Source organism: Erpetoichthys calabaricus, chromosome 2, assembly GCF_900747795.2.
Source record: "Erpetoichthys calabaricus chromosome 2, fErpCal1.3, whole genome shotgun sequence".
In the NCBI taxonomy this organism is placed as follows: Eukaryota; Metazoa; Chordata; class Cladistia; order Polypteriformes; family Polypteridae; genus Erpetoichthys; species Erpetoichthys calabaricus.
Window position 1 is genome coordinate 292,759,143 of NC_041395.2, and position 288,358 is coordinate 293,047,500.

Consider the following 288,358-nt stretch of genomic DNA (forward strand, 5'->3'; position numbering starts at 1 on the left):
CGTGTCTGCGTGGATTTCCTCCCACAGTCCAAAGACATGCAGGTTAGGTGGATTGGCGATTCTAAATTGGCCCTAGTGTGTGCTTGGTGTGTGGGTGTGTTTGTGTGTGTCCTGCGGTGGGTTGGCACCCTGCCCGGGATTGGTTCCTGCCTTGTACCCTGTGTTGGCTGGGATTGGCTCCAGCAGACCCCCGTGACCCTGTGTTTGGATTCAGTGGGTTGGAAAATGGATGGATGGATGGATGGATAACACATATTATGTTTTACGTACAGTATGTGCACCTACACCATATGAAAACTAGATGTAGGGCCTCACCGGTCAGTTAGTGACTTTCAGTACAGCAGGCATAGTGGAGTAAAGCTTGGCGGAGATATTCTTGACCTGTTAGCCAGTTCTCTTGGAAGTGACAACAGGTACTTGAAATAAAATGATGAAAAAACAAAAACGTTTTCCAGTGCGAATATGTAGCATTAGTACAGAGCCCTTTAGGTGTCAGGCCAAAAAAAAAACCTCCATTCATAATCTGTTTGAGCACATTAGTAACTTGTTTGAACAATTTGTTTTATTTATTTATTTTTCATGGTATACAGTGTGACAATGATGCTATACCAGCACTCAACCCGACACAGAAAGACGCAGGAGGCTCACTGATAAAAACAATTAAATGTTTTTATTTCTTTTTCTTCACCTGTGCGCATCGCCTTCCCCGTTCCCCACAGGCACAACACAGTCCCACAAGCACAAAAGCTAAATACTAATAATTCTTTATCTTCTTACTTTCTTTTCTCCTCCACTCTCCCTCTGGCAAGCTTTGTCTTTCTCCTCCCGACTCTGGCTCTCGGAGTGGTGGCTGCTGGCTCCTTGTATAGCCCACCTGGAACGGTTTGATGACCTATTTCCAGCTGCACTTCTGGGTGTGGCGGAAGAACCACCCACACGGGCTCAGGAACAACTGTAGCACCCCCTGGCAGCACCCCCGGATCCCAACAGGGTTGTAGAGAACTTCATCTCCCATGGATCCCTGCGGGAATCCAAGGCACCATTGCAACCCATAGGAGCTACCATCTAGCATCCCGGGGGAGGAACTGTTCTATCCATGCTTGTTCTCCCGGACCATGTAAAGAAGAGGAGTCCCGTCTGTGCAAGTGCCCCAGCCATCCACCACAACCGTTTATTTTTTATTATTTTTAATTTTATTGATTTTATTGAAATCACACAACATTCCATACAAATAGATCAATTTTACAAGAATAGGATTCTTGGGGCAGCAGAATAAAACTTAAACCTAGTAAAAATAAATAAATAGATAAATTAATAAGTGAATATAGATAAATGGAGAAGAAAAAGAAAAAAAGAATAGGGAGAGAATCTACTTCCTCAGTGCTTTAAGAGCTTAATCTAAAATATTATTGATTAGATCCTGCTGGGTTTTGAAAAATTTCTGCAGATCCTCTAAGTGAGAATTTTATTTTTTCCAATTTCAAATAATATAAAACATCAGTTACCCAATGACTTAAAAGAGGAGAGTTAGGATTCTTCCAGTTGAGCAAAATAAGTCTGCATGCCAATAGTGTAGTGAAGGCAATCACAGTTTGTTTGTCCTTCTCCACTTTAAGCCCATCTGGAAGCCCACCAAACACAACTGTTAGTGGGTTAGGAGGGATTGTGACCCCAAGGCTGTCTGAAAGGCATTTAAAAATTTTGGTCCAGAATGTTAATTTGGTGCAGGCCCAAAACATGTGACCCAGTGAGGCCGGAACTTGATTGCAGCGTTCACAGGTTGGATCTTGCCCTGGAAACATTTTGGACAATTTCAAGCGAGACAGATGTGCTCAATATATAATTTTCAGTTGAATAATTGAATGCTTTGTGCATATGGAGCTCAAATGAATTCTCTTCATTGCTCCCTTCCACTCCTTTTCCGATATGTTGAGTGAGAGATCCTTTTCCCATTGTCCTCTTGGATCTTTGAAAGGGAGGGACTGTACAATATTTTTATATATTGCCGAGATGGTGTCTGAGTCCTTGAAATTGATGAATATTTTTTTCAGCATAGAGGGAGGTGAGGAAAATTGGGCAGGTTCTGTTTAACAAGGTTTCTAATTTGAAGATAGTGAAAGAAATGTGTTGCTGGAAAGTTAAATTTAGAATGTAATTGTTCATAGGATGCAAAGACGTTGTCTATGTACAGATCTCTAAGTGATTTAATCCCAAATGTTTTCCAAACATTAAAAACTGCATATGTTTGTGAGAGTTGAAAAAGGTGGTTCTCATGCAGAGGTGCCACAGATAAAAGATTCTCCATCTTAAAATGCTTTCTACATTGGTTCCATATTCTGAATGAGTGAAGCACAATTGGGTTATTAGTATATTGGTGATAATTTGCATTTATTGGGGCACAAAGCAAGGAATATAAAGTGGAACTGCAGGATTCTATTTCTATTGCAGACCAAGCCTGTGTATATTCATCTATTTGTGTCAATGTCCAGGTTTTAATATGTTGTATGTTTGCTGCCCAGTAATAAAACTGAAAGTTAGGTAGGGCCATGCTACCTTCTGCCTTTGGGTCACTCTTTGGATACGTGGATGTTTTTAATTCCAAATAAATGAGGTTATGGTTGAATCTAATTTCTTAAAGAACGATTTATTGATGTATATTGGAATTTTTTTGAAATAAAAAGAAGCTTAGGGAGGATATTCATCTTAACAATGTTAATTCTTCCAGCTAGAGTGAGATGGAGGGTTGACCATCTATGCAAGTCTTGCTTGATTTTTTCCATACTGACAGCGAAATTTTGTTGATAAAGAGCTTTATGTTTACTTGTGATATTTATCCCTAGGTATTTAAACTGATCTGCGATGATAAAAGGGATGGTGTCCAATCTAATATTGTGTGCTTGAGAATTCACTGGAAAGAGCTCACTTTTATTCAAATTAATTCAGAGACCAGAAATCTTTTGAAATTCTGTAAGTGCTGTTAAGACTGCAGGCACAGTATTTTGTGGGTCTGATATATACATTACCATATCATCTGCATATAGAGAAATTTTCTGTTCAATTCCTTCTCTGATAATCCCCTTTATCTCATAAGCATTTTGACAGTGAACTGTCAGTGTCTAAATGGCGATTGCAAAAAGTAGTGGTGACAAGGAGCATAATGTTTTGCTGGGATGCAACATAGTCATGGGTAAAGAACGTGTATGGAATTGAACTCAAAACACATCCTTGTGGAGTTCCCGAAAATATTGTTCTCCAGCCTAACTGACTAGGGTCTGCTTGTTAAAAAGACCCAGTTGCAGAGGTCAGGTCAGGTAAGATTGAGGAGCATTCACTGGTACAGTGCAATGCACCCACAACAAGACGAACCAGCTTGGGATCCTCATTGGAAACCCCCTAGGTAGACACGTGGTCCAGTCCCACCGTCCAGAAGTATACTCTATCTGCTGCAGTCAGGTGTTACATTGGTGTCCCCTTGGCCTGGTCCAGTTGCTTAGGTCCACAGGATCCTGTGTGCCAGATCACCCCTCAGGGAATTGCACCACATGGCCATAGTGTCGTAACTGACACTCCCTTACAATGCAGGTAATGGGCCTCATTTGGGACTCCATGAGCAACCGCTCACTTGACACAAAATCAAACCAGCAGTACCCAAGGCCTCTCCAAAGAGACAATACCGAAGGAGTCCAGTCTTCGTCTCAGGTCACTGGATAGCGACTTGGACCTTCGTCATTTTGCATAGACATTGGAAACGCCACACACCCCTATCCAGCGACCTTATGACTCCCCAATTCATCTACTGACTTCATAGGCAGAGTCACCAGAGACATGAATGTCACTGATGAGGTAAGAAAACCTCTCAACAAGGTTGACACTCTCTCCGCAGACAGACACACTGCTGATGGCTGTGCCCAAGAGGTCATTAAAAGGTCTGGCTCTTGATTTTTATCCAGAACACTCGCAAGACCAGACACTCAGACTCCTCACTGAGTCTCTCGAGCACCCCGATCAGAGCCTCCATTGACTCCGCGAAGATCACAGCATCGTCAGCAAAGTCAAGATCTGTGAATATTTCTTCACTAACAGATGCCCAAAATGACTCACCATGGAGGTACTACAGCACTGTATCAACATGTCAAAAAGAAAAACAGCAGAAGTCATGTCTGGAAATGCAGGAGAATTTCAGCATGCAATTGCTGGAATTGTGCTTATTATTACAAAAAAATGCCAAAACACACACAGGCTTTCATTATTGCCATTTTAACCAATTACAGTGTTAATTCAGAAAGAGATTTTTTTGTGCTTTGACAGCACAATGATGTGACTGATTAGATATACACTATCACCGCAGTGTCATGAAGTTATAAGAGGAGATGAAATGATGACAAGATTAATCATATTTTAAAACCATCTCCTAGACTGCCTCGATAAAGAAAGAGAGGCTTAACATTTATTCTCCGTTTGTAATGAGTGAATCTACAGATGTCTGCCCAGGTCTCGATTCATTTTCTAACAAGCATGTACAGTTGGGGGTCACAAGAGAAACCTCGCATGCATCCACAATTGTGCAAATAGGGCTGTGCGATGTTGGAGGAGACCGCACACTGCAAATGCCAACTACAGTTGTAGCAAGTAAAAATCAAGAGAGGCTTCAGACAAAACAACTATTTGGCTTGTATACACCGACAATGAAATGAGCTGCTCCACTTGTTAATACCAAAAATTTAATGTTTCAAAGCACAAAGCCTTAATAACACAAATACACTGTGTTAACAGAAACACGTATGCGCCAAGAGACCCAGTTCAGGCAAAATAGCATATTCATTTTCAGCTGTGAAGTATGCTAACGCTAAAATCGTGGGATTCATTTAGTCTATGAAGGCAAATTAACAATTATGAATATAACTCTAAAATGTGATGACCATTGTAAAAGCACATGTGTCAAATATTGGAATTGTTAAGATTTTTTGACTACAGGTAACAACAGTCCAGTTTGTTTTCTAATTCTGGATTTTTACACAGGCTAAGTAGTAACAAAGTCTGATCACTCATATAAAGACACTCTGAAAACAGCACAGCAAATATTGTTTTACAAGACCTCTGAAATGATGGAGTAGTGAAAAACTGACAAGAATGAGTTCACATAGGAAGCTTTAAAGTTTGGACAAATCTAAAATGGGAGGAACAGACCTGGACAACTAAACCACCAGGACATTTGATTTCATTTGACTCATCCGTTGAATTCTACTCAAACCAGTTGATGATGTAAATATTAATCTTACAATAGCAACTGTTACAGACCTAACAGAGGGATTCTCTGATAAACCAGATTTTAAAAGCATGTTGTTAACAATGGCTTTAAAGAGTCTATTTAAATGGAAATATCCTGAATTATTTTGTAATTCACTAATACAACATAACAGATATAATAACTTTTATTTTAAACAGTATTTTTGAAAAGAAAATGTTAGAGAATAATGCACATGGAATGTGCATGTGCTTAGATAAAGAATAATATTACCACGGACAACGTGATTTATGAACCCTATGCTAAAATCCCCCCAAGATTATAACATCCCCCCAGCCTGTTACACTGGGGAATCCCCATGTCTACCACACACTAAAATTCAAGCCTGGCATTGTACTTTAATATTTATGAATGCCAATACTAGTTTACTGAAATGATAGTTGGGTAACTACTTGATGAATATATATCTCTATTATAAATATGATGTTATTATTAGTACAGTGGTGCCTCTTAATTTGAACTCTGAATTCTTCAAAGTCTGAATCAGTTATCCCCATTAGGAATAATGGAAAGTGAATTAATTCATTCCCAGACCCTAAACAATACCCATTTTGATAAACGTAAACAGCAAATACACATAATTTAAGGTAAAAATAACACAAAGCTTAAATAATGAAAACAAGACTAAAATACGTAAAATACTGTATATTAAAATAAGAAGTACATTTATTGTACCTTAGTGAGGAGTGCTGATGTCCCATGTGGCTGGTGGAGAGGAAGAGAAAGGTTACTGTTTGGAAGGGGAGTCTCCTTCCATAAGCGTACCAAATAAAAGTACTTCTGGTGTTCCCTCTTCCTTCTGCCTCTTAGCACTACTGGTTGAGGGCCACCAGATCCCACCACAGGTGTACCGCTTCCATGCTTTGCGATAAGCTCCTTTTCACTTCATTCATCGCTACTACAACCTTTCTCTTAGGCTTTGTTGCTTCCACATTCTTCTTGGATGCCATGGTTAAAAGATGATACGTGTTGAATATATAACCAAACACACCAAAAATCAAGCAAAAAAAACACTGAAAACACACAAGCATAATACAAGAGATGCTTTCACAGGAAGACAGAGAGATGATTTGGGTGCACGTAAACCCAATCTGTTTGCACTCACTGCATAAACGTCATCTGTAGCAGCATTTTTTTCACTGCGTGTGCAGTTCAATAGTAGAAGCATCGTTCAAACTCCAGATCGATTTTCTCTCAAATTTAGTGTTTGAACTAAGGAACATTCGAAGTTAGAATTGTTTGAAGTACGCGGCACTACTGCGTTTACATCTCTCTATTATAATAAAAAAAAATGTTGGGACAAGATGTAACTTTTTGAAGAGACTTTTTGGAATGAAGTCCCGTGAGACGGAGACTTTTAACATGAGATTCTTTCAAGTCATGTCATACTTACAACATTTGGAAGAAAGTCCTGCGAGATGGTGACTTTTGCCATTAGATTCTTTCAAGTCACGCTCTACTTACAACCATTTTCAGACAAGACCACGGTCATCTAACCTCTCAGTCGTGTGAATGCTTTTGTCAGACACACTTCATGTGCTCTCAGCTCTTCTAAATTTTATCAGGACAATAATTTTATATGTTCTAGATGACACATCAACAACTAAGCGAAGAAGAAGAGACCCAAAAGTGTTCAAGAAAAAAACTGCAAAAAAGAACAAATCTAATTTATGTGCAAATTCTGAAAATAAGGATAGTAATAATCAGCCCGGACCAAGTGAAATTGAAAACCTTGCAGGCCCAATCGGGGTCATAAATAAAAGACAAAGAGTAAAAGACAAAGTAGAACTTTATTAAAGACATTCAAAAACATAGGCGTGATGCACATGCAGAGCAGGTTAGAGATTATGAGTAATAGACTATGCAATGGACAAGATTAGTTGTATTAAAAATTGATCGAACAATTCTAACATATAAAATTTTAACAGGCGACAAGAAAGGTAATGTAGTACATATTCCACAGATAACATTAGACACAAAAGGAGATCTTGATATGGCATTTATATTAAAATGTTTACAGTTTCTTGTGAGAATAGCTTTTGCTATGACAATTAACAAATCACAGGGACAAACATTTGAAAAAGTCGGTTTATTTATTAGACAGAAAGAAACGATATTCACTCACGGGCAATTATACGTTGCATTGTCACAATGCAAGTCCAAACACAGAATCAAAATTCAATGCGATCTTGAAGAAAAGTTAATTACAAATATTGTTTTTACTGAAGTTTTAAAGTGAAAGTGAAAATAATGAATTTGTAACAATTCCCATGAAAATAACAATCTCTTTTAAATTGTATTTCCAGTTAACCAAACCCAGGGGCTGGCGAGCAAAGCGAGCAGGGTGTAGAGCCCCCTAGTACTGTATATTTTTTATTCTATTACAGAAAAAAGCACAATATTGTTCACTTGAATAATGAAGGTACCTTTAATAAAAACACCTTTCATGAGATTTCACTGTAAATATCATGTATCATGAAATTTCACTTGCATTGGTATCAAATGCAAAGATTCTGGTATTGTGACATCCTTACCTCAAAATATTTTGCGTCACGGTGCACCACCATCTTGTTTTCCTTACGGGTGTCATCACTGTGAGCAGTGTTTGTCTGTGGTTGCCACCACATGATGAAACAGAGTCAAAGTGTGTAATGTCACCATCACTCTTGTATAAAGGTCAGCACTGTGCACGTCCCGCTGTCTGGATTCAGAGAACAAACGTTTCGCTGTGTTATTTAGAGTAAAAGGCTTTTCAGGGAATTAGGATTGTGTGTGCTTTTGACAATGAGTTTGCTTAGTGTTTTGGTTCCTTCTGATTTTCTAGCTGTGACTCTTCTCTGAATACTGTGCCACACACGTGTGTTTGGGAGTCAACCAAAGGGACCAGAAAACAACAATTCCACGCCAGGCCAGGGGGCGGTGGGTTACACTAAATCTCTCTCTTTTCTCTCCGCAGACCAAATATGAGAAATCCTGCCTGTCCTGGCCCTGAGGACATCACTTCCTGGGAACCGACTATAAAAACCCCTCATCCTCCATACTCGAGCAGTTCTACTTTGGACTTGAATCCGTACACATTGTACTAAAACTTAAACCCTTTTGCAGCCAGGGAAACTAAACGGGTGACTGCCCTAAACCTTCGTTGTGTGTCCAGACATTTATTTCACAACTGATTTCAAGTGCTCTTGCTTTTTGTAATCTTCTTTGTGCGTTTATCCCTCTGCCAGTTTCATTCTAGAAGTATACCAATGACTCTCTGCGTAAAGAAGTGCTTCCTAGCTTCGATTTCAAATACATGCCTCCTTAGTGCCTAACCAGTGTTCCTGAGAACCCGTGTCACTATTTAATTGAGAGGTTCTGCTATCAAATTAATTGATGCATTTTTGAGAATTCTGTAGTCCTGTATTTGGTCCTGCACAGCCGGCACTCCTCACGACTAAAAAGGTTTAATTACCACAGCCTGTCAGAGCAGAGCACGTCCTTTTAATACTGGGATGCTTTTTCTAATTGTACCAACATTTATTTCAGGGAACTTTTATGGCACTTCATTTGTCCAAAAAGATTTCAGAAGCTTCTCATACTTATCTGAAATGAGACTTTATCGGGTAGGATCACAAAGTAGCTTTACCTCAATCTAAGAGCAGCCGTTCACACTTCAGTCTGTGCATACAGCAGACTGACCATCTCACTCACTTACAGGCCCCATTCAGCGTTGACTTGCTCCTCTTTCAAAGTACAATAAAACTTTACTGGACAAATCTGAGCAAACATGAAATAGCCATATGTAACGTAAGCTGCTGGAGATCTGGATAGCCTGTGTGATAAACCCAGGGCGTCAGTGAGCCCCAAACCCTAACACGTACACACTTGTACAGTCCCGGGTTCAAATAATCAATGGTTTTTATTTTAACTATTTCCAAATGTGATATAAACACAAGCAAATACTGGTCTCTCTCTCATAATGGCTCTCTTTTTTTCCCTACCGCACTGCCCTCCTCCACTACCTCCCAGCTCCGACTTGCTTGAATAAGGGAGTGCGGTCTCTTATTACAGATCCAGGAGTCCTTTTGGTGCCAGGGCAACTGCCTGATGAGAATACTTCCGGGTTGCATGGAAGTCCATAATAGGGAGCTTTTCTCCCTACAGCACCCTCTAGTGGCACCCAGTGACCCCAGCAGGGCTGCTCTGCCGAAATACATATCCCAGCATGCCCTGCTGGCTTCTTAATGTGCACCAACCTCCAGGGCTGTTGCCATCTAGTATGTTGGGGGAATAAAAAAACCTCCAGTAACTTCTCTTTTTAATGGGCTGTCCATCCACCCTTTCTGGTCCTTCCTTCCAGGTCTGCTCCCTCTCCTGGCTGGGATGCCCGTCCAGCCCATGTGGCATCTACATCTGTGAACTTAAAATCATGAGATAAGAATGAAAGAATGTCTCAAGAATCACACAGGGACAAAGGACACACATGTTAATGAAAGTCCAATATTCAGCTATTTTACTAAAACATGCAAATCAAAGCAAAACATGAACTCATAGGGAGTAGTAAGTGCAGGTTTGTAATGCATTCTGAATTCAGAAATAAACAGGAAGGCAAACGATGATATGCCACACTCCTTAAAACAGTATTAAAAATAACAAGAATGAGCAACCAGCAATATGTTCCTTCTAGCCAGTTAGTACTGTATAATATCTACCGCAGTGTACTGTTCTTGCCTTTAGTGTTTGAACCAGAAACTAAACAGCAGCCAAACTCTACTTCAAAAAAGATTCATAGAGTCAGGAGATAACGCCTTGCTCCAATTTTATCTTGATTTTATAAAGTTAGAGTGAAGTTGAAAAGAAGCAAATTACAAATAATTACTGATTTAAAATAAAAAATATCACTTTACTACATATTTATCCAATTAATGTAAAATAATACACTGACTTTGAGAAGCTTGCTATCTAACAACTGACTTCCTGTAATTCTATTTCTGCCTCCTTACAACTGTTTACATGAATATTCAGAAAGTTATGTTAACATTCCTTTGAATAATAAACAGCTATTCTCCGAGGCAGAACAAGCAGTATATAAATTGTAAACTTTTTTGTGAAATTGTCTTTATCAAATTATTTAAAAAAATAATCTTTAAGAGAATGCTGGATAAGGCAGTTGTTGCTCAGGCACATTTATGACCCTGCTGGATCAGATAAGGACTTGTTAAGTGTTGGTCTGGGATGTGCAATTCCTTGTAGGGGTTTGAGAGCTCTGCACTGATCTTGTCGTAACTGATTGCACAACAGTGCTTTGCTATAACCTGCATCCCTGCGGAGTGCAAGCTGCTCCTTTGAAACTCTGCTGTGACATCAAAAGTAGAATTTATGATCCTTTGGAATTAGGACAATTTTTAGAAGCCTGAGCACCTCCTCCCCTTCTGGGAAGGCAGACTAGGAAACACAGATGGCCGAGGTGAAAGGACAATTCGTTAAACGGTGGAATGGAGGCCGAGTTGTGCCTGAGGCTGAACTAGACACCCGCTGGCCAGTGAGGTGTGTCACGAACCATTAGGAGAGGATTAATTGATGCGTGCAAAGGCAAGCTGTGTTTCTGCTACTCCATTCATGTAGATGGCCATGCTGTGTCTCTACCATTCCACCCAAGGGCCAATCCAGATCACATTGGACCAGAAAACAATCAACACACTAAGACAATGAGCCAACTGGTAGACTAAGCACACATGATGAGGTATAATGGACCAAGGTTATGGATTGTTTTGGAGGTGTAAGTAAAAGAATTTTAAAATCGATGCAGATTTTTACAGTAAGCTAATGAAGCTGTTTAACCCTTAAACTGTCACATACTTAGGGGGGGTTAATGCACCCCCGGACACCAAATATTTTTTTGCTTCACTTTTTAAGGAAACATCACAATTCATCAAGAAAAAGTGAAATTTGCATTTTTTTCATGCAAAGAGCATCACAATTACTGCAATACTGATCATTTTACACATTGCCAATGAACTGTAAAAACTACAAAAAACTACTGCAACAATCTATTATTATATGTACAAGGTGCAACTGACGCCATTGATGAAATTCAGTAAATCACCAAGCTAACTGCACTTGAACTGGCTGCACACAAGTACACAGAGGTCAACACAGATGCTTCCAGGCTAGTCTAGTGCAGCGGCTGAATCAAAGGGACAGTGATGATGATTTGCTAGGGGGTGGCAGTGGACATGATCTGGCTGCTCAATGATTGTACGGTACTGACTGATCAGCTCCGGTGTGCTGGAAAATTGCACTGGTAACCAACTATAGCCAGCTGCGGTATTCAACAAATATACTCAGCTCCAGAGTGCTGGCAAACTGTATTGGGAACCGAATATAGCCGGTTGCGGTGGTTTAAGGGTTCAGAGTTTCTGAACAAGCTAGAGTTTATGGAGAAGCTATTGCAGGGACCAAAGAGAAGAGAATTACAATAATCAATCCAGGAAGTGACCAATGCATGAGTAAGGATAGCGGTGCTATTTATTATGAGGGAGTTGAAGAAAAGAGGACCATATAATATTATTGATATTGATATGGAATCCAAAAGACAGGGTACTATCAAAGATAACCCCCCAAACTCTTAACCTTAGGGGAAGGAGAGAGTGAGGTCCATCAATGTTAAGTGAGAAACTACTAGATTTCGATAAAGTAGACTTGGAGCCAATGAGGAGAACATCTGTCTTGTGGCTATTGAGTTGGAAGAAATTGGAACAAAACCAAGATTTTACTTCAAGTAAACAGTCATTGAGACAGGAACGAAGAATGACAAAGCTGGCCTTAGTAGACATATAGAGCTGAGAATCGTCTGCATAGCAGTGGAAATTAATCCCAAATGTCTTAAAAATGCCACCTTAAAGGAGTAGATATATTATAAACAGTAACAGGCTAAGCACCGATCCCTGGAGAACACCTCTAGTGCCTGGGAGGGATTGTAATCGAGAGTTTTTTAACTGAACAAACTGAGAGAAATTAGACAAGTATGAAGTAAACCAAACAAGGAGGGTATCACTAATACCGATGGTAGACAAACCGATTCAACAAAATACTATGTGATACAGCATCAAAGGCTGCACTCAGATCGAGTAGAATAAGGATTGTTAAAAGCCCAGCATCAGCAACCATTAACAGGTCATTAGTGACCTTGACCAAGGCTGTTTCCATACTATGGTTTTGGACAAAGCCAGACTGAAATTGTGAATTTCCCATTGGGATTAATAAAGTATCTATCTATCTATCTATCTATCTATCTATCTATCTATCTATCTATCTATCTATCTATCTATCTATCTATCTATCTATCTATCTGAAACATCTCAAACAGGTTGTTATCAGTGAGATGAACATTAACCTGTACTGCAACTACTATTTCAAGAGTTTTTGAATGGAATGGTAGATTTGATGTAGGATGATAATTGTGGAAGTTATTGAGGTCAGCACCAGGCTTCTTTAAAATTGGAGTAATTACAGCTGATTGGAGAGATAAAAGAACAAAAGCTGATCTTAGACAGGACTGCATGATATCAGTTATAAGTGAAGAAAGTGATGGCAAGCAGGACTCTACCAATGTGATCATCACCACAGATGGGTGAGTGCGGTGAAGGTCATTTCAACGTTTATTTCATGATTTGCATCCTACTTTTATGTGCAAAACAGAGTATGAATAATATAATAAATAACTTCTGAAATATCATTTGGTATGATGGTTATGGCTGATACCTCATAACTCCAGAATCATAAATTAAAAATCTTCACTCAGTCACTGCCAGTGTTCAGTTAGTTACATTAGGATAAGTGCTTATTATTATCTGCAACTGAGTAAGTGTGTGAATGAGCCTCATTATAAATAATAAACATAAAAAGGATGAGATGGTTAATAAAATAGTTCAAATAAAACAAAAAATAACAAGCAGTAAAAAAATAAAACATAATTCATTGAACAAATGGTACAGAAATATGGATAAGGAGTGCAATAGGGAAGCTTCTTTTTGTTAAATAAAGATATGAATTTCATCATGGTGCCATTATCATTGAATTTCACCGTAGTCCTGAACTGGATTAATTAGATTCAATAATGAATGGATGTACAGCATTGGGAAAAAAAATTTGCCATGATTGCTATTTCCAGTTTTGACTTAACTCCCCACCACTCGCTCACTGGGTGACTCTGTATGAGTCATTTAATTCACTATAAAATACTGTCAGGTCAGGTTGTGGAGAATGCACTGGCACAGCATGTTGCCATACCCACCACACGTAAAAACACCTCGGGATCCCAGTTGGCAACCCTCCAGGCAAGACACATGGTCCTACCCCCTGGAAATCACCATCTATCTGCCACAGCCACGTGTTACATGGGTGTCCCCTTGGCCTGGCCAGCTGTTGGGGTCCTCAATAATGAGGATCCTGTGAACCAGATCACCCTCAGGGAATTGCGCCACATGGTCGTAGTGCCATAACTGACATTCCCTCACAATACAGGTAATGTGCCTCTTTCGGGACTCCATGAGCAACCGCTCATTCAACACAAAGTCAAACCAGCGGTACCCAAGGTCACTCCGAAGAGACAATACCAAAGGAGTCCAGTCTTCGTCTCAGGTCACTACACAGAGTCCATGTCTCGCAACTATATAGCAAAACAGGAAGCACCAGGACTCTAAAGACTTGGACCTTCATCCCTTTGCATACTATGGATACTGGGAGCACCACACACCCTTTTCAGGCAACATCATGACCCCACATTCTCTCACAATCCATCTATTGACTTCATAGGAAAAGTCACCAGAGACACGAATGTCACTGCCAAGGTAAGTAAACCTCTCGACAAGGTTGACACTGTCTCCGCTGACAGACACACTGCCAATGGCTGTGCCCAAGAGGTCATTAAAAGGTCCCAGATACTCAAACTCCTTGCTCAGTCCCCCCCGATCAGAGCCTCCATTGACTCCGCAAAGATCACCGCATCGTCAGCAAAGTGAATCTTTCTTCACCAGATGATGCCCCACAGACACTGGACCCCATCACCCTGCCCAACACCCAGTCCATGCATGCACTGAACAGAGTAGGAGCAAGAACATACCCCTGACGGACCCCAAAAATCAACTGGAAAAAATGTAGTGGTTCTGCCTCCACTCTGCACAGCACTCACAGTACCAATGTACAGGCCGGCCATGATATCAGGCAACCTTGAGGGGATCCCGCAAAGTTTTTGGATGTCCCACAGGGCAGCCTGATCAGCGAAGTCAAATACTTCATGAAAATTGACAAAGGTTGCAAAGAAACTCTGCCAATATTCGCGCTTGTGCTCGATGAGACCCCTCAGTGCCAGGATGTGGTTGACCTCTTAAGGATAAAATCAGACAGCTCCACTCACTGGTGGGTGAGCAAGTGATCACGGAGCCTTTTGAGGATGACCTTAGCAAGGACCTTACCAGGCACTGAGAGCAGTGTTATCCCCCTGTAGTTGCCACAATCCAGAAGATCACCCTTCCCTTTCCAGATAGGGATGACAAGCCCGGTTTTCCAGTCAGTTGAGATGATGCCAGTCTCCCAAATAGAAGCAAAGATTGCTTAAAATGCCAGGAGGGCTGCCTTACGACCAGCCTGAAGAAGTTCACCCTGGATACCACAGATCCCTGTAAACAAATTAATTAATAAATAAAATGTTAGTGTCTTCTCCAGATCAAGCTAAAAAAACATTAGAATCTTATTTAGTATAGAAAGACACTTTATAAAATGAAAGGTTTTCATGACAGATCCATACCTGAAGACTAAAGTAGCTGTTCAGCATATGAGAGGCACTTGCTAAAAATAAGTGATTAGTCAGGATTGGCTGCAAAGAGTCCACAAAGAAAAAGTAAGAGATCAGCACACAAAGAACAGCCTTCAGACCCCCCTTTATCTCCTAGAGATGCCTGTGGCTAGGCCCACGCTGCTCCCACGTGACTCTTGACCTCTGCATACAAGTGTTCTTTTGCCAAGGGTGTAGGCATTTATATCAATATATCTAGCAATGACAAGGGTTCTTTGCTCGGGCAGTTTTCATTTACAGTAGCACACTCGAATGCACTTAAATAACATTAGAAGGGCAATTTATGGACTCAATGTACGCAATATTGATAGCTGTGGCCCTTATATGTGTGATGATAACACTGCACAAAACGCAATAGCCTTTCATAAAATGCCATTTAACTCAACTTTCAATTATGTGACAGTGAAGTAGCACCGCCTCTTCAACATATTAATTATTATTATATTTAAAACTATCCAGTAACTGTGCTAGAAAAAACACACAAAAGATAAGCACTGAAAGGATGACAAAGCTATAAATAATAATAAAATAAAAGAATGAAGTGCTCTGGGAATATATATGAAATGTAAACAAAAGAGTCTTGCTCACAATTGTGGAGCTATACAAACCAGAATTCATTGCAAAGAGTTATTGCACTGTCTCACACCAACGCCTACTGGTCTCATGCTTTAAGGGCCCGACGCAGAGCATCTTTGAGTCTCAAACTGCCTTTGGGAAGGTCTGCCACTGAGCCATGAGGAGCTAACCGAGGGTCAATACGTAGCAACCTATTCTAAAGTCATTGGTGCTTTATACATCGTTCTAAAACCAAACAAAACTTGTTAAGGTCTAGTTGAGTAACAGTGAGTGACTAATCATATGCAATATAGAGAGTCCCCCATTGTGAAGTTTTAAGTGAAAAACAAATCTTTAGAACACTGCAAAATCCGTGACAAGTACAGGACACTTAGCTCAATGAGATCATCCATCCTGTACACCTAGATTGTCCAAAATAGCATCAAGTAGACATCTGAAGGTCTCTAAAGACCAATTCTCCAAACCGTACTTGGTAAGTTATTGCACATGGGTATTGTTCTGTGTGTCAAAAAAACTTTCTGAAATTTGTGCAAAATCTGTTCTTACCAACCTGCATGCCCGTATTCTTGTTGCAGAATTTATTTTAAACTAACAACTGGAATCCACTATACTCATTCCTTTCATAACTTTAAATAATTCAATCATGTCCTCTCCTAATCTCCATTTACTTAAACTGAAAAGTTTATCTCTTTCTCTCCTTACGTCTCATTCTGTTTAGTCACAGGATCTGAAGGGAATTAGTACAGTGGATCGAGACTGATATTTTAAAACAAGTTCATCAGGAACAAGTGGACACAGTTGGAAACTTGTTAAGGGTAAATTTCCTACAAACATTAGGAAGTTTTTCTTTACACAGAGAACCACAGACACATGGAATAAGCTACAAAGTAGTGTGGTAGACAGTAGAACTTTAGAGAAATTCAAAACTCGACTTGATGTTATTTTAGAAGAATTAAGTGACTAGGACTGGTGAGCTGAAAAGTCTCTTATCATCTAGTGATATCATCTCTAATGTACTAACTTGTTAAAGGATTTCTCCCTATCCAGGTAAGGTGCTGCTTATGTGAGGTAGCTGGTGGTTTAGGGATTTTCAAACCTCAATGTGACGTTATTTTGGGAGAATTAAGGGGATAGGAACAGCGATCTTTGTGGGGCTGAACAGCCTGTTCTCATCTAGATTGTTCTAATGTTCTAATATATCTATCTATTATAAAAAGAAATCCTGTCCTGGAAAGCAAAAAGCAAGTCTACGATACGTGATCTTCTCGTAAGACATTTTAAAGACCCGCGAGACCAAAGACACGCCCTACTTACAACCTATCAAATAGGACAATAGGCAGCAAAACATTCAGTCTTGTGAAGGATTTGAACACACACAGATCCAGGGCTCTCAACGCATATAAAGCGTATAACGACAGTACGTTATAAATTAAACGTCGACATCTAAGCGAAGAAGAAAGCAGCGTGGAGAAAAGAGACTCAAATGCGCTGGACAGAAGAAACAGCAAAAAAGAATAATCGAGGTGCAAATTCAGAAAATAAGGAAAGTAATTATCAGCCCGGAACAAGTGGAATTGAAAAAAAAGCACGTTCAGTCCGGCTCAGAATTAAATGGCAGTGAGTAAAAGACAAAGTAGAACTTCATAAAGACGTTTACAAACGTTAACGCTAAACGCATGTTAGAGACTATGAAACCAGTGAAATTAGAAAGGCTCAAAAAAAAAAAAAACAAAAAAAAAAAAAAACGGCGCTATACACATGTGGAGAAAGTTAAAGGATATGAAAGTAGGAAAATTAAAAAATATAAAAAAAGAAACAAACAAACTACCTCATTTAACTATGCACCAGTCTAACTTTGGTTTTGCACAATAATTACTACACTATTGCACCTTAACACTTAATTCTACTTCCATCCATCCATCCATTTTCCAACCCGCTGAATCCGAACACAGGGCCACGGGGGTCTGCTGGAGCCAATCCCAGCTAACACAGGGCACAAGGCAGGAACCAATCCCGGGCAGGGTACCAAACCCACCGCAGAATTCCTCTTTATTCACATAATTTTACTTATTTATTATGTTCTACTCTACTGTTATCTTTCAATCTATGACTTTTTGTCAATTTAACTGATATTCTTCTAACTTTGCACAGTTTTTGATAAGTGGATCAGGATGCATTTCACTGCGTGTTGTCCTGTATAACTACGCATGTGACAAATAAAGAATCTTGAGAATTTCAAAAATTTACCGCACATGCATTTATTGGTTACTTTGTTCATGTATATATATTTATCTGTCTGCTTATTTAAAAAGCTACATCTACCCCAGGAGTCAAAAACGTTCTGTCTAGCCCTTGTACAAAAACCTAGACAAAAGCTGGGGTATCACCTTGGTAACCCCAAGTACTTTTGGAACTGTGAGAGGAAAATAGCACGACTTTACACAGGAGTCCAATGCAGAACTCTACTTACTTTGTTACTTTGTAAAAATAAATATTAACTTATGATGATGTAGATCGTTTTGTCTATGCTGAAATTCCAAACAGAGAAACCTATCCTGACCTCATTAAAAAGATTCAGCATATTGGGACTCGCAAGATTACAAATATTGTTTTTACAGAAGTTCTGAAATAAAAGTGAAACTAATGAAATAGCAACAACTCAAAGAAAAAAAAATCTTAAAAGTGTGTATCCGGAAAACCAAACACGGGGGTTGGCAAGCGAAGCGAGCAGGGGGCGAAGCCCCCTAGTTAAATACAAAGTTACAATGCTGATTATTTTTAAACCTTAAAGTTGTTCTTTAGTATATATTTTATTTCTCTAAGAATACCTGTAAAACAGCCTATTGCAATTTGAAAGCAGAGAATCCAGATAATTGTCCAAATCCTTCCTCATATCACCATGTTACAATATTTTCCCCAAATATATAAATATATACTTACAATATTTATAGAGAAGAATCATGTTCTTACTCTGTGTGACCCCAAACAAAACAGGCTGCTTTCATGTGCTTCATTAGCAGAAGGTTTGAAACAGTTATGCTCTATCTTAAGATTTTAAGGTGCCTTGGGATGATGATTACTATTATAAAGAACAATAACTAAAAATATTTTTGGGATAATGGTGTCATGATAATGTTTAATTGTGTTGGGCTCACTTCTAATTAAAGGTGATATATTTTACTGTCTTCACCTCCAAATTTTGGGTCTGTCATTAATGTCACAGGCTATATTTCTAGGGGTGCAGCCTACCAGGTTACAACTGCCAGTCCGTTGTCACTATAAGATTAAAAAGGTCAGCCAAGAACTTATATCTTTATCTGATCTGTGAATACAAACCCTTAAAAAAAAAAAAAAAAAAAAAAAAAAAAAAAAATTAATTGTTACGCTTTTCTTTCTTAATTTTGACTTCTTGTCTGGTTTTTGACTTTGATTGTTGCCTTGGTTGCTATTTTTATTTGTATTTGATTTGTTTTGTTTTTACATACATTTCCTGGTTCTTCTCTTGAAAGAGCTCAGCTTTCATTTCTAAGACAAGACAAATGGATTTCTATGTTTTAATGAAGTCATTACACTATACTATCCAGCCCTATCCTTTACTCTACGCTAAAATACTGCACAATAGTTTGAAGCACTATAATATACTCTACTATATTACACTGTACTCTTCTCAACTGTGAAGCCTGGTAACATACCATATCATACCAACAAATAATTACTGGTCTAATATTGTCAGTTTCCATTTATATTAATCAGCTTGTGTGTGTTTTAACAAATTATGTGTACTAATAGTGTATTTAAGTCAGGTGAGGTCAGGGAGCATGCACCGGTACAACTCATTGCCGTACCCACCACATGACGAAACAGCTCAGGATCCTGATTGGCAACACTCCAGGGAGACATGCGATCCAATCCCAACTTCCAGAAATGACCCTCTATCTGCTGCAGCCAGGTGTTATGTGGGCGTCCCCTTGGCCTAGTCCAGTCACTCGGGTCCTCAACAATGAGCATACTGCGAGCCAGATCACCCTTGGGGATTCACGCCACATGGCCACAAGTGCTGTAACTGACACTCCCTCACAATGCAGGTAATGTGCCTCATTCGGGACTCCTTGAGCAACCGTTTGTTCAACACAAAGTTAAACCAATGGTACTCAAAGATTCTCCAAAGAGACACAGTACCAAAGGAGTCCAGTCTTCATCTCAGGTCACTGGATATCATCCATATCTCGCAACCATATAGCAAAACAGGAAGCACCAGAACTGTAAAGATTTGGACTTTCGTTCTTTTGCAAAGATATCGGGAGCACCACACATCCCTTTCCAGTGACCTCATGACTCCCCATGTTCTTCCAATCTGTCTACTGACTTCATAGGAACAGTCACCAGAGACATGAATGTCACTGATAAGGTAAGTAAACCTCTCAACAAGGTCTACAACTTCTCCGCAGACAGACACACTGCTGATGGCTATGCCCAAGAGGTCATTAAAGGCCTGGATCTTGGTTTTTATCCAGAACACTCACAAGCCCAGACTCTCAGACTCCCCACTCAGTCTCTCGAACGCCCCGATCAGAGCCTCCATTCACTCTGTCAAGATCACAGCATTATCGGAAAACTCAAGATCAGTGAATCTTTCTTCTCGAACTGATGTCCCACAGCCGCTGGACCCTGCAACCCAGCCCAACACATTGTCCGTACAGGCACTGAACAGAGTAGGAGCAAGAACACACCCCTGACAAACCACAGAATCAACTGTGAAAAATGCAGAGGTTCTGCCTCCACTCTGCACAGCACAGCACTAGCAGTAACAATGTACAGGCCAACAATAAAAGGTGTACCCACCTACAGAGATCTGGCCAGACCCAGGTCTGCGCACCTCAGAGAGTGTTGCCACTGAAATGTGGAGTTTACATTGCTCCTCCGACAGCAGAGGAAGATGATTATCATGCCAGAGAGACAAGACATTCCACATGCCTACCCATTTGGGCAACCTCAGATTGGGACCAGGGTGCTGCCGTGCATCAGGTGACGCCTGAGAACTACATCAGTTCCGATCCCCAACAGGCCTGATCCCATTGGCTCTCCAACGGTTTTGACTTTTCTGGGGATGGGGCTCCCGAGGGCTTTCCCCCCATTACCCTTCATGATGCACGCTCCACCCATGGAGAGCAGAAAGGAGTCCTCTCTGTCATTTCAGAGCTGAATTAAGTTTTTTTATGGTGGCTGGACTGCCAATCCTGTCACCAATCCCCTAATTTTCCCTGCAAGTTGGAGGACCGTTTGCATGGCGGGTGTATTTTAACGTCATACCCAGGACAAAGTGCATTTAGTAATTGAGTTATTAGTAATTTAGTAATTTGTAAACTCTATAGTTTTCACCTGAGAAATCTGTGCCTACAAAAATGAACTGAATTTAATTGAGCACTATACTATACCATACTATACTACACTCTGCTGTACTAATACATTTTCACAGTTATTTAAAAAGTGTTTTTTTGATTTTTTTCAACTGATAAGCACTTTAAATGTAAATTGCTTAAATTATAGTTTGGTTATAATGGTGTTTGCTTAAACTTAAACTTAACCATAATAGTAATAGGGCGGCATGGTGGCATAGTGGGTAGTGCTGCTGCCACGCAGTTAGGAGACCCGGGTTCACTTCCCGGGTCCTCCCTGCGTGGAGTTTGCATGTTCTCCCCATGTCTGCGTGGGTTTCCTCCCACAGTCCAAAGACATGCAGGTTAGGTGCATTGGCGATTCTAAATTGTCCCTAGTGTGTGCTTGGTGCGTGTGGTGGGCTGGCGCCCTGCCCGGGGTTTGTATCCTGCCTTGTGCCTTGTGTTGGCTGGGATTTGCTCCAGCAGACCCCCGTGACCCTGTAGTTAGGATATAGCAGGCTGGATAATGGATGGATGGATAATAGTTATAAATGCAGAATAATAACTGTTATGCATTCTCATTTTGAACCCTAACCATAATGATTTTCCAGCCATATGATTTTATTGAATCATTCTTCTCTGAAACCACCATTACGTCTTGAGGCTCTCTTTATACCATCCTACTTTTTTTTCACCCTGTGGAGAACAGCAACAGTTGATAGAATAATTGAAAGTCTAAAGCCAAATAAGAGTTTTCTGACAAACATGTCAGTTGCTCTTGAGGTCACTCCTAAGGTAGCACCACATTTACAATAATGTAGCGTTTGGTTGCAAGCTTTTAATATGAAATATAAATTATAACAAGTGAAAAAATGAATGAATCTTCCTGAATGCAAAGAACATGTCTTAATAATTCACACCACTGCCAATTCAATTGTTCTTCACCTTAACATGCCCTTAAGGTATTACTTTGTAATTTTCTTTTTTATTTATTTATTTTTCCTTTTCATTTGATATAATCACCACAACAATTTTTTGAGTGTAGAGGGATTGACCAGAATTAAGCTGAACTGACAATTGAAATATGTGTGTTTTGATTTTAAGTTTCCTAAAGTGCAAAGCAAGTCAAAAAATGTGATCTCTCCTATGAACTATATTGTGGAAGAACACACAGAGGAACTCATGCCAGAGGGTAATGGGAAACAAGACTGGGAAGTAAACGGGAGTCGATAAAACAAAGTCGAAGGTCATAGCTTAGAAGACAATAACATCCAGTGCCAATGCCAAATCGTAATCTCGTAGTCAAAAGTCAGGCATGAATGGCTGCCTAGAAAACAATCATCTTCTTCTTTTGGCTGCTCCCATTTAGGGGTCACCACAGGGGATCATCCGTCTCTACCTATCCCTGTCTTTTAATTCATTTTCTGCCACATCGATGGCCTTCATGTCCTCCCTCACCACATCCATAAACCTCCTCTTTGGCTTTCCTTTTAACCTCTTGCCTGGCAGTTCCATCCTCAACGTTCTTTTCCCAATGTACCCCTCATCTCTCCTCTGCATGTGCCCAATCTAGCATCTCTCACTTTGTCATCAAACTGTCATCCCTGTGTTGTCCCTCTAATATACTCACTTCTGTCTACCCTCGTTTCTGAGCAAAAATCGTAGCATCTTCAACTCCACCACTTCCAGCTCTGCCTCCTGTCTTTTCATCAGTGCCACCGTCTCCAGACTATACAACATAGCTGGTCTGACTACCATTTTATAAACCTTCCCTTTAACTCTTACAGCTACTCTTCTTTCACAAATCACTCCTGCAGTTCTTCTCCACCCAGTCCACTCTCTTCTTCACCTTTCTGCCACACTCTCCATTGCTTTGGACTGCTGATCCTAAGTGTTTAAATTCGCCTACCTCGACCACCTCTTCTTCTCCACCTTCCTAATGGAAAACAATAACACTTGATTTTCTTTGGAGCTTCTGCAAACTCAGACAATGCAAAAGTCGAAGACACTGATCTTTATTCCTAATGGCTACTACACCAAACAACACAAAATTGCGATGCATGTAACATTCTGTTACAAACACAATGGTGTCCAAGGAGTATTGTGAAGAAAAATATAACCAGATCTCATATTTATCAAGCATCTTAGAAATACTTCTCGGAATTACACTTAGTGACTCTAGGATAAAAATCTGTCCTATCTCAGAGTAGGACGTAAAAAGTATGTACGAAGTGCGTACACAACGTGCTAAGAATGATGATAAAAAAAGATATAAAACAATCAATATGACTTAAGGGACTTACTACACAGTACTATACATATGGTCAGGTCTGAATACATATACAACCAGTCTGTCGGAACTGAATGTGGTCGTAAGACAACAACTACCTCTATCTAAGTAAATACAATTAATGCACAACATGGGATCACCTTCTGAGTCATCCACATACCATTTATTAAAGTGAGAAGGAAAACTACATGAAAAAGCTAATCTTTAATATGTTTTCTTTAATTTCCCTGTTTGTGTGCGCAAAATATAAATGGTTGAGCCACCCGTCCAACAGGCCCGACTTAAGCTGGACTGCTCTGATTACACCTCACTGCAGACATGCAGCTGCTGACGTAAGCGCTCCCACGCCAGTCACACGTGCATTTCCTTTTGCTCATCAGTAAGGCTGCAAATAAACACATACAGTAACATGGAACTGTTTTCTTACCATAATAAGTACAATGTCCTCTACTGAGATACAATAGAACTGCAAAACAACATTTAAGTCAAAGCTGTAATACATGAAAAAAGTACATTTTGCTTTTCTGTGCAATTACAGACTTCTGTTTTGACAAAGTTAACAGGTGAGAGAAGAATGATAAAATAAAACCAAGATAAAAGACCAGATTGCTACTGGAGACACCAGTCAGAAAATGTTTAAGAAGTAATGTGGCAGCATAGGAGCATAGTGTTCAATGCTACTTGTGGGACTGTATTCCTGTCTAGGCCTGTTACAGTCTGAGCAGTTTTAATGTTCTCCCCAAATGAAGAAGCCTCACAGATACTGAAAGTGCAAACTCTACACAATCTGTCACTGCAGCCACACCACCTGCACTTCAGAACAGGTCATCTACCTGAAGCTAAGTATGTTTGGGCCTGATTAATACTGGCATGGGAGACCATCTAGGAAAAAGCTTGAGTTGCTGCTGGATGAAGTATTGGTGAGGCCAGCAGGGGATGCTTACTTTTTAGTATGTGTGTGGATCCCAATGCCTCAGTGCAGTGATGGGGCCACAGTGCTGTAAATATGGTGCAGTCCTTCGGATGAGGCATAAAATTGAGGTTCTAACTAAATTGCCCTCCATGGCCTAGCCTTTCTGGTTTCCTAATCATCTCTTGTCTCAAATTGGCTCTCTTTCTCACCACCAAACAGATAATGTGTGGTGAGCGTACTGGTGGAATAATGGCTCATCCAGGTGGGTACGACACATTGGTGGTGGTTGAAATGGTTCCCCTCTGTCTAAGAGCTTTGAGTAGTGAGAAAAGTGCTATATAAATGCAATTAATTATTATTATTACCGACCATTACCCCATCTCAATATTTAATCCAGTTCAAAGTTGCTGGGGAAAGAGCATAGGCCTCAATACAGAAGCAGTCCTGGATTGGGTGTCAGCCATCACAGCATCCTCTGCCTCTGTAAAGTGGCAAGAAAAAGTATGTGAATACTTTGGAAATAGCAGAATTTATATGTATAATGGTCTAATCTTAATCTAAGGAACAATAATCAACAAGCATGTCTGGTTTAACTGACAACATACAAATTTATAGTATTGTACTTGTATATATAAAATTCATCATTCAAACATTGACTTTGTAGTTTGGAAAAAGTATGAACCCCTAGGCTAACGACTTCCACAAAAGCTAACTGGTATCCGGAGTTTACAAACCTGAAGCCCAATCAATGAAACGAGATTGCAGGTATGGTTTAGAGCTACTTTGACTCATAATAAAAATACTTGAATATTTTAAGATTGCTAATCACAAGAAACTGCTAATGTGAAGCATGCCTTGCAAATAAAAGATTTCAAAAGATCGAAGATCAAGAATTGTTGATTTGCATACAAAGTCATTTCAAAGAGTTCACATATTCATTAGTCCACAGTTAGACAAACTGTGTATAAATGGAAATGATTTGGAGCTGTGGCTACTCTCTCTAGAAGTGAAGGCCCAGCCAGGATGACTCAAAAGGCAGAACACAGAATGCTCAATGAAGTTAAAAAAACAAACTTGGAATAACAGCTAAAGCCTTTAAGGAATCATTAGATTAACATCTCTGTTCATGAGTTCACATCATATGCAAAACATTAAACAGTCATGGTGTCCTAGCAGGACACCAAGAAGAAAGCCACTGCTCTATTTAAAAAAAAAAAATCACTTCATGCGTGCAGTTTGCTAAAGACCAACCACCTACTATTGGGAAATGTTTTTGTGGACTGGTGAAACGATAGTCGAATTGTTCAGGAAGAATACGCAGCAGTAGGTAAGGCACAAAAAGGGCACGTTATACAGGTCAGATCCCATTACAGCGAATACCAAAGTAACAACATTTTCAGAATAACAAATATTTTTTGTTGGCCAGAACAAATGTTCATACAACATTATGTTTAACGAATTTTGTTTTAATGAAACACTTTCGCTGAATCTCAGGAACCCTGCAACATGCTGTCTCTTCTCTGTCACTAAAAGAAAGTAACCGTTTGAAGTGAAAGTTCCAGTCTCGGGCAGTCTCAGTGAGAGTGTAGGCACAATATCATACACGTACTCTAATTCTGAATCAGTGCTCCAGTGAGTGTCCACGTGGTTAGTTGTGTCGTGTGCGGATACTGTACTGTTGAAGTTTCATAGCACTTCTGAAAGTTTCCTTTGCAACGTACAAAAAAAAAAAAAAAAAAAAAGAGAAACAGTGCCAGTTTTAGCTGAAAAAAAGTTACATCTAACATCTAATTTTCATTGTTTTCGACCCTGTATTTCTATAAAAAAAAAAGTGTCACATCTAACATCTCATTCTCAATAAAATGCTTTTTGCAGTTTGAGAAATGTGTTTTTTTTTTTTGTTGTTATACAGGTATTGTCAAGCTTGGCTCACAGAGTTGCACGAGAGACAGGAAGGGGTGTCCAGGTTTCCAAAGAAAATGCAGGTACTTATTATTGTATAGAGAAGGCAGGTACAGTCTCAAGACTTCATTCAAAACAAGAGCTGTTACTTCAGTACTCAAGCACACCAGATAGGAGCAACAACACAGGGGCAATCTTCCTGTTTTAGCTCCCATCTTCAGATTAGAGCATCAGTGGTTTGAAATCACCGCTGTGGCAGACCAGGAGAGTGCAATGAAGAGCAGGTCAAAGCCCTGTGTTGAATGTACTAAACATCATGCAACAAGCATGTTTTGTGATAAGTCTGATCCTACAGAGGACAACCAATTACTTTGTCCTTGGTTTACTGTATACTATACACTGCAGATCAGCTATGGAGCTATCCTTGCTCAATACACACAATAGTATACGGATTTTCCCCATATGTGTTATCACGAAATTACCATTGTAACGAAATATTTTTATGGTACCATGAATTTAGTTACAACAGGATTCCATCTGTACCAACATGAAAACATCACCCCAATAATGAAGTACTTGTGGAGGGAGCTTCAGGATTTGGGCTACTTTGCTGACGCGGACCAGACCAGGGTGACATCACTGAGGGGGAAAAAGAATTCTCAAGTATATCAAGATATCCTAAAGGATAATACCAGGGAGGCTGAAGCTCAGTAGAAGTTGGATGATGCAGTAGGGCAATAACCCTAAATATCGAAGTAAACATGCTACGGATTGGCTACAAATAAAGATATTCTCCGTTTTGGAGTGGCCAAGTAGGACCCCATTCCTTAAACCAATGGAGACTTCAAGAGAGCCTTTCACACCAGACATCCTAAGAATATGGCCGAGTTGAAGTGGTAGGGAAGAATGGTCCAAAATTTCTCCTGAATTTCTCCAGAATGTTGTGCAGGTCTAATTCAGAACAACCAGAGTTGCATATTTAAGGTTATTGCTGCCAAAGGAGGTTCTACCAATTATTAAAAATAAAAAATACTTTTTCCACAGCACACTGTGAATATTTGATGTGTGTGTTCAAGAAGGAAAAGAAAGTTTATAATTGCATGTAAGTAATACAATAAAATGTATTTAAGTAAAACTGTAGAGAACGGAGTTCTTCGCTTGAACAAACAGTCTATCCTTGAAAAGGTTCAGTCAGGTTTTAGAATAAATCCTACTGCAGAAACTGCACTGGTTAGAGTAGTAAATGACTTGCTGGTTAATGCGTACACAGGCCATACATATGTTCTTGCTCTCTTAGACCTGAGCGCAGCATTTGACCCCACAGTATTTTTATAAATCATCTTAGCCAATGGGTAGACCTCTCTGGCAGTGGCTTTCAGTTTTATTTAACAGATAAAAAAATTCTTTGTTAGTTGAGGCCATGGTAGTTTGGAGGTCTATGATATAGTATATGGAAGGCGTCGCCAACCTTTTTTCTCCCTGAGAGCTACTTTTACAAAATGAAAATGGCAGAGTGCTACTCATGTTTTCTAACGTTTATTCTCATAGTTTATTTCAACCCAAACAAACTAAATAAGCTGATATTTAGCTCACCTGCAAGTGCATTTTGTATGTCTGTATGCATTTTCTAGTGTATCTCACACTATTGAATTAAAACATGATTGCCGTCAAAACAAAACAATGCAGTTCCAAATACACAGATATTACTTCTTCATTTGTCATTTTGTCACATGTCACTGTGTCACTTTATTTACATGTCCAGTTGCATGTGTGGTGTGTTTTTTAGTTAGTGAGATGACTGGCACTGCATGGAGTCAACAAGAGAGGTGTATGGTGGAGTGGAACCTCTTAGGTTCACTCTTATGGAGTCATTTAAATGTCCGTCTGTCAGTCTTGTTCTGTACTTTGATTTCATGACATTCATGTCAGACTCACAGAGGTATGGAGTCCCAAACAAAGCAGACATTTTCAGAGCTGCTTGGTGAAGACTCTTACAGTTATCTGGCTCTACTAAGCTCCAGAAATGCTGGGAATGCTGTTGAGACTTTAACTGCACATTATTTTGAAGGTTTACTATTATATAAAATCCAACGTCTGTCTGTCTGTATGTCTGCCTGCTTGTCACGAGAGAACTACTTAATGGATTTAGATCGGGTTTTTTTTAATATAATTTGCTTGAATATTCCGGATGATTTTGTGACTTCTCTCATTTCACTATGTATCATAGTTCGCTTGCGGTACCAATTTATTTGCACTAATTTGAGAAACATGCAACAGGCCTTCCTCACTCACGCGCCAGCTTCGGGGCATGAACCTGAACTCCGCTTAGCTAGCAAATGAGAGAACAATTGAATTCAACTTTGTTTGATATTTAAAATAAAGTGTTACTTAGGTCTTGATGAGTTTGATTTCAGATATTCTCTTAAGTGTATGCCACATTGAAAAGATAGATTGCAATTCAGATTGTGGATCGTGATTTTGTGTTAGAATGATCGTGATATGATTTGTTTGGAAAGATCGCCCACCCCTAATTTGACTAATCAAGGTTTCAAAGTCATGTAGGGTTCATTAACCCTTTGGCGAGCTACCAGTAGCTCATGAGCGACGTGTTGGAGACCCCTGGTATACGGGTATACCTCAAGGAAATAAACTAAACTTTAAATCGCTCATTAACCAGATGACTAGGACTGCATTTTTTTTACTTGAGGAATGTTACAAAAATTAGACCTCTTCTAACACTGCAAGATGCTGAGAAATTAATTCAAGGATTTGTTTTTAGTTAACTACTGTAGATTTCTGTATAATGACATCTGTCGGGTTTGCAAGTAGTTCAGAATGCAGCAGCATGAATCTTAACTGGTAAAAGAAAATCTAAGTACATCTCGCCAGTTTTAGCGTTGTTACATTGGTTACCTGTGTCCTTTAGAACTGACTTTAAAATACTACTAATGGTATGTAAAGCTTTAAGTAATCTTGCTCCTTCCTATGTTTGGAAGTGCCCGTTTCCCTACATTCCAAGTTGTAACCGTAGACCTCCTTATAGTAGTCTGCTTATTAGTCCAATAATAATTATTATTATTACAGTATAAGAACTGGTGAAGTGACCTTTTGCAGTTACGTACCAAAAATCTGGAATAATTTACCATTGGAGACACAGCTTTCCAACACCATGAATTAATTAAAAAAAAAAAAAAACTAAAAACGCACTTTTTAAATTTGACTTTTTTGCAGCTATATTTTTGTTTTACTCTTAATAGAATATACATGCTGTAAAAGCTAGCCCGGCCACAGACAGACCCGACAGACAGACAGACGCAGTGTCCAACACACACACGTTTATTTACAGCAATTATATTTACAATCTGTACAGTTCACAGTCCATGGCTCCTTTGGCCACCTCCTTTGTCCCGCAAGCTCCATCCTTCTTCCACCCGACTCCAGCTCTCCGAATGGAGTGAGGCGGCCCCTTTAATCCAGCCCCGGATATGCTCCAGGTGCCTGATGACTGACTTCCGGCAGCACTCCCCAGTGCGGTGGAAGTGCTGCCCTTGCACCTGGAAGCACTCCGGGCATAAACCATCCCTGGTCTGTCGGCACTTCCTGGTGTCCCGGAAGTGCTGTCCCCCAGGGATCAAGGATCGGCTGGGTACCCAGGGAAAAGAAGTGCCGCTCTCCCGGTTCCTCCTTCCTCCAGGCATCCCGGCGGGGCAGGGTTCCTGGCCATCTATCACAATGCATAGAATATTCATATTCTTTAGTGGTCTACAATCTTTACTAGCCTCTACATTTCTCTGCTGTGGTGGTGATCTGTGCCAACACCACCTGACTGAGGCACCATGCAGCCACCTGTGATGCTGGAATGACGGAGGGTGTCCCAGCTGTCCACGAGACCCACTGCTGTGAATTCTCTAGGACAGAGCCTGGAAACAATGAGGATTGACTTAAGCACATTTATTTTAGGTAGAATGCCCAGTGGGGGTCGTATTGTCTTTTGGCTTTGGGACCCCAGCAGATTTTTTTTTTGTTTTTCCTGTCCTCCTGGGAATCTCTGACTCATCATTAGAGACCAACAATATAATGTTACATATTAGACAAAACTATGTTATGTAAACTCATATTGATTTATTTTTTATTACTTGTCATTATTATTCATGTCTAATTTAACTTAATTGTTTTTTCTTGTAAGTATTTCTTGTAAAGCACTTCAAGCTACATTTTGTGTATGAGAATGTGCTATAAAAATAAATGTTGTTGTTGTGTTATTAGCTTAAGTATATTGTATTTGCCTGTACATGTGACTTAAATTAAGCTCAGATAACTCTTTATGACCAATTAATGCAGAAAACCAGATCATTGTAAAGGGTTTGTATACATTTTCTTGACACAGTATATTATTTTTGATCTGCGTGAAAACTCTTGGAAATTGTGTTACCTCTGAACTTCATTACATGTACTCATGTGCCAGCGCACTGGTGAGGCGTCATCTGGAGTACTGAGTTCAGTTTTGGTCTCCAGGCCACACAAAGGACATAGCAGCACTAGAAAAGGACCAGAGAAGAGTGACTAGGCTGATTCCAGGGCTACAGTGGTTGAATTATGAGGAAATATTGAAAGAGCAGAGTCTTTACAGTTTAAGCAAAAGAAGATTAAGAGGTGACATGATTGAAGTGTTTAAAATTATGAAGGGAATTAGTGCAGTGGATCGAGACTGTTATTTTAAAATGAGTTCATCAAGAACACGGGAACACAGTTGGAAACTTGTTAAGGGTAAATATTGCCAAAACATTAGGAAGTTTTTCTTTACACAAAGAACCACAGACACCTGGAATAAGCTACCAAGTAGTGTGGTAGACAGTAGGACTTTAGGGGCTTTCAAAACTCGACTTGATGTTTTTTTAGAAGAATTAAGTGGATAGGACTATTGAGCTTAATGCCTGGTTTTCATCGAGATTGTTCTAATGTTCTAACTTCTTAAAGGATTTCTCTATATCCAGGTTTAGTCCTGCTTATGTGAGGTAGCTGGTGCTGCAGGATATTCATGAGTAGCACACTTAGTAGAGGAGCTTCCAGATCTGTGATATGAATAGTGAAATTTGAAAAACTCCATACTTCTAATGCCAGGTTGATTTCCTGAAATCCTCACTCATGGGCCCACAGGTGTTCACAAACCAATTGCTAGATTGACTGTGTGTTAATGATAATGGAATCCCCATGATGCAAGGTAAATGTGCACAGACAATAGGTTCCAATATGAGTGAACTGGAATTTTGTGACAAAAGAACTTGCAACATCAGAAAGTTGCTTACAGAATAATGAAGAGATTAAAAATAAACCTTGTCTTCAAATCTACAAGGTTTGACTTTTAAATCTTGGCTGCTGCATACTGTGAGTGACAGGATTCCGATAGGCTTTGCATTACAAAAAAAAGAAAAGAAAATCTGGCTAATTAGCTACAGAAAGTAATATTCACGTGGGGCCACAAGGCAATTCTATTACAGACTATTTGATTTAGGAAACGAGTGCCTCAGAGAGGCAATTAATGGAATGATTGTCAAGATATATATGGACACTCACAGTCTTGGTCAGTTCCTAGGCAGACCAGACCAACAGATTGATCTTGATCACTAGTGACAGGTCAGGCCAAGACACAGTAAAGCTGGTAGAGCCAAGCCTGCAATCAATTTAGAAACAAAAGCAAGAGCAGAGAGTTGTGAGTCAGCTCGACCTAAAATACTACTGCCGACAAACAAGCGGGTCATTTGTCTTTGTCAAGATGAAAATAAAACAAGTTCTGTGGAAATGTGTGAGAGGTTTGGCAAATCTCTCTTATATACTGAAATAACGTGCATACCTGTGTATAAACAACTCCATAGTGCAAAAATGAATAAAGGCTGACACAGTGAAATGGGGGTACCATATACCACCAGGAGAACTTCTAAAATCCATGGTGTGAAAATTCTAAAGGAAGCCTTCAACAATAAAGTCCATCAACTTCAGATGTCTCACATGCTGTTTTAGAGCTGGTCCCTGAGAAATCCTGGATTATGAATGATATGGGGGGAGGGGGGTGCAAAAACTGATGAACTTGCCAAAAAAAAATTATTATAAAATGTACAGCAGTTCCCTTTCAGTTGTCCTCAAAATACTCTCCATGAGATGTAATCCACTTATCCCAGCACTTCTCTCATTCTCTCAATAGCAAGTCTTTGACACCTCAGTCTCAATCTTTATTTTGGGAACAAAAGAAGAGGGGCTGCAAATCAACAATAACATTGTTTTCTGCTCAAACACTCTGCCTGACAATGCAGTGTGTGTAGGTGTGTGTCATGGTGCACATGCAGTTTTGGGTGCGTCACTTCTCCAGACGTTTTTTCGCCTGATACTTTGTAGTAGGCACCTCAGTAGTTCAATGTAATGTCACCGATTAACAATCTGCCTGAGGGGAACAACACTTTATGAACAAATCGACCAATGTTGAAAAATGCAGTCATCACTGTCTCTTAAATCTACCATCCCACAGGAGTGAAAAATCAAAAAATCGGGAGTGCGCTCCCCTCGACTTTCTCGTATACTGAGATAGGGGAAAAGGTCATCAGAACCACTTCCAGTTGCGCAATATTTCTCAGATATCATGTCTTTGTTTCTCATCATAACTAATTGATAATATTGACACACAATTATTTCACTCTGTTTATAATCAAACTTTGTATTAAAATATTTTAACACTTAGGGAGGTCAAAAATGGTGGTGAAATTTTTATATAATTACATATGCATTACCTAGATTCAGTGCAAAGTAAAAAGAATTATAGTCACCTAAGAACATAGAAAAAGTGTTAGTCTTTATATATAATACGCTCCCGTGGCTGTCCATTTGTCTTTCCGGGAGTTTAAATCACCTGTAGCTCGCACACCGTTTGACCTATTCACCTGAAATTTGGTACACATAAACAACGTGACGTCTACTATCCACTTTTGGGGTGATGATTGACCTCCAAGGTTATTCCTCTTTTTATTTTATTGTAGAATCAGCTCTTGGCAGCGGTCAGCAGGGCTTATGGGCACCGTTCTCATCCTTACCATCTCCGCCGTCACTTCCCCTACTTCTTCATATCTTAAATCATTCTTGAGGCAGATTGAAGACTTACATGCAAGCTTAAGTGAAAGATTAAGGAAAACGTAATAAGTAATTGCAACACAAACACTGACTTAATCAGTTGTAACGCGAAAGAAGAGAAGAAGCGGGCTGCTAGGGTGGAGTAAAGAAGAGCTGCTCAGGAAGCATCAAGCACATCAACCTCTGAGCAAACGAAAGGTAAACGCAAAGAGGATGAAAACTAGGAATGGTCAAGTGAAGTTTATTCACTGCACGTTATCATGCAGTGCGCCGTTACTGGTACATAATATGTTATGACACCCAAACACAAAATATCTCATTTACAATATGGACCCTAAAAACTAAATTAAATAGAAAATAGAAAACTAGATTAACTATTAAAAGCCTTGCCATCATTGTCATCAATACTTGTGGGTCATTGACACCCACAAATAGTATTATATAATATTTCTTGCAATAAATTGCTATAGGTAAAACTGCATTTAGCTACATTTTATTATGATAATGATGGTGGAAATAAAAAAAAAATATATATCATAAAATTAAATGTATTACCAGGAACATGACAGGGATGTAACAGCTTATTGTTCTTATTACATCTTTATATTTACACTAGCTGATTACCCAGTGGCTTCGCTCACTGAGTGGAAGGGAAAAAAATAAAATGTAGTCTATACGTTATTAAACAGTAAAACATTAACATTTTAAGAAGTAAAGATACATTGAGCACTACTGGAGCGGTTTCGAGTAAACTACATTTTAAAGGCGGTATAACACAACAGGTAAGTAGTACTAACAGCAGCTAAAATGTATTTAGATCATCTCTCGGTAGTAGATCCCTTGTGAAAGGCGCTACATGACCGCTGTGGTATAGAAATGACATTTTCTATGTGATCGTCCAAATTTCTGTCTGACAACCTTGCACTACGTGCCTGTGATTTAAGAGAAAAATAATTCTGATAAATGTGGATGCTGCCCTTCTGTGCTTAACGGGCAGAAGGTCCAAAAAATTCCCAAGTCCAACACTTTACATGAAGAGGTCTGTACATCTTCTTAGATGTAAACTCTCCATCTTCTTAAAATAATTGATCACAAAAGCAACCTTGAATGTTGTGGGGTTTTAGTGACCCGAACTCACCTTAAGGGACAGTAAGTAGTCATGAAGGGCAATTTACAAACAGAGTCCTGCTTCGATGGCACCGATTACACTCATACGTAAAGATTTCCACTCTCCCAGAAGCCGACGGGCCACTTGAAGTGTCACAAACAGTGCGAGAAGAGAGCACGCTGCCCGAAACTGCGAAGTTCTCGACCCGGCGGAGCAGCCCAACATTCCACGCCTACCAGCATCCACTTTGTTGCTGCTGAAGGCGGTCTCATCTTCACATTGTTTACAGCTCGGCACAGTTAAAAAGTAGAAAGACGCAAAGCTGTTTTCCTCATCTCTTCTACTATTAAGTATTGCCAACTAAAAAAAAGTTACAATGTGGTATTTTCCGCGACAGTCACATGGACGAATAAATAAAACTTATCTGTCAGAACGTGCCTGGCGGCGGACAGCTCAGCGCTGTAGTCCAGAGAGGAGGGCTGGGAGAGGGCGATGCGGGGCGCGCTTCTATGGGATAGATCGGCGTGTTTGTGTTTACTTCTTTTTAATATCAGTAAAATAACTCACACAAATAATAAAAACAATTCATAAAGACGATATAAAAATGGCATCCACGAACAAAGTGATTAGTTCCTGTATTATAATATTAAAGCTCTTAGCTTGTGATGGCCAGTTTTGCAACCTTATCCTGTAGCACTTGTTCCCAAACAGTGCCCTAGACTGATGTTTACTTGATTATGTCAACTTCTTTTTGTAAGTCACTTTGGATAAAAGCATCTGCTGAGTGAGTAAATGTCATGTAATCATAGCCAAGGTGGACGACCGGGGTTTTAGATGGCTGGTTGACCACATCAAGCTTGGTGCTCTGAAAGGGAAATAAGTAAGGGCACCAGTGCTGACGAGGACATGAGTAGGTGCCAGGGGGCATTTGACCCTGTATCAAGATTGGCAGTGGGGTAGCAGTGGGTTTCAAAAATAACAAGTCATCAGCTTGGAAACTTAGGAACAACTTGCCTTTTCAGGAGTGAGTTTAAGGAGGACTAGTCCGAGACTTGCATGCTCCTGACCATCTGCTGAGGGTGGCATAGATTAAGTGTGGCAACTACATCTCATTTTGGTGCAATCCTTTAGCAACATCTCAACACAAAAAGCAATAAACCAAATACTATTCAGCATCTGTCTATACACAAAGGGTATAAATTATAGCGCTACGGCAATGTAACTTTCAACGCTTAAGACACACATGGTGGCCAGCTTGAGCTCTGTAAGATTTCGAACTCTATAGAGATGCCTGACTGGCAGCATTTAAAGGAGTGTTACAATAATGGATCATATTGCATGAATAAAGCTTACCTTTTGTAAGGTTTGTATGCTGGACCTTAAAAGTTACGCAAGACTTCAGTGCATCTTCTGTTTCAATTTCCTGACCCACTTCATGCTCCATTAGGCCTGTTCTTTGTCATTGTGCTGATGAGGTAGTTTTCTTTTTCTTTCTTTTTGCTTAGGTCTGCATTCTCCTGAAGCCCCTGAGATGGGAAGTGTGGGGAGCCTCTTTAGGCTGACACAATGTAATTTTAAACATGAAACTTTGCAATTTTTCAGGTGTCAGATGGTTTTTGACCTTTTAACATGCTGCAACTTACGGTCGATCAACAATGCCTCACCTACTGATCACAACTAGCAGCAGTGCCACCAAGTTGGAGGTGGGCAGCCTGACACCTTCCACAGTTATTCGACATGATTAGAGAAAGCTTAGTGGGATGCCGTGCTCTACCATCAAGCTCCTAATAAGTCACATAATAGTTTAGAAAGTTACTTTTGCCTACCTGCACTCAAAAACCGCTCTTCACATTCATCTTTCTAGACCATCTAGATGAATCAGCCAAACCTGCCTTTAAAGGAATGAGCAGCTGAAAGGCAGCCTGCTACTGGCCACCCTACTGGTACCCAAAGATTCTCTGAAGAGACACAGTACCAGAGGAGTCCAGTCTTTATTATAAATAAATAAAAAAATGGAATATCACATTGACACAAGAATTCAGATCCTTTACTATGATGCTTGGAATTTGGCCCCCCATTTTATTGATTGTCGCGGAGATGTTTCTACACCTTGTTTGGAGTCCACCTGCAGTAAATCCAATTGATTGGACATGTTTAGGAAAGGCACACATCTCTCTATGGAAGGTCCCACAAACCCAAGCCATGAGGTCGAAGGAATGGCTTGTATGTGGATGCACAGTTCTAGGGAAGGCTACAAAAAAAATCCTGCAGCATTAATGCTTCCCAAGAGCACAATGGCCTCCATAATTCTTAAATGGAGGAAGTTTGGAACAACCACAACTCCTTCTAAAAATTGCCACTGGGCCAAACTGATCAATCGGAGGAGAAGGGGCTGGGTAAAAAAGGTGACTTAGAACCTGATGGTCAACTCTGGCTGATCTCCAGAGCTTCCAGAAGGACAGTCATCACTGCAACACTCCAATAACCTGGGCTTTATGGCAGAGTAACCAGATGACACATGAGAACCCACTTGAAGTTTGCTAAAAGGTTCCAAAAGGACTCTCAGACTATGAGAAACAAGATTCCCTGGTCTGAGGAAACCAAGACTGGACTGTTAGGCCTCATTTCTAAGCATCTGGAGAAAACCAGGCACCGCTTATTACCTTCTTATGGGGAAGCATTGTGGTGGCAGCATCATGCTCTGGGGTTGTTTGTCAGCAGCAGAGACCAGGAGTCTTGACAGGGTTGAAGGAAAGCTGAATGGAGCAAAGTACAGAGATATCCTTAATAAAAAGCTGCTCCAGGAGTCCTGAGCGACCTGGACCTGAGAATGGGCTGAAGGGTCACCTTCCAAAGAGACAATTACCTTAAACATAAAGATGTCAGCATAAAGCTGCAACATAACAAAATATGTAAAAAATGAATACTGAATACTTTCTGAAGGCTCTGCATATTAATACATAAATATAAAAGCCATAAGAGCCTGTTGAGGTACCAAACCAGATCAGGGTCCCGGACTACACTACGCTATGTTGTATTAATTGGTGAGTTGGGAGGCTGGGCACATTGATTTAGCTTTATGCTTAAATTGTCTGAGTAACTAATATATCTGTCAAAGAAAGCAAGCTTTATTGTGGCACTTAATTTCTTTTTTTTTTTTTTTTTGCCATACCTTAAATTATGTGCTTTTGCAAATGTCAACACGTGAGAAGAAGCATAGCCCACATTACCTGCCTATGCCGGGGTTATTAATTTTTGGAAATTCTGCTGAGCACACAAATCGGGGCCCTCCGTTGCCTGAGAGCTCCCACCGACTGAATACAAAACAAGCTGCTCTCCGCCACAGGAGATCTGCCTTATCAGCTGCATTCATACTTTGGACCTCTAAACTCCGAGCCCAGTGCACAGAGGACACAATTAGGGGAGGAATCGACAGCAAGCACATAATGAACAAGGATGTGCTAGGAATATTTGACAGGCTGCGTCAGTGAAGTAAAAGGACAAAGGAGGAGGCCGAGACAAAGGCAGAAGGCTGCCACCTCTGATCTCAGCTCATTGTAAGCAGTCCGGCTGAGGCTCCTCTATAGGGGATCACACGACTAGCCGCCAATCAACAAACCCACCCAAGAAGCCCAGCGTGGGGTGCTGTCTTATACCCCGATATCTGGATGAAAAAAAAATTACAAAAGATTGAGAGTTGTGGCGCAGAGACTCTCTCGGTGGCATTGGCTACAAGGCAGGAACCAACCTTAGATTGGGCACCAGTCTATCACAGAGCCCACTCACACACACCGCTACTCGGCCAAATTGGAGTCATCTACACTAAAGATTAAAGATGATGCTGAACACCCACAGAGACACAGAGGGAACATGTAAACTTCATATAGGTAATAACAGGGCACAGAATTCAACCCCCCCAGAACGCTCGATCCACAGGGCAGCAGTGTTACTGCAACTTCATGTCTCCCAGGCTAGACTGCTACATAACTAAACTTCATTCACCCATTTCCTGATCCTGCTTACCCAGAGCAGGGTTATTGGGAAGCTGGAGTCTACCCCCAGCAAGCATTTGGCACAGGCTGGAACAATCCCTGGATAAGGCCCAGATCATTGCAGGGCAAACACCCACACACACATTAGGGGCCAATCTAGCTCTCCCAATTTATCCACATGTCTTTGGACTGTGAGAGGAAACCATGAGGACATGTGGAGAACATGCAGACTTTACGCTGAGAGCGTCTGGAAGCCCTCCTTGCAAGGCAGCAGTGCTACCATGCCGCCTGACCTAACGGTCTTAACCCGTGAAGATTTAAAAACACAAAGGCCCACATACACACACGCTGACACTCATTATGGGTCAATTCGGAGTCACCAGTTAGCATAATGAATGGAACTGACTGGCTACACATTATGAGGCTAAACCAGCTGTGTAGTGAGGGCACCCCCTGGTGCCTCCAGTGGGAGACACAGCTAACAGGGACAAAAATCACAGCAAACCAGGGATCATATGCTGGAGTGATGGTCTTTCCTACCTGCAGATGTCCCAGAAGCAACTTTGGACTGTGACTGTGGGAAGGGCGGCGTTTGTCAAACTCACGAGAACAAGAGGGCAGAGACAGAGAGGTGAGCGTGAGCATTACATGAGCATCACAGGACTCTAAACCCCAGTGAGCCTGGATGTCCAAGTTGGTGTCACAAAACTCCTGAGTGGGCCACAAATACATTGTGTCAAGACTGAGCCCTGCTTTCTTTAATCATCTCCATTTTCCTCAGCACACCAGTCTTGACCACAGTTGATAAACAAGAACCCTCAGGATGCCAAACACTCCTCGAATGTGGAATTTCAGTGGTTTACGGGGGCAACTCTGAGTGGTAAATGGCATCCAGTGAGGGCAGGCCTTTCAGTTGGGGCTTAGACGACGGGCACAAGTTTGCCTGGCAGTATTCGTCTCCCAATAATTACTCAGGGGTATCCATTCATCCATTTTTAAGACCCCCAAATTCAGTCTATGATTGTTTTTTTTTTTTTCTTTTATTCTTAGAAGTTTCTTATTCTTTAATTCACCAGTCAAATCAAGATGTCCCTGTGAAAAAGGAGTGTGAAAATATTTATAGTCCAAAAATGTAGAAAGTGTGTACACTAAAAAAAAAAAAGCAATTTATAAAATATCATTTGTGCACAATTTACCCTTTATACCCCAGAAATTTGATATGGTGCCACATTGGGCATCAAACTAAAAGAAGGGGGAGTTCAGGGATTTGCATGTAGATGGGTGAAGAATTGGCTCAGACACAGGAAGCAGAGGGCGATGGTGGAAATGCCTCATCAGAACTGGCTGATGGTAAGAGTGGTGTCCAACGGGGTCAGTGCTAGGGCCATTTTTAATTTGTGACGCATGGCCGGAAGGCCGTCGTAAAGGAAGGACCAGGGGAGCAGATGTGCACAGGGCACTGCCTTCCCCGGAGAGCTAGCCCCTGGGTTGCAGCAGGGCTCTATGGGAGTTGGAGTTGGGCACAACCTTGTTGGGCTCCATGGGGGCTGCCAGGGAGAGCTGCACAGCCCTACTTTGGGTTTGCACCACACCTGGGAGTATTTCCAGATAATGCTGATGGGCCACCTGAAGTGCTCCCAGGTGCAGCATAAAAGGAACCACCTCAAATCAGTCGAGAAGGAGGATGAGGACAATCCTATGCTTGCCAGAGGAGGAGAGGAGGTGAAAGACAGAGAAAGAAGAAGAGAAAGTGCTGTACTGCGCTGAAAATAGTGAGAAGTCAAGTAAAATTACCCCTTTATTAGCCAACTAGAAAGATTACAATATGCAAGCTTTTGAGGCAACTCAGGCCCCTTCTTCAGGCAAGATGTAATAAAATGTGTGCATTGCGGGACGTGCCTGGTGTCTGTCTGTGTTGGGCTTGGAGAGCTGCTGTGCCCCCTGGTGGCCACAATATATGTAAATCATTTGGAAAAGAATATACTGTAAGTAACAAGCTGGTTAAGTTTGCAAAGGATACCAAGATAGTTGGATTGGTAGATAATCTGGAATCCACATTTACACCATAGAAAACTGAATATGGCGCCTCATCAGGCTGTTAATGGCTTCCAGCACAGCCGGCATGATGGAGCTGCAGCTTGGCAGAGATATTCTTGAGCTGTTGGACAGTTCCCTCTGGTAAGTTCCTGTTGCCTGTTAAAACCTGGATATGTACAAGTAGAGCCTGATTTCAGAGAGTCTGCCTTTCTGATGCTGAGTCCAGTCCAGCACATTGTTTCAACAGACTGACTCTTTGAAGCCTAAATGCACTTGTAAGCCAGTCATCATCATGGGCAAAAAAAAAAAAAATCCTTCCGGTCCTAAAAAGATCAATTTCTCCAATACATGACCATTTGCATAGCCTTCAAGCAGCGTCAAACAAGTCATCCAGTCATGGTGTGTCAAACTATTAGGCTAGGGTTAGTCTTAGGGCATGACATTAGAGCTTTTTGTACACAAGGAGAGAATCCCAGGGGTGTTTTTATCTTACGTGATTATTGACAACAAGTGATTGCAGGATTTTCTAATCCTGAGAAGAAAACAACAGGAAGCCAATATAAACTGCTGTTGCTATCATCTGGAATTTATCAGGGTGGAAGAGTGGTCGATGCTGCAGCCTTTTGGATTCAGTGTCCCGGACTCGTGACTTATTCCACATTGTTGTCGGTTTAACCTGACGTCACATTACACGATTTCTAATTTAGCTTCAGCAGTTGGTGATTTCATTGCCTGAGCGAGACACTTTGCACAACTAGATTACAATGAAACTTTGGATTGCGAGCATAATTTGTTCCGGAAACGTGTTTGTAATCCAAAGCACTCGTATTTCAAAGTGAATTTCCCCATAAGAAATAATGGAAACTCAGATGATTCATTCCACAACCCAAAACTATTCATATAAAAATGATTAATACAAAATATAAAGTAAAAATACATAAAATAAATTAACCTGCACTTTACCTTTGAAAAGAATCATGGCGGGTGTGAGGGAGACGAGAGAGAGGAGAGGAGGAGAAGGAGGAGGAGAGTTATTGTGTAGGACGACTTTCACTCAAACTAACAGAATCCCTGCTATCTGTTGGCTCACTGGAATCTTATTCTTTTTTTGCGACTTTAACAAGGAAGCCTATCCAATAACAGTTACTTTTGCCTGAAGAGTCACTACACTTGGACGCAAAATTAAAAAAATACTTTACACACTGTAAGGTTTCTAAACTCTTTTGGGATTCCACCCAACACGACGACATGCGGAAGAGCATACCGAAGCAACCGCAGGCTCCCAGCGCTGTAGCAGTTTGCCATAAAAGCGAATCCGAAAAGATTGCGGACATGCTATAAGCGCCTGTCATCGATGGGTGATACAAGGAACAATATAAACGCAGGGCATAGTATTACTTGGCCACTAACCTGGCCATGACCCTGCCTGACTGCTGTGTCTGTGTATAGGAGAGTGGCAGATCCCACTACAATAAATAACCGCGCTGTTCCTGTTTCAAGCTGAATAAAGATGGTGTCGCTAAAGTACTGAGACTCAGCTTTGTGTTTTGGGGTGCAAGACAGGGACTCACATGTTACAACACACACACACGTGGTCACAATGCTTTAGTAAACACTATACGCTCGTACGGATGTTGACTATGCGAGTTAGGCACACTGACGGAGACCAGGAATGGAAGATGATTACCCACAATCCTGCAGCAACAGACAGAGAAGAACCATCAGCTCAGTTGTGATCACATGACACTCAGCAGACAAAGCGTAAACGTACTACTTGTATTGCATTTATTAAAAATTTTAGCTTGTCTTTCAAAACACTCACAGACCAAGTTACTCGCAACCAAGGTTTTACTGTATTTCAGTTTAGATAACTTTCCAGCACAGTTTCACATTATATTTTCACATATTGAAGATTTGCCAGTTTCTGACAGCCAGTAACAGGGCTGGTGCTGTGCAAATGATTTACAGTTCAGCCACAATCTCAGCCTTTTTTTTTTTTTTTTTTTTAATAACCTTTAATTGTGGTACATCAAAACACTGTCTCTTCTGTTTGTAAGGCCCAAAACACTCAATTCTTACTCCCCATAGCTGCATCATATGCCTTGTACTTCTGGCTGAGTGCTCATTGGCTGTTAGCTGTCACATGCACAGAGTCTGCCCTAGGACTCGAGACATTGTTGGGGCGATTCGCAGACTGGTTGGACGGGATCTCTGTCAGACTAAACGACTCTAGTCATGGTAGTCTGTGACTTAAAAATCCCCGGAAAAATGAGGAAGTTTAATTTCAAGGTCTTAGCGGGACAGATATAAAATTTGTATTTTAGGTCTAAACATGTTGCAGCGTGCTATGCAAAAATGAAAATGACTTGGCAGAGTTTATTATCATGGTGGCACTGAGCACACGTAAACACAAAGCCTATGAAGTCTGCATGTTCTCCCTGTGTACATGTGTGGTGTTCTGCCGGCACTTTTGTTTCTTTAGCAATCACAAGGTTGCGCTGGTAAAGTTGACTGGCATATCTGAGTGCATCCTGTAATAGACTGGCAGCCAATGTAGGCTTGGCACTTTCAATGGACTCGACTCTGCACCCTGAATTGGGTTTAGGAGCTTAGGAAGATGGATGGTTTTTATTTAATTTGATAGAGAGAACCTTATTTTGAAACAATAATTGGATGCTTAGCTCTAGATAGAGTGTATGAGCACATTGTAAATAAAATCACACTCACCATTTATTGTTTTTCCATTCATCTTGTTACATGCTTATCAATATTGAGCACAGGGCAGGAGCCAGGTGCCAGTCAATGGCAGTGTTCACTCACATGGGCCAGTTTAGAATTGCCAGCTAACATGCATGTCCTTAAGAAACAAACACCAGGAGAACGTGCAGATTTTACACAGCTGCTGATCTGAATCCATGTCTCTGGAGTTGTCTGCCACCATGCAGCCCCACTGTCCTTTGCATCAACTGAAAATGTCAGCATAAAGCTACTCAGCCACATACATTACGCTCCCAATGGCTTTGGTTTTGCTTTGATGCATTACTGCCATACAAGAACAATCCTTTGTTTTTTGGTTATGTTGTACTTTTATGCACAATGCTGAATCTCAACACATAAAAAAATGATAAACTACATAAGCTTACTGAAGAAAATGAAAAATGGCAAAACAGAGCAAATGGGCCAAGAACATTATAAACAGAGAACAATGAATAATTCATGGAGACAGAAGTCACAGAGGACTGTGTCTCTTGCCTACTGTCATATGCAAAATTCATCTTAAGGATGCAAACCACAAAAGGTCACATATTTAAAACAAAAACAAAAAATTTTTTTTAAATGTGCAAATGGTAAATCCACAGAAAACCAATTAGTCTGAATTTTATATAGTGCCTTTCACAAAAAAGCATTAATAAGCACACTTAAACATTACTCACTATGATCACTGCTTTGGATCCAGTTACTAAATGATGTATACTGAAGATCAAATGTAGGATTTCTTCAGTATACCGGACAGTAAAGACATGGATGAAGCACTGAAGGAGGTTCCAAGCAGTAGAAGAACACATCCAGGCCTGGTGGCCTCTAGTCAGCCAAGCAAAGGCAGGTTCAAAAACACCATAGAGGCCATGGAAAGAGAGCCAGCATCAGCATTCATTACAAGGGTCACTCATAAGAAGATCTGTAACTTGGGTGGAGTCAACATCCAGACTGGAAATGGACAAAGAGAAGATTAACAGGCAGGTGTCGAGTGAGCCGGACAGGACCATTCCACAGTTGAGTCAGTGCTGGGCCAGCCAATCCGATGAAAGGACCCCTCTACCCAATAATTCCTACAATCCTCCATCAGGGATGACTTTACCTTAGGCAGGCAAAACAACTTGGCAGGTGGGCCGTGGCACCAAGTGCCATATTTGAGTACCAAGAAGAGAAACAGAATAGGTGAGGGTTAGTAACAAATTATAACTATCATGTTACTTAAGTTTTAGTGCTAATGACTAACAACAGAGATGCAGTCTGGACAGTTAATGAGCAGCTCTAGTCAGGGTATATTAAACTGAAGTAGTGAGCCGGGATTTAAAAGCTGAGACCGAAAGGGCATCTCTTATAGTAGCAGGCAGACCACTCCACAGTTTAGGGGCCCTGTAACTAAAAGCTCGACCTCCCACTGTTATTTTATTAATCCTTAGAATCATAAGCAGACCGGCATCTTGAGATCTTAATGTACGCTCTGGTTTGTAAGTCATGATAAGTTCCGACAAGTAAGCCAGACCTTGGCCATTTAAGGTTTTATATGTTAAAAGGAGGGAGTTAAAGTTACACGGAAAAAGATCCCAGTTTGGTTCCTTTTATTACTGCTTTATATTCTGTTCTATTTGCAATTGTTAAATAAGCCATTTTTTGCAACAAATTCAATGTTCTGCTGCACGTTCTTCCCAAATTGAGTACATGGGTCACTACAATATGTTACCTACAGCCAGCAACAACTGCTAGTTTTTTCAAAGACCCCCTTTAACGTTTGTTTCCTATATACCCCAGTTAGAGTACTAATCTGAACAGGAGAAAAGAAAGTGACAGACTCACTGTCATAAAGATCTTTAATGTTTGAGCATGAAGGCAAAGATATCACATCTTCATAAAGGACATGGTAGGGTGACTTCACACACACACACACACAGCAGCAGTGTTCACTTTTTAAAGCTGCAGTGGTGTCAGGGCTGGCTGTCCTTCCTGCTGACTTGATCATCTGAGGCTAACCTGTCGGGTTTTGCGGATGCTTGCGGCGCCACCCTGGGGAGAGAGGGGGTGCTGTTGCTAACTGTATTGCCAGTGAAGGCAATTGAGCCTCACCCACAATTCTCCAGGAAACCCCACTCCTTCTGGTCAAGCACTGTAAATACCGACATTCCCGGCAAGAGCGGCATCAGTTGAGAAGCTGACCTTCTGCAGGATGGACGTGTCTGCCAGTAACTCGCTCCTTAGAGGAGACGTGTAGGCGACCAGGCAGCTATTACGCCCCCCCAAAGCGTTTATTTAAGTTTGATTTTTTGGACTGTTGTATTAAACGGGATTGCACGGGTGGCCCCAAACATTTCCTATGGACTCCTCTGCTCATTTGCCTGTTGACAGTGGAGAGAAGTGAACTAGTTTCCGTTATGAAAACATGTCTGCAGAGATTAATTCTGCATTTTAAAAATTAATTTATATTATTTTTATATTCAAAAATATGTAATTTATGCTTCATTTAAAAAATAATATACTATGCTTAAGCCAAGTAAGTAGTAAGCGGCTGTTGTTATCAAAAACATCTGCATTTTGGTAATTACTGGTAATTTACTCTTATGAAATATCTACTTATTTTAACTTGTAATTAATAAATTCATGCTTTTATTTAATAAAATCACACATGCTGCTTTTGAAATGGCTTCTTATTTTTACTTTAAAATTCAAACAGGGTAACAGCAGTAGCACCACATGACTTTGTTAACAAACAAAAATATGCGAAGGGTAAAATATCACATAGGGGGGCCTCTCATACTCACGTGGTCCGTTGGGGGTCCTGGAGTAATAAAGGTTGACAACCACTGATGTAGACCGTTTTCTCTTTTCAGGCAGGGGATGACACCAAGGAAGGCGTTGGATTTCAAAGGAGCCATCACAGGCCAGTAGGAGAAGATTTTCATTCATTCGTCTCATCACTCATCAAGTTCTGATGGCCACTTCACAGGTTACAATTGCATCCCAGGGATTGCAGTCGCTCTCAGGATTTGTGTGCACTTCCTCCAAGGTCTTTGCTTAGTGTGAGTCTTCAGTGTGTTTGGAATTCATCGTGCTCCTTCATCACAGGATTTCAATGGACAGAGACTGTGCACTGTAGGACAAAATATTCCCAAGAGCTGTTGATTTGCGTATTTATTCATAACCGTCACATATAAGGTGTGACAGTTGTAATAAGTAAAGAAAACTCATGACAACTTCACGAAGGTTTGGGAGGTAGCCCCGTATAACGTCCAGCCCAAGGACAGAATAGTAAACATAGGATCAAAACAAAATCGTTTGACCAAAAAACAGAGGTTGATACGGGGCTATTTATACCAAAGAAAATCAGGAAATGAAATCAAAATATGGGGACGGAAGTGATGTCATCGGCTCGTTGACAGAAGAGATGTCGGCGCCATCAGACTCAGGAAGCAGGGAGTCATCGTTTTCCTTCGTTGGTTCTGTTGGCAGAGAGAGAGATATGTTAGTGCTATGATTCACCCCTTCATCCCTTGCGGTTTCACTCACCTTAGGGCTTGTTGGCTGTCTCCTAATCACACGTGTGTGACACAGTTTAATTCCCATTGGCTGTGTGGTGTCACCCGTGCTACTGAAACACTGGAGCGGTATGTTATGGATGCAATGAAAAATGTAAGAGTCTTTAAGTGGCATAAGAAGTTCAAGGAGGGGTGAGAAGATGTGAATGAGGATGCCAGAAGTGGCTCATGCATCATGACAACACCCCAAACCATGATGTGCAATTCCCAAATTGGATCCTCCACTGACTCAGCCCCCTGCTCTTCCCAAGAATAAAAACTGCCACGAAAGAATCAAGATTTTCAGACATTTGTGACATCCAGTGTAACGTGACAAAGAAACTTACGGGTATTCTAGAAACAAAGTGCCAGGTATGTTTCCAGCCTAACTAAATGCATAGCTGCAGAAGAAGCTTACGTCAAAGGTGATATTCAATAGGTTCGTTCTGGGAATTAAATTGTCATCAGTTAATCTGGACTGTGTTTTGGGCGGTGTTGGTGGGCATGTAATTGTTTAACATATGCTGGTGTTGTGGGTTATTCTGAGGAGTTTTGTGTCTATTTGTGTTATGGTTGTGTGTGGAAATAAGTACTGTTTACTTTTATATATTGCTTTTCTCACTACTCAAAGCGCTTTTCACAATGAGTGGGTAGCCACCTTAACCACCACTAATGTGTAGCAGCCACTTGGAAGATGCAATGGCAGCCATTTTTATGCCACACGAGTGATTAGGTGGTGAAAGCGAGAGAGAGAGAGACAGTTAGAGACAGGGAATGATTAGACACCCAGAATGACTAGGCCATGGAGGGCAATTTAGCCAGGACATCGGGATAAACCCTGCTCTTTACGAAGGATGTCCAGGGCTCTTTTATGACCACAGAGAGTTAAGACCTCTGGTTTTACGTCTCATCCGAAGGATGGTCCCATTTTTTCAGTATAGTGCCTCCCTTCACTGCACTGTGGCATTGAGATCCTCATTCAGAACGCAGAGTAAACCCCACCAACGCCTCTTCCAGCAGCAACCAAGTTTTTTCTTCACCACTTACTAGCTGTTAGGTGGTGAAGGGGTGAGAGATAGTTAGCGAATTGAAGACAGGATTATTATGAGGCCAGAATGACTAGGCCATGGAGGGCAATTTAACCAGGACATTGTGATATATCCTACTCTTTTTGAGCAATTCCCAGGGATCTTTCATGAACACAGAGAGTCAGGAGCTCTGGTTTTACATCTCATCTGAAGGATTGCGCCATTTTTACAGCACAGTGTCTCGGTCGCTGCACTGGCACGTTTGGGACCCACGTTCAGAGCACAGGGTAAGCGCCCCCTGCTGGCCTTGTCAACCCCACTTCCAGTGACAACCCAGGCTTTTCCTAGATGGTCTCAGATCACAGTACTGGCCGGGCCTGAACATGCTTAGCTTCAGATGATAGATGAATGTAATAACGTTATATCTTATCTAATGTAAAAAGTTTATTTAATATGCTATTTTAGACCTTTTAACCTCAGTGTCTCTGTGGAGGGGTTATGTGCCAGACCAGGCCGGATGATGCACTGGTGTCCCCATTTAAAATTAATAATTCACTGTTTTTGAAATCATGTAAATCAGAGTGACTGAGCTGCAACAATGGCACAATACCATCTCATTACAGATCACCAAAAGTGGAGATCATCACTCCTTCATTGTTCAAATTGAACTGTTTACAAAATACATACATACATACATACATACATACATACATACATACATACATACATACATACATACATACATACATACATACATACATAGTGATCCTTCCTACTTTAAAAGTTGTAAAGAGATAATCAAAGCAGCTGAATAGAACAACATCAATATGTATTTATATTGCACATTTTAATATGAAAATGTAGCTCAAAGTGCATTACAAGTTAACAAGAGAAAAAAAAACAAGACTACAAGTGATGTAGCTCAAAGTGCTTTACAAGATGAGAAAAGAGAAAAAAGACAAAATAAATAAGAATTAAAATAAGGGAACACTAATTAACATAGAATAAAAGTAAAGTCCGAAGGCCAGAAAAAACAAAAAACAAGACAGCTGCTGAAAAAAAATCTGCAGGGGTTCCAAGGCCACGAGACCACCCAGCCCCCTCTAGGCATTCTACCTAACATCAATGACCTCAATCAGTCTTCATGGTATTCAGGGTTCTCATGGAAGAATTTGATGATGACAGTCATGTGGACTTCTGGCCTTGTAATCCATCAATGTAGGGACATCACGGTGCCTTGATCAAGTGGTGGTGGCGCAGATCAGAAAACTGGAAAAAGAACAGCAGAGAAAGTAGGGGTTAGTACGGATTGCAGACCCAAAACAATAATTAAATACATATGCAGAATATCAGGATAAAACTAAAATGAAGCTATGAGAAAGCCTTGTCAAAATAATTAGTTTTTAGGAGTTTTTTTTAAAAGTGCTCCACTGTATTATCCTGGCGAATTCCTACTGACAGGATATTCCAGATTTTAGGTGCATAACAGCAGAAGGCCGCCTCACCACTTCTTTAAAGTTTAGCTCTTGGAATTCTAAGCAGACACTCACTTGAAGATCTAAGGTTACGATTTGGAGTGTAAGGTGGGAGGCATTCCGAGATATAAGATGGAGCGAGATTATTTAAGGCTTTATAAACCATAAGCAGTATTTTAAAGTCAGTTCTAAATGACACAGGTAACCAAACAACAGCAAAAACACAGGCCCTGTCTCCTCTACATGGCCTGCACTCCACAACAGATAACCCACCTGAAAAAAAGCAAATCTGGGTCTGGCCAGTACTTGGATGTGAAACCAACTAGAGAAGCTTGGGTTGCTGCTGGAAGAAGTCTTGGTAAGGCCAGCAGGGGGCGCTAGCTCTGTGGTCTGTGTGTGGAACCCAATGCCCCAGTGCAGCAACGGGGACACCGTCCTTCGGATGAGACATAAAACTGCGGCCCGACTCTGTGGTCGTAAAAGAACCCTGGACGTCTTTCAGAAACAGTAAGGTGTACCCCAATGATGTCCTGCCTAAATTGCCCACATCATCCCCTGTCCCATTCTTCTCTTGTTCGTTTACTCAGTTTTGGACATTCTCTTTTGTTCTGGAGATTAGCTTGTTTAAATGTTACAGTTGTCCTGTGGCTCCAAGTCAGGTCTTTCTTACATTTATGATTTATAAGGTAAATATCTTATTTCCTTATCACTGTATTTTTCTGCTGCTTAGCTCAATTTTATAGATTATGAATAATTAATAGTTAATTGGGATAGTGTAAGAGGAATAGTAAGATTTATTTGGACATTGAACAGAATACTAAAAATCTTATTTTTTTTTAAAAACATTTTGTGGTTGGAGCATCACATCCAAGTTATTGAAAAGTGGGTCGTCCGTTATACAGGTAATAACAACAACAACATTTATTTATATAGCACATTTTCATACGACAATGTACCTCAAAGTGCTTTACAAGTTAACAAGAGAAAAAATAAAACAATTAAGATCAGGCAATAAAATTAAAGAATAAGTAACAACAAAACAAGGTAAGGTCAGATTGCTGGGAGGACAGAAAAAACAAAATGTTTAAGATTGTTAAACATTTTGCTTTTGATGGTGATATGTATTAAATGTGTAGTCTTTGTAACATTAGAACTGTAATTTTACTTTTTTGTTAAGCATTCAGCCAAGCTAACGTACAGCCTTGAAGAAGGGGGCGGGACTCTCAAAACACAGCAGCTAATTGGTTAATTACATAATTGGACTTCCTAAGTGAACCCCTCAGTGTTTGTGAAATGGATTCTTCCATGTGTAATGTTACAAGGGCTATGGACTTGAGGGAAGTATTATGAAGGTTTTCTTGCGCTGTGTTACATTAGGTGGTTATTATATCTGGGGTGGAAAAAAAAAAATTGAACCCGACCGTGAGAAGATACATAAACCCGAGGTCCTCACTCTCTGTGGGCTTAAAAGATATCTGGGCATATTTCAAAAAGAGCAGGGTTTTTCCCAGCGTTGTGGTTAAATTGCCCACCACAGCCGGGGCATTCTGGTCCCCTTATCCTCCCCAGTCTTTTATTGTCTCTCTCTCTCTCACGCCTTCACCACCTAAATAGCTAGAGTGTGTGGGCGAGTGAACTGGCATAAAATGGCAGCCAGGTGACTATTCCCCATTGTCTATGTAAAGTGCTCCAAGTCCCTTATGAAAAGGCAAATTATAGGTGAAATGAATTCATTATTAAAGCTGCAGGGCCTGAGAGGAACTACAGAGAAGAACAGCAGAAAATCTCCAAATCCAAGCGACATATCCAAGAAGACTACAAGCTGGAGTCACTGCCAGAGTAAAGCAGGGATGTCCAACTCCGCTCCTAGTGGGCTGCAGGTTTTCATTCTATCCATCTGCTTCATTAGTAACAGTTTTTGCGGCTAATTAACTTTTTTGCCTCAGTTTTAATTGACGTGACTCAGGCCCCTTAGTTGTCTCTTTTTTCCTTAATTAGCAGCCAAACAATAATGAGAAACAAAACGAGCCAACGCATGACCAGCTAACTACAGTATCTGAAAATAAAGTAAGGTGAAGGTCTCAGTAAGGTTGATCTCTCAGGTCACCTAAACATTTTCATGGTGTTCTTAGAAAAAACAGAAAATCAACAGTTTTAGAAATGTCTGCTGTGGCGAAAGGAGAGCAGCATCAAGCTATGGAATTAAATAACAAGTTTAATTAACGGCAAGAATTGGCTTCTCATTAAGAAACTGGCTGGAGTTTGAAGTCCCACTTTAACTGGTCATCTGTTGGTTTGTTTCACATCTCATTTCTCGTTGGCTGCCATTTAATGAAGAAAAGAATCAATTCAGAGGACTGAATCCTTAAAAACAGGGCTACTAAAATAAAGGGAAGAGGAGTTAATTAGCAGTGAAAACTACTCACGGATTAGGAAAAGGGTGAGAATGAAAACCTGCAGCCACTGCGGCCCACCAGGACTGAAGTTGGACACCCCTGGAGTAAAAGATCTCAATAGTTGTGTCAAAGGGATATTTTATAGTTTTTTTATGTTTAATAAAGTAGAAAAAAAATCCTATTTTCACTTCATCACTCTGGGGTATTGATTGTTGCTTGCTGAGGAAAAAATTAAATTGAAATATTTTTAGCACAAGGAGGCAGCATAACAAAATGCGAGAAAGTGAAGGGGTCTGAATACCTTCTTAAGGCCCCGTAACACGGACACAGACTTGATACAATATGATCTTTTTGGGAGATTTGCATATTAAAAAAAAGAAAAAAGAAAAAAAAAATGTAAATCTTTTCAAAAGGCTTTTCAGAATGCAGCGCTGCTCCTTTTGTTTAATGTGCATTTGGGCTGGAGGTTTATTTGCTCGATTAGAGTTCCTGTAGCCGTCAATTATTGCCAGAAATGCGTTATTTACTTTGTGAAATTGCATTTCACTTGGAATCAATGACCCATACTTGTCACTGCCGCACAATTCTTTGGAGAAGACAAAAAGATTTATTCCAAATTTTAAACAAAGGGAGAATTGCTGGGTGCTTTTCACATCATCCGTCTGGGTTTAAGTGACAGTCTATTAACGTCGCTCTTTTTGTGCTCCACGTTCCCCGGCCTGATGCCTTCACAATGGCATTGTTTACTTTCTTAACAATGCTAACTATAAGATAGCTGAAAATCCATATCAGTGTCTGCCGGCAGGACTGCCATCTCAGATTTTCAGTTAATGCCTTGGAAAAAAAAGAGCGAAAAAACCAGAAGCAGCAGGTCTTCAAAGTGGCAGAGCTGCTCATGGACTTGCTGATCAAAATTAGCTTGGACTTTTGCCATATTTTGTTGTGCTTTCTATATATTTTGTTTTCATGCTTCAGATCAGACGCATTCCTCTGAGGAATCAATTGTTCCAAATGTTCGCAGCCTTTTAAAAGAATGAGATTTAGTGTTCAGAGTACCATCTACCCGCTCTATCGTCTTATTTACAGACTTCACCATGAAGACACCTAGAAAAGCAGGATTGTGAGGAACAGTTTGTCTGATCTTAATTCAAGTGCTGAAATGTTAATCAGTTTCTGTGCCAGTCATGGACTGTCCTTGAACATAAGGACGTTCATAGGTGCTCCCGAGCATCTTGGGCTAAATGTCAATAGCTGACTTTATTGTTGCATTACCTGATCGGAGGTCAGATGTTCTGGACACTCAACAGGAGGAGCTGTCAGCTGATCACCATATGATGGTGAGTTGGCTCAGACTGATCTGGCACATGCTGGGCAGACTTGTGCTGGAGACAACAAGTGGAGGTCTCATTCTGAGATCAGTTCAACACTCATTGGCAGAGGAACTTCTCCTGTATGCTGCAGAGCTTAGCAATGGAGCCTGAAAAGACTCTATTCAAGATCTCAATAGTAGAGGAAGCTGCAAGGAGCTGACGTCAGAAGTTTGTTGGTGTATGTCATGACGGCAACCCTAGGATCTGTTGTTACCAGCTGTAACAGGTCATGTAACATTACTAATGGGTACCAACAGGACAAAGAGGTGTCAGGTACAGCAGCAGATGAAGCAAAAGCAGGTTTGTAGGGGGGTGTTTTGGTGAGGCCATGAAGAATCACTTCGGGACAATCCTCAAAGACATTCTAGCAAACCACTCATTGGCTAAAGAAGGCCTTGGCAGGGACATCTTAACATATGGGCACTGGCCGGAGGTGCCAAGGGCATAGGGGCCCACGATGTTTCTGATTCCTATATATGTTTCTGCTTTGCTATCAAAACAGGGGTCCCAGCACACAACTTTGCCCAGGGGCCTGTGATGCTGTTAAGTTGGCCCAGCACCTCAGTTGTTCCTGGCAAAAGTTAAATGATGACCACAGGTGATGCTGTCCAAAGAAGGAAGGAGTGTTTTTGAAGATCTCCTAAACGCAGTGGAGAAACCCACATTGGAAGAGGCAGAGGTGCTGGATGGGGTTGTGTCCTCCTCTGTTGGCTGTGGTTGCTGCAGAGATTTAAAAGCTTTGCTGTGGCAAAGCCACAGGGGTAGGTGAGATCCCACCAGAAATGTGAGAATGCCCGATATTGTTAGTGTTTTGGCTAGCACTGCTCTTCATTTTTGCATGGAAGACCAGAATGGAAACACAAACCTCAGTCTCCCTGTGGACAGCTTATGCCTGGGTACTGAAACTTGAAAGTCAAACATCAAGATCAGGATGAACAATGCAGACTCAGTACTGGCCGTCGGACAGCACACAGACTCTTTGTCTTTGCACAGGTAGTTGAGGGGGTCATGCAGGTTCACCAATCCTGTCCTGTCCTCCTGTGTGCTTTGATGATTTGTAAGAAGATTAACTGTGGTTTTTCAGGAGTGTGGGGCTCCATCACTGCTGTTGTATTTGCATTGCTTGAATTTTTTGCATTGAGTCTGTTTAATGCGGACATTGCCCTCTTTCTTCAGCATCCAGATTTCTTTTGCTGATACTTAATCACAAACCCCATTTCAACCAAAGTGTTAAGATTCTCTTTGAAATGCAGTATCTGGGTCTTGGTCTGATAACAGTTGATTGCCACTTCATCCAGGCTTGGAGACGTCTCAGTCGTGTGTTGCTTTTTCACTTGAGGTTGGGATCATGCGCTGAAAGTGCTTTGCCGCACCCACCACACGATGAACCACCTGGAATCAGGACCCAAATGCAGTGGGTTACACCTCAGCACCGCACTGGAACAGCGTGAGGTTTTTATGGTGGCTGGAGTGCCAATCCTGCCACCAACCCCCGAGTTTTCCCTGTAAGTTGGAGGACCTGCTTCCAGGACTGGTTGCAGATTAACGTCATACCCAGGATGAAGCAATTGCAGGTTAAGGGCCTTGATCAAAGGCCCAACGGAGTAGAGCCACTTCTGGAGTTTACAGGATTCGAACACAGGTCCCTATTCCTCAGAGACACAACTGGCTATAACGTAATGGGCAAAGTTGTGCACCAATTATCAACCTAAAAAGTTAGGCTGATGTTCAGTCAACAAATGACAAAATGTTCATTCCATCCGTTATAACAGGGGTCCTCAGTCACGGTCCTGGAGGGCTGCAGTGGCTGCAGGATTTTTGCTCCAACCCAGTTGCTTAATAAGAAGCACTTATTGCTCAAGTAACACTTCTGCAATATTTTAGTTCTCACTCGTTAAGATTTTGAACCCTTATTGCTTATTTTAGTCTTAATCAGCTGTATTCTTGGGTTGTAATTGTTCCTAATTAACAGTAACATGCAAATGACAAAAGAGACCAGCATTTCTCCATTTAGCTTGTTACCATTTACACCTGTGTGTATTTATCACACACTATTGGGTTTAATTAAAAATACTTGGAAGGAAAGTGAAGAGAAAAAAGTGAAGGACTGAGAATTACTTCTCCATTTTAGCCTTCAAATCATTTGGATGATATCCTTAGAAAAAGGAAAGAAAATCTAGGATATGAGAATGACCTGATGTAGCAGAGTTAAAACACTAACAAGCATGAAATTAAATTATTGGCAAAAATTGCTTTCAAATTAAGCAACTGGGTTAGACCAAAAACCTGAAGCCACTGCGGCCCTCCAGGACTGTGATTGAGGACCCCTGCTTTATAACTCCATGTTAGCTCCAGCTTTCTGCTTTCCCTGCAACACCAAAGTCTTGGGTTCAACTTCTGCTCTACTGCAGAACCCCCTAATGCCAATTGCAATGCCAGGGGTGATCTAGCACCCAGCGTTGGCAGCAGGACAGCCTGCATCGGAGTTAGGCTTGGGTGCCACGTTGAGATCAGCCTTGCTAAGGAACAGCAAGGTGCACACGCAGGACAGCTCTACACATTATTGCTAAGGAAAGAAATTGGATAACCGTCAGCTCTCAGCAAATATATTTTATGATCACAAAAGATAATCACTGCGTGAAATCACAAAGACTGCACAGGTGGTACAACCGCCCAAAACAAGCTGCAACCAAAGACAGAAAAGCATCTGGACCACAGGTGTCAAACTCCAGTCCTGGAGGGCCGCAGGTTTTCATTCTAACCATCTTCTTCATTAGTGACCAGTTTTTGCCGCTAATTAACTTCTTTTGCCTTAGTTTTAATTAGCATGAATCAGGCCCCTTAGTTGTCTCTTTTTCTTTAATTAGCAGCCAAACAATAATGTGACACAAAACAAGCCGCCACATGACCAGCTGTGCCAATCACACAATTTCTGAAAATAAAGGTGAAGATCTCAGTAAGGTCGAACTCTCAGGTCACCAAAACATTTTGACGGTGTTCTTAGAAAAAACAGAAAAATCAACAGTTTTGGAAATGTCTGCTGTGGCAGAATAAGAGCAGCAACAAGCCATGGAATTAAATAATGGGTTTAATTAACAGCAAGAATCAGCTTCTCATTAAGAGATTGGTTGGAGTTTGAAATCTCAGTTTAGCTGGCCATCTGTTGGCTCGTTTCACATCTCATTTCTGTTTGGCTGCCATTTAATGAAGAAAGGAATAAATTCAGAGGACTGAATCCTTAAAAACAGGGCTATTGAAATGAAAGGGAAAGAAGTTAATTAGCAGAGAAAACTACTCACTGATTAGGAAAAGGGTTAGAATGAAAACCTGTAGCCACTGCGGCTCTCCAGGCCCGGAGTTCTACACCCCTGATTCTGGACAGAGAAACACAAAGCACGCTTCTCGCCTTTCTCAAGTGAGAACCTCTCCATGGGTCCTGAAGAGTGAAGACTTCAGAACAAAGCTCTCTCTTCATCTTGAGAGACAACAGTAACTGCACCAACGTGAGCATCACTGAATATAAGAAACTGGACAAACGAGAGGAGACCATTCAGTCCATCAAGCCCGTTTGTTTAGCTAATATCTATGCTATTCTAATATCCAGATTCTTCTTAAAGGTTGTTGAGATTTCTGCTTCAAGCCCATGGCTTGGTAGCTTATTATTGAGTCCCACAATTCTTTGCATAAAGAAGTTCTTCCAATTTTAAATGCACTTGCCCTGATTTCCACTGATGTCCTCAAGTACGTGATTCACCATTAAAATGAAAATGTTGCTGGATCTACTTTTTCAAAATCTTTGAGGACTGTAAATCCCCGCATTAAGTCCCATTGGGATTAATAAAGTATCTGTCTATCTATCTATCTATCCATGCAGTCACCTCTGCTCAAGACTAAACAGGTTTAATTCACAATGCTTTTGATTTTCTGCTTAGAACCTCATGGCCAGCACATGCTCCCAAGCCCTCTCTCTCGTGCCCAGTAAATGACAGGGTGCCTCGTGAGGAGCTGTGTTATTGTATGAGGAAGTCGGGAGTGGCAGAGAAGTATGTAAGAGTTGTACAGGATATGTACGAGGGAAGTGTGACAGTGGTGTGGTCTGCGGTAGGAGTGACGGATGCATTCAGGTTGGAGGTGGGATTACTGTACATCAGGGATCGGCTCTGAACCCTTTCTTATTTGTAATGGTGATGGACAGGTTGACAGACGAGATTAGACAGGAGTCCCCGTGGACTATGATGTTTGCTGATGACATTGTGGATCTGTAGTGATAGTAGGGAGCAGGTTGAGGAGACCCTGGGGAGGTGGAGATGTGCTCTGGAAAGGAGAGGAATGAAGGTCAGTAGGAACAAGACAGAATACGTGTGTAAATGAGAGGGAGGTCAGTGGAATGGTGAGCATGCAGGGAGTAGAGTTGGCGAAGGTGGATGAGTTTAAATACTTGGGATCAACAGTACAGAGTAATGGGGATTGTGGAAGAGAGGTGAAAAAGAGAGTGCAGGCTGGGTGGAATGGGTGGAGAAGAGTGTCAGGAGTGATTTGTGACAGACGGGTATCAGCAAGAGTGAAAGGGAAGGTCTACAGGACGATAGTGAGACCAGCTATGTTATATGGGTTGGAGATGGTGGCACTGACCAGAAAGCAGGAGACAGAGCTGGAGGTGGCAGAGTTAAAGATGCTAAGATTTGCATTGGGTGTGACGAGGATGGACAGGATTAGAAATGAGTACATTAGAGGGTCATCTTAGGTTGGAAGGTTGGGAGACAAAGTCAGAGAGGCGAGATTGTGTTGGTTTGGACATGTGCAGAGGAGAGATGCTGGGTATATTGGGAGAAGGATGTTAAGGATAGAGCTGCCAGGGAAGAGGAAAAGAGGAAGGCCTAAGAGAAGGTTTATGGATGTGGTGAGAGCAGACATGCAGGTGATGGGTGTAACAGAAGGGACATTGGACAGAAAGATATGGAAGAAGATGATCCACTGTGGCAACCCCTAACGGGAGCAGCCGAAAGAAGAAAAGAATTTTCAGCCTGATTTTCATTCTGCTTTTCCAGGTATTCCGATTGTTAAAATTATTATCAAATAATTAGTGGGCCTGACGCTAAAGTTATTGCAGCCTTTCATCATTCAGTGTTGTTTACCTGGTTGCCAGTTCTGTTTGTTTTAATTCTCATTATTAGGATACAATGAAGGGTGCAAACTGCACAAAAAAATAACAAAACAGTAGGACAACAACAAAAGAGAGGTAAGCATTTAAAGCAAAAGTGGAAATATTTCAAAATGTCTCATCAATGTAAAATCATACTGCTGTGCTTTTCTAAATAAATGAGATCAATTATTATCACTAATTTTGAATTTGGCTGGCATAAAAACCTGCAGCCACAGTGGGTCTTCAGGGCCAAGTTTGGGAACCACTGCATTAGCATATTTATTTCTGGGCTTTCGTGTTACTTCAATTGAAAGTAAACGTGTGTGGTGAGTAACCCTTTAGCTTTTATACATTTCTTCTTTCAAACAGCGAGTCTCACACAGTCGCTCACAGAGGTGATGCATGTGGGAGGAAAGTGAGTGCAGATGGGCTGTGAAGATATCACCACCGCTATGTCAAAACAAGTCGTCACGGAGGAGCTTCAAAACCACTGGCTTGCAAAAGGTTGACTTACTAAAAAAAAATAAATAATAATAATTCATTCTAATTTTTAATGATTGTCATTCAATTGCCTTACATAATTTTATATAAACATACAGGTAATGCATAATGCATAAAAATGATCCTTTCTAAATGTAGTTATAGAGTAGAGCAGCAGTCCTCACTGCTCAGGTGGGAATGCGAGGGAACAAAAAACACAATTGGGGTACAAAGGAGGCCTTAAAAGGGCCACGAGGTACTCAACAGCCAAACCTGGGTCTCCATGCTCAGCTGCACTTCAGTTCTGCCGCTCTGTCTCACGGTGCTCATGTTGCAAGACTCCACTTCTCTCCTCCTCCGCCGTGTCTAAAACCTGCGCCATGCTTCCACTGCTCCTTCTCACTTCCAAACTCTCTGAGCCGACTCATGCCAGTATGGAGACTTTACGGAAATGATGCACCTAAATCAATAGAGGTTTGCAAAAGACAGCCTTGCAGGTTAAGAGGTAAACTAAATTAGAAATTTCTATCTCTTCGTAGTGAGGATTGCAAGACACACCTAAATACTCTGAGAGAACTTTTTGGAACTACAGACTGGGATATCCTGCAGGGATCACATAGTGAGAACATTGAGGAAGTTGTTGACTGCACTACTGACTACATCAACTTCTGTATGGACATTGTAGTTCCAGTAAGAACTGTACGCTGCTATGCTAACAACAAGCCATGGATTACAAGTGACATCAAGGGCCTTTTGAACCAGAAGAAAAGGGCTTTTAAAAACGGTGATCAGCATGAGCTCAAGCGCGTGCAGAAGGAACTCCGAGTCCAGCTCAGGGCGGCGAAGGAGCAGTACAGGAGAAAGCTGGAGCAGAAGTTGCAGAATAACAGCATGAAGGAAGTGTGGGATGGGATGAAGATCATCACTGGCTACAGCTCGAAGCGGGGTACCACCATTGAGAGAGACGTGAAGAGAGCAAACCAAATGAACAACTTCTTTAACAGGTTTGACCACCCTAACCCACTCTCACTCTCACCTCGGAGTACTGCACCCTCCACACATCCTTCTGCTGATACCAGCATAGGAAAGACATCCCCACCCATAATTACAACAGAGCAAGTGAGCAGAGAGCTGAGGAGACTTCGTGCCAGCAAAGCAGCGGGTCCAGATGGAGTATCGCCACGACTGCTGAAGGTCTGTGCATCGGAGCTGGGGGGCGCTCTACAGCGCATCTTCAACCTGAGCCTGGAACAGGGGAAAGTCCCGAGGCTTTGGAAAACATCTTGTATCACCCCAATCCCAAAGGTATCATGTCCTAGTGAGCTGAATGACTTTCGGCCTGTTGCTCTGACATCACATGTGATGAAGACCATGGAGAGGCTGCTGCTTCACCACCTTAGGCCACAGGTTCAACACGCCCTTGACCCTCTGCAGTTTGCATATCAGGAGAAGGTAGGAGCAGAGGATGCCATCATCTATATGCTACACCGATCCCTCTCTCACTTGGACAGAGGTAGTGGTGCTGTAAGAATTATGTTTCTAGACTTCTCTAGCGCCTTCAACACAATTCAACCTCTGCTCCTTAGGGACAAGCTGACAGAGATGGGATTAGATTCATACCTAGTGGCATGGATCGTGGACTATCTTAAAGACAGACCTCAGTATGTGCGTCTTGGGAACTGCATGTCTGACATTGTGGTCAGCAACACAGGAGCACCACAGGGGACTGTACTTTCTCCGGTCCTGTTCAGCCTATATACATCAGACTTCCAATACAACTCGGAGTCCTGCCATGTGCAAAAGTTCGCTGATGACACTGCTATCGTGGGCTGCATCAGGAATGGGCTGGAGGAGGAGTATAGGGACCTAATCAATGACTTTGTTAAATGGTGCGACTCAAACCACCTACACCTGAACACCAGCAAAACCAAAGAGCTGGTGGTGGATTTTAGGAGGCCCAGACCCCTCAAAGACCCAGTGATCATCAAAGGTGACTGTGTGCAGATGGTGCAGACCTATAAATATCTGGGAGTGCAGCTGGATGATAAATTAGACTGGACTGCCAATACTGATGCGCTGTGCAAGAAAGGACAGAGCCGGTTATACTACCTTAGAAGGCTGGCGTCCTTCAACATCTGCAATAAGATGCTGCAGATGTTCTATCAGACAGTTGTGGCAAGCGCCCTCTTCTACGCAGTGGTGTGCTGGGGAGGCAGCATTAAAAGGAAAGACGCCTCACGCTTGGACAAACTGGTGAGGAAGGCAGGCTCTATTGTTGGCATGGAGCTGGACAGTTTAACATCTGTGGCAGAGCGAAGGGCGCTCAGCAGGCTCCTATCAATTATGGAGAATCCACTGCATCCACTTAATAGTATCATCTCCAGACAGAAGAGCAGCTTCAGCGACAGACTGCTGTCACTGTCCTGCTCCACTGACAGATTGAGGAGATCGTTTCTCCCCCAAACTATGCGACTCTTTAATTTCACCCAGAGGGGTAAACGTTAACATTCAACATTATACATAGTTATTGTCTGTTTTTCTGTTTTTTTCACCTGCATTGTTATCATTCTTTAATTTAATATTATTTATTATATCAGTATGCTGCTGCTAAAGAATGTGAATTTCCCATTGGGATTAATAAAGTATCTATCTATCTATCTAAAGGATTGGACAGCATCCATTGTGGGGACAGCACGACTGCCTCTATGCTGCTTGTGTTCTCTTGGCCTCAAACAGCGTTCTCTGCCAAGCACTGCAACAATTCACTGATTTGCGTGATACAGCTGGGTTAGGGCCGGTTTATACTCTCAGAACACTTACACTCCCAGCATTCTTTTGACACATTGTCTGAGCAAGGCCTCAGAAATTAACCAGACGTATGCATGAGTTGCAGTACCGGCAAAAATATGGGTGGCGTGTGTGGTCAGGTTTTGGTACTTGACGTCAGCGCTGTTTTCTATCAACATGTGACAACAAGCTACATTGCAGTTCCAACAGGAACAATCTGTGTGCTTCGATATTTGATGAATGGTTCGATGCAGTGAAGCAAATCAGCAGACTTAAATACGGACATACAAATCTATTCATGGTGCTTTTCTTCATCCATTTCTCTTATAGGCAATACACACATTGCATATTTCCCATCGCAATGACGCAATACATTTAAAGGTCTAATATACTATCTTCTGTGTCGCTGTTGTTGTAATTTTTTTTGCACTTTCACAACAGCATCAGAATGCAAAGAATTTTTTTTTATCTTTAGCATCTTTCTTCCCTCAACTCACAACACAGTGAAACCAGATGTTGTTTTCTGATCGTGATGATTTCTCACACTGCCACCTGGTGGAATCCTCCAGAGTTACTTCAAGTACGCGCACAAGTATAGTCCGTGCACTGCTCTTGTAGCAGCAGCGTAATCAAGCCTATGCGTCATGTAGTGTTAAGTATATCCCCGGCCTAAGACAAGGCATCGCTCCTTCTGAAGTTAAGCTCCTCTCTTGGAGTGTTTGTTTTGTTCCAAGGGGTGAGCAGCAGGCCCTGCCGGACAAGTTCAAGTACCCGAGCATAGCTCTGCAAATGTTATCCTGAGCTTTCCTGTTTAATGAACAGAAAAATGAATCATGCTGTTATTAAAAAAATCATTTTATAACAAGTCCAAATTCTGATTTTGATGTCCTTAATTCATCATCATAATTTTTATTTCTTAGTGTATGGATCAGGGAACACCCGAAAAAAACCAAACAAGAAAACTAAGTGCCGTATTTTGCTTGCTTGGTGCTGGCCTCATCACAGAGACAGATTACACAGACGCAGTAAATGCAATCGACCGAGTTGACATGACAAGCAGATAAATAGAGTAGTAGTTCTGATGTATTAATGTATTACTTAGAGAAGTGGCACACAGTTACACTGCGCCACAAACACACATTTGATCGCTAACCTGGTTAGAGAGTCTGCCTGGAATTTGCATGTTCTTCCAATGTGTACATTGCCGGAGTGTGTGTGCAACTGCAGAAGATTACGTGTTTAAGAACTTGATATTAGAAGTATGCAATAAAAAATCTCAACTGCCAAAATGTTTATTCATATGTGTTTAGGCAAATAGAGTGCTACCAGGAGGATTCCTCTGTGGGGCTCAATCACGCACCCATACCAAAGCAGGAAGGTAAAGAGAGGTACAGGAAGGGTGCTGCCAGCAATCCAATAGTAGAAAACTATACATAAAGCATCAGTTTAGTTTTAAACCAGTCCTGTACTAGAGAGAACATTGGGGGGCCTGGTGGTGCAGTGCCTAGCATTCCTACCTCAGGGCTTCAGGCTTAATTCTTAGCCTTGTAACGGTTGATGTGTCGTGTGGGCCGATTGGCCTGCGTGAATACGGCCAATGAAATACAGGGGGGCTCTTTCCAGGACTGATCTCTACTACAGGCACTGGCATTACAGGTTTTCCAATACATTTTGGGGAAGCAAAATTGCTGGCATGCATACAGCCAGTAGAACAGCCCTATGGGAAGAAGATGTACTGTAGCACCTGCAAGGCGCAAGGAGACAGAACGCTGCTAAAATGTGAACTGCATATTGCTTACGCTCTGAACGACTGGAGATATTGCTGTAACAGGTGTGCAGCATGTGACATATATAAATGCAATATATACATGGAAACACTTTAAACTATAATTACTGTTATTAACAAAGTTAAAGCAGTGACTTCAACAGCACTTTAAAAATAATCCCCTGAAAAAAATGCACTTTTAAAGTTTGGAAATGAGAAATCACAGTCCGTATGACTGAGTATCAAAAAATAAACACATGTAAAAGTATACACTGGGATTATTACCTACATATATCCTTCAGCTCCCAGACTGCGACCTTCTTCGAAAAAGTTTAACCTGATAAGCTCACCAAATGGGGAAGAATTGCTGGTGTCAGTAAAACAATCCCGACAACTATATTTCATTTTAAACTGATGCTTATTTGTTAAGAAACCAGGCACATCAAATACAGGAATAGAAAAAAAAAACAAAACACAAACCTGAAAGATTCAAATCAATATCGCTAAAGCAAGCTTTGCATCAGCAAATCCAAGAGTGTACACCGATAGCCCTTTCTTCCTAATCCAGCTACGGTGTCCATTAGAAGTATAGGCCATTGCCCGGTCATTTTCCTCATAACACGTGTCTCTGTTGGGTTGCATTTTCATCTTGTAGGCCACATTATACTTAACATTATGTGTCTCTCGAAAGCCTGCGGTTTCATTGCTTCTACAATACTCTCTCACATATCACCTATGTACTCTTTCACCTTTCTTTGTCTTCTAACTGTCCCACCCCCATACCCTCTAATCTCAAAACCCTTTAACACAGTACACTGGTTTAGTTACGTCAGCCTAAATCAGGAAAATCTACAAGTTACTTTGAGCTATGAGAATCATTAAATGCAAAATCCCAATTTCCCATTTTCACATCGTCTTATAAGCATATACACACTGGTTAATTTCCCTGAGCTCAAATATATACAGAAATAAAATAACAGCACTACTTATCTTATTTGAACATCTCCCCAGTCTAACATCCCATGACTCACTGGTCATACAGTCCCCTTATGAGCTATGAGAAAATTTCACCTGCCTACTGTTTCTATTACAGAACATACAACAGCTTTCCCTTATGAACTCTGAGCAGTTTATTCAATTAAAATCTACACCTATATAATCCTAAAGTAACCCTAATATCCCCACAAATGAAAAATTACGATACTTATTTAACAAACTGTAAAAGGCACTATTTTTTCCAACCTAATCCACTGATTGAACAGTAAAATTAATATACTCGTAATCTATTTAAAATGAACATCTTAAAATGTCAGGAAGTCTTTCCAACCAGAAGGTGATGGCACCTGGTAAAAAATGATCTTAGCTAGTGCTCCTACAGCACTGCAGTAGAATCAGCCTGATCAATGCATACCGCAGGTTAACCTTAGTGTCATTTTATTAATTTTCATAAATCCCAGTCCATATTTCTTATTAATTGGGTTGAGAAGCTAACAGAATTAGACAAAATTAATATGAAGTAATCTAGGCTGGTGGCGCTACAACCACTTCAGTCAATTCATAATAGTTCTCCAAGTGAGGTGAAGGTCTTATTTTGAGGAAATTCAGTAAGAATTGTAAGGACAGATTAGGGTAATTGCACTAATGTTGAAAAGGTCAAAATAGAAAGTGCTCAAAAACAAAAAAGGTACTGCACAGAAACTACAAGTTCAGGCAGTGACACTAATTTCAACAGGATGGTCATCAAAACCACACAACCACGTCAAAATTATGTCACATCTACACATACATAGACATTCACCTGGCAAGTGGCATCCCCACAGAAAATAAAATCCAAAATACTGACAGGATTCTCAAAATGGCAAAAAGTAAACAAAAGACAAAAATAAACTTTCTGATACTTAAAATATTCATTTTTTTAAGCCTGCGGTGGGCTGGCACCCTGCCTGGGGTTTGTTTCCTGCCTTGCACCCTGTGTTGGCTGGGATTGGCTCCAGCAGACCCCCATGACCCTGTAGTTAGGATATAGCGGGTTGGATAATGGATGGATGGATTTTTTTAAGCTTCAAATTATTATATTGATATATCTTTCATTAATTATACAGTGGAACCTCGGTTCACGAACGTCTCGGTACACGTACAAATCGGTTTACGACCAAAAAGTTCACCAAACTTTTGCCTCGGTTCACGACCACACACTCGGTATACGAACAAGCTAGTTTCCCTTTCGGTTTGTGCGCGCCCATGATTTCCACACGTGTTGCATTGTTCTCGGTCAGACGTGCGTGCTTTCGCTGTGAACTCTTTGTGCTCTATTTCATTTCCCTTCCGATTCATATGCGCTGATTACTGTATTTAAGCACGTGTTCAGCCTCTCCCTGTTCATTGTTCTCAGTCAGACGTGTGTGCCTTACCTGTGAACTCTTTGTGCTCTACAGTATTTCGTGTGCTTTTGCAGTTAACCATAGCTTCTAAGCAAGTGAAGAGTGGTGAGAAGAAAGTTTTGCAGAAAATTGAAATCGAAGTAAAGAAAGAAATTATTGAAAAGTATGAGCATGGCGTTCGTGTTACTGATCTTGCCGAGTACAAGAAGTCAAAATCTACGATTTCGACTATTCTAAAGCAGAAAGAATCTATTAAAGCAGCTGATGTTGCAAAAGGAGTTACAGTGGAACCTCGGTTTGCGAGCATAATTCGTTCCGGAAACGTGCTCGTAGTCCAAAGCACTCGTATATCAAAGTGAATTTCCCCATAAGAAATAATGGAAACTCAGATGGATTTGTTCCACAACCCAAAACTATTCATATAAAAATGATTAATACAAAATATAAAAATACATAAAACAAATTAACCTGCACTTTACCTTTGAAAAGAATCATGGCTGGTGTGAGTGAGTTTCTGAACTCTTGTGGGATTGCACCCAACGGGACGACACACGGAAGAGAGTCCCAAAGCAATCGCAGTCTCCCAGTGCTGTAGCAGTTCGCCGTAAAAGTGAATCTGAAAAGATTGCAGACATGCTATAAGCGCCTGCCGTCGATGGGTGATACAAGGAACAATATAAATAAGCAGGGCCCTGCCTGACTGCTGTGTCTGTATATAAATAACCGCGCTGTTGTTGGTTCAAGCTGAATAAAGCTGGTGTTGCTAAAGTACTGAGACTCAGCTTCGTGTTTTAGAATACAAGACGGGGACTCGCACGTCACAGCACACACGAGCGCGCGCATGCACACACACAGTCACAATGCTAATGCTGTACTAAACAGTATACGCTCGTACGGATGTTGACTATATGAGTGAGGTACGCCAACTCAGACGGAGAATAGGAGACGATTGCCCACAATCCTGCAGCGAGAGAGAGAGAGAGAGAGAGAGAGAGAGAGAGAAGAACCATCAGCTCAGTTGTGATCACATGACACTCAGCAGACAAAGTGTATACATACTACTCGTACTGCAAGACCTCGCTCGTTTATCAAGTCAAAATTTATTAAAAGATTTTGCTCGTCTTGCAAAACACTCGTAGACCAAGTTACTTGCAAAACGAGGTTCCACTGTACAGCGTTAACCAGGCAGAGGCTTCAAGTGCTGGAAGAGGTGGAAAAACTGTTGCTAGTGTGGCTGAATGAGAAGCAACTTGCAGGGAGGGGATAGAGTAAGTGAGGCAATGTTATGAGAGAAAGTCAGGAAGATTCATGGTGATTTGCTGCAAAACTATCCTTCTACGAGTGGTGAAAGTGAGGAATTTAAAGCCAGTAGAGCAGGGGTACTCAATCACGGTCCTGGAGGTCTGCAGTGGCTGCAGGTTTTTGTTCTAACCCGGTTGCTTAATTAGAAAGCAATTCTTGCCAATAATTTAATTTCATGGCTCGTTAGTGCTTTAACTCTACTATGTCAGGTCATTCTCATATCCTGGATTTTCTTCCTCTTTCTAAGGATATCAACCGAATGATCTGAACGCTAAAATGGACAAGTGATTCTCAGTCATTCACTTTTTTCTCTTCACTTTCCTTCCAAATATTTAATTAAACCAATTAGTGCATGATAAACACACACAGAGGTGTAAATGGTAACAAGCTAAATAGAGAAATGCTGGTCTCTTTTGTCATTTGCATGTTACTGCTAATAAGGAGCAAATAAAAACCAAGGCTACAGCTGTTTAAGACTAAAATAAGCAATAAGGGTTCAAAATCTTAATGAGCGAGACAACTAAAGTGAAGCAGAAGTGTTACTTGAGCAGTAAGTGCTTCTTATTAAGCAACTGGGTTGGAGCAAAAACCTGCAGCCACTGCGGCCCTCCAGGACCGTGATTGAGTACCCCTGCAGTAGAGGATGGTTTGAAAAGTTTCGCAAGAGAAGTGGTATTCACAGTGTAGTAAGGCATGGAGAGGCTGCTAGTTCCGACGCTGAAGCTGCGAAAGAATTCGTGAAAAATTTCACAAAATTAGTTGAGGACGAAGGCTACATCCCGCAACAAGTCTTCAACTGCGACGAGACCGGATTGTTCTCCACCTAGTTCCTCCTCACTTCATGCCAGAACTTGACTCATGCAAGGTTAGTTTTCTTGGTGGTTTATGGTTAGTTTTTGTATTACGGATTTTTCAAATGTTCATTTTTCGGTTTGTAGCGTGAATTGTTGCAATATTACTTTTCTCTTTTTTCAAATGTTCATTTTTTTTCCCTGTGCTTACAAAAAGTTTACACAGCGATCGGGTTGTAATGCTATTAGCGTGAACTCCTGCAATGTTACTTTCTTGGTTGCTTATGGTTGGCTTTTAAATAAAGTTTGGATTTGTTCAAATATTCCTTTTTTTCCCTGTGCTTAAAACTCAAAAAAAAAAGAAAAGTTTACAGCGATTGGGTCATAAGGCTACAGTATAGCGCGAACTCTTGCAATGTTAGTTTTCTCTGTTGTTCAAGGTTTTCTCAATGTTATTCAATGTTTATACATTTAGTTTACTATTACGCTGTGCATTCTATGGTTTAAGTAACTAGATTTGTGCTTAAAAACTTAAAAATATATATTTACATACAGTTTGTATGGTCTGGAACGGATTGTGTTTACATACAATCCTGTGGGGGAAATTGCTTCGGTTCACGACCAAATTGGTTTATGACCAGAGTTTTGGAATGAATTATGGTCGTGAACCGAGGTTCCACTGTAGGTAGGTTTTGTATAAGCCTTAGTTATCATAGTGATATTTCTTCCATTATTTATATGTACATTTTGGGTACAACAAAGTAACCAGCTATTTATTTATTTATTTTTAAAACATCATACCTTGGTTTACTATATTGGGACTGTTTAAGATCATATCCTAGGTGTACAGTGTTTGGACTTTACCTTCTCTACTGGGGGGTTCATTTCGTTCTGGACATGCTCTCTCTTGGCATGTCAGAGGACTGGGACTTTACGAACTGAGGTTTGCCTTACTTGCAGAAGCAAAATGGGGGAGGGGAGAGAGACAGAGAGCAATGCTATTTCTTATTTATCCCTTCTACCTCAATAACCACAAGTTCCAACATAACAATAGGTTTCACAGCCATAACACCTGACAATAATATGAATGTCAAAGCTATCATATGTAACAATGTACAGTTAGGTCCATAAATATTTGGACAGATACAACTTTTTTCCAATTTTGGTTCTGTACATTACCACAATGAATTTTAAATGAAACAACTCAGATGCAGTTGAAGTGCAGACTTTCAGCTTTAATTCAGTGGGGTGAACAAAATGATTGCATAAAAATGTGAGGCAACTAAAGCATTTATTTATTTATTTTTTTAAAACACAATCCCTTTATTTCAGGGGCTCAAAAGTAAATGTAACGGATTTTAACTTAACAGACCCATACAGGTTTTTAAATCCTAACCTAAGAACTGAAGGGACAATGGATGGACAAACATACCACACAATATTGCAGGAGAACTTCTTCCAGTTTGCTATGAACTTTCAACATGACAATGACCCTACAATGACCGTAAGCATAATGCCAAAGCAACATGTGAATGGCTCAAAAACAGAAAGATGAATGTTTTGGAATGACCAAGTTAAAGCCCTGATCTTAACCCTTTTGTGAAACTGTGGCACTGTTTGAAAACCGCTGTCCAGAGGTGTCATCCCACCAAACTAGAGGATCTCTATCAATTCTGTCAAAAAGAATGGGGAAAAGTCACTCCTGAACAATGTGCAAAACTGGTACATACTTACACCAAAAGAAATAAGGCTGTTATTGCAGCAAAAGGGTTCTCAACAAAGTATTAATGTGTAAGGCTTGAATCTATACTAATTAATAAAAGGCAAAGCCCTGACTGACTGACTGACTCATCACTAATTCTGCAACTTCCCGTGTAGGTGGAAGGCTGAAATTTGGCAGGCTGATTCCTTACAGCTTACTTACAAAAGTTAGGCAGGTTTCATTTCGAAATTCAACGCGTAATGGTCATAACTGGAACCTCTTTTTTCACAATATACTGTAATGGATGGCAGCTCGATGGCCGTGGGAGGAGGAGTTGAGTGTCACGTCATCAAGCCTCCCACGTAATCACGTGAAAAGACTGTGAACGCAGCAGGGAGAAATGAAGGAGGAGCCACAAACAGCGAAGAACAAAAAATTCATTAAACAATTGAGAAGGGAGCGAAACAATAAGAAGCGAGCGAGTGAAGCATACAAGCATCTTCATAAGGGAAAAAAGCACGGTGTAAAACATAAGTTTAAATTAAGTTTATAGAAACGCTTCTGGGAACAGAAAGAGGGCACGTGGCGGACGTAAGGCGACTTGCTGACAAACCACAAGCGTGACCTGGCAGGTAACCACCCATACAATCAGATTGTGATTCAGAAAACGAATGCCATGAATGTAATTACCACGATCTACATACTGTCAAATAAACGAAACACACACCGTAGCGCGACAGCTGTGAAAAGGGTGCTTCACAAAAAAACAGATCCTTAACAAATTGTTATTGGTATATTTTCGATCCGTTTAAAAAGGTTTTCTTTTCTTCTTAATAAAAAATTAAAAGCAGTACTTCGCCGCAACGAAGCGCGAGAATTTGGCTATATATATCTGCTTCTCGCAATTAAAAGAGGGCACGTAGCGGATGTTACAATCAGATTGTGATTCAGACTAGGAATGCAATGAATGTAATTACCCCGATCTGCATACAAGGCGAAAGTCTTGCATCATTCAAAGATGATGGTTTGGGATAAGTACACCATGGAACATAAAAGAGCTTATGAAGCCTTGAACCGAAAAAGCAAGATCTCAGAGATCGTAAAAAAAAAAAAAAAAAAGGAGGTAATGTCGTTTTACTCGCTGTAGATTTTAGTCAAACATTACCAGTTATTCCACGAGGGAGACCAGCAGATGAACTCAACGCGTGTTTAAAATCCATGCTTCTCCCACGGTCGGTTATATGTCGCGTGTTCTCGGGTAGGTACACCAAAAAATGTATACATTTAAGCATGTAATGGGCAAAGAAAAAATGAGGTATACCCGAAGGCACTGCAGTAGTACTCAGTTGTAACTTTACTTCTTAAATGTTAATGTTTTACTGTTTAATAATTTATACGCTTCTTATATGTTGTTCAAATTCTTTTATCAAAATACCAATGACAGTGCAATGCACGATAACATGGAGTGAATACACCATACGCATCCGCCCACGGCCGCCCTGGTGTGCGCAGATAGGAGTTGATTCTACAATAAAATAAAATAAAGATAAAAAGAGTAATACAATCATCACCCATAAAGCGGATAGCAGACGTGACGTACTATATGTGTACCAGATTTCAAGTCAATGGGTGAAACGGTTTGCGAGCTACAGGTGATTTAAAATCCTGGACAGACAAACGAATAGCCACAGTAGCAAATTATAGAAGAAGATTTGTTTAATAATTTATATTTATATGAAATGTGCTTCTTATATATTACTTCATATTCTCATATGATAATGATGTTAATGCTGTTTATATTGATTTCTATGTTATTGTAAGTGCATGTATATGTATGTATATATATATATATATATATATATATATATATATATATATATATATATATAAAATATATGTGTATATATGTATATATATATATATATATATATATATATATATATATATATATATATATATATGATATATGTGTATATATATGTGTGTGTATATATATATATATTATATATATATATGACAGCAACACTCATAACAATGACAACACAATTACATTGACAATCATGTTGTTATTTTTTAAATGTTTCCTTTACTTTTTCATAACCTCTTTAACACACTACTTCTCTGCTGTGAAGTGCGGGTATTTTGCTAGTACTTATATAAACGGCAAATATAGATTTTTTCTTCAGTTAAATACAGAAAATATTTTAACTTTGGAAAGTTATTGTTAGAGCATAATAGTTCAAATTAAAAATACTGAATGAATAAAAATGTGTACAAATCTTTTGTTATGCAGAAAATTATGATGGCTTTCCAGAGTACTGAATACTTTTGTATGCCACTGTAGGTATAATGGTCAGGTGCCACAAATGTTCAATATAGTATAACTATTAAACATAAGAATGACTAAAATTGACTGGAATAAATATTTGCAGCCATAAGATACAGTGGGGTAAATTATTTGATCCCCTGTTGAATTTGTAAGTTTGCTCACTTAAAAAATTAGAGACTGTTCATTTCTTTGTAATTTTAATGGAGAGAGAATATCCACCAAAAATCCAGAGGGGAAAAAAAAAAAAAAAAAAAAAAAAAAACTTTACACAAAAGTTAAATTGATTTGCATGTCATTGAATGAAATAAGTATTTGATCCTCTACAACCCACAGATTGGCTGTGTGCCCATGTGGAACACAGATTACAGTCAATCACAGATACTCCTGATCTCAACTCATTATGTGCATAAAGCACACATACAAGGAAATTAAAAAAAGAACAACTGAAATGAATGATGTGTGATTTTTTCCATAGTTGGAGATGCTACATTTCAGAATGTGACAAGTGAACAAGACTGTCCCTTTGAGTGAGTAAAACTAATTAGTAATTTTTGCAGGGTTTATTTTTGGGTTTTTTTATTCAAATCCACTCATTACTGAGGCAGTACTAATTTTAGCCTTTGATGCTATTAGAGTAGAGATATTAAGCAGTTTTCAGCTCTGAATGAATCAACCCTAAGGCACCCTTGTATGATTATTGAAGTACTGCTTTAATACAGAGTTCTGTTGCAATCTCTTTCACACCAAAACCACCAAGGACTGTATATAGCTCGTTCAACAGTAAGCCACTCAAGTGAACTTAAAATTCTAGCCCCTGATTAAAAAATATATATATTTTGACAAAAAAATGCTTAGTTACATAGCACTTCTGATATATCTGACAAATCAATGGCGCTAAAACTGAGGCCTAATGACTTAGAAAATTTCCAGGGTTAAGCCAGGTAGCCTAGCTTGTCGTTTATAAAGTTAATACCTTAGTGCCTTGAGCATGGGAAAGGCGCTATATAAATAAAATGCATTATTATTAATACATTTCATAACCAGACACAAAAATGAAAAATAACTTAAGAGTTTGTATTCCTTTCAACTGTTAATCTCATTAAATTACATAAAAACTTATATTCAATACAAGAAAGCACTTACACTTGATTAGAATTTTCTTTGATCAACTTACTTGATTGTTTTCACTTGTTTTACATTTCATTTAGCTCCAAAACTGACAGAACTGAGTAAAGTTTGTAATGTACTGTATATTCTTAAATCTGTGTACATATGCAAAAATAAATAGTTTTGGTCCTTGAAAATAGTCTAATTTTTGGATGCTGCTTATTTAATTCATTAACTGCTGCACAGTAACACACTTTTTCTTTTTTTAACAACTGTTCATGCTTTTTAGGTCCAGCTAACAGCTTTGTCAGGTAGTTTCACATGACCAATACAACCAACATACCTCTGAATTATATCAGTAATATCTGAATTAAACTGGCATGGCATTCAAAATTTCAAGGAATTTCTCATTTTTCATGCATGCATTATTTTATCTTTTAAATAGAAACAAAGCTAGATATAACAATTTCAGATGAAGATTTGTATAATGAAATCTTAAATTAGTAAAATCCATTAAATTAAAAAAGCATAATATAAATAAAAATATTACATTATGAATACCAAAACAATTTTAGTATACCTGTTTATATGTAAACATTTACTGAAAAAGTTCAAAATTAACTATATATGCTAGATCAATGTAAAGAATAGTTTTTCCGTGGCAAATTAAAAAAGAAAAATACAGTTGAAAGGGATGTATACAGTAACATTTAATCTACACTAATTATTTAGGATGACTGTTGGTCTCTCTATTAACCTGGGGAGGACATTCATATCTTTGTTATATATACAATTGTCTTATTTTTAATAACATGATATACTGAATAACATACAACAATGTGAATTTTGGAAATAATCATGTATTATAAACAGAAGCTTTTAAATATTTTCAATGAAAATCAAAATATCTACTTACTGTGAGAGTTTAAAGACATTAACCGTAAGATATCAAATGTACATTACAAACATTACTCCATACTGTTCACCATTTTATACATTTAAAAAAAATTGTAATTACTAATCCGTATCACTGGTAAAATTCACTTTTTTGTTAACAATAGTTTTTAATGCAACAAAAATACACATAATGGGTACCACATATGGCTATCTATAGTTCAAAATGAAAAAAGTTGAAGGCTAACAAAAAAAAAAAAAAAAAAACTTATTTCTTGTACATCGTGTCATGAATGGCAAAACTATGAAGTCAACCGGCCTAGCAGACTTAGAAGGCAGAAGAAATGTAACACGGGCCACACATTTTTAATTTATACTGCACAGTCTCTTAATATAATAGCTTGATTGATGTTCACTTTCACCTGTAAAGCTTTTAAGTTTCAACTTTTCCTTCAATTGTTTTAGTGCCTTCACCGTCTACATTAGACTCATCAGATTGTGGAATATCACATGTTGTATCTAATTTAATTTTCTTTGCAGTAGATTCTTCAGTTAAAAGTGGAATGCCAGCTTGAATGGATTCTGCAATGGCATCTATTGTCCACTTATCTTCATGAAGTGCATGTTCCTCAAGTGTAAAAGGACCTTGTTTGGTTCTGATTAACTTTTTCACATGTGCACAAGATGATAGCTCTGTAGTTAAAATAAAAAAAGAATACATATTATAAAATTGCATCAGACGCTTTGGGGTACAATATGGGAAAGGTGGAACTGTTTATGAACATGTTCCTATGTACCTGTAGATGCAGTTTAATTAATTCTACCAGATCATTAGCAAAAATAAAATTAATACCTACACCAACATCAATTATCTAAACCTGCACTGTCCACCATTTCAAATGTTTAATGAATGCTACATTAAAACACACATACACACACAAAATGCATACTTATAGCTTGGTTTCTCCTGTATCTATAAATTGAAAAATAAATTCTAATAAACACTCCGGGTAAGTTTAAAGAATCAACATTAAATCACTTTCTAGCTTTATTATTATTCTTTTTTTAATATTTCATTATTTTCCATAAGTAACTACTGTACTGCCAATTTCCATCTTAACTTCGCAGCATTATTTAACCTAGTGATGTATGACGTGAGTTTACCTACAGATGACTGCAGCAGCACTACACATTGTGTACACAAGTACTTTAAGTTTCATTAGGAGACACTAACAAAAAGCATGTGGAACTCATAACGTGAAATGTCTTGCAGTACTGGGAAAAATACTACATCAGTATCGGAAACAGTGAAAGAATGGAAAAGCGAACATGAAGAAATGATTCCCCCCAACTTTGCTAGGTGCATATTGATGCCACTTTAAAAAAAAAAACCTTAGGTATAAGGTACAAACAAAATCAATTTCAACTGGTAAGACTCCTTGCCAAAAAATTCTACTTTTTAACCATCTTCCCCTTATGCTGTGGCCATTATCACATTTAGGATGCAAAAAAAAAAATAGCTTTTAATACATTATTAACAAAACACCTGCTTGCAGGATTTTGTATTAATACATTTTGCTCAGTAATGTACCTATAAACTACAGAACAATGGTTACAAATATATGGCTTTTCTAAATGTTCAGATTAAGAGACGTCTTACCTTTGCCAATGTCACAGACTAAACTCCTTACATAAAAGCCGCCACCACATTCAATATCTACAAAAGAAATACTGGTTTAGCTCCAGCAAAGTAAACAAAACATGTATATAATCTAAATTTAAACTAAGAAACCAAATGACATTCATTAGACATATTAACTTTGAAGTTCATTAGGTGAAAGAAAATTAAATATTGTATCTGCATTTTAGTTTCCATGCAGAACAGGTAAATCAGTCTTGAGATAAAATGCAACTGGCCTGAAACTAACTGAATATAAACTTCTGTAGTATTTTAACCTCATTTTTAAATGATCTATTTCAGGGTTTTGAAAGCCCTTTTAGTTGAACAAAACCACAGTAGCTTCTATGTTAAATTTGTAGTTTGTGCCCAAGTCCACATGCAATTTCTCCATGTGCTCCTAGTTTCTCCTGCATCTCTAAAGCATGTTTTTTTTATGTGAATTGACCTGGTGAGACTAAATAGTAGGGGTGGGCGGTATGACCAAAATTCTATATCACGGTATTTTCTAAATTATCCCGGTTTCACGGTATTCGACGGTATTTTTTCCCCCCATGCATGAGTGGATGTTAACCACATTTTCCACTGCAATTACTGCAGTAGACTGGCTAAGAATAACCTGTTAGACTGTTATGAGAATTGTACATTGTATAAAAAAACATTTTAATGTGCACACAAGTATTAATACAGGTTTGCATGGCCCCATAAAGTGATAGTTTTCAAGGGGGTGACACTAATGAAGAGAAGGAATCACATTGCATGACAGTTGCAGTCAAAATATAGAACCTTTTTATTGAACAAATTTTGCAAAAACTTAAACTATGATTTTGACAACATATTTTCAACCATCCAAAGAGGCATTTAGACTTAGTAAAATATCCAGAGGTGCTTGTCAAAACTTGTATTGCACTGAACATGTCTTAGAAAAGTAATAAATAGTAAATATTTTTTGTGAACCAACTACACTTTGTTAATGTTAACTATCTCTGTCCACTGACACGTTAAAGTGACTTTTTCAACAACTTTACCATCAATAAACTGCATAATATTTAAACTAATAATAACAATAAAATAAATAATAGTATTATTACGGATAGCTGCACTATTACTTCAAGCCCAGGTGCATTACACAGTTTTCCCCAAATTAAAATAAAATAAAATAAAACAAGTACAACTTTGTGATGACATCCTTACCAACTGTACCATCATTTAGGCAAACTGCATTAATATGGACCTTGCTTCAAGCTAAGCTATATACATAAATAAAATACCTGCAACTTGCATTTACTGTATAATGCTATTTGTGGTATAGCCCTACGGAAGTGCATTAGGGCCACGGTGAAGAAAAAAAAATACAGTAAAGAGGGAAGAAAAAAAAAAAACAAACTACCGGTATATGTCAAGAATAAAGTCGACATGCCGACTTTTATTCTCGACATTTCCACTTTAATTTTGATGCTTATGTCAAGATTAAAGTCAACATTTCCACTTTATTTTCATAGTTTACTTCATAATTAAAGTAGAATGTCATAAACTAAACTTCATTCTAAAATCAAAGTTTAATTTACTTGATTTTCTCAAAGCCCGTCATAAGTTAATGCAGCACATTAAATACTTTGTGTTGTGTTCCCCGACCCAGTTGTTAATCACTATGCTTCTTAAACTGACTTCCTATGCACTAAGAGGAGGCAGCAATCACCGCACAGAATCCATTCATTTCATGGTATTCCTGCTCTCTAAAAATTTAGAATACTAAGATAAATACTTGATATCATTTTCATGATGAAATGCATTAAAGCAGGTATTAAACAAGCACGGTAGTGAGGCGGTAGTGCTGCTCCCTGGCAGTAAGGGGTCCCCAGGTGTAAGTTCAGTGTAGAGACCTTTATGGCAGGTGTGACGAGGCTCCAAAAAACTGGATGTATGAATAGCTATCGCACAGGTTTAACTTAAATATTGTGTAAATGTTGGGTTTGTGATCTGGTGGTCGGAGACATGAACACAGAATTCAATGCATGTTCTTCTGAGCGGGCTTTCTTTATTGCACGCGTGCTGTCTCTATCTGGCGTACTAAAACCCCAGTTCCTATCCGTCCTTTTTCTTTCTCCACATAACCAATCATCACACGATAAACGTCTTTGTGAAATTAAAACTAGTTATAAACTTAGCCCACGGAGTGTTCAGAACTTTAAAAATATCTTCGTTATACATGTTTAATTATGCCATCCATTCAGAGTTGCGCCCATCGAAGGATGAATACAAGCAAAACATACACTAGCAGGGTCAATATAGCACAACAAAACCCCACATCCTACATGACTTTGAAAGGAAACTGAAGCGCCGAGTAAACCCACCAGAAAAACATGCAAATGCAAGGCAGGCACGCCGCCGTGCCCCCATATGATTAATGCATGCTTTAATGCATTGCACCATGAAAATTATATCAAGTATTTATCTTAGCATTCTAAATGTTCAGAGAGCAGGAAGATCATGAAGTGAATGTATTTTGTGCAGCGATTGCTGCCGGCGCCTCCTCTTAGTGCAAGAAGAAGTCAGTTTAAGAATCACTTAACACAAAGCATTTAATGTGCTATATAACTTATGACGGGGTTTGAAAACATGTCGTCACACTATTACACGGTACCCAGGTACATTACACTGTATTGAAAACAAATAAAACAAGTACAACTTGGCTTGCAGTATTATCCAGTAGTATAGAAACAGTATTTACACATCTGACCTTTTAAAACTAAAGTATCTCCAGGCTCTCTGTCCATTTTCACCACGCAGCATTCCTATGCTACCGCCCACTATTTGGTGGTGTAGCAGTGAAAAAGAGCCCTAGTGCAACAAATCGGTGTTTAGCGGTGTAGCAGTGAAAAAGGTCCCCACTTGAACAGTTTCCCGCTGCGCCAAGTTCCGAACGTCGTTTAGGCAATTTAAACCGGTGTTGCGGTATAAGAAAAATCCATATCATAAAAAAAATTAAAAACGGTTTTCGGTATGAACCGGTATACCGCCCAGCACTACTGAATAGGTAAATAAAGATATGTACAAAGACTACCACTGCCTTGGACTGGCATCCGATTAAGTGGTGGTTCCTTTCTAGCATCCATCATGACCATTAGCTCCCTATGACATTAAACTGTAAAAGAAATTGTATTAAATGGATAAAAAAATTGAAGAGTTTTTCATCCAGAAATGGTCCTCTTTTATACAGAGAAATATGTGAATTTGATGGAATTGCATTCAAGCTTTTTTAAGTAACAATATTTATTTCTCTGCATTTATTTGGCTGATGTAATGTGAACTGCAGGTTTCCAATTAAAATAATTAAAAATCCATTTAAATATGCTATAGAAAACAGATCACTGGAGCTAATTATGCAATTAATTACAAGAAAAATGAATCCATTTATTATTTTATACAATATATTAATTCAGCAAACTTGTAAAAACAGGCTCTATAAGAAATTAGCTGAAAATTACAGGTAATTGGAACCTATTGTTAAAATTTATTTTGAATGCAGAAGGTAATTAATAACAATTTTGTCTGCAAAGACATTTGCAAGAGCACAGCATGCACTGAACTAAAATATATGGACTCAAACCAAACCAGCATTGAGTAAATTATAGGAGTAGTGTCAAAAACAATTTGATGAGTGAGGAGGGGCAGAAACAGGCTGCAATAGTGCTAACTTCACTTATGTTTAACACTTATTTCATCATAACATAGTACTGAGATTTTAAAAGAAATCAATAGGACAGAATTAAAGATGGCATGAAGAAATAGAATAAATGGTGGCATATTTCCATAAAGTAAACAGAACAAAATAAGCATTCATCTTGCATTTACCAATGTAGGATGAAAATCAGCAAAGTGAAATTAAATGTGCCAAAAAATAACTTTTTATCTATGAGCTTTTCTGCAGAATGATCCTTTTGTCCTTAACTATTCTAGCAAACCAATAAAAAATATTCTTATCAAACTCTCAACTTGTACTTTACACGTACTGCTTTACTAAACAGTGCGACTGTGCGGGTTAGCCCCATGCTACCAGCTGCATCCCAGGAGCCTCTGGAACCCGCTACCGCAGATAAGGTACCCAAGGGATGAGCCAGCAGATGGGGACAACACACAAAGCAAGGGGTGGTGGAAAAGTGCTCCAGTGCTTTTATTAAAAACCAATTAAAAATCAAAACAAGTGTTCAAAAGTGCTGGTCAAAAATTCAAATAATACAAAAATAATCCATAAAAAGAAGTGAATTGTGGAGGTTAAAATCCAAATAAATAATCCGTTAAAACAAGGTTAAAAACACAGGCAGGAAACTTGTTTACTACTCTGAGCCCTGGTGCCTCCCGATCGGTTCTTGCAACACAGTGAGACATCAAAACCAAAAAGCACAGACAACCTTTTATCTTGACCCATGTCACCACCACCAATCCCATGACATTCCACGAGGAGTCGCCGAGCCCTGCACTGATAACACCACTGCCGATACCTGGCTCCTCCCAGCGAGAGCACACCCAGAGCATAATTATCACTCTAAAGAAGCGATCCCAGAGCCCGCTCCTGAGCGTTGGCCACATGCTCCTTCCTGGGGCTCACCTTTCTGTACGGCTGCTTCCTCACATCTTGTACAGGCTCTCCCTTACTGCTGCCTATTAGTCTGTTACTCTCTTTAAAATTCCTTCTCTTTCGTTATTTTGTCTTCTTTTCAATTCTCTTCTACTTCTCATGGCTGCTCTCCCTCATAGGTCTCTGTGGGCACAGCACCTCAATTGCTCACCGCAGAAAGCCAAATAAGCAATTAAGACAGACCAATTACTTCAACTTCCCACAGCTGCACGAGCACACATATCCACGGAAATCATAAAAAAAAAAAAAAAAAACTCTAATGTAGTTTCCTTCTTGAGTAGATTATTGTGCATTTCTTTACAGCTGAAATATTATAATTACACTTATGGCATAATGCACTCAATAACTATGATGTACTTTGGATTCAATTTATTTTTATGTAGCACTCTTAACAAGGAATAGGCTCACAGTACTTATATATAAATTATAATGCAATATAATATATTGTATAATATAATAGCAAATTTATTGGGCCTTAAATAATATTATCCATAAATATGCAAATTATGTTAGACACACAAATTGTAAGTATGTAAGGTCCTGTTAACAATTTGTTGTATCTAGCTGATCACAGTGGCAAACCAAGCAAAAGCTGTAGTTAACAGCATTCCTGAAAATTTTGCCTGTTCAATGAAAGTCACACTTTTGAAAGCCTAGGTAACCTGGCTTCCATCCCACTTCTAGAAATTCTTCAACTATCATATGCACATGCTTAAAACGTATTAAAACAAACCAAACAGTAATCCCAATAAAAATCCAAGAAGTATTTCATAGTAAAACCATATTAGGTGTTGTTTTCATATAACACCAGCCCCCCTGGTATGTAGCCATGCAAAAAGTGATATACTACGAGCCATAACACATCATTTGCTCTACAGCACACAAAATTGCATTCACCTAGTTTATCTGTATGTTTTGCCATAAGATATTGACAGATTTAAGATGCTGTCAAAATAATACATTTGTAAGACAATAAATGGATGGATTCTATTCAGGTGGATAAAAGCCAATTATTGTAAAAATTTGTGCAGACAAGTATAAAGCATTAGATAGTGGCAACAACAAGGGATAAGTTTACACTAGCAACCAGGTCAGGATCGAACACCACAGGCAGTATCTGATAACCACAGAATCAGGATTAACTAACTAGTTTCTTATTTATTTATTTGTTTTAATATATATTTTTTCCACATACAAACTGAAGTGGGATCTCCTGAAACTCCTATTTTGGAGATGAAGGAAATTAAGTCAACTTTAATCATCAGGTGATAACTTCACAGATAACAGAAGCCAATATACAAAATTACATTTCATAATAATTTCATTAAACAACCTTACTTGTTTATGTGAAAAACGTTGTATGGTCATTTTTGTCTGCATATTTATGGCAACTTCCTGAATGCTTTGTGCATAAGAAGAAGCATTGCATAAAATTTAAAATAAAGGTAAGGATATAATCCTATATGAGCAACTGAAGACATACCAAGTGTGAATAGGGGCAAGCTGAAATTTTGCAACTCAAGGTTGAAAACCGTAACAGGCCTTGCTGGTTTGGCTTCTACAGGAACTCCTTTCTTCACTAAAACAGAAAGTCTCTGTCCATCTTTTTTTAGTGCAGAGTATCTGGGGGGGTGAGGAAAAAAAAAAAGATCAACAGGACTTTAAATACAGTAAGAATAACAGTTAATCATTTTTATTATAAAGGGGGCTGGGCGGTCTCATGGCCTGGAACCCCTACAGATTTTATTTTTTCTCCAGCCGTCTGGAGTTTTTTTTGTTTTTTCTGTCCTCAATGGCCATCGGACCTTACTTTTTATTCTATGTTAATTAGTGTTCTCTTATTTTAATTCTTATTTGGTCTTGTTTTCTCTTTCTTCATCATGTAAATGTTTGCCGATTGTGACAGGTACCTACTGGGTATGCACAAATATAGTTTTGGTTTTACTGCATCACGTAGGAACTCTGAGAAACAGACATTTATATGTTTACTGACAATAACGTATTTAGTCACATTTATGTTTCACATAAGCTATTAAATTCAACAGAATTAAGTGTTTTGCTCCCGATTTTCTTTTGTATTCAATGTCTGGTGCATTACATTGCAGTGTCCAACAGTAGTCAGCAAGCATTGAAGGATTCCAGTTGCCCTGGTATCATTTCTCCATCGTTGCAATGTCCTGCTGAAACCTTTAACCGTGTTCATCACTGACAGCACAGAGATTTACAGGGAAGAAGTCCAAGTGTGAGTGGAGGAAATGAATCTTGAGTGACATGTTGCACTTCATTGTCTTGTATGCTTTGAGAAGTTTGTCTACCAGCTGAATGTAGTTTGGGACTCTATAATTGCCCAGAAAATTGTCAACAACGTCTCTGAAGATCTGTTAGTTGGGCCGGAAAAAATTGCCTGGAAAGCCTTCAAACCGCTTATCACATGTCTGATCTGGGGGCCAACAAAAATGCCCTCTTTGATATTGGCGTCAATTATTCTTGGGAACATCTGTCTTAAATAACAAAAATCTTCGCCTTCCTTGTTCAGTGCTTTCAAGAATTTCTTCATGAGTTCCAGTTTTATGTGAAGAGGAGGCAAACAAACCAACAACAGGCCAACAAGCAATTCATGTGCCACATTTTTCTATCCTGGAACTAACTTTTTACAGAGTGGCCAGTTCTGTCGAGAATAGTGCGACTCTTTGGCACGGCTGACCCATTCACAGATGAAACAACAGTACTTTGAATAGCTGAGCTGCAGTCCTAGTAACAGAGCAACGACTTTAAGATCTCCACAGATATTCCAGTTGTACCTGCTATACTGGACGTGCTTCAGCAACAGTTCCATATTCTCATATGTTTCTTTCATGTGTGCTGCATAGCCAACAGGTACTGAAGGATAAACGTTGCCACTGTGTAGCAGAACAGCTTTCAGGCTTAATGATGAATCAATGAAGACACGCCACTCTTCCCGATTGTGATCACAACCCAAGGCCAGGAACAATCCTTTAATGTCACAACATAAACAGAGACTGTCGACTTGTGCAAAAAATTTTGGATATATCATGATGTCGGCCTCGAAACACAGAAATTTTCACACCTGGTGACGGCAAACAACATTCCTGCAGTCTCAAACCCACCAGCTCGGCTTTTACTTTTGACAGACCCAAATCTTTGACCAAATCATTCAATTCGGACTGTGTTATCAGATGTGGATCGCCTGATGAGCACGGTTCAAAATCCGGGTCAATGTCACGGTCAGTACCCTGCATTGCAGTTTCTTCATCTGGTTCGTCTAAGGTCCAATTCTCTGGTGGTTTCAGAATTGGAAGACTGTCGTCATGTGGCACGGGTCTCATTGTTGAAGGCAGATTAGGATATTCATTTGACTTCTTGTTTTTGGCAGAGAAATCAGACACATTAGTCAAACAGAAGTAACAGTTCGTCACATGGTCTTTCTGTTGCCGCCATATCATCGGAACAGCAAATGGCATCGTCTTTCGAGTGCCTCTGAGCCAGGCTCTCAGACTGACAGCACATGTCGCACGGCAAATGTGAGGTGCCCATTCCTTGTCTTGATTACCAATTTTGCAGCTGAAATACAGATAATAAGCTTTCTTCACAAGAGCAGTCATCCAACGTCTGAGGGGCAAGTGTATATTCGCCACAGATATAGCAGAATGTATCGCGGCTGTTATGACATTGACGAGACATATTGCCCGACCCCAAAACGTCTATAGCATCAAGCTTACTTACTGTTATATTGCTACAGATACTATACTTTACTACACTGATACTATACATACACACTGACTATCTATATTAACCAAATGAGTAGGATCGGTGTATGCAAGCCACCTTTATTGAATGCTGAGACAGCGTCAAGCTCGTTCAGACCTGCCCAGGTATGCCCAGGATGTCAACTTCCACAGAACAGCTTCCAACCTGGCCTGATTCCATGCCAGGACATGCCCAGGCTGCACAAACCGTTGTTGATAAGTCATTTACGGGAGCGAAAATGTTTGGATACAAATATAAAAAAAAATCATGACAAAACTGAAGATTTCTCTGAAATGGTACGTGATGGGTAAATTTTGATGTGACATTCGATACACATGCTTAACTGTACTGTTAAAAGTAGGGATGACCTGCTAGAGAGTATTGTTTGATTCAAGCTAGGTGCTGCAAGAGTGTAATTTTAATGGTCTTCCACTAGAATACATTACTGTGCATACCAAGACATTTATTGTATTTATCTGTTTGGGGGGGGAAATCACTAAAACTAGATGAGCATAGATTTTTTTCTCTACCAAGAGTTAAAGGCAGCCAGATTATGGAGGAAAAATACAAGAAAGGACTGCACAGGAGACAGGAGGTTAATAAAGAAAACAGAAAAGAACGATGGAAAGATTGTTTTCTGACATACTGCAATGTTAAGTCAGCGATGGTATCTCGCTGATCAGTACTGAAGCTGGCACTCTAGTTTATGCAAAAGATTTACAGAAATAAACAAAAGGGGCTACATTTACATACACTGACACAAATTCAGGCTCACTGCATGATTCCCTTGAGTCAGTAAAATTTCTGCAGAACATGAGACGTGGGACATCAGACTTGGTCAGACATGGCAATTTAAGTTTAATTAAATAAAGAGTAAACTATTAAAAGGAAGAACTAAAACTGGACACATAATTTACAGTTTAAACCAAAAAGTACACCCAATGATGCTTTTATAGTCTGTGCTTTCTAGTTTTCATACAACTAGAACAGTGCAGCAGAAGTACTTGCTCAGAAAAATTAAATTCTTAAATTTAGTAATTGTTACTTGAAGTCACATAGATACGACAACACTGACCCTGCAGTCCAAATGTGTATTAAATAATAAAAAACTAAAAAGCATTAAAAATGTTTTGATATATCTATATACACATGCACTTTAATTATACCCTGCATGTTATACCAATAGTACAGAGTTTCTCTGCAATAGTGAAAATCTTTACCATTTACTACTCAGAAATTACTAAATATCCACCAAACATAATACTAAATCTGCACAAGTTGTTTCATTTAAACTTGTCACATAAATACTAATTTGTTTTAATAATAATCACATACAATACCCAATAATGCATAGCAGTAAGTGAAAATAAATCTGAACTGTATTTGATCGGCATTTTAACAAAAAGGATTAGAGACATTAACTTTCTTTAATTGTATTACTTTTTGTTCATTAATCTATTGTACATATAGTATAATAAAACTTATATACAATATGTACCCTTGATGTTTTTGATGCTGGCCCAATAGTCTCTTTCCTTTAAAATTTTCAACTTTGACTTTCTCTTCTTAATGTGTGTGTACACAACACATTTTTCTCTTTTGGAGTAGAATGGTTCTCAAAGCTTTCTATATTCCACAGCAGTTTTCAAGATGTTCTCATTATTCTCATGTTCTTACCAACTACTCCTCTCCACTTCTTTTTCCATTCCGTTTAAGAACATAGCTTTTACACTCACTCACTCTTCAAGAACAGTATAGTAAAAGAAACACGTTTGCCTCAGATCACCCATGCTTAATTTTTTTTTTTTTTTTTAAAACTAAAGATGCCAAAACCTAATGGAAAGCTTTAAAATAGGAAAAAATGTATGATTCTTAAGAACAGTAATTTAAAAGATACTTACAAAGGTGGAACTTGCATTATGTTACCAGAAAACTTCTGCAAAATCTTTATTAAGTCATCCTTTTTAATGTGATCTAGGAATAAAGAAAAGTCAGGAAAGTGAGAAATGTGAATTTACTTTTGGCCACTATATTTGGGGGGACCAGTTTACTTTTTATCATATAAATTTCAGACTAGGAAACCAAACAAAAATTCCACAGGACAATTTATCCATTTGAGACATCAGTTAACAAAAATTACAGTTGTAAGCAGAAATTAATGTAATTCCACCCTGGGAAAAATCACTCCTTTTAATGACAAGACAACCTGGTCAGTCCTCAACTTAAACAACTTTATATAAAGATTTTTTTTTATTTTGTAAATATAAATATTTTCAGGGGCGTGCTTACAGCTCACAAATTTAAAAACAGACCCTTGCAGTGTTTACAGATTAAAGGTTTTACAAATAATGTTTCCTGTTGATTAAAAAATTTAGAAAATCTAATTAGCTGTAACAATTAAAATGTAAGAATAACTATTACAAATTCCCTTAAGCCCTGAGATCATTAATGAGTGGCATGTGTCCAAGTTTTCTCTAATCTCCCCAAAGCAATCCTCTAACACTTTTTTGGCCAATTATATTAAAATTATGCAAAACCTGTAAATGTCAGCAAACTTTTTTTTTTTTAATATATAAAGTACATGAGTACTCGGCAAACCCCCCCTAGCCTGTTCTATGCACCAGCCACTTTGAGTACCTGTAGCTCGTGTTGTAAAGAGGGGGGCTGAACGCACCCCAAGGAGACATGGTCGCCCCTCTGAAACCTCCTCTTAAACGGTGATACAATGGGAAACAAATAGTTTTTTTTTTTACCCCCCTTTGCTCGATCAGCTGCTGGCTTGTTGCTGCCGTGCCGCGTGATCTGCATCTTGCACGGCACTTTGAACATTTAAAAGCCTGTACAGCAGCTGTCCTACTCTGTCTTTTATTTCCAGTGCCAGGCATGGTTAAATCTTTTGGCACAAACTCTCGTCTTGCGGGACGCGAGTACTTGATATTTTTTTAGTTTATAATTTAAAAACAGAATAAGGATCTGAAAATCTAACAACATCACATTAAAGTTTGATAAATTCTGAAAAGAATGATACCAAACATATATGTAGGTTTTACAATAAGCACAGATAGAGAGATTGGCAGGCAAAGTAGATTAAATCATTTCATATTTGCATTTTTAGTTTTTAGGATGCACACCATATAATAATTCACACAAGATCATTAAATAATCACTCCCTATTTGCCAAATAAAGTTAAGACCTAGAAGAAGGGCAAGCTGGACGGCTCACCCTGACAAAACTAAGGAGGCACAAATTGCTATGTGCGCACCCAGAACCTCCAATCCCTGCACGTGCTTGCCGGTCCTCTCTGAATTTTGCTCCACCAAAATATTACACATAAATGCACAGTTGCACCACATCAGTGTTGATGGTCAATTCATAAAATGCTAGGGATATATGACCAGCCTCAAACAATATTCTTTGCAAAAAAGACGAACACAATATGCAGCAGTTGCAACTGACAAAAGGTACCTGTTTCATAGACTTACTAACATTATCCATTTATCACAAGCAACCTTCAAGAAAATGTTTAACATGCACTATTTTAATACTTCCACATAAGTAAACTGCTTTATTGTGCTTAGTTAATATCCATTTAGTTCAGAGGTGAAGAAACTGATACTCATTCTTTTTCAATTAGTGAATTCTAAATTATTCCTAAATTAGTTAAAATCTGTCTCTCAAGAGATGCCTCATTCCCCTGCACATTATTCCAAGCATTTAACTCATTAAAGTAGTTATTTCATGCAGTTTTGTGAAACAAAGAAAAAAGCATGTTAGAATAAAAATCATTAGTACATAAACTGCAGCAGAACTGCAAAACTTTACTAATCATGTCTGCTTTGAGGAATCAAGACAAAATGTATGATTTTAAGGAAAATTCATAAGTAAATATTTCTTAGGATTGTAATCGCCCCAGGGTTCATAAATCTATGTTGCTTGTAGAGTTACCCTTGACCAACTTATCCAAGGGTAATAAGGAAAGAACAATTAAAAAGATCACTTTCATGGTTGCTCACATAAAAAGCAAGAGAACTTTTAAATACTCAAAACACGTGGGCATAACATCTGTAACTTAAAAAAAAAAAATGGAGATGAGGTACAATACCTGTTGAATGACAAGTGTGGGACAGATCCAAATGGAGACTATGAAAATTAAAACAGATGTCTGTGCAGAGGTACAAAATGACCAGTTTTCATTCTATGCAGAACAAAAGGGGCCAACTTCTTCATTAGGAATGACCTGCCCCCCCCTACTGTAGAACTACCCCATAAGGACCCTCTGGACTGGTAAAATGAAAATCAGAAACTAGAAGAGATAACAAAAAGTTGGAAAGTGCCCAGGAGACTAATAACTGCAGACAACCAATAGTTCAGAGGAAAGCACAAACCTATGCTAAAGTCACAATACAGGGACCTGTAGCCAATCTTAGCTAAACTACTAAAAAAATTTAGTCTCTGCCTAATATAATCCTAAGTGTAAGCAAGGGAATTACAGCATCATTGTGGCTAGTACTGATAAAGTAACACCCAATAATCTAGTGCAGTGGTTGTTAATAGAAGTAAAAGCTGCGTGACCCTGAGCAAATCACTTGACTTGCCTGTGCTCCAATTAAAAAAATAATAATAATAAAATAAAAAAAAATAAATAAAAAAAAAAAATCAAAAGAAATGTAACCAATTGTATCATAATTGTTTTAAGTTGCCTTGGATAAATGTCAGTGAAATGAAGTAAATGTAATGTATAGTGAAATAATTAGAATTTAAAGTACACAAAATTATGTTTCTGAGCTGAAGGATCATAGCTTTATATATAAGTTAATATAATCTATACTTTTAATAAAAATGGTTTGAACTCGCATTTGTGTAACATGCTGCATAAGTAATCATTCAGTTCTATTAAAGTTTTTTTGCATCCAGAGATAGCAAAACTTCAGAACTTCTTACTGCAGGGGTACTGTATATATTTAGTATATGGAAAAATTGAAAAAGGAAAAAAAAAAGTTAACCTCTCTTTGCTACTTTTCAGTTTATGAGATTTAATTTTTGAACTCGTTATTTTTTCATTAAATTTATATTATTAATGGTGATGTTCTTGTTGCATTGTTTTGCTTCATGCAGCTGTCACCATTTTGTGCGTTTTGCTTGCAGGATGCTACCATATTATAAATATCGGCACATTTGCCAGTCATATGCTCTTACTAGGACATGACACCTGAGCACATTGCATTAGCATTATAAAAGAAGGCAGCACACATCCCAGTTTTAGGATTTTTAAAATAAAAAGCAAGTTTCTGGTTCTCCGCTATAGGATGGGAAAATCTGATTTTAGCTAATTTTTCTTGATCATTTTTTGACATTTAGTTATTTGTCTCTCATTACTAACTTAACATAAGATAACAGAATAAATAAAATTGTGTTTTTTTTTTGATGGTTTAATGTTTTGACATTTCATTTTATGTGAAATATAAGAGAATATTGGTCTCAGCCATGCTTTGTGTTTTAGAGTTTTGCACAGCTGTGGGTATGGGATCAGAACTGCCAAGGTAATAAAGCTGGAGAAACTAACAAACCATACAGGAAGAAGTTGTAATCTGTATGCACTGTTAACTGAAAATGTGCTAACACAGCACTTCAGTTATCTATCACGACTGTTTAAAATGTGTGGAATTATTCTAATACTGTGAGATGCACTCCTCATTGGTCAGTATTCCTCCAGACTACTACTTTTTATGTTGAAAAATGAAAATTTCTAGTGTCCTGGAGCTGACAAATAATAAAATGTCCTCATCTATTATTTAAAAGAAACCAGAGCAAATCAACAAGTGTGGACAATGCTCTAACTGACCATGGTAAGTATCAGTGTAACAACATTTTAAAGTGAAAACTGCAAGAAAGTAGACATACTTTAAGGACATATCGTGATAGTTGTGTGGCATCACTAATGAAAATGCCAGCCAGGCTGAAGTTCTTTATCAGACACCAGGAACTGACCACTTGACTGTTGGCAAAATAAGCTGTAAAGTATTGTGTCAGAAACATAAGGCAAGATGATATATTTTAATAATAAAAAAAAAGTAACATGAGTTATAACATACAATTTGTAAGTTATAGAGCTGGGATCCTAACGTATGACATGCTAGGAAATTGAAACTGGGTACAAGATACAGTTAATTAATGAATGAATACAAACTGCCACAGGTATTAGTGGGTTTAGGTACTTAATAACCATTGCAAAACAATACAGTTATCTTCCAGAGAGATTCACCACATATCTCCAGAGATACGTTACTTTCCACAAGACTATTATTTTTTTATAACCGATTGTTACTAGCAGAGAAATTTTTATTTAAGTCATTAATTGCAAGTGAAAATTAGCAGTGCTCGTTATTCTAAAGTTACAGAGCATTTAGAGCTGAAAAAACAATGGCATAATTGTATGACTTGCAGAAGGTAGCAAACTTTAATTAATAAAAAACTAGTTTGTCAATAACTGATAAATTTAAGAGGAAATAAGAAAAATACTGTCTTGAATGTACAGTAGGGGGGGAAATCTCCATGGGTCCAACTGTTCATAATGCTTTATGAAATATACAAATGTGGATACAGTTTAGTGTAAATGCATCTGAACAAGAATGACCTAAGGTAGTTTTAATACACAATTAAACTACTTCTATTAGAGGTTGTGACTGCACATACTAAGAAGCTTAAACTTTTGTTCACTGTACTGGAGACTTTTTTGTATGATGTCAAAACAGACACACTGTCAAGACTCTAGGCATTCAGTGTGAAATTTATAAGCTGCTGTGTAACTGTGCTTCAGATCCCATGCATGAACACACATTCCATGTAAAGCTAACTTATATGTAGTAGTTGTTGCAAGGGCAGGGTATGGTTGGGTGACAGCCTAAACTGAATGAGTGGGTTGATAAACACAAAATGAGGCTATTTAATTAAAACAAATTAACAGTTTGATCAATCCAATTAGATCTCATTAAATTCAGTGTAATTTAGTGTTTCTTACTGTGCTTTATTTGATTTAGTCCTCAATTGAAAACAACCAATATTGTGTATAACTGAAAATACAAAACATCAGTGGCAATAGCTTGTGCTTTTCTGCTTAGTCTTTAAAAATATATGACATAAAAAAAAAATGAAAGCACTTTTTAAAAAATTCTATATTATATTATTCTATATTATTGGGGAGCATTCAGTGTTACCTGGGAAATAAAAGCAGCTTAAGTCTCTGTTTCTTAAAATATGTTTTTATGATTATTAAAGCCACAGGAAGTGATTTTGTTAGTTAGTCCTTTAATAAATATTTGAATGGGTTTAATAAACAAAAAACTGAAGGCAAATCAGATAATCAAGTACAATTTTATTGCAATTAAAAGTTAGATGAAAACAACCAAATCTTAAACACACAATCACAATGTACAACCGAAGACTTCAAGTTGGCTCGTAAATATCATGCATTTTAAGAATTATAGAATTACTAATTATATATACACACACACACTCTCTCTCACACGTGAGCACATTTACATTTACACTTACCATATGAGAGTTCTTCTGTTACTTTGCCTGTAGCATCTAATGTATCTGTAGTTTTTCCAAATTCACCAACTGTTGTATATTTCTAAAATTGCAAAAGATGCAAAGATTACAAACAAGGGGTAATGCTTTTTAAGATTACATGAATCATTAGCATGTTGTTATTAAACTGAATTTAAGTTATAAAGAAAGCACACATTAAAATTAACTTCTCTTTTTCAAAAGTATATATTTAGTGGCCTGTACATGGTATCCAATAACCCCAAACCATTGACAAAATTTCACCACAACAGTTCAAATAAAAATATTTTTATTAATCAAAATTCCTTTTAGCAATTCTGCTTCTTTCTCCTCTTGCTTCTCCTCCACTTTTCCAAAGAAAGCTTTACCCAGTTCCATTCCCAACTCCGACTCACCTGGGATAGGCTATGGGCTCATTTTTAACCTGGGCCAAGCAGTACTTCTGATACATCAGCAAGTACTTCCAGGTCAGGTGGAACTTTCCCTTAAAAGGGGAGCTTACCCCAAAGGCTCTCTCTGGCAGGACCCGAGGACCCCAACAGCCCTGCCCACCAGAACTACAACTCCCATGCAGCCCTGTGGTTGTCCAAATAGGAGCCATACCAGTCCAAGTTTATGTAGTCTACTGTACTATGAGTATTTTTTGTAATAATAAAAACTGAAATCTATTTTAGGTTGTTTTATCGAAACATTTATAATTTAATACTACCGATACTTAAAGATATGAAGGAGTGACAATGGTTCTGCTAGTTTTAAAACACAAAATAAGCATTTTTTTAATGATCCACCAAAAATATAGATGACATCAATTTGGACTTGTACATGGAGAAACCATGTACACCAACTCCTCCATACTCTAGCCCTTGGGTGGCTACTTTTCTGCTGTTACAGATTACTTGAAAATTAAAGGAAACTGGCATTTGCAGTTTTAGATTTAGAAGTACAGTGTTAGGATGTGATATAATACTTCTGGAATATCAGTGGCTGAAAGTGCTGGAAGGACCTAGTGGGACTGAGTCCATTGCAAAATTGCTCAAGCTTTGTAAGGTTGCATGGGGATTGTGAGTGCACAGCCTTTTTCCAAGTCTAGCCATAAACTCTTAACCTGAATATGATCTGAACTCTGACTAGACACTCAAGACATTAACATTGTTGTCTTCAAGCCACTCCTGTCTAGCTTTGTCTTGCTATAAAACAAATCTTCTCCCAAGGTACAGGTTTATTGTAAATTGCATCAGATTTTTCTACAGGATTTCCCTTTATCTTGTTACAATTATGTTACTCTCTACCCAAGTCTGTCATTCCAGGGCATGCTGCAGAGAAACATTCCCACTGTATGCTGCTGCTGCTTCTGCCACCATGCTTTGCAGTGGTGATAGTACAAGTTTGAAAATGTGTAGCATTTAGCTTATGCCAAACGTGGAACTTAGTCTGATGGTCAAAAAGTTCAAGTTTGGTCTCAAGAGACCAAACAACATTATTTAAGCTGGCTTAAGAGTCTCCCATGTGTTTTGGCAAAGTCTAGGTGAGATGTCATGTGCCTTTTTAAAAACAAACATATAAATACATGTGGTTTTCTCTTTGCTACTCTCCCACAAAGATCCAACTGATAAAGCACCTGAGCAACAGTGCTTGTCTGTCCAATCTTAGCCATTTTAGTTTTTAATTCCTTTGGGGTTCTACTAGGTCTCCTGCCTCACTAGTTATCTTGCACGATCACTCAGCTTTTCTGGAAGGCAAGTTTCTATTAAATGACTTGGATATTTTCTTGTCTCCATCCCCTGACTCATGCTTTTCAATCAATTCTTCACAGAGAGGCTTGGAGTATTATTTTATCTTCATAGTGTAGGTGAGGCCATGATAATGAATCAGCACAAGCTGGACCTTCCAAAAAAGTGAATTTATATTACAATCAATTGAAACTCCTTGATTACAGACAGGTGACATCCATTTCAGTAATTATGTGACTTGTAAATTAACAACAAATCTATTGGCAAGTCACAAGAACAAATGAGGGGGCGGCACGGTGGCGCAGTGGGTAGCGCTGCTGCCTCGCAGTTGGGACACCTGGGGACCTGGGTTCGATTCCTGGGTCCTCCCTGCGTGGAGTTTGCATGTTCTCCCCGTGTCTGCGTGGGTTTCCTCCGGGCGCTCCGGTTTCCTACCACAGTCCAAAGACATGCTGGTTAGGTGGATTGGCGATTCTAAATTGGCCCTAGTGTGTGCTTGGTGTGTGGGTGTGTTTGTCCTGCGGTGGGTTGGCACCCTGCCCAGGATTGGTTCCTGCCTTGTGCCCTATGTTGGCTGGGATTGGCTCCAGCAGACCCCCGTGACCCTGTGTTCGGATTCAGCGGGTTGGAAAATGGATGGATGGATGGAAGAACAAATGACTATTAGTATCAGCCCTGAATTTACATATCAGTGAAAATCTACCTTTTGTTCCTTCCCATACCCTTATAAAAATAATAAGCTTATTGTTCTCATGAAATAAAAACAGACCCTACAATTCTCAGTAATATCAATAGATTTCAAATGTGTCTTTTTTCATATTAAGTACTATGGTAAAGCTGGGACACTGGGCCATCTACAAATTATGAGTGAGAAGCCACTTTTGCCATTTGGTCCAAGTAAGGTACAGTGTAAATTAACACACAATAATGTTAGAAAAAGGCCTCATTTATCCCATTACTATATTACTTGACGAATAAAATTACACAATTTGTGCATGCTTTAAGAGCTCAACGAGGTTATTAATCAACTTGTAGTGTTACACATCTGGGTAAGTTAAAATGACAGTAAGATGATTAGCTCATTAATAAAGTGCCATGTATAGCCCAAATAAAGAAACAAAGGTTTCACATTCATACTCCAATTGTTATGAACATGGATGCAGATGTCCTTCAAACTCACCAATCATTTTCTAAGAGCCTTATCCAGTTCAATGTCTCTCAAAACCATATAACCATCCCAACTGTAGCTGGAACAACAAAGAATCCAACACCAAATAAAATGCCACAGTACAATTTAGACACAGATGATGTAGCAATTGCTGCTTATAGCAGAACTTCTTTAATGGTGCCCAATGCACTGTGTGGTGCCATGTTATTGTGAAGGGTAGGGATGCAACCATGATTTCACCCTCTGCTCTGTAATTACTTGAAGTTTCTGGCGACTGAACGTTCAGAAAGCCTAGTACTCCAAGTACTCGAATAGGTTTAAGAGAAACAGGTGATAGGCACCAATTTTAGTTAAAAGTAAATATTGCACAGAAATATGGAAATAAAATTGATAACTACAAAGAAAAAAAATAATACTGCAGTTGAAAGTACAACCATGGAGATCATTTCTCTACATGAAGATCAAATTAATAAATGCTAAATAGCATCTTCCCATTAATTTTTCTATTATGCTATAAATAAAATCTGAAATTAAAAGATTATACATTTGTGAATAAATTATCTAATTCACTCACCTTTGAGCCTTTTAGCATGTTGCTTAGCATTTTTGTTCCTTTACCAATTCCAACAACTGAAAAACATTATTAAACATAATTATAAAAGTTATAAATAAAGAATACTATTAGATCAGTAAAGTCCACTCAAGACATTTTTCACCTTACACGCAGTCAATATTAGTACAGTACCTTTAACTGTAAATGTTGTTTTACTAAGAGGTCTATAAAACTAATTGCAAAGTTACCATAAATGATAGAAGTCCCTTCTCACCTAGTACACCTGATGCAGAATTATCTAGTGTCCCTCCGTGTCCAACTTTCAGTATCTGTTTTTTTCTTTTAAGATTTTGCTTCATGCCAGCCTCTGTTCAAACAAAAGTAAAATCAAACTAATTATCAGAAAAATAATTAAAATAAATATTTTGTAGGCAGGGGTTTAAGTGTAATTCACTGATACAACAGAAACAAAGAAAAAAAAAAAATCACATAAATTTTTCCTTCCCCCAAAGGTTAGTGGGGCTGCCTAAACACTGAAGGGTCATGGTCTCAAATCTCAGCCTAGGCACTGTTTATGTGCGGAGTTGTCATACTTACCCTGGCCTGTGTGTGTTTTACTCCAGCTTTCTTCACACATTCCAAAGAAGTGAGGGTTAGAGTTAGTGGTGGCTAGGAGAATAATGGAGATGATACAGGGATGGGCAGAATTGTAAATATCTAGATCATTTAAAAATGAATCACTAGGAAAGATATTTTAGTGAGCTGATAAGCAATTTTTAATTCTCTCAAAGAAACTAACCATAGTAGAAAAGAGAGCTTCACTGGAACCACCTGAAAAGAAAGCGTAGGCTGAAAACTATTTTCTTACCAGAAAATTTAATGAAGACACATTAGCTATGAGAATGAGATCAAGCTATTCATACTTAAAGCTCTTATAACTTTACAAAAACGGTATGCATACCTAATGCCTTTAATGCACCACATTCAATTAAAAGGATTGCTGAAAGATTGCACCCACACTCTCTAAATGGATTTAAGCAAATAAAACCCTCAATGAACATTCAACTACAATCACATGCAAAAATGCATAAACCTCAAGAGGAATCTCCCTCCATTCATTAGCCAATTATTAGTCAACATTAGAAATTAATGATATTTAAATCCCTAGATGTAACACACATGTGCTTGCATACAATTCTTATGACCTTGTACATTCTTTAAGAAAATATTAAATTCTGCATTCTTCAGTTTAATCAGAAGACAGTATTTCCTTAAAATTAAATGCACCTTTTGATTAGTTGTAAATGCACTCGCAATGTAAATTCCAATAATTTCCATACGCAAAAATGAGAGTATTGAGTGTGTTGCCATTCCCTCTACAAAATGGCAGGACACTCAAAGTTTAAGAAACGTAATGTAATAGGGATGGTTAAAATATTCAAACATAATTTAAAAGCACTGTCAACTAAAATGGCCAGTTTTAGATAATATGTTGCAAAACTTCGTAAGTTTCAACAACTGCCAATCACAAACCTCTTTTGGGATCAAACTATCTAGAAATGCTTTTAACATAATTTTACTTATTGATATCCATGCATCTGTTATCAAACTTAACAGACTTCAGGAATGCAAGTGCAGGAGCCTATCATGACATTACTGTTTACAAGACAAGAACCAGTCGTGCACACAAATTTTACTACCAAGAAAGAAAAAAAAAAAACACCACAAGGAATTACAAAATAAATACTTTTTCCTCCAGTCTCACTACCAAGAATGTTATATAGCAATTTCAAATCATGGTGCAATTCCATTTATTGCATATGTCAAATTTTTGAGCTGTGGCAAATAATAATATTAAAATTTACATGAATGAATATTTCTGTACAACAGTTATCGATGCCATGAATTTACCTTCTGTTGGAAATGGCAAAAGCCCTTCCTTAAAGCATCTTATGACTCCACTGAAAAATTCTCTTTAAATAAAAGCAAAACATATGTTAAAGTCAAGGGATGTTGAAAATTTACACAAGTGTATTATGTCTCTGCCAAGTATCTCCTCTTGCTCCATGTCAAGTGATGGCCAAAACTGAGAAGTAAACTCAGATGTAAACATTTAAAAGAAAGCTTATTCAGCATTGTTCTCATACTCCTACAAGAGCATGTACTATAAACTTTTTATAAGCAATTTATAAGCTACCTACAAAGAAATAAAATAATTCAAGACTGGATTACACAATTCAGTATTTCGTATTGTGGAATCATTCTGACTGAAGATGCAGAAACGGATTATGTCTAATGAAATTAGGAATTATGGTTAGAAGACAGTAATTAGCCTCTGACCAAAAAATAGAATCAAGTATAAACCTGTACCCCGAGCAGCTCACCATGGCGAATCTTAAAACATTTCACACAATTCACACTGAAATAATTTTTCAGAGATTATAAACAAACAAATACAAATAATACTTTCACTCAAATCTTACTTCACTAGATAGACAGACCAAACCATTTCTATTCAAATAACAAATATGTATGAAAACAAATCCTTAAAAAACCATGAAATCAGGAAAATGAAACTACTACACAAGTTATTCCATAATTAGATACATGTAAGTAAAGCAAAGCAAAACTCACATTTAGAAATGCATATAATTAAGATGCTTCATATTAACCACATCAGGATGACAGTCCCCAAAGGCAAATAAGTATATTTACACTGTAGTGGGGATCTCAGTCAAAGGTTACCAAATCAGAAATGTTTTACTGATGGCTTCTTAATGGGCACTACTGCACGCCTCAAAGCCTGCTCTTAATTTCCAATACTTCCATTAGATTTATTTACAGAGCAGTACAAAACTAACTTTTTTTGTTTACTTTTAATTGACTTGTTAACAAGTTGCATTATTAATAGCTATCAATAACATTACTTACTTTATATAAGCAATTAGCAACTTTGGTTTTCTGTAAAAGAGTTAGGGCACTTTGCCAAAGCATGAATTGTGTCTTGGTAAGGATTTCAATTAAACAAAGGCTAACCTTACTTAATCATCACAGAGGATGTCCGACAACTGCCACATTTTTTATTACTTGTGAAAAAATAAGGCAAAAAAATGAAGGGAAAAAAACTTTTACTAAATGCTAAAGCAACTGCAAAAAAAAATTACATACTATAAATCGTACTCTATTATCCACTTGAAAAAGTCTTAGTTTAAACAGTGATTTGAAATCCATCTTTTAAGGATGGAGCAGAGTATAGGATCAAACTTTGAGTAATGTGAAAGCAACTATAGCTCTACTTGCTTTATTTGCAAATGCCATGCTATATGACAGAAACAAAATGCATTCATTAATACTCCTCCAGAACAGAACTTAAAAAAATAAATAAAATGTAGCTGAGCTTTATAAGAAAACTTAGGCATATTTAGCATTCCAAGGAATACAATGAAAATGCTAAGCATATAATAGACTGCACTTATGTACATCTGCTACCTATTACGTAAAAAAGCCCATAATCCAGCCAATCAAGTAAGAGCCTATCAGAAATCAGTCCGCCAGCTTCTCATCCAAAATGAAAACAAGACTATATTAAAAACAGATTTAAACAAAATACAATAACGAACAGCACAGATCTTTGACCTGTCAACGTGCTCATACAGAGACTGGAGATGTGTCGCTACGGCATCCTCCAACCCTTCTTCACCCTACATGCAAAATGGTAAGAATCCAAATAAGCCTGAGGTTTGTTTACTTGCATGCTTAATGAACTTATCCAATGATTTCAGGATATAAAAAGTTATTGAAACTAGTATGAAGTCATTTCATGTTTTTTGATGTGCAGTTTAGGCTACCTGGAATAACACTGGCCTGCTTCCTGAGTCTGGGCACCTGTTGTAAACCTACTGACATCTGAAACATGTATTGGTGCATTGGACAAGATATCAGAGTAGTGAAAGGGTAGAAAATTAGACTAATACTAGAATAAATAAATTAAGGCACAAATATATTTATTTTCCTTTCTTTTTATTGAGAAAAAAAAGCTGTCAAGACATAAGCAATTTATTGATCCAATAAATAAAGTTTCCATGTAAGTTTGTGGTAGTCAAAGAGTTTCTGGCTAAAGACAAAGTTGCAAATCAAAGATGCAGCAGATTTTAACCCAGTATTACTGAATCGGGTTTTCACATTTCCAGATTCCAGCCCATGATCCATAATAAACTTTTGTGCATTAAAACAGGTCAAGAGCTGGAAGTCTGACAAGACTGAAGCAACAGAAGTGGAATTAAGGGATTACAATGGCCAGAGTTGGGCTCTCTAATGTGAAATCTGAAGACCTGCACAATGACCAATACTGGACAGAAAACAAGTTTTTTAAAATGTGCTCATGCAGACAAAGTGAGGGGCTGATACACATAAGCAAACAAGAGCAGAGCAGGACGGAGTCAAACGGAAGTAAAAATTGTTAATGTGTGCTAAGAAGCCAGATGATGACATCTAGGTCTCAAACAATTATTCAACATTATTCATAATGTTGACAATATACATTTTTGAAGACCTAATTATTCATACACATTTTCATGCTCACATCTGCTTTTTAAAAGGGTCTCAGCACACTCTCTCCTGCTCCCATTGACTGTAAAGAAAAAACTAGTGAACTAATAACCAGATGAAATACTCAGTATCACAATGTTTTAATTTAAACCCAATTTCACATTTTCAGAGGAGATGAGGAATGTTTTAAGGAGAGAGTGTGGCTGCCAGAAAGTAAATTAATGACAATTAGATTTTAATAACATAGTGAACTGTGCAAATTGTACGTAGAAACATACCCATGCACTGACTGCATTAATTATGAAGGAAACTGTGCACATATAATGGATTGCCATCAATTTTTGGTAACCGCTTTGACCAACCTGTTAGCAGAAACCTATAGGCTTACTGGGTATAGTGAGAATATTAAAAGCCAAAAAAAAATGTGCACAAAAGACTCAGATTTTCATAGCTCTCTCTAATTCAGCACTAGTTTTATATACACAAGTATATTTACACCCTGAACTATACTCTGGCTTAACCCAAGCCGGGACAAAAGATCACCTAACAACAGTGCCTAAATATTGTGATTCCACAGAGTTCACTAGTGTATTATCTGCTCAGGAGCAGGGCTAAAATATAAATTTAAACTTTCAAGAGCACAGCAATATATAATATTCTGGTGAACAGCAAACCTTGAGAGAGTGCTAATTGCAGCTGGTATGTTCAATGCAATGGGACCCTTTTCAAAGACAATACGTATAAGCAAAAAAAAATTAACATGCAATTATACTAAATACAAAAGATTAATTATGCTGAATGTACACAGCCATTGGCTCACTATTTCATTCTGAAATAATGCATAAACATGAAAAGTTTAATCAACAGATTTCACTGAACTTACACACTATGACTTATACCCAATAACACAAGTGGCTGAACAAAATGAATCTCATAAATTTCTAGTGCTGACTGGTGAAATCTGCCAAGTGTTTTTAACCGTGAATATGCCGTATTTGTGGGTGACCTTGTATGCAGGGAATTTTCAAGGAATTTGGTCTTGCAAATGGGCTGGCTTAGGGGAACATCTTCTTCCATGCGCCCCATGATACTTGAGCTGTAGCAGCCCTGTGCTGAATTTTCACATGTTTACTGTAAGATCACAGTAAGTAGACTGCAGCTGATGCATAATGTCATGACCCTATCAAGACAGATTTGCATCACCCTTTAAAAAAACACACACACACCTTGCAGTATTTTCTTTTTAGGGGTACATTACTTAACCATAATGATAATATTAGGATTACTGCTACCGGATACACAACAATCATCCCTGTGGTCTGGTAGCACAGTGCTACATGGCTAATTTACATGCATAATTAACAAGCTTTAAAGAAGCCTCCCTTCTCCCCCTAATCGAGTTACAGTAAGACCCTGTGAAATAATAAAAACAAAAGATGTATTAATAGATACAAGGCATTTCTAACTTCTTAATGGAAAAAGTGTGAAGTATCTGAACAGACAGATCAGAACAAAAATGACCTTCCAGATGAGTCCCGACTTTAAACAGTGTAACAAGCCAGTTCCACACTGCTGCTTTGACTCATGGCCAATGTGTGCTCCAACACTGAAACTCTGATAGTGTACTGATGTATATTTTAATTTATTGCTAGGTTGTGGCTATTTGTTGTACTGTCTGTGGTTATAATTTCCTCTGCGTTTTCTGTTGTTGGCCCTCAAGGACCCTAAAAGGCCACTGCACCACTATAATCCACTTAAAACTATTTCATTTCCTCCTTCCCCATTGAGTTCATTGCACTTCATGAAGTTTGTCAAAGTTCCCAAACATTTCAGTGATTTACCAAACTCTGTGGGGTTACCTCATTTCTATACTAAACTTGAACTGAAACAACTACTGCCATTTAAACCCAAAATCCTAAACAGAGCTAATTGCTAATAAAGACAAAAAATTAAAAATGCAACTGGGTTGCTCTGCACCGGTCCAGGTAAAAAAAAAAAATTACAATAATCAATAATGACTTTAAATAAATAAAGCATAAAGTATGAAAAAATCAACACAGGAAAATGTAATTTTCTAAACAGCCATCTTCTCTTACTTTTTCCTATTAAGCCTATGACGAAATTAATTAACCAGATTTGTTTCCACTCTCAGTCCAATTTCTAGGACTATTCCAAGGAGTGCTGTGAGCAGGTCAGGAACCAAGCATGGGCGAAGTGTCTGTCCATTGAAAGAAACACACAGGCATTCAGGTCAATAGAGTGTGTGAAATGACGGATGAAACCGAGTACTCAATGAAAAAGTATGTGAATACAGTGAGAATGTGCAACTCTGACCCAGAGGTTCTCAGACTTAGTTCTGAGGATCCTTTATGGCTGCAGGTTTTTGTTCCAACCAACTTCTGTTTGTAAAGGGACTCCTGGTCTAATTAAACAGGCTCATATTTCCTAGTTTCTGTGTCAATGCTGATATTACACAACGATCTATGAAGTTTTAATTAGAATGTATCAGGCATTTAGAGGACTTGCATGGGGATAATTTAGAGCGGTTTCAACTTGGTGTTTAAGAATCTTATCACCATTTTCACTTTGTTTTGCGTGGAGCTTTGGTTATTTAATGCATCTTTTACTATTATGCATGTTAGTGTGTCTGCTCGTTGTTATTTGTCATTATCAGAATACATTTAAAGGGACAGATTTTATAGAAAAAGGCAAATTAATCAAAAAAACAACAAACGCGAGTTAAGCATTTACAGCTGTACCAAAAAACTAGTATTTATAAATGTCTTATAATTGTAAAAATGAAACTGTTGTGCTTTGCTGAATGCATAATAAATTAAAAAGGGCAGCTAATTAAAGGAGATCAATCAGAGTGAAACTGGGTGGAACAAAACCCTGCAGCCAAAGTGGGTCCCCAGGTTCTCCAGTCCACAAACAGCATCCGGGCCGAGATATCAACACCATTCGTTCAAAACAATCTCAACCATTTTTAAAATGACATTAAAAATAGACTATGAAGCCTAAAAATGTATTGTACGCGCTAAACAACGTTCAACATTAAATCTTGAGTTGCACTCATTTTTAACAAGAAACGAGAGCCTGTCATTGTGACTTTTCATTATGCTAGACAAGGAGGCTGAAAGGTTTGAGAAGACAAACCACTTGTACACTTCTGAGCATCAGCTTTATCCAAAAAGAAAAAATCCGCTCAACCGGTTAATATTTCCCTGACGTGTTGTATATAAAACCCATTTTTAGATAATTTGACTTTAGTTGAGCTCCATACCTTCTAAAAGCTTTAATTTTAGCGTATTCAGAACGTCTGCGGATGTAGGTCCTTCCTTTTTATACACAGCAAATACGCCATTCAAAGACTGCAATTTTCCAGCCTTCTGCAAACTTGTGCTTGCAGCCATGCTTCTACATTTGTGTACGCGGACCGAGAGTCGCGCCGTGATGACGCATGTCTTTATGAGGTATTCTGGGAAATGTAGTGTAAGCACGCGTAACTGGCGCAATGCCCAAGTAACGTCCAAAGTGACTTTCAGTTTCAACCATTGCGTTTATTTCATTTCACTCCTCTTCATCTACGTGATTAAGGCCTACTCTGAAAGACTGACTGGGATGTAAGTAAAAGGTGTCCCAAGGGGTTGAAAAATTACAAAATGGAGTATTTTTTTGTTTGTATATATAATAAACGTTTTCATTTTGATAATAAATGGGTTTGTGTGCTCTTCCCTGGTAAGAAATAAAAGCAAACAATTACATAAGTTAACAGTCTGTATTTTAATAAAAAACAAAAAACAAATGGGGGTGATTAATACTTTTTATAAACATTCTACAGGTAACTGCTATTCCTCAATTTAGTCCGTTATAGAGCAAATAATCTTACCACTTTCATTATTCTCAAACTATGCAGTTCTTATTATGTTGTAAAGAACTTTGTTTGCTTTGGATGGTGCAGTATAAAAGTAAAAGCCTCATGCTTATTTTTATATTTAAAAGCTGTAATTATGGTTTAAGAATTTATATATCTTCTCAGACACACTTAAGCCAGGGTCATGAAGGAGCATGGAACCTTTCAGAGTAGCATTGAGCACAGTGCAGGACCCAGCGCTTTATGGTGTGCCAGCTCGTCACAAGGTCTACTTATCAATACTGACATTTAATTTGATACAAAAAGAAGGTACATGCATATTCATGAATTTTATCTCCTTATCATTAAAATGCAATTACTATGTCATTTACTGAACAAATTGTAAAGGAAGGCAGTGATGGACTGGCTTCCAGATTGGGTTGGATGGTTTCTTGTCTACCCAAAGGACCCATACACAGTAATGGACAGAGGACACAGATGAATGGATGTCCCAAGTGGGATGGGTTATGTTCTCTTTCTAAGATGGGACTGTGTAATTGAAGGGCAGGGTGTGATTAAAGCCTATCAGAACGACATACTTCCAAAGGCCACACCACCAGAACAGGTCATCCACCTGAAACTATGCATGTTTAGGCCTGGCCAATAGTTGGATGGGAGACCAACCAGTAAAAACTTGGTTGCTGTTGGAAGAGGTGTTGATGAGGCCAGCAGATGGTGCTGACACTTGCCATTGCACATAATGATCTTAGGTTTGTTTGCAGCCCCTCGATCATAGAAACCCATTTCCTGATGCTCAGTTCTTTTACTGATGCTTCTTCCAGAGGCAGTTTGGACCTCTGTTGTGAGTAATAGAGGAAAGGAGATTTGTACATGCTATGCATTTCAGCACTAGTGGGCACCACTCTGTGATTTTTGTGTGGCCTACCACTTCACAGCAGAGCTGTTGTAACTCCTAAACAAATGGTCTCAGACTCCGGTCCTGGAGGGCTGCAGTGGCTGCAGGTTTTCATTCTAATCCTTTTCTTAATTGGTGACCAGTTTTTGCTGCTAATTAACTCCTTTTCCTTTCATTTTAATTGACTTGTTTTTTAAGATTTCTTTCCCTGAATTTCTTCATCATTCCTCTGAATTGCTTCATTTCTTCACTTAAATGGCACCCAAACAGAAATGAAATGTGAAGTGAGTGAGCCAACAGAAGACCAACTAAGTCAGGGTCTGAAACTCCAACCAATTTCACTCCAATCAGCTGTGTAATTAGGTGCCGATTCTTGTCGTTAATTAAACCCGTTCTTTAATTCCATGGCTTGTTGCTGCTCTCATTGTACAATGGCATATTTCCAAAAGTACTAAGATTACTATTAAACTGTTTTGTGAACCTGAGCAGGTCAGCATTCCTGAGACATTCATCTTTCTGTATTTTCAGATATTGTGTGATAGACACAGTTTGCTGCTCATTTTTTTTGTCTCATTTTATATCTCATTATTGTTTGACTGTGTAAAAAGGATCAGACTCGACACACTCAAAAAGGTTTGGGGCAGCCACCCATACAATCTCCCTGGCTGCAAAAGACTTTTCAAAGAACAAAGATGTTCACATAACTAAGTCCAAAACAGAACTGGTAAGGGTTTGCAATGATGGCTGCTTTAAGGGATCAGACCGGAAGAGATGTGTAGGAACCGGAAGTGATGTAGGGGGACCAGAAGTGATGTTCTTCTGACATCAGTCTGCGCGCCGGAAGTGACGTTCTTCTGGGTGCCGGAACCAGAAGTGACGTCATGCTGGGTGCTGGAAGTGATGTCATCAGCTCTGAATCAGACAGGTTTTCTCGCGGCTGGTCTGTAGGGATAACAGAAGAAGGTTTAGTGCATACCGCTACCCCCTGGCCTGGTGTGGAATTACCTTTGTTGGTCCATACAACATCCTCCTACTTGCATGTGTGTGATAACTGCTAATTAAGGAAAAAGAAACAATTGAGGGGTCTTCAAGAACAAATCAATTAAAATGAATTCAAAAGAATTAATTAGCAGCAAAAACAGGGCACTAATTAAGAAAAGGGTTAGAATGAAAACCTGTAGCCATTACGGCCCTCCAGGACTGGAGTTTGAGACCACTGTCCTAGACACTTCTACTTTGCGATAATAGTACTTAACTTTGACTGGGGTAGATCTAGCAGATCAGAAATTTCACATAGTGACTTAGAGCAAATGTGGCATCCTATGACAGTGCCATGCTTGAAGTCACTGAGCTGATCAGTATGACCCATTCTCTTTCCAGTGTTTGACAATGGAGATCGTATGGCTATGTGCTTCATGTTATGCACCTGTTATATCATTTGATGTTGTATTCACCTTTTGCATTTCTATTCATCATCTGTTGCTGGTAGATCTTCATTATGCTATGTACACACATGGCCAGATTTAGACAATAAGCTAAACATGTCACACCTTAGGGAATCACAGTCTGAAGGGATCTCTCAACATTTCAGAATTTCTGTCATTTGTTACAGTTGCATTTTCATCTTTTTAAAGTGCTAATGGAGCAAAACCACCGCCACACGGGTCTGCTATGCAACTTAGCAGCATTCTTGTGATCTGAGTTATTACACAGCCTTATTCTCTGTTAACATTTGCCAAAAAGGACCTTCATAGCTTCCCAAAACTAGGAGCCTCACTATATCTAAGTCTAGTTCTATGTAAACATGGCAGTAAGTGTGAACTTAAACACATTACAGTTAAAGAAAGCAGCTCATTATCTCAAGTTTACTGTTGTAAAGGTTATATGCAATAGTGAATCTGAAGCAGTGGGCCACCATTAACTTTAAATTATTTCTTTTATTCAGAGTGCACCACCCTTCACATCTGTTAAACCAGACCACAGATTTGGTTGTCTTCAGAAAGCTCCACGTACCTACACTCTTTTCTAAAAAATCCCTCTAAATGTTATTCACTTCTCATATGGCACAGTCCCAGGTCTGCCATAATCACCACAATGGAGACTGAAAATATTCACTTGAAATGGAGACTTGAAGTGATTAACAGGAGACAGTAAGATATCCTCCTGTTGTTCATTTAAGAATCCATGCAGGTATTCCTTTGATAAGCTTTTTCATAAGCAGCTGCTCAAGACACTCATTCTCTTTGAAATGTTACTTTATTGTCATAAAAATACCAGCTGCATGGAATTTGATTTAGTGAAGGCCATACAAATATGAGAGCATCAATACAAACGCACGACATAAGGACGACAGTAATTATCATTCCCCAACCTCCCGCAACCAAGCAATTTAACAAAAGCACTTACACATCAGACATAAAATGAAAAACCTAAATGAGCAACCACGGGTACATTAGTGTGTGCGGCAAATGTTCTGTGAGCAGGAGGAAGCAAGCCATTTTCCCTTTTTGATGCAGAACTTCACTTAAGATGGGTATTTTTGGCTTTATGTAAGAGGAAAATCTACTTGAAACTATCTGCCTGTTTAACTAGCACATCCTGACACTTGTACCAGCACATTGAAATTACAAAATAACGTCATATATAACATTCCACTTTATATTTTGTTCTCTGATAACAGTCTTGTTTCTTTGACCCAATACTTTGAATATGTTTAACTAATTTGGGATTTTACATAACTACAATATACCATTTATCTATGTGCTGATTGGAGTAAATTACAGTATATTTGTATGTTATGTACCTTTGTGATAAAAGGAACTGTTCTCTTAAGACACACTAGTCATGCTATTGAAAGTTTTGCTGTTCGTATGGCATGGCTTCACTGACCAGCTGTAACAGTGGAGGCCCATGTTTGAGTTCATTATAAGAAATGGCTCAAGGCTCTTCTTTATCTATTAAGTATTTTACACAACTCTTTGAAAACTGCTTTGAAAGAAGCAGGTTTAAAAAATGAAGTAAAGGATGAATTTTTGATTTTTTGATGTATGTACCTTAAAGGGTACCGTTGTAAATCAAAAATTAAAGGCAATTTGAAAATTACGTGGTAACTGCAATGGATAGAAACTAATGCAATACAATATGTTCATGGTGGCTTATGGGTAGTTTGAATATGCTCTGCTGTTAGTCTAGTTGAAGCCTAGGTCAGATGAACATGGAAGCACCATGTAGTCAGATGTTTTTGGGCAGAGCGAGTGAAACCTGTTAAACATTTATTAAAGGATGTTGGTGTGTGCAGATCAGTAGGCTGTTTGAGTACCCATCTTGAGCAAATCAAGTCCTCACGCACTATGGCCTGTGCAGATCCAGACTTGATATCCAAATGTGCAGCAACAGTGGACAACGTAACCTGCAAGTCTTCTCTGATGAAGGCATTCACCATGTCAATATGGGCTTGTGTGAGCAATGTGCATGGTCAACCAGATCGAACTTTGTTAATACAATTGTTCTTCCTGCTCTAAACCTTTATACCCTCTTCATAAACATTTTTTTGAGTCAGGCTGTTTTCACTTCTGTACTGAGCCAACATCCTCTGCCAAAAGAAATTTCACTATGGTGTGTTTTGGCTTCAACTAGACTAACAGCAGAGTACTGCGCTGTGTGTGTTTGAACTATTCATACATCATTTGGAGTGTGTTGTATTGTGTAGGCTTCTGTTTGTTGCAGTTATTGCGTAACTGTTAAAGTGCCTTTACTTTTTCATTAACCCTTGTGTGTGTATATATATATATATATATTTTTTTTTTGTTCTTTATTTCGCCTTATACAATTTCTTGTATTAGGAATTTGGTAGTTTTCGCATACCCCTTGGGGTCAGAGCGCAGGGTCAGCCATTGTACAGCGCCCCTGGAGCAATTACAGGTTAAGGGCCTTGCTCAAGGGCCCAGCAGAGCAGTGGCCTTTTTGGCAGTGATGGGGATTCGAACCGGCAACCTTTGGGATACCAGCGCAGATCCTTAGCCTCAGAGCCACCACTCCGCCTGTATATCAGAAATACTATCAAACTAACTACAACCTAACTACAAATACACAATTTTACATGAAACTATTGTTTTGAATTGAAATGGATAATTAGTAGATAGTAGCAGTACAGTACTACATTATAGTATTAGTATTCATTTTTATTTATATTTTATTATAATGTCTTTATCCTGAATTTCACTGCCAGACAATAAAATTCTAACAGTTATTTGTGGTTTCGTTTAACTTATTATATACGACATTGACATTTACGGGCTACACATTTTTTAAAATTATTTTGTTTTTTTTTTTGGTTTGAAATAATTCATTAATTATTAATTATAATTATTTGGGTTAATTAATTAATAATTCCCAAAGGGCAATTGTCTTTTTGCATGACCTTTGTGGGTCACAGTGCAGAGTCGTCCACTGAACAGTGCTCCTGGAGCAATTTTCAGACTTGCTGACGAGCTACAGCAGCAGGCCCTGCTGGGTTCCACTCCTGTTAGCTAAAGAGACTACAGTACAGGACATGTTATCACCAAAATTGGACGCTTGAAGAATTGAAAAATGTGAGTTTCTCCTGTGGCCTGTAGATGGTAGAGTCTGCATTTGGCATAAACATGATTCAGCTTTTCAGGTGTAGATGGTACAGCAGCATGGGGAATGTTATCCTAAGATACATTAGGCCACTTAAAACCAGTTGAGCACTGACTGATTGCCTCAGTGTATACCAGTCAGCATGCTGTTGATGGTATGCATTCACCTTTTTTAAGACTGACAGAAAGTGTCCACCATTTCAAGCTGGTTCCCTGAACACAGTGACTTCAGTTTACTACAGTGGCCTGCGCAGTTCCAAAATATCAACTCTAAAGAGCATGCTTGACATGAAGTAGAACATGAGGCTATTGGGTCACATTGGATTAAAATCCCAAATGAACGTTTCTGGCAACATCTCTTTTTATATAAAATCCAACATCTGTCTGTCTGTCTGTATGCCTGTCCTCTTTTCACAAGAGTACTACTTAACGGATTTAGATCGGGTTTTTTTCTGTAATTTGCTTGAACATTCCGGTTGATTTTGCGACTTCTCTCATTGCACAAAGTATCATAGTTTGCTTGCAGGAGTGATTTATTCTCACTAATCCGAGATAGAGGCTGTGGGCCGAGGGGAGGGGGAAGTGTGACGTCAGGAGTGGGGAGTTGGGCGGGGTCCTCCTCACTCACGGAGTGGTGTTGAGGGGTGGCAAGTGGGGCGACTCTCCCAGGCTCCACTTTTGAGGTCCGCGTGTCCCTTTTCATCGGATTTGTCAAGTTATATTCTCCAGTATATATATATATATATATATATATATATACACACTGTATATATATATATATATACACTGTATATATATATATATATATATATATATATATATATATATATATATATATATTTGAGATGCTTCTAAGAAGAATCCTTTTAAAATTCCTCTTCAAGGTCAAATTCCGTACATGTATGCCTTTGAAAACATTCCATTGTCCGAATGTTAATGCACAAAAACATGTATCGCTAATGATAACCAGCTGACATGACATCAACGTGAGTTATGACTATGACAGACTCAGAGTAGACTTGCAGTTTGGGTTCTTTTCTAGAAGAGGCCCTGCTCATTTCTGCATGACACTGCATCGCATTTTGCACTGTCGTTGCACTATTGTCGTGAATTGAACTTTTTTAATAAATTAAATCGTTATATTTTGATAAAGTCCACATGTTATCTTGCAAAAATTGAGCTTAATACTGTAATGAGAAAATCCAGTGAATGTTAACATTATTTTTTTATAAACTTCTTGCACAGGTTTATACAGTCCACACATACCAGTAACAGCATTTAACATAACTGGCCCTGCACACCCCTAAGGCCACCTCTACCTATTTGTTTATTGATTTTTAAAGTTTGTCCTGTTTCACTACTACACGGGCAGAACCGCGGGGGACGGCTTGTACTATATATAAAAAATAAAAAAGTAGCGCTCCTTATTACTGCAGAGATGCAGAATAATCTGCTTCCTAACCTTGGAATACTGTCCCATGATGAAATGCATGTTAAACAACAGAATTTCCAGTGGCTGGGAAGGAATCATAATTAAATATTTATAGGCAATTAAAAAAATGTAAACAGACATAATAACGGATGATAAAAGCACTGTTAGTTGTTGTGCTCATGAGTTCAGAAAAAGGCAGCTTCCTCACTCCAGGTACTCACCATCGGCTGTTATTCTGGGATGCTGCGGCACAGCCTGACCAAGGCAGAACAGCGAAGTGTGGGTTTTTGTTTATGAAATAGTTCTGCTCAGATTTGTGAGTGTAGGCAAGACGGATGGCCACAGAGAGCTTAATGAGGGAATGGGCACAGCCTTCCCTCATTAGTGGCTCCATGGATTATTTAGTGAAATAGATACAAAAAGTGTGAGTAAGAGATACAAGGTATGAGATATACAAGGTATGAGCAATCAAGTGAGTAGGCTGAAAATGGGAAATGAAAGAAGAAAGCAAAAGGTTTGTGAAGTGAGAGAGAGAGAAAGAGATGAGAATCTTCAGGTTAATCCAGTATGAGATAAAGAGAGCAAACTGGTCGGGACAAACCCCTTAGAGGAGCGAGTAAAGGAGTATCATTCCAGCAGAATGCAGATTTCATTTTGATGGCATCTCCCGCAAGGGCCAAGTGTGAGCAGTGGGAGAAGAACATGTGGCTCGACAGACGCCAATGGAAGGGCAGCAAGGAACAGAGCCAGGATATGAAGGTTGACCTGTCGGTCGGCATCTCCTCCTCCTCCTGCGAGCTCTGAACAGGATAAGGTGCCAGGTTTAAAAGGGCAGTATTCGGAGCTAAAAGTTTTATGGATTGTCTCTGGTTTTAATATCTGATTTTATTGGAGCATTTTGTTGTTTTTCTTCACCTTCACCTTATTTATTTATTGAGCATTTTTTGAACACTGCACTTATTGGACACTTTTTGGTGAATCGTTTTAATAGAAGCACTGGAGCACTTTTGCACCTACCCTTGTATTGCGTGAGTGTCCTCACCCACTGGCTCATCCCTTGGGTATGTTATCCGTGGGTTCAAGAGGCTCCCTAGATCAACTGGGAGTGTGGAGCCGACCCACACCCTCACAAGTCCTCACTTCTCCTAGTCTTAGTTACAAACTTCAAGATGCTCTGGAAAATAAGAAGTGCCTTTTGGCTGCATCATCTTCTTATTTTTTTATTTTTATTATTTATTATTTTTGTTATTTAACAGACTACTTTATCCAAGGCAAATTTGAAAGCAAGTTAAATACATGCAAGCATCCAAAGCAACAATGAACAAGACAAAAAGCAAACACAAGGGAAAGAGACCAACTGCATAATTATAGCTGAAGCTAGAATATTACAGAAATCAGTATCCAAAAGAGCAGCTATCCTGTAGGGGAGAAATGAAGCAGTTCCAAAATTTGATGCCTAAACACAAGTACTGTAATAGATAAAGGAAGATCAATCCCACAGCTTTCGAGCAAGCATGGAGAAATGTTGTCCAGTCTTGGCACACCTAGCAAAAGGAGGGACAGTTGGCAGACAGGCAGAAGCAGAACAGAGACTTCTTGAGAGGACAGAAGGAGAAACCAAGGACTGGCGATATTGAATAGCTGAAGCATTCAGAGAACTGTAGGTCAACACAGGAGTTTTGAACTTGATCCTTCCAGCAACAGGAAGCCAATGGAGAGACTGAAGGAGAGGAGTAGTATGAGTGAAGCAAGGAACAGACAACACCCGGCAAGCAGCTGCATTCTAGAGAAGCTGAAGGAAGTCCTGCCAGAAGAGAGTGGCAGTAGCCCACTGGAGAGAGAACTCCTGAACTCCTAAACTAGTCTTGAACAATCCTCTGAATATTATGAAGGAAGAAACAACAAGACTGGGTCATTGACGATGTATGATCAATAAATGAAAGTGAAGAGTCCAGAGTCACACCAAGGCTCCTAACCCTGATTGATGGTTAAAGGGTGACATCTTCCAGGGTGATGCTTAGAGACAAATCTGAGGAAGGAGAATTAGAGGGCAAGTACAATATATCTAACTTTGAAAGGTTAAATTTAAGGTGATCATTCACCTGTGATGAGATGACAGAGTGACAACTTGAGATCTGGGCTGAAACCTGTGGACTGCAAGAGGGAAATGAGAGGAAGATCAGCACTGAGATGGTAGTAAAAGCCATGAGTAGAAATAACACTGCCTAAGGAACATAGAAAAGAGAAGAGGACCCAGTACTGATCCTTAAGGCACAACCGTAGAAAGTTCTTGTGGATAATGGAAGGAGTTAGTCCAGGAGATACAAAAGGATCAGTCCGAGAGGCAGGAAAAGAACCAGTCCAAAGCAGAACCACTAATTCCATGTTTATTAAGGGAAGAGATTAGAAGAGAGTATCTGTTGTTAAAATCTGAAAAAACCAAGGGATTGCAACCAGAATGTTTTTAATTGAGTAATCAGTATCTAAGCAAAGTGAATGACATTATTGACGTCTTGAGTTGTTTGAAAGAATGGGAACACTGATTGCCAAACCATATGGAAAAAGTATGTTTAGATTTGCCCTCCTGTTATGTAAGTTAGTAAGGAAGAAACCTGGATTGATCATGTTGAATGAGAGACCAAAGGTTGGCCAAAGGAATGTCATCTTCTGAGTAACTTATTTAGGGGGGGAATGTATTGTCCACTGGTGTTTGGGAAGTATAAGGATTGATTTTGATGAGTATTATGCGACAGTATGTGGTTACACTGCTAATGTAGACTTAGATTCACAAGAATAATGTTGAGGATTTCAGCAGCACAATCCATGAGCATACAACTTTGAATACGTTAAGTAATCATAAAACTCACACGGACTGTTTTCCATCCATGTTACAGCCCAGGGGCCTCATGTATAACGCCGTGCATAGAATTCACACAATAACATGGTGTGCGGACAAAAACGAAATGTGCTTATGCACATTAAATCTGTGTGAACGCCAACTTCCACGTTCTTCCGCTACATAAATCCCGGTCAGTGTGAAAAGTAACGCATGTGCACACACCTGCTGTCCTGCCCCAACTCCTCTCAGAATTACACCTCTTTGAATATGCAAATCAATATAAATAGCCCTTAACCTCAGCGTTCTGTGAAAAGACAATGGCAAAAGCATCGGGGGAAAATAAAGAATTTCAGCGAATACCAAGTGGAGGCAAAGGAAAAACATACTATTTGTTGGTTTAAACAGTGATATAATCAACAAAAGGAAGTTGATCGAGTGACATAGAGTGTCGGAGAAACTCGAATGTTCAAGTTCACAAAGTCGCACAGTGCCTGAAATAAAAAAAGTTGTCACATATCAAAGTCGCCGTGAAAAGGCGAGTCGTAGCCCACTGACTGAGTTTCATATGAAAGCTTATTAGGGTACAGAGAAAAAAAAAATAGGCACACAGTGGGGAAAAAAAGCAGAAAATGTCAACTTTAATCTTGAAAACTTTAATCACATAGCTTATTTTGTTATTAAAGTAGAACATCAAAAACTTCACCTTAAAATTGTTTAATTTACTAGTTTCTCAAATACCATTGTAACTAAAGTAGCACGTTAAATGCTTTGTTTTGTATTTGATCTTCTATGTGCACTACGTGCTTCTTGAACGGGCTTTCTCTTCCTCCGACAGGACACAGCATCCATTACATTCGTGATATTACAGCTCTCTGAATAATTAAAATACTGAGATGTATATGTGATATCATTTTCATGATGATAGGAGTTAAAGCATGTTATTAAACATAGGAACACGGTGGTGCAGTGATAGTGACAAGCAGGCGCCTCGTCCACAGATTGTTCCTGCCTCCCGCAAGATGCTTGCTGCGTCATGTGCGACCTTTGATGAAATAATTTATTGTTATCTGTCTTCCGCAGTGTCGTGCCAGCCCCAGCAAGAATACAGCACAAGGCAGAAATAATCGGGGAGCCAGCTTGTCGCTAGCGCTGCAACACCGTGTCCTCACATGTTTAATTATTAACAATATAGATTATTTAAATGATGTTAACATTTTATCTGTATAATGTAATAAACATATTTTGCTGCATTTCATCTTAAAAATGATATCATCATCATATGTAAATACACGAGTGCCGCAGGTTGTGCAATATTATAACTGTGTTGCAAGTTTACATTGAGGTAATTGTACTGGTAAGTACAAACAGTTCTAAAAGGAGCACTTGATGGATTGAGTGCGTTTATAGTTCTTGGGATGAAACTGTTTCTGAACCGTGAGGTCCGTACAGGAAAGGCTCTGAAACGTTTGTTGGATGAGAGCAAATCAAATAGCGAATGGCTGAGGCAGCGTGTGCTTGATTCTGTATACCGATAATTCTCTTTCCGATCAGCTGCTCCAAGTGGTGCAGTGAGAGTAACAACGCTAAAGCAGCTATGGTATTTGGAATAGTTTGGCCATTCCGTGGACCATTATATTGTTACAGGTTAATTATGCCTTAAACTAGTAAACAATATGCGGTTAATTTCAGTGTATTTATAAAGCCGCGTCAGGGATGTGGATCTTGAAAAAAAAGGGAAACCACACTGGAACAGTAGCACTGCTTTGACACAGGGTGCCGCCAGTTTGCAAAACCGAGCGGAGAACTTGCATACACCAGGGTTTGAGCTACCATGAAAATGTGTGTGGCTTTATGACAAGTTTAGGTTTTATACATCGCGATTTGAGCGTGGAAACGGGCTTACGCAACATTTTTGTGCATACGCACCGTTTATACATGAGGCCCCAGGTCTGTACTCCATTAAATTTGAGAGCTCTCGAACAGGTCCTCCATGGGAAAACATTTGGGAGTATTGATTAAGTTATTGAAAAAACATACATAACCATGATTCAGACTGGTACAAAGAAAGAGATTGTTTCTCATTAGTGCAAGGTTGTTAAAGGTGACTGAATTATGTACAAAAATGAGGAGTACGTTTAGACAATTCTGGAATAAGTGACACTAACATCCAGAAATTTGGAATCACTTAGAAATGTTAATATTTTTGAGATAAATTAATACATCTTAACATACCAAGACACTGTATGGCTATTACTGCTTCAAATGACTGATGTATAATTTATTTTTCACATGACTGCAAACTCTTTTTAGACTTCTTTATGGAAGCAAGTTAAGCGTGTTTTTCAATTCATTGGGTCTCATCACTTTCAGTTCCATAAACCCTACTGCTATGTCATTGATGAAGCCATTGCCCTTGTTACTGTTGGTACTCACAGACAGCATCTTCCCATTCACATTTCTTTGCCGTATCCATGTTCAAAAAGATGTCCTGTCCAGGCAACTGACAACTGTCATGCTCACTGAGCTACATAACCATTTAGTAAAAAATGAGGGATGGTCAATGGTGATGTTTCCTGTAACAAACCAGTTATTATTGTAAATTAATAATTATGTATTTGTTCCAGCACATACAACTCATGTCCACCAGTGCTCACATTATCAAATGCTATTTGTCTTTCTAACAAATATTCTGCAATAAAGCACTGAGTAGTCATTGTAGCCCGGTGGATTTTTTTGTTTTGAGTTTGGGGACATGTATGCATTTGCCCTCATCTGAGAAAGCTGACTCTCACATATCTAAAATGATATTCTTTTAAAGACTGACAATATTGATTTTCATCATTTTTAAATACAGTTACTTCAGAGTCTAACTAAATAAAACACACAAAAATGAGGCAATATTACTTTGATGTCTCAAATAAAACATTTTTGTTTAATGCAAAGGAAAATGGATAGCAAAGTGATTATTTACAACAGTTATGTAAAGCAACCACAGCAAGTACATTTTTAAATTGCACAAATGACATGTTTAATTTTTAAGAACTTCCCAGCTGAAGAAGGATAAAAATAAGGTGCAAATGTAACATTTATATTGTGCACAAAATGAAAACAATTGTATTGAAGGTAGCAGACATGACAATTTTTATTTATTTAAAAAGAGAACATTCTAAAATTGACCAATATGGTGTGTGGGTAAAATTCAAAATATTTTACAATATATGAAGTGATACCAACCTGGTTCCATTGAAATGCTTTAATTACTATATTTAAACTGAGCAGCTATACATAATGAGTAGGTTTTCTTTCAGAACAACTGAAAATATGAAAAATACTACCTGTAATGATTTCACCCATGTTGTGGCTAAAAAAGCTACAATATATTATTTCTACATGATATCCAACATTATGCAGTGGATTATGACTTCTTTTCTATTTAAATTTACACCTACAAGCCGATCATTACTATGGGATATCTGAAGTGAAGTATCTGTATACCATGTGTTTACGCTACATGGAGTCATGGATAAGAAAAGAGTACAGAATTCTTTATAAAACAGTTTGTTACAGTGTTCATATTTCAAGGATGTAGCACCAGATCAATATTTCAATGACTAGTGCAGTAAAAAGACATAAATATAGGATATTTCTTCTTATACAAAAAATGCCTAGTTCATCCTTAAACTAATAAATCTGTGATCGGGGTGACTCTAACCATTACAAATGTTTTTTCTTCATCAGGCAAGAGATTTTTAAAGTTTATTATCAAGGTTCTACCAAATGATTATTTTATTCTCCAGCAAGCTGGAAATATTGTAGAATAATTAATGCTGTAGAGTGCATGTCTTAATAAATATTTGGTATTTGTGAATATAATTCTATTTCCACATCAAATGCACATAAAACAAATAAGATTTACCAAGTTTGACAACTCGTGAATGTGCACACATATAATCCTAAATTTGCATGTGCTATACATGCATTATAAATGAAAGTTTTTTTTTACCCTATACTAAAATATAAAATAAAACACTTTATTAATCTACAGATAACCTATGCATATTGCACCAATATACAGTATCTATTTTATTACCTAATCCAGGTATTTAGGTATATTCTTACCAAAAGGAATGTCTGCTACCTGGCGAATAGTCAGAGATAATTATTAAATCTGCAGGCTTACAACAACCCTCACAACGAACTGTAAACAAACAGAATTCAATTTGAAAGGTACATTTTTCTTTTCAAGAAAATCAGGAATATATTAACTGGGATACTGTAGGTAGGTACACCTTACACATGAAGTTGAAAATCCAGAGTGCATGGCATGTTTTAAAACACAACTGTAAACATGAGTGCAAAGTTTAACCACTAAATAATGGAAGAGATTCCAATAACAACTTAATGAATACTGAAAAATATGATCATGTATTATATAGAATTTGTGGACTTTTTAAGTCCATAATAAAAAAAGATACTGTATTCATTTCACTATTATTAAACTGTCTGTAGTTCAAACAAGTTATCCATCATATAAAAACATTCCCACAGTAATAGAAATAATACTTGTGACATGCCTATTGTCAAGGCACAGTTGATAACATTTTTTCTACAAATTCAAATAAAAAAAAAAAAAAAAAAAAACCCTACACACACACAATCATACTGAAAAACTCTCACGTGGCCCACCATAAATTACACTGCTAAAAAGCTCACTAGTTCCTGTCTATTTATTTTTAACATGGGGCCTTTCAAGCATAAAACTTGTGTGAAAGTGGAGGCTGGGATAAACACACTGTACACCCAGCAAAGTACAAAACAAAAAAATGGCCACTGATAATAAAAGAAGGGTAGCAAGACAAAAACCATCAAAGATTATTTTAAAGGCAGTGCTTCAACGCATGTTTATATGGACATTTTGTTTTTTGTTGACAGTGAAGGACAAAAAGAAAAGACTGATTTTCCTAATCGACTAATTCTTTCCTTTAAACAATGACCTTAAAAGAACGCAGAAATGACAGATTTGTATCTGTTATTTAAAATATTTTTTCATGATATAACCATTAAATGTATAATTTTCAGTTGTAACTGAGAAGCATAAAAATGAAAGCATGCCCAAAACCAGGGTGGTAATCAGGCAGTTTTACGCAAATGCAACCTGTTTTTCTTTAAGGCAGTCAGAATGTTAAGGCATTTTATGCATGTAGGCCCCAGATGTTAAAGAATTTCTGGTTATTAAAGTGAAGTTAACACAGCTTGACACTCAATATATTTCTTTGCACCACACAAAATAAAATAAAACAGCACTTGATCCAAAAGGGTTTTTCCTGGTTCTGTTAAAAGCCATTTTCTTTTTATCCATCATGATTCCCAAAGGGTACAGGATTATACTTAGCAGATCAGTTTTATAATTTTTTTAAGACCCAGTTGAATATTTCAAGAGTAGAAACTGGCATTTTATCCACAGTCAAATGAGAGGATGGATATGTTTTCAACAGCGTATTATCGCAGCTGTGCTATGCTGATGATCTGTCTCGTCTCAACTGTATTCATGCTGAAGTGCCAGAAATTGTCTGTAACATTCATGAAGTTAGTTTAAGGTGTTGTGGAAGCATGAAATTTAACAAATGCTATAGCTGCTAATTCCTTGCAAAATTCTTCTAGGACAATCACACCTTCCAACAATGTCATGTTTTCAATGCTGCAATAAAAGACATTTTTGTTAGGCAAGTTTGGTAATAGTCATATTTAAATAAATAAATACATAAAAAGCAAATACATAAACACCCATGTGTTCATTTTCGGTCACCATACTGTATATTCTGCTTCAGGCTTGAGAAAACAGGAAGAGCCTATCTGAGCAGTACCAGGAGTGAGCCAAGAACCAACCATCAATAGAACATCACACTACTCACTGGAACTACACTAAGTTACAGGCATCATTTGACAACAAGCACACCACAGGGTGGAATAGGAGTACTCTGAAAAAATGCACAGACACCATGAGAAAGTGCAAAATATATACAGAGAGCTCGGTGTCAATTTGCAAAATATTATTAGACTCTTTGTATCTGTATGCTTACTTTACAACAATGAAATGGAACTTACCAATCACCACTGGTTAGTAAATCAACAAAGCAAACACACACAAACACATATAATCTCCCAGTTCGAGAATTTTTCCTTGGTGGCCACTGGCAACCTTTGGGTTGCAAAGACACAAAGAAACTATTTGCTTTGTGGGACACCAATAAGATAATCTCCACTCCAATGTGGACAAGTTTCGGCTTCTAAGGTGTATGTGGTGGACTTCTGAGTTCTCTTTTTTAAAACTTCCCTGATGCTTATACTCTACCTCACCACACAGAGCAAATCTGGGTCATGGCACCATTTGTCTCAGAACTCAGAATGTGGTGCCTGCTGGGCAAGTGCTGCTCCTGAGACAGTGACCACTGGTCCCAAGACACAAAGAAAACTGTTTGTATCCCAGATAACAACAGGATAACCTCCCATTTCCTAAGCTGATGGCACAGGTTCTAAGCTACACTTGGTAAACTTGGCCCCTACTTCCATTGTGCACTGTCAGACATTGTTTTCAGTCAAATCTGAAATTCATGCATTATGTATATATCTGGCATATTGCATTTAGAAAACAATTTAAAATTATAAACAGTGTAGGAAATGGAGATTTTGTTTATTTTTAATTACATTATTATTTCTTTAATTTCATATTAAAGGTTTAATTTTATTTTTTGAATTCTATACATTTTAAATCTGATTCTCCAAGCTTTATTTTTCAACAGTGGCAAAGTGTAGCTATGGGCCAACAATGAAACCATTCGTTCAGATAAAGATATTAAAATTCCGATTTTACTACAGCTTTCAAAACGTTTTTAAATTATCCTCTTGTATGAAGCAACTGACTAGGAAACATCAGAGAATAATGTCACTAGAGTAATATTATATGATACAGTAAAACATCATAAAAGTATGTTTAGTCATTCTGTATATAAACAAAATTAGCCTGAAAAGTCTATAATGAAACTATCCTTAGAATAGCAACTTAATACATGCATTTAAAAATATATATATTTATAACTTACGTAGGGCCTTCAGGTTCTAATCCTAGTAATCTTTTTCTGACCAGCAGAAGTTTAGGGGTAAAATCTGGGATCCGCTGGATTCTCAACATAAGGTCTCCAACAACCTATAAAAAGAATTATCTGGAAATAAATCTGCTAACAGTTTTGAAGAAAGAAAAATGTAATTACTAATAATTCTGATACTATCATAACTTTTTCTCAGATACTTAAAAGAACATAAAGAGCAAATATGGGAATAGGGCAAAAAGCCATAAACCATGACAGATTTTTTGTTAAAATATGTGATTGGACAGACTATTAAAAGTGGCCCCTTAACTGTAAATCAATAACATATGGAGGCAATTCTATTCTTTGGAAAATTTCCAAATTTTTAATTCAAGTATTGTTAAGATCCTCACAATAACTTCATAGTCCAGCCAATTTTATATATACAAGAAACATGATTATGTAAAAAGGAATTAATACAAGAAAAGCAACAGTCAATAAGAAGTGCTGAAATACATTTTTATCTTCAACATTCCTGTTGACTCACTTGCCAGCAAAGCCCACATGCAGAGGCAAATGATATAAACCTACACTACACTGCAAATGTGATATTTTTACTACATGAAATTCAAGGAGGATGAATAGTCAAGTTGCTCAAGACAAACTCAGGACTGACAAAAGCAAAAAGCTTGTTTCTTGTTGGATTACAGCTTTTATCTAAAAGTACGTCTTTTTATCTCAACATGAGTATTTAGTCAAATGTTCCCTGTTTATTTTCATCTGGACCCTTCTCTGAGAAACACACAGGTTCAAAAGGGGTGTACAGTGTTGCCAAACCCTTAAGGAACAAAGTGATATTATACATATCCAATGGGTTAAGTTTTGCTGTGCTGGATAAGGACAGTGGCAGTCTGCTTCATGTTGGTCAAACATGCAGATAGGAATTTCACTGCAACAGGTACACATGACAGTAACTCCAACTATATTTTTATCAAAGCAAAACCATACATTTTTGAAAAAGCTAATGGTATCTCACATCTCCATATCCTTAATATATGTGATAGAAACAAATCAATATGAAACAAAATGAAAACAAATTTATAGTACAAGCTGTATTACTGTTCTAAACAAGAGAACCACTGGGGACAGCTTTGGTAACTTTTCCTTTATTAAAGCCCACTTTATGAAGCAGCACTTATAATGTTAGGCTATGACGCCAATATAATATTATTTACAGTTATTTTAATTTAACGTTGAATGAATCATCTTTCAATTATCTTTATAACTTCACTGAATGCTGACACTGGTGCCGTCTCCTGTAATAACACAGTGACCTGAAGCCATGTCTGCAAAACCCAATGGCATCCCCTTCCTACTGTAGATGTTTTCCACTGTCCATGGATTCAATTATTCAACAAGCCATACAATTTATTATGTCAGATTAAACATCTTTTTGTGAAACCACACTAAACCACGAAGTACAATAAATTACCGCTCATGGTTACAACCAAGAAAGGACTTATAGCAAGTATGGAGTCAAATTATACACAAAAACAACAAATTCTAGACTTATGAGAAAAGAGGAATTGATGGTTTTCAGAGAGATGCATGACACACTTACATTTCAGCCAGCATTTACAAAAGGGACAATATTTAAAAAGCATAGATATTTGCTTTCTTACCATAAACCGTTATACAAATATACCTGGGCAATGCTAGGTACTTTGGCTCATGCACTATGTAAAAACTCATGTTTATAGAGTTATTAAAAATGTTTTATTATAGTTTGTTTTTTAATATGCTATATTACTAATACACTATATAGAAACCAAGGCAAAAAAACAAACATTATTATAAATGACTTACTTACTCTGACAATGACAGAAAACAGAGACCTGCATCCTGGAGCAAGGTTGATATAAGGGTCTAATAAAAACTCATGCATATGAGGGTGAGGGAATAGGGACAGCTTTGACAGCACTGATGTCACTTGTAAATTTACATCATATGGCTGAAATCACAAAATATAAACATTTTATTAATACAATCACAAATTTTAGCTGCTTGTAAACATTAAATTAAGATTACATAACAATAAATTTGTATTAAAATCAATTAAATTTACTGAAACCATTTTATTTGTACATACAGCAGCAATGTGTTCTCTCAAATGATTTTTCAAAATAAGAACATGTCCTTCAACCAAACATTGCTAGTCAATCCCTAATAACTCAGAGTGAAGACAGCAGTTTCAAAATTTGAATATTCTGAAAGTTCTACCTACAACTAAACTGCTTACTAACCTGTTACATACTGTATATCTAATGTTCCTTTTTTTTAAATACTTAGCATTTGCATGGTTTATTCTTAATACAATATTCATTTTCACTAACATGTCACAAATCCACAAAATATGATCCTTGATTTAAAATCTTATCTAAAATATTGGAATCATTATTTTCTGGACAATAACTATTAAATAGTATACCTCTATCCAAGTGATGTGTATTCATAAAATTACAACTGCACTAAAATTGTTTATTGAAGGAAAAAATACCTGGTCAAGGATTCTACCCATTCGATCAAAAAGGACTTTAAGAAAATGCCCCTCATAAAAGGTGGCATTAAGATCACACTTTTCAAAAGCTTTTGGCAATCCTGGCCAATCCCATCTCATGCAAATAGCACAGTAATCCCGGAACTAGCAAACAAAAAAGAAAGCCATGTTAAAAAATATGAATCACATAATGTTAATTTCCACTTTAAATTTCAAAGGCCTAGAAAAATATACTAAAACCTACATGGCTTGTGAATAATGAAAGACATACATGTTTTGATATGTATGGTTTATGTACAAAATCAAAAAAGAATTGTTTTTCAATTATCTATATTACATAACAATCAGCTCTAACTGCAGATATAAAAGAATAAAAGAACCTGTCTATGGGCATCTCTGAGGTAGGTATCGTATCCTGTCCCTTCTACTTGATAAGATGACTTTGCTTCATCAGGGACTAAACAAAGAAAACTACAAGAAGAAAAAATAATTAGCAAATCTTTAATTTCTACGTTACCACATAAGGTATATTAATATTTAAATATTTGGATGAAATGATTAATAACTGAGAAAAATGTGCAATTTTACCTATTTACAATTTTGTGAACCTCTGTTTTCCCATCATTTTTTGAATGATCGGGTGTTTGTGGAGGGGATGCACTTAACCAATCAGAGTTACAAATTCTGTTATCTGGAGTAATGTCAGCAAAAATTGGATCTTCCTCTAGATCACTAAAATAAACAGAATGGGTAATTTAGTGTCATATTACTAAATGTATAAAAATAAAATTAAATTTACATTTTTGTATAATATGAGCAGGCAATAGCTAAAATAACAATTAACCAAAGTATTACACTTGTTTTAGTAAATACAGTAATCCCTCGCTATATCGCGCTTCGCCTTTCGCGGCTTCACTCCATCGCGGATTTTATATGTAAGCAAATTTAAATATATATCGCAGATTTTTTGCTGGTTCGCGGATTTCTGCGGACAATGGGTCTTTTAATTTCTGGTACATGCTTCCTCAGTTGGTTTGCCCAGTTGATTTCATACAAGGGACGCTATTGGCAGATGGCTGAGAAGCTACCCGGCTTACTTTTCTGTCTCTCTTGCGCTGACTTTCTCTGATCCTGACGTAGGGGGATTGAGCAGGGGGGCTGTTCGCACACCTAGACGATAAGGACGCTCGTCTAAAAATGCTGAAAGATTATCTTCACGTTGCTATCTTTTGTGCAGCTGCTTCCTGAAACGATATGCTGCACGGTGCTTCGCATACTTAAAAGCTCAAAGGGCACGTATTGATTTTTGATTGAAAAACAAACTCTGTCTGTCTCTCTCTCTCTCTTCCTGCTCCTGACGGAGGGGGTGTGAGCTGCCGCCTTCAACAGTTTTGTGCCGCGGTGCTTTGCATACTTAAAAGCAAACAGCCCTATTGATTTGTTTGCTTTCCTCTGTCTTTCTGACAGACTCTGCTCCTGACGCGCACTCCTTTGAAGAGGAAAATATGTTTGCATTCTTTTAATTGTGAGACGGAACTGTCATCTCTGTCTTGTCATGGAGCACAGTTAAAACTTTTGAAAAAGAGACAAATGTTTGTTTGCAGTGTTTGAATAACGTTCCTGTCTCTCTACAACCTCCTGTGTTTCTGCGCAAATCTGTGACCCAAGCATGACAATATAAAAATAACCATATAAACATATGGTTTCTACTTCGCGGATTTTCTTATTTCGCGGGTGGCTCTGGAACGCAACCCCCGCGATGGAGGAGGGATTACTGTATAACATTTTTTGAACAGTATGATTAAACTTTACAAACTTACATTGCTTCAGCTATCTGGCCATTTTCAACCAAGTCTTTATCCTCTTGACAAGGTGGTTTGTATTCAGTATAGTTTCTCTCCTCCAGGTTTCTTAGGACTAGGTTGTAAAGGATGTGTTCATTGGGTTTTTGTAAAAGGTGCTCAAACAACCTTAATGTCATAATACTAATCTAAAACATATAAATATAAAGAAACTGTTCACCAACTCAAATATACCAATGATGTTATTTAAAATGTTCAGCTTTTGTCAGTTTGGTACACAGTTGCATATTCAGTGTTACTTACAGTAAATGACTTGCAGTGAAAACATGGCATTATAGTTTTTAATTACCATAATTTGTTGTTATCTGTTAACCTAACAAGATATTATCTTTTCAACATTATTTCTTCAGCTTTAAGAAAATTACATTTGATATAAATTTATGCATATTTTATATTTTTTGCAACTTTAACCAATATCATTCTAAGGGAAAATGCTGGCAGAAAAACAATTGATAAGACAGAATTTAAGGAAATACTATGACATCAGTCTTCGATTGTTTTTAATTACAAACACAGAACCTGATAGATTGTGTTAAGTAACTAACTTAACGCAGCATTACATATATTAAAAAATTTAAGTTGGATTTGGGTATTATTCAAGAGCAAGTCACTTCACCTACCTGTGCTCTAATTGTGAAAACACAAGAAACTGTATTTCAAATGTTGTAAGTCACCTTGGATAAAGGTGCCAGCCAAATAAGAAGAAAGAATAATATTATAGCTAGTTTTTATAATGTACTGTGAATGCAGCCAAACTACAGTATCTTCCCATTACATTTGACAACCTGAAATAGAAAATCATCTAAGGGACAGAAGAAAACAAAACATTTGTAATTATTTAAAAAGGAAATTAAATGTTTTGAAGGAGTGTGACTGAAGTTGCTCTACTTGAAAACCTCATGAACTTGTCATAGAGATTTGTCAGATAGACTCTAAAAAAACACTACTGGAAACATGCATTCACAGAAAGCTACTTAAAAATCTCTGTAATAAAGCGTAGGCCAATACAAAGTCTGTAGTGTCTATTATTTCAGTTGTCTACTGATGAATGCTTTATTTTCTCCACAAATCTCTAGATTTCAGTTTTGTTCATTCTCACTCTTTGCTGAACCAGTGTTACTGTGGCAATGTACATACAAGTCTTCTCCAGTATAAGCTTGTGTCCTGAGTTATAATATATTGCTAACTTTGGTCTTTGCACACATTTTTTTCAGTATATTAAAATAAATGCAATTGCCTTCCTATAATCAATGCGTATCTTTTTATCATAAATGCAACAATATGCAGATTTAGTGAGAGAGGAAAGCCTAATTACTAACCCAGGGAGTGGCAATGAGCAACAAATTTTAAGATATTAACAACGTCTTTATGTCTTTTTCAAATACATAATAAAAAGATAAAATGTAAAATGCAGTCAGTACATAATGTGGATAATTCAGTCGGTAAATATATATTTTGGTAGAATGATTATTGGTAATTAGTGGCTGATTCTATTGACCTAGTTTGAACTCACGTTTAAGGCACTTAAAAAAGTGAAGGCTACTGCATTAGGAAGATGCAGTTCTTATGGTATTAGTAACTGAAATCTTCACCTACTATAGTATCAGGACAAAAGATTGTAACTTAACACTGGCATTAATTTAATGTGTCATAAATAGAAAATATAACACTAACAAAAATTCTAAAGTTGCGATTTAAATGGTCACCAATAATGGTCACTTTGGTGTTTTATCTGGAGTAAACTGTAAGCCATACATCACAGTTGTAAATCAGAAGGGAAAGGTTGATTAATAAGTGCTAACTTTGATCAGTTGGTTCTTCTCTTACTGAGGCTGAATTGGTGAAGAATACTAAAGAAAAAAAATATGATATGCAATGGACTATCATTTCTTACACAATTACTACTCACTGTTTCCAAGATTTATGGTACCACACAACAGTACCAAAACAGTAGTAGTAGAATTGTAGTACCACAATAGTAGTAGAAACTTGTGTTTCTACTGAAAGGTTACTAGGGTCAGAACATGAACACAATAATAATTCAAACTTGTGGTTACAACATATATGCAGTAAGGTTTGGGAACCCAAATGGATTAGGCGGGGAACTATGTAAAGACTGTCAGAAAATGATATTGCGCAAGAATCTGACCAGCAACTGGTATAACTGGTAAATACAGTATTTTTAATAATCAAAATACAACTGTTTTCTGTGTAAGCGAAGCAGGCAGACAATGTGTTATCTATTTATCTAATTTATTGATCAGGCATTAGTAAGGTCATGCTTTAAAGTGACACACAGTTGTCATTAGGGATGTCCTAACTGATCAGTCACCAGTCTAAATTGTTCAATTTTCACAATAAAGACTTGATCGGTGATATAAATTGACCAATCACAAAAAAAAGCTTAATCAGCATCTCCTTTTCTAAACTTTACAGTGGTTTTGTTGTACTGCTCTTTTAGGTGGTATATAATTGCAGTTGAGCCTACACATGTTTTGTTTTTTTTTTTGCTGCGAACTTAAACAGAAAGAAGACTGGCATTTTAGTCTTTACAGTAAAGAAAGTGTAAGAACCAACTTACAAAAAGGAATCAAAGAAAATATCCCTTGCTGTACGACAAATGGTAAGAAAAACTACTGTAATAAATTCTGACTTTTTATTTTGCCCTTTACTAAAAAAAGCCGGTTATCTGAGTCTGGACTGTGAATGAGCTTGTGTTAAGTATAGAAGCTTACATTTTTAAATAGAAAAAGAATAGATAATGAAGAATTTGAAATTGCTGCTTAGTAAACAATAGGTTTTTTTAACTTAAAAGCATAATTTGTCTATTTCACTTGTAAACTTAGTGAAAAGTCAAGCAAAATGACACCTTTTATTGGCTAACTAAAAAGATTAACATCTTGCCTGAAGAAGGGGCCTGAGTTGCCTCGAAAGCTTGCATATTATATTCTTTTTAGTTAGCCAATAAAAGGTGTCATTTTGCTTGACCTTTCACTACATTCATAATGGCTAACATGGAACAACACCCTAGTACTACGTGTAAACTTGCTAAGCAAGTTAACCTTGTATCTTCTTGTTAAGCACCTTATGTAGATTTGTGGCCTTTTTAAGGGTTTGTACTGTGTGATGGACGGCTGGCAGCTCATCCCGGCCAACACATCCAAGGCGCTAGATGGCATCTTCCCTGCAGCATGGAGGTACCCCTGATTCCCGCAGGGCACCACGGGAGATGGAGTTTGGCTTCACAGCCCTGCTGGATGCCATCATGTGACGTGGGGATTTTTATTTTCCCTATAGCCCGGAAGTACTCCCAAGTCACGGGGACAGAAGAACAGAAGTACTTCCGGGCTGAAGAAAAATATAAGTCTTCATCTGACCCAGAAGTGCTATTCAATCACATGGACAGAAGGACAGAAGCACTTCCGGGTCAAGGATTACATAAAGGACTATGGGAGACCCAGCAGGCTGAGCCGTAGTTGGGAGGTAGAGTGAAGGAGCTGCTGAGAGAGGAGGATTGATTTATTGTATTGTATTAGTGATTTATTGTTTATTTGGGTGAATGTGGTGTCTACTGTGGCCCAATATTGAAAAGAAAAGAAATTAAAAAGATTATTGGTGCTTTTACTTGGTGTCCTGGATGTTTGTCTATGGGGTTTGAGGAGCGACAGCGCCCTCTAGTGTCACAACTGTTTTATTTGCTTGTATGTGTCAGAGTGTAAGTTTCGGTAAGAAAGAAATACTGCATAATTAAAATGATAACCCATATTTATAATTACTCCTCAAGAATTACAAATGCCTTGATGGAACACTGAAAGAAAAAAAAAGACAAAAAATACCTTTAGAAATATAGTACATGTATATTTTAACAGCAAAAATGGTGTAATGCAATTAATAATAAAAAAAATATTCAAAACTTTAACTGCATATATATTTACATATAAGCAGTGTTTAACTGCAATATCAAATAATGGAATCGCTGTGTGAGAATACATATATTTTTGTTCGAGAAATAGTGAAAAGAACTTTTTAAATTAAGCACTGTTTCAGATGAGTAAACTACAGAAGAAATTGAATATGACAGCTTATATTTATGAAAAGCATTTTAGTTTCTTTTATGTCATGTATTATAGATAAATATTTTCTGTACATATAGTTTAAAAAGTATGTATTTTATGGAAATTTTATTTATTGTAGTATCTTTATGGTCACTGATGGGATGATTTGCATGAGACGCTGCTTTAAAAAAAATGATAAAAAAAATACGGGACAAAACCCGTCCTGTATTGATTCAAAACGGGACGCGCAATTTCATTCTCAAATACGGGACGATTCCGTATTTTAAAGGACGAGTGGCAACCTGTCTGGAGCATTTCCTCAAACACATGTGCTATAGCCTGGCTGGTGTGCGAGCCGCGGAATTGTTTCGCATGTAATATGGCTCGTTGCGGCGTGAAACTCTCGTCTATCCACTGGGAGGTTAGGCTAATTAGTGACACGGGGCTAACACTGCTTGTCCAGATATCCGTGGTGAAACTAAACGCAGAGGAGGCTTGCAGTAGGCTGTGGATATGTTTTTTCACGGAGTCGTGTAGTTTAGGCAGCTCCGTGTCAGTCATGTAGCGGCGGCTTGGGAAATCATATCTGGGCTCCAGAACATGGAGGAGACGCAGGAATCCCACATTTTCTACCTCCGAGAGTGGCTGGTCACTCAATGCAATGTACTCGATAATTGCCTGTGTTATTTTCACAGCACGTGGATTGTCTCTGGACATTTTCTCTCGTCTTGCAAGAGTTTGCTGCAGCGTGGGTTGTGTTGGTTTAGAAGCGTGGGTAAACTCTTTGTACTCGTTGTCGTGTTGGGATTTTAGGTGCTTGATTAAATTACTTGTGTTAAACGCGCTACCTTTTGAGCCTCCTCTGGACAATTTCGCTGAGCACAATTTGCAGTCCGCCTTTGTTTTGTCGTCTTCATTCACTTTGAAATAGTTCCACACGGCTGACATGTCTCGCCTCGCCTTCTCCCCGCTCTGAGCTGCAGCCGGGGCGGGCACTCGGCGCCTGTGATTAACCCCTTACACGCCGCTCAAACATAGACATTTCTCAGACCGTGGTATCGGTCCCCAGTATCGGGGGACTTTTAACGAGTACGAGTACTTTAGAAAATGTGGTATCGAGGCCGATACCAGTATCGGTGCATCCCTAGCAGAAATGTTTATTTGTGATTGATTTTAATAGCTTTAATGTACTTGAAGTGTGCACCATACAACTGTATTATCTAGGAAAATACAAGTATCAGATCAGGACTCTGTATCAGCGGACACTCAATATTATATTATCTCAGACCTGGATTAAGGGCAAGAAAAAAAAAACTTGATCCGGACATCCCTAATTATCAATGTTTTATTTCTTTTCATCTATTTCTAGGTCACTGCCTACACATGGTTACACTTTGCCCTCATTTAAGTCCATGAAAAGAGAATGAAAATAAGGGGATCAAGATCACGGAATAAGATCACTGTCATCTGTTACTGTTAAACACTCAAGGATTAAACAATTCTACAAATCAACAGTTTTCTCTGAATGTTTAAAATATAAAATTCAAGATAAAATTGAAAATAGCAGACAGACATCAATCCAATTAATTAAAAGGTAAATCTTACGACTAATGTGTTAAAGACTCACTTCATCTGAAAGATGATCACAGTGTTCTATCAGTCGGTGCCTTAGAATATGTTTGTTGATATCAGCCGTGGTTTCTGATCCTCTCTGCTCCCCTAATATAAAGAAAACAGTCTCCTGAAGCAAAGCAGCTGAAGAGACCTGCCGAATGATGCGATTTAAGAGAGCTGTTGATGTCAAAATTCCAATCTCTGACCTACAGCACACAGAAATCACATAAGGTTAGTAATAATAACAACACAATATTAACAATTTTCTAAAATATTTCCTATGTTAAAAGAATACTGCACTTTGAAACTGGAATCCAAAATTAATTAAATTTACTTTTTTTGAAAATCACATTATGAAGACAGGTAAACTAATAATTAAGTTTTAAAAAGAAAACTATTACAGTATGTTTTTAACAAGAGCCTAAAACAAAAGCTAAAATGTATAATGATGCCAATAAAACAATTATGACTTGTCTCATTTATAAGTATTCTAACTTACGTCTGCATTAACTGAGGCTCCAAAACTGAAACAAAGAACCTGTCCCTTACAGCTCTGGCAAGATAATGAGCTGCAGTCTACAAAGAAGGGAAAGAAATGTGTGTTACAATATCTTTGAAAGTTAGTAGAGAAAATGCAGCAGCTGAACAGGATTTAGTTTTACAAGTAATTCAAATACTTAGGTGAAAAAACTTAAAAACAGGTTAAACAAAGCAAAAATCAACTACATAATTACCATGAAACTTTAATTATAGTGCAATCATTTTACTCATTTGTGAGGTCTAATTTTTAAATGGATGAACACCCAACAAAATGTCTGGAATGTCCATATGGGAATAGTACTTCTGAGCACAATGCAAGTCAACACAATGTAAGCCAACTGAGCTAGTTAGTAAGCATGCATCTGTCTTCTTCTGGAAGACTCATGCACCGATACCCCCCTCATGTATCTTACTCTATCTCAATGTGTACATGTTTCCACATATCACACATTGCGATAGGTATTTAAACTAAATTAACAATGATCCATTCTTAACTAAGATGAACCATAGAAACATGTATATTGGGCATGCTTTAGTTTGTTGTACAGGGTGTGATTTCCACGGCACTGCACCTTCACGCAAGACATATACGTTTAAGATGAAATGCGTGTTTCTACTGTCAGTCCTAAATAGCACGGATCAAACCCACAGGACTACCAATCCAGTGCATATCTGTCTGCTAAGACTTCTGATTTCTTGGCATCTTTCTTGCAAGCAACCTGAAGAAGCCAATATCCTTGCTGTCTTTTTTAAAAAGTCCATCAGTGAATATTGTAAAGAGCTCTCTTGGCTTTACACTGGGATTCCCTGGAGTTCTATATTATATTATCATAGACATTATATTTTAACTAATTAAAACATGTCCAGATATCCATGTTGAAGGCAATATGGAATGGAAAGAAATTTCTCCTTTTCCCATCATTATGCCTGGCATGCAACTTTCCCCAATCTTATTGATCCATAAACTGTCATTGTTGTTAAATAAGAGCAGACAAAAACTGCATGACAGGCCCCAATTCCCACACATATTTTGATTCAATGTGAAATTTCTCATTTTATACAACAGAGTTTTAATTAAGTGTAAAAATATACCTTCTGTGCTTCTTTGATAAGCTGGTCACAATAATCCAACCAAGATAAAAAAGAAATGAGTGCTCGTTTCCCTGGGAATGCTGTAGCATCTTCTTTCACATTATACGCATCCAAACTAAAATAAATCCAAAAGTTTTTATATAAAAAATTTGACTAGGTTGTTTAAACCAAAAAATTAAACAGAAGCAAGCTTTTGTATATGCAGAATTCAGTGTGTGTATATATATAAGCTCATATACAAGCTTAAGTAAATTCTGCCTACATTTCCACAGTCTCAACCTATGAGTATATCAGTAAATTTGTTTTTTAAACATTTTATCTTATCCAAAACTTAATATTATCTTTGCCCCTTTAATATTCTCAATTATTCCTCCAACTCCTTTTTCTCAGGAAACAGGTAAAACAAATAAATATGGAGTAAAACATTTTTTCTATTTGCAACATTTTTAGGGTAAAAAAATATAACAAAAAAGGTTGCCATTTTTTTTCAAATCGCATAATTGTATGTAATTAATCTTAAATAGTCACATCTAACATTAAAACATATAATTATAAAATGAATAAATAAATCATGAAGTAAGTACACAATGAATCACAAAATTAATGTAGAATCAACACAAAGGAATTAAAAAAAAATAATGGCATAGTTTAAACTTAAACAATGACCTTAAAACCTAAACAAAATACTACTTCAGCAAGTACAACCTAAATTTAAATGCCTTCCTAAAAGTGCAATAAGAAAACAAGGCCAATGTATTAATTTTCAAATTGGCAAAGCATATGAGACACGGACATGCGAAAGTAAAAAATTATCAAAATGATCCTCGACTTTGAATGCACTGCTAAAGACTGATATCACTGAAAGAATATGCATCTCTTAAATGGGCATACATTAAAACTTGTGTTAAAACTTTGCAAATACTGTCCTCAATTGATCATCATCATCAACAACTTGATAATTATACTCTAGACAAGTGTTTTCAATTGGTGCCCCATGGAAATAACAGTATAATGCCCTTGGGTTCAACCTAAAAGAGACATGTTCATCAGGTGTTGAGATCTGTCTGAGGAGGACAGGACTACCTGGAGAAGCTGACATAAAATCAGCTCCATGATCACCATTTTGCAAACACAGCACTTAAGCAGCCAGGAGACATGTCAGGGGTTGCCTAAGTGCATGTTCACTGGCAACTCTCGCAGAGCCGAGGGACAGAAGGCATATGAGCTGCCACTGATCCTGGGTCAGTGGAGTAAGGCAGAGAGTGGACTGCCTGTATGAATGTGCAAAGGGATGAAGCAGCTGGGAAATGCATCCAAAGATCTCACCAAGAACTGTGCCTGCAAATTGCAATCTGAGAGCTGCATTTTTGCCGCTCTCCTGTCCCACCCCTTTCAGACAGTTTAACACGTCTAAGAAATTAAATGTTGTTTTTGGTTGGTAGAATTGTGGTGTGCCTTGGGATTTTTTGTGTTACAAGAAGTGTGCCACCACAGAAAAAAGGTTGGAAAACACTGTTTTACCTACACCCTTGCTCCTGGTACACTAAAAAGATCTCTGTAGCTGCAATCTCACTTAAAAACTCACACCATACATTACTTGGATGGTTACGTTGCGTTCTTTGCATAAATTAGAGAAGATACTGCAAACTGAAATAATGAGTAAGGATGATCATTACACTTCTAATTCATAGACTTTTGTTATTATATTAAGACAGTCTGTACTGTAGGCTGGCAGACAGGTGAGTTAAATACATAGGTACTACAGACTTATTTTGGTTTTAGTGCCACTCATAGATACTTGTTTAGCACTTATTAGATACAACATTAATTTGAAGTCCTTACGGAAACATGAAATGAAAAAGAAAAAAAAAAGAGAAAGAGAGAGAGAGAGAGAGAGAGAGCATAATTTTTGCCTTCGCAAGTTTTCTATATTGCACCAGGACTACCATAAACTCCTTCTCCCCTCCTACTCCTGTGCACCTATTCAGTTACTGTCTGTGTAAACCAAGAAAAAGAACACTAGTACTATGTATTCACATGAAGCATATTGTTTAACCTTTAAATGAACATTTTAATTCATAAAGTTAGTATATAAATACGGTACTGGATACATATGTATTTTTTTAGGTACACACTTAACTTTTTTGTATTATTGCCCCGTAATGTTAAAAAACAAACAAACAAACAAACAAATAAATATCACATTAAAATTCTGCCCTGACCAATGCACGGCCTGAGGCATTTGCCTTGTTGCTGGTCGAGAAAGCGACAATATTTTTTAACACGTTAAACAGGTCACATTAATCGCAAATATTAACACATTAACTTTCCCAGTCCTAATTATAGCGCATCTCTAAGCCTCTATAAAATAGAGGATAAAACAGGGCTCTTTCAATTGACCAAAAATGAATCAGTGAGTTCACAATTGACAAGAAGCAACTATATGAAAATGATAACTGACATTACGCAATGACATAATGAGGGTCAACTGTGACTCTAAAGTCATTTTCACATTCCTAGTCCGTTTGCTTTGTTCCAAATAAGGGGATGATTCATTACTTTGTTTCAACTTACCATTAGCTCATGTTTCACACTGCAAACTTTCAAGCAAACTAAACAAATCAATAAATATCCTGTGGGTATGTCATGTATTTCATTCATTGAGCAGAAAGATTTTTTTCCTGGGAAAACTTATCAAAGAGTGTTGATAATAGTTGCGTTTGCACCGCACTGCATTTGCCGTAATTATTTGGTTTATTTACCAAACACAGCTTTATAATCAAAATGTCTATTAATAAATAACTACAAAAATACTTGAAAAATACACACTACTGTGCATGGTGTGAAAAGGATGTGTTTCAAATTGGTAAGTGTACAAAAGAAGGTAAGCTCTGCTGAAGACAAACACTGATATGACATTAGGCATATCAGAATTCTCACTTTCCTTTATGATGTTGCATGTTTACTCCTCAGTAATCACCGTATGAGTGTACCCTCAATTTAATTGATTTCAAATCACAAGTCTACTGTCTTAATTCCTATAACTATTTGTCAATAATGTTCATTTTAGAATGTCTGATTAACATTTACTACATATGCCAACTTAAGTGAAACTGATTATCTGCATTGTGCCTGAAAAACAATCACATTGACAGGACGCTCCACCTGTGCGCATCACTTTTGTGGTATAAGATTGGGGGATTGATTGTCAGTTTCAGAGGACACTACTGTTCATATCTTGCAACTTCTCTTAATATTTGGTAGAACATTATAAAAACACTTAAGAATACTCATTTTAGTATTTGCAATGCATTCCAACATATACGGACAAATTCTTTTTAAAAATACGGACCACAGTTTTGACTTCATTTATTGGGGATATGAAGATGCCTTTAGGGATACAAAAACCAAAAGAGATAGTATTACTAATGTATTTCTTCTACCAGCTCACAGCTAGATTAATAAAGTATCTATCTATCTATCTATCTATCTATCTATCTATCTATCTATCTATCTATCTATCTATCTATCTATCTATCTATCTATAAGTAAGAAAAGAGTATGGAAGGAATCAGACAGTAATGAACTTGTACCTATTTGATTTACTATTGAGAGGAAATCCTGCACATTCTCTGTGCACCAACTACCATCAACTGCCACCAAAAAAACAGAAAACCAATGGATCAAGACTGACACAGAATATGGTACTAGTGCAGGACAAAGATAATATTATTTAAACTTTTCCTAAGTTACAAAATATTTAATATTTGGAATTGGGACCCTCAAAGTCTTAACAATGACAATATAATGTATTTCCATCACTGAATAACTGTCCCTCGAATGTAACCTTTCATTAAAACATTTCTTCTGCAGCATAAAAATTAGACTGTTTAAAAACATTGCTACCTTTCCAAATCTTACTCTTCTATTTACTGTAAGAAAAAGATATTCTCTAGTTGCAACAAGAATACAAATAGTGTTTCCAAAGTATATCTGAGCTCTCCAAAGAATGTACCTCTAAATCTTAGGCAAAGCTAGAAACTGGAACTTTCAATTCAGCTTCAGAATGGGAACAGGAATCAGCAAAAATGAAAGCTTATATTCCTTTGCTGTGTAAAGCATGGGAAAACTGAACTCAAATCACATATTGAAGTTTTGTACCTCTTTGCTCTGTAAGCAGGAATGTGAAATCTCTAAGTCTGTAAGTGGGTAGGTGAATGAGCATGTAATACAAATAAAAGAATGAATGGTAGTACTGATTTGTTTTACTGATCTATAATGTATGCAGTGAAATCTAAAAAAAAAACAAAAAACAAAAAAAACAAAGATCAATAAAATAATGAATAATAAAGAGGCATATAAAACAAGTTCAAGGTATGCCTACCCCCAGTTAACTGATTCTACTGTCTCAATGTCCAATGGATCCATTGACTGGGGTAAAGCTTTGTAGAAAACTGTCAGCCTGTCAGTCAGAAGTTCGCAAAGGGCAGTATTCTCCATCAGGCATTTAGCTGCTGCAGCTTCAGGCAAACTTGCCAATAACAACAGACCTTCACAGGCCTTTACAACTATTCGACCATCCTGTGAAATACAAGAAAACATAAACATTTATATCCAGTGCATATTTTTCACAAATCATTATTCTAAACACAAAGAAGTATAACTCACTGGGCTCTTGGTGAGGTTTAGTAATGAATTAACTAAATTATAATCCTGAACTTGTCGATTTGCTGTAGTTTTTTGGGTTGAAGATGAATTTATATGATTCTCTGAGGCAGATGCATTGGTTTCCTGCTTGCAAGAAGCAATTTCACCTTCGCTTATAACCTGTGTCTGTCCAGTGTCTGGTCTGGATAAATCTTCACATGTGTTCATGGCATTTTCTGCAACAGAAATGGAGGAATCCTTGACGGCTGCCGTTTTTGATTTATTCTTTGAAAAAACAAAGATAAAGAAAACTTTAATATTTCCAAGCATAAAGAAGGCTTATAGTATATAATTTTTTAATATATAAAAAGTTATTCTATATGTTTGATAATATAGCAAATCATTTTCATACAAGCAAACTACATATTTCAAATATAGAAAAACACATTTCTAAATAGCTAGCATTCAGAGTTCATTTGCACACATCTCTATATAACAAAATAAAATCAAAACAATCTAATAAAAGTCAGTCATTTATTTACAGTATATAGCACATTTAAAAACAACAGGAGTTGACCCAAAGTGCTTTCCATTTAAAAAGAATTAAATAACATACATAGCAAAAAATATAAATAAATACACATAGGAGAATATAAAGTATATAAATAAAATAACCTGAAAAGATACATACAAGAAAATAAAAATAAAAATTAAACTAAACATATACAATTAGCAATAGATTAAAAAGAAGCGGTAACAGTTATTCAAATGAAATTAAAAGTAACATATTAGTGGACTAAAAAAACTCTTGACAGAACCTCAAACTGTAATGAAAGCAAGAGAAAAAAGATGGATCTTTAATTTAGATTTAATCTTATCAAAAGTAGGGCAGGACTTAATGTTGAATGGAAGACTATTCTGAAGTTTGGGGGTAGCTACAGAGAAAGCCCGGTCACCTTTGATTTTGAGATACAGCAGACCCCAGCGAAGTCATGGTTCAGAGTTCGCAGCCTCAGTCATTAGCAGATTTTTCCTTAGAACCTATCTAATAATTGTTAGTGGAAACTGCAAATATTCTCTGCAATTTTTATGGCTTTTTTCGTGGAAATACTGTACTGTAGGGAGAACAGGAAGCAACTGTAGAGGAAAATGCAGCTTGGGATGGTGAAAGTAGCCAATAGAACGTGAAACTGCAACTCCCAGCACTCCCTGAAGTGGCTCTGATTGGTCTTCTGCTGAGGGTGCTGGGGCTGTTGGGGTCAAAGGATGTCAGCGTGGCTTTTAAAAAAGGGGCCGGTAACCAAAAGCAAAAAAAAAGTTTTTGTAATTTGTGCTTCAAGTTCCTGTCTTATCTGCCTTGTGTTGGGTTACCTGTACTGTTTTGTCCTGGATCGTTTCGTGGTTGGTGTCTGGATTGTCTGCTGTCTGCCTGTGTACATGAGGACTGTAAGTGGATTCATGGCCATCCTGCAAAGAAACGAGCGCTCCTGAACCTGTCCACCCATCTTCACCATTTCAGGAACTAGCGGTAGGATTATCTTTACATTCCCATTCAACATGCGGATCTCTGGACTATCTATTTTCATCATTACAATTCATCCATTGCCGTTTTTCATGATTCACTGTGTGTATTTTGTTTGTGCTTTGTTGTATTTAATGTGTAATCGCCGTAAAGGGAATAGGGGTGGTATCATTGTGTTCATTTATTTGTTTTCATTACATTCTTTATTTGCTGTTTGATTACCGGTTTGTGTTGTTTTTATCTCTGTTTGTGAGTGTGTGCAGGTCGGGCCAAGGCTGGGTACGTCCCTGCAATCTCCACCATAAAAATTAATAAATCGCTGTCTTCTCAATGGTGTAAAAGCATTATTAATTTCTCCTTGCTGCTGATTGACTGTGATGAATCTCCAGCACGCAGGAGCTGATCAGTCAGTGCCGTACATTCATTGAGCAGCCAGCTCATGACCACTACCAGCCCCTTGTGAGCAGGGGGGCTGAACGGACCCCTAGAAGACACGGAGGCTCCTCAAAAAACCCCTCTTAAAAAACTGATGACTACTTTCACATTGCTTCCTTATTTGCGGCTGCTCTGTCACGTGATATGCTACTTGCGCAACACTACGCATGAACAGCACCTGTCCTTTTTTGGCTGATTGCTTTGTTTCTCTCTCCTCCCTCAGACATCCTCTGCTCCTGTTGGGGGTCCTGCTCCCGTTGTGCTCCCCTATGATGTTTGTCTATTCTTTAATCGAGAAATAACTGCATACTGAGCTAATTTTACTTGTGAAAGAGACATGTTTGTTTGAAGTGTTTGAATGAAGTTCCTGTCTCTACAATCTCCTGTGTTTCTGTGAAATTCTGTGACCCAAGCGTGACACTCTGCTGCCTCACTGTCTCTGGGATTCATCCGCTGCACTAGACTAGCCTGTCAGCATCAGCGCTTACCTCTGTGTGCTTGAGTGCAGACAGTTCAAGCGCAGTTGGCTCAGTGATTTACTGAATTTAATCCATTGTATCAGTTGCACCTTGTACATATTGTTCCAGTAGTTTTTTTTAAATAGTTTTCACAGTTCATTAGCAGTGTGTAAAATGATCAGTGTTGCAGTAATTGTGATGCTCTTTGCATGAAAAAAAGTGTTCCATTAAAATTTCACTTTTTCTTTGTGAATTGTGACATTTACTTAAAAGTGCAGCAAAAAAGTATTTGGCGTCCAGGGATGCATTAACCCCAAGTATGAGGCAGTTTAAGAGTTAAAGCCCCAAGATGCCGCTGCAAGGTCCTGCAACTTCTAAGGCTTCTGGTAATGAAAACGCACTTGCATGAATTACAGTACATACAGCGGTAACATCTGTATTTTACATTCTAGCACTGCGGGAGACACAACAGTAAAGGTTTACCTTTACATTCTTTATTTTTAGGTAATGTATTAAGCCGAGTTTGAAATTAAGTTAAAGTGTTTTGAGGGCATATTTAGGGTTTAAACTATAAAAATAGGCATTTTTTTTAACCACATCCAAAATTTGCGGTTTTTCACAATTCGCGGGTGCTCTAGGAATGTAACCCATGGGAATTTTGGGGGTGTACTGTGTGTGTGTGTATATATATATATATATATATATATACTATGCTCAAAAAATTGCAAGGAACACTTTAAAAACACATCAGATCTCAATGGCAAAAATCTCTACAGCCCTGTCCAGCTCTCCTAGAATAACTGCCTGTCTCCTGGAATCTCCTCCATGCCTTTGAGACACTTGCTGGGAGACACAGCAAACCTTCTGGCCATGGCACGTATTGATGTGCCATCCTGGAGAAGTTGGACTACCAGTGCAACCTCTGTACTATCACCTCACTACTGCTACCAGTAGTGACACTGACCATAGCCAAATACAAAACTAGTGGAAAAAACAGCCAGAAAAGTTGAGGAGGGAAAAATGTCAGTGGCCTCCACCAGTTAAACCATTCCTCTTTTGGGGGTCGTCTCATTGTTGCCTCTCTAGTGCACCTGTTGTTAATTTCATTAACAACAAAGCAGCTGAAGCTAATTAACAACCCCTTTTGCTACTTAACTGACCAGATCAGTATCCCAAACGTTTCACTGACTTCATGCCACACTCCGATTAAAAAGTGTTCCTTTAAATTTTTGAGCTCTATATATATATAAAAATAAAAACTCAAATACTGTACATTTTAAAAAGGTATTTTTAAAAGCAATGACGTTTGTCCCAAGATATGCCCATTTAAATTCATGTCTTAAGAGCAACTTTAAGGGTGAGTTTAGCTATCCAATATGCAATCTTTGCTGCAATTTTGTGATGCACCATCTTCCTGAACTCCACCATAAAATGCACATATGTAGAATGTTTAACTTATAACATATACATAGTGCTAGGCTGTATACCGGTTCATACCAAAAAAACATTTTTTATTTTTGTTATGATATGGATTTTCCTCATACCGAAACACCGGTTTAAACAGCCTAAACAACACTCGGAACGTGGTGCAGCGGTAAACAGTTTAAGGGGGGACCTTTTTCACTGGTGCACCGCTAAATACGCAAGCAACGGAGTACATGTGTTAGTGGAGGTATTGAGCGGTCAAATGGACAGAGAACATTCTGAAACTGAAGCTGTAGCAGACGATAAAGTTGAACATGATGACACAGAAGAACTTTTGATGAAAAAAGGTGTCGTGTATGTTTTCTGGAGATACTTTGGTTTTAAAAGGTCCGATGTAGACCATTATGTTCAAATGTGTGAATACTGTTTCTATACTACTGGATAATACTGCAAGCCAAGTTGTACTTGTTTTATTTTATTTTTTTTTTGACTACTGTGGTAATTTATCTGGTTACTGTGTAATAGTGTCACGATGCCGGTCCCCTACAGATTCCCTTTTCCCAAATGGGAGCCTGTTGAACCAACACCGTCGATAGTTATGACCGAGATGAGCTGAGAAGTCTCATTGAAGCCAGGGGATGGTGGAAAGTGCTCAAGTGCTTTTGTTAAAAACAGTCAAAGTAAAACCAAAAGTGTCCGTTGTGCAGTGTTCAAAAAAATACAGTACCCAAATAAATAGTAAATCCATAAAGCCAGTGAAACATGTCTTTTCTTTTTTCCTTCTCCCTATCCTGCCAGCCAATAAATATACGTCTCCGTGGGCGCAGCACCTTATTCACATGCCGCAGGAAGCTGACAAAGCAATTGAGAACGATTGGGTGCGACTCACCCCAATCACCTCATCAACTCCCCGTGGTCGTGCAATCGCACCCACAGAGACAGACACGGCGAGCTGCATGCACTTAAAAACTGGCCGTATTTTTACCACAAATAGCATTATAAATGCAAGTTGCAGTTTTATTATTGATGTATATAGCTTAGCTTGAAGCAAGATCCATATTAATGCAATTTGCCTAAATGACGGTTCAGTTGGTAAAGTTGTCATCACCAAGTTGCAATTGTTTTATTTTATTTTGGTGAACACTGTGTAATCTACCTGGGCTTGAAGTTTTGAAGTAATAGTATTATTACTGGAAGTTGCACTATTATTTATTTTACTGTTATTACTTATTAGTTTAAATATTATGCAGTTTAATGATGGTAAAGTTGTTTAAAAAGTCACTTTAACATGTCAGTGGACAGAGATTGTTAACATCAACAGAAAGTGAAGTTGGTTTACAAAAAATATTTACCAATTGTTCCTTTTCTAAGACATGTTCAGTGCAATACAACTTTTGACAAGCACCTCTGGATATTTTACTAAGTTTAAATGCCTCTTTGGATGGTTGACAATTTGTTGTCAAAATTTTAGTTTAAGTTGTTTGCAAAATTTGTTCAATAAAAAGGTTCTATATTTTGACAGCAACTGTCATGCAATGTGATTCCTTCTCTTTATTAGTGCCCCCCTCCTTGAAAACTATCACTTTATGGGGACATGCAAACCTGTATTAATACTTGTGTGCACATTAAAATGTTTTTTTGTACAACGTACAATTCTCATGACAGTGGAATAGGTTATTCTTAGCCAGTCTACTGCAGTAATTGCAGTGGAAAATGTGGTTAACTCATGCATGGGAAAAAAATACCGTTGAATACCGTGAAACCCGTACAATTTTGAAAAATACCGTGATAAAGAAATTTTGGTCATACCGCCCAGCACTACATATACATAATGTTCATGCATGTATGATGGGTGGGTTGTTTAAGTAAAAGGAGGGGGTTACTGGTGATAATGGTAGCACACGTGATGATAGCAGTTACACAATAAAGCACTAGCTGTATGCCAATAAATTCAAGGTCCGTGTGCTTTGACCATTACCTGGATAATTCAGGTCTTTCTGTTAAACTATCAACTCATCCATTTAATGTTAGACTATACTTTATATAAACATGCTTGGAAGAAAATTGACCAGTACATAATTTTGGTATGTTTAGTTTTAACACCAACTATGATTAATTTCTCTTTAAAAAAAACTGAAAATGTGTAATTTATACCACTTGTAGTCTTACCTCAAGGAAGAAGTTGACAAGATAAGGGTCCTGCTTGAGTTTTGCGCAAACTATGCAGAGAAACTGTATTTCTTCGTTTTCTGTAGGAGCTGCTAAGACTTCTCCACAAAGCCGAATAAGTTTCTAAAAAATTAAAAACTCAAGTCAAACCCAGATTCCCCCAAATCATTTTAGAGTGAAAAGTTGGGATTGGAAAAAAAATGGCTATTTAAACTATTTATTTGAGTTCTATATCTTCTGATTTTTCTTGATTTATTACATTTCTTGGAGGAGATTCTTACAACCAATTTAAAAACAATGTTGGTAGTCTCTAGGTAGAGCAGGAAGATGTAATGTAGAATTCATCTTCTGCAAATGCACTTTAGGTACTACATGTGCATTAGTTTAGTTTGCTAAATTTAAGCAACATATGAACCTTTTTTGACATTTAATATGTCAGCAGCTTTCTTCAAAACAGCCAACAGCTAATCAATCACATATCCTATGATTGTGGAGGCCACGCTTATGTAAATGTGCTCACTGTCTAGCTTGCTTTACCTATATACCAAATACAAATGATTGCTTCAAGTAGAAAGAAAAGCCATCAAATACAGAATGAGAGTTCACCACCTTACACTAATGAAGAGAGAGTATTTAAAACCACTGTTTTTTTTTTTGTTTTTTTTTTTTAATTACAGGGCAGTGCTTTGTGCTGCTTTCATTAATAGTACTGTCTCATTTTGATATGTTTTACAGGATGTGGTTAACGACTGGTATCCTATACGATGGAATAATTCTCATTGCTGGTTTGATGGCCACAATAGTTTGTAAATTCCAATGATAAGGTAGTCTATAATATGTGAGTGGCTTTACATAGACACTTTCTATGGACTGTCATACAGTATGGCAGACATGGTTTATCGTTCCATTGCTATGCCGATGACACTCAGCTTTACCTCAGGACTACTCCCACCTCCTCTACTGCTCCTCTGCCAACATCTACATTGTCTACCTGCCTGGAGGAGATAGAGGCTTGGATGAGGCTCAATTTTCTTCAGTTGAATAGATCCAAAACAGAAGCCATCTTAGTTGGTACATCACATCATCTTCGCTCTTCTACCATCACCAGTATTACTTTCTCTAGCCAAAATATTCCTCTTTCCACATCTGTTACTAATTTGGGTGTTAGAATGGACTCCCAACTTACTTTTGACACCCACATCAAATATCTCTGTAAGTCATCTTTTTACCATCTCAAGAACATCGCCAAACTCCGCCCACTACTCACCCTGGCAGATGCAGAGAAGCTCGTCCATGCCTTTGTCTCTTCCAGGCTGGATTACTGTAATGCACTCCTCATTGGGATTCCTGGCAAGAGTATCCAAAGACTCCAGTATATTCAGAACAGCGCTGCCAGGATCCTGATGAGGGTGCGAAAGTATGATCACATCACCCCAATCCTGAAAACCCTTCACTGGCTCCCTGTTTCATTCAGAATAGAGTACAAGGTCTCCCTTCTTACCCATCAGTGCATTTATGGACATGCCCCTCTTTATCTACAGGAACTCCTTACGTTCCCTCCGCTCTGTACTCACTAACACTCTTCAAGTCCGCAGAACTAAGCTCAGCAGCATGGGTGACAGGGCGTTTTCATCGGTGGCGCCGAGGCTGTGGAATGCCCTCCCTGATTACCTGAGAGCCCCACAGTCGACTGAGGCCTTTAAGCGAAACCTAAAAACTCATCTTTTTAGAAAGTCATTTTGTTAAAGTATTTTGTAGACTCTTCTGTTCTTTTTTTATTTTATTATTCTATTTTTACTCTGTAGCACTTTGGGATTGCTAAAATATAAAGTGCAATATAAATAAAATTTATTATTATTATTATTAATATAATTAAACTATATAGGTGCACATTCTAAAATCACTATTACAAACTTGCATTAGAAAATTTGAAAATGGGGTGGGGGTCATTTTGTCTCTGGGAGAATCTTGCCACTCTATTTATATAAATTAACAAAACAATATTTACACTTGGGTGCCATTGTGATGCAGTGGGTGGTGCTGCCGCCAAAGAGATTCAGCATCCTGGTTTCAAATTTGCACTGCGTCTATGTTGATGTTCCTTTAGGCACTTTAGTTTTCTATACATATCCACAAATATGTGCTGGTCAGATCTGGCTGACATTTTGAAATATAATTTATGAGCCACTGAGTATGAAGGAGTCAGCCTGGTACAAGGCCTTTTTCTGCATTGCACCTAATGCTACTAGAATAGTCTCTGGGCCCTACCAACCTCAAATGAGATTAATTGCTATGTATAAACTGCAGAATTCAGATTAAAATATGGGTTTTCCCAAATTACTAACAACCTCTTTATGAAAATCTGCACATATGAAGCAAGTGTTTTCTTTCCTCTTTTCATTTTAAAAATGACAAAGAAACTGAATTTTTTTGATAATGAAAACTAATTCTGGAACAACTCCATGGAGTGATATGAATTGATCTGCAGGTTTGAACAAATCAATTGAGTGCACCAGTACTGCTATAACACTTTTATGATATCTTCAGTGCTTTTCATTTTGCAGGTAGAGTGCAAGTACCGCAAATCTAATTTACAATTCTCATGATTCTCGTTCACTTATGATCCTTTTCAATTTGAACTCATCATTACTAGCAAACTAGAGTTGTATCAATGATACACAGTACAATACAGTAATGACACAGAAAACTGATGTTTACATTAAAATGTATTAACTGATTTATACAGTTCATTATTGGAATTGTTTTAAATAAAATGTATAACCATAATACTAAACTAATACATTTACATTCATTTGTACATTCAACAAAATAAACTATAGCCACACAAAACTGAACCTTATAAAAATACTATTCTAATTTCTAACAATTATTTATTTTCAACTTCACATTGCTCATATGGACCCTAGTACAGACTTTTTACGGTTCATTGATGGCACCCAGCAAATGATGTTCACGGATTCCATCAAGCTAAAAACTGAATCATGGTTCATGGTTATTTGATTATCAAACTAAGTCATTACCTATAAATGAGCCACATGATTCTCATACTGAATCAAACCATTGGTTCTAGGGTAGTTGGCAAACTACAAAACAAATTCTAAAACCAAACTGATGTTGGCAGTCAAGAGGTTTGTTCAGCACTGCAAAACTAAATGCAACTAGGAACTAATAAAATTGACCAATTATATTATTTTAATTATGTATTTTTTTTTCAATATGTTTTTGTGATTATATTTGCTATTCATGGTGCCAGCTCAGATCCTGCTGTTAAGTCAAACAATTGACTTATTTAAATGGGTAGTTTGAAACAATCTAATCAGTAAAGTAAACCATAATACCCATAACTACCTAGGACACTACACTTTCACTTGTAGAACTGAACACAATGGAAGCTTTAGTGGGGCATCATACTGGTAACATTCACTCCCAGTCTCAGTCATTCTCACAGCTGATTCAGAGACTATATTTGTAGCAGCCTGCTGAATGGGGCAGAGCTGGATTCATAGTCTGTAGTGAAGCGTACTTGTGTGTTAACATGATATGGTTCAGTTACATTATCAAGTGTTGCTCACATATTTTCACACATTATCCTGAGCACCATAGCTCAACAAAATATGAAGTGACAAAGCATATGTAAACAGTCTTATTAAACATTCTTCAGCACTTGCCCCTATACTCTATTTCATGCATAACATTCCTATGAGGTGCAGCAAAGCAGCCATCAAACTGTGCTCAGCACTCTGAGAGCCAAGTGATTTTGGTTATCCACCAGCACTGTCAGCTTTATAGCAACAGACTATAGGTACTGGTTCACCATGACTCTGAACAGGATAAGTGGGATAGAAAAGGTGGATGAAGTTTTAAAGAAAAAAATGTGTGAAGCAGTCTGGTGAAGCCGGCGTGGTGCATATGTGGCTTTTTTCCTAGAAGATGCATCTCTTAATCTAGAAGGAGCCTAAGAATTGATTGTGTCAAAGAATAGACTGAAGGAGGTAGTAAGATTGTCATCCACTGCTATGAGAATTACTTTTTCTATTTAAACCTTCAGTTTTTTCCTGTTCAAAAAATTGCTGACAAAAATATTTCCTTGATAGAAAAAGCAATTATGCTTTTTTCATATTCCCTTTATTATGTAAAAGAGTTAAAGAACACATGTACTGTCATATCAGCCAAGTTACTTACCTGGACCGGCCTATGCACATTAATATGAGGAAGCAAAGGCTGTTTAATTCTTCCTAATAATTTGGTGTAAAACAACAACACCTGTTGCTTCATTCCAGGAGGACACTACAAACAAAAAAACAGTCAAGAATAAATAATTGCACATAACATATACAATACATAGGCATATGAATTTCAGTTTAGCAAAGAAAAAAAGCAATGTAACTGATAGGCTGTCAATATTTTACATTAAAACATTCATGCAAAATAATTAGGATAGACCCTAATTTTATTTAAGAAATATGTACAAAATTATTTACTGTTACTTTGATTGACATTTCTCTAAATATAGAGTGCCTCATGTATAAATGGTGCTTATGTACAAAAATGTTGTGCATGACCATTTCCACACTCACAGATATATAAAAACTAAACTCGGTGTAAAGCCACACACATTTTCACAGCAGCCTCAGACCACTCGTACTTATATTTCTTCTCGGTTTTGTAAACGGGAGGCACCCAGCATCAAAGCAGTGCTGCTGTTTCTGTGTGGGTTCCATTTCTCTTTTATATTTGCATCTTTGACACGGGATTTATCAAATACAGTGCAATCAATTGCATATAGTTTACAAACTTAAAACACTTGAATGTAATAAATTTGTAACAATATAACTGCACAAAACGGCTAAATTATTCCAATTACCATAGCTGCTTTAATGTTGTTAGAAGACATCACAAATGGAAAAATTAGAAGAGAGCACGTATTTAGAGAACATACTGATTTCTTAAGAGTCCCATGATGATGACTGGCTTCTAAGTCGATTTAACTGAACTGGCTTGCCCAATTGGGTATTTCTCAGTCATCACACATGAAAGCTGTATGGGATGGTATTAACCGCTTGTCATCCAGATATACAAGATTTCCTTACACTGTGGCTGAATGGACAAACATAAAATTGCAATTCGCAGCAATGTCCGGTTTTCCAAATGTAATCAGAACGATCGCACGCACATTGATATAAAAGTGTCTTCAGAAAATGAATTTGCTTATATAAATAGAAGCATTTTCACTCTATTAACATGAAAATTATCTGTGATATGAAAATGCTACCTCCTCCAGTGGTGTTGTGCTGCAATTTGCCTTTTCACGTCGACTTTTATATCTGACCACTTTTTTTATTTTGGGCACTTTGCGACTTTCTGAACTTGAACCTTTGGGCGCCTACACCATGCTGTGCCACTTTATCAGTTTCCTTATATTGCTTATACCACTGCTTAAGCAACCAAATAGCATGTTTTTCCTTGCCTCCACTTTACTCAGCAGGACCTTTACTTTGCATTCACTGAAATTCTTTTTTACATGTGCTTTTGCCATTGTCTTTTAACAAAACACTGAATAGAAGGGGCTATTTATATCGAAGTCCGGGAGGACCGTAGGCTCATGCATGTGTGTTAAAAATTCACATTGATTGGGATTTATAAAGGGAAAGTGCGAAGAGCTCTGCAGATGCAGTTTTATGCATCTAAATTTTTTTGTGCATACTCCATGTTTTGGTGTGAATTCTACGTAAGACGTTATACATGATGCCCAGGCTCTGCATTTCAGTTTCATCAGACAATTAATACCCATTGGTACATCATTAAGTGCATTTGAACAGGGATGTCAAATTTGCCAAAAATTCAAGATTTTAATATTCATATTAAAAACAGGTATTCATATAAATACATGTTAATGTTTATATGTATGCTGCAGAAGTGTTCCTGTATCAGCTGCATTACAATAGCAAGGTTGTTATTAACATGCTGCTATTTTTAATTTTATATTATCATTAAACATCATTAATAGTAACTATAACCCAAAACCAAAGTAGTCACGTTTGCTCAAATACATTAATCACTATAATCAATTAAGTGTTTCTTTTCTACCTATGCTTCTTTATGCTAACAAATGAAACAGAAAACACTAAATGCTGAACATTTTATACAGTATACATTATTTGAGACATTTAGCATCTGTAAGCAGAATACACTACTGCAGTTGAATTCCATCACGGCATCTATCCTTTTCACTTCTTTATGTCACTCGCTATGCATGGATCACACCATGATCATCAGGATTCCTTCCACAACACCACTACATATTAATCTGTTCGACATATCCATTTTTAACACATGCAGTTACATTTGCATATATAGTTTATGCAGCAATTATAAAAGAACCAACTGATGTTAAAAAAGAGAGGGAACAGCTGCTTTGAACTCATGAGAAACTATAAACCCATGAACACTATAAACCAAAGCTCTTTTATTACACAGATTATATACATTTACAACAATTTATACAGTATCAGTATTTTTGGGGCAAAGCACTGTCACTAGAATATAAATTATTACAGTGAACTCTGTGCATACTATAGGCTTTTGGGTATTAACCTTAAAGGGGATGAACACTGCTCACAGATACTGAAAACAGGAAACTGTGCTAATGCCATAATCAACTCGTACCGATTTCTTGTTTTAATATAGAAAATAGACATGGTAGATCCAATTATGGAGATGTATTGCTGGACACTATAACATTTCTAAATCACAGGTGCAAGCTATACAGTGTCTTAACTTTAATTCTGTGGATAAAGTGCAGAATAAGGTTGAGGGACTTTATTATAAAGATTTTTATAATTAAAGCTGTATGCAGAACTTTCAACAAGAAACTTTTTCCACAAGTTAAAAAAATATCTTATGCAAGACTCATAAAGTTAAACAAAACCTGTTACGCTCCTTTTGCTTGATGCTTTTGCAAGTGTAATTCTTTATTACCTTGAACAACAAAATCAGTGAAAAACTCTAAATAAGATAGATGGGGCAATGAGGGTGTTGATTCTTACATCAGCTTTTCCAAGTGTATACAGGGTCTCTAAGATCTTGTGATGCAATAAATACTCCATGCAGGGTCCTGTCTCGCCACTCTCTCGTTCATTCTCCTCTTGAATCAGGATGTCTAGCATTTGCTCCATATGAGAAGGTATATTCGTATCTGTCACTGGCGCTTTATCATCTGCAAATAAGAAAATGTAAAAAGTCTAAAATTGAAATAACTGAAAAATCTTTTTAAGCATGTATAACTGCATACAAATGTGAAAAATTCAGTCATGAAGAACTCATGCTTTATTTCTTTCACTGTTATCTCTTAAGAGTGTCATGAATTATTAAGTGTTCATATTCTTATAATTTAAGAAACAGAAAGTCTGTGGAAAATATCCAAAAAGAAACCAAAATGGGAAGCCATAGATAAGAACATCTTTTACCTGATGTTTCAATATAGTAATGTGTGATACCCTTCCAATGGTAGACAAAGTCTTCTTGAAGTGGTAGCGATGGAGCTAGCTGAAAGAGAAAAATTACGTGTTGGAATATATAGCCCCAAGCATTTTGAAAAAGGTGTCAATTTCTGTTAAAAAGAAGCACAAACTGTGTTAAACATCTGTTTTTTGCATCTATAAGAAGATAATTCTCCCTGAACTTAAAAATAAACATTGTCACTGGTCTTTACTTTAATTACATAATTAGTTAGTCAGTCATCTGACAAATAGATATACAACTAAAAAGGAGTTAATCTCTATTATTTGGAAGTAGGGGGCTCCGCCCCCTGCTCGCCAACCCCTGGTCGTGGGTAAGCCGAAATACAGTTGAAAGAGATTATTGTCATTCTTGGTAATTAGTACGGAAGGTGCATGATACATATGTAACATCTCGGGTTTGAGTATGCTGTGTTTTTGTGGACGTTTGGGGACCTCGTACACTCTACAGTTTGAGTGTGGGGCGGGATGCCGAAGTCTCTTGTGTTTGTTTTTTCTGTGAGTACATATGTATGTCTGTGAGTACTTATTGTATTACTGGAATGTGATTCACATATACTGTGGAGTCCGGATCCTTGGGGCTTCTGCACCATCTCGGGTTTTTGACTGCGGTGTGTCAGACGCGCGTTGTAGGTGCCTGCACCTTCCGTACTATGTCAGGTTTGATTATGCTGTGTAGTGCGTCGTTGTAGGCGGATGCGCCCTCCGTACTATGTCGGGTGTGACTATGCTGTGTGTTTTGGATGTTTGGGGACTCCGTACTCTCTCCGGTTTGAATGTGGGGCGGGATGCCGACGCCTCTTGTGTTTGTTGTTTCTGTGAGTACTTACAATATTGTATTACTGTAATGTGATTCACATATGCTGTGGAGTCTGGGTCTGTGGGGCTTCTGCACCATCTCGGGGTGTTGCCTGCGGTGTTTTAGATGCGCGTTGTAGGCACCTGCAGCTTCCGTACTATGTCGGGTTTGATTCTGCTGTGTGTTGTGGACATCTAGGGTTCCGTATTCTCTGGGCTTGTTGCTTTATTTCTTATTTCTGTTAGTTGAGCTCTTTCGTTGTTGCCGGTGTATAGCGCGTTGTAGGCGCCTGTGCTTTCCGTACCATCTCGGGTTTGATTATGCTGTGTGTTGTGGACTTTTGTGGACTCTGTAGTCTGTCCCGTTTTACTCTGGGGCGGGGGGCTGACTCCTCTTGTTTGTGTGGCTGTGTCGTTCGTAGTCTCTCCCGTTTCACTCTGGGGCGGGGGGCTGATTCCTCGTTTTTGTGTGGCGCCTGCACACTTTATCTCCTGCGTCCATGGGCATGTACCTGCGTCCATATCCGGTTTACCATTCTCGGTTAGTAATATGGATATGGATAAATGGCATCATAAATAAAACAGAAGAACCCAGCCACAGGGGATGCACAAACCAGTGTGTTTCTTTGTGTCAGTCCCAAGCCCGGATAAATGGGGAGGGTTACATCAGGAAGGGCATCTGGTGTAAAATTTTAGCACTTATAGGTTTTATTTCATTTGTAATCATTAATTGTACTACAGCCTTTTTTTTTTTTTTTTTATATAATTGTTACCAAGTATACATTTATTACATTTATACAGGCATGGTTTTTTCTTCAGTGTATCACATAGACTTTCTTAATTCTTGAAGTGTAGTTATAGATATGGTTTACCATTTTAATAATGCAGTACTTGTTCCTTACCAAATTTTACAGTACGACACACAGTAACAAATAATAAACACAGTACAAATCTTTAAAATAGCCACAAACGTATCAAATGTTCACAAGTTGTTTATCAAGAAGATACAAGACTAACATGCTTAAAGATTTGTTAAAGATCTTGGTTGTTATACATGTATTTCCTTTCTTTTTTATACTTTCTTCTTCCATAATACGCTACCATTGCTGTTCGTTTGTCTGTCCAGGATTTTAAATCACCTGTAGCTCACAAACTGTTTGACCTATTGACCTGAAATTTGGTTCACATATACTACAAACTATATTCAGTAAGACAATATAATATACATCATTTTTAATAAAAGTATGGATTTTATAGATATTATATATTTAATTTAAAAAGAGTAACTAAGTGTTACTTGCACACAGTGGTGGCAGGTTAAGGTTAGGATACCCTGATAATTTCTAATTATCTCCACAAAGAATGACCATGATGTACAATGTCTCTACTATAACTGCTGATTTTGTTGTTCTCAAAAGTAAACAAACACAGTTGAAGTCTAACATTCAAATGTCCTTCCTTGGCAGTATTTAAATAAAAATAATAAGCACCCTGAACAAAACACTCTAATACAATTCAATGTCCAGACACTTACACAAATTATTTTAAAATTTATTTCTCAATAAGCAGTCCTTTTTACAGTTACTGTAGGTAGAATGGCAATAGGACTAAGTACTGGTTATAATCATGTTATGTGTAGCTGAAAGAAACAAAAAAGCAAGTCTGTTTTCATTTACTGTTTGGTAGTGGTTACGTTTATTCAGTCAAGGCCCAAAACACAGCATTATGCCACATTGTGAAATTTCAGTTTTGAAATCTCTGCATTCATTCACTCAGTGTATTGAATCTATAGCTCCAGCAAACAAAAATGGAGTTTTACACCAAGTTGACTATCTGTACCCTTAGCAAGTCTACAAAGTTGTTCAAATGATTTAAATACTTTTCATTCCAAAACAAGATTTAAATATCCATACTTCAATATTTCCACTTTGATCAGGTGCTCAAGTAGTTCAATTCCTAATGCTACTGCTTTAAAACAGAACGATGAAGTACACCAGCTTAATGTTACTCTGTCTAACGTGGCAGTATATACATCACAACAACACACACTTAGTAGAGGTATAAACAGGGAATTAGCAGATCATAAAACTGTGATGCCTATTAGTTATTAGTCTGTTCAGTAATATGTTATGAAAACACTGGAAACACATACGGCATATTCTGTACAGTATTTAGAGCACACACTGACATAATGTGCCATTTAGGGCATAATTCACTTCTTTAACACTACAGTAGAACCAACAAGCACTGTTTCAGTACTGTAACTGCCCCGCCAAGTGTCATCGGAGTTGTTTTCTTTTAACTAATGCCATGGGAACATTACATGACTTCTATTCAGAGGGAATGCCAACTTTGACTGCAGAAGCTGATCTTGTTGCCTTCAGAAATTGTAGAGAATGATAAATTACCAGCCTCCATAAGGACTTTCTAGTACACTTTCAAATTTCTGAAGTATCACAAGAACACCAGTGCTACATTAAGGTGTTCTACCAGTTTGGCTTTACTCTAGGCCATTTTTTGTTCTTTTTCTTTTCTATCATGGAATCACAAACACCAGACATCAGACAGATGAACCTCACTTCTGTTGGTGCAGTCCAAAACACCCATGTCCTTTCTTCTCCTGGGATTGTACTTTATGAGCTATATTTCAGGGCGAGTGTTCAATGGTTGCCAGCTCTTGCACAACCTCGTTATCTAGGACAGGGGTACTCAATTGGAGTTCTGTAGGTCTGCAATGGTTACAGGTTTTCGTTCAAACCAGCTTTACAATTAGAAGCCAAGCCTAATAGATAATGAAACTTGGTATTAAATAATATGGCTTGTTAGTGATTTCATTCCTCCAAGACAAAAATTGTGTATTTTTTGTTTTCTGAGAACATTATCCATGTGTTCTTTTTTGGTTCTTCATTTCTCTCTAATTTGTTTCTAAACATTGTCTTTGCATTGATAATTTCATGATGCTTTACACAGGTTTAAACAGAAGAAATTAGCTGAAAAGACTGAGGTTCCTTTGTCATTTGCACCTCATTATTAAATGATGGCTGATTAAGAAAACAGGCAACAATCCATATTACTAACCGAGAATGCTAAAGCGGATGATGGACGCAGGCACATCCGGCAATGGGCCGTAGCTGCAAAAAGACGTACTGCGCAGGCGCAAAAAGAGTCCGCGAGAGTCGGCTGAGGAGCTGAGAAAGGCGGACAAAAGAGGGCGAGAGAGGCACCGGACGGGACAAACACCAAGAGGGGGATTCAACAAGCCCATGGGACACAAAAAAAAGAACACAAAACCACCCCACAGACCCTACAAGCAAGGGACGGGACACACACAAAGAGGGGGATTCAACAAGACACAGGAACACAAAAAGAAAGAAGTCGCTCGCGCGACAACAATCCTCAACCCCCCCCCCCCCCCCCCCCACACACACACAGACACATCCATAAGAAGTGACACCCAAAGCCACATATTTTACAGTGAACATCAATACCTTCACACTAGACAGCATAGGTGTCAGCATTGGTGGATCTCCTTACAATAAAGCACTATTAACCGTTCAACTGCAGAAAAGGAAACATATTAACAGTGACTGCGATCCTCCTTAGTACTTATCCATATTTCGCATGCTGAGAAAGAAACAAGTCATGAATACACGGTCACGGGTACAAAACGAAAAGGAAAGGATAACAGGAACAAACACACGAACACGAAAGAAACAACAAAATAGACGGCTATGCAGCATAGGTGGATCTCATTACAATAAGGCACTATTAACCGTTCAACCGCAGAAAAGGCTCCATATTAACAGTGAGTGCAATACTCCTTATTACTTATCCATATTTCTAAAAGAAAAAATGTCTCGACTCCAAAAACGCAAAGCTCAACTAAAGCTTCTAACTAATGATGTACCTAAAAGTAAAAACTTTATGAACTGCATTAGATCCTACAATAGTTCATTTGCTTTTGCATTTACCGGAGTAAATATCAGGCCACCAAAAGGCAATGGCCCATACTGCTTTCGCATATGTGCACAAATACTGCATCGCATTGGAACAGTGCACCCTGAAACAAATCAACAACGCAATTATGCACAAATCTACATCCTAGATCCACATGACGCAAACTATCAATCAAAGTGCTGCATCGCAACAGGCACGGATTCAAAACGAAACACCTCCCGTCTCAGACATACGTTAATGGCAGCGAAGGCTACAACGGGCTTCTCACACAGCACAGGCAAATCGATTACAGCTCCAAAACAACACGTCCCAAATACTACACATGCAACAACGCGCCTCTCAAACGGCACAAGCAAAACATACACCAGGAAAATTCATTTGGATTAATGAATGTCATTTGCAATCATTCTCATTCAGTTCACTTCCCTGAAGAAACAACTGGCAATACAAGTAATACATTTACACATTGTTGTCAAAAGGGTCAAATTAGACTACCTTCTTTACATTCATATGCTGAATATCTACAGAAGCTTATAACTGACGATGTACCTGAAAGTGAAATCTTTATCAACTACATTAGATCCTACAAATCGGTATCCACTATGAACATTAACGGTGGCACTGCACGTGACATCCGACTTGAAAAAATGTTGTTTATTGATGAATGTTCAATGGCATGAAGTCACTTACTCAACACCATTCATAAACTTCTACAAACGTTTATGAATAATAATATTCGGGAGGAAAGGTACTTTTATGAGGAGGACATTTTAGACAGTGATTAGCTATTCTTCCAGATGCCATGCACTCAGCTATTGTTCAGTGCACCTTAAAATACGCAGACAATTGGCATTGCTTTCAAAAGATACAGTTAGTAAAAAAGATACGATGTCCAGAACCAGATCATAACAATTGCTTATTACAAGTGAGAGATGGTACACTCACCAATACAGATGGACTTCAGCCACATATTATTACAATTCCTCAAGCCTTTATCTGCGATGACTTAGTTACAGAGAGATTTGGAACAGCAATCTCATTAGACCAAATGCCCCTTTTAACACAACGCACTATATTATGTCCAAAAAATATTAATGTGGAAAACATAAATACCCAAGTCATTCCATTACTTCCTGGAGAGACAAAACTCTTTCTAAGCTCTGACAAACTTGACTCTGATCACAACAATAACCATCTTAAATGACCTTACAAGTTCTGAGCTGGAATTACCTTTTACACTTAAACGGCGTGTACAAAGAAATTTTCAAATAAACCTTTACACTGTGCCACACACTTTATTGTTTGCTTTCTATTTGCATCATCTACACCTTCATACTATTCTATATCTCATTCATACATCACGCTCTTTGTCATTCCCAACACCAGGGGTTGGCGAGCGAAGCGAGCAGGGGGCGGAGCCCCCTAGTTAAAACCTAAATGACGCAGTTTCCAACTAATATAGGCAGTTAATGGTAGTGAATTATAACAAGCAAGTTCACTAAAACTAAGCCCAAAAAATATTGCTTTATTAGTAAATACATGGATTCTAATTAAGAAACTTGTTAAAATAACAATCTGCAGCCACTTCACATCTCCAGGACCATAGCTGAGCACCCCTGACCTAGGATTTAAAACAAAATCAAACCTGATTAATTCAACGAGTTGGAGACCACTCTAACAGAGTTGCTGGGGATGTCAAACTACATGACTTACAGTTACGGTTTGCATGCCATGACTACCCCACACTCACTATGAGTATGTAAATGAAGGTCTGCAGTGGAAAATGGCTTTAACACTAGAATTACCAGAGCCTACGAAAAAACTCGTAGATCCGGCCCACCTTAAATCAACAGATAAACAGATGTTTAAATCGCACCTCTCCCTCAGCGTCTCACGCTAAATTAGTATGCACCTTATGGTCTATGATGTCAAAAAAACAGACATAGGTATATATGATATTTGGAATTATTCATTTTATGACCTGTATAGTACATTTCGGAAAACATTGTGGCACGGATGGAACATTATTCATATTCATTCGCATAACACCGCATGTTTTTTTCCCCTGATCTTGCCAGTCCCCACATGCTGCTGTTTCTTTTGTACTCCAGGACATGCAGAGGCAACAATAGTACAGAGAAGTCAGTTCAGCGCTATATGCAATCATCACATTCAAATGTTAACAGTTCAAACACACGCAAGGACCTGTCCTTCCTACATTTACGACGTGTGTACCTGTTGCAATGCGCACACTTCCCTCTATGATTTGGTTCCTATTACATTGAAAGAGCACCTGACACTGACTCAGTTTACTTTCCTGGGGAAAGCGACTGTCTTGGAACAGAAGCTTGTCAATGTTGCATCCTCCTTTTTTTTTCCCATCGCCTTTTATATTAAGATGCGACGACGAAGTTCCTCTGCAGAGTGAGCCATGAACACTCTTCTTTTCTCAGTGGCCTCTGTGCATGCCTTGCACAGTACATGTGCGTTGATCGCTGCCAGGTCAAGCTTGTCATAACACAAGCAGCTGGCCACCTGCGTGTTCCTGCACGCACTGCATAAGCTCACGTCTTCTGGTGCACGATGTCAACGCATCACGGAGAAAAAATGAAAGACAAATATTGTATATGGGACATTGGGTATAAATTTATTGTACTTGTAAAAGTTAGATTTTTTTCAGTTTTATTCTCTGAATCACGATCACGCTGTACCAGATCTAACTCTAAGCCCAGATCTGACTCTGAGTAACAGAGCCAACATAAATTCACACCCGATCGGACGCGGTTCGTTTTCAAATAATATTGCATTAGTATGATGATGTTTTCTGGTTGGTACTATTCAGGTCATAAAATGATTTCTTCAAAATGTCACATATATTGTCTCTCTTTCAGGTGTGTAATAGAAACCACAGTATAGAGAGAAGTGTGCGCATTGCAACAGGTACACGTCGTAAAAGTAGGAAGGACGGGTCCTTGCGTGTGGGATGGAATAGCATTTCTAGGTAGTGATGTGACATAACTAAGGCGCCGCCGCGAGTGGCAGCCATTCCAGCAGCTCCGTGTATGACTTTATCTTTCTACCTTTTTTCTCTATTTTTCTCTATTTCACTGTTCACTCCTACCACTTTCTTTTATGTAGACTCATTCCCTGGACACTTTTTACTACTTGGACATGGATTTTTACACGCCGAGACTCGTTTATTCAAGTAGTCAACTTCAAGCGCTGAGAACAAATGCCCGCGCCGGTGTGGTTCACTATTTACCTGACGAGGTAAGAAGACGGTATTGTGGCAGCAGAGCCGGCACGAAGATACAAGCCAAGCGTCTAACGAGAAAGTGGCGCTACAAAGGAGTATAGGAACCTAATCAAGGACTTTGTTAAAATGGTGCAACTCAAACCACCTACAACTGCACACCAGCAAAACCAAGGAGCTGGTGGTGGATTTTAGGAAGATCAGACCACTCATGGACCCCATGATCATCAGAGGTGACTGTGTGCAGAGGGTGCAGACCTATAAATACCTGGGAGTGCAGCTGGATGATAAATTGGACTGGACTGCCAATACTGATGCTCTGTGTAAGAAAGGACAGAGCCGACTATACTTCCTTAGAAGGCTGGTGTCCTTCAATATCTGCAATAAGATGCTGCAGATGTTCTATCAGACGGTTGTGGCGAGCATCCTCTTCTACGTGGTGGTGTGCTGGGGAAGCAGCATAAAGAAGAGGGACGCCTCACGCCTGGACAAACTGGTGAGGAAGGCAGGCTCTATTGTAGGCATGGAGCTGGACAGTTTGACATCCGTGGCAGAGTGACGGGCACTGAGCAGGCTCCTGTCAATCATGGAGAACGCACTGCATCCACAAAACAGTATCATCCCCAGACAGAGGAGAAGCTTCAGCGACAGACTTCTGTCACTGTCCTGCTCCACTGACAGACCGAGGAGATCGTTCCTCCCCCACACTATGCGACTCTTCAATTCCACCCAGGGGGTTAAACGTTAACATTATACAAAGATATTATCTGTCTGTTATACCTGCATTGTTATCACTCTTTAATTTAATATTGTTCTTTATCAGTATGCTGGTGCTGGAGTATGTGAATTTCCCCTTGGGAATAATAGTATGTATGTATGTATGTATGTATGTATCTATCTATCTATCTATCTATCTATCTATCTATCTATCTATCTATCTATCTATCTATCTATCTATCTATCTATCTATCTATCTATCTCACTGGTTACCACTAATGCTTCAGAGCTCTAGAGACCTGGCTTAAAACTCACCCCGTGCTATAGCTGCCAAGGAACTAGATTCTCGGACATTTGAATGCCAAATTAATTGCTTACTTTCAAATCTTTGTACTTGTATGACATACATCAGTCTTTTAACCAGCCAGTACATCAGTAATTGTAATGTACAGTATCTTGGGAAGGTACATGCAACAGAAAGTTGCCATATAAAATAAACAATTAATTCTAACAGTATGAATGAATGATAGTGACTCTGTGTCTCTTTTGACAGACTGGTAGTCATTCTAAGATTGGCTCCTCCCAGAGTAGGCATCAGCACCCTGTGTTCTTGCAGATGAACTAAGCTGTTTAAGACAATTAGTAAGAGAATGGAAGGTTTAGCTTTCAAACTCACTAGACTTAAAAAAAAAAAAAATACAGCAACCACAGCAGAAAAAGACAATGGTCAGCTGCCCCTGAACTACAAAGGTATAGTACATTTTTAGATAATTCTGAACTCATGGGGTGTATTGATAAGTGGGATGAAGTCGAGTATGGGAGACAGGTAGAGAACATTGTTTGTTGGTGCAAAAAGGATTGTCTGCATCTTAACATCAGCAAAACTAGGGAACTGGTTATTGACTTTTGCTGCACCTAAGAGCCTCAATGTCCAGTCACTACTCAAGAAGTGGATGTAAAAGTGGTCCAGTCCAAGAAGTACTTGGAGGTCCACATAAAAAAAAGGTGACTTTTTAAACAGCTTTACCATCATTAAACTGCATAATATTTAAACTAATAAATAATAACAATAAAATAAGTAATAGTATTATTACTGATAGTTGCACTATTACTTCAAGACTTCAAGCCCAGGCGCATTACATAGTATTCACCAAATTAAAATAAAATAAAACAAGTGCAACTTGGTGATGACATCTTTACCAACTGAACCATCATTTACACAAACTGCATTAATATGGACCTTGCTTCAAGCTAAGCTATATACATACATAATAAAACTGCAACTTGCATTTATGATGCTATTTGTGGTATAGCCCTACAGAATCGTATTAGGGCCACGGTGAAGAAAAAAAAATATGGACACAGGGAAGAAAAAAACAAACTATATGTCGAGAATAAAGTCAACATGTTGACTTTTCAACATGTTGACTTTATTCTCGACATTTCCACTTTATTTTTGGCGCTTATGTCGAGATTAAAGTCGACATTTCCACTTTATTCTCCTAGTTTATTTTATAATTAAAGTAGAATGTCGTAAACTAAACTTCATCCTAAAATCAATGTTTAATTTAGTAGATTTTCTCAAACCCCGTCATAAGTTAATGCAGCACATTAAATGCTTTGTGTTGTGTTCCCCAACCCAGTTGTTAATCACTATGCTTCTTAAACTGACTTCCTCCGCACTAAGAGGAGGTGCCAGTGCGATCGCCGCACAGAATACATTCACTTCATGATATTCCTGCTCTCTGAAAATTTAGAATGCTAAGATAAATGTTTGATATCATTTTCATGATGAAATGCATTAAAGCAGGTATTAAACATGCACGGTAGTGAGGCAGTAGTGCTGCTCCCTCGCAGTAAGGGGTCCTCAGGTGCACGTTCAGTGTAGAGAACTTTATGGCAGGTGTGACGAGGCTCCAAAAAACTGGTTGTATGAATGGGTATCGCAAAGGTTTAACTTAAATATTGTGCAAATGTTGGGTTTGTGATCTGGTGGTCGAAGACATGAACACAGAATTCAATGGATGTTCTTCTGAGCTGGATCTCTTTATTGCACGCGTGCTGTCTGTCTGACGTACTAAAAACCCAGTTCCTATCCTTCCTTTTTCTTTCTCCACATAACCAATCACCACACGATAAACGTCTTTGTGAAATTAAAACTAGTTATAAACTTAGTACACAGAGTGTTCAGAACTTTAAAAATGTCTTCGTTATACATGTTTAATTATGCCATCCATTCAGGGTTGCGCCCATCCCACTAAGCATTGTGTGCAAGGCAGGAGCAAATCCTGAACGCCAGCACATCGCAGGGTGAATACGAGCAAAACATACACTAGCAGGGTCAATATAGCATAACAAAACCCCACATCCTGCATGACTTTGAAAGGAAACCAAAGCACACCGAGTAAACCCACCAGAAAAACATGGAAATTCAAGGCAGGGTACAACTGAGACACCCTTACTGCGAGGCAGCAGTGCAACCTCCACGCTGCCGTGCCCCCACATGATTAATACATGCTTTAATGCATTTCATCATGAAAATGATATCAAGTATTTATCTTGGCATTCTAAATGTTCTGAGAGCAGGAATATCATGAAGTGAATGTATTCTGTGTGGCGATTGCTGCGGGCGCCTCCTCAGTACAAGAGAAACATAGTTTAAGAAGCACGTACCGATTTAACATGGCTTGGGGAACACTTAACACAAAGCATTTAATGTGCTATATAACTTATGACGGAGTTTGACAAAATCTAGTAAATTAAATATTCATTTTACGATGATCTACTTTAATGACAAATTATGTGAATAAAGTCAACACGTCGACTTTAATCTCGACATAAAAGGCGACAATAAAGTAGAAATGTGAGAATAAAGTCAACATGTTGACTTTATTCTCGTCATAAGCGTCGAGATTAAAGCCAACATGTCGTCACACTATTACACAGTACCCAGGTACATTACACTGTATTGAAAACAAATAAAACAAGTACAACTTAGCTTGCAGTATTATCCAGTAGTATAGAAACAGTATTTACACATTTGAACATAATGGTCCACATCCTTTTAAAACCAAAGTATCTCCAGGCAACGGATGTGACTCCTTTTATTCGGCAGAAGTTCTTCTGTGTCATCATGTTCAACTTTATCATCAGCTACAGCTTCAGTTTCAGAATGTTCTCTGTCCATTTTCACTGCGCAATACCTACACTACCTATTTAGCAGTGTAGCAGTGAAAAAGAGCCCCCGCGCAACACCTCTGTGATTAGCGGTGTAGCAGTGAAAGGTCCCCATTTGAACAGTTCCCCGCTGCGCCACGTTCCGAACGTCGTTTAGGCAATTCAAACCAGTGTTGCGGTATAAGAAAAATCCATATCACAACAAAAATAAAAAACGGTTTTCGGTATCAACTGGTATACTGCCCAGCACTACTCTGGTAATTCTAGTGTTAAAATAGTCCCACCGAAACACCATGCTAAAAAGGGCAAGCTCAATTATTGGATGCATTCTGGACCCCCTGACCCTGGAGGTAGTAGCAAAGGAGAGTATTAAAACAAAACTGAGTGCCATTATGAACAATGCTGCACATCCTCTCTCTAACAACATGGACTTTCACCCAATGAATCATTCAGCAGAACTGTGTCAGGAGATGCTACGGGGGCTCCTTTATACTGCATAATGTCTCACTGTGACTGCCAAGTCAGATGTTTTCTTTCTTTTTAGTCATTCTGGTGTGTGTTCAGACCATAGTGTGTCTGTGTATATATATATATATATCTACCTATTTAAGTTGGTTTTTTTTTTTTATTTAAAGAGCTTCTTTAAAAAGCCAAACTTCCCCCTGGGGACGAATAAAGTTCTATCTGTCTGCCTACTACAAAAGAACAGACCAATCCCAAAAAACTGTGCAACCCTGCATATGTCAGATCTCGAAAATCATAGCTTGTTTTGTAATTTTCTACTACCATTAGCAACAAAATAAAATGGGTAAATATAACAGAATAAGAAATTTTTGTCAATAGGTTGAGAAATCTAACATACTATGTATTAAAGTACAAACCTAGTTGTATGAAAAGTAGGATATTTGTCAGACATGGTATTAAATGTTCGCTGTCATACAATCAGCATGCTATTTATAACACATATTGCTAGGGAGGAAAAAACTTTGTGAAGCGGCAAAGATAAATGTGCAACTGGAGAAACAAGTAAACAGTTGCACTTTAATAACCTTGTTCCCTGTGATTAGTACAGTATGTCGTTTTTGAAAAAGTGTAAATCGTAGTAGGCACTGTTGTTTCTTTTAGACTCTAAGCCTAACAGTCGATTGTCCTGGTCCAGTGAATCGCAGGTGAAAAGCAATCATCATCTCCGCCGGTGTAGACTCTCATGTTTACCTGCTCTCCATGGAGCACAGGAAATGCTCGCTCCCCTCAAGCCCACTCATTCTTCAACAGACCTTTAACACAAGGAGAATGAAGTCGACTTCACCATTCTTAACGCGTGTTAATTAAGAAGGGAGTCTTACGTACTGTTTTAAAAAAACAAACGAAAACCACATCAGCACATCATGCGCCTGCCTTATACATGTGGGCATCCCACGTAACATAAAAGCCAGAAATTACTTCGATCAACTGACAGCATTTTGAAACGTGTTTATGGTGACGTCAGTTTGTTTACATGCTGTATTCTCTCAGGAAGCTGCGAACCACAGCAACATTTCCTTTTCTAAACACTTTGTTAATTCTAACAGTTACTCAGGTCCGAAAGGCACAAAACCTTTTCCCCAATTTGTACTGGCAGGCCCAGCGACTCCCGAGAGCCCGGCCCTCTCGTAATGGAAGAGCCTGATAACAGCGCACCCTACAGCGGGCTTCTCGGTAGTAATACTCACCGCCTCAACAGCATGCTGCAGGATGGATGTTAATTTGGAGAACATTTTGCTTTTGGACTGGAGTATTTTCTCTCGAGAAGACCTGGAGAATTCCTCAATCTTCTTCCTGCTACTGCTGCCGCGATCCAGATTGGACGGTTCTTACGGTAATACTCGACACACAGAGAAAAGAATATAAATACATTAAAAAGAAAAAAAAGAAAAACTCGCCGTAAATTAAAAAAAAAACTAAAAACGTAAGACAGGAAAGCCGACTCTACAGTCCCCCTGTCAACACGCACATACACAACACTCACAAATAGACACACACGCACACACACAAGAAGACTTCGAGCGACACCGTGGCGTTTCTAAGACGACATGCGCCGATCTACCGCTAGGGGGCTTCCGAAGACTGAGAAGTTCTCTATCGCTCACTAGTGGCCAATACCGAAATAGCCATTAAGATATTTTCCATTTTTTCTTATTTAGTGGATACTTGTATTCAGTCAGTCAATAGTAATAATGATGAAGATGAAAAGGAATTTTCATTCACTTCATGCGGTTAAGATACTTCCTAGCCATCCACAAGAGAAAGAACACGGTCCTGATTTAGAGCCTGACAGAGGACTTTACAGTTGAGTACAATAATAATAGTAATCAGATTATTACAATGCACCTCAAAAATTAGGAAGCAATTACGACATCAAGACAGCATTACAAAGTCAGACATTTTCTCACTCTTGAATAGGGTCCCTGGGGTCTGCTGGAGCCTATCCCAGCAACCTTAGTTTATAAAGCAGGAACAAATCCTGGACAGGGTGCCAGTCCATTGCATGGTGAACACACATACCCACACCCCAACACTAGGACCAATTTAGGATTGCCAGTTCACCTAACCTGCATGTCTTTGGACTGTGGGAGGAAACTGGAGCACCCAGGGGAAACCACTGGGAGGACCTGGGGTGTGAACCCTGGCCTCCTTTGTGTAAAGGCAGCAGTGTTACCACTGTACCACCATGCTGCCCAGCATTACTAAATGATGTATTTAAAGTTAGTTAACTATTCGGAACATAGTACATATTATTTTTCTTATGGACATGCAAATAATCATTTCTTCTTCTTCCTGTTCATATTTTCCTACTTCTATGTAGAACCAATGTGTTTCCTTACCCTTCTCTATACAGCTCAGTCCTGCACCTCCTCCTCAGTCAGACCCTTTTCCTTCAGATCTTCTTTTATCAATCCACCTCTGCTTTGACCTCCCTCTTTTTCTCTTCCCATGTACTTCCATTCCTATCATTCTTTGCTGACATATCCATTGTCTCTCCTCATCACATGTCCATACTACTTCAGCCTACTTTCCTATACTTTCTCAGATATCTCTTACACTTTTGTTGTACCTCTGATTGTCTCATTTCTTATTCTTTCCATCTCTTTTACAATATCCATCTCAACATACTCATTTGTGTCATATCTAACTTCTTCTCCTGTGCTCCCTTTACTGGCCTCAGCTCTGTACATCATTGCTTGTCTTACGACTGTCTTAAAAACCTTACCTTTAACCTTTGCCTTAATTCTTCGATCACTCACTACTCCTAATACCTTCTTCCAATTGTTCCATCTACACATCACTCTATGTTTTTCTCTGCATCTAATTTTCCATCTTGGGCTACCACTAATCCCAGATATTTTAACATATCTACTCTTTTTAATAGCTCTCCCTGCAGGCTAACGTCTGAATCCTGATCACCATTCAACATTAAATATTTTGTCTTTTTTCTATTTATCTTCTGTCCTCTGTCTTCTTCTCCATTCTTACAACTTTCTCCCCTATTCCTCTTTTCTGGTGCTACACAACATAATGTTATCAGCAAAAAGCCTACACCAGGGGGATTGGTCTGTTTTCCCATGACTCAACACATCAAATCCAGACCTCCTCTAACTGGCATCTTTTCTGCTTCCCCTGTCCTCACTCCCTCATACTTATCATGGACAATCTTCATATACTTCTCTGGTACTCCTTTCTTTCTTATGAAGCTCCAGACCTCTGGACAACAACAACAATAATAATAATAATAATAACAATTTATATATAATAAACAGTGCTTAATCAGATTTACATTGTTTCATATAATTTTGAAGTATTTCAAAAACAATAATACATGGATTTTTTAAAATTTGTCATGCTTATTTGAACTTTGTTTTCTATTTTTCATTCTCAAGTCTCACTTACAGGATAAGCTTTGTATTTTTTAAGTCAGAGTTATTTCTTCACAATCTATATATGATGCAAAGTTGCCTTACTGACTGACTCATTCACTTACTCAACAACAAAAACACTATTTCCCATGTAGTTAAAAAGATGAAATTTGGAAGGATGTTACATTGTGGGCAATGGTTCTCAAACTCAGTCCTGTGGACCCACGGTGGCTGCAGGTTTTTGGTCCAAGCAGGTTCACAATCAGTGATAATAACTGATATAATTGAATTAACTGGTCTTTTTTCATCCATCCATCCTCTTCTGCTTATCTTCTCTTCTCTTATTTTGCGTTCAGAAAAGCATAGCAATATGATTTTTACATCTATAAGACATTCAGAAATATTGTTGCTGTAGCTTTAAATGATTAACTTTCTTTTGTTGTTGCCCTTTTTGTGTGTTGTTTGCTCCCTTATTTGTAGCCTAATAATAACAATTCAAATCCAGCAGAGCAGACACCCGGGCAAACAGCACTAAATGATGAAAGGCTGCAACTACTTCAGAGTCAGACCCAATAATTATTAAATAATGGGATTGTATAACCAGAAAACCTGAAAAAGCATCATGAAAACATTGTAAAAGCATTAAAAAAACCTATATTATCCCCTTATAACTGTTTTTTCTACATTTAACAAAATGTATAAAACTTAGTCTTATAATTTCTACATTGACCCCAGAACACAGAAAATAGCAGCTCACTTAATTAGGCCGGGAGTTTAATTAAAAACAAAAGTTGGTTGGAACAAAAACTCGCAGTCAGACTGGGCCTCAGGATTGAGTTTAAGAACCAAAGATCTAGGGCAGTAGGTGTATCCACTAAGAAAGGACAATTTCATATATAAATTTATAGGGGTAAAACCTCATCAATAATAGAAAAACTAAATACCCCAAAATCTCCAAAAAGGTTTGATTAAAATTTGGTTACAGAATAAAGTAAATTAGCCTGACATGTTTTTTCATTTGTCGATGTTTGTTGATAATAATGCTATAGTGAGTGAACTATTCTTAGTTATGGCATCCTTTTTTTTTTTGGCTACTGAGAAGTGATAGTGTGCAGAGAAATGGGACAACTGCTTTATACAAATCAACGATTAAATGGAAGTTCCACAAAACTTAAAGAAGACATGCTTAACAAGTTGTGTCCTGTAGGCAGTGCCGGTTTTTGTGCCCTAGGGCAAGCTTATTAGTGCGCCCACCGACTGTTCAGTAGCTAACCCGTAGGGCTGGGTTTTCCACCCCCCCCCCCCCCCCCCCCCCTTATGATCTGCTCTCGAAGGTGAATGCCTGATTCACCATAATGGTGGCTGCCTATAGGTACACACTGTACTCCCTAATCTGTTAGCTTCTTCTTACTCCTCATGATGTGGTATGGGATACATACAAATTTGAGGGGGTTGGGGGGTATGTTTGTCCCTCCTTGGAATGTCAATCTCGCTTATAAAACAGTATTTATTTCAAACAATGGGTTAGGTGTGTGAGCCATTGGAGGTGAAATACATGCAATACTGCAGAAAACTGGTGTGTCCTCTTGGAGGTTCAATGCTTCAGTTAGAATAGCAGAAACAGCACCCTGGGTACAAAACACAAACCAGGGGTGATGGCATGCATTGATCAGTTTAAACACTTGTACAACTCAGTAAAGACAGACAGACAGAACATAGACAAGGTGGACATTGAACGGGGTGGTTGGTGATGTTAAGTGCACAGCTGGTCTCCTTTTAAAAATGGCAGAATATTTGAGTGGGGGTTGAATTTTGGTTTGTTAAGTTAGACTTGACTGTATGGATTGTTACTTGCTTTTAAATAAAATCAATTAAAATCAAATAAAAATGGCCAAATCTCACAACAATGATTTGCTTTTTTCTTTATTACCTTCTTAAAAGAATTTGGATACACTGTGTGTAATTTTCAAGACAAGGATAATAATAATTCATTAATAATAATAATTCATAATTCATTACATTTATATAGCACTTTTCTCAGTACTCAAAGCGCTATCCACACAGGGAGGAACTGGGAAGCAAACCCACAATCTTCCACAGTCTCCTTACTGCAAAGCAGCAGCACTACCACTGCGCCACCTGTGAGGACCAGTACATGATAATATTTTTAGGGTTAAAAAAATGGAAGCAGTTGGTATATTTAAGGCTTTTTATTCAAATATGGACTTGTGTAATCTTAAGCCCTATTGTAAGCTGGATGGAAAGAGAATGTGTTTTTAAAATTTATAAAAAATGCTTTACTTTAGAACACAATTTTATGTAACAAATTATTATACACTATGATTGTGAAGAAAAAAACTTTGACTTGAAAAATACCAAATGTATTCTTTAATCCAGCAGCCATACCACCTACACATCAGAGCAGATCATTCACCTTCAGGTATGCATATCTGGGCCCAGCCAATACTAGGAAAGTTTGCGATGATACTGGAAGAGGTGTTGATAAGGCCATCAGAGGGTGCATTTCCTGTGGTGTGTGGGGGGATCCCACTGCCCCACCGCAGTGTGGGATACCTTGCTGTAAAACTGAAGTTGAGACACTCTGTGGTCATAAAAGATTCCTGTACAATGTTTGAAAAGAGTAAACTGCCCACCACAGCCTGTTTATTCGGATCCTCTAACGACTACCTGCCCTTCATTGGCTAACTACTGTACCTCTCTTACCTGCTAGCTAATGTGTGGTGAGCATACTGGCACAAAATGGCTGTTGTTGCATCATCCAGGTGGGTGCTAAAGTGGTTCTTAACTATTCATGTAAAGTGCTTTCAATGGGTTAGAAAAGTAATGGAATTAATTGTTGTTTCCATACTAAAACTGGAGTCCTCATACATGAAGTGGATTATTCCTACAGGAGCAGTTATATTTTGACCTGTCCTTTAAATAACAGAGTTGAAGAAATACTTACGGTAAGTCCATCTGTCTTTCCATTTCCTAAGTTAATATAATCAAAGTCTAGATTGACAAAGTTATCTGTTATGCCTGGGCCACTTCTAGCCATTTTGTCACTTAAGGAATAGACTATTTAGGGGAAGAAGTGCTGAAACTCCATCCTGTCTATGGCCTCAAGCAGTCACAAAGCTTGTGTATGCAGTGCAGTTGAACTGAGCATCCCCAACCCCTGCATGAGTAATGCCTTCTGGATGAACATCATGCATGTTTTATTTATTTGGCTTACATAATTACCCAAATTACAACTACAGTTCTACCCATAGTTTGAAATTTGGAGTGACAGAAGGTGACATGACTCATTTAGGGTCATACAATGAATCAGTGTTGGGGACTGAAGCAGGAGGCCTATGGTTTACAGTCCAACACCTTGACCACTGAGTCACACATTTTGCATGAATTATATTAACACGGTGCTGTTCATCAGAAGAAACCAGGCGCTAATGCAACTTAACAATTTTCCTCAGGTACCACTGTAACAATATCATTATACTGAGAATTTAATATCCAACGTGACTCCAGTCAAAACAGCATTTTTGGACATATCCTAAGACACTTGTCCTAAAATCACAAGGCTGAAAGAATTTTATAATTAAAAAAAATGATCTGCCTTAGAAAACGGATCTACAGTGACCAGAATAACAGCACATCCTTCAGGCAAATCAGTAACAAGATCAACTGAAATGTCTGTCCAACGTCTTTCATGCAGAGACGATGGGCCAACAAAGACCCTCTGGGCAACACTGTAATGCCTTGCTTTAATTACATGCCTCACAAGTTATAGCACTACATTAAAACTCATTATAGGTCACTCAAAAAACCTGGAAATAACAATTCTTGGCCTTATGTGAACGCTGCTGCTTCACAATATGGAGACTGTGGTTTGAATCCTGGGTGCTCTTTGTGTGGATTTTGCATGTTCTACCAAAGAGCTTCCTGCTGGTGCTCTGGTTTCCTCCCACAGTACAAAGACATGCAGGTTAGGTGGTTTGGTGACGATAAATTGGCCCTGTGTGTGTGTTCACCCAGTGATGGGTTAGTGCCTTGTCCAGGAATTGCTCCTGGTGCTTGCTGGGGCTTCATCTTCCACATGACCCTGCTCTGGAGAAGCAGATTTAGAAAATGGATGGATTTATGATCCCAGTATAACAGGGTCAATAAAAGAATAGTTCCCACAAATTAGGACAACTACATGAACTTCAGTGGAAACAAACAGTTAAATTAGGCCCAGCTCCATGGAGTCATATAGCTAAACTAAGCCCCACCAAATATCATGTCAAGCCCCTGTACCAATGCTATGACTCAGGCAGCATTTTGGGAAGGATGACATTGACATTGTCATGTAACTTTTTAAAATATTACTAGGGGGCTTTGCCCCCTGCTCGCTTCACTTGCCAACCCCCAGGGTTGGGCGCTGGGCGCCTGCTATCCTGCAGCTCATCCGCTCAAAGGGTGTCGGGGTGCCCTTCCATTAGAAAAAGCAATTGTATTTAAAGAGATGGAATATAGAAGAGCATGCGGGGCGCAGGAGGAAGATGGTTTGGTCCTTTATTATTATATACAGAAAATCAGTTACTTGAGTATTTCACTTTAAATACCAATGAAAATTAAAACATAGTAAAAAGTAGAAGTAAAAAAGTAAAATACAATAAAAAGTTAATAAAAATTATATCACATTAACGCCTTGTCAAAAACAATATTATGAAATACTTTATGGTCCGAGGTCCGTGTACTTTTTGGTATTTGAAATTTCATTTTAGAAGCACAAACGGAAAAACAAAAATGAAAGGAATGTTCAGATTTTGATTTTTGATCAAAGAATAAAATGAGGGAAAATAAGATATTTTTTAATTCTGTGGTAACAAATAGCAGTCATAAACTTAAAATTACACATACTTTTCTTTTCTCGATTTATTTGTGATTCAAATAATTAAAGTGTTATATCTCAAAAAAACAAAATTGACGCATTTTCATTGTCTGAAACCGGAGGTACTTCTTCTTGTGCGCGATTTTTGACGACACGTGCGAACAGTCCTCCTCACAACACATCAACCTACGGCCTTGAGTTACACTGCATGGCATCAGCAGAGGATGGAGCATCACGTTGTTTTTTGGAACAGGAAAAGAAAGACACTCCAGGACGAGGACATGACTGCAGAAAAACTGAGTCGCATCTTTAGGTAAAAATACAAGCTTTGCAAACTTTGCTTCATTGATGTGGCAGTTCTTTTATGAACGTTATTGTTATTACTTACTGTGAAACAGCTAACATTTGGTGATTTCATTTACTAACACTAAGTCTGGCAATTTTTATAGTGCTAGCATTTTGAATGTGTGTAAATGTGTGAATGGTTGCTCACTGACAAGTGTAACACATGTTAAGAAAACTTTCTGTAAATCACGTTGCTCTCCTAACATGTGTTACATTTGTGCACACTGTTAATACTCGAAACGTTTATCTGTAAACTGTATCTGGAAACTGTATCTGTTTTGTTGTTTTGGAGCTATAACACTGTAATTATTTGAATCACAAATAAATCGAGAAAAGTATGTGTAATTTTAAGTTTATGACTGCTGTTTGTTACCACAGAATTAAAAAATACCTTATTTTCCATCATTTTATTCTTTGATCAAAAATCAAAATCTGAACATTCCTTTCATTTTCATTTTAACCGTTTTTGCTTCTAAAATTTCATTTATTGGACGATTCTCTTTGTTCTTGATTTTTATTATATGCAGCTCTTCTTTGTTCGTTTTCTTTTTTCAAAGTTCAGTATTAGTTTTTGCCACTCTTTTTCTATCACAATCTAAAATTCAACATTCTTGAATAGATAATTTGCTTTTCTCCCTTGCCATTATATCAGACTGATTTGAAGGGCGAGTTAGCACTGAGAGTGTCACGGGGTGGTATGAACGAGGATGTGCGCAGTAGAAGTGATGATTGGGCGAGCAGTGTGGAGGGGAGTGGTCAAGTATAACAAATGTGAAGAGTATAATCATCAAGTCATTGGTGATGCTGAATAACAGAGGACGGGATTTGCAGAGTTTTAATGCAAGTTTGAATTTAAGCTTATTTGAGAGATGCTTATACAGTACTAGGAACAAAATCTTTCACAGTGTATTCAACGTCTACTGTTGTAGTTCTGCTTCCATGTTATAAGTTTAATTTTACTTTGTGTTGTAATAATTATTATTTCTTTTGTTGTTGTTGTTGATGGGTTATTATCTATTCTGAACACCAGGGGCAGTTGTAGCACCCCAAACCTCACACACAGCCACAGCAGTCCCAGGTTCAAATGAAAGATTTATTAAACACAAACACATGACCTCCATTAGGTCCAACATACTCCTGCTGCATGATGGTATTTGTAGTCCTGGTGTTGATGCTGCTTTTTTGGGTTGCCCTTCTCCCAATATAACCCATGTCCTCAATACAACATATAGTCCTTATTTTAAGTCGGACTAATGGCAAGGCACATGCAAAATTTCATAAAAACTGGTTCAGCCATTTTTCTATGATCAGATAAACAGACATCTAAACGGCTTATGATTTTATTTATTTTAGATGTTACATATAATTGTTTCTGTGTATGTTTTTGTAATTTGTGTATGTCTCTTTTTTCTCTGTAAGGAAACACCAACAATGTGGTGAATGATGAATACAACAGATTTATTTAAGATTCTTGGCTTTTTATCTGTAGTCACTAATCCTCTTTAAGTTCTAGACATGTTCTGGGACAGGGCACCCTGTGGCAATAGAAATTTAGGTGCTCAGATGGAATGGCCACTGCTGTTTTGTGCTGAACCCCACTCATCATGGCTCTGGCTCATATTAAACAGATCTGAAAATTAACCAAACATACTACTTGAAAAATGATATATTTTTTTCAATGTTTCTGGTCTCCAACATCTGTAATATGCTTTGTGTTTAACATTAATGTCTATATTTTAGTAAGGATTTTTTATTGTCATGTTTATATGTTAAATCAACCTCCACAACCATTTTAAACCTAGAATGTCTGATTCAAGCCCTTCACTAAAGCTCTGTTAATCAATGTCAATTTCAGATATTCAGCTGTCTATTATTAGTATCTCAGTCAAAGCTGTTTCAGGGGTTTGACTGATCCATCAGTGATACATTCACTGGCTCTTGGCTCCATCACTGAATCTATTCTTGAGTCATATGAAAACTGAATTTTTTTTCCAAATCATCTAATTAAGAGGCTTTTATCTAATCTATGAGGAGCTTTGTGTGCCAGCTCATAGTGCTGATTGCTAACTATGTTTTGTACACTTTAGATTCTGCTGTATATTTTTATTCTCTATGCATGTGTTTCATAACTCTTTTATAGTATTGCATCCCCCTCATATTTATTATGCACAGAAACATAGCCTGGTGGCACAGTGGTCAGAGCTGTCCCACAGCTCCAATGTCTTAGGTTAAAATCCTGGACTGGCTACTGTCACTGTGGAGTTTACACATTCTCCTTGTGACTTAGTGTGTTTTTCTTTGGGCATTCTGACTTTCTCCCAAAGATGTGCTTGTTTGGTGATTAAAATAATCCACATACTTGTATAACTGAATCTGGGTGTATGCTCAAATGTCTATGGATTAATGCTGTTTAAGAAAATTACTGCAAAAGATAAAGATTGAATAACTACTATCATAAAGGAAAATCCTCATTGAAGGGTTCATAAAGTTTGTCAAGAGTTATTAAATTTCTTATATTTTCACTCATACTTTTTTTCCTGATTATCTAAGTGAGCATAACCCTTTTATCTTCTTCTGGACCTCCCAGTTCCAAAAAATAATAGACTGTAACTAGAACTGAGTACTGGTTGACAACAGACATGTAACACCAGAATCACAAAAACTCCAATATGGCTGCACTGCACTACAACCCTTTCAAGACAACGTGTAAATGTGGGATGTGAATTAGTCTCATCTCATCTTCTCAACTGTTTTTCCTGGTGTAGGTCCTTCAACACGTCACCTAAACAGTTTTCTCCACTTGCAGTTGTTCTACTCTGTATCTATGTATACCTGAACACTGGACTGCCTGGTTATTTTAATTCTACTATCTCTTTATTTTTTGTATTGCCCTTGTATGCTGCATCATATTTTACCATTTATTTATCTTTTGTATGTGTTGTCCTTGTATATTGCACCAGTACTATCAAGACCAATTCATAGTACACATTAGTATACCTGGCCAATAAAGTGAATTCTGAAGCTGATTCTGGTGGCACAGGTCAAGCAGGTCAGTCCCAGACTCTCCTGTCCCCATCTGCAGATTCCATCTCTTCCTGAGGAATCCCTAAACATTTCCAATTAGCCAAGCAATATAATCCCTCTATTGTGTCCCGGGTCTGCTGTAAGGTCTCCACCCATTAGGACATGCCCAGAACAGCTCCAGAGGAAGCCGCCCTGGAGGCATCCTTACGACATACTCAAACCACCTCAACTGGCTTATCTCAATTTGGAGGAGCAGCAACTCTACCCTGAGGTTAACCTGAACTGTTGAATTTCTCACTCTGACATCAGCCCAGCCACCCTACAAAGAAACCTAATTTCTGCCACTTGTGCTCGCAATCTCATTTCGGTCATTATCTACAGCTCATGACCATAACTGAGGGCAGGGATCTAGATTGACCAGTAAACTGAGAGTTTTGACTTTAGACTCAGCTACTGCTTCATCACCATGGACTGGTATATCTCCCCTATCTGTTAGTCTATCTCACATTCCCTTTTTCTGAGATATTTGAACCCCTCCACTAAGGGCAGTTGTTTCTCCCTTACCTGGAGAAAACAATCCATTCTTTTCCTATAGAGGACCATGACTTCAGACTTGAAGGTGCTGATCCTCATCAATACCATTTCACATTAAGCAGTGAATCATATGAGTGTATGCTGAAGGTCACAGTCAGAAGAGGCAAATAGGACATTATCTGCATCAAACAACAATGCTTCTCCCTAGCTTCCCCAACTATACCTTGATAACCACAAAATAGGAGTGGTGACAAAAAACAGCTTTGATGGAGTCCGACACCCACAGTAAACAGATTCAACGCCAATAATTTGGACACAGTTCTCACTGCATTATTAAAAAGAATAAATAACATTCAAGAATGGCCCTGTTACTCCAAATTCCTGCAGTACCTCCAATAACACATGTCAAGTAACACGGTCACATGCTTTTTCCAAAATCTATAAAACACATGTAAACTGGGTTATCATACTCCTCTGCACCCTCCAGAAACTGTGATAGAGAGAAGAGCTGGTCTACTGTTCCAAGGCCAGGATGGAGTCCACATTGTTCATCCTGTATCTTTATCTCAACTATCAGACCAGTTCTTCCCTCCATCACCTTCTGAGGAGTGCACGAGCAAGCACAAGGCAGTAGAACTACCACATAATTATATCTACAACAAGCCTAAGACAAAGGTTAATATCTTAAACTCTATCAGTATAACAGCAGCTATCCTCTAGGAGAGAAGCTAACCAGATCTAAAATATTGAATGAAATGGTGCATTTTCAAAAGACACCTAAACACAAGACAACTGGGTACAGTACGAATAGATAAAGGGAGATCATTCCACAGCTTTGGAGCAAGAACAAAGAAACATGTCCAGTCTTTTGGTGTGTCTGGTAAGACTGGGGATGGTCAGTAGACAGCCAAAGGCAGAATGGAGGCTTCTTGAAGGGACTATTGGAAAGAGCAACGGATTGAGATACTGAGGAGCAGACCCAATCAAAGAACTGTAGGTCGACATAAGAGATTTGAACTGGCTCCTTGCAGCAACAGCAAACCAGTGGAGACCCCGAAGCAAAGGACTAGTAAGAGAGAAACAAGGAACTGAGAACACCAGATGAACAGCTACATTCTGGAGGAGCTGGAGATGTCTGATAGCAGCTGAAGGAAGTCCAGCCAGGTCACTACTTGAAGGTCTTGTATCGGATTAACCACAAAAATCCAATAATGGATCAGAGCTGCATCAAGGCAGTCTCAGGATGTTTGAGCAGCTATTACAGCACACAATGCTTCATATTATTCTCAATTTACATGCTCCCATTAGGCCTGATCATTTCAAAACATAAAGTGAATTTTTCCAGTTATGCAGACAATATACTGATTTCTTTGTTGATAACACCAGATGACCCTGAGGCTCTAAAATTTAGAGTCTAAATCCGTAGTACTAGGGTGTTGTACCGTGTTAGTCACTATGAATGTAGTGAAAAGTCAAGCAAAATTACACCTTTTATTGGCTAACTAAAAAGATTACATCTTGCCTGAAGAAGGGGCCTGAGTTGCCTCGAAAGCTTGCATATTGTAATCTTTTTACTTAGCCAATAAAAGGTGTCTAAAACCTCTAACCCAGTGTCATAATAGCATCAGCAAATGGAAGAGTAATTTCCTTAGACTTAAAGAGAAAAAAACAATTTTTAATTATTGGCAACAAACAAAAAAGTGAGGACTAGGCCATTTGGTTTTACAAATAAGGCCAGAAGTAAAGAATCTCTGTGTCATTTTAGACAGCTAAACTTCAAATCACACATCAGGCATGTTGCCAGGAGTGCATTCTTTCACTTAAGAAGCAATGCATGTCTTAGATCTCTGCTATCGCTACACGATGCTGAAAAGTTTTGTCTTTAGCAGTGTAGATTATTACAATGCACTCCTATCAGGATTAACAAAAACGTTATGGAATACGTTGGCTGCAATTAGTCCAAAAATGCAGTAAAAAGGATTTTAACTAAACAGAGCATACCTCCCAGTCTTGGCATCATTGTTCTTGCTGCCTGTGTCCTTTAGGGCTGATTTCAAAATACTTTGAATGTATATAAGGCTCAGACAATCTAGCACCTTCTTATATTTTAGACTGTTTGTCCCTCCACATTCCTAATTGTAATCTTTGATCCTGTACCATGGCTGGCTTGCTCGGTATTCAGAGAGTATTGCATATAACAACTGGCAAAGTGGATTTCTGTTACTACCCACCAAAAATCTGGAATACTTTACCATTAGAGATAAGTCAGGCCAGGACAGTTGAGCACTTCAAAAACTACCAAAACACACCTCTGGTTTTCTCTTGATCACTTAAATTACTAGCATCACTAGCTTTCCTGCATACTGGAGTTGGGAATGGGTTCTCTTCATTAAATGTAATTCTATTTGTTGTTTCATAGGCTGCTTGGCTAATCACTACATTTATGTGTTTTCTTATTTTCTGGTTCTGGTCTGTGTTAGTGCTATTGGCCACTGCCCCCTGGCCTAAGTATGCTGCAGCCACCTGTGATGCTGACAAGATAAAGAGATCCAGAAGAGTATCACGTTAATGTGACAGATTCATGGAGAAGGCCTAGTTGGGGTGAGTAGTCTTTTGGCCTTGGGACCCAAGCAGATTTTGATTTTTGTTTGTCCAGTCTTTCATCCTTGGAGTTTTTAAAATACTTTTTCTTCTCTCCCTGGCCATCTGACCATACCATTGGACTTTCTTTGTCATCTTGTAAAGCAATTTGAGCTACCACCCTTGCATAAAAATGTGCTATAGAAATAAGTAGTGTTGTTGTAAATGCTTTTTCATGAGGAGCGAAACAGAAGAGTTTCATTTTGTATATGGTTTTGTGAAAGCGCCCCATGAATTTGTTTTGAATGCGATTTCACAATTGTACAATTCACCAAAATAGCTTTTTAAAATATGTTTTCAGGTGTAAAGCAGGAAATATTGCTCTCTAAGTTTCTTCTTCGAAAAATGGAGTCTCCTTCTAAACCACCTTCCATCACTACCCTGGACTTCCATGACGCTATCCATGCACCTCCAGCAGGTCCAATTTGCCTTGTGCACTGCCTGTCTGCATATCCATGCTGACAGTTCTCCATTTACCATGCATTTGTGGTCAGTGTCATACCATCTATGCTCACTTTCCTGAATTCTATAAGACATTCCAAGTCAGGATCTTTCAGGAGGATAACCGGGGACCACATATCCAGGCCAGTGTTGTACATCATGGATGAATTTTTATGAAGGGGACAGGAAAAGAAATGAAGCAATTAAATTAAACTAAATGCTAAACCTAAAAATCATAGTCAGAAAAAAATCAGAGGTCAGTTATTTTAAGGTCAAAAACAAGCAAAGCAAACACCAACAAGTAAATATTTATCCGGTCTCAGATAACCAGAAATTTGTGGTGCTGACCTTAATATTATTGATTCGATGACATCACAGGTCATGACCTCAGGTCATCCCATGTTGGCAACCACCCTAGCAACAGCATACAAAGAACACTATAAAATGGCACCTCCCATTAAGAAAACTCTCCCATTGAAAAAGACACAGAATATTTCTAACCAAGAGTCCAAAACTAAAAATAAATATTAGGAATATATTCAGCAACCCAACAGACATATAAAATTGCCTGAATAAATAAAGTGGCAAAAAAGTAGAACAAAGCTAATTCATAACTTCCAATGGATGTTAGCAGCAGAGAAGGGCTTCTGAGGTGCTCCCAGGTAAGTGCTATCCAGCTGTGACCCTCTCTTCTACACTCTGTGCCAGAATAATTTTTGCTATGCTTTGGCACATGGAGAAAATGGCTGCAGGTGAAATGAAATATACAGTATGTGCTAATGGCAAGAATTTTCCTCGTAGAGAAACAGCATTTGCTTTGCAAATAGTTTTGCAAAGTGAAACTCGTTTCACTGCCATTTCAATTTCACACAAATCGTTCACATGAACAGTTATTTCCAGTATGTTCTCGGTACAAATAAGTAAGCTTGACATGGACAGAATCCTTGGAGCTTGGTGAAGCAAGGGGACCACCTTGGCTTATTAAGGTAGGTGTATACTTTATGGATGTGTCCCTGGAGTGATACTGAGAACATCAGGAAGGATGAAGTCATGCCATCACAGTGACTATGTCAGCACTTTCCAGTATCCACAAAGATCTGCCACCCTGCATGATTTGGTGAGGAACATGTCATGCCATGGAGGATGACTCACAACTGGGGCTCCATACATAAGGCATCCACTAGAAATGCCTAACACTGTCAACTAGACCTGCACTAGCATCTTGCTTTAGTACTCTGGACAGTACTCTTGAGACAGATGGCCACCCGATTTGTACATGGAAGTGGTGTGGTCAGTCATGCATTTTGAATGTGTCAAGATTTTGTCATCTTTTGGGGTGCAAATTTTCAGCTGTGATCAACGTCTATCCCTATACAACTTGCATCATTTGCATATAAGAATTACCAGGACTGGTGCCTCCTCTGTTTATAGGGTGCACCAGGAACACTAAACCATTAGAGAAGTTGTGTAGAATAGGCAGGAGATCAAGTCAATCTCATCAAACTGCCAGCAAAAGAGCATGATTGGAAAGGAAGAGCCCTCTGCACTATTATGGAAAAAGAAACACCAAAGGTGGCCTTCTAATAGGTAATGACGATTGATGTGCAGAAATACTGGGCCCAAGATGGCACGTAGTACTTATGGAGATACATGTACAGGTCTTTCTGATCACATTCCTAACTACATGAGCCACCTGAAAATAAGGCATATGGCTGTTCCTTGGACAATGGCTGTTTGAGCTTAGAGTTGAGAGGAAGTGGGACAAAGAGGTAAGAAAAGATGAAGAGAAAGAAAGAAAGAAAGAGAATCAGAGCCTTTTGGAGATGACTGGCGTTTGGGTAAGATGACTGGGTCTTACCCTTGGGAAGAGTGCACTGTTACTTGTATAATAAATCAAAGAATACGGGGGTCAACCTTGGATTTTTGACTGATTTTGTATTTGTTTATCCTGCCCCCTTATAGTTCTATGTGCTCAATACTACCTAAGCTAAATCGTAAAGTGGGGGTTGCCTTGTCCCTGTTTTAAATTATTTATTGGAGCATGTAGCCAAAACTGGGACTGTACCAGGAAAATTGGAACATCTGGTCACCCTATGTTTTAGGAACTCTGTTTTTGAATGGTGATTAGGTGAGAGAGACACCCCATGTAATAGACTGGGTCCAAAATCTGTGTGGCTACATCCAAGGTGGCAGCTAGGGATTTTTTTCTGTTTACTTAGTTCATACTCTGGGTTGACTGACATTTATTTTGTGTAGTAAACATTCATTTTTAATGAATATGAATGTGTTTCTTTTTTCTGGATTTGGGCAGTGGTACACAGAATTGCCCTGTCACAATTTATAAACTTATAGCAGAAGTAATGGCACAAGTATGGCCTCCATGACTATTGTCCTCAGAATGCCCTTCTTTGTCTTAACTTCCGCAGTATAGCGACTTCTAATAATACAGATCAGCATCTCTGCAGAGCTAAGGTCAGGTCAATGCCTTGTAGCTCTCTTTGTGACTAAACCTCTGCTGCTAGGTGTTTATGATTTTTGCTCAAACTGACACAAGATGTTATTTATAGAATTAAGTGTCTCCTGCATGTAATTGTGATGATGTTTCATATATGTGGTGGCAAATCTATTTTTTCTAGTGCTTTGTCAGCTTTTCATTGCCTCCTTCCCCCGCCAGCTCTCTGCTCACATGGCTACAATGACTTAAATCAAAGCTTTTACAATCTCTGCAAAGACAACAGTGCAGTCACTTCACTAGGGGAAAATCAAGTCACTATGTTACCATTGAGGGTGGCACAGTGGCACAGCTGGTAGCTCTACTGCTCCAGGAGACTCAGCTCAAATCACCAGCCTGGTCTGTTTGGTTTTGATGTTGTTTAATTCCAAATAATGCTTATAAAATAAGAATGTAAACTAGAATATCAGAAGTTCAAGCCATTCATTCCAAAATGGCTTTATTCACCTTACTTGTTTAAAATAATTGGGTCCAGGATATGTATCCAGTATCTTAATAGAAAGGAACATAATATTCATTTAAAGGTCTTGCACTGTGCACCATGTACCATGCAATGAACTGAATGAATATTGAGATATAAAAAGAATCGAATAATTGTGCAAATGCTGAATTTAATTATGCAAGGTGTCTCTAATTGTTAAATGGTGTATGTAGACTAATGACCAATTCTGTTAGCTTGATCCTGGTCACTCTGATTTTGTCCACTAGATGGTGACCTAGGCAAATTCTGGAATTATGGCACTTCAGTTTTTACAAGCAACTGCAGAGCTTTGCAACCGGGGTATCACAACAGAAGTGGCACCAAATGTCTCCAGACTGAGCAATCTCAGGTCTGATAATATTTTTGAATCATTTTGTCAATAGTTTTTTTTGCATGCACTTCCCTCAGCTCCTTTGTATTTTTCTTACAGTTGCAATCTTAGTTGTTACCCTTCCCTAATCAAATGGATATGTGTGGTCAGTTACTAACAAACTGCTTGAGGTTCCATGGAATAATACATTGCAAGGAGTATTCTGAGTTTTTGTGTTTTCTATCCAAAGCACTGGGCACATATCCTAACATTCTTCTAGCTTTTCAGTAGCATGTTTGGCATTTTGTGCTCCATACTCAAAACTGTACTGTACAGTAAAATCCCAGCGCCAAATCAACTCTTAACACGTTGAATTAATACTTGATAGAACCTATATGTTCGTCAATGGGACCCAAAAGAAATCGGTTGAGTTCTGGTCATATTTAGGGTAGTGGCTACACTTGCCAATGTTGGTAGTTCAATTCCCACCTTCAACTCACTCTGCCTGTATTCCATTTGTAAATGAGTATATAATATGTGCCACAAATATGGTTAACTGTAATTATTACTTTTTGATTAAATTGATCTGATAGATCTTCTCATTTACTAGGTAATTAATGTACACAAATCTTACGGCATAAAAAATGTCAGTTAACATTCCTGCAGGAAACAGAGAATGGTCAGACTTATAGTTGGCATGCTGAGGAGACAGAATCTATCAAGGTGTGATGAAATTAATTACTTATCACTTACATCCATCCATCCATCCATCCATCCATTTTCCAACCCACTGAATCTGAACACAGGGTTACGGGGGTCTGCTGGAGCCAATCCCAGCCAACACAGGGCACAAGGCAGGAACCAATCCTGGGCAGGGTGCCAACCCACCGCAGAAAGCCAGATTATTTCTTCATTTAAATAGACATGAGGATAATATTTAATCTACATGTCAGATCATTTTACATCCAGAAGGAGAACAGAAGCCTTCAGCAAAACTGAAATATAATAAACTTTGGTTGAGAGTAATCTGAGTGAAAGAATGATGAAGTTCATTATTGCTGTATAATGGTGACAAAAATATGGCAAAAAAAGCTGTTAGATATTCTGAATGGTCAACAAAGTGGGCGAGGACCTTCTCTGGCGAGTCTAGAAATGACCTTACTTCTTGCAGCCAGCCTCCAACTACCCACAGGCTTTGGCCCAGGCCCAAAATAGTAAGATGGCTTTTAAAAAAAGGTAAAAAACACTTAAAATGTTCAAAAATATATTAAAAAGGAATTGCAAGGGAGAAGGTAACTGTAAACCTCTGGCTTGTTATGGAAAATCAAAACAAAGCATGTATGTAAATTGAGAGTTCATTTATAAAAAGCAAAACTAAACACAAAAAACAGAAAAAATCTGGGAAAATGGGTAAAGCACACCCCAATGCAAAATCCACAAGCAAAATTCAATAACAGAAATAAAAAACACCACACACCCACAGATCTCCAAACAACTGTCAATGATCCACTGCTGCGGCCCACTCTCTGACCTTGATATAAAGGGGGAGGGCGGACCCAGCAGCAGTGATGTCAGAGTGGCCCCGCCTCATGGGTTTCCACGCACAACACAAGGAATGGTGGAACATTTAAACAGATAGTACACAAATAACAAATATTAAGTACATCTAACAGAACTTACATAAAGACATGAAAAACAATAATAAAAAAGAAAATTCACTTACGCCAAGTAATAAACACTGGCTAAAACATAACAAACATAAACGTTTTCCTCACTTTAAGTTCCCAATAAAAGAAGACTTATTATGTCCAAATTTTATGGAAGAATTTCATCCCGAACGGTTATCAACAGAAGAAATGAGTACTGGGGCAATCCTAGCACTGAGAAACGACGAAGTCAAACAAATTAACGCAAAAATTGTTGACCAGTTAGACGGCAAATTGGTTAAATGCGTATCAATAGACTATGGTGAAACAGTTGGTGGTGATGGTGCGGAACATGAAAACATGAACTTCTAATATCCTGTAGAATATCTACAACCGTTAATACCATCTGGTTTTCCACCGGCCGAATTACTGATGAAAGAAGGATGTATCGTAATGTTATTGCATAATTTAGGTAGGAGTGATGGGCGGTGCAATTGGACAAGATTAGTTGTATTCAAAATTGGTGGAACAATTCTGTCATGTAAAATTTTAACAGGCGACAAGAAAGGTAATGTAGTATATCTTCTGCGAATAACATTAGACACCAAAGGAGATCTTGATATGCCATTTGTATTGAAATGTTTACAGTTTACCATTAGAACAGCTTTTGTTATGATAATCACATGTGATAAAGTGTAATATGCTTATTGACTGACAAGGTTATGAACCCGTGGATCGATAGCAGGTGCCAAGATCAGATATTCATTATCTAATCTTCTGTGGCAGTTTAATAGATGGCACCTGCAAAGGCATAAATGTGTTATGAGGGCCACCTTAGAGGCGCTTTTAAAGGTAAGCTTTCCATTTTCTATTTTGGTAATGAACTTTATGTCTTTATGCTTATGTATTATGTTTAAAGTTGGAAGTAATGCTAGCATGCCACCATTTGACAAGTTTTTTCTTCTTGCGTGTTGTGGACATTTAAGAATTACATTAAATATTAATGATAATTACAAGTGCCCAATGACAGAGAATGAAGAAAATAAATCTAAACAAAAAAACCCCATTCAGGCTTTGTATTAACGGTTGTCATCCGCATTGTGCTCTGCTTACAGAGTGATGCCTCCATCCACCGACCCTGTGATTTATAGCTGGGAAACCAGAAGGAGCGCAGTCAGGTGCCATTGCTGGGCATCTTCTTGGTGCTGTGGGAGAAATAGGAGAGGACATGATTAGCGATAGCTCCCTCTCTTGACCCTGGCTGGTATCACTTACCTTAGAGGAGCCCTGATGGTGATCCACAGACAGGCATGTGTGGCAGTGTACAACTCGATGTTGTTTCCAGTCATGTTGGTTTGGTTTGTGGTGTTGCATCACATGAAATTTTTATTAAGGAACCAGGAAAAGAATCAATGTTGTTATATAAAACTAAAGTCTGGACTTAAAATCTTTCCTATCTTTCACCAAAACACAAAAATTAAACAAAAATCATGACCAATAAAACAAAGTTCAGAGTTCTGTTATTTAAGGTAAAAAATGAAGCAAAGCTCATGTCAACAGGTTAAGCTTTTATTCAGTCTCAGATAATCAGGAAGTGAGTGGCACTGACATTTATAGTGTGGGCCTGATGACATCACAGGTTGCAACTCCTGGTTGTCCTCTGCTGGCAACAACCCTAACAACAGTACTCAAATGGAGGCGCTAATTAAAAACAAAATAGCAGCGGAAAAGACACAACTGAAAAATAAGAATTGAAATACCAGAAACAGACCCCCTAATATAAATATAGTTTTGAAAATTGTGGAAAAAAATTAAAACAAAAACCATTCCAAAACAGTTGCATACATGCTATTTAAGATTGAGGTGTGCAGTGCATGGTGTCCTTGTTTTGGGAGAAATGCCAAATGTACTGCCAGATATGGAAAAATATGACAGAACATGAAGCCGGAAAGTCATATCTGGGAGATTAAAAAATACCTAAATGCTAGTCACGAATGAGTTGCAAAGAATTTTAATTAACTAAAGATCTATAAACCACATATGGCAACTTATAGCAGTTAAAGCCCATGTGCCCCCCCCCTCCCCCCGCCCCATCAGTTTGCACAAACAATAGATGTGAAAAATACAGCTGCCTTTGTTTAATCAACAGACTAAAGTTACGACATACTAAAAATGTGCAAAGTGGACCAAGGTAATAATAATAATAATAACAATCTTAAACAGGTGCTTTGAATGCAAAAATAGATTAAAGATCATAATAATCTCTGGAAATATGCACATTTTATATCCTTTAAATGTACACAATAATAAATGTACAGAGCTTTAACAACTGACATTTAACAAAGTTTAAGGGTGACAAGATATTGTTTTCCAGACACATGAGGAAGATGTATTTTTGCTGAGGGTGACTTTAGATATTGTAAAACTTCATCTGAAACGACATAAATGACAGGGTTATAAAATACATCTAAGTAGTTGCCTCTATTACTTTTAATTATATTATTTATCCATGCTACTAACCTCCTTGGCATTAATCCCAAGCTTAACTGGGGCACGGAATTCTATATAAATACGTTAAGTCCAAGTCAGACACACAGTGATGTGTAACAATCCACTTTACAGTGTTAAGCCTAAATAACTCTCAAGACAGTATTCTGCTGCCTTCTAGTGGATGACATAACATGATGCTGCAAAAAATTATGAATATTTCTATTGTTTCTGCCCCTTTATGGTAACTCTATGGTAACTAATCAATATTCATGAGTGGGTGGAGCCTACAACCAAAAACACAATGGCAAACAAAAAGCCCTAAAACCAGTTTTAGAACAATCTGAAATGGAACCATTAGTCAAATAGAAGTGAGAGTGACGTGAATTGGTCCTCAGATGTAAATGGACACTGACAGTGAAACTGACACCTACCTGTTTGGTAGCTTCGAACCTGCAAAGTTTTGTGTTTGCTGTCTGCTGACAATCCTGCACCTCCTCACTGCCCATTTCTGGGTTCCCCCAATCCAAAGATGTCTGTTGATCATGATTATCTAGACTATTTATGATTTGTTGTTGACAGTCTGATAAAGGAAGTTGTTGTTGACAATGAACCGCGATGCTGGACATTGTTGGAAAAGACACAGTAGACCATTTTCTTGTCGTGGTCACTACAGATGACTTAGTGGTGTTTTTAGGTGTTCTGATTGTGAAAGGTATTTTGTGTAAACCAGTCCAGAGATGTTACTGGTCCACACATCGGGTGTTACAGATACCCCTTTTTCAGTGACGTTATGAGTGAGTGTCAATTTTCACTCAGTATGAAATACCTGCACTTCACTAGTAACAATGACTATGGTGAAGCCAATCACTCACCACAGAAACTGCACATGTAGCAGGTGTATGTTCTTGATTGTGACAGAATGATTAACAAATGTCTCATAGGTTACAAGAGCAGGCATAATTTGGTATCAGGTTCTACACGACGTGCTAAGCAAAGCTCTGGGTACGTCTGGAGCTTGATACTTTACACCGGTAGCGGGACCAAGGGGGATGACAAGTACAGTCAATACGTTGTCAGTGCATCATCTGAGCTGTCTCTTCTGGACCCTTTGCTTGACCAACTGATTGAGATTTTACTTAAAATAAAACCTGATGCATATGGCACTGTAGGAGCAAACCACTGTGATATGCCTGGAGATTCTGGTTGAGTAAATGTGTCAAGCAGCATGGTGCTGTTGCTGTAGGCCATAAAGGCAAAATGATTGTGATCAAGTGGAAGACAAGAATGATGTCTACTTTCTAAGAACTGTTCACAATGCAGCAACTGTCAGTGTTGGGGAAATGTGGAAGTCACTATGCCTTGAGCTGTGGTAGGCTACAATGGGCGGTGTTGATCATGAAGGTCAGGCACTGACATTCAATCCTGTCATTTCCAACAGAAAAATAATACATAAAAATCTTATGAACATTGACTATGTGTGTTGTTGATGGTTTCATAACGTATCAAAGCACATATACTAAACCTGCTCCAGGACAACATTCGCCACTACCTTTCCTACTGTGATTATGTTGATGTTTTGGAATTTACATGTTTATGTTACATACTGTACAATAACATCTTTTATTGTTGACAAAAATTCAATGCTCTTGGCTTGTTTTTCTGGGGGTAAACATAACACTAAGGAGGTTTCATGATCAGGGATGTTAAACACAATCAAACCCTGGGGCATACTCCCTGTTGACTCAATATGATAATGGAGCACGCTTAGGTAGTAGGATTAATTAGGAAATTATTACGACATTGCAGTAACTTAGGCTGAATGTGTGAGCTCTTCCTTAAAATAACCTCTAGGCTAACTTTGCACATTCATTATCTACCACAGTGAACTTATTTGGCTTTCACTTGTGCTAATAGTGACAGCAACAAGGCGATAAAGCAAACACAATTTCCACAATGAAAGAAGGTTTGAACCTCTGCATTTTGTTCACCTCTCCTCTTCTTCCTTTTTCCCTTTTGCACCTGATAGCTTTTGCCTTTTTATTCTGAAATACTCCTCTTCATCCTTATTTTGCCACTTCGCTTGCAACATACTTTTTTGGTGGTGGTGGTGGAAGGGGACTCACGCTAAACTAGCCTAATGGCAATCTTGACATCTTTCCCATCCCTCAAATCGTGTAGCTATTCTGTGCCGGTGCCGCCAAAGTGTGCAGAGTGCGGCGCTTAGCTTGTGAGACAAAGCAAAATTGGCTTGCTAAATCACCCCTCAAGAAAAAAATGCGGCCCTATAGGCAGCCACCCATGTTGCCTATTGGGTTTAGTGGCACTGGTGGATGTTAAGTTTATCCACAAACTTGGACAATCTGGAAATGCATAATGCTGACCTTTATACTTTCACAATAATGACCTCAAGCCTTGTGCCACTTCAGTCATCCAAATAAACACTTTAATAACAATACACACAAAAGGCCCCCAAAATGGCAGCACACAAAAAATAAAATGGCATTATGGAAATAAACACACCCAATAGCAAAAAAGTAATGACAGAGTTAGAATCTCCTGTAGTGTGCGGACGGGGCCCTTGCCCGCTCGGGACGCCTTCACGCTGGGAGGACTGGGGGAGCATGCATGGCCAGAGTGTGACCTTCCCGCTAGATGGCAACCCCCTGGGTTGCACTGGTGCCTCTGACTCCCATGGGGCTTCATGGGACCTGGAGTTTGGTACTGCCCTGTTGGGATCTGCAGGTGCCACCAGGGGGTGCTGCAGCAGGAGCTGCTGAGCCCTTATGGGCAGTTCTTCCACCACACCTGGAAGTGCTGCCGGAAATGGTCATCAAGCACCTGGAGCATTTCCGGGTGCCTTATAAAAGGAGCCAGCAGCCACTACTCGGGGAGCCAAAGTCAGGTGGAGGAGGACGAAGCTTGACCAGAGTAGTGGAAAGGAGAACATAAAGAGAAGAAAGAGAACTGTTTGTGTGCTGTGCTTGTGCTGGAATTTGTTGAGCTTGTGGGAATGGGGAAGGCATTGCCCACAAGGTAGTAAAGAAAATAAAAAAAAAATCAGTGTGTGCCTTGAACTTGTGTCCCACGCTTGTCTGTGTCAGGTTAAGCTGGCAGTGCCAGCCTGGGTGGTCCACACTCCATAACACAAAAAAGTAATTCACTGTTTATTTAGATTGATCAAATGTATTGATACTTTAGACAATTCTGACACGCTGGGTAAGATCTCATCCAGCCTCTCAGTTCGAGACCAATGAGGCTCAATTTCCATAACTTTTCTTCTGTTACTCTTTTCAGAACATTACTATTTTTTGATAAAAGGTACTTGTGAGACCTCAGGTTCAGGACAAACATTCACAATCAGCATAATTAGTTCTCAAGAAATCATCCAAATGTAATGTTGATCAATTACTGAATGACCTTTGCTTCCTCCAAATGAGAACAAGCATTCAAATTTCTTGTAATTTCTGTTTTTTTTTTTTTTGTAGTGTAGAGTGGTTTTTTTTTGCCATTAATAGAGACGACTAGGAATATTCAATATAGTGACAAAGGTACCCTTGTTGTTGCTTATTCTTTGAATCACAAACTTCAACCACCTGACGTTTCTTCTCTATGTTTTTGCGGAAGCCAACTGCTCTGGAGGCTTAGAGTCTCCATTAAGAACTCTTTGAAACTTTGTTTATAGTTGGTGCTACTTTGTAATTGTCCTTTTTAAACGAATATCTTTTCAAAGCATTCTTTTGGGAAAATAGGATGGGATTTGTCACTTCAACAACTTCACCTGTTTAACAATCCACAAACCTTTGTTAAGAATGATTATAGCATACTAAAATTTAGGAAATTACTAATACTTTACACTTTTGGAAATCCAAAGGAAATGGCTTACACAAAGCAAGAACCTAATGGGAAAGGGAGATTGGCTCTTTAACTGATGCTTTCTTCAGGTGCACAGCACTACTGTTCACAAGTTCCTACAATTGGGACAGTTGCAGGTGAAGTGACCTGCAGAGTCAAACAGGAGGTCAGAAGCATACAGTCTGGTACTTTAACCATTACAACACCACAATCTTTTTAAATCAAACTCCACCATACAATTACAGAAACATAATACATTTATTCATCTAGATGATTTTCTCCAGGTCCTCTGGTTTTCCTCCTGCGTCCCAAAGAAATACATATAAGGTTAATTGACGACACCAGATTAACCCACATGTGAGTAGGTCTTGTCCAAGACTGGTCTTTGCCTTCTTCCCCAGTTCTGCTGAGTTAGGCTTCAACCACTGTCAGAGTAAATCCAAAGATGAGACAGTACAGAAGATGCTTTTTAAACAAAAATTTTGTCTGCAGACCAGAGGATCAGAGAGTCGATGACACCTGATGATACACCCACTTCCTTGACAAGGATCTCCGCTTACAGAGAATAACCCATATAAAAGCCACCACTTCCCAAATAAACAGTCATGTTTATGGACTTGTGTCTGGAATGATGTCAGTCTTGTTTTACTTTAATGTTTCATTGTACTATCTTTTCCATCATACATCACTTCTGGATTCTGGTCCTCTGAGCTTGCCATTCTGCCTTGCCTACCTCTTAACTGGCTCCATTGCTATCTTGCCTCAGTCTAATCATAGACTGGTCTGGAAAAGCGTTATTTAAAGGACACATGAAACTTACAGTACAGGGATTGCCTGAGGGTGCCCTAAACCGTAATGCTTTGTTTGTGCTTCATTTACTATATACAGTATATGCCTGTTTGGCTGATGCTTTTATCCAAGATGACTTACAAGATGAGCAGAGAGTGCAGTCTACATATATATTTAACATATATATACAGTATATATATACAGGGTGACTCAAAATTATGTTAACACTAATGATACTGCTATGTATATACTTATATACAATTTTTGTGAACATTTTATGTGCCACATATCATACATGTTGAACAGGTTGGCGAACAGGTTGAGACATTCCTGTAAATCATCTTGCACATATGAAGTATGCTTTGTGAATAAATTATTTCCGCCATTCAAATGTTAACATAATTTTGATTCACCCTGTACATAAACATATATTATTATCACCAAGTGTAAAAGGCAAAAGAGTCTGTTATTGTGGGAAAATCTTCTTGGACAAGCATTTCCCACCAGCACAGCCATAAGTACAATCCCAATTCCAAAACAGTTAGGACGCTCTGTAAAATATAAATAAAAACAGACTACAATGACTTGCAAATCTCGTACACCCATATTTTATTCACAACAAAACATAGAAAACATATCAAATGTTGAAAGTGAGACATTTTACTATTTCATGAAATATATTAGCTCATTTTGAATCTGAAGGCAGCAACACGTCTCAGAAAAGTTGGTAAGGGGGCAACAAGAGGCTGGAAAAGTAAGTCTCTCTATTATAATACAAAAATCCTGGGACAAGACGTGACTATTTCAGAGAGATACTTTCACATCCCATGAGACGAGACTTTGTGTCAAGAAATTTAACCATGCCTAGGGCTGGAAATAAAAGACAAAGAGTAGATGACAAAGTAGAACGTCATAAGAGGGTGCAAACCTATAAATACCTGGGAGTGCAGCTGGATGATAAATTGGACTGGACTGCCAATACTTATGCTCTGTGTAAGAAAGGACAGAACTGACTATACTTCCTTAGAAGACTGGTGTCCTTCAACATCTGCAATAAGATGCTGCAGATGTTCTATCAGACGGTTGTGGCGAGCGCCCTCTTCTACGCGGTGGTGTGCTGGGGAGGCAGCATTAAGAAGAGGGACGCCTCACGCCTGGACAAACTGGTGAGGAAGGCAGGCTCTATTGTAGGCACGGAGCTGGACAGTTTGACATCCATGGCAGAGTGACGGGAACTGAGCAGATTCCTGTCAATCACTGAGAATCCACTGCATCCACTAAACAGTGTCATCTCCAGACAGAGGAGCAGCTTCAGCGACAGACTGCTGTCAATGTCCTGTTCCACTGATCCACTGACAGACTGAGGAGATCGTTCCTCCCCCACACTATGCGACTCTTCAATTCCACCTGGGGGGGGTAAACGTTAAAATTATACAAAGTTATTATCTGTCTGTATACCTGCATTGTTATCGGCATTGTTATCACTCTTTAATTTAATATTGTTCTTTATCAGTATGCTGCTGCTGGAGTATGTGAATTTCCCCTTGGGATTAATAAAGTATCTATCTATCTATCTATCTATCTATCTATCTATCTATCTATCTATCTATCTATCTATCTATCTATCTATCTATCTATCTATCTATCTATCTATCTATCTATCTATCTATCTATCTATCTATCTATCTATTGCATTTGCAACTAACTAGGTTATATGGCAACAGGTCAGTAACATGATTGGGTATAAAAAGAGCATCTTAAAGAGGCAGAGTCTCTCAGAAGTAAAGATAGGCAGAGGTTCACCATTCTGCAAAAAACTGCACCTACAAATTGTGGAAGAATTTCAGAATACTGTTGCTCAATGTAAAATTGTGAAGACTGAATATCTCATCATCTACAGTAAATAATATCATCAAAAGATTCTGAGAATCTGGAGAAATCTCTGTGTGCATAGGACAAGACTGAAAATCAATATTGGATGTCCGTGATGGCAGATTGGAGGCACCACTGCATTAAAACAGGCATAATTCTTGCATGGAAATCACTGCATTGGCTCAGGAACACTTCCAGAAATCACTGTCTATGAGCAGAATTTGCAGTGCCATCCACAAATGCAAGTTAAAGCTCTATCATGCAAGGAAGAAGCCATATGTGAGCATGATCCAGAAAGGCTGGTGCCTTCTCTGGGCCAAAGTTCTTTTAAAATGGACTGAGGCAGAGTGGAAAACTGTTCTGTGGTCAGACGAATCAAAATTTGAAAATGTTTATGGAAAACATAGACGTAGAAGTAGAACCATCCAGCTTTTTATCAGTATTCACTTCAAAAGCCTGCATCTCTGACAGTATGAGGCAGCATTAGTGCCTATGGAATGGGCAGCTTGCACATCTGGAAAGGCACCATCAATGCTGAAAGGTATACAGTATACAGGTTTTAGAGCAACATATGCTCCCATCCAGATGATGCCTTTTTCAGGGAAGGCCTTGCATATTTCAACAATGTAATGCTAAACCGCATACTGTATTCTTTACAACAGCATGGCTTCGTAGTACAAGAGTCTGGGTGCTGAACTGGCCTGCCAGCAATCCAGATCTTTCATCAATTGTCCATCATGAGATGAAAAATACGACAAAGAAGACCAAGGACTGTTGAGCAGCTAGATTCCTATATAAGACAAGAATGGAACAACATTCCTCTCCCAGTCCAGCAATGAGTTTCCTCAGTTCCCAGATGTATACAGACTGTTGTTAAAAGAAGAGGGGATACTAAACAGTGGTAAACATGACCCTGTCCCAATGTTTTTGAGACGTGTTGCTGCTGTTATATTCAAAATGACCTTATTCTTTTCTTAAAATGGTACATTTTCTCAGTTTAAACATTTGATATGTTTTCTATGTTCTACTTAAATAAAATATGTGTTTATAACATTTGCAAACTATTGCATTCTGTTTTTATTTATATTTTATACAGTGTCCCAGCTTTTTTGAAATTGGTGTTGCACAATTAACCATAATCACAGTACAACTCTTTGTATTTTCCTCTGTCTTCCACTGCCTCCCCTACTCCTCCTCACAAGCTTGATCCACCTTCCACCTGACTCTGGCTTGGTGATGTGAGGCAGGCAGCTCCTTTGATCTAATCCCCCAGCAGTACTTCCAGTGATATGATGCTGCAGCACCAAAGCACTTCTGGGTGAGGTTGGAGCCCTATGGAGTAGAGACTCCCTAATCCTGCAGCTCTTACTGGCAGCCCACAAGGGACCCAATAGTGGTGTCCCTCAGCCTGGGCTCATGGCCATCTAGACAAAGCACTGTGTAAGCTGTCTCCCACTGTCCTTCCATCCTCAGGGCGACAGGATTAACTCATCATATATATGTTTATTGTATATTTGGCAAAAGTCTTTACATAAAACAACTTACAAGATCAGGATATAGCACAATTACATACATAAGATATTTTTATACTCATAGAGCAGATGGTTTCATTGAATTGTCACACAATGAGTTGGAGGCCTTGTCATTACACTACGCTGTCTACTTAAAATGGAATAAATGAAATAGATAATAAAATATAAGGATATAAAATAAAATGTGAATTAGATAGAAATTATGATGGAAAATCAGATGCACTGCCATCTTCAGCAAGATTTTATTTTTATTGTCAGTGGGAGTTCTGATTGAATTTTGAATATTTTCTCATGTTTCTGCATTGCCACAGAAATGTAATGAGTAGGATGTGAACATCATGATTAGTTGCTAGGCTGACACTTTTAAGTAAAAGCAATTTACAAGTGCCGAGTACGTATTACACCTGTTCAGGTAAATCTACAATGTTATCACTGTCAGGTGCACCTCATGGCTATTCAGCCCAGGGCCTTTTTGCACTCTTTAAGCCAGACGGACACACATAAAGGTGCAGTGGCTGGGTATGCCCTGAGGCTAACACTAAAATTCATCTGACCTCAAAGATTTGCAAATTAAACAGTGCTGCTGTATATTAAAATAGCAGTAAATGACTCAAGTAAATATGTTGTTTTTTGTATGATTTATCAGGCTAGTACTTTAATTTTCCCATTCACACATGGATCATCCATTTAAGAAGAAGACACTGAATAAAATAATACAAGACCACTACCAATTCCACTTGGTAATAGCAATGATAAACTGAAGACCGTGATCATTTAGCTGATGTGATAGACTCAGCTGAGAACAGATAGCTGGAACACATACCAACAATGTATGGAAAGCAGCTGTCGTGACACTCCTATGTGACCAGCAATCATGTTATCCTATTGGCTGATTACGCTTGGGTAGTTATTTGATTGGCTGCTTTTCTAATAAAATGCCTTCATTAATCACTCCAGTTGTGGACTATTTCCAAATATGTCCACATCAATTGATCACACTCTTGTGTACTTATACATGCAAATAAATAAAGCATACACCAGTAAAAAAATGGCAACATTTGAATTTTAATAAGTGAACTGTAATTATTTCAGATTCCACATGGAAGGAGTTTTGATATGAACAGTGGAAGAGAAATCATTGAAAAGTTTTGGAAAAATCTTTGACTGCATCCTGAAAGACAGTTTCCATCTAGGCATCCAGCCAGAAATTGGAGACCAGGGGCCTCATGTATAACGCCATGGGTAGAATTCACACTAAAACATGGCGTACGGAGAAAAACAGAAATGTACGTATTCACAAAAAAATTCAGATGTATAAATCTGTGTGTACGCCAACTTCCATGTTCTTCCACTCCATAAATCCCAGTCAGCATAAAATATAATGCACGTGCAAGCGCCTGCTGTCTCACCTCGACTCCTCCCAAAATTACACCTCTTAGAATATGCAAATCAATATAAATAGCCTCTTAAGTTCAGCGTTCTGTGAAAAGACATTGGCAAAAGCACAGGGAAAACAGAAGAATTTCAGCGAATACTAAGTGGAGGTTGGTTCTGTAAATAACAAAAGAAAGTTGATCGAATGACATAGAGTGGTGGAGAAACTCAAAAGTTCAAGTTCAGAAAGTCGCAACAGCGCCTCAAATAAAAAAAGAAGTGGTCAGATATCAGTTACTGTTAAAAGGCAAGTTGTATCTCACTGTCTGAGTGTCATATGGAAGCGTATTAGGGTACAGAGAAAAGAAAAAAAACAAGACCACAGAGGAAAAAAAGGTAGAAATTTCCACTTTAATCACATAGTTTATTTTGCCATTAAAGTAGAACGTCATAAACTTCATCTTAAAATCATTTACTAGCTCCTCAAAAAATCGTAACTAAAGTAGCACATTAAATGCTTTGTATTCTATGTGTTCTATGTACTGTATGCTGTGTGAATCACTACGTGCTTCTTAAACAGGCTTTCTCTTACGCCGACAGGGCACAGAATACATTACATGCATGATGTTACAGCTCTCTGAACAATTTAAATACTAAGATGTATACTTGATATCATTTTCATGATGATAGGAATTAAAGCATGTATTAAACATGTGGGCATGGTGGTGCAGTGGTAGCAACGAGCTGGTGCCCCGTGCAGAGATTGTTCCTTTCTCCCACAAGATGCTTGCTAAACCATGCTTGAACTTCAATAAAATAATTTAATGCAGCAGTACTGTCTCTTTCAAACATACTAACCCCTGATTCCTGTCCTTCCTTTTCTTTCTCCAAGTAAGCAATCGACACACAATTAGCTCTTTAATAAATGTCAAGCCATCTGTAAGCTTAGAACGCAGATTCTTCAAAACCTTTAAGGAACATTGAAATATCTTTTTATTACATGTTTAATTATTCTATCCATCTATCCATCAATGGTCGCGCCAGTCCCAGCAAGCATACAGCACGAGGCAGGAACAACCCTGAATGGGGCGCCAGCTCATTGCTACCGCTGTCCACTGTGTTCACACATTTAATTAATCACAGTATACATTATGTAAATAAAGTTAAAACTGTATCTGTATAACATAATATATATATACTTTACTGCATTTCATCTTAAAAATGATATCAAGAGCACCAAGAAGACAGCCCTTGGAAATCTAAATTGACTTAGAAGCCAGTCGTCATCATCTGTAAATACCGCACTCTCTTCTATTGAACTGAATTGAATTCCTTTATTGTTATTGTATGGTACAATGAGATTCAATATGCAAATCCTCCATAAACTTATTTTCCCATAAAATGGTAAAATAACAACAACAACAACAACAATAATAATAATATGATAAAAAACAATGAAAAATATAGAATATGAAAGAATATGTGGCTCAGGTTGTGCAATATTACAACTGTAGTGCAAGTTTACAGTGAGGTAATTGTACTTATAAGTACAAACAGTTCTAGCGGGAGAACTTGATGGACTGATTGAGTGCGTTTAGAGCTCTTGGGATGAAACTGTTTCTGAACCGCAAGGTTCCTACAGGAAAGGCTCTGAAGCGTTTGCTGTACGGGATAGTTCAAATAGACTGTAAGCATGGCTGAGGCAGCGTGTGCTAGAAGCTGTATCCTGATAATTCTCTATGCTCTTGACACAATCTGCTGTTGAGCTTTCCGATCAGCTACAGTAGAGCTGTGATTCCACACTCAGATACAGTAGGTTAAAATACTCTGAGTGGTGCACTGAGAGTAACAACACTAAAGCAGCTATGGTATTTGGAATAGTTTGGCCATTCCGTGCAACATTATATGGTAACAGGCTGATTACAATCAGATGGCTTAAACTAAAAAACAATATGTGGTTAATTTCAGTGTATTTGATAAAGTTGCATCAGGGATGTGAATCTAAAAAAATAAACGGAAACCACACAGTAACAGTAGCACTGCTTTGATGCTGGGTGCCGTCAGTTTGCAAAACCGATCCGAAACTTGCGTATGCAATGATTTGAGCTGGCGTGAGAATGTGTGTTGCTTTACGGCAAGTTTAGTTTTTATACATTGTGACATGAGCGTGGAAAAGTGTGTACGCAAAGTTTTTGTGTGTACGCACCATTTATACATGAGGCCCCTGGTGAGTAGCAGAGGAGAGGTCAAGACCACCGGGTATGTTCAAGGGCTGCATTAGCCAACATGGTATTCTCCTGTGGTCTACTGTACATTACTGAGCGGCAGAGGAGGGTTGTCCATTATATCTATAGGTGGTTAGCTCTGCCACAAAGTCTCAGCAGTATGGCGCTGCACAGGTGAAACAACAAGATGCAGCGCCCCATTAGAAGTTTGAACAAGGACTTCACAGTCACCTAAGCAAGGGAACCATGGCAATCCAGAATTTCAATAAAAATGGAAGAAAGAGAATAAAGTGTAGTCTGCCTATCTTCATATAAAATGAAAATTGGGCAAAATAAATCAGGAGGAGGAAGGAGGAGGACAGGATATGTTAAGGGGACCGAAGACCCACTGTGAGTGCTTGAATAAATGAGTCCAAATGACTGGACTCAAAGATTTCATAAGGAGTTATGTTTCATGGATTATTGAGCATCCTGTAGCTGTGACAAAATATATATTGCATCTTTCTTTGAATTGGATAACAGGGTACAAAATAAATGTTTACATGTATGACTTTTTAAAATTTTTTTCAGGTTATTAAGGCTCCTAATAATAATAATATAAGGAAATTATGTAGCACTAAGCTATAGCCAATTAGTAAAAGAAGAGAGGAAATATAACTCCAGTCCACAAAACATCCAAAGAAAACAAACATCTTGGTCCTTAACTGAAAACATGATCCTATGAACTGGACACTCAGCCCATAGGTATTTTAATATAATATGTGAGGCGTCATGGCAGCACAGTAGTTAGCATAGCTGCCTCACAAATTCAGTCGTCTGGGTTTGAGTCCCAAACCCACTCATTGCCCATATGGAGTTCCCATGTCTGTTTGAGTTTACACTCCACATATCCAGACCCATGCAAGTTAGGTTAATCGATGAGTCCAAATTTGCCACAAGGGGGTATGTGCATAAGTGGGGCCCGTAATGGATTGACCCTATGTCAGGGCTGTTTCCTGCCATGCATCCAGTGCTGCTGCTGTGATAGGCCTTGTGCACCATGGCCCTAAATTGGATTAAGCAGGTTTGAGAAGGTTATGTTATAATACTACTACCACTAATAATAATAGTTTATTTATATGGCGCCTTTACCATGCTCAAGGATCTATATATCTGCAAACATGTGTTATTCTGGAACTGACACAAGTTGCAATCACAAATATTTTATCAGTCTTTCCCTTTGAATGTTCATTTCATGCTTTAGAGATCATCAGAATCAACCTGTTTTCCTATTATTCCACTTCTTCTGGTGAGGTGAAGACACAGGATCAATCAACCATTATTTTAAATCTAGCTGGAAACAGGAAACTATATCTGACTTTAGCTTTACGTAGGTGCTGTTTAATGCTGTTAAATGCAGTCCAATTTGTAGTGGTAATAGCAGAGAAATCTGGGAATTTAGGGATTTGGCTGTTTTCAAATATGATCCACTCCTTCTGTCTAAAGTGAAATATCAAATTTTCATTATCTTGTTGTTTATCAAGTTTAACTTTTAGGCTTCGCCTATCTGTCTATCTATCAATACCACATGCACTTCAGAAGAGGTCATCTACCTGAAGCTAAGCATGTTTGGGCCTGGCCAGTACTTGGATGGGAGGCCATCTAGGAAAAGCTGGGGTTGCTGTTGGAACAGGTGTTGATGAGATCAGCAGCAGGTGCTTAACCTGTGATCTGAATGTCGATCCCAATTCGCCAGTGCAGTGAAGGGGATACTATGCTGTGAAAATGGCACCGTCCTTTGGATGAGACATAAAACCGAGGTCCTGAACAGGGTGTATTCTGATGTCCAGGCTAAATTGCCTACCACGGCCTAATCATTCTGGCCCCCTAATCATCCCCTGTCTCTATCTCTGTCACCATTTCACCACATAATAGCTGATGTATAGCAAGCATACTGGTCACATCATCCAGTAACTATGAAACGCTCTTTGAGGAGTGAGAAAAGCTCTCTATAAATGTAAAGAGTATCTATCTATCTAATAGGATATTCTATGATTTTGATTGAACATGACAGGGGCCTGAGGCAGCACCTAGCAGTTTTGGTGCACATTTGTCCTAACCACTCTCAAACCCAGTTCTAGTGCTATGACAGAGAACCTGACCAAAATGGCACTGTCATCATAAGCACCCAGCGTATACTAAGTAAAGAAAGGAAATGGTTAAGATTTAATAACAATCAATCACAAAGATTATAATTATTATTGCAATTAACCTGTTCATTCTCACTGGCAGGTCTATCTAACAGGACTATGCCATGATTCAAATGCTGAGACCAAAGGACAGAAATCTGTGTTTTGTAGGTAGATTATTCTGGAGTTTAAGGACTCTCACTGAAAGCTCTGCCTTCTACACTAGTTTTATTCATCCAAGAAATTTTAAGAGGATATTCATCTTGTGAACGTAATGTTTTTGTTCTGGACTATAGGCATCATATTTTGTTAGAAAAAAGGAGAGGACTAAACCGTTTACAACATTGTATGGCAAAAGGAAGATTCTACAGTCTTGCTAGTGTTTGAACCCGGCCTCCTGGTGCTGCCAGTGAGCAATGCCAAAGACTATGTCAAATAAAAGTGCTCTCCTTGGTTTTACTTTGCCAAAGACACTGTTATAGCTGCTACCAATCAATCTTACCAGCAAAGCAAGATTTTGTTTGTAGAAAGTAAAGATCTATGCGTTTGGGTAACACTGAGGCAATTTCACCCAGAGTCCTCAGGGCAGATTAAGTATAATAATGAGAAAAGTCAAGTGCATATAATTAACATAACTCAACTTTCTTAAACACAAATAATCTAGCTGAAGTCTGCAGAGAGCTGGAGCCTATCCTGGAAGCACTAGGTCCAAGGCAGGACAATCCCTCTAGGCCATTAGAGGCACTCTCATAGTTCCAGTCAAGGCTAGTGCTACCATTAAGACAAATCAGGCATTCACTGAGCATGCAAATCATAAGGGGGGAAACCCAGGTGAGCTACCGAACAAATGGTGGTGCACTAATAAGCTTGGCCTAGTGCGTAAAATAACCTACCACTGGCACATCCAGAGGAAAACCCACATAGAAATGGAAAACAACAGCAAAACCTACACTTACAACAAATCCATGATCTCTAAGATGTCATTGTTCTTCATCGTGTCACACTGTACCAAAAATAAAGTCTGTTAACTCTTTTAGCAGTGAATTAACCACAACAGGAATGAAAAGACACATTTTTTTCTCATTTATGCCCTGAAACTTGAGAATGATGATTCAGTTCTCACTGCTAATTTGCTGTTTCGTGTTGAACAAGTCATTTAATCAAAAGGCGCTCCAATTCTGCAAATATGACAACAGTTTCACTGTTCTGAATCTGAACAACCCCCACCCAGACAGTGTTTACATGGCAGGGAACTATATACTACAAAGTGTGCAGATAGTGGGATGCTGTTAAAATTAATCTTTCTTGTATTTCACGTGTTAAATAAATCTAGGTTGTTTTTGCGCTAGAATGCTTGCTGGTAGAGCACCACGATGCCACTAAGTACTGGATGCTGTGGACTTCAAACATGCAGGACCCTACAGTCTAAAGACAGTTTGTTGGTCCAGAATTGGTTTCCGCCTACAATTTCTGTTTTTTAAAACAGACGCGAACTCTTTGCAGTTTTGTACTAGAAAATAAATGGACGGATGGGCGTTAGTTTTACCTGCAATGTGCTCATTGCTGCCTGAAGTTATTTCTGGTCAGTAAAGGGTAAAAGCTTGACCCTGGTTACAGCAGGATTTTGTCTGAAATCATGGGAGCTGCGTGTCCGTGCGTAGTTAGGATACAATTGGATAAATCGCGTTGCTCCTGCTGATCGGCAGGTACACCACACCTGCGATGCTGGAGTCCAGGCGGTGGTTTGCGTCTGAACTACGAAGGCAGCACGAACTGCAGACGTCACATCTGCTCGAGCATCTCAATCTGTGCCACTCTCTTTTAGCCTTTCACCTAAAGTTACTTATTCCGAAATTATTCCGAAATTGTAATAATTATTCTCGCGTATTTAAATAATAAACCCACCCCCACCTCCACCCTCCAGCACACCCGCCCCCACCATCCGCAGATCCAGTCTAGCCTCCTGAATCCCTGGACATTTGCAGATACACACATTTCAACAGTCCTAATTAGGAGGGCATGAACTTCTTGTATAAAATATGTATACGACTAATATGAATTTTTCATTATTTTCCACGCAGTTTAATTACATATAATCCAAGCGCGCAGTTATCGCCACCCCAGAAGGAAGGACACGCCCAGCGCGGTGCGCTCTATGTCTTTATTGGCTGGATTTTCTCCCCTGTTATTAATGTACACGCACCTTTTCGCTGTGATCGCGTTCTCGCTTCGCAGGCGCAGCTACATGAAACGGCAAACTGCGTCCTTCGTCCACGACCCTCCTCTCTAGTCAGCGCTCTAGAAATCCGTCTGGATTGGCCAGCACACCCGCAACAGCCGAACCTGCATTGGCAGACAAGTGAGGAGATATTGCCGCTGTTCCGCCAGACATGTCTGCAAGAGGTAAGCGATCCAACCTCCGGGATATGCGGCAGTATATGTCTTGTGAGGTAGGGAGAATGGGGAGAACAGCTTGCTGTTTTGCTTGTACGATTACACCAAGGAAGCCTTTAATTTGTAATGCGAGATTGCTGTCTGTTGCCGCTTCACTTCCTAAACTTCATTAGACTGTTTGGGGGGAATTTGGCTGTGGGTACTGACGCGGCACGTTTCAACTGCAGGTTGCTCTGCGCTCAGCTATTGCAGCCCAGGCGGGTGGTACAGAGCTGTCTCGCTGCTCATTTGGGAACAGTCGTCCAGCCCAAAACCTTGCTAATCTGACAGGCCAACATGCTTAAGTTATGCTTTTTTCTCTCTCAGACATCCATGATTACTGTTAACCTCTTCTTCTTGTTAACGTCGAGCTGTATGAATAATGGTTCAGAATTTAAAGGCATACTCTCTGTTTTTAGCGTCTTACTGTTTGCAAGTTGGTGACATTCTGCTAATGAATTAAATACTCCAGACTGCAGCGAGGTAGAGCTTATTAATCGTTTACATTTTTTCGGAGGGTGGAAATATCCCCCGATACCCGTACTAGTGTGTGAAGACACAGACATCAAAGATAGAGATGTACTGCACGACGGCGCGTTAGGTTAACCAGGTGAATCCAGATTGGGTCCAGTCCCTCTTTGTGCCATGGAGTGCCTGTTTACACTTGACTGGCCGCGACCCACAATTGGTTAAGACGTGAATTGTAAGCGCCCGTGGCTCACAGTCAGGCTGTTGAGTTCGAACTACAGGTGCTTGTGCCTCAAAAGCGTTGGACCCGAGTTCGAGTTCTAGAGAGACCAAGGATGGTGTGAAGTTTACAAGTTCCTCGCGTGGGATTTCAATTCATTCTAAAGCCGCCCAGTCAAACCTGTATTCTTCTGAAATAAGTGAATGCAGACCTGCCGTGACCTCCAGTCCAGGATTGGTTTCGCAGTTGTGGCTGACAACTGCCGGAACGTTTAGACAAATCGCAACTCTTCGTAAAATGGATGAACGTATGTGATATGGGGAGATATTGTATATAAATAGGGTATATAAATAGGTATCAATAGTACATTATAATAATATATGGCGCCTTTTCCATGCTTAAAACGGTATACCGGTTAATCCAGTTTTAGGTTGGTGAACAGCCGCTTCAACCAACCCTGGATGCGACGCATTAGACGTTAAACTTGATTCAAGGTTCAACGGACGAAACGATGCATTTATAACCTTTTTTTGAAAAAATACTGTTTCGGCATGGTTTACAAGATTCTACACATTACCTTTAAAGATTCTGTACAAAGGTCGAGCACTTATATCCACCGGTTGATCGCTGGTACTGCATTATGTGTTTAGAACAATGTTGACTGCCAAAGGAGTTGGTGGCGCGCTCAAAAGCACGTGTTTCAATTTCTTTCTGTGCCAAATTAGCTCCACTTCTGTGCGATTGCGTAGTATGTGCTTCAGTGTGTGGCGTTCATCTTAAATATGTTGTTATGCGGCTGGAAAAAACAGTGCATTCTGGGAATCGTAGTTTATATCTTAAAAGACAACGAAGAGAGAATGACAGCGTGACACGTGTGCATCCCTGCTTGACATCCCCGAGCTAGAGGAACAGCATGCGGTTTAGGGTTAATTCTGGGCTTTTGCAGAATGCTGCTTATGTATACGCTGCAGGGAGTCAGCGTGGATTAAACGGAATAAAAAAAAAACTTCAAAAGTTACAAAATCTCACATCGTAAAATTATATACATGCATCCTCAAATCTGCTTAACCAAATTCAAGGTCGTAAGTGTCTTGGACATGTCGCCAGTCCAGTGGCACCTTTTTATATTCAGCATAAGAGATGCATTTTAAATTGTATAATAATAAACTGCATTTATATAGCGGACTTCTCGCAAATCAAAGGACTTTCCGTCGCCATGGGAACCACTTCAACCACCACAGGACCAAACATAACTATTCAAAATATTAAATACTATCTTGAAGTACAGTTTAAAAGCTTAAACTCTATCAGTGTTGACCTTCCAGTTTCTTTAGTGCCAGAGGACAGAACTGCCATCTTTCAACTTTAAATGCTATTTAGGTTTTAAATAGTTTATTAGCTGATGTACCCAGTGTTGCCTGAGTATATTTGTGTAATGAATTAAGGTAAGAAAGTAAATATTTACCGTATGTGTTTTTAAAATTTTAACCCTTTTGTCATTTCTGGCTGAAACAGTACTGTCCCATCCGTCATCTACAATACCTTGCTGTAAGTTTCACTGTTGGCATGAGTTAAGAAGTTGTCTTTTTTCTGTATGGCTGGATTCCATAATTGTGTTATCTTTTTGCTGGGTTAGAGCCATGAACACAACTTTTTTATATTCTGGTTTACTAAGGTTTCACAAATTGATGTCTAATGCCAAAATTATGGAACTAGCTGACCTGTAGAATAACTGAATCAATGATGCAGCCATGTCGGTTGGGCAAAATGTTTGTTTTTTGTGTTGTTTCCTCAATTGATCCCCTAGTTATGATGAAACCTTTGAAGCTTTTGTACTTTATATGTCAAGTTGGGTTAACTGTAATATACATGCAGAATTTAATGAACATCCACTCAGCTGTTTGGAATAATGTCTCATTTTTTTGGTGTTGCCCTCTCGTCACGACTTCCCAATGAATTTCTTAAAACTCCAGGAAGCCTGTTTTAAATTGCATTGACAATAATATAAATACAATTTAGTGTAAGTAGAATTAGCCATTTTTGTGTGATACACAATTCTGGTTTTGGTAACCCAATCATATCACATAACAGACCCCTTGACATGACCATTGAATCACTAACGTGTAATGTAGTCTTCACTGTAAATAGGGTCCAGTCTAAACAAAATGCTAAATTCATTAACATCAGCTAAACCGTTTTAATATTAAAAGTTGTATCAACAGTAACATGCATGCAAAATTAAATAAACCTCAGTTTAAGAGAAGAGAACTTTTGCCCAAGCAGAAACCTCCTGATTTACAAGGACCTTAACCTGCAATTGCTCTGTCCTGGGTATGACGTTAACCTGCACCCAGCCCTGCAAGCAGGTCCTCCAGTTTGCAGGGAGATCTTGGGGGTTGTTGGCAGGATTGGCACTCCAGGCACTGTAAAAAACCTCACACTGTTCCAGTGTGGTGCTGAGGTGTCTCTCTCTTCCTGATGAAATTTCTGAAACAGCATGTAGCCTGGATTTTACATTGGTTCACCTTTATTATACACTAGCGGTGTAAGCCCGTGCAGTAAAAGGCCTGGGCTCCTAGAAACCATGGATTCTGGCACTTCAATCAGTCAATCGCATTGGTTGTGCATTAGCGGCTAAGTGAGGTTCTCTTTCCTTGGCGGTTTTGTTTTGCCGACGTGCTCACCTCTGTTGTCTGTCAGTGGCTAAGCAAGTTTCTCTCTCTTCTGAGATTTCATTTTGCTGATGTTCTCACCTTGCTTGTGTATTAGTGGCTAAGCTAATTTCTTTTTTCTCGGCATTTTCACTTTGAGCTTCATGCGGTAGCCTCACACTTCTGGGCTGGACAGACAGATACACACACACACTTCCACGTGTAGACGTTTATATACAAGATGCAAAATATTATTAAGATTGACTCGGCTGTTTGGGAATAATGCACAGTTTTTGGTTTGCCCCACCCCCATTACAACCTCCCCTTCAGATAAAAATTTTAAAATGCCACATAGCCTGTATTTTAAATTGGATCAACAATACCCTAGAAGCAAAATTACTTTTTTGTGTGATTGGCAAACAAATAAACATACCAGTTCAATCTGAGGGTTGAACTGCAAAGTCCTTAGTGTGCAAAATGGATAAAAAGCATCAAATGACTCAAAAAATTTCAAAAGATGGACAGAAGGTATTACAATTTTATTAATACAGCTTTCTCATTTAGAGCACATAACATCATTTTTTCACTAACACTACTTGATGGTTGCTTTATTACAGATAAGGGTTTATAATATATACTGAAATTTAAGTTATTGTAAATAATTTACACTGTAAATAAATATTTGCATGTTTCATAGTATATGTATATTTTTTAAATACTGTGAACACTTTGTGTACTTATGTTGCAGCTAGATTTAAAGATGGTCCATGCCGGGGGACGTGGTGTTGGCCAGGGTGAAATGTGAGATTCAGACAATCAAATGAGTCCTGCCCATGCATTCTGATGCAATAGATGACGGTACTTACTTTGTATGGTGATGAATAAATGCACAATAGCATTGCACTGATTAATGCGTGTATGTACCTAAATGTATGAAATAATTAACCAATAAGGTAAAAATTTGAAGAGCATAAAGTACATGTCTATTGTCATGCCCTCATTATATGGCAATGGTCTGACATCTGGCCCCACCCGTCTGCAGCTAGGGTTACTTGAAGTTTTCTGTACTGTAACTGGCTGTTTGAGATGTGTAATTTTAGTTTTTTATGGACATTTTGATATTGTAATCAATCTGGGGCCAGCATTATTAATGAGTTACCAACAGTATGAGCTGCAATTCCATCATGCAAATAGGCAGCTTCAGGACCTGCTGCAGGGAAGCCTATAAAATAGCAAACTTGCCAAAGTCACTTGAATTCCAACTAGTGTGGCATCAGCAAGCTGACCTTTCAAGGACAGTGAGCTTTGCAAAAGAGAAATATAAAGATTCAGAATCCATTATACTGGTACTGGTGAGCACCTGCTTGGTGCTACAATATGTTTGCTGCTATTCAGTGTTGGTTCGCATTAAAGCCTCTTGTTTAAGGAAATTTGTTATCTCCATTCTCCATAAACACATAAAATTAAAACCTTTTCTGCCATAACTACAAAGATTATGGGGTAAGTGGCAGATTAAAAAAAATAATAAAAATATAATTTTTAGGTGGAGTATTCCTTTAAGTAATAGGAATAGCTTATGTGTGTGCACAAGTGTTGACAACCAGTAAGCCTGCATCATGGAAGTTCAGTGCATACAATGTGACGTTGAGGCACGCGGGAGTTTTGAGTTTCACAAACAGGAGACAGGCTTGTCTGTTGGATGTTTCGTGTTTGTTGCTACTATACTACTATGATAGAATTGAAAAAAAGAAAATTAAAGGACCAAGATTGCTGCTGAACTTGCCATACCTGGAATGCCTTTGTACTTTAAATCTTAGGCAACACATTCATTAGAATGCAGAGAGTGTGCAATACTTTGGAAATACGAAACTGCACTGAAAAGTCTGCACTGAATTGTGTAATTTGTCATCCCCTGTGGTTCATGTTTGTGTAAACTGACATCCTCAAGGAGAGAAGATCTAGCAAATGCAGCCATTAAGTTTGAAATCCCCTCCAACTAGAAGTCGTGTGCTGCTGGCTTTAGAGGTATCTTTCATCATAGAGAGTGATAATCAAATAACAATAGTGCCTGCCTAAAATTTGTGTTCATTTGGTTTGTTATACAAGGAAGATGTTTAAGCAGTGCATTACTTCTAATCTGACTGAATCAAACTTAAGCACAGAGCACATACCAACAGAGCAGATATGGTGGAAATTAATGTGCATATGTATATACATACAGTACTGTGCAAAAGTATGAGGGACTTTAGGCAGTTCACAAAGATATTTGTCTTAGATGGTTATTTTATGTCTTCTAGATTAGTGATTCAATACAATAAGATATTTGAATATCCTTAAGAAACAAACTAACATAGTGATAGACCGCTTTCCAGTTAAAAAAAGTATGAGATCTTTGTATGCATATAGCCCAGTAGTTGATTTAGGGTGTACTCACACTAGGCACATTTGTTCCGTACTGTGCCCAAGCGTGATTGTCCCTCTCTCCCTACTCCCCCGATGCGCTTAGCGTTCTGGGCCCGGGCATGCTTTTGTCATGACCATGCAACTTTATTTAAAGCCAAAACAAGATCCAAACACAGAGTGACAACATGCAGGTTAAAATGATTTTACTTATTTTGTGATTGTTTTGCAGTCGTGTAGGGCAGGATAACGTTTTACCCTCTTACAGATTACCTGAGTGTGTGGTGCAGCGTTTTGCTGTTAATTGTACTGCATGTGCGAGAAGATTTTTACGGTGACAAATGATGATAAAGGAGGAATTTGTAGCTTTTCTTGCCAACTACAATTCACATTCATGTGTAAGGTGAGAATAAAAACCTGTTTTTAACTCAAAAGATATTGAATGAAATGAGAATATCACTATCTGACTTGCATCATTGATGTCTCCGTGCTCGGGAATGTTTAGCGATCACACTGTTCCTGAATGCTACTGAACCATGCTCGGGCCCACCTCTTCTAAGCAGGCCATGGTTGGCCCGGCATTGAGCAATCACACTAGTCAAACAAATTAGACTTTGTGGGGTTACATGCGGACATACGTGCTCGAGCACAGAACGAATTGCCAGTGTAAGTACACCCTTAGTCTAACATTTCTAATAAACGGGTGCTCTTGATCGATGACATCACTGTTAGGTTGAACCAAAGGTATTAACAGAAACAGAACCAGCTGTGTAGAAGTAATAAGACAGGGTAAGTGACAGCCATACTAAAAAGCTGAGGGTGTAGTAGATATGGAGGATTAACCTCCAAATCTTACAACTTTGCAAAAGTGAGCATTGAGATAAGACACAAGATGGTCATCCTGCATCACCAACATCACTACCAAGGAGAAATGTTACGGCAGACATGTGTTTCCAGATCTGCTGTCCAAGATCTTCTGCAGAAGGATAATGACGACACACAGTGCAGCCAGTAGTAACTATGATGTAACTGCAGCTTTGTTGAAGCATTGCAGGGTCAGTCTGGGTTGAAAATCCAGTACAGAAACCAGCAGTCTAAGGGAATTTAAATCCAGGTTTGAGAACATAATGGGAATGAAAGAGGAATTAGGCATTTTACATTATATCTGGCTCCTGGTTGCTAGTGGGTAAGTGGCATAAAGAAAAGTGATTGCATTGCATTTTGTGGTTTCAGTAAATGGAGATATTTATGGATTAACAAGTTCCAGCTTTTGACTATAGTAGTGAAGAGGTGGGTATTTAAAATCTTGGCCCTAGAGGAACCACCCTCACAAAGTAGGTAAAGAGCTCCAAAGCATGCATGTAACACAAAGCCATCGATGCCGCAGAGTAGGTGGAGCAGCGCTTTAAGGCTTTACAAAACAAAAGCTGAAAGACTGGCCTATGGCAATCTCCATCGTGATAGAGATTTACTTGGAATGAGCAGTAAAATGACATACTTGGGAGAGTAGGAATTTGAAGCTTTGTGCTGAAGTAGAGTATCAGTAAATGTTTAATTAATTGTCCTTCTGTATTCATTTTGGTTAAGGCGGTCTCAGGCTGAAGAAATCAGAAATGGGTATTACTGAGCCAGGAAAAGATTTTAGTTAAAATAATACAAAAAGGGGGGAAAGTGAGAGTAATAATACAGAATGCAATCAAAAAAGTAAATTACCCACAGCAACAGCCTTCTATGGGCCTATCTTTGACGGCAACAGGACCCTTCACTAGCTGATGGGGCAGTCAGCTTGCTTTCTTTTCTAGCTCTATAACTCCTCCCTACTTGGGGTAGCTGCTCACCCCTAACCTAAAGAGAATAAGCCACACTTTTCTAAAAGAGGACTATGACCTCATATTTGGAGGTGTCAATTCTATGCCAGTATACTCAGATGTGAACTATTCCAGTGTGTCCAGGAGGTCAGTCTGATGAAGCCAAGAGGTCAACATCATCTGCAAAAAGTAAACTACAGGGGTGTCTGGTGGGAAGATATCCTACCTAGGAAGAAAGTCACACCACTGTACTAGTAATCAATGACGGCATTATCTTTGTGAAAATGGTGACCACACAGGTGTTTCTTCATCTCACGAAAACAGAAAGAAGTCAGATAGTGTGAAATGTGGCAAATAAGGATTGTGGGGCAACAGTCTGAAATTGCATTCTTGCAATGTTTCCACTGTCACGTGCACTCTGTTTGGTGGGGCATTGTTGTGGTGAAAGAGGACTCCAAGGGACAACTTTCTGAGACTTTTTGCAGCACTGGCAGGAAGGAGAAACAGTTGTGGGGTTGAATGTTGGTGGAAATTACAAATAAAGTCTTAAGAAAAGAAATGTACCTGACATTACTCCTTCTTAGATAGGCTCACTTCCCATCAGACATCCCTCGTAGATATTCCCAGATCTTAGTGGTGCCTTCATATTGTGTCCATGAAAATCATGAACAGGATTAGAGGCAAAGTGCAATCTTTGTGGAACCAGTTCTCATAACAATTGATCTGAACTTCCATACAAGTATGCTTTGGGAAAGTCTCTGGCCCCTTGACCCAAACCTGGGCTTGACAATGGATGTATTGTAGCAAGCAGTTCATGATTTTACATTGCAGAAAGGTGAACCCATAGGTATACGGCACTTTTGAAGGCAGAAACATGAAGTTAGACACGCATGCCAGGAAATTTTATTTGGATTTTTAGTTACAGTTGTGGCACCCGGACGGGGCTCACACCCGGCTGGGACGCCCAGGAAGACAGGAGGAGGGCTCATTCCTCCTCCAGACCTCGAGGGGGCGACCGCCCTGGGGACCGTGGGTACAGAGCTGGGAAGCTCGACCCTGTAGGGGCCCGTGGTCACTGCCAGGGGGACCCCAATACCTGGAGGACCCTGGACCGCAGCACTTCCGCCACACCAGGAAGTGATGGGGGGAAGAGGAACAGGTACACCCGGAGTGCTTCCGGGGAGACAGCCGGCACTTCCGCCACACTGGGGCGTGTCGGTGGGAGATTGCCGGAAACACACCTGGAGCACATCCGGGTGCTTATTTAAAGGGGCCGCCTCCCTTCAGAGATGGACTTGAGTCGGGTGGAAGAAGGACAAGGTTTTTGGAGGAGAGAAGGAGGCAGCCTGAAGAGCTAGAGACAGAGAGAAGGCATTGTGATAAGGCCTGGACTGTGGGGTATTGGAGCTTGTGTGAGTAGTGATGGATTGTATAATGGAGACCCTAAATAAACGTGTGTGGGGTAATTTAAACGTGTCTTGCCTGTCTGTGTCCGGGTCATATTCCACACAGTGTAAACAATTAGTGCCCACTCCAGGGTGTCATATGTCACGTGACATGGAAGGCTTTTGTGGTATGTGACAGCTGCTGATTCCAGAATCCAGAATGTTCAGGCAGGAAAGCACAAACATATCTCCCCTGAGTGGAAAGCAGTGGCCTATGATGTTTGAATTTTCTAATTGCTTTGGTGAATTAGTTTAATTATTTTTCAATGCAACCATGCATTGAATCACTGCAGTTAAATACTTAGAATTACTGAAATCCAACTAAAGGATATATTGAAGCGAGAAGTTCTCATTGGCAAGGCAGCTTTGGATTTTGAATTTTAAGTCATTGGAATTCAAGATGTAATGTTGCTTTGTGCCCACCATGTGAACTTTGCATTCGGGATCAGCCTTATGTCTGTCTTATACTCTTTGTGGTATAGCAGGCACCAGGGCCAGTAGAACGGGCACTGCAGTTGTATTGTAATAAACTTATCTACTTTATTTAATGAGTTCTCATCAGCTTTGTCTCACTAACAGGATTTCCTATAATCCATTTTTTCTCTGGTGGCTTGTAGGTCTCTGTATTAATGTGTCGCTATGCACTCTGGGTTTTCACCGTCAGTTGCTCTGGTGCTGTATTTTTGCTGAACTGCAGACAGTCATGTGACTTAGATTTACTAATATAACATTCTCAAACCAGCTTATTCCAATCCAGGGTCACAGGGAGATGGAACATATCCAGGTAGCATTGGACACACGCCGGGAAACAGGCCTGGACAGAATGCCAGTCCTTTGCAGGGCCCACTCACACACACACCATCACCTAAACTAGTAATCTAACATGCACATTTTTAGAGATGTGGGAGGACTGGAGTAGCCAGAAGAAAATCCACACAGCAGAACAAGCAAACTCCATAAACACAACTAGAAACATTAGGACATTAGAAAAATGGAACAAGCCATTCAGCCTAACAAAGCTCACCAATCCTTGTCCACTCAGTTTCTCCAAAAGTAACATCAAGTCCAACACTTTACCACACTACTTTGCCATTTATTCCATGTGTTTATGGTTCTCTCTGCAAAGAAAAACTTTCTAACGTTTGTATAAAATATACCCATAACAAATTTCAAACTGTCCCCACAGTCATTTTAAAGTAGCAGCCTGAATCCACTGTACTAATTCCTTTCATAGTTTCAAACACTTCAATCATGCCACCTCTTAATCGCCATTTGCTTAAACATAAATAGTTTAACTTCTTTAATGTTTCTTCATAGCTCAAAGCTCTCAGCCCAGGACTCCTAGTTGCTCTTCTCCGGACTTTCTCTAGTGCTGCTATATCTTATCTGTAGCCCAGAGAACAAAACTACATCCAGTACTCTAAGTGAGGCTTCACCAGTGCGTTATGAAGCATAAGCATAACCTCCTTTGACTTGTGCTCCACACATCATTCAGTATAATCTAGCATTCGATTAGCCTTTGTAATGGCTTTTCAGCACTGTCTGCATGTGGACAGAAATGAATTCACTAGGAGTCCTAGGTCCTTCTCATGAGGGGGTACTTTCAGATTTCAGACCTCCCATTTGAGATTTGAACCTTGAATGCTGGATCCACGAAGTGGCAATACTAACCACAGTACCACTAATAATTTAATTATACACTTTTTTCCTGCTTTTCAAATTTATGGGCTTTAGTTGTGATCCATAGCATTTCAAACACACTGCCTGCATAAAGTGAGGAGGACTGTGACTTCATTAGCAGACTTAACATGTTTACCTGATAGTGTTTTTGTAAACCCATACGCATAAGACACAGAAACTGGCTTTAAAAAAAGAATACCTAATTTCCAAAATGTTTGTTTTTGGGACTATAAAACTCAGTCCAGCAGAAGGCTTAAACAAACCGTCACCAAAAAAAAAACCAAGAGGCAGTGTGGGTGGGTGTACCACACATTCTGGGCATTTTGACAAAGTTTGTATCCAGAAATATTTATTGCACATTCTGGCCTTCTGTCCTTTAGAAACGTGTTTTGTAGCCCCTCCACTCTGAAGTGAAACTAGAGGAGTATATGAATTTGACAGTTTGATTTGGCGTAGTGGCAGAGGTTCTGGGCTGTCAACCCCTAGGCTATGGGTTCAGTCTCCACCAGTCCATCACACGCACTCACTCAGACAGGGACAAGTTTAAGTCACCAGTTGACTTTATTCTGCACTTCACCATAGGGCTGTGGAGTCGGTACATAAAACCTTCGACTCCTCAGTTTATAATACCACCGACTCTGACTCTGACTCCTCATCTTCTGGTACCACCAACACTCCCACTCTGACTCGGACTCCTCTATTTGTAATCAGACTAATATACTGTATTTACTATGTTGATTAAAAGCACACGACACACAAGATACAAGGCACTTCACCACTGCCAGAGTGAATCATCAGGCTTTTAGCTCCACAACCTGTTAAAGTTTGTGTTTAAAGGCTGTAGCAATGCTGGTGTGGCTTACAAACACTCAGTAACATTAACATAGGACTAAACTTAAAAAATTAAAATGGAAGATATATTAGTATCAAAAGACTAGTATAAAAAATAGTTTAATTGAATTGGTATATATGAAATTGGAAATTTTAACACATTACATTACAATTACATTTAGTCACAGTTGGAGTCGGAGTTGGTTCATTTCTACCGACTCTTGCTCTAGTAACCCAGTAATAGATTCTGATTCTGACTCCATGACTCTGACTCCGATTCCACAGTCCTGTTCCTGCAGGACAGATTTCAACTACTTGTCCCTGTAGTTTGTTCCACATTCCTATAACTCAGTGTGTAAAGAAGTGCTTCCTGGGTTCAGTCCTAAATGCACTTCTCCATGATGTCAACTGATGTTCTCGAGTATGTGATTCACTGATAACCTGTATGGTTGGAGACCTAGGGTCTGTCTTAGAAGTATTTATCAGGCAGCAGTCCATCACTGGGCACACCCATCCATTTGTGATGGCCACTTTATCTAAAAAGACAATTTTGAGTCCTTAATTAATTTGTTTAGGATGTGGGATTTAAAACAGAGAATCTGGAAAAAAGCCCTAAGTGAGCATGGGCTGAATGTGCACTCTTCATACAGACAGTGCCAGACCAGCACTTCAACTTAAGCAGCTGGATATATGAAGCTGCAGTCCTGACCAACGTGCTTAGTCATATCAGATCAATTTAGACTAACTAAGAGGGCATGGTAGAACAGTGGTATGCCCTGCTGCTTCATAGATCTTCTATCCTGGGTTTGATTCTCACACATGGTTATTGTCGAGGGAGACTTTGCATGATCTCTTTGTCTGTTTGCGTACAGTAATTTCCCTCCCACATCCCAAAAATATGTGTGTTCTAGCAGTTCTAAATTAGCTCCACAGATCCACAATCTAAAATCAGATTAAGTGGGTTGTGTTATTTTCTGTAATTCAGCTCACCTGCATTACTTTGGGGTTATGGTGGACAATTAAGTCACTGGAAAAAAGTAACACAGTGATCAGGCCTGGAGTTGAATTCTGATCATTGTAACAGTGAGTCAGCAGCACTGAACACAATTACTTGTAGTGTTAAAAATGTTATTGCACTTTAAGCCAAAATAAATCTAAATGAAGACATTTACTTTGAAAAGCAGATATATTTTGATGCATATTAACAACAAAATACCGTGAGGCTGCTTTAGTTCCCATGGTTTGTTGCTGGCATGGCCGTTGGAAAACATGAATTTCCAGGAAATTCTAGAATATGAGGAACGATAAAGCGCTCCTGGGAAGTGCCACTGCTAATGTGCTCAACACTTTTCATACTCCTAGGATTTGGATCTGTTTCAGCCTGCAAGCAGGAGGGAACTCTGTAGACAGCATGCTGGAGTTCACGGCCATGTTTGGTTGCCATATTTCCATCCTCATATTTCAAGCTTTTTTTTTTTTTTTTTAAACTTTACCCAAAGGTTGTGATTTTCAGGGTTGTATAATTTAGAAAATGTAGTCTATCAAGCTTACTGTTGTATTTTTGTTAGATAATTACAAGGGCTTCCTAGCAGCCTGAGGGCCTTTAAAGTAAAACATTCAGACTAAGTATAATACTTAGCATAAGGAGCCTCTAATTAAAGTTGGTAAACCTGGGGATGAAATAATATTCAGACTAGTCAAACAGGAATTTAATGTTCACATGTGAGACAGTTGATAGGCTCTGTGGTACACCAATTGAGGACAAAAATGTCTAACTTCGACCTTTGGAAAGGGAGCAGCTGCTACAAGAGGTTTGCACAATGCCTCTGGAAGAATACAAGGGTCCTTCTACATCCCAGCGTGGGGAAACCATTGTTAATGTCAGAGTCCTCTGCTCTCCTACATTTCTCTCTGTCTCTGTCTGACTTTGTGTGAGTTGCCACCATCTACAACCTTTAAGTGAACAGAATGTGATATTTGGATCAGGAGATAGATTTGTTACATAGCACTTAATAGGATGATAACAGATGGTAACAGGTACATGTTTGGGGTCCAGCATAGAACACACTTACATACTCCTGACCTCTGGCTAGTCATCCTGATGATGTGCATGTGGACAGTCAGGGAAAATCTACATATGCCCAGAGAGAAAAAAAGTGAACTGTAAATTTAAAGTACAGCTTTTTTAAGTCCTTTCTAGGTGAAGACATGAAGTCAAGGGGTGCAGCATTCACACATACAGAAAACTACTTTATTCCCTTCAGCATGCTTGCAGTGAGGCTGCTCCCTTATTTCTCCATGTAATAAACCAACACTAGTACACGTCATTATGTATTCTAATTGACCCTTTTCTTCTGTTTATGGATAAGGCAAGCAGTGTGACATACCGGACTGTAAGGCACAAAGGTGTCATTTCAGTTTCTGCCTCCAAACCAAAGCACCTAACCTACTTGTATGCTATCATGTATGCAGACAGTCTTTTAAGTCACCTTGGCATCGGCCAATAATACTGAGCACTTCTTTTCATAGTAAGCCACCGTTAGTCACACTAGACTGAATGTGCAGCATTTGAGCCGCTATGAAAACTGCACTGATTGTTCAGGTACCAACCCATTCAGGCACTTATCATGGTGCTCACTCTGTAGCTGATAATACAGAATTCCCTTCATTGGTATGTCTTAGGGTGTCTTATCAGTGGCCAAATGTGAGGGCTCACGACATCCAAACTGCAGGGCCACCCCTTTAGTGTAATTCACTCCAAGGCTAAACCCAGGAATTCTGCTTTAATGGCCCAACTATACTCAATGTGGTTCCTTACATGAGCTGAATGTGGGAGGCAGTCTCTCTGTAATATTTAACATAAATTTATTTAGTTCTGAATTTTTTAAAAGTACATGGCACAAGTACATGGTTTTTCTGTAATGTGAGCCTGGCAGGTTAAGTACTTGCTCTGTGTTGCACAGTATCCACACCAATAGGCTGTACATACTGAAGTCCAATGCTTTAGCGAATCCACATTACTAACCGAGAATGCTAAACCGGATGGACGCAGGGACATCCGGCCATGGGCCGTAGCCGCAAAAAGACGTACTGCGCAGGCGCCCCAAGAAATGAGGCGCCGCGAGAGGCGGCCGCGACCACAGAAAAGCCGCTACCACAGAAAAAAGGAGTGAGCACAGAAAAAAGGAGTCAAAGAAATGAGGCGCCGCGACCACAGAAAAAAGGAGTCAGCACAGAAAAAAGGAGTCAAACGCAGGCGACGCACACAGCGCCGCACGAAAGCCATTGCACACGAAACTAGCACACAAAAAAAAAGAAGCCGCTCGCGCCCCACAAATCCTACACCCACCTCCAAGCACCCCCCCCCCCCCCACAAGCAACGTACGGGACACACACAAAGAGGAGGATTCAACAAGCCCCTGGCACACAAAAAAAAAGAACCCGCAACCCCCCCCCCCCCCCACAAGCAACGGACGGGACACACACAAAGAGGAGGATTCAACAAGCCCCTGGCACACAAAAAGAAAGAAGACGCTCGCGCCCCACCAATCCCACCACCCCCTCCAAGCCCATTAGAGACGAAACGGGACAGACTACGGACATGGCACACGAAACGTTCACAACAACGACGATTCAGACCCACAAACACACTAACATCAATAACAAGTGACACCCAAAGCCCCATTTCTAAAGGAACCGTCCGCAGACACCTGCTAAACGATTGCGCCACTTAGCTGACAACGCGTTCAATAATGAGTCCACTATTGAGGAAAATTCATTGGGATTAATGAATGTCATTTGCAATCATTGTCATTCACTTAACTTCCCTGAAGAAACAACTGGCAATACAAGTAATGAATTTACACGTTGTTGTCAAAAGGGTCAGATTACACTGCCTCCTTTACATTCATATCCTGAATATCTACAGAAGCTTCTAACTAACGATGTACCTGAAAGTAAAAACTTTATGAACTGCATTACATCCTACAATAGTTCATTTGCTTTTGCATCTACCGGAGTAAATATCAGGCCACCAAAAGGCAATGGCCCATACTGCTTTCGCATATGTGGACAAATATTGCATCGCATTGGAACAGTGCACCCTGAAACAAATCAACAACGCAAATATGCACAAATCTACACACAAAGCCCCATTTCTAAATGAACCGTCCGTATTAAACATACGTCATCTCAACACGTTCACACTATGCAGCATAGGTGGATCTCATTACAATAAGGCATTATTAACCGTTCAATTGCAGAAAAGGCTCCATATTAACAGTGAGTGCGATCCTCCTTATTACTTATCCATATTTATCACGCTCAAGAACAAACAAGTCATAAATTCACGATCACGGGTACAAAACGATACGGCTCGGATAACGGGACCAAACATAATTCACACTATGCAGCATAGGTGGATCTCATTACAATGAGGCACTATTAACCGTTCAACCGCAGAAAAGGCTCCATATTAACAGTGAGTGCGATCCTCCTTATTACTTATCCATATTTCTAACGCTGAAGAACAAACAATTCATGAATTCACGATCACGGGTACAAACCGATACGGCTCGAGTAACGGGACCAAACACACGAACCCGCATGAAAAAAAACAATACACGTCGGCTCCAACGCGCTTCTAAAACTCTGGAAGAAAAAATGTCTCGGCTCCAAAAACGCAAAGCTCAACTAACACAGTTACAGAAACGAACCCAAATGGACAGACACACTGAACGTGGATGCATGCAGCGCGCGTCTCACAGTACTGCATCGAAACAGGCACGGCTTCAAAACGAAACACCTCCCGTCTCAGACATACAGAAACGGCAGCGAGGGGACAAAATAAATAAACGCAGACGTCTACACCGCGCATCTCAAATGCCGGAAAACAAGCAGGCAAGGCTCCAAAAAGAGAAAGCTCAACTGACCGACATACAAAAACGGGCAAGGCTCAATACAAACAATGCACGCCGTAAACTACAACGGGCTTCTCACACCTCACAGGCAAATCGATTACAGCTCCAAAACAACACGTCCCAAATACTGGACATACAACGACGCGCCTCTCAAACGGCACAAGCAAAACATACACGTCACGGACATCAACGACAGACACCTGCTAAACGATTGCGCCAGTTAATGACAACGCGTTCAATAATGAGTCCACTATTCAGGAAAATTCATTGGGATTAATGAATGTCATTTGCAATCATTGTCATTCACTTAACTTCCCTGAAGAAACAACTGGCAATACAAGTAATGAATTTACACGTTGTTATCAAAACGGTCAAATTAGACTGCCTCCTTTACATTCATATCCTGAATATCTACAGAAGCTTCTAACTAACGATGTACCTGAAAGTGAAATCTTTATGAACTGCATTAGATCCTACAAATCGATATCCACTATGAACATTAACAGTGGCACTGCACATGACATCCGTCTTGCAAAACTGTTAATTATTGATGAATGTACAATGGCATCCACTCACTTACTCAACACCATTCATAAACTTCTACAAACGTTTATGAATAATAATATTCCCTTTGGAGGAAAGGTACTTTTATTATGAGGAGATTTTAGACAGTGCTTAGCTATTGTTCCACATTCCATGCGCTCAGCTATTGTTCAGTGCACCTTAAAATACGCAGACAATTGGCATTGCTTTCAAAAGATACAGTTAGTACAAAACATGCGATGTCCACATCCAGATCATAACAATTGGTTATTACAACTGGGAGATGGTACACTCACCAATACAGATAGACTTCACCCAGATATTATTACAATTCCTCAAGCCTTTATCTGCGCCGACTTAGTTACAAACAGATTTGGAACAGCAATCTCATTAGACCAAATGCCCCTTTTAACACAACGCACTATATTATGTCCAAAAAATATTAATGTGGAAAACATAAATACCCAAGTCATTGCATTACTTCCTGGAGAGACACAACTCTTTCTAAGCTCTGACAAACTTGACTCTGATCACGACAATAACCATCTTCATTGACCTTACAAGTTCTGAGCTGGAATTACCTTTTACACTTAAACGACGTGTACAAAGAAATTTTCCAATAAACCTTTACACTGTGCCACACACTTTATTGTTTGCTTTCTATTTGCATCATCTACACCTTCACACTATTCTATATCTCATTCATACATCACGCTCTTTCTCATTCCCAACACCAGGGGTTGGCGAGCGAAGCGAGCAGGGGGCGGAGCCCCCTAGTAGGTCTCTAGCCTGAAATGCAATCTAACAGGATGGTGGCGCCCTCTGTGTTCAACTGTATGATTAATGTTTTTGTATTCTTCAACTATCTATTCTAAACCATATTGTTCTGAAATACAGGAAACATATGCCATGTGTGTCCAAGTGGGTGAGAAAACATTTAGAAAATGCATTTTAGTAAGAAACTAGAGTAAAATTAATTTTGGGCACTAGTAAAGAATCCGTAGGTTTCAAGGTAAGGTCCATATTAGAATAGAATTCCTTGATGACTATGATGCTGGTGATTTTCTAGTTGGTCAGATATACACGTAAAAATGTAATTATCTTGGTACTGTGACGGTATGGGTGACTCCACACTACCACGTCCTTACGGGAAGCCTCTTGCTCCCACTACCGCTGATGACGTACCCAAGGGATGAGCCAGCAGACGAGGACACAGTATACAAACATAGCAAGGGGTATGTGAAGCAGTGCCAGTGCTTTTATTAAAACAATCAAAAACAAATCCATGTCCAAAACAGTGCAGTGCTCCAGTCCAATAAATAAATAATCCATTAAATCCAGCCTGCCAACAGGTGCAGTCAACCTTCAACCTCAGCTCCCCATTACCTGGCCTTTGGCAATACATGGGTGCCACTCTGCCAGCCCCTCTGCATCTGAGGGAACACAGCATATCAGGCCGCTCCTACTCCCAGGCAAACACTGTAGCTCCTTCAGCCCCAGACTCCCACAAAACCACCTGCTCACCCAGTTCAGCACGAACGCTCTCTCTATCTCAGTTTCTTCTTCCATTCTTTAACCTTCTTTGTGTTACCCTTCCCTCTCACTGGTCAGTCTATTGTCTCTTCTTCTTTAGAAAATAACATTTATAAAATAATATCTTAGAAAATATTTTAAAGGATTCAGTTTTTTTTATATTTTTATATATGAATAAGAAACGGATAACATTCCATACAGTCGAGTCAAATTTAACAAATCAAAGCATAATTTGACCTCCACCCAAGAGAAAGAGGAGCCAGCAACTGATACTCCTCTATAAAAGGAGCTGAAAAGAAGGGTATCCTTTTCCCCAAAATGGAAGCTCATTCTAAAATGTTATTGATTAGATCCTGCCATATTTAAAAAAAAGTTTTGAACGGATCCTTTAAGTGAGAATTAGATATTTTCCAGTTTCAAGTAGTATAGAACATCGGTTACCCACTGACTTAAGACTGGTGAGGTGGGATTCTTCCAGTTGAGTAAGATTAGTCTATATGCTAGTAGTGTGGTAAAGGCAATTAGTTTGTTTTTCCTTCCCCACTTTAAGCCTATCTGGGAGTACACCAAACACAGCTTTTAATGGGTTAGGGGTGACTGTGACACCAAGGCTGTCTGATAGGCATGCAAGGATTTTTGTCCAAAATGATGTTAATATGGTGCATGTCCAAAACATGTGGCCTAGTGAGACTGGAGTTTTTAAACTGCAACGTTCACAGGTTGAATCTTGCCCCATAAATATTTTAGACAATTTTAAATGAGATAAATGCGCTCAATAAAAGCTTTCAAGTTGAATGACTGAATGTTTTGTACATATGGTGCTCGTGTATATTCTGTGCATGGCTGCCTTCCACTCCTTTTCTGAAATACTAAGTGACAGATCCATTCCCCAGTGTACTCTGGGGTCTTTGAAATGAAGAGACTTTTTTATAAATTGTAGAGATGCTATCTGTGTCTTCAATACTGATCAATAATAAAGAGTAAAAGGTTCAGTTTTTTTATGACTGTAATTTACTTTGTTGAATGTACAAATGTTACAAAAATATTAGTTTAATGTGATATTTATTTATTCTAATTAAAACAATTCAGCTAATGAATTATACCAGAGTAATTACTACATTTTAATGTAAACGTACTCAGTATTGGTGTGTTTCGGTATTGCACATATATGATGAATGAGAGAATCATCACTGAGCGAGTTCTCATTTGCTGGTAATGATTCAGTAAAAACTTGGAAGAAGTGAATGAGAATCATGAATCACATTGGTGGTACTTATACATGTGCTTTAATCCAAATCAATTCATGTGTGCAAGTAAATCAATTCACATTGCACACTGAAAAGATTTGTTAAAAAAAAAAGAATTGTTCGTGATTCGCCCATCATTAGTGTTATCCAGGGTCATTTCCTGTGTTGGTGGCACCCATCGCGGCCAGGACAACTCCCCATGTCACTTTGAAGTGGATTAAGAGGATTTTAACTTGATAGTATTTTATTTAAATTTAAAAAGTATTTTTGTGGTACACTTATATGTCCAGTTTGGGCAAATGTGCAGAAACAAAGAAGAGGCCATTTTAGAACCTTTTCCAATGTTATTATAATAAATAGTTTCCTAAAGGATGTCCTGGTCTACAGTGCAAATCCAGATTTGAGCTTCTGAATGACCCCCAGAATTTTTTGATGCTGACAGACTGCTACTATGGCAAGCCAAATTATCATTCATGGGTTAAGTTCTCAGCTGTATTATTGTTTTGGAGAGTTTCGTGCTGTTCTAGTGTATGGGTGGGTTTTATCTGGTACTCTGGTCTCTTTCCATATGTGTCTGGTTAATTGGTCAGCTCTAAACTTGTACTGAACTGCATGGGATGGCAGTTGATTAAAGGAATTTGAACAATAAGACAGACCAAGATTGGGGTAAATGAGCCAAAGAATCGAATAAACAACACCCAAGATGTGAAACAATAACTGTGGCCAAGAAAAACGAGTAGACCAGAAACCAAAACCAGATAAACCTGGTTGATGCACGTAAAAAAACACCCCAAAAAACAAACAAAATTGGTATAAAGTGGATTAAAACTGAAGCCCAATATGAGAGGCATGCCCCAGGAAACGGTGGAAACAGACTTAAAGATGGAAATAAACACTAGTGGCCTTTGACAACCCAAAAATCATATTAAATCATGAGAATGGTTCATGTAACCAGAGATGAGTCATAAGACAAAAATCGTAGTCAAAACACAAAAAAGGATTTTGTAACTAGAGAACCTTTTAACAAAAAATAATTACTCTACAGCTTTTAGGGTGAATTCACAAAGTTAGACAACCAAGTACATGATGCTGACCTTTATACCATTGACCTGGAGATGTCACATGCTGCACACTTCTGATCGACCTTGCGTAGCAACAGCATAGCACCGTCAAGAAAACACTCAAATGTTTTTTGTGTTTTCCCATGGAACCATTTTGTTTTTTTTTTATGGGTGCTGCTGGATAACACAAAACATTATTAACATAAGTAGAAACATATTGAAATAAAAAAAATAAAAGTGACCATTGGATCCCAAGTCTCAAAGCTCCCCAAAAACAATGTATAAATTATTTTTAGAGCCCAAGGAACCATTTAGAAAAAATAAAACCAGAATCAAATCAAGACAGAATTAGTCTTGTTGGTGCATTATCAGGTGTGCCCTGTGATATATTTGTGTTCCACCAATTGCCTGCCACCCTGTGATGGAATAGCAGGTCCAGAAAATGTATGAGAGGTAAAAAGAGTTTTAGGAATCAATGTACTAAAGAAGAACACAAAAGTTATGAAAGGAACCGGCAAGTCAGCTGTTCACCTAATGTATCCAAAATAATGTTGAGGTGAAATTTAGGATGTTTCCAATATACTATTTTATATTCTCAGTCAAACCACTAATGAATCAAATATCTTGTAGCATTTGTTTACCAGCTACAAGGGATATTCATGCATCTTTCATGGCCTCTCTTATGTTCATTGTTTAATCTCTGCTCTTTTAATCTTTGTTTATACCCTGCATTGCCTATTAATTACTGTATTTTGAGACAGAGAGATATCACCCTAGTTGCACATTACACGTCTTAAATAGGGCCTCTCTAGACTTGTACTCCACACACTGTGTTCACCAAGAAAGGCAAATTGCTGCCAACTCCGCTCTGTGCCTATTAATACTATTGAAAGCAGGCGACTTTTTACTGTCCATGTTTTGGGGAAGTAACCTTAAATGAGCTCCATGCCATAAAGATATCATCTCTTATGCAAAAAATAAAAATAAAAATAGACGAGACACACTAGATGTCCTGTCTATTCCACCATAGTAGGCCAAAGCACTAGTTTGTGGTTTTTTTTTTTTATTTTGAGTGTCTAGGCATGCACAAAAACAAAACGTGGCACACAGAAACATACTATACTAGTGGGAACAGTCAATACTACATCCTTCATTCCTTCTATTTAAGTATATACGAGGGGAAGTCAAGCTAAAGTTAGAAAATGGGATTTATTAGAAAATAGAATGAACCTTGACAAAACTGATAATGTCACCTCCATCCTTTTCAATACATTTGCACCACCTGCCTGGAAGTGCCTGGATTCCAGCAGAATAAAGGTTTTGTCTTGTCCTCGCCACCACTCGTGCACCAGAGTTATTGTTGAACACTACATGCCGAGAGGTACTACAGTCACTAGTGCAAGTTACTATGACCTGCTGGAGACTAATGTGAAGTCTGCTATTCTAGCCAAGCGGTGGGGCCTGCTGTCTCAAGGAGTCCCTTTGCTGCAAGACAATGCCCACCCACCTGCCCGCCCACACACACACACACTGCTAAGAACACCAAGGCTGAAATGAAGTTAGAGGTATTGAAGTTATCTGAATCTGAAGTTAGAGGTATTACCACATCCTCCTTAATTGCCAGACTTGGCACCGTGTGATTTCCACCTTTTTGGACCAGTAAAAAAACATCTGGGTGCTCGTCGATTGAAGATAGATGATGACGTGAAGAAAGCGGTGCACGAGTGGTTGCGAGGACAAGACAAACGTTTTATTCTGCTGGAATCCTGGCACTTCCAGGCAGTTGGCGCAAGTGCATTGAGAAGGGTGGTGAGTCCATTGAGAAATGACAGCATCAGTTTTGTTCAGGTTCATTTCATGTTCCAATAAATCCCATTTTCTAACTTTAGCTTGACTCCCCCTCGTACAAATAGCAAGTGTCACTTTGTATAAGTGACAAGTTTGGTAAATTATGTTTACTGATTTTAGTTTTTGAAAAGTACATTGTGATAGATTTCATTCATATTGAAAGACCTTAATGATATATTCTTTGCATAGTGCAAGAACAGATGTTTGTGGGGAGTCTATAAAAATCCTTTTTACACATCCAAGGAATTAATTTTAGACCAGTTTAATTTAATGACATTATGCCTTATAGTACAGTACTATTAAAAATGTTTTTCATCCATCCTGTTGGTGCAGCAAAATTAAACTGCAGTAGTGACACAGCAGGCAGAAATTATTAAACAGAGCATTTAAAATAAAAAAATAAATGTAAAAATAATCTATTGCCATATGTGTATCAAAACAAACTTGTAACATTAAGGGAGTAAAACTGAACCTGTAACTCAAATAGTAACATTGGCACTCGGGCGCAAGGCAAGAACGATCCCTGAATAGGGCGCCAGTCTATTGCAGGGTGAAAACACTCACATACAAACACACCAGGGCCAGTTTAGCAACGCCAGTTGAACTAACCTGCATGTTTTTGAATTGAGGGGGATTCGTTTAAATTCCTGCAGTGGGCTGGTGCCCTGCCCAGGGTTTGTTTCCTGCCTTGCGCCCTGTGTTGGCTGGAATTGGCTCCAGCAGATCCCCGTGACCCTGTAGTTAAGATATAGCGGGTTGGATAATGGATGGATGGATGGACAAATGAGAGTAAACCATCAAAAATGAAGAAGTCAGAAATAAATGGCTCAGAAAGATTTTGAACACTGGGTATATTTGCAAAACTCAAAAGAAACATTAATGTTCGCTCTGACCTTTAATCACTTCACCTAGCAAGGTAAGCATCATGACTAGGAATGAGAAAAAATGTTGTATTGAATTTTGCAATACAAAATACTGCCAATGCAAAATGTGGCTGTGTATTGTGTATTGTTATCATAGGACATTACCACATGATTGAAATGAAACTGCAAGGCAAACAAAAATGTCTTTCGTAAAAAGCAGGAAATTTAAATTTAATATGTGATTTAAAAACTAAGACTAAGGTACAAGGTGACAAACTGACAGCACTTTGGCAGAAATGTTATTCACAGAAATATAACATTACACGTTCTTAATAGAGCCAGTCAGGACCCATAGCTTATGGTCAGTAATGCATTCAAGAGGGAAATTAAAGAACAGTCATTGTTAGAGCGCTGTTTGATGTTAACTCAGAATGCAAAAAAAATAAATTAAAATCTGGATTGTTTTGCACTGCAGTAACTTTATAGTGTTGTTATTGTTGTTATATTATAAGTTTACAGGGTCACTATTGGCATATGTATAAAGTACAGTGCAATTCTCACTTGCATGTACTGTACTAACTAACATGCAACACATCTAATGTTACTACAGTGCAATTATTTTATGTTGATATATTAATAAAAAAGAAAAAGCTTTTAAAAATGTACATTGGAACTTGTGTGTTTTCACACTGATATGAAATAATTTTTTTGTGTTTTGATTTATGAATTTCTAATAGATAGATAGACAGATAGATACTTTATTAATCCCAAGGGGAAATTCACATACTCCAGCAGCAGCATACTGATACAAAAACAATATTAAATTAAAGAGTAATAAAAATGCATGTAAAAATAGACAATAACTTTGAATAATGTTAACGTTTACCCCCCTGGGTGGAATTGAAGAGTCGCATAGTGTGGGGGAGGAACGATCTCCTCAGTCTGTCAGTGGAGCAGGACAGTGACAGCAGTCTGTCGCTGAAGCTGCTCCTCTGTCTGGAGATGATACTGTTTAGTGGATGCAGTGGATTCTCCATTATTGACAGGAGCCTGCTCAGCGCCCGTCGCTCTGCCACGGATGTCAAACTGTCCAGCTCCATGCCTACAATAGAGCCTGCCTTCCTTACCAGTTTGTCCAGGCGTGAAGCGTCCTTCTGCTTAATGCTGCCTCCCCAGCACACCACCGCGTAGAAGAGGGCGCTCGCTACAACCGTCTGATAGAACATCTGCAGCATCTTATTGCAGATGTTGAAGGACGCCAGTCTTCTAAGGAAGTACAGTCGGCTCTGTCCTTTCTTGCACAGAGAATCAGTATTGGCAGTCCAGTCCAATTTATCATCCAGGTGCACTCCCAGGTATTTATAGGTCTGTACCCTAATAATAAGTAACATTAAATATATACAGTACATTTTTTAATGAAAATTTAATATTGTAAAAATTTCATATTGTGAAGACCGTAGTATGAATTATATCGTGGGATAAGTGTACTGTCTCTTGCCTAGTCGTAACTGCTGTGAACGCACCACCAGCAACTGGAGGCTGTATAATAGCATCAGAATCCACAGGTGGCACCTGAGAGAAACAAAATGGCATTGCAATAAAATACAAATAAAATGTAAACTTTGCCAAAGAGCATTAAACAAAAATAAATAAATATCAGATTTAGAATCCTTGAGTCTCAAAGCCCTAAGAAAACATGTTGCTTACCAGACAACCGTCAGGAATTTGCACAATAAATTTTGAAAATTCACAGATCATAACAATGAGAAATTATAAACGTAATATAAATGAACTAGTCATTTAGCCCGTTACAATAACGGGAGCTAGAACAGTAGTGCATAAACATTAGTAGGAACAGTCTATATTAAATTGCAAGGGACTTTGACCTCATTCTTTTTGTTGGTCGTATTTTTCTTTCTTTCAGCCTTTCTTTTGTTGATGTTTACTTGCTGAGCTGACCGTTCTTCGTGGGCTGCCGCCGTGTATTGTGTGTCTTTAATTTTCTGTGACAGTGATACTGTCTTGTACGGCTCTATTCAATAAGGGCTCGCACAAAAAGGTGAGCTTCAAAAGGGCGACCTCAATTGAGCGCGGCGAATAAAGGCGTTCGTAGATAATTTAGTTGAAATGGCTCTGGAATATGTGAAGAGCAACAAAGGTGCAGATCTTTATTTACGGGCGCCTTAATTCGCTGCGCCCAATTGAGGTCGCCCTTTTGAGGCTCACCTTTTTGTGCGCACGCTTATTGAAGGATGCCTATGCACGCCCTTATTGAAGGATACCGTCTTGTACGTCTGCTGGCTTGTACGTCCGTAATATACCTTTAATTTTCTCTGGCAGTAATACAGGCGTGCGCGTCGGTAATATGCCTTTAATCTCCTCTGACAGTAATACTGGCTTGTATGTGGCTGTAATATGCGTCATTGTATTGTGTACCTTTAATTTCCTCTTGCAGTAATACTGGTTTGTATTTCCGTAAAACGCCTCTAACTTTCTCTGACAGTAATATTGCGTATCGCACCGTGCCCCGCGCATGCGCACTTCATCAGAAGACACCCACACACAGACACCTGGACGCACATAGGGATTTTATATATATAGATTCTTAAATAGTAGTGATTAAACAATATAAGTTATAATAATATCCTAACAGATCAAAACCAGTGTAGCTGACTGTAAAGTCCTTAAAAGGGACAAGAAACAACCACAACAGTGAAACAAAATAAACAAACGATAAGATGACCCTTGGAGATTCATTACTTCCTTTCCATGTTTAAAAAATCTTTATGTCATGGTGCCTGTTACAACATGTAAGAATATACTGTTTTAAACACTATCTGTGGCATCATTAGTAAATTAATGGTTAACTGACTAAAGGAAGTGTAAAGACCAAAGAGAGAATTTCTCACACTGCCACAATTAATAAGTTTCCATCCAGGTTTTTGCGATGTTTTGTTATCGACAAACAGAATATACGTAAAAAAAATGTGCGAAATTTGCTGTCTCCAGCCTGTTTCCATCCAACTGGCTTTTTTATCGATAAAATGGTGTGCGTGATGACGTCATCCCCCCCCAAAACGAACTGTCGCATAAGTTTTGTTGTATCACGAAAAAAATCTGCCCTTGAGCCGTTTCCATACATAATTTTGTGTATGTCGCAAATTATCTACCTTTTGTTTTCCACGTTACACCCCCCTCCACTAAACAAAGAAACAAAGAAATGGAGAGATTATTCAGACAGTTTTTTGAAATTTGCCAGCTTACTGTTATTTCAGTTTCACAAATAATTGGAATTGTACATAATATCCGAAGACGACAGCAGAATGAAGCAGTTGCTTGTCTGATAGCCCTAGAGCTCGAAGAAAGTACCCCAGTGCGACGAAACCCACGGGTATGGGAGAGACGACGGAATAAGACCTTCTGGGAGGAGGTGGTGGAGAGACACTTCACAGAAAATCTCTGGCTGCAACATTTTAGAATGACACGGCCGACGTTTGAGATCTTGTGTGAATTCATCAGTCCTGATGTTGCGCCCATCACAGGTTGCCACCGACCACCGGTTCCAACCCAAAAGCGGATTGCCATCGCCCTTTACAAGCTGGCAACCTGCGCCGAGTATAGAGTAGTTGGAGAAACTTTTGGGGTTAGTAAAACTACCGTCCATCGATGTGTATATGCTGTGTGCACCACTATTAAAGAAAAATTAATGCGGCGTTATATCAGACTTCCGACTGTAGCGGAGGCCAATGAAATTGCATACCGCAATTCCTTGGTGCATCTTGTACCACAGATTTACGGTGCGCTGGATGGCACGCATGTGCCTATTCTTCCCCCGACGAAAGGCTACCGCGATTACATTAATCGCAAAGGGTGGCCATCTATTGTTCTCCAGGCCCTTGTTGATGACAGGTGCATGATACGAGACATTTGCGTTGGCATTCCTGGAAGTGCCCATGATGCAGCTGTGTTTGCAGCATCGGATCTGTACAGGTGAGCCTACCTTTCAACATCCCTTCTCAGTGCGATAACAACTGAATTAGTACTGTAACCTGCTTCCCTTAAGGTTTTTAATTAAAACTGAAATTTGAATTAATACAAAATAACGACGTTTAATCAAAAAAAAAAAAAACTCTCTTCATCAGACCATGCGAACCGCTCTGCCATTCTCGTTTTGATTGCACGTGATATGTGACACATTTATTTGCGTTAAAGCCCTTTTTTTCCAACAAAAAGTGTTTCCAATGTAGTTTTTGCGACATCTGAAGTATCGATATGGAATTTATGCGCTAAAGTTAAACGGAAAAATATTATGTCGACATGTACAACATTTTATCGATAATTACCATTTCCATCAGCTATATCGGAAAAAAAATTTGAAGCGCTAAATATTTTTTCGCAAAAACTCCTTGGATGGAAACCTGGCTTATGAAAGAAGCACTAAAACACATGTGTCATCCTGTAGCTGGAATGCACCTTTATAAAGACATCTTATTGAAGACTATTGTGTTGTTATACTGCACCGTCAGAAGGGACATATATTAAAGGGAAAAAGTAAAAGTCAATCAAGTGTAGATGTCAAAGAGAGGTTTGAAAACACATCCACAAAACAAATTGTTAAATCATGGTACCAATTGCCTACCAGTGTGAAGCAAAGTAGCACCCAGGGGAGATTTAAGCAATGGTTTATTGATTAAGAAAATGAATAAATGAATGGATGAATAAATGGACACAGCATGAAAGAATTCATGGTGCTTAATCATGGCTTGGCAGGAGTGGTGGGGAGGCCTTTACTATACCTGGAAGTAATCTAAAATGCCGTACATTTTGAAAATGAGGAGCTGCAGCGTAGAGAGAGTTGGGACTGAGAAGAGGGTTTGCCAGATAACTACTTGCTGATTGAAAAGGATCATCCGTCTTCATGAAATCTCATTAAAGGATGCATAAAAATATAAAATACATTTCTGAAAAGAGAAAACCATTCAGGAGAACACATACAAGGCGTACCCATCCCCATGTTAGTGCATTGCCTCTCTGGCAGTAACATCAACTTTGAGTTGCTTGGCAGCTACAATTATGGAACTCACATGAGGCCATTCTGTACCAACTGTGACAGGCCTTGCATTCTTTATTTGCTTCCTGTTTCTAGCTTCTTCATTCCTTTTACTTGTTGCTTAATTTCCTCAGCCTATTGTTTTGAACTGAGTCATATTTTTGACTTTAAGCCACTTGTCTCATTAAATATAAACCTGCAAATTAAATCACAAATCACTAAATTAATCACAATCACATTAAATTATTTGTTCAGCTCTAATATTGTTGTGATATCACTCCACCTCAAAGCACAAAAAGGGAAGCAGGCTTTCAAAAAGATCCACACAAAAAACCAGACCTGCCCATAATTCTGGTCTGAGCCTACTGGAAAGGTCTCACCATGAGTTGCCTAGACCCAAATTCAAAAAGCAGGCTTTGAGGCCTGCACAGGCCAAAATGTTGCTAAGGCTTTTAAAATTCAAAAAAGTTGATATTTCCAAAATAACAAAAAGGGAGGAGAGCAAAAAAAACGAAAAACAGTATTCCCTGAATATTTATCAGTTTATTTAAGAAAAGGGAATAACAAAAGGCAAGGCAGAAAAAAATGATAAAACCTAAATCAAACAAATCCAAATAAATATCTAACCAGAAGACAGTACCTGAAACACACTACAAGAGTCGAAGCCAAAAAAAACAAACAAGAATCAGAAAATCATATTTTGAGAATTAAAATCATGCACCTAATATCAAAGCTGTTGAACTTTCTTCAACTTCAGCTTAAATACTGCTGGGCCCAGTCCCCCAGCTGCCTAAGTAGGTGGCCCTGCCACTCTAGGTTTAACATACAAGGCATACTAAGACATAGAAACTTGCCATAATACAAAATTGAAAAATAATGAATAAAAAACACAATATTAAATAAATAAAACACACACAGAACAAAGATAGAATTACAAGTAATAACAGAATATTAAAAAAAATATTTTGAAAAACAATAAAAAGTTAAATAAGTGGAAAAAACACCTGAGCCACAACAAATCCCTGGCAGAACCATGACAGGTATTGGGTACCAAAGCACTGAAACCGATTAAAGGGAAAATGCTTCGCCTCCAGTAACTGGTTCAACTGGCCTGTACTCATTCTGTTCTCTTCTAATATTATATTGTTTCTGTTTTGATTTTTGAATTGCTAGTTATGTGGCTGTTGACATGCCATTTTTCACTTTACGTAGCTAATGATCAGTTCCATATCATCAGAGTAAGGTAAATGGCTATTCAGCTGGGCTATATGGATACATCCAGTGAGTGCTCTAGTGTGGAGAGCTGTGATAACTTAATACTAATGGTCACTGGTACTTATTTTCTCATTACAGTCTTAAGGTCTTTCTATAATCTCATTCACGATACTATAGGATCTTTATAACTTTATTTTTAGAAGGTGGTCAGCACTGCTCCAAATCCTTAGCAACATAACATTTAGTTCCTGTTTCCAGAATGTGCAGAAACTTATGTCCACTAATAGAGATCTAAAGGTTGACAATGCACCATTAGTTAACTTGAACTATGTATTCACAGCTCTTGTTTTTAATAGTAAATGAAGAAGGTTTTTTTCATTCTACTCTGTTATTGTGTTGTAGGTAATGTGGCCTAATGAGTAAGATACTGGTCTATAAATTACAGCTTGCTTAACTGGCTCAATGTGTGAACAAATCCATCCATCTGTCAACTTTATTATTATTATAACTGTAATATCCTGTACCTTTACACAATGCTTTATTATACTTGTATATTATAGTGTACTGTATAACTGCTAGAACTTTGTAACTATACATATTCTTTATACTGTACTATATGATGGCACTAAATATGTAAGGATTGATCGGCCCATTTAATCAGCTAACCTAGGTCTTGCCACACATTTAGACTCGATGAGGAGTCGGACTGTGGACCTCATATTTTTGTCAAGCTTTGCATGTCAATACAATCTTTGTTTCACTTTCCTCAATTGCCACAGTTTTCAATAATTAGTATTACAAAAATGATAAATAATTTTGTGTTTGTTGTCTGTGCTGTGACATGAGCAAGTCGGTTATAAAGAGTGTTAAATAAACATAACAAGTCAGTATTTTACTTATAATGCTTTAAATTGATTAATACAGTTTTAGGTCATGGGGCTGTAGTCTATCTTGACAACACTTTGTGAAAGAATGGGACCAACACTGAGCAGGGTGTGCTCTCAGAGGACCAGTTTAGAGTTGCCAGGGAATCTTCCATGTATATTTTCAGGATTTGGAAGGAGCACTAGAGAACATGGAGGTAAATCAGGGGTGGGCAAAGTCTTTTCTGGAGGGCTGCAGTGGCTACAGGTTTTTGCTCTAACCCAATGGCCTAATAAGACGCACTTATTGCTCAAGTAACACTTCTGCTTTATTTTAGTTGTCTCGCTCATTAAGATTTTGAACCCTTATTGCTTATTTTAGTCTTAAACAGCTGTATTCTCAGTTTTTAATTGCTCCTTATTAGCAATACCATGCAAATGACAAAGGAAAGCAGTATTTCTCCATTTAGCTTGTTACCATTTACACTTGTGTGAATTTATCGTGCACTGTTTGGTTTAATTAAATACTTGGAAGGAAAGTGAAGAGAAAAAAGTGAAGGACTGAGAATTACTCCTCCATTTTAGACTTCGTCATCTGAATAATATCCTTAGAAAGGAAAAAAAAAATTCAGATATGAGAGTGACCTGACATGGCAGAGTTAAAGCACTAACAAGCCATGAAATTAAATTATTGGTAAGGATTGTTTTCTAATTAAGCAACTGGGTTGCAAGTGCAGCTCTCCAGGACTGACTTTGCCCACCCTGAGGTAAAGCTATGTGCAAACTGACAACTCTGCTCAGGCCTGGTCCTGGTTCCTGCATTTTAGGCAATGCTCACATGACCCATAATTTGACTAAGTGGCCTTAAAAATGGATGGATTCTAGCCTATTCATATAATAATGATTTTCAATAATAAGAAATGTTTGAGTAACACTCTTTTAAACCGATTAACTGATTGACTACACCACTGTAAAACACAAACATTGGTTATTAACATTGAAAAGACTGAGGCGTAATGCAAATGTTAGCAAAAATAAGCCAGCGGGTGTTGAGGGTCCTCAGAAAAAGCAACCCTCTGGCGACCATACTGCAACTGAGTCACTATCCAGTCTCCAGCAGTATCACTGTATACAATCGGAAAATGACCAGTACAGAGTACAGGACCAAGGTCATTTCAGTGAGCCAGAAGCCAACAGATAGGCACTCTGTTAAATTCATTTGAATAGAATAATGGAGCTGTGTGCTTTTCTGTCTTATATTGGAAAATATTTGGATAATTAATATCGATTCAATGTTTACTTTTTTTATAGTGTTGAGTATAGGTGCAGAGCACTATTCAACTATACAATGGTAATGTACACTCTTAAAAATGAAGGTGTCAGAGTGGTTCTTCAAAGCAGTGCCATAAGGGAACTCTTTTTGGTTTCCAAAACACACCTCCATATGAAGGTTCCAAAAGAATCTTTATTTATTGAGCTCTGTAACAGGCATAGTACAGTAAATAACCATTAATAGATAGTGACAGATTTGTGAAATACCAGTGAGTCCCCATTTTAAAAAGACTCTCGCTGCATACAATAACACAAGCTAAGTCCAGCTTTTCTTAATCTGGTAGTGTCCTTCATTTTTTTCTACATATTATTACATTTGTCAAAGCAGAAACAACCAACTTCATAGGCAAAGAACCCATCTGAGAATGAAATGGTGCTTTGTCAAGCAATGGCTTTACGAAGAACTGCACATCCCAGCATGGAACCATAATGTGCAATTAAAGAACCAGTAATTTTTAAGGGTGTACTAACAGTATGTTATTGAATTAGATATCATCTATATACACATTACATAAACAGAATGAATCACACTAGTCACCTGTAAGACAAGTTATTGATGGTATGCTTTGAAGCTTCATAACCACCTCGCTGGGTTTTTGAATGTGACAATGTGATTCATCTGAACTGTAAACTGCAGAGGTCTGCATTTTGTCCAGTAAGCACCTAAGGCTAGATTCCCTCTTAAGTTAATCATATTAGCCATTGCTCATACGTTTTAGGAATGTTGCACACAGATTTTACATGGTTGTTCACAATAAGACTCGGCTTTCAAACAAAATTAATGAAACTGAATTAATTGCTAAATAAGTTTCCAATAGAATTGTGCTATATGAAACCGTCTGTGCTGTTGTTTCTTTGCCAATTTAATGATGTCTAAGTGTAAAGCTGAATAGAGTTAACATGGAACACTGAAGAAATGGTGCTTGAGATTTAAGATGGAATGGTTGGTAAAATTTTTAGTAAAAACGGACTTACCGCATAGTCCCGGACAGCACGTGCTTTGGGGAGAAATTTTTCATTACTTGAAGACGGATTGTGTCATTAAATCGGGATCACTTTAAGGAGTTTAAGAAGTTATTTTCACTTTTGGATATTTGTGGCACGTCCCAGACCTTGGATGCTGAGTGTGAAAGAGGATTTAGTCTAATGAATATTATCAAAACAAAATCTAGAAAATTCTTACAAACTGTGAGAATTAAACTCTTTAAATTCTGGACAGACTGTTAATGTTGATAGAGTTTACATAAGAAAAACAGAATATTCTGCAAAATATTCAGAAGAAGTAATTTTTTAGTAAAAAAAATCTTTGTCATATCTGTTCAGTATGTTTTTCAATACTTAATATTAAATAGTCATAAGTGTGATTTTTTTTGTGCTATATACAGATATGAATTGCTAATACTGTTGCTCACAAACTGTTGGTTGTTCAAACGAAAAAAATGTGGACTCCTCACCAGGCCACTTCTTAGAGAGAACATTAGTTCTGTCAACTGTTGGTGACACATGTGGAAATGTCCAGGTCTTTGGCATATTTAGTCCACACTGAGTGTGTCATGAATCACCACTACTCACAGATTGGGAAAGTTTGTTAAATAGATGTTTATACTGCAATTAATCCATTTAAATATTTAATTTAAGTGCTTAATCTTTAGTTTATATAAGGTCTGTCAAAGTAAGTGGTGCATCAAAGTGCTTCCTAAAGTGAATTTGTGTCCTTTGAAGGACATACTAGTGCCTCTGTACTGGCTAATGTCAATACAGATGTTTCCAGCGGTTGACTTGTGACTCAAACGCAAATGTTCATTACTTTGCCTCTGGTCTCCTTCTGATACATGCTTATTTTTCACTTGGACAGAATTACAGATACATTAAGCAGCTATGCTCACAGAGGAGAATGAGTTTTGTGATGATGCCTCATTCTTCACATTTAAAGTGCATCTGTGACAGCTGGAAATGAATCATTACATCATAAAAGACTTGAACTCTTAACTCTGCAATGGAAAAATTATTTTCAGAAAATGAACGACTCTACGATGTATACCAGCAATTGTTTTCATTTTTGCCGAGTCTGCTAATGCCAGTCATGTGCCAATACTACCACCCATGTATGACATTGTTGTTATAGTGAGTCTAGTTAACAGAATGATTTAAGTGGAATAGAACCAAACTGAAAAAGGAAGGATAAGACAGTGGACAACAACAAATACTATGTCTCATGCACCACACTACCCAATGTCAAACACCTGCAGTAACACAAGTTGACCAATAAGACAAGGTTTTTTTTCCACATCTGCTTGAACAACTCCAACATAAAAATACTTTGAGCTGCATGCGCATCCCAAACATAACCTTAACAATTAGATTAGATAAACTTTATTAATCCCAAGGTGAAACTCACAGGCATATAGCAGCAGGAGCATAAAATAAAAGGAAACAGACTCACAGGGTAGATGATACAGCCAATCAATCAATCAACTGATAAGCAAGCAAATAAATAAATAAATGTATATTTTCCAGAAATTTCAGAATGATCATAAAGAGTATGTTTGGAGGAAGCATTCAATTTCCTGATAGAAGGCTGCAGAAAAGACCCCCAGAGGTAATTCTTAGCACACCAATCAGAATGAACCTCTGACTAAAAGTGCTCCAAGAGAGCACCTTCTGGAGCAGATGAAAGGGATTTTTCATGATTGGCCCCCATCCCCTTTTCCACAATAGCTTCCAATGTGTCCAGAGCTTGCCCTGTGCTGGAGCAATTTTTCCTGATAAGTTTAAGTAATGGTTTATTTTTTTTCCAACTGCTGCTTTATTTATTTTTTTTTTTTGCTGGCATCCTTTTTCAGATTTTCAGATGCATTTTTATGATTGCTCATAGATTTTAAGGTAATAAAACTAGTGATGCCATTTTGTTTCTTGTTTTAGTTTGGTCATCACCATTTTGTGTCAATCTTTGCATGACTATGTCCACAATGTTTATGGTTGCTACATCCATTGTTTGTCATGTGACACAGAGGTCTTTTTGACCTATTATCTCATCCTGCCTATATAACATAGCAGCACACCGCTATGGGCATCTCAACACTGGATCCATTCTATAAAAAAAATTAGCTTTAACTAATCAAAAAAATAGTGTGAGGACTTTGCAATGTTGATTTTGACTACGACTTTGCTTTTGTGTTTTGGTTTTAACATTTTGACTCTTGCTTGTTCCCAAATTACAGTTCTGTCTATTCGTTCCATCTCCTGGTCATTTTCTATCACTCGAGATTGCTCTAAACATCCGTCTCTCACCAAGTGATCATAAAACTGATGCTACCAGGGCATGTTCTGGTCCCTGTCACCCAGAAATGTATTAAGTGGATTTGAAAGTGAATGGATGAGTCATAGTAGTGGGATTTGACAATTTTTGAAGCAAATTAAAACAATACACGGTAAAATGTTTACACTGTGACAGGCCATTCTAGACACTACCATACGACCTTGAGGCGAACAGCCAAACGCAGAGCAGAAAATTAAGAATCTTATCTTTTTGACCTAAAGGGATTTTAATTTTGCACAGGCACCTCTTTAGTATAGGGTTGATTATATCACTGCATTCATATTCTCTCCTTTGCTCAGTTGCTTTTATTTTGTTCTGAAAGACTCTCATATTCTGATATTTAGGGTAAGTCGGCTATGGAAAGCCCACTAAACCTTGGTATCATCTTGAACTCACACTAATCAACTTTGACATTGACAAGTTTAGCACACCATTCACCATTCTGGAACATCCACAGCATTGTGCTGGCTTACCTCTTACTGTCTCACGATCATAGGACAAATGCATCGCCACGCCAGCACAACTGCACATTTTCAGTTGTTTGGTGGACTGTGAAAAAAGACGTTCAAGGAATTCTTATGGCATGTCCGTGATCCGTTTGGTTACAATTTTCCAAAATAGTCAAAATGATAAATCAACAGTATCTAGTAAGCTGCAGCAGCATTTTCAAATAAAAACACCAGTCACAAATACAATGTTCAGTCATGCAGTGTAGCATTTAATGTTTAACAGTACTCAGGATATATTCAAGGTCACTTCCACAACAGTGTTAGTTTGCTGTGCAGTTGTTATAAAAAACAATGCACACATACATTGTTAAAGGAGAATTATGAATGGATATAAAAGTAATGTGTTCTGTACTGCCATGAGGTAGAGCTCGGTGCTAATTCACTTCTGACTTTGCCACCAGCTACAGTAGATTCAGAAAGTATTCAGACCTCTTCACTTTTTGCACACTTTATAGTGTTGTAGATTTAATTTGAAATGGATAAATTTGCCATTTTTTGCTCATCAGTCTACACTCAGTAAGCCATTATGATGAAGTGAAAATGTTTTCAGAAAGCTTTGTAAAATTTTTAAAAATTGAAAACTGAAATCTCTCATTCATAGAAGTATTCAGTACTTAGTGGAAGCTCCTTTAGCAGCAATTACAGGTTTGAGTCCCAAGCTCAATTAGATTGGATAGGAAGCATTTGTAAAGTGCCATCACCAAGTCTCTCCACTGATATTTTATGGGCTTTAGCTGGGGCAATCAAAGACAGTCAGAGACTTGTCCCGAAGCCACTTGTCCTGGCTGTATGTTTCAGGTCATTGTCATGCTGAAAGGTGAACTGTCACCTCAGTCTTAGGTTGGGTGTACTTTGGAGCAGGTTTTCTTCAAGGACCTATTTACATTTGGACCTCCTTCCCACAATTCTTACTAGTAACTCTGTGTAGGCTAACCGAAAAGCAACCGTATAGCATGATGCTGGTACCACCATGCCTAACTGTAGGGATGGTATAAGACAGCTGATGAGCATTGCCTGGTCTTCACAAGATATAGTCTGCCCAAAAAGTTCAGTTTTTGTCTCAATAGACAACAGAATCTTCTTTTTCATGCTCTCTGAGGAAAAATACAATTTGTCAAACTCGCCAAGGAGGCTGTCATATGCCTTTTACTAAAGAGTGGCTTTCTCCTAGCCATGCTATCATAAATGCCTGATTAATGGAACCCTTTTGAGTTGGTCATTCTTCTGACAGGTTCTCCCACCTCAGCCTACTGAAGCTCCATTAAAATGACCATTAGGGTCTGACTGACCAAAGCCCTTCTTGGCTGGTTACTCATTTTGGCTGGTTGGCCAACTCTAGGAAGAGACCTGATGGTTCCAAATGTCTTCCATTTCTGTTATGGATGCCACTGTCAGGGTTCCCACGCGTCCTGGAAAACCTGGAAAACCTGAAAATTTTGAGGGTTATTTTCCAGTCATTGAAATGATCTGGAAACTGATCGAAATGGCCAAATGTCCTGGAAATATCTTTCTTGTCCTGGAATTTTATTTCTGTTTTCGCTTTTTAATTTTTCTGTTTGAAACAGCTTGCTGTTCGTAAGTCTAGATATGATGACAGCTGAGTTAGGTCGTGGCCTCTGCTGCGCAATGTCTCCACCTACTGAGACATGTATAGGCAATTATATTTATAAATGATTCTTTGACTGGTGGCTCATTTGATGGAGTATTGCCAAAGCCCCTCTTGCAGCATTGCAGAAATGCCAGTTTTGTTTAATACAAACATTGTACATAAATTTATTTGATACAAACAATGACATAATATGTAATATGCAAGTAACTTTTACTGAAATTAGGTCACTATGGTAGCCTATTTCATGGTGTGATCAACAGCTCTATACTGAACATTATGGAATTGCTCAGTATATGTCAGTGTTTGGATAGTTTTCCACAATCCAAGAGGCATTTATTTCTTTAAAAGAGTTTTGCAGTTTAAAACAGTGTGTAACAAAAAGAGGTCAAACAACTCCATTGTACATCAGTGCATTAATTGGTGTTGCCTTTATGTAATTTAGCATATCGGTGACACTAAGTCCCTGCATAATCAAAGAGAAATTAAAATGGCGTTAAGCCTGCGACTAAAGTGTATGACTGTATGACCAGATCCTGTCATGAATTTCCGGAAAAAGCTCCTGGAAATGTCCTGGAAAATGATTCCTTAAAAAGAGTGGGAACCCTGCACTGTGTGGAAACACTCAAGATTTAGAAATGGTTTGGTACCCTTGCCCTGATCTGCGCCTCACAACAGTGTGATTGTGGAGGTCTACATAGAGTTCCTTGGACTTCATGGCTTGTTTTTTGACATGCAGGTGATTTGTGGACCTTATATACACAACTGGTGTGTGCCTTTCTAAGTGATGTCCAATCAGTTCAGTTTGCCACAGGTGGATGCCATTCAAGTTCTAGGCACATCTCAAGGAGAGTTAAAGCAAACAGGATGCACCTGACCACAATTTGGAGCTCCTCTGCAAAATATTGGCAGAATATTTACATGAATGAGAATTTTCAGTTTTTCATTTTTAATAAATTTGCAAACCTTTCTGAAAACATGTTTTCACTTTGTCATAATGTGTTGAGTGTGCAGAAAATGAAGGGGTCTGAATCCTTTTTGAATCCATCGTATTATTCTGGGATAGGACGCACTGTGCTGGGTTAGGACATGCCCACAATTCTTGGACACATCCCACCACCCTGCGACATGCCCATTGTGGCTGAACACACTCTCAATGCCAGGTCACACTCCACTCCACTCCACTCCACATTAAGCTGCCATTCCAACTGGCCTGTTAAGTTTAACAAATACTCCTCTGGCCCAGAAAGGTACAGTTGCTCTTGTTGCATGTGTTGGTGTGCTGACACCCCGGCACCTTTTGTAACTTGCTCACCCCGTCAGCATTTTATGATATTTTGGGTGATGATTGTGCCTGTCAAAATGAACCTACATACCATATTCCCCAAAGAGAGTATGTTTTTAACTGAGCTTCGTAACTGTTTCCATTTTGATTCAGTTCAAACTGTGGCACTTAAAGAGACTTGTCGAGATTCACTGATGGTACTGAATCTGTAGCACTGTATTTTACGGTTAAGCAGTTTAGCCATTCATTTAAAATGCCTTCCTGGAATTAGGAAAAAATAGTCAGAAAGCACCACACTGATCCATTTGTTGCCCCTCACCCCCTTCATCATGCTAGAAACAGTAGCTGACGTGAATCAGTAGTGCTGTGCTGAATAGGGAAAATGTGCTGTTAAATGAAGAGGGATTTAATTGTTTTTTTTACACTAATCGGGCATGAGTCCATCAGGAAGCTCTTTCTCTTTGGTAATTATTGCTCTCCACAGTGAGGCTTTCACTGACAATACTTCAGCATTCCTGTCGCTCAGATGTAACCATTGTTTTAGGCTACGTAATGAAACTGGACAGCAAGAACAACCACGTGTCAAAATGAACAGTTAAACATCCCCCAAAAATAAAGAACGGCATAGTAGAGAAAATCTACTTCAGGGCCCAGTGTTGCTTGTTTGTTTTCTTTTTGTGCTGGAAATGTTACATTTGAAAGCACTAAATGTAGTCTTATTAGTTATATAATTCATCTATTTTTTAACTGGGTTATTCTAATGTGGTTTGTGGTTAGCTGACTGCAGCTCAGGCACCCAGACCTAGACAGGGAATCAGTACACTGCTGGGCATATTGATGCACACACCAGCATTGGTCCAAACTACAGTCATCACTTAAACTAATCCGCATGTTTTTGGGTAGTCAGAGGAAAATTGGAATATCCAAAGAAAAGCCCTTGCAGAAATATGGAGAACATGCAAGATCTGAACTTTGTTAGAACTCTGGGAGACAGCAGCAATAGCCATTGAGCCACTCTGCTGCCATACTTTACCTTTGACTGTACAAAGCCCAATCTGCATGGTATTCTTCTTTACTCTTTATGCTATTATTTACATTTGATTCCATTATAACCAAACTTAGTAGGTATCGCCTTCATTTTAATAATGGATTTAGGAAAGCAGGGTGGGGCAGAGAGAAGTGTCGCTAGCAAAAAGGAATTATCAAAGATATTGTCACAGAACAGGCAGAAGTCTGATCAGATTAAAGGCCACATCACTTTACATAACTTTTCCAGTGATTTTCTTTTGAATAATCTTAATGAGTTGGAGGCAGTCGCAACACGCTATCCTGACTACAAGTCATGTAGTCTGACATAACAAGCAATTCAGTTCAACCCGTCTTGTGATTCACTCTGACAAAATAGAAACAGATTTGATTTCCATAAGTGTGAGTATGTAATACTGGACAACTAATTAGCATATATGACGCAGCTACCACAGGAATTTTGAACTTACCAAACAGAAGAGAAACTTATTGGTCTTATGTTGCGTGTTTTTTGTACAACAATTGGAGAAAAAAGAAGGTCTGAGATTGTGGCTGAACTCACCGTACCTGTAAAGCCTTTCCACATTTACCAGCTCTGTCAGGCAGCATGTTATTAGCTGTCAGAAAAAAAGGGTGAGCTTGCGATACTTTGGAAATACGAAAACAACTTTGTGAAATTATGCTGGAAAAGTCGTTATTCAGTTGTCTAATTTGACCTACCCTTCAAATTCTGGTTGTGTAAAACGACGTGCCCAGGTGACAAGGTCAGCATTGCATTCATCAAGTCTGACATCCCCTCCAACTGGAAGTCGTGTAATGTGGCGTTAGAGTAAGTCTATTGATTTTTTTTTACAGTAACTTTATTTACAATCCTCAGTCCAAGTCTCATTGAAGTTGTTACAAAAATAAACCTATTATATCTTTGGTAAAGTCTGATTGATTTTATTTTCTTTAAGTTGCTTTAGTGCTAAGCTATCACAAGTTTTGACTTTGGATAACTGTCTGTTTGTGCTGGTATCTTTTTTATAGTGGTATTGTGCTCACATTGTACACCACAATGCTGCTGGCCTTCATAGCAAATAACAGCGCTGTTGCTGTCAACAACATGGCATTGCCTATGACAGACAACAGTGGACAGGGTCTTTGTCTTTGTTTCTTCTCACCTCGCACACCCTTGTACTGAGTTAATTTAGAGTTAACAGCATTTCTTTTGGCTGTGGGAGGAAATCAAAGAACATGTAAACTCCATGGGGAAGTACTGTGAGGAGTTAATGCCACCTGTAATACTAAAGCGTAGTGTTGATTAAGTAAATGAAAAGCCAAGTGTAATAATTTGCACACACTTTACTATAAATAAACTCTTAACTTGCATGAAAGGGCACAAGCAGTTTAGATATGCTATGAGTCAGTACTATTTTGGAAAAAAATAGAGAAAACGGAATGAGGTGAACCTTCCACTTGGATTCACATGTACAATAAAGAAAGACTGGTTTCCATTGACTTGCTTAAACTTTATTGTAGATCATTAAAAAACAAAAACATACGTTAAGACTAGAAGAATAATCTTGATATTGATAGGTCAGTCAGTACAGCACTTCTTATCATTTACACAGTTGTTCACCTGATATTTCCAAAATTTCATCGACTTGAGATTTTAAGGCCAATAAGCTGCTACTTTCACATACATTGCTCAGCAAAATGTTCCATATATCCATAATTCTCTGTGTGAAGAAATACCTCCTTAAATTTACCATTAAGCATCTTCTACGTTAAGGATTTGTTGTATCTAGTCACCAGCGTCATTGAGTAATCTTGGGAAAATGTTATATGGCCCTGGAAGCTTATTTTAGCCATTATAGTTCAGTCTATGTAAACTTGTTAAGAAGACCCAATCACAATTCAAAATCATTATGATTTTTTAAAAATGTTTTGCTATATGCTGTATTAAGGATTGTAATTCTGTACTGCAATTATTTTTTTTATTTCTGTTTGTCAGAAGTTAAAATTGAAATCATATTACCAAAGTTAAAAATATCTGTTGTTGCTGCTTTGATATGCTAATTTAAAAAATATTACTGCTTCACCCGTCATTGTTTGAAGTGTAATTTCTACCCCATTTAGGATCATTTGTTATGTAGAATCAATTTTCCATCCATCCATTATCCAACTCGCTGAATCCGAACACAGGGTCACGGGGGTCTGCTGGAGCCAATCCCAGCCAACACAGGGCACAAGGCAGGAACCAATCCCGGGCAGGGTGCCAACCCACCACAGGACACACACAAACACACCCACACACCAAGCACACACTAGGGCCAATTTAGAATCGCCAGTCCACCTAACCTGCATGTCTTTGGACTGTGGGAGGAAACCGGAGCGCCCGGAGGAAACCCACGCAGGCACGGGGAGAACATGCAAACTCCACGCAGGGAGGACGCGGGAAGTGAACCTGGGTCCCCTAACTGCGAGGCAGCAGCACTACCACTGCGCCACCGTGCCGCCCAGAATCAATTTTTTTTCCATTTATTTTTTTATCAAAAAAGTTTTTTGGTTGATGAAATATCTCCTTCCACAACGCCATGTTGTTTTTCATGGGCACCACCGTTTTATCAATGGTCTTGTTGTTGCTACTACATATGGGTGACTGGTTGTCCGAGATTTTGGATTCAAAACAAAACTTTTTGTGCAATTCTTGAGGGTTGGGATTAATGGTTTTAATCCTTGCTTTTGAATTTGTGATTTTGATTCTTTATTAAGTTTTGGTGTAGACGTATTAGATTAAATGAAGTTCCAGTAACAAACCTTGACACATGTCTTAGCAACTACATTTTATCTCCTAATCCTTTTTTTCTTTTAATCCACTTCTCTTTCAGTTATGTCAGAAAAGTTACACTTGACTATTAACAGTTATTAACAGTTATATAACAGTTATACTTGACTCAATTTATGCCACTTAAATCTTTTTTTTAAAATTGTCGGAGTAGATTTCAAGTATCTCAGCAGTTAACACAGTAAGACCGGGAATATTTAGTTATTCTACTTAACACAAATTCCACAACTCTTAGTTATTGTGTGATTTCTTGTAAAGTGAGCCCTTATGTTTGTAGTATGACTGACAGTGAACAATTTAGAAAAGGATATTTAATTTTGAAACTATAAAATCTGAATATATACATATATGAGTTTGCACGTAAAATACTGTTCGGCTATAGAAGTTTAAGGGATTTGACTATTAACATGCTGTTTTTACAATAAATTATATAATTCAGGGCTCATTGTGTGTACGCACTACAACAAGAAATAACACACAATTTCAGCTGTGGTTTCTTGAGAACATTAGAGCATTAGAAAAATTGTGACGACAGCAGACCATTCAGCCTAACAGGCTTGTCCATCCCACTCACCCAGATTGCCCAAAATAATACAGTATCAAGTTGAAATGTGAAGGTCTCTAAAGTCCTACTCTCGACCACACTATCTAGTAATTTATTCCTTGTGTCTATGGTTCTTTGTGTGAAGAAAACTCTTTTTTTTTTTTTTTTTTTTTTTTACATTTTTGAGCAATCTACCATTAAGAAGTTTCTAACTGTCATTTGTGTTCTTGTTGAATGTATTTTAAAGTAACAGCTGGAATCCACTGTGCTGATTCCTTTTGTAATTTTAAACACTTGAATCATCCATCCATCCATTTTCCAACCCACTGAATCCGAACACAGGGTCACGGGGGTCTGCTGGAGCCAATCCCAGCCAACACAGGGCACAGGAACCAATCCCGGGCAGGGTGCCAACCCACCGCAGGACACACACAAACACACCCACACACCAAGCACACACTAGGGACAATTTAGAATCGCCAATCCACCTAACCTGCATGTCTTTGGACTGTGGGAGGAAACCGGAGCGCCCGGAGGAAACCCACGCAGACACGGGGAGAACATGCAAACTCCACGCAGGGAGGACCCAAGAAGCAAACTCGGGTCTCCTAACTGCGAGGCAGCAGCTCTGCACTGCACCACCATGCCGCCCACTTGAATCATGTCCCCTCTTAATTTCCATTTGCTTAAAGTGAAAAAGGTTCGGCTCCATCAATCTCTGCTCATAGCTCATAACTCTCCATCGCGGAATCATACTACTGGTTCTTTTCAGACTTTGTCTTGCACTTCTATGTCTTTTTTGTAATATGGAGACCAAAAGTATAACTTGATTTGTGCTCAACACATCTTTATATAGAACCAAACATCCTATTAGCTTTATAGATCGCTTCTGTACATTTTTTTGATGTAGCTAGTGATGAGTCCACTATTATTGGGAAAAGGATTCTTAGGATGGAGCTGCCAGGTCAGAGGAAAAGAGGAAGGCCTATGAGGAGGTTCATAGATGTGGTGAGAGAAGACATGCAGGTGGTGGGTGTAACAGAGTAGGACGCAGAGGACAGGAAGATATGGAAAAAGAACATCTCCTATAACGACCCCCAACGGGAGCAAGAGAGAGAAAGAAAGAGAGTGGTTGGAAGCATGTGTTGATAGTGCGTTGCTGCACCCACCACATGCTGAACCATCTGGATTGGGACCACAGTATAGTGGGTGACACCTCAGCACCACACTGAAGTGTGATGTTTTTTACGGTGGCTGGAGTGCCAATCCTGCCACCAACCCCCAAGTTTTCCCTGCAAATTGGAGGACCTGCTTGTAGGCCTGGATGCAGATTAATGCATACCCAGGATGAAGCAATTGTAGGTTAAAGGCCTTGCTCAAGGGCCCATCAGAGTAGGGTGACTTCTGGCATTTATGGGATTTGAACCAGCAACCTTCCAGTTGCCGGCGCAGATCCCTAGCCTAAAGCCATCACTCCACCCATTCACCTAAGCTCAGAGAGGAATAGTAAAAACACTTGGCCAATTTAAAACTTTTAAATATTTAAATCAATTAATCAGGGACTCCAAAATTACACAATTCAAAAACCCAAAGGTACACACTAAAATGAGACAGGTGTTGAAAAATTTATTAAAAAGTGTAGTTTTAATTTTCTGACCTCCCATTGTTTATACAATTCTAACATTTTTTTCTTCCTACATATACTATTCTACATTTACCTACATTAAATTTCGTCACCCACAAATCTTCCCAAGCCTGCATGCTATCTGGGTTCTTTAATAATGGTTTAGCTGATTCTACATTATCTGCCCTTCAAACCTAGCTTGGTGTGATCTGCAAACTTAACCAGCTTATTGATTATATTCATGTTCAGATGTATATTTAAAAGAGCAGCAGCCCAGCAGTGATCCCTTATGGACACCACTTTTAACATCAACTAATTCTGAAAAAGGTTCCCCCTCTATTATACTTAGCTTCCTGTGTTTGAAACAATTTTGTACCCACTTATAGACCGTGCACTAAATTCCCACTTCTTCTAGTTTGATCACTGACCTTTTATGTGGTACGTTATCAAAAGCTTTCTGAAATCAAGACAATATCATATGCTTCCTCAGGTAATTTCAGCATATAAGTGAAACATGACCTTTACACATGTTACGTATTTGCTAATATTCTTGTGCTGCTTGATTGCTTCCTTAATAACTGTTCCCATTAACATACCTATGATGCATGTGAAACTTACTGGCCTATAGATAATTGGATCAGCAAATCTCCCTTCTTTTTTATACAACTGAGTCTTTATGACTTATCCAGTTCAGTGCAGGTCACACAAGGAGTTCCTTAGAACTCTGCTCTTCTGTATCTGTGTGCTTCCCCTCGGTCATATCATTTGTAGCTACTGTCTTGACTGGGTTATCATTTTTATAGAGATGATCTCACCAGACCTTCTTCAATGCAAGGAATCTTGGTGTCATTTTTTATTCCTTTTTTTATGCCACCCACATAGACCACATTATGAAACTTTCTTACTTCCACCTCTGTAACATATCCCGTGTTCACTCATTCCTGTACTTTTCTAATGCTGAGAAACTTGTCCATCCCACATTGATTATTGAAACTCCCTACTGGAAGGTGCAACTTTAAATATTATATCACATCTCCAGCTGATTCAAAACTCTGCTGCATGAGTCCTTACACAAACTTGCAGGAGCAAGCACATCACACCTATCCTGCTTCGCCTTCACTGGCTTCCTTTGTCTTACAGGATTGAATATAAAATTCCATTAATAACCTAAAAAGTTTTAAATGACCTTGCACCGGACTACATCAGTGACCTTCTCCATCACTATGCTCATGTTCACCCATTAAGGTCCTCTGATTCTGGAAACTTTGTTGTGCCCCACACTAACCTGCACTCAATGGTTGACAGGGCCTTCAGCTGTATAGCACCCAGTCTATGGACTGACCTCCCGAAATTAATTAGATCTGCCGACTCCATTCATTCTTTTAAAAAACAACTTAAAACCCATTTGTTCAGGAAGGCTTTTAACTTAACCTGACATTCTGTTCACCTCTCTGTCCAGATGCTCAGGATAATTTGTGTGTGTGTATTACATCACAAAATATGTTATTTGCTTTAGTCTTGTTTTCTAGTATTGCATTTAGCATTGTATTATCTTTTATTATATTTAATGCTTTGTATATCTTGTATTTATTGTTTTTAGTGTTCTAAGTGGATATTATTTGTATCCAACATTATATATACCATGTTGTTCTTTCTGAGACTCTGTAAGGTGCTTTGAACACGGGAGGGTGCTATATAAATAAAATGTATTTTTATTATTATTAATTTCCCCAGTGTATAGGGATTTCTGAGAAACATGTGCCAAGGGTTTACACATGCACTCACTAACTTCCTTACACACTCAAGGATTTCTTGTACAAAAAATTCCAGTAAAAATCTGTGCACAATACAAAGAAAGAGACTAGAAGTGGAGAGATTGTCCTAGTTTATAGTGCACCGGAGGGATTGGTTTTCATGTGTCGGTGCTTGCAAACTGCATGTTTCTTAAGCTCTTCCCTTAACATTTGACCTACACTTGGACACAACATTTTCTACTGGAATCTCTGCAACAATGCTAATGTTAGCAGTGTACCATCCATGGGCATGTAGAAGCAATACATTTTGCTGTGGAAGTGTTTTTAAAATGCATTGTGTCTCCATTTCTGAAAATGTTGCAAAAGAAGCAAAACAAATCTCAGCAATATTGTCCTCAGTATATTTAGGGCACATTGTCAAAAAAACCTAGTGCAATGCTTTTAATACTTTTAATACTTTATTATTTTCCCATGCCCAGTCGGGACGCCCCTTTGACACTGGATCTGGGGAATCAGTCATGGGATGAACACTACGTCCCCCGGAACACTTGTTGGCAGCCCCCCGGGTTGCATCGGGGCCAATAGTTTGGAACACTGGAGCTCATTCCTGTTGGGCTCCGTGGCCACCGCCAGGGGGAGCTGCATGGGCTAACGAGCCCATCCGGGTGGGAACGCAACCACACCCGGAGGTGCAGCCGGAAGTAGGTCAACGAGCACCTGCAGCACTTCCGGGTGGGCTATAAAAGAGGCCGACAGTCACCACTCCGGGTGCCAGAGTCGGGACGACAATGACGACAAAGTGGCCCTGGGAGGAGTGGAGGAAAAGAAGAGTGGTTTGGGTGTTTTTCTTTGGTGGTGTTTTTGGGACTGTTGTTGTGCCTGTGGGGATTATGGGGAAGACGTGCCCCACAGGTGAAGAAAAATAAAATCTTTTTTTTTTTTTATTTTGCCCATACTTCTGGTGTCAGTCTGTGTCAGGTTGGCGCCAATAAAGCGCCTTTGCCACATCCCCTATACCTAAACATTACAGGTATACTTTGTTTTCACAGGTGAAATCTTAAAAAATTCAACTTGAGAGTACATATTATTTCTATCTAAATATTTTATTAAATCCCCACCATGTTCTTAATGTTGAAACATTTTTTTAGGTTTGACTTTTTTTATTTTAGTGGTGTTTTCCCATTACCCCCCCCCCCCCCACCCTTGTCACCTTTAATTTCCTTTTACTTGTCACTCACAAATATTTATCATCTCTGTGGCTTGCACTGGTGTTGCATTTCTTTTAGTAGTTATGGAGCTGCCTTTTCTTTATTAATTCCATTCTTTTTCCTTTTCTAATCTGTTGAGGAGACCTCTTAAATTTCCTTCTGCTTTGATTGAATGTGTTTGGTAGGATGGGTTTCAGGTCTTGAGGAGCAACTTTCTGTGTCGTTGCCATAAGTGGCAGAGATTTCAAAGGGCTTTTATTTGGGAGATGGAAAGAGAGTAGATGGTGATGCTTAGCGGAGCTGTTACATGGGGCTTGTCATTAATCTTTGTTTATGTTACTAGGATGAAACTGGAAACAAGGCCACAAAATAAACCATGAGTGAAAATCCTTACCCTAATTTATTTTTTTTCTTGGTGTTTGAGTGCCAGTCTGTCATAAAGTCTTTTCTCTGATTAGTCTCAATTTAGTCTCTTTACTGTGTGTGCCACCTTCTTTTATAGTTCAATCAATCCAACATCAGGTGCTGCATAATTGTCTGCCAGGTGGCATGGCAGCACACTACATCTGTGGCCACAACAGAAAAAAAAATGAATGGGATTAAATGCTAATGCATATCTTACAATCACTGCAATTATGACTGACAAATAATAACAATATGGAAATAAAAAATTACTAACATACTGCAGCAAAAGCAAACATAAAAAATTTGTTTTTGACACTGATTGTCTCTTATTTTATGAAGTGTACCTTTACCATTTAGAGATATAGTGAGAAGTCAAGCAAAATGACACCTTTTATTGGCTAACTAAAAAGATTACAATATGCAAGTTTTCGAGGCAACTCAGGCCTCTTCTTCAGGCAAGGCATTTTGCTTGACTTCTCACTACATCCATAATGGCTAGTACTACATTTAGAGATAAAAACTCAGTCATAACACTGAATGGATTCAATAGCCATCCTCCCATTGTTAAACCTACTGAGGGAAATTCAGGTGCAAGGCAGGAACCCATTCAGAATTTACAAAAAGTGGTAGGCAAAACTTCTGAAAGTGTTAAACTTCTGACTTTTCTGTAGAAAGTGTAGTAAATTTAAACTTGGGTATTAGCAATGGAGTGGTTTTGGGCAAAGTAAAGAAGTCCCAGTTTCTTATAGTTGATGACCTGTTTAACACTGATGGAAATTCAGATGTTAGCAAGAATGAGACAAACAGGAACAAAATCTCAAGAGCTGTAACCCTGACAATGAAGGGAAAATCCCTGTGTGAGAAGTCGCATGGTGTTTGAGAACAGGATGGATCTGATGAAGGTTTAAGTTTATTTCAGTATTACATACAATGCCATTTACTTTCACCGCTAAGCTCATTCTGTGATATGGACACAATTTAGTTATCTGACAAGCATATCTTAGGGAAGTGGGAGGATAATGGAGTACCTGGAGAAAGTTTACAGAAACATAAGCAGAACAGGCAAACTCTTGAAGAATCTTGAGACTCGACAACACGTACAACTGCGTCACCAAGCTACGGAAAATTTTAGGCCAGCAATATTATGGCATTACAAGGCCATTTGGCTAGTTGCCTGTGTAACTAATGCTGGCTTTGTACAGGTCACCACATATCAAGAGGCTTCATGGAATGAATAAGCATGCTGAACTTCTTGAAATGTGTTAATCCTACCTTGGTCAATTTTCTAAATGATCTCAGTCATCTTAAACTACTTGAGACATAATTATTGGCAGTGCTTAAAAGTCACTTCAGCAAGAGACACGACGGGATTTTGTTCACAGTTAGTTAAACATAGTTATTTTGATTTGGATTCGATGAAAGAGAAGGTCAGTTGCTTATTGACAGAGGCATTTTGCCTGCAGGGTAAAACCTTGGTGTGCGACTTATTATAATGTATTTTTAGATGCTCCACTTCATCTCAGGCCACTTTGTCCTTTTGTGCTTAATTTACACTCCTACTGTATGCCAAAAAGGAAGATGACACTGAAATGGAAGGTGGGTGTGCAAGAGAAAGGCTTGAAGGTCAGTGCAGGAAAGACCTAAATGATGATTGAAGATGAAGGAGCAGGTGAATGGCTACTCATCATTGGGTGATGGGAGAACTCTGGTCAGTGCACAGTCAATGTCTGCTAGAGATGGGCTTACAAAAAGTGGTGGGTGAAACTTCTGGCATGGTGTGTTGAAAGTGCAGTAAATATACACTTAGGCATTAGTAATGAAGTTTTACTATGTACAGTAGGTGACATGTTTAACACTAATGGCAGTCCAGATGTTAGTAAAAATGAGATGTGCAGGAACAAAGTCCCAGGAGCTGCCACTCTGACACTGAAGGGAAAACCCCCTTTGTAAGAAGTATGGCGTTTGATAACAGGTGTCACACATGCACGTCTGCAGGTTGCCTTCCCGGCTCTCATGAGGTATTCAGTACCATCCCAAAGCGAGAGGGGGCACTGACGCTAACTTTGTGACCTGTTTGTACCTCAACAGCTCAAAGAAAATGCCCACTGAGGGCAACTGACCCGTCCCTTCTGAGGGAGATACTAGAAGGCCATGTTTCCTCAGAGGACCAGCGCTAACTGCAAAGATGAAGTTCCACTTACTCTGACAAGCAATGTTCTGTTTAAGGAAGGAGGCAACCGCCTATGTTTTCAGTTTGTAGCACTATTGTGTGTTATTCTAGTTTTGAAGTAAAAGTATTAAATAGAACAACCTGTTGCGACTACACAGGGTGGAACTGATGAAGGTTTATGTTTAGGTGCAAATTGTATTGTTATGTGCGCGCAGTAAAGTTAAATTCTTATTTGGTGCACACATGTTCCCCTCACCAAATGCAGGCAATGAATACAAACACAGTTGCTACAAAATCATACATTAAATACATTAGTGATACATACAAGAAACACACGTGCAGCTGTCAGTACGACTGGTTTCTCACTAGCCTTCTGACCTGGGGATAAACTGTCCTAGAATCTCATGGTCTGAGCGCTAACTATCCCAAACCATTTGCCAGAACTGAGGAGGATAAAAAGTGTTTTTGCAGAATGCCTGATGTCTTTAATAATATGTTATACAAGTCCTGAGCAATATGAAGCTATGTGCCAATAATATTCTAAGCCAACTTTATGGCCCCTCTGTACTGTTTTTTGGGTCTTGAGCTGAGCAGGTGCCATACCAGGATCTAATGCAGCCAGTGAGAGTGGACTGTGAACCTGTAGAAGTTAGTGTGCATATATGGAGACATTCTGGCTTTCCTCAGACAGACATCTAAAAATGACATTGGTGAGCCTTCGTTGTAAAACTTAAGAAGTGTTGTGTCTACTTTTAAGTCATCAGTGATGGTGACTTGAAGAAAATTTAAACCACTGGTCTTCTCCACAGAATCCCCAACTAATGTAGATGGCAGTGTGAGAGCCAAATCTACGACCAACTCCTTTTTTGCTTTTCTTAAAGGAGAGATTTTTGTGGCACCACAGTGTCAGAAGGCCAGTATCTTCTCAGTAAGCTGTCTCATCGCATTTGAGGTGCAACATGAAGTTAAAAAGGACAGAGGTGTGAACCGATCAAGCAGATGTGCAAAATTTCTCTGAGCTTGAAAGTGACAAGGTGTGCGTTTTTGTTGTATTGAGGAATGAGTTTGGTTAGCATACAGGACACACTGGATAAAAACTACCTGCTGCCAATTATTTTGTACGTCATCAGTAATATAGCAGAATGAGGTGCTTCATCAAAGTAGAATCAGTAACTTGCCAGATTTCAATGAGACAAAACTGTGTAGCCAGCACCATTGTGGTCCAATGAAAGTTTTACTGTCAGCTTCTCTGACTCTGTGGATGCATCACAGTGATGGTAGTGTCTTCAGCAAATGTAATGATGGAGGTGTATCAGAGTTTGGACATGTAGTCAGGTGAACTACAGCACAGTGGAGGGTCCAGCACGAGTTAGACAGGGTACCTTTTACCTGATCTCTTCCAGTGAAGTGGACAATTGGAATCCGCAGAACCTATAATATTTTACTTCTCATATTTTTAAATCAATTGCAGAATGTGATGTTTGCTGTTATCTATGATGTGCTTAATTGTGTATGTGTCATGTGGTATTTTCTCTGATTCTGCTGGCTTCTGCCTGTAAGCTAATAAAGTGCCCCTGGAATGATGGATTGATCCCATGTCCAGGGTTGGTTCCTGCCTTGAGCCTGATCCTGCTAGAATAGAATTGGACTAATGGATGGATGGATGATTACATTAACATCTAAACACAATCTATCTGTTATTAACAAGAGGCCCCCATAGATCAACTGAAGTATATTTAATGTTGGAAAGAATTAAAAGAATGGATCCAGCATCCTGGGCTTCAGTCTTGCAGTTGGTTATTGTCTGTGTGGATTTGTACATTGCTGTCATGTCTATGTGGGTTCTCCTCCGGGTATTCTGATTTTCCTGAAACTGTGATGAATCTTTGGAATCATTTAGTATTATTTTACATTTAGCATACATTTCATTCTTGAAGATTATTATTCTGTTTGTGGCATCATTTTTGAAATCATTGTTTGTCATGAGCCCTGCGGTGGGCTGGCGCCCTGCCCGGTGTTTGTTTCCTGCCTTGCACCCTGTGTTGGCTGGAATTGGCTCCAGCAGTCCCCCGTGACCCTGTAGTTACTGTAGGATATAGCGGGTTGGATAATGGATGGATGGATGGATGTTTGTCACGAATGCCTCCATTTTGTGTCCATCTTTGTATAGCTGTGATCATGTTTATGGTTGTTATACCTGTTGCCGGTTGTGTGATGTCCCTTGTCATCAATTCTCTTCCTGTATAAGATGCCAGTCCTCAGCAGTGTGCATCAAGTGTGGATCAAGGAAAAAGGAAATTATCAGTTACTGATGTGAGTTAGGGGCAAGAAAAACTTGGTAGCTTTAGAAATGTTTGATTCCTTAGTGATTTTGTTTTGGTGCACAGCTCCAAATAGTGGTTTTTTTTTTTTTTTTTTGGAATCTCACCTTGGCAAAATAATTTGACTATGCTGCTCTCTCACCATTTTGTAAATATTCAGCCTCTTGTTCTTTATTACGCTCGTACAAATGACAAACACAATGTTCATGAGACCAATAACTCCAAAGATGTGTGTGTTAGATTGTTTTTGTAATTCTAAAGTGGCCACATGCGAGTGTGGACCCTGCAATGGACTGATTCTCTGTCCAACTGCCAGTACAGGCTCCAGCTTCCCGAGACCCTGAAATCAATTAAGAATGTTTGAAAATGTTATTATTTTGTGCAGAGATACACAGTTATGATGTCATTAAATGCCACCAGTTGGAACTTGATTGCACTGATGCCATGTGTGTCTTATGTGCATGTATTCATCGGGTGGTGTGCTCATGTTTTTAACAGCCATCTTATATAAGGCTGAATTTGTCTGCAAGTTTGGAAACCAAAGAAAGCCATTTCTTTTTGGTTGAGACTAAATCTTTGAGTTTGTTTTGTTTTTTTTATTTGACTCCTGGTCTTCAGGTCCAAGTGTTACAATTTGTTTCAACATTTGGACACGTTTATGCCTTATACCCTTAAAGAATCTCTGCCACTCATTATAAAAGATAAAGCCTGTACTGATCCCAATGGTCACAATAAGTGTTAATGTTACAAACACTTGTAAATGACAATGCCAAGGGTGACCAGTAATATGCTAGAACTGTGAATGTGGCGCTGGCTTTTTTCTTGCAGTGTTAAGTGCTTTCTGTTGGGGTAGTAGGCAGGCAGGGGGTGGTGTAGTGGTTAAGCCTTTGGACTTTAAACCCTGAGACTGTGGTTTCAAATCCCACTACTAACACTGTGTGACCATGAGCAAGTCTCTTCACCTGTCTGCAGTCCAATTAGGAAAAAACAAAAAAATTTAATCAATTGTATCTCTCAGTTGCCTTGGATAAAGGCGTTAGCCTAATAAAATATTTACAAAGAAATGATTAACAAATGAAAAAATGAACTGATTGAAAAATGACTGATACAGTTAGACAGTATAAGAGCTGCAGTTTCAATAATAATTTTCATGTTTGCACTTGTGCTGGTGAGAAGTAATTATTGTCTTTCCATAAATGTGATTCATATTGCATCTTTTTACCTTTGGGAAACGCAAATGTATTTGTAGCAGGAGATTTGTCTTCATGCAGGAGACTCTTAGCTATAGGCAGTCAGTGTCCTCTTAGAAAGCCAGTGGATGTTAACTCTTGGTAAGACAACTGGGGATGATTTAAAATAAAAGAATGAAAATGTTAATATGAGAAAGTAAATAAATGTGATACAAGGACAGGGCTTGCTCTGAACCCCGTGCTGTGGATGTAAGCACTGGCTCACCATAATGCTGAAACTGCACTATAATTGTATAAATTAAAGGATTAATTAAAGGATGAATCGGTAAACAAACACACACACATACTCTGACTGCACTTACTAGGGAGACTCGGGTCTTTTGATGTGTGTAGCAAGCTACTGGAAATATTCTACCAGTCCATAGTAGCCAGTGTGGTGTTCTATGCTGCAGTGTCCTGGGGAAACAACCTGAGCTCAAAAGACACACAATGCCTGAACAAACTTATCAGTAAAGCCTACGCCATCAACGGACAAACCCTGGACACACTGGAAGCTTTTGTAGAAAAGAGGATGATGGCAAAATTGGATGCCATCGTGAAAAATCCCCTCTTTTCCCACTAGGAGGTACTGTCTTGGCGCACTTTTAGCCATGGGGTCATTCCAGCATGGTGTGCTAAGAAGTACCTCTGGGTTCTTCTCTGCAAGCTGCTATCAGGAAATTCAGTGCTTCCTACTGGGGCACTCGTTAAGTTTATTCTGAAATACCATTTTGAAATATCCAAGCAATAAACATTTATTTATTTATTGTTATTTACATATTGATTGATTGGAGGTATTGTCCTGTGAGTCTCTATCCTTGTTATTTATGTTTCTGCTGCTGTATGCATGTGAATTTCCCTTTGGGATTAATAAAGTGTGAAAGAATAATTCTCAACACACTGGAAAGGTTTGGGGCAGCCACTCATATATTGTCCCTAGCTGCAAAAGGTTTAACGAAGTTGTTGTCATGTTGAGTTCCACGATTGAACTGACAAAGCTTTGGAAAATGGCGGCTTTATAAGCCATGAACCGGAAGTGATGTCATCTAGCCAGAACCGGAAGTGACGTCAGTCTTGGCGCTGGAACAGAAAGTGATGTTAAATCAGGCAGGTTTTCCTGTATTTGGTTTGCAGAAATAACAGCGGTAAGTTTAGTACACCCCGCCACCCCCTGGCCTGGCGGGTAATTACCTCCACGTGGTCCACTCAGCTCCTTCCTAGTCGCACGTGTGTGACAAAAGTTTATCTAATGTAATTTAATCTAATATACAGTGGAACCTCGGTTCACGAACACCTCGGTACACGTACAACTCGGTTTACGACCAAAAAGTTCGCCAAACTTTTGCCTCGGTTCACAACCACACACTCGGTATACGAACAAGCTAGTTTCCCTTTCGGTTTGTGCGCGCTGATGACTTCCGCACGTGTTGCATTGTTCTCGGTCAGACGTGAACTGCTGCAATGTGAGAGAGAGAGAGAGAGAGAGAGAGAGAGAGAGAGAGAGAGAGAGAGAGAGCAGCTGAGAGCGAGCCTGTACGTGCAGCTGAGCAGGGAGCCTGGGTATTTGCCAGTGTTATTCAATGTCTTTACATTAGTTTACTATTACACTGTGCATTCTATGGTGTAATTAACTATATTTGTGCTTAAAAATATTTTTAAAAATATATTTACATACAGTTCGTACGGTCTGGAACGGATTAATTGTATTTACATACAATCCTATGGGGGAAATTGCTTCGGTTCACGACCAATTCGGTTTACGACCAGAGGTTTGGAACGAATTATGGTCGTGAACTGAGGTTCCACTGTATACAGCGTGCTATGAAAAACTATTTGCCTCTTTCTGATTCCCTCTATTACCGTAAATGTTCAACGCTGAATGTTTTCTGAGTTAACCGACATCTAGTATTAAAGTAGTAGTAGTAGCAGTTTTATTATGGTTACATGTATAGGACATAATGAAATTTCCACAAGTCTAACCAACCTGTAAATTATACATCACCACCCTCCGACAACTCTCCAACACCTTGGTAAAAAAAACACTATTAAATACAGAACTTTATTTCATTTATTAGATAACACAAGTCAGCAACCCTGATGTGTTCCTATTTATGTGCTCCCACTTCCTGAAACCTGCAAAAACAACTCCAGTATAGTGTGAAAGTGAGACCCTAAAATCTTAGACAAGCATTGCACACTCACTCCCAGGATGCAACTCTCTCTTCCCTGCAGTGCCCCTGTTCTACTGCACCTTTTTGATACACACAACTATAAAATATACGGTGCTCTGTCAGCTTTGTAGCCACATTAACAGAATAAGGACTGTACCTGGCCTGTCTTTTGTTGTCTTCTCCCCTACAGTACTTGGTATAGCCTTGCCAGTCTGACACCCCATCACATACATGTATACATAAGAGTACTGGCCATACTTTAATGAAAAAATGTATACACTCCATTTTTCTTTCTTCTGGACTACACTGCCACTATTCTCAGCAAGGAGAGAGACTCTGCTGGTGACAAATGATGGCGGTGATCATGCAGTGGAATGATATGTGATTTGTAACGTGGTTTGTCCCTGAGGGTTACAAGAAGGCATTTCAGCTCAGGAAAAAAAAAAGTTGAAAGACGTGATGAAAAATGAGTTATTGGATTAGGACAGTCACTAAATTACTAACTGAAACTAAACTCATACTAAACAAATGAAGACTGCAAAAGGCCAAAGTTGTGGACTTCCCTCAGACAGTTTTAATTGTTATACAGCATTTACAAATATCACAGCTTTTCTATTCCATTTACTTTAGCATTAAATAAACCAATTGAATCTTCACTTTTGCATAAAAAAGACATTCAAGTGAACAAATACATTTTTGCTTATGTCATGTAATGAATGAACAAAGTTTTCTAACATTAAATACAGTGAAAAAGTAACCAACCCCATACTTTTAATAACTGTGTGTACCACCTTGAACTGCAGTGATTGCAAAGAAATACTTTTTATAATTAAATATTCAGTACTATTGATAGGAAAGTCCTGCCACAGCATCACTATTAGGTTTAAGTCTGTACTTTGACTGGGTCAGTTCAAAACTTTTGTTTTTCTTCTTCTTTTCAGCCATTATGATGTCACCTTACTTTTATGCTATAGATCAGTGTTTTTCAACCAGTGGGCCAATGCACAGTGGTGTGCCATGAGAGCTACAAAGATGTGCCACTGAAATAATAGTGTAGTGCATGGTGGTCTGAACTTGAGAAGGACAACCTCCTTGGATGGTCGAGATGTGTCTGAGAAGGACAGGACTACCGGAGAAGCTGGCATAAATAAACGCAGCAGCACAATCGCTATGTGTCTCCTAGCTGCTAGAATCCATCTGCCTGGGTGTGTGATCGGCAGCAAGTCTCACTGGTTCTGTGGATAGTGGGCATACTGTACAAGTTGTCTCTGAAGCAGAGAGTGCTGGGCAAAGGGAGAAGGGCTACTTGGCTGTGTCTATGAATGCTGCTTTTTTTACTGGCTTCTCTAGTACTATTCTCTTTGGGTAGTTGAGCACGAGAATGAGATGTAATGAGTTTATGGTTAGTAAAATAGTGGTGTGTTTTGGGATGTTTTTGCTACATGACCCAACAATGCTTTAGCCTGAGATCTTTTAAGAATTTTCTAATACAGAGTAGAGTTTATGATTCATTTAATTATGTCACGTCATCCAGTTCCCAAGTGCAGCACAGCATCTCTACCTCATCATACTTCCACCACCATGTTTAACTGGTGGCATGATGCTCTTCCAGTGGAATGCTGTATCCTAGTTGTAATGGAACCCATGTTGTTCAGAAAGTTCCAATTTTGTCTCATAAATTCCATAGAAACATTCTTCTTAAAGGCTTGGGGAGAGGTTGTCTTTTAGGTGCTATTTGGTAAATGAGAACGGAGCAGTTATAGCCATTTTGGTTAGCAGTGGTTTACTCCTTGCTACTCTCTGCCATGTTCGACCCGTTTTTCTTTCTGATTGCGGAGTCATGAACAGTTACTTTTGTGGGAGCAAGAGAAACCTACGGTTCTCTGGACTTTCATCAGGATAATTTATGACTTAACTAGATAATTTTATGCCGTGATCTTACAGCAGTTATGGCAGGCTGGCCACCCCAGGGATGATAAGTCTCAGAGCCTTAGAAGTGACATGTAGCCCTTTTTACATTTATAGATACTAGGGATTTTTTTCTTACAGTTTCTGATGTTTCCTTCAATTGTGGTATTATGTGCTTGACAAATCTTTGTGTTGGCAACTTGACTTAATGAAACTAAGTGAGGTTTAGGTTGAATAAGGTTACATGTAATCGAGCCTAGCTGATTTCAATCAGTAATCCTAAATTGTCTCTAGTGTGTGTTTGGTGTGTGTGGGTGTGCATGTGTCCTGCGGTAGGCTGGTGCCCTGCCAGGGATTTGTTCCTGCCTTGGGCCCTGTGTTGGCTGGGATTGGCTCCAGCAGACCCCTGTGACTTTGGATGACTTTGCTCATTAACATAAGTAAAATAGATAAAATAATAATTATAATTTGTTAATTTAGGTTCTGTTTATCACATATAATTTAACTGAAAACCTGAAAACATTCAGTGTCTAAATTTATAGTTATAGGGAAATCAAGTAGGGAGGAAAAACTTTTTAATTGTGTACGATATGATGAAAGAGGGAGGACTGAGACACTGACCAAAAGCTTAGTGAGGGAGCAGCACCACTGCAAGTGTTGGACTACACAATGGTGTTGAAATGGTAGCTAAATTCTAGGAAGAATACTTTCCTGTATCTGTTCCTCCATGTTACCATCATAAGCTATGAAGAAGAACTATGTGCGGTGGTCAAAAAACAGATTGGACCAAGATTTCTCTGAAGAACCATGGATTTTATTTTCAAAAATTTGGCAGAAGGGTGATGGCAATGCAGCAGGCAATGCTAAAAAGAGCTATAGCTCCTGTGGATTGAGATGAGTCAGCTGAGGAGCCCTAGGCCCTTTTGCCGTCTCCCTTTGGAGATGTAGCAGCATTGATCACTGGACAGAGATTTGGAGCAGACCATGGAGGAGATTGAGGGATTATCTGTTTACGATAGGCCTAAGGACAATTTAATAGAATGGGAAAGTCTGCTCTGGCCTGATGAACCTTCTTTCACTCTGAGAAAAATGATGTGAGAGAAGCAGCCTTAGCTTGTGGGCAGAGTGACTAAATGTATTGTTCTATCATTTGATCACTCATTCAAATGCAGAGTCTTTAGGCTCATGGATAATGTAAAATACATACAGTATAACAAGTGTAAACTTGTTTTAGAACACCTTTTCAATTACTTCACAAAAATGAAATGACTTTATTTGGCAGAAGTAGAGCAATCAGCATAATCACCTATTAGCACTGTCAAAAAGTACAAATTATTCAGAATTTACTACAAGAAATAGGACAACATGGAGAGCAATAGAAATTAGTAAAAGCCCAGGAGAGTCATTACATGTGTGGCTGTTCATTAGCACAAAGCCTTGCGGTGAAGACTGAATGTGTGGCATAAAACGATTCCTTCAATTTAAATGATGACTTTAGAATTGACCACGGCTTGGAATGCAATCTAATTTAACCTAGACACTTGTAAATTGCACTAATTTATAAGTTGTGCTATACTGTTAACATACGATTGTTAAGACAGTGAACATCTCATTAAAAACACTACATGCTATGTGGTAAAGAGACAAGCCTAAATTATTGGTCATGGCTACAAATCTAATATGAAACCACAAGGTCGCACCTTTAAGTCCCATTCCTGCTACACTCAGCCTGGCACTTTCCTGTCAGGCCTTGAATGGACTGCATATATTGGAAAGCAGATGTTGTTTCTTTTATGATCATTCATCAATGTGTACTGTACATTTAGATCACATTTAGGAGTGACTAATATCAGATTTGATTCAGTGATACAAAATGGTTCATATCATAAATCAGTTTACAAAATAAATAAAAAACTTAGGACTGTATGTACAGTAAAATGGAGTAAACAGAATATATTTAAGCAGTGGATGGTGATAGCCAATTGGGCGGATCACACACAGAATTGAGGCCAAAGCACTTGCATCAAGAAGAGACATGGTAGACCTTTACCTCAGAAGCAATGGAGGAAAATAGTGAGATTTTGGAAACTATTCAAGAGAAGGATTGCCCCAGTGATTAATAAGCCTTATATCATTGAGACTTTGGAGTACCTTGGAGGCCAATGTCAGAAGCCCTCATTTGTTACAGATGCAGGATTACTCTGGGGTGTTCTTTTTCTGAGCTCTGTGCATATGAATTGCATATTCGGAATACAGAAACTACAACAGAGATTGTAGAAAACAAGCAAAACATCATCTCTACCTGGAGAATAAACATTGGAGTGGAACATGCGAGAAGTCAGTTATACAAACAAAATGGAATAGACTATTGGGCAAATGACTTCACACCATTTTCTTACCAGTTGCCTTATGAATTAACTGTTATAGGCATATTTGGATGTTGTGGTAGTTCTCAAACATCCATCCATTCAGCATGGAATCCGCTTAACCAATATTTTGAGCACAGATTGCAGGTTATAGGGTATTACTGTTTCACAGCTCTAGAATCCACATGCTGCCGCAAACTAAACACATTAAGGTTTGCCTGACTGGCCCTGTGCAAGTGAGTGTGGGAGGACAAGTGTGCCCTCTGTCCTCGTTGGTTCTTGTGTTTTGCCCACTTTGGGGAGCATTACTTTTAAAAGTAGCTTTGCTGCATTACTCGCTACTTAAAGCAACTTAAGTATGTTCTATAGTTACTAATCTTCTATATAAACATCTACGAGTGGAAATGTGTGTGTTTGCCTGGCCCAGAAGTGAGAGGTGGAGTCGGGTTAAGCGCTCTATCTCAGAGGAAACAGAAAACTCGCTTAGCCGCTAATAACACAAGCTAGGCCAGAATGTCAGCAAAACGAAACCTCAGAAGAAAGAGAAAGTCGCTTTGCCGCTAATGTTGGTAAAACGGTATCCTTTTACTTTTCCTCCCGCCACTAACACACAAGCAATACGAGCACGTCGGCAAAACGAATCCTCCTAGGAGAAAGACTCCCAGAGTAGTTCCTTTCATTTACCTGACATCTCTACATTTCTATTTTTTTTCTGACCATTTCAATAGTTTCTAGGACCCCGGGGTTTTTACAGTACGGGCTTACACAGCTACTAAAACATAATGGATTACAGTGAGTTACTTCACATTTCACTGGCCAGCATTTGTTACTAAATCTTATGCCCATTTATGAACCTTCATGAAACTGACAAGAAACACAGCCATTTTTGATAATTTTCTTCTGTTTTATAAATACATTTAGTCCTTTGTGTACTATGAAGTACATAACATCCATCCACTTTCTCCATCCCCAACATCAGCCCAGGAAGATCTGCGGTATGGCTGGTACGCTACCTGATCACACTGTTTCAAAATATCTATAGCAAATAGTTGGGTGCAAACTAAACTGACCCTGCAAAGGACTGGCCTACTGTCTACCATGCTTGCTTCTTGCCTTACACCCAGTGCTGCTGCGAACTGAGCCGATTAAATTTACTCCTCCACACATGCAGGATTAAATGTATACTTCTAACTTTTTTCAGTTCTTTTCACTGGATTACATGCTGCACACGTGCGTAACCTCCTCCTTACTACGGCTTGAGCACACACATTCATAATGTAGATAGATAGATAGATACTTTATTAATCCCAAGGGGAAATTCACAATGTTAGTGTTACCACAAAAACAGTACTACTGTGAAATAAAGCAGTAATTTTAATGCCAAGAATAAGCTATGGTAGTAAAGCAATAATGCATACTAGCCAACCCGCGGCGTAGCATACGCCGCATAATTATGTATTGATGGGTGAACACTTCCTGAACGACACAGTTGTCCAAATGGGTTGGGTTTTATGGATACCACTGTGAGTGAATGAAAAGATGGACCTCTGGAGAGAGCAACATACAATTATCCGTGACTGAAAATGGGATCGTCTGTGACGATAGAGGCCACGCTGGTGAAAGTTACTTCGTCGGTAGGGATAAGTTTCAGCACTTGTTCATTAAGGTGTAGCGAGTCTTCGTTGTTGACGCTTAATATAGCTTGCATACTGAGTTGTTCCGGAGTCACAGTTGAGAAACACGTTTTTAATGTCTTTTACGCACAGCGAAAAAAATGAACATGTGAAACATCCGTAATGTAATAAGGCATAATGTAATAAGGCACCAAGAAAAGTAACATTGCAATAATGCACGCAACGACCCGATCGCTGTAAACAGAAGTGAAAACAAAATTGAGCCCGGTGCATTCTTTAACTGCCTTGTAGTGCAGTGGTAGTGTTGCTGCTTTGCAGTAAGGAGACTCTGGAAGATTTTGGGTTCGCTTCCCGGTTCCTCCCTGTGTGGATAGCGCTTTGAATATTGAAAACACCGGTATATGAATGTAATGAAGTATTATTATTCTTTTGCGTCCATCGCTCTCTCTCTCTCGCGCGTGCCTGTATGTGTGTCGCTCACTCTCTCGCTCGCTGCACTTGTTCCTGCAGGCATACGCCACATAATTATTTATTGATGGCTGAACAGTTCCGGAAAGACACAGTTGTCTAAAAGGGGTGGGGTTCAGGATACAACAGTAAGTGAATGAAAAGATCGAACTCTGGAGAGAGCAACATACAACTGTACGTGACTGAAAACTGGTTTTGGCAGATACATGCATATCTTTTTGAAAGTTTGGCCCTGTGCCTTATTAATTGTCACCGCAAAGGCCAATCTAACAGGAAATTGTCTTCGTGTAAAAGGCAAATTATCCGCGACAAACAAACTGTTTTATATGCTGCATACCAACCCGTGGCGTAGTATATGCCGCATAATCACGCTGCTTTTTTAATGTTTTTTAAGCAGAGGGAAAAAAATGAACATTTTGCAAAATCCGTAACGCTGCTTTCAGTAAGTACAATGCACACGTGTTTAATTTGTCGGCCACTTTTTGCCAGCCGTCCTTTTTGGTTTGGGCTGCTTTTGCAGTGTTACCGCTTGTGCATATTAAATCTTGAAATCCTTCGAGTAACTAATTAACTAACTACCACCCACCCACACACACAGCTTGTGTGAAAAAAATGCGCCCGTTCTTTCATCATTTTGTTGCAACCTATCAAAGACTTGCTGATCATGTTTTCTAGACTCAATATACATTGGCTTTTCACTCAGCGCTGGGGCACGCATTCATCTCGGATTATTACATCCAGCTAATCTGCTACACGGCTGCGTTTGAAAAACTGATTTATCCTGGATGAGTTTCACCGGCATTAATGATTAGGAATCTGGTTGGAACAAAACCCTGCAGCCACAGGGGTTCACCAGGACCGAGATTGGGAAACACTGCTGAACACAGACGAAACCGACTCAGGTGAGGAGTTGGGGCGGGCAAAGTAGTTGCAGCTATTGATTATTCAGTGTTTGCCTGGATGTCTGATCTGCTCGACGGGATCAGAAATAAAAGGAAAACAATGTGAAGGCAATGTCACAGGTGTTCATGTGGTATAACGGGTCCACAGCTCCCCTTCAAATGGCCATTTTTAAATAAATAATCACTGCGCTCACAGCGTAGCGAGGGGCATGGAAGTGTTGCTGAAAGTCAGCCATGTTGTGAAGTTTGAGAGCAACAGTTTCGTCAATGACATTTTTCCAGAAAAACCCGACTGATAGAAACAAACAGTTACCTGATGCAGGAATTTCTATAACATTGAAAGAAGTGTTGTTTCCATGAAATACATTTGAGGCGGTAGCCATGGAGGGCAAATGAACAGTCAACAAGGTTCACAGCTGGATTTGGACTGCAGCACAGACCAAAGCGAGTGAGTATGTGTTTGATGAGCTGTTCGAGTTTGCGGGCGTGGCTCCTTCCTGCGTGCGCCATAGGTGTCTTACTTGTCGGCGGCTTAGTGAATCCACGCCCCTTCCTGTGTGCGCCATGGGTGTCTTACTTGTCGGCGGCTTAGTGAATTATACCGAAAAGTCAACGTGGCACAGAGGTGCATGTGTACTCTAGCACGAACATAAATGAAAGCGTTTTTTCCGAGTCGTCGCATCCGAGTTGGTGGGCGTGGCTCTGCGAGTTGTCGTCATATCCAATGGTCTTAGAGTTGGTGGGCGTGGCTCCTTCCTGTGTGCGCCATGGGTGTCTTACTTGTCGGCGGCTTAGTGAATCCACGCCCCTTCCTGCGTGCTTTCATGGGTGTCTTGCTTGCTTGCGTGCTTTCATGGGTGTCTTGCTTGCTCTGGTGGCGTCTTAGTGAATTATATATATAGATCCTGACGCAGGTATTTTTACTTCAGTACAATAATGTATCGTGTTAAGTTGTTACTTTTAAAAGTAATTTGACTACATAATGCACATTACTTTTAATGTGTTACCTCTTACACTGGTTGTGCCTAATGGTGCTGGATGAAATGGGTTTGATAATGTATAGTTGTTGGTTTTCAAAAGTCCATCCAGCCTGGTATGAATTGTAAAGGCTAACCCTGACACAGGCAGGCGTAGGCCACAGTTATAACAGCACACATGATTTATTTTTTCTTTTCTCTTGTGGGAAACACCTTCCCCATTTCCCACAAGTCTAACACACAGTTCCAAAGCACAATACACTTCTTTTCTTTCTTTTTCTTCTCTTTCTCCTTCACTCTCCCCTGGTAAGCATCGTCCTCCTCCTCCTCCCAACTCTGGCTTCCTGAGTGGTGTCTGCTGGCTCCTTTTATAACGCACCAGAAGTGCTCCTGGTGCTTGATGACCGATTTCCGGCAGCACGTCCGGGTGTGGTGGGAGCGTTGCTACACCACCCCCTGGCAGTACCCATGGATCCCAACAAGGCTGCACCAAAGTCCAACTCCCATGAAGTCCTGAAGGAGTCCTAGGCACCGCTGCAACCCAGGGGGGCTGCCATCTAGTGTTCCGGGGGAGGTAATGCTCTGGATAGGCTGGCTCCCCTAGTCCTCCCGGCGTGGAGTCGTCCTGGCCAGGCAAGGGCTCCGGCCGTCCACCACAGAATACACGTTTATATGCACATTTTAACTAGACATTTGCTTGTACTCACTCCTTTTTTATTGTTTGTGAACAAACAGGTGGCTAGTCTGTCTTCTCAAAGGACTGGCCCAGCCTATACATATCAGGAAAACCTTTTATTATAAGAACTTCCCAAAACCCTCTTATCAATCTCTCTCTCTCTCTCTCCCTCCCCCTCCTTTCCTGATGTTTCCTCTCAAGTATGCCTTTCTTTTATATAACACCTGGATTTAATTAATATTCTGTAGCGCCAGCACGGTGGTGCAGTGGGTACCATTGCTGCCTTGCAGTTAGGAGACCCTGGTTCGCTTCCCGGGTCCTCCCCTTGTGGAGTTTGCATGTTCTCCCTTTGTCTGTGTGGGTTTCCTCCTGGTGCTCCGGTTTTCTCCCACAGTCCAAAGACATGCAGGTTAGGTGCATTGGCGATTCTAAATTGTCCCTAGTGTGTGCTTGGTGTATGTGTGTGTGTCCTGTGGTGGGCTGGTGCCCTGCCCGGGGTTTGTTTCCTGCCTTGCACCCTGTGTTGGCTGGGATTGGCTCCAGCAGACCCCCGTGACCCTGTAGTTAGGATATGGCGGGTTGGATAATGGATGGATATTTCTGTAGCAAGCTAAATAAATATGAGCATAAACATAGTGTATATCAAAGTCTATAGACCCTTATCGAAATGTCACCTTTTGCTGATGTAAATGTTAAAATCAAGAGATCACCTCATACCCTTTTCAACATTTAATTAGACCTTGGAATTAAAAGTATTTATGTTACAAACAAATGTTTGGGTAAAAAAAAAAATTCCAGCCTGAGTTTGGTCTCTAGCTTTGAAACTCTTTTTCCAGCATGAGTATGTCGTGTTTATTTCCTTTGTGCTAATATAGTTTCTAATTTACTTGGGAGTCTCTCTTTTGCTGTAAATGATGATTTTATATGAGATTATTAATGTTTGCCAGTTGCCATTACTTAATTTAGATTTTTTTTTCTGGCCATTCATTCTGCTCTCCGTATTTCTCTTATAGCTCTGGTGTAAAAGATATTGTTTATTTAGTTCTCAGGGTTAGTATGTCAATGTATTATTTAAGTCAGTATCCTTCTTTTAAAAAATGCTGTGTTTCCAGTTGTCTTTGAATTTTTTTTTCAATGGTTTTGGTTTCCTGTTGATATTTACATTATTTATCTAGTTTATATAATAAATCATTAAACTCAGTTTCTTTGAGTCAAGTTTCTTGGGGCAACATGATGGTTTCTTTTCAAAGTATTAGCTAACCCTAACACCAATATGCATATCGAAGAAAGGCAATTGTGCTCACAGACTACAGAAATAAATTCACTATTTATTAATCACCTGTGGCTACATTACAAGTACTTTATAGTGAGTAGTTTCAGTCATGCACCTCCATAATAGTTAATATTGAACTACTTTGGTTAGACTGGCTCATGATAATGTATTTATTTAGTACTGCACATTAACATGTTTAGCTATTCTATATGCTGCGGTCTAGCATAAGTTTATTGTGCTCGGTGAAAAATGCAGCTAAAGAGAAAGATGTGTTAACTAACACTGATAGCCTGCTGTTAAGAAGTGTAGGTTTATAGTGAGACTACATAATCTATTTGTCTTTAAACCCCATTTGTACAGAAGAATTTTTTGTGTCGAAACTGCGGTGTGCAAAAAATAATAGCAATAAGTAGTATGTCAATGTGATTTAAGCTACATTTAGCTGTACAGATACATTGCACAAGTAGTTTCTTGCTATATATTCATATTTACACATAGATTTAGTCTCCATAAATAAAATATAAAATTTGCAATATGAGACACTGTATAAGCAGCAGAAAAGCCCCCCCCCCCCCCCCCTTTAGAAGGGTCAACATTCCAGAGAGAAGCTAGAAAAGACAAAACTGAGCAACAGAGAAAAAAGAGGCAAACCTGTATATGGAATTCTTTTACTGGGCAAACCTTACAAGTAACATTTAAATAAGATGACAAAAAGGGGGCCAACAACCATATTCTACTGCTGTTTGCCTTCATGAGGTAACATCAGGCCAACCTAAGTCACCAGGACTCCGCTGAAGAGTAAAAAGAAAACACAAAGGCAGACAAGAACCATAGTCTGAAGATGACGATGACAATGACACACTCCTAGTCTCTAAAGCTGTTTGTTCCAAGTTAAACCATCATTAAAAGCCGACTTAAGTTCTATTTTTTCTGATATTCAAGTGACATTTTCTGCCTGTTTTGAGGTAAAATCAGTCTTCCTGTTTCTCCTGGAAGGATGAATTTAGGTGCTGTATTTAAACAATGGTTACAGGGAGAAAAAATAATTTTTGGCTTGACTAAATGGGTTAAACCTTATTTTTATTGCTTGCTTTTACTCATTTTGTACATAGCAGTGGGCAGAAGAGGGCAAAATGGAGGAAGACACTCGCACATCCCACATCCTCCCTTCTCAAAGTAATACAGTAAATGTACAAGCTAAAGAACATTAGCAGCATTATAGAATTAGGGATTAGAATTTTAGATTTATACAGTGTTTTTCAATTGCTACAATTAAACAAAACAAATCAACAATGTCACGTTACATCTTTATTTAATCAATCTGAAGATTTTACGAGATAATGTAAATATTGCACCATGAAATAGTGATAGTTGAATCCTTATCTGTTATAACTGTCTGCAGTATTGGCATAAATCAGTTGTACAGACAGAAAGACTTGTTGGATTACATTTGTGTTGCCAAGTAAAAGATGAATTGTTGCTTTTGTTACATGGAGGATAAATGCTAGCAATTTTCTTCTGTCTAATTTCCTCCCTTCGCCTAGTTTTCTGAATGTTTATGGCAGCAGGTGGCCTTGTTGTATGGCACATAAGTAATCCTTTACCAGTGGGAGAAGCCTTTCAGTTCTGAGGCAGAGAGAGATTGGCTCTTAAAAATAAAAGGCAGCCGCATTATCTATTTAATAATTTAATTTTTAACGAACACATTCTTCAGCTTCAGTGATCGTTATATTCAGTAAATAATTGCAGAAAAACAAGAGAGGAGGTAGGCGTTTAAGAGAATCAAAAGAGCTCTATACCAACATAACATGAAATGTATTTTATGGGAATAAATAATAAGTATACATATTGGCTTAATCACAGTTAACATTCACCTCCTTGTACTTCTGTGTATCTCAGATAGGGTGGCAAATTCATGAGCACAAATCCAAGTGTTGATGTCACAGAGAAATATCGCTCCGAGTGGGACACAACTCCTCTGTATGCCTCAGTACTCCTTAGCAGCTAAGGTGCTGGACTCTTACTTACTGACCATTTAATTTGGAACTCATGGCTAATACACTGCACTTTAAACCTCAAGGCTAATGGATTTAGTTCCTGCCTTTTGCTCACTGTAAAGAAATGAACGCAAAAAAATTGTATTGGAGCTTTGTACTTGTAAAGCACTTTAGGATAGTATTCACTGTTGGAAGGTGCTATATAAAAATTGTCATATTTTGATATTGCCTTTCACAACTACCTTTTCTAAGCTTGTTATATTCTGCAGCAATAATGTGTGCATTACCATCCCTGAATAAGGCGCTAATTCTCTGCATGGCACGCCCACAAACACCTATATAGATTTATCAGTCACCTAAACAGCAGGTGAGGTGGTAAGCAACTGGAGTCCTTACATGATGACGACCAGCCATAGCTAAAAAGTTCAAATATCACATTAAAGGGAAGTGAACCCGGGTTTAAAAACTATAAGGTGACTGTAAGAGCCATTTGTTAGTTATTTAGGTTATGTTAAGTTGATAGAAGTATTTTCCTAGTTAAGCTAAAATGTTTGCCTATATATTAGTGCATAGTCTATTGGAGGTTATATTATAAACCCCACAAGCTAAATTGAAATGGATTATTCTAAGATTTTCTTGTCCTTCTGACTATAGATGAGTTGCAGTTTATGATCTGCCTTGCAGTAAGTAAGTAAGTAAGGCATGGAAGTCAAACAATTTCAGACTATGCTCTATTGAATGCAACATTCACTACTGAACATGCTGTGCCGTATGAATGGAATGTACTAAAGGTATTAAGTAAAGTTTACAGTATGTAAGTTTGCCATAGAGAAATAGCACAACCTTTAAGTATACAAATCAACTGAAGTTTAACAAGAAAAAGCTTAAGTTTATGAAAGAGCCAAGTTTATTCTGTGTGTGTAACACTTGTGAGAACTGTTTTGCTTTGAATTTTCACTAAACCTTTTTAAGATAAACTTCATTGGACTGAGAAAGTTCTTTTGTAGATGTTTGACTCATGCTGATCCTGCTTTACCAACTCAGTAGCAGCTTGATTTCAAGATCCAGGAAAAGACGCTGCTACAGTGACACTACTCTATCGTCCACCAGTAGTAAAAGATCAGTCAAGGAGGAAATTAAGTGTATTACGAGCAATAATGGCAAGCTAACAGACACAGACAGTGAACCAGTGAATCCTCTAAAATGACACCTTCATATGTGCAGATGTCAATAACATCCCAGCAGTTCCAGGGTTTATGAAGGAGATACTCCACGATTTGGAAATTGTAAGGAGAGAAGTGCTGCTTAGATCTAAAAGGTTAAAAGCAGAAAATTGCCAGAACCAGGTAACATTTATCTTAGAGGGTTAATGAGTACTAGGTCTGTCAGGTTGAACATCACTATTTGAATATAATTTGAATCTAACTGAAAAAAAAAAAATCTTACATAAAGGCAAATGCTGACATTTGATTGTAAACGAACACTCCTTTATTTTACCTTGCACTCATTTTGCTATTGAGTTACTCTATAGACACTATGCTGCAATACTTTTGTACTTTGCATGTATTTTTCACATATTTTGCACATCACTTCCGTAATCAGTGTTTTTCATAATTTTTGTTAAATGCACAGATTTTTCTACCACACTGCTCAGCTTTTTGATTAACAGGTGCACTAACAACAGACTTTAAAAACTTCTCCAGCATCCTAAACGGGTTGCTTTGCTCCTGATTCTGTTCTGTTTTACTCTTATACTAGAGATCCCAGATTTGCTGTTTTGTATAAAAACTGTTAAACATTTCTTGAAGTAAACTGGTTCCCTTTCTCATTAAACATAATAGGAAATAATTGCCAGATTTCTGAATTACCTATTAGCATTACAACAGATGTATAATCACCATTTTGAAGAGCATTTTCACTGTCAAGAAAGCATGCATAGCTACCTCAACCAACATGTGTCTTTTCGAGGCTGCTGGCTTGACGCATAATTTCTATAAAGGCATAATGAAATATAAACATTAAGGTTACGTGTACTACAGTATATTTTTTTTCCTGACTCTGTAAAGGTTGAACAGAACCCAGTTTAGTTTAACCCTGTTGTTTTTTAACCACCAGCACCCCACTCTACAAACTTATCAAACTGTAGTGTTCCGTACACTTAATAAACCTTCCAGAAGCTGCTAATGAGTGTGTTTAAGTAATCATGAGTGATTTTAGTATGGGTGTCATATGAGCATTAAATGCATATGAAGTGTCTCAGGTCCATATTTCTCTTTGATCTGGTCACTTTTCATGCACAGAAAGTCTTATTTGTTTGTGAAGGGCTGTGTTTTCTAAATGAAGGTTGTGTTAATGCACATTTATAAGTTACAAGTCCTGGGTTCCAAACAAAGATTATTATTTTAAAGTAATACCTCTATACAACAATTATAAGCACTCACTTCTCTCTTCTCTTCATTGCTGTCCCTCCCAGGCGAGTGTTGCCTGCCTCTTCTCCCAGCTCAGACTTCCCTGATCAAGGCAGTGCAATTGTTTTTATTGAAGACTGGGGAGTACTTCTAGTGCCAGGGCATCACCCTTTGGAAGTATTTCCTGGTCATACAGAAGTCCCATAAAGTAGGGAGTGTAACTCCCTGCAGCACGACCTTGTGGAACCCATGGACCTCAACAGGGCTGCGCTACTGGACTACAACTCCCAGCATTTCCTGCAGGTGTCCAAATGGGTACAAAAGCCCAGGGATCCTGCCATCTAGTGGGCTGGGGGGCATAAAGCCTTGAAACAGAGCCTCACCTGATCTCCCCATTGTATTGACCTCCAGGCCAGTCATGGAACTGTGGACCAATTCCGGCAGGGGCGCCAGCCCATACATGTTGTCCATTATACTGCCCCACCCCAAACTGAGACTTGTGTGGCAAGGCGGCCAGACCTGTGAGGGTTCAATTTCCACCAGACGAACCATGTGAGCCAAAGTGTCCATATGGCCTGTTGGGAACAGAGAAACTATAGTCAGTAATGATATGGCCCTGCCCACCACTATTTTGACTCTGGGCACTTTGCTGTATCTTGTAGGGGCCAAGCCCCCATCCATGTCTCCGTCACTGACACTCGAAGCATCATACTCTCCCTGCTGAATGTTTTGTTCTATAAGTCTGGAACCAGGAGGGAAATCTTGCTTCGTTTCTGCCATCATAGTCTGGGCCAACAGAGATGGAGGTAGTATGAACACATGGCCACCAGGATTCTCGTATTTTGTCTGTCAGGGGAACCTGGTATGTAGACAGGGCTCTCCTTTCTACTTTGCGGTACGAGGACGGTCTGGGACACTCAATGGGTAAGAAACTGGCCCTTCACTGTCTGTATCGTTTCAGTCTCTGTCAAGTTTTATATGAGTCTGAATAACTTGGATGTGCCAGCCCTTTTTATTCTGCACCCTTTTTCTCCAACCCGACTTGAACTTCTCTGTCTGCACAGACATTTCACCGACAGGGTGTTCAAACCTTGAAACATTCACCATTATACCTTGGTTACCTGTCAGAACTGTGGCTACTCAATTCCTTTCATATATGTCCAGAACCCCTTCACTCTGCGTTCCTATTTCTTTTCCCATCCTGACCTCTATAATCTGAGTTTAAGCACAGTAAACCTTTCAAACATGTTTGTCATCTCTGTCGGACCGAGTGCTACTTGGTCCCTGTCACTTTTGTCAGGGACCCTTTCACACTGTGTTCCCTTATCATGTACTACGCAGAGATCACTCACCTGTATAGCCAAAGCAATGCCAGGCAGCTGCCCCATTCCTAGATGCCGAAAGTTCTGATCCACTGAGTCTAGTGTTACTCTCACCAAACTTTCAATCTCCTTAATTGCAGTTTCCAAGGTTTTAAAGGCAAACTGAAGCATTTGAACAGGTTGCAGTAGCTAAGCAAGCATGTCTCGGTCAACTGGCTGTTCGGATTTTTCTGATAGTTGTTGGCGTGGGCTTCGGGACTTTCTGTCGACAGCCTCCAAGTCAAAAGGCATGTGTACCTCCAGCGTATGCCCCAGCAAGGAAAGTGGGACATCATGAGAGAAAAATTTTAGGCGATCCCTTACTTTGACTGATCAGTCTCTGTGTTAATAATTTATCAAGACCCATCCAATTGCCCCTAGCAAAAACTTAAAAGTCACTCACATTTTTTCCTGTGTGATTTTCCTGGGTTGTAGTCTGGAACCTGTGAGTTGATACTCCAGTCATCATTGCAGCTTTCCCAGACATCCCAAGAGTTATCCAAGTGACCATCATCCACGAATAAGGTCTCAAGGTTTTTGCAGCTAGACCAGCACATCAGCTTATTGTTGCCATCTTGTCAAAGTATGGAGCAATGCGGCAAACTATAAGTTGCATTTTGGCTGTCTAAGAGGTATGAACATGGCACACAGTTATAGCTATTCCCTGGCATGTCAATCCCAGCGGTGGCACATACCTCAGTATCAGAACCTTTGTTGAAAACATCACTAAGGTTGTCCGTAGTGCTCTGCAGCATCTCCATCTTTGTCGTGGATGAGGTTTATCGGGTTGACTCCCATCCCTGTCCTTTTTGCCTCCCACCAAACAGGTCCATAGGTAAACGATCATATTTGGAGACCTGCTCCTTGAAGGTTTTCCATTCTTTTGTCAAGATTTTTTTCCCATTTCAAAATGTATGCTAGTCAGAGTAAAAGCAAAAATGCAAAATCGTGTTGGAGTTTTTAGTCACAAAAACTTACAGCAAGTCCCTGCCACTCATACAGTCACAGAAAATCTAACCAACTAATCCAATTGTGATCAACAGGGGCTGCTACAGAGCCTCAAACCCCAAGTACAAATGCACAGACAAGTCCTAGGTTCAAAACAAAGGTTTTTATTGTAATGCAATAGCAATACTCCATACTACAATTATAAGCACTCATTTCTCTCTTCTCCTCATTGCTGCTCCTCCCAGGAGAGTGTTAACTGTCTCCTATCCCAGTTCTGACTTGCCTGGACAAGGCAGTGTGGTTCTTTTTATTGAAGACCCAGGAGTACTTCTAGTGCCAGGGCATAGCCCATTGGAAATACTTCCAGGTCATACGGAAGTCCCATATAGTAGGGAGTGTAACTCCCTGCAACACTCACTAGTGGCACCCACGGATGCCAACAGGGCTGTGCAGGGGGTTCCCTGCGGGTGTCTGAATGGGTATTGAAGCAAGGGATGGAGGAGCATAAAGCTTTGAAATGGAGCCTCCCCCTATCTCTCCATTGTATTGGCCTTGTGGCCTCTTAAAGAACTGGGGGTGAATTCCAGCAGGGATGCCAGCCCATACATGTAGTCCATTACACTGCCGCGCCCCAACCTGTGCCTTGTGTGGCTAGGCAGCCAGTACTGTGAGAGTTAAAGTTCCACAAGATGAACTGTGTGGGCCAAAGTGTCCAAAAGGCTAGTCGGGAACAGAGAAACTATAGTCAATAATGATATGGCCCTGCCCATCACTATTTCGACCCTGGGCACTTTGCTGTATCTTGGCAGAGATGCCAGCCCATATGTGTTGTCCATTACTGAAACATATAAAGGCATGTTAAGTACAATTATACATGTAGTAACACTTAGAATTTTCAACCTACTTTTGAATATATTCAGATATTCAAACTATTTTTAATATTAGTATTCAACCCCATAATTTTTGTTTAGTTTGACAGCCCTAGTGAATATACAGTATACATATATAAACCCTTGACATTTTTTTTTTGAAAAATAACTGCACCCTGGGGAAATTTCTAAAACTGAAGCTAGCAAATGTTTTCCTATTATAAAAAAAAAACAAGTAATGAGGCTGTGTCTTGCTTTAGATGGAAATAAATGTCACAGAGGTTGACTAGATGCATAGAGAAGCATTTTTTGTACATTTTGATCATTTTCCAATACCAATATTATATAAATTATTATTTAACTTTATTTGTTCTCTGTTTTCACTGTGCCTTACTGTATTTTTTTTCCCCACTCGGCTCTTTATCTTTGGATCCTAGCTCCATTTTCTTCTCATTTTGAAAATGCCTTATTCCAAGTTTGGCCACAATAGTAACATACCATTTGATACTACTGTAACTAGACTGACCGAGTACATAAGAAAGATCTGTGCAAAGGGGACAGAAATTGTTATTTTCTGCTGGTGAGTTCTTAATACTGTAACAATATAGATAAACCTCATTTTGCTAAATCAGGGAATAACAGAAGTAAATGTACAAAGAAGACAGTAGTACAATAAAGCTTTCTCATGGAGTTGGAAGAATGTCAAGAAATAATGCTTAATTTTTTATAGTTCCGTTTCTAAGGTGAACACCATTTACAGTTACTTTACAAATACAGTACCTGTCTAAACACTTTTCAAAAACTGGAGCTGAGACAGGTTATGGGACTTAAAGAATGGCAGTTGAGGACTGGTTTGAAACCAAGTGCCTTAGCCTCTGGGATATACAGTGCATCCGGAAAGTATTCACAGCGCATCACTTTTTCCACATTTTGTTATGTTACAGCCTTATTCCAAAATGGATTCAATTCATTTTTTTTCTCAGAATTCTACACACAACACCCCATAATGACAACGTGAAAAAAGTTTACTTGAGGTTTTTGCAAATTTATTAAAAATAAAAAAATTGAGAAAGCACATGTACATAAGTATTCACAGCCTTTGCCATGAAGCTCAAAATTGAGCTCAGGTGCATCCTGTTTCCCCTGATCATCCTTGAGATGTTTCTGCAGCTTAATTGGAGTCCACCTGTGGTAAATTCAGTTGATCTGACATGATATGGAAAGGCACACACCTGTCTATATAAGGTCCCACAGTTGACAGTTCATGTAAGAGCACAAACCAAGCATGAAGTCAAAGGAATTGGCTGTGGACCTCCGAGACAGGATTGTCTCGAGGCACAAATCTGGGGAAGGTTACAGAAAAATGTCTGCTGCTTTGAAGGTCCCAATGAGCACAGTGGCCTCCATCATCCGTAAATGGAAGAAGTTCGAAACCACCAGGACTCTTCCTAGAGCTGGCCGGCCATCTAAACTGAGCAATCGGGGGAGAAGGGCCTTAGTCAGGGAGGTGACCAAGAACCCGATGGTCACTCTGTCACAGCTCCAGAGGTCCTCTGTGGAAAGAGGAGAACCTTCCAGAAGGACAACCATCTCTGCAGCAATCCACCAATCAGGCCTGTATGGTAGAGTGGCCAGACGGAAGCCACTCCTTAGTAAAAGGCACATGGCAGTCCGCCTGGAGTTTGCCAAAAGGCACCTGAAGGACTCTCAGACCATGAGAAAGAAAATTCTCTGGTTTGATGAGACAAAGATTGAACTCTTTGGTGTAAATGCCAGGCGTCACGTTTGGAGGAAACCAGGCACCGCTCATCACCAGGCCAATACCATCCCTACAGTGAAGCATGGTGGCGGCAGCATCATGCTGTGGGGATGTTTTTCAGCAGCAGGGACTGGGAGACTAGTCAGGATAAAGGGAAAGATGACTGCAGCAATGTACAGAGACATCCTGGATGAAAACCTGCTCCAGAGCGCTCTTGACCTCAGACTGGGGCGACGGTTCATCTTTCAGCAGGACAACGACCCTAAGCACACAGCCAAGATATCAAAGGAGTGGCTTCAGGACAACTCTGTGAATGTCCTTGAGTGGCCCAGCCAGAGCCCAGACTTGAATCCGATTGAACATCTCTGGAGAGATCTTAAAATGGCTGTGCACCGATGCTTCCCATCCAACCTAATGGAGCTTGAGAGGTGCTGTAAAGAGGAATGGGCGAAACTGGCCAAGGATAGGTGTGCCAAGCTTGTGGCATCATATTCAAAAAGACTCAAGGCTGTAATTGCTGCCAAAGGTGCATCGACAAAGTATTGAGCAAAGGCTATGAATACTTATGTACATATGATTTCTCAGTTTTTTTATTTTTAATAAATTTGCAAAAACCTCAAGTAAACTTTTTTCACATTGTCATTATGGGGTGTTGTGTGTAGAATTCTGAGGAAAAAAATGAATTGAATCCATTTTGGAATAAGGCTGTAACATAACAAAATGTGGAAAAAGTGATGCGCTATGAATACTTTCCGGATGCACTGTATGCCATGATGGCTGCTACTGTTCTTAAAATAACAGCTTTGCTATAGTCTTGGAAGTGAGTTTTGATTCTGGTTTGTCCCTTTCGTTTACCCTGAAGCAGTTGAATGTGAATGGCTACTTGGCTAATTCTAGCTCCCTGCAGGTGTCTCTGCTTACGTCACTGGGAGACAGAAGTAGTTAAAGCATCAGCAGTCAACTGGAAAAAGAGAGAGGAGAAAAAGAAAAACAGCTGGGCCATTTGTTGTGCTGTCAGATCAGTGCATAGTAAGCAGATGCCAAAAATGGAAAAGGAACTCAAAATAAGCATGACAAAGAGCAAGAGATTGCATCTTTTAAAAACAGATTGTGATGCTACTATAAATATAAGCAAGTCACAACAGTGGTTCCCAAGGTAAGAATTCAAGAACAGGGACAGAGAAACTTAGCAACGTACACATTGTAATTACATTTACTTACTTAAACATGTTACAAATCAGATGGACACAAGGTAGCCATAAAAATGATAAACCACAGATAATAAAACTTAACATTTTCAACCCATTTAATTCACTTCTCAGTCACAGGAGCATAGTTGACATTAGATTATTTATTTATTAAAGCACATTTAAAACAAGAGGTTGCGCCAAAGTGCTTTACAAAGAAGCATTAAAATAAACACAATCCAAGCAATCATGCAGAAGCAGATTAATAAAACAACCAATTATAACATCCACCACAATCCCATTATACACAGTGAAAGGTGGAAGAAAACAAGTAGGTCTTAAGCTGACTTTTAAAAACCTCGATAAAGTCTTTGGAATGACTTGCCTTTTCACATCAGGTCTTTATCCTTTAGATAGATAGATAGGTATCTATCTATCTATCTAAAGGATAAAGACCTGATGTGAAAAGGCAAGTCATTCCAAAGACTAGGAGCAACAACTGAGAAAGCTCTGTCTTCTCTAGACTTCAGCCGAGATCTTGGCACTACAAGGAGAAGTTGTCTAGATGACCTCAGTGCTCTTGGTGCCACATAGGGGTAAAGTAGGTCACAGATATATTTTGGTGCGAGACCATGCAAGGCTTTAAAGACAAACAAGATTTTAAAATCAATGTGACACCTCACTGGTAGCCAGTGGAGAGAGGCTAAAATGGGGGAGATGTGACCCTTTTTTCTCGATCAAATTAAGAACTTAGCTGCAGCGTTCACTGGAAGCATCAGTTGTAAGTCAGGGACAATTTCTGGATGAAGAGTTACTTTATCACAGAGCACACACCCACTCATGACATATTTAAAGTTAACTATACATTCACACTTCTGGAGATGCAGAAGTAAAATCCCACATAGGCAGGGGACACAATGTGCACATTATATGGATCTAGAAACCAGAAACAGAATTGAAACCTATAGTATGAAGCTCTATTCCATAAGTAGCTGCACTATCCATTGTGTCACTGAGTAAACAACAGACACTTGTCAAATTTATTTCTACTGCATGTGGAGCTGTGCTGTGAGGTACTACAGTACCTGCTGCTTCCCTCGCCAGTGAAGGGCTGGGCCATTGAAATCATGTCATCAAGCCACACATTCTGTTTTTACAGATTAAAGAATTTATAGAGATGCTGCTGCCAAAATCCAGATGTGCTGTCAAAGAGGCTGAATAGCAGGGTGTCACATCAAGGTGATGAATTATGTGTGTTCTGAGGAGTAAACAGGTTCTTTTGTGCACCAGGATCACTTTGAATGTAAATTGGGTTATTTTAAGGATGGGCTGGCACTCTATCTCTTGTCCTCTTTGTATACTCTCTATGTGATACTTGTCCATTGTGACTTTATGGGTCTGTTCCTGAGTTGAGGCCACACCCCCTGTATCACCACCATACAGACAATTTCCAAGAAAAAAGAAGGTTCAATAATTAAATAAGTTCTATACCATGAGGAGGCTCTTTAGGAGTGGAGCCTATTTAAATATCAAAACAAATGTAAAAGGTGGAATCGGAAAAACATAAAAGTACCTTTACAACTAGCCTTATCTTATACTAAAAGACCCGTTTCTCACATCTTGATACCTCAGGCCTGCATTGATGAAAGACCCCCTCTATCCTCCTTGTTACAGATAAAGAATCCTTTCTTGCCAAAAAATAACTCCCTTTTTGAGGATGAAAATTTAATTTTAAGGTGGGCCTGGAACTACTTCCAATATTATGGTTATAAAGCTATAAAGTACTTCTAGGTCAGGGGTCCTTTTCCTGAAGCTTCTGCCAATGGCCCCTGATAACTCCGATTTTCTCCCTCAGCACCAATCACACAAATACACAATGCTGTGTTGGCACTGTGACCCTGGCATGGAGACTACACATCCATTTACAGTAATCCGTCGCTACTTCGCGGTTCACTTTTCACAGATTCACTACATCGCGGGTTTTTAAATACAAGTGATTGCCCGCCTATCGTGGAAGTTATGTTCCAGACCCATCAGCAACAGGAGAAAATCCGCGATATAGAAAGACCATATAAATAAACATTTTTATAGTTTAAGCCTTAAAATACCCATCCCACATGCTTTAAACACATGTAAACTTATAAAACACACTTTGTTAACACATATGATATGTGGATGTCGGGCTAAGGATATGAGTAACATCTCACTATTATAAAACATTTTAACTTCACGCAAGACAAGACAGTGAGACAGGAAAATAGGTGATGTACAGGCTTTTAAATTATTGACACGCAGAGCGACAAGAAGCACAAAGCCAGCACAAAGTCCACTTCTCCTTAGCGTTCATTCAGCTCCCCACCCCCTTGACAATGCGAAGTGGCAGGAGCGTATTGCGCCTCCGGGGAGGGAGGTTTGAGCGAACGTGCGTTCAGCCCTCACACACCCCCACTCCTCCTCCTCCTTCGGAACGCGCAGAGCGACAAGCAGGCATTTTGGCAGAAGCAGCACAAAGTCCATTTCTGCTCTGCTGAGAGTTCAGCTGCCCCCCTTCACAAAGCGAGTGCAGACACATTGACGTCTGATCGCTGCGTGCAGTGTGCAGTGTTGGTCTGCGGTGTTTAAGAATACAGAAAGTGTTTAAGAGCATAGGAAGTGTTTATAAGAGCGTGGGAAAGGTTAACAAGAGAGTGAGAAAGGTTTATAAGAGTGTGGGAAGGGTTTTTAAAGCCTTAAAATATATATAAATAATAAAATAAATATAGGTCGCTACTTTGCGGATTTTCACCTATCGCGGGGGGCTCTGGAACGTAACCCCCGCAATAGGTGAGGGATTACTGTACATTAAAGGACAACAAATAACATTAAAACAAAGGTGTCATGGTGGTGTAACATTTGATAACTTTTCCTTGCAGCTTTAGGGGCCTGGTCACTGTCTCAGTGTGAAGTTTACACATTTTGTCACTGTGTGTATGTTATCTGATTACTCTGGTTTTCTCCCACATCCCAAACATGTCAGTTTTAGAATAGCTGCTGACTCTATTTGAATGAATCCAGCTTTATGAGAGTGTGCACAGCAGTGGCATTTCATTTTAGGCCTCTTTCTACCACTAGCACCTACTGTCTATGGGCCTGTAACCCATGTTCAATCTGGAATGTGATGCCTACATGCAGTTTCATTTTATGTCTGTATTTACTACATCACTCACTTAGCTGATGCTGCAAAAAGATTTAATTTGTTTACTGTATTTGCACACAAACTGAATAGTCACATTGAAAGTTGAATTTATTTTAATAACAGGAAAGCAACATTCCCCTCAACACACAGTGCCATGAGATTAGGCCCTTTTCGTCACACTGTGCAATGCCATTTGAAACGGTCGGTCCTAATCATTACCGACAATGAAATAGAAAAACGTTTATTATCTGGAGTCATCAAATAACATTTGTGCATAATTTAACTCCTTTTGATACTCCATTTTCTTTAATGGTGCATCATTTTGTGTTTTAAAATGTACATTTATTTCACTGTGCCCCAGAATTAAAATTCAGCTTTGTTAAAAAACAGTGAATCACCACTCCTGCAATCCCATTGCATTAGTCATTCTGCAAAAATAAAGCAAAAAAGCTGCATTCTTATAGGTGAAACTTAAAGACACAGTTCAGTAATGGTGAAAATATAATAAGCTGTGAATGCTGATCAGAAATGTATAAATCACAGGTACTGTACTGTTCTCAAAATTGCTTAATCCAATTCAGGATTTTAGGGGGCTGTAGCCTATCCTAGCACCACAGGGCATAAAACAGGATTAAGGTATATAGACAGGGCACCTATTCATCATAGGGCATATCCGTGCACACAACCACACTGGACAGTCTAGAAACGCCAGTTAACCTAACCAGCACTGAAACTAAGGCAAACCCACACAGTCACAGGGAGAATGTGTAAACTTCAAATGGAAAACTGGATAAGGGATTGAAACAGGGCAATGAATCTGAGCAAACTCTTGTACTATAATGCTGCTCCATAAATTGCAGATAATTAAGGTTATTATACATGTCATTTTTTTAAATAGGCATTCTAGATATCGAGTCATCAATTATTTTTAAACCACTTATTTAAGGAACTAATCTATCACAGAAACACTGGGCACAAGGTCTTGCTTTGTATAATTACCATATATACTGAACACTAAAGTGAATATCTAATGTCAGTTCACTTTTACATGGGTCTGCCCATTTTCTTTTTAAGGGGTGTCGGGCTTTGTGGAACTTATCCGAGCAGTACATAAAGATGTAAAACAGAAACATGACCAAGATAAGGGTCCACCACCACTGGATGACTAACAGTACAGTCGTCAATAATGCAACCAGGGTCCAAACACTATGAAGTGGCAAAGCTATCTTCTGTGCCAACCAGTCCTCCTAGCTACAGTCCAATTATAGGCTTTGTGGAGGATCAGCTAATCTTGTTTTTATGCAATCCATTAACAGCACACAACAATGAAAGGTGCTCCATAGGGCTATCAAAATTACAGCTCAATTTCTCTTTATTTGATGTCTCCAAAAATGTTAAACAGATTAAAATGAATTGTGTTTATTTTTATTTAGTAAATAAAGCATAATAAAAAGTGCTGACTAATAATACAATGAAACATTCTCTAGGGGAACTGAAAACATGATAAGTGTCATCTAGATAAGCTATAAAAACACCAAACTGGGAGTGCGTGACTGAGAGAAGGCAGATGAGTGAGCTGAATAAAGTAGAAATATTTTGTTACAGTGAGAGCTAAGCTAGTAGCACATAAGTAGCAACAAAATTAGTAAAAAATGCACAAATAACATTGCTGGAGGCTTTGCAGTGGATAGCAGCCATGCAGTTTGAATAAAGCAAGGCAGACAGCAGGAAGCTAGGTGACAGATGGTGGCAGCTGGAGCACCTAATGATATCTGGTTAACTCTTACCTGGGCTTGGGGTTGTAGCTTGATGAAGTCGCATCATGTTTCTGCCCTTAAATAGGAATGCCTCAAAAATGATGTGGTCACATTCATCTAAAGCATTTTAAGATGATATTCACAATGAAAATTGATAAAGATTAATGACTTCATGCTACAGAAAGCATTTGTAAAGTCATGCCTGCAATACTTTGTGCAAATGTTTTCTCCACATTAATAAAAGGACAGAACAGTGATAGACAAATTCCAGGGAACTGCCACTGGACCGATTCCTTGTGGCTAAGGAATTGGCTTCAAAACACTAAGTCCCTAAGCGAGTGCATTAACTAGTCTAGGCTGCAAGGTCAGAATTAATATCAAATTAACATTTTTTTTTTTTTTTTTTTTGCAATAGCGACCTCCTTTTTTGTAAAAAAAAAAAAATCTTTTGAGGTTGTAAACATAATGGCGGCACAGTGATGAATGCTGCTACTTTAGACAGCCTGTGCCCATTTACTCTCTGAATGGGGTCTGCTTCTTTTCCCTGCATCTACTGACGTTTTTGTCTGGGTACACCAGTTTCCTTATATACCCCAAGTACCTACAGGTTAGGTTAATTAGCTGTTCTAATTTGGCCTAATGCAGAAGTGTAAGAATGAGCCCTACAATGGGCTGGTATTCACAATAGGTATGTGCCATGTACCCAATTCTGCTGGGATAGGTTTTGGCTTCCCATGACAATTAAATTAATTAAGTGACCTTAAGAAAGTAATATTATAATGAAGTTAAACTATATTCTGGGAATTCCAAGTCATACCTGTAGTTAAAATCCAGAGCGCCTAATACAAAAGTCTGCAAACAATATAGTTTAGTAAAATAAATGCCCATCTATTTGTAAGAATGTTTCCCAGCATACAAACTATTAAAATATTTAGACTGGATTATTGTATTTGCTTACTTACTGGATACTGTTGTGCCTGCTAGTAATTCTCATCCTCTTCAGAGTTTGAGTCACTATTTCTTAGTGGACATTCCAACTTGCGTCTATGTTGCAATGGCAGAAAGAGATAATGTACTAGTTAAATAAGAAAAAAAAAAGATTTACTTAAAAGACGACAAGTCAGAAGTATGCGACAGCCATTTGTCAATGTCATGCATATTGAAAGATATTATTTAAAGAATTTAACTTTATTAGTTCTGAGTAGAATTTATTTTCTAGGAATGGTTACCTGTTTAGGACTGATGTACTGTTAAGATTAAATTAATTTAAAACAGATGTAAAACTCTGTATATTTGATTGTTCTATAATGTTTTGTAACATTCGCAGTCCTCTTTATTCCAGTTCAGGGTTGTGGGGAGCTGAAACCAATCCTGGCAGCATTGGGAGCAAAGCAGAAGCCAGCCCTAGACCAGGAGGGAGTCCATCACTTGACCCACTCAGGCATACACTGCAAACTGCTAGTTAGTCTAACCTGCACATCTGTGGTAAATGTGGGAGGAACACTGGAGTGCACAGTATATGGCTCTTCTGAATTATAATAAAAAAGGATAAAACTTTAACATTTCAGTCATTAATCTTAAACTGCAACACAGTGAATTTCTGTAACTATTTATATACTTAAAGAGAATGTGGTTTTCTTAGGGGAACTTAAATGAGTGCCCCTGCCATCTTCCCTTGCCTTTTAAACATTAAGCCTATTCAACTGTAACTGCTACTGTCAGAAGAGAATTTATTAAATTGTAGAGTCACCCAAACAAAAATATAAGCTAATAAAAAAGTATCCATCTCATTAAACTGGAGGTTTGGGTTAAATACAATTTGGTATGAAAAACTAACAGAAGATAGGACTAATAAAAACTTTAAAAAAAAACAAAACATCCAATTACATAAATAGGTCATTGGAAAAGAGCAGAGGCTTTTGTATGTACTATTCAAAGCAATGAAAAAACAGCAAGCAGATATGTGATATGTCACTTACTTGGTAGAACCTATTTTTATAACACAGTGAAGTAATGAGGTCATTGTTTCTGAGCAGTAGTCCAGTGAATAGGAAAGACAACGGCTGCATAATACTGGAGCAAAAACCAAAATGTACAAGCAACAGACTCTCATGTGTAGATCTAAAATACTGTCACATGATGATAAAATATCAAAAGGTTTGGAATCACAGCATAGGAAGGAATAAAATAAGCATATGGGGATGATTTACCTGTGTAAACAGCTGTTCTCATTTTTTATTTTTTGTGTTTTTGTAAGCATGTTAGGTCTCTAAAGTGTATGTCATTGGGTATGTTCTCAGTGATACTATAGAAAGCAAATATTCATTGATTTATATCTTGCTTTTTAAAATAGGCATAAGTAACTGTACAAACACCAGCTCTCAACATACAAAAAACCAAGCACATTTTAAATTAGAAGCATAACTACGTGAAAGTCACTTATTAGTACAGAAACTTATTCCCGCAACATTATTTTGCAAAAGTATTATATTATTTGTCATATGTCTTGCTGCTGTATGTGAATTGGTCATCTAGTGACAGCTAGTGATGTTACAGTCTAATGATACAAATTGAACAGAAGGTTCAGGTATACATTTAGTTGTAATCAAGTTAGATGTTTAGTGCAGATGTTTAAACATAAGCAGAGTGGTAGTACAAAGACAGCATTCCTACCTAACAGCGCCAGGGTCTGCATTGCTTTTGCACGTTGTCCCTGTGCGTTTCTGGATTGATTAGTATTAGTGAGTGTTTTTAACTGAAAACCTCTTTTAAAACTGAATACGGAAATATGTCAGTGATATTTCTCAGTAAGGCAAATATGTTCAGTCCTTCATAAGCTGTGAAGTAAATAACATCCAGCCCTTTTTCAATCCCTAACCTGAGGCCCTAAGATTCAAGGTCTGAACACTAACTGCTACACCAGCAGATCAAACTGTTTCAAAACATCTATTTGCAAATAATTAGATTTAAACTAAACAGTTACTTTATTTCTGTTTTGTTATGGTTATTTTAAAACATCTGCACTAAACTAACTAAACTTTAACCTAAAACTAAATGTATAACTTTTATTCAGTTCTTCTCACTTGATTACAAGCTGCATATGTGCTTAATCTCTCCATCAATATCTGTCACTAGTCAACCAAAACATCCATGTACAATGATAATGGCAGCAGCCAGAAAGATGTTAGCAAAAAATGTTAGCCATCGCTACAATACTACAAAAACACAAAGCATCCCTTTTCTATTTCAGTGTAAATAAATGTAAATCATAATGTAATAAAGGCTAATTTCTGTCATGTTAAAATATTGTAATTAAATAGCACATTAATTACTTAACTACAATTATGCATGATCTTCAGATTTTGTGAGATGGTTTCACTGTGAAGATCACTTTCAAAATCACATTAATTAAACACAGTCAAAGTGATCAGTATTCTATTCTATCCATCAAATTGGCTCTAAAGCTACAAAGGACAAAGAACTGTGGGGAATTGAAGACAAAGCCCCACCCATTGACCCACACTATTTGCATGTCGAGAACTTGAAAAGGAAAATGCAAAGTGAAAAAAGGGTTATACTTTTCATGTTTGCAGCTTCATTGCTGTTCAGGCTGAAAATGAAATTGCAAATGAGGTTATTTCATTTTGCTTTTCATTTTTACAGAATTCCTGCACATAAGCTTTTGAAAATTAAATTTCAGATGGTGTTAATTTTATTTTTAATTTTTGCAGCATTCTTGCACGTAGACTTTGAAAATTAAATTGCAAAACGGAGATTTTCTTTTTTGCAGAACACACCTCCCAAAGGAAACAAATATGTCAGCATAATTTGAAAACAAACCACTGCATTCACATTGAACACTGTTCTTGTTTTACTTAGGGGGTCTATTAATGGCAGTAACAAATACTTAACAGAGAAAAATGTGTAAATGAATATACTTTGATAAGTTAAACTGCTATAAGGTTCCACGTACAATCTAAGATACTATTATGCATCAAAATTTGTGACAAAAGAAGGACCAAGCTTTAGTTAATCAACCCATTTGCAGCAGAAAACACTTCATTCCGTCATATTTGCTTGTCAATGGGCTCCTGGAGCAACATGTGGCAATCTTCCAGTTTTATATTCCTTTTCTTTGGATTAGGATAAAGGTGGTTTTAAAAGGAATGGATAGATTTCAAGTAATATTTCATTCCCTAATCAACAATTTACAAATAAAAATATATACCGGTAGTAGGCCTACTGAAAATAATCTACAACTTTATAGAAAAAATGTTAATGTATGCATCAGTAGGCCATACTATTATAAACAAAATATCTATAACATATTTTATTATAATTGAGCGTAACAGTAATACTTGAATCCCTGCATTTGCTGTCGTGACTGTTCGGCTCTTCTGTATTGCCTTAACTTCGCATACCAATCTTGTGCAGCTTCAGGTGGCCCTCGGGCTCGGTCGTGTTTGAAGCAAACGTGATCGGGTAGAGAATTAAGTCGCCTTTTAAATACGACCTCCAAAAAAAATAAAAAATAAGCACGTAATTTACAGCTCTAATTAGTCAAATACCTTCGGGTTATCTGTCGATATGAATTACTACAAATGGCTGTCCTAAATGCAGACAGTACTTAAAAAATACACTGGACGGACCAGGAAGTAGACGCTCGCCTGGTCTAAAATAAGCACCGTAAACAGGGTCAGAGTCTTAAACTGCGTGTGCTCAATAATTTCAACAATTTATAACTCACTTTCGTCAGCCTTTACTACTCGTGGCAACGCGAGATATATAAATCGGAATTTTAGCGTACTAGCTGGCCATCCGCATTTTTCCCAAACGAAGTAATTCATAGACTGCCTACTTGTAATAACCAAATGGCAAACCTCAGACCAAACAGGTTAAGGGAAGAAACACAACATCATATCGATAAATAGCAACTACTATTCACAGAGAGTTTGGTAGTATAGACTATAGCCTACCAGTATCCACTGTCCTGATTGGTTGGTAATAGGCGTCATTGGTTTATCTCCTGCGCTGGGATTGGCTAGTATCTCTATTGTGATTGGTTGCACACAGCACGCTTGGTCACGCCTCCTTATACTGCTCTTCAGGCGCTTTATATTGAGATTTCCTCAGCAACTCAAAGCTTTGACAAAAAAAATCTGTCACTATATTGATGACCATAATTTGCAGCCTGTATGACGACTTTAATCTTACTAAAATCTTATTTTTTACAGGAAATACAAATATGCGTATTTAGTGTTTTTTCTAATTCTGCATGATCGGAATATGGCTAGTAGGCTCAAATCAAAATGTATTTATGTATTATTTATTTTTTGTCGATTTTTCACGTATAGTTACACTAGCTGTGC

General features: G+C 38.8%; 2 protein-coding genes across 2 annotated transcripts; both read right to left on the bottom strand.

The window, feature by feature from the left end:
- Positions 1 to 72,256: 72,256 nt before the first annotated feature.
- On the bottom strand, positions 72,257 to 102,825 carry trub1 (TruB pseudouridine (psi) synthase family member 1). The gene is made up of 9 exons (XM_051922455.1): positions 102,636 to 102,825; positions 95,079 to 95,171; positions 94,826 to 94,881; positions 91,336 to 91,417; positions 85,685 to 85,757; positions 81,499 to 81,638; positions 75,359 to 75,415; positions 72,729 to 74,391; positions 72,257 to 72,670 (listed from the first exon to the last, which is right to left on the bottom strand). Exons 1-8 carry the CDS (start codon positions 102,763 to 102,765, stop codon positions 74,132 to 74,134), a joined length of 891 nt encoding a protein of 296 aa, XP_051778415.1. The 5' UTR covers positions 102,766 to 102,825; the 3' UTR covers positions 72,257 to 72,670; positions 72,729 to 74,131.
- A 13,090-nt stretch (positions 102,826 to 115,915) lies between these two features.
- On the bottom strand, positions 115,916 to 163,978 carry fhip2a (FHF complex subunit HOOK interacting protein 2). Its single transcript, XM_028795768.2, has 17 exons — positions 163,625 to 163,978; positions 149,960 to 150,038; positions 149,540 to 149,709; positions 146,676 to 146,780; positions 142,473 to 142,595; positions 136,485 to 136,748; positions 136,201 to 136,397; positions 131,817 to 131,931; positions 130,684 to 130,760; positions 130,198 to 130,390; positions 124,474 to 124,643; positions 123,242 to 123,385; positions 123,034 to 123,124; positions 122,654 to 122,797; positions 121,967 to 122,107; positions 120,112 to 120,215; positions 115,916 to 118,709 (listed from the first exon to the last, which is right to left on the bottom strand). Exons 1-17 carry the CDS (start codon positions 163,667 to 163,669, stop codon positions 118,604 to 118,606), a joined length of 2,268 nt encoding a protein of 755 aa, XP_028651601.1. The 5' UTR covers positions 163,670 to 163,978; the 3' UTR covers positions 115,916 to 118,603.
- Between the last annotated feature and the right edge of the window lie 124,380 nt (positions 163,979 to 288,358).

What these genes read in the sequence shown, in the direction of transcription:
- trub1 (XM_051922455.1), bottom strand. Translation starts at nt 102,765, where the DNA reads ATGGCTGCAAGCACAAGTTTGCAGAAGGCTGGAAAATTGCAGTCTTTG. An exon ending in TTCTGCATCAGGTGTACTAG is followed by an intron (nt 94,882 to 95,078) that starts GTGAGAAGGGAC and finishes AATGTTTTTCAG; the next exon opens with TTGTTGGAATTGGTAAAGGA. An exon ending in AGTCTGTGACATTGGCAAAG is followed by an intron (nt 74,392 to 75,358) that starts GTAAGACGTCTC and finishes TTTTAACTACAG; the next exon opens with AGCTATCATCTTGTGCACAT.
- fhip2a (XM_028795768.2), bottom strand. Translation starts at nt 163,669, where the DNA reads ATGTTCTCCAAATTAACATCCATCCTGCAGCATGCTGTTGAGGCG. An exon ending in TTACTATATTGAAACATCAG is followed by an intron (nt 149,710 to 149,959) that starts GTAAAAGATGTT and finishes TCTTATTTGCAG; the next exon opens with ATGATAAAGCGCCAGTGACA. An exon ending in GTAGAATCAGTTAACTGGGG is followed by an intron (nt 131,932 to 136,200) that starts GTAGGCATACCT and finishes GATTTATTTTAG; the next exon opens with TTTGGATGCGTATAATGTGA.